This window comes from Myotis myotis, unplaced genomic scaffold, assembly GCF_014108235.1.
Source record: "Myotis myotis isolate mMyoMyo1 unplaced genomic scaffold, mMyoMyo1.p scaffold_m19_p_8, whole genome shotgun sequence".
NCBI classification, from domain to species: Eukaryota; Metazoa; Chordata; class Mammalia; order Chiroptera; family Vespertilionidae; genus Myotis; species Myotis myotis.
Window position 1 is genome coordinate 24,316,695 of NW_023416390.1, and position 288,358 is coordinate 24,605,052.

Consider the following 288,358-nt stretch of genomic DNA (forward strand, 5'->3'; position numbering starts at 1 on the left):
CATGGAATAAAAATGGCCTCTCCACCAATCCTAGGGTCAGCTCATGTCCAACCCTAGAACTTCCTTCTTTCAGGATGAATGACAGTGATTAACCTTTCATCAAGGGCAAAATCACCTCCCATCACAAATGATTTGGCCAAAAGGCTTGGACATGACATTCACAAGAGTTGTGCTCAATCTTAACACCATATGTAGCACAAGAGTTACTTAGTTCAAGTTGCTAAAATCAACACCTTTTTTTTCCCCCAAAGAAAGTATTTCTTTCAAAATGAAATACAAAACATGACAAAATATACATCACTCTAGTCATGGTTTTCTCTCACCGTCATGGTTTGTTACATTCTGATTTACTGTAAAAAAAAATGGGAGGGATCCAAAGACAAATAATAGCCTGACCTTAAAAATATGAAACTTTTACAAACCCATAATTGATAGTCTCAGCTTAAAGAAAACTTTAGCTTCCAATCTACCATGACACAGAGTAATGTTTGTGGCTATTGTTGCTTATAATTAGGATTAGTAAGATACAGTAGTAATTTGTAATATCCAAACAAAGTCAATAGAGATAACATACTAAATTTTAGGTAATAGTTCTCAGGAAAAGGAAAAGCAAAATATGGCTAAGGTTATAAGACATGAAGATAAAGATTACCACTTCTTAACTGTCTATTACTGTGCACCTGGCTATTTATACCAACTATTTACTTTCACACAGTAATCTTAAATGTTAGACATCATTCTTATTTCACATATGAGGAGAGCATACAATTTACCTAAGATGAACCAGTCAACAAATGATGAAATTAGAATTTATATCCCATTTATTTGACACCAAAGTCGATTATCTTCCTTATATCTCTCAACACACTCTTCTGTCTAATACTGAAGATGAGAAAAATGAAGAAGGAAGAAGACAAGAAGTTTTATAATTTTATGATGATTCATGCATTTAGTGTAAGAATATATGCTAAGGATAATGACAAAGTATTTATTATTTCCTTGAATTTCAATGCAGTAAGGACAAATTACAGGAATTTATTCATTTCTTCAAATAATTTAGCCAATATTGCTTGGGCAACTACCATGTGGTAGCCATGGTACTAGACATAAAAGTATAGACAGGAAGAATTTTTTAAAGAAAGTCCTGATTCTAAGATTCTATTGATCTTATGGTCTACTTTGAGGGGAACCAACAAAAACTAATATGGACTCTGCACTGTTAAAAGCACTCTAAGCAAGGTAGGCACAGCATGATGTGAGGAGTCACTGGCTCAGATTAAGAATATGAAGACCTCCATGAAACACTAATTCAGGATCCTGACGGGTGGGTAGGTGTCAACTAGGTAGACCCAGTCTGTAGAAAGAGGAAACAGCATAGGTAAGGGCATTGACACATGAAAAGTTTTGGTGCATTTGGAAAACTAGAAGTATGTCTCTTTGAAACTTGGACAAGTAGACTTTATGGTTTAGTTTCTTCATGTGTGAATGAGAAATAAAAATACTTTTTTTTTGTAGAGGTGAATGGTTTGAGATTGGGTGAATTTATACTTAGCATAGTTCCTGGTCATCAGTAAAGGCTCAATAAGTGTTAGCCATTGTTATCATGGTTAACTTTTCAGGCCATGTTGAATATGCTTTCAGTTAATAGTAACAGAAAATCATCTGGATCAAATATACTTAACAATGAAGGAGACTTTTGGACTTCTGATATGAAAAGTCAGAAGGAAGACAAATTTCAGACAGTTCAATTGGAGGTATGGCAAGCAGAAAAGCAGTAAATTTTTAACAACCTATTCTGTGGGAAGAAGAAGAAGAAGAAGAAGAAGAAGAAGAAGAAGAAGAAGAAGAAGAAGAAGAAGAAGAAGAAGAAGAAGAAGAAGGAGGAGGAGGAGGAGGAGGAGGAGGAGGAGGAGGAGGAGGAGGAGGAGGAGGAGGAGGAGGAGGAGGAGGAGGAGAAGGAGGAGGAGGAAAAAGAAGTGTTTGCACATTACTGTGGTTATAAATACTACCACCATGGCCCTGTTCTAGCTACCACTATGGTATAGTCAACCAACTCACAAGATTCTTGAAATTTTAACAGTCCACTCTCATGAGCTTGTTGGCACAAGCTGCCTCCATTACACCACTGGGTCCTGCTCTGTTTCTTTACCTATGTGTGTCACCTTCATCTTAAGGATGACTTTTCTCATGATCCCAGAATGGCTACCAGAGGAAATGATGCCTTTTGTTCATTTGGAGGTGAGTTAGGGTTCCAGAAAGATTGCTTCCTATTCTATGGAAAAATCTGTCTCAAATTTCTCTCTGATTGGACCTCCTATGAACCAGTCATTATGTGTCAACGGTTTACTCTGGTTCAGACCCATTAGGGTAAGTAACTATAGCTGGGCATGCATCAGTCCTACTCAAATTACATACAGAACCTGGGTCCTCAATTCAAATCTGTTAGATGCTATTAGGAAGAGAACCTAATCTAGCATCATGGTAGATTACATCAGGGACAAGTATATATTATGTTAGCTCAGGTTTTAACTTCAGATGTTTTATAAACAGCCAGAACCTAAGTTTTAAAGAGGCTATTTATGAGGATCTTCTCATTTTCCAAATGATCATTTATTTTGATTCTTAAGTTCCTGGCCATTTTGAGGGGGGGAAAAGATGAACTCAATTAAACCTTAACTGAATGGTAAATGAGGTGGTGATTCTATTATGTCAGTCACTAGATAATGCATAAGCAAAAAGAAACTACCGGGCAATTAGCCCCCTGAGTGATTCTAATATTTCAATAAATCCCAGAAAAAAAAATCTGAGCATTTTAAGAGAATAAACAACTCTATTAATTGTAATGTTCCCTTACCTACACAAAACATTGTTGTGCATGTGTGTTTTCTTGCATTTTTCTATCAAGTATTTCTTGAACTTTTTTGCAGCTTTTCAGCCCCTCACATTTGCCTCTGGCTGATTTTAAATTATGCTAATTGGAAGAGGGAAAAATGCTGGTAATGGAATAAAATGGAATGCTATTTCTTATAGCATCTGGTGCAATCTGAGCCATTTAAAAGTGCATCTTATGGAATAGAGATCTGAATAAGCAATGCCAGTCTGATTACAAACAACATGGGTCTCATTAGAATACGTCAATCTGATTGCTAGGTAGTGATACACTGCAGATTACTAGGCCATAATTGCCTCTAACATATTATGTGTATAATATATAGTTTCTCTGGGTGTATGTTAAAGCTACTTTCTCTCATGGCTATATTTTCCAGCTCTACACAAAGCAATGTCTATGTTCTACTAAGTTGATTTTAACTAGATCCTTAGGTCCTAATTCTAGTTTCTTCTAAGTATTCATCAAGTTTTCTACAGCAGTGATGTAAACAAAGAATTATGTCCAGGGAGATTGTCAGAAACAAGATATGTCAGGGGTCTATTACCCATTCAACTGCAAACAGTTGATGGCTCAAGGCACTTCCTCCAAAAGGAAAGGGTAAAATAACTGAGGCCAAAGCCCACAATATTGCTACAAGTCTTAATTAAGTTGTTGATGGAAGTGTACTCTGCATTTTTTTATTGTCAAAATCCGTTTTGTTCTTTACCATGACTGGAAGAATTCAGACATCTTAGCCCAGGTCATGACTTTGGCTCACATGGTTCAGTTCATGATTTAAACCTTCTATTGGGGCTCTGATATCAGGACTTGATATTCATACTCTCGAGTAGCATAATTTATCCAACCCAATCTCCCCACCTCACATGTTTTATCCCCAACCAGTACTGAAACCACTAGACCACGATGGAGAAAATGCAAATCTCTAAGCAACTGCAAACCTGGAAAATGCAAATCTCCAAGCAGCTGCAAACCTCTAAGTCCTCACTTAACATCATCATTAGGTTCTTGGAAACTGTAACTTTAAGCAAAATGACGTATAACAAAACCAATGTTGCCATAGGCGAATTGATATAAACAAGAGTTAAATTCTACCGCATATTTGTGATCACAAAACATCAGCAAACTTCTAAATAAAGACCCGACACATTTCTAATATTAAACATTGAAATTAATGTGAACTTTACATACATCTAAGAAAGATGAATAAAGACATGTAAGATAAAGACATGTAAGAATTTCCAACCTGCTTATTCCAGTTCAGGGTCTAGGGTGGCCACAGACTGTCCTGGAAACTCAGGGTGCAATGTGAGACCCCGCCCTGGACAGGATACCCTTCTATCGCAGGGCCACTCACACACACCCTCACACTCAGAGACTGGGACAATTTAAACACACAATTCACCTCATGTGTGCATCTTTGAGATGTGGGAGGAAACCGGAGTCCCCAGGTGCCTATACTTGTATATAAGGAGCTCTGGTACTAATAATTAACTAATCAGACACAACCTTATTATGAGGGGTGACCAATAAGATGCAACTCTATTACATAACCTATATACTTATGATTCAAGACAGGGCATTCACACTGGATGGCTATTGTTGTGTTGGCTGTTGTCATTTTTTTAATTTGACAATCTAAGGGGAAAAGAAGCCAGTGCTCTTTTGGGGAGAATGTGCAAACTCCACACAGACAATAGCCCCAGCCTGGATTCAATTTTTTTTCTCATCAACATTATAATGAAGTAACATTGAATGAGGACTTGCTACTCTGCATGGCATATGCCTTAGAATGTAGGTGCATTGTGACTGGGATTCAGGAACTTGAGCTGAAAGTTATGCAATATAGGAGGCATCTGTTTGCCTCTATCTCCTTTAGTTTTCTATTTGAAAATCTAAAGGAATGTCCAAAATGTGTTTCAGAGATTTTTATTCCATGTATGTTTATAGGATTTTATCTTCCAATATATTTGGGAAATGTTAGGTTAAACTAGTGAAATTGTTTTTTTGTTTTGTTCTGTTTGTTTGTTTGTTTTAACAACAGAGCTTCCCAGAACCTTTAATGTACTAATGTGCTGTATTAAAATCCAAAAGTGTGTAGTGGAATGAACCACTGTTTTCCATCTTATGTGACCATAGAACCCTCCTGGCCACAACCTACCATTCACTGAATAATACTCCTTAACATCTTATCAACCTAATGTTGTATCTAAATACTTATCCACTCTATTGGGTTATATTTGGACAGTATCACTTATTCACATAGCCTAACTGGCCCATGTAAACATCTGTGTTTGCAGCTCCAACTTTCCATAGACTTGATTATATTTTGTTCTCAGAAGACCCTGACAAAGTAGGGTCTTGATCCCATTTTAAAGATGAATAAACTGAGTTTCAGGGAGATTAAGCAATTTTCCCATCGACACACGGTAGTAAGTAGCCGATGCAGGGTTCACATGGAAGTCTGTGCACTTTGTTATATCATGTTAAACCTCTACTTCACTTCATTTTACTCTTGTCTTTGGACCCATCTTTTGTTTCTATTTAGTTAATGACTAGCCTCTCTTTGTCACAGGCTGTCATCAAAATGAGGAATGGCATCTGAGAAGTGCTGTCCATGGCTTTTATGCTGAGAACACAAAAATGATAATTAAAGAAAATCACTACTTCTTCGTTCACTCTATATTAGATGGTGGTATCTTAGTAATAATAGATTATACTCTGCTTTTAGGGAAAAGTAGACTTTGGAAATTAATTCTCACAAAGCACAGCGTGTAAGATGAATATTGTACTTAAGTTATAGTTCATTTCTCTAGAGCTTAACAAAAATAATCAACGAGATAAATTGGTCAAAAGTAAGCGACCTAATAATGGAATGGGCAAGTGATGTTTAGAAAACTATGCACTTCTGTATATACCTGCTATCCATGGCATGTAGCATCATCAGCAAACTGGAACAGTGGCCTCAGTACATTGCTCTGCCCACTGCAGTGGGCATCATCCAATTTGTTGATGCCCTGAATAGAGCAACATGCAGAGGAAGGAGGCATTTCTCTTGTTTTCAGCTTCTGTAATGAATGACTCTATATTCATAGCATTTAACAACCTAAAGGTTTGTTTCTAGCTCACGTCACAGCCTGATAAAGGTCCAGAGCATCTTCTGTCATCTTTCCAAGCAGTCCCTCAGAGATCCAAGGTCCTTCCCTCCTGTGAGGCTACCATGTTGAGCAGGTGGCCTCTCAGGCCACCACATAAGGGGGAAAGTGAACGATTGTGTTGAAGGCTTTATAGCAAAGCTTGGAAATGGCTTGAATCTCTACCTCCTTTATCTTACTAGCCAGAAACCTATCACAAGGGCCTAAGGGTTTGAAGGCTGGGGAATATAGTCTTGTGTGAACAGGAAGAACTAAAACTGTTGAACAGCTAGCCTGTCTGTACCATAAATTCAAGGAGGACCATGCACCTAAGGTAGGTCAGGGAAAGGTTTCTGTAGAAGCTGAGTGCCTCCCAAAGCTTTTTCCCTGCCTCACTGCTGAGCTGCAACATCTCATCTTCTCTTGCACTGGGACTGCAAATTATGCCATAGGGGCGTTGGCTTGGTTGGGTCTTAGGTCTTTGGACTTGGACTAAATTACACCACTGGCTTTTTAGGTGTCCAGCTTACAGATCATGATACTTCTCAGCCTATGAAATTGCATGAGCCAATTCCTCATAAACATATTAGATATTATAATATATACATATATATCTCCATACACAGAGAGATATTGATTTATCCTATTGGTTCTATTTCTCTGAAGAATCCTAATATAGTTGACTTTCTATCTTAATAAAAAGTGTGTGGGGGGGAAAGGTCAAACCCAGTTTCTTTCAAATCACAAATATGTTGTAAACTACTTTATATATTAAAATGGTTGATTGTAGAGAAGTGTTTAGGAAATAGCCAGACATATCAAGATTCTTTTCATTTCAGCGCACTGTTGGTAACAATGAACAGCATGGCCCTACTCTCTAAAGCCAGCTGCTCTTAAGGGCTTCAGTTAATAAATTATTATCTCTTGAATCTCATTTTCAATTAACAGGGGCTTAGTCAATTGATAGTTTATTTAATGGGGAGAGCATTCATGAGGAGAACATTCATCCTTAAAACTGTGGCCTTAATATCTTTGTATCACAGACCAGTTTGGAACTTAATGAAATGTATGATTTTCTCCCCATCCAAACACACATACACATATAATCATTCACATTTGCACCGTTTTAGGGACTCTTGGACCCCTTGGAGTTCTAATGTTCCCTCAAGAATTTAAGGATCCAAGGATCCAGAATAAAAGCCTATGGTAAAAATGGGTAGCTGGTCACCTGGATCAACAGCAAAGATGTTTGAGAGGGTGAAGAACTGGGAATATTAGAAAAAACATCTTATACGATCAAGAAGGCTCCTGAGAATAGCTACCATTTGCTGAATTCTGGCTTGATGTTAGACACTGTGCTAATGCTTAAACATACTTAGCCTTTACCGTCATTCTACAAACAAGAAAATGGGCACAGGGAAGTTAAGAAACTTGCCCTAGACTGCATGATCAGAAAGAGGTGGAGCCTGAATTCCAACCAAAGGTCAGTCCTATTACAATGGGACACAGGATCTCACAGAATCTAAGTCAGAGTCGCTAAGGTGTTGTTCTCAAGGGTGAGGACCCTTTAGAAGTCAATGCTGTTGATCCACTCACTATGTTTAATTAGAGTAAAATTTTGTGTTTTAACCAAGTGACAACCAACAACTAATTAATTTAGAACCACCATATCTATTCCAAAAAGTATTGAAGAGACAACTAGATTCCAGGTTTGAATATGGCAACTACTTTATTGTTTTCAAATGCAAACTCTTTGCATTTAGTTTGCTATTTTACAATTTTACAAACTAGGTATAAAAGACCATAAATAAGTGACATAAGTTATGTGTACCTAAGTTTTATGAAGGGAAGAAAATATCTTGACAAATTAAAACAAAATAGAAATTCTATGTCTAACTCAAGAAATTGCTCAAATTTTGGAACATGAACCAAGCAATGTTCAGTTAATTTATTTTTCAGTATGAACTAAATTATAATATGCCTTATACATTCTAATTTTAACCACAGTCCTTGCATATTCCAACATACTTGGAGTGATAAAAAATAATAAATACACTCTTTAGTGTGTATCAATGCTTGATGTTGTTTGGAGAATGTTAAATAAGTGAAAATATTGCTTCTAGAACTTTGCTTTATTGGTCAGAATTTAAGTGTCTTCAGACAAATATTGAGGCTATACGCGTGTATGGATTAATATACATATCCTTCACAGATTGAATACAAGAGCTCTCAAAACACACACACCAACAGTGTAGTGAGCACAGCCTTTCTTTAAAATAACTTTTAAAACACACCAGAACTTTTTATTCATAAAATTGTTAAAAATAATTTGGGGCCAGTGGACACATGGTGAAGCTACTTGATTTGGTGCAGGGGATCAGCTTAATGCTTCCTAATGGTAGATCTGAACTCACTAGGTCAGCACTAACTCATGGGGCTAGACCCAGTCCCTAAAGCTGGCCTCCTGCCCTTACCTCTGGGGAAAGGTGACTTGCTCAGAGATTCAACCTCATTTCTTTATACATATTTTTCAGGCATTAATGCATAGGCACATCCCTTTAAAAATATATTAAGGTCCCCAAAAAGGGGTGAATTAACTTTGTCACTCTGGCATAGTTCTGAGAATACAATGCCATACACCCTGTCAGAATGCAATAAATATTTATTGATGATTTTTTTTTTACTTATTCAACAATATAGGGTTCAGAATCTTTTGTTTCCCATTTTTCCCTGATTTGATGTTATAGCTTATATAAATGGCCACAGTTTCTGCAACCATAGCTTAAAATAAGCAAGGCAGCCACTCAATTATGAAACATGGCAGTATGTTGGCTGGAGTTTGGTATACATATCATATCAAAACAGAATCTTTGCACAGTGGACCTCAGATTCTAGAAGGCTGATGCACTTTTGTGGGCCATAGGAGTTAGCTCTATATTAATAATTGTAGAACTTTCCATGTAATTGGGAACCTGAAATTGCTCGAGGCTATTTAATCCCATCTATGCTAACCTCAAGAGTCACCGGCATACATTTTTCTGTGACATTGGGAGACAAAGTATTAATCCAGGACACATCATCTCAAAGCTGACACACATGTCTACGTTCATCTCCAAAAGTATATGAATTGCATATATTTGTTCGCATTCATCAAGTCCATTTATGCAGGAAAACAAAGGCTACTTGTATTCCATTTGGGATTACCAGACAAATTCCATCCCCTTCTCTCTCTCTCCATCAAGGAACTAGTGATTCAGATGAGTTCAATCAGAATCGTGACTTTGAAGATGGATTGTCACTTGAATGGGTTTATATTTATATTCTAAGATTACTCCACCACTAAGGTGAAAATGCTCTGCCCAAAGCTGTATAATTACTTATTAAGGTTAGTGTGGCAGCTATAAAATACAACATAAATACAGACATTTAACATTTCTGGGTTTCCTTCTAAGGGGATGGGCATGGTCTCCAGATCACTATTTTGTGTGGCTCTTCATCTCAGAACTGGTGGAAAACCAGAACACTTCAGGTGTAGCATTCCACGACATTCACAGGCAGTTCTAAGCATGAGGTTACACACACACACACACACACACACACACACACACACACACAACACACATACATCCACACGCATCCACACACACTCACACCTATGTACACACATCAAAACAGATAGTCAGCTCATATTTAGTCTAGGAAAAAAATATATTTATATCACTGCAATGGCACACCCTGGGTAAAATGTTACTTCAGCAATGCATATCATAGGCAGTTCATGAGAACTGGCTTTGTGTTGTGTGGTGGCACCTGACCTGGTGTCCATAATAAAACCTGTTGCCTTCGGTCACTTGCTGCCACACCAATGCAGCAGTGATGTACAGCAATGAGATATGGAAATAGATATAAATAAAACCACAAGGAGTTTGGGAACAAGGGTTCTGCAGAGCTGGTGCTTTGAGACAGTACATTCCTCAGTGCAACCGGAGAATAGATGCCGAACCTTGAATGTTTGCTGCTTCTTTCACTGGAAAGGGGATTTGAAAGTCATAGATTTATTTATTTCAGGTATTTGGGTGCTGTTTCATCAATGTCTTTGCTCCAGAACTGGCATAGTAGAAGCAGAAGAAACACATTTCTAAGGAACCAAGAAGGGTGTGTTCTGTTTTCTTTGTGGGCTTTGTAATCAACAGGAAGGGCTGTGAGGCCAAGATAGCAGAATCTACTCCCTGTAGAAAAAAGAACAAGACTTTAGAGAAAGTTGTCAGCCAGCCAGTTGTCAACCAATATTGTAAGAAAGAATGTAGGTACGTGGAATTTGGTAAGGCTCAGTAAGTAGTCCAGGAGGGAGATCATAAAATCTTATTTCTTCTGAAAAACATGGCAACTATGACAACCAAAAAATTATGTGCATTTGCAGCTTAATTATAACTACTTAGAGGAAGATACAGTTCTTATTCCTATTATATTGATGAGGACATTAAAGCAAAGAGAGGCTATGCTATCTTCTCATATTTATAAATGCTGAAGTGACAACACTGGGAAGAGAAACCCACACAGTCTATGTCTATAGCAGTGTGTGAACAACCACTCTTTGAAATGACTTGTATGGTTCAGTAGTGTAAGATGACAAGGGCTGTGTTGGTGAGGATGTGAAAGGCAAACTGTAATACTGTAAAAACCTGGATACTAGCATCTAGTCTTTCTAAAGTGGGAAACTGTATGCCTTGGGAACATATGTATTTGGAAACATCCCAATCCATCAGGAGCCAACAATACAATTGAAAAAATGCAAACTCAGAAATTAAAAGTATTGGATGATTTTCTTGAAAAGAAAATGACTTCTAATGAATGAGATTATTTAATTAGTAAAAGATCAATACAATCTGCATGGAATAGACAGAGGGAACCTGGGGCCATGGACACAGTGAGAGGTTTGGTGCAACAATGACAGTGGTCTTGGGGGCTCAAGCTCACCAAGAACTAATCTGCTACAGATGACCCATCAGTCTAGAATTGAACAAAGCTGGCACAATATAATTAAATCACTGGGGCTCCTCATTTGCCAAATAATCAACTCAAACCAAAGGAAGCTATTTCCTTGTCTTGGCAACAACTGACTGTCAAGATTGCTTCTTGGTCTATATCTCCCACCCCAGTGTCCATGCTTGGCAGTTGGCCTCAAATGTAGAGCAAGGATTAAGGCCAAAATTTATCTTTACAGATAAATTTGCTCATTTTATTAAACCATTGATTTATTTGCTTGTATATATATATATATATTGTGTGAAGGAGATAAATAAAATTTAGTTTCTTTGAGGTAGATGACCATTATTTAAACTTGTAGAAAATACTTTAATCTGTTTGGAAAGAGATAAATAAAGTTTTCTTATAAAATAGTATAGAAATTACTTCTTAAGAAATTAAAAACTATAAATGTGGATAAGGGTATAATTACCAAGGTCTTTAAGAAGCCATTTGTCAACATCATTTTTGACAGTTATGAAAATAAAAGAAAGAAAAAGGATCGGATCTGTTTTTCCCACCGTTTCTTCTCTGAAAATCAGTAAGTCTATCAAATGTAGCTTTGCAACCTGAATGTAAAGGGATTTCATTGGGCAGGCATGTATTTATATGAAAGAAAAGGAGAACATGAATATGATCTTAAGACTCTGATGCAGTACAACCAACACCATATGGATATGCAAACATTTTGTAGAGGATATTTTGCTAATAGAAATTCCATTCTTAGGAGAAAGTGTAGTTTCCAAAACACATGTCTCCTTTCAGCTTGCCAATCCCTTCTTCTCAACACCTAGATATAAATATGTATTATATAAATATATTTGTAATATTAAGTGGGCTATTTGGGGACACTGTGTATGTGAAAAGGGTTGGATGTTTGAAGTGAGAAGTGTGGTAATGTGAAGGCTTATGTCTACTTCATGCCAGAAAGAGTGCAGAAAAATAAACCTTCTTTTCTCCTTTGAATTCAGGCAACTCCTTTATCAAGGGGAATTGCTAGAACAGAGACCAGACAAAGCATGTGGTCCATGTGGGATCATCGGTAAAAAATGTGACTTTCATTGTGACTAAATAAACAAAGCATTGTCCTTTGAGTCAATCATGAAGACATCAAAGTGTCATTAGTATCCAGTTCCTTTCATTGCAAAGGAGTCTTATTTGTGCGTTTCACTCTTTCCATTATTAAAAAAAAAAAAAATTCCATCAATTTCTAAAGCTAAATAACACAGGAACAGGAATAATTTAATAGGTCTACCACTTTTTGTATAGATATACATTTACCCCCAAACACTCTAAAACCATATAAAGTGAAGAAGCTTCATCTGCATGGCTTCCTACCACTAAACTTCATTTCACTCCACTCTGATGTGTCACAATAAAACATGTGGATTCGCAGTGAAAGATGGATGAATAACACTTGGTACACTTCTCTTATGTGAAGTTCAGTGTGTCCCATGTAAGAGTACTTTATATACACTTACAATAGCACATGCTAGGAAAGGAGTTATTATTAAAGTGTCATTATCTGTAATTTACAGGTGGAGGAACTGAGTTATAAAGAAACATGGAGTGCATTTCCCAGTGTCAACATCTCAGTTGGCTTTAGAATCCATAGCTGTATGCATGCCAGAGTCTGGCTCCACACCCTGGGAAACAATGCAACCTTTTTATTGTGCTCACATTGCTCTTCCAAAATGTGTAACTGTGTGGAAGTCCTGGCATTAACACTCTTATTGCTACTGGATATGATTTTAGACACTTGGAAAGTCCTCTGTTGGCTTTTCCACTGGCCTGCATTCTAAATCTGTCATGCATCAAAATTAAGATTCAGAAGGCAGCCTTTGAATGAAAGTCTCATACACCTTTCTTTCAATCCCTGCCCAATAATCTCATTTAAAGAGATACCTACTGAGAAAGTAGGTATTCTTTTCTACTAGCATAGAATATATTAGAATTGACATTCTCTCCTTTAAAATATTCTGCTTTGAGTATGTTCAATGTTTAGAAAAATATTTCAGGTCTTAAGTTCTTGAATTTAAGAAAGCAAAACATTTTAACTATTCAATATATGCAAGGCAATGTTCTCTTTCTCTCTCTCTGGCCTATTTTTTTGTTTGTTTGTTTGTTTGTTTGTTTGTTTTGTTACTCCTCACCCAATGATATTTTTCAATTGATTTTTAGGGAGAGTGGGAGAGAGAGGGAAAGACAGAAACATCAATGTGAGAGAAACACATCCATTGGTTGCCTCTTGTAAAAGCCTCAACCAGGGCCCGGGCTGTCAAGAAGGAGCCTGCAACCAAGGTACATGCTCTTGACCAGAATCAAACCTGGGACCCTTTGGTCCACAGGCCGATGCTCTATCCACTTAGCCAAACTGGCCAGGGCAAATATTGTTCTCTTTTTACTTATAAGATAATGCCATAATGCTGTCTTATCTGAATCAGTCTGCGAAGGTCTATCCTATCTAATAAAGATGAATATGCAAATTGACTGTCACTTTGCGACAAAGATGGTGGTTCCCACAGCCAATAAGGAGGGAATATGCAAAATAACGCAACAAAATGGATGCGGCTGGCCCAGAGTGAAGGTGGGAGGTGGCTCCCAGCCCTGGAGCGAAGGCGGGAGGTGGATCTCGGCCCTGGAGCAAAGGTGGGAGGCAGCACCTGGGCCCGGAGCAAAGGTGGGAGGCAGAGCCTGGGCCCGGAGCAAAGGTGGGAGGCGGTGGCCAGAGCGAAGGCCCAGGTCCTGGGTGCCGGAGGGAAACCCGTGCCAGCAGCCAGGAGAAGGAAGGCCTATTCTTGCACGAATCTTTGTGCATCAGGCCTCTAGTATATATATAAAAACCTAAGTGACCGTCCGACCATTCGACCAGTAGCTGTGATATGCAATGACCACCAGGGGGCAGACGCTCTAACCAGTAAAGGAGGGAGCCTGATTCCTCCAGGAATCTGCCATGGGTTAGGTTGCTGCTGGGGCACTGTTGGCCCCGAATCTGCTTCACCCGCACCCCAGACACAGAGATCGGTTTCAGCCCAATCCCCACAGGCCAGGCTAAGGGACCCCACCAGTACATGAATCAGTGCACCAGGCCTCTAGTTGAATATAAAATACTCAACAGCTTTGCTAAAAGAAAAAAATATATAAACTTTTTGAAAACCAAACAAACCCCCATCTGCATTATCTACATTTGTCAACTTTTAACATGAATATCCAGAACTCCCAGACTTTAGCAAAAGTGGTGATGAAATAAAAATTGTTGAAGCAGTTTAAACAAATTTCATATTTTTTTCTGAACAAAAAAGCTTTTACAACTCATGTTGCAAAAGGTTTTGTACTAAACTGTCATGATTTGACAGCATCAAATTTAACATTCTTTGCTCTATAAGAAATAGCTTTCAGGATAAAACTAAGGAGAGGGAAATAGGTTATTAAAATCAGCCAAGCTGTTGTTTAATAGTGATAACAATGGAAGTCAAAAAAGTTAAAATTTGTCTAGTCAAAAAAAAGTTAGGCTGTTGGCTTCTAGGAATGAAGAAAATTATTTATTTTACATGTTTCAAGAAGAAAATTCCAGGATTAAAATAGAAGCATCTTACACATTTTTTATTAGGTAACTTTCTGATAATGAGGAACTCAAGGTGAGTTCCAAGTCTCACCACTGACATCTAGGTACATCCTCCCTTGCTACTCTGTTTGATAAAAGGACTACAAGCAGGACATAAAAATAAGACTAATGGAAAGGATTCTCAACTGAAGCAAACTCTCTAAAGAGTGGGGCATGTGTATGACCCAGCAAGGTTTGAGGTTACTGCCTGGTACCCAGAAGAAGCTCAATAAGTATGTGTGTCATGAAGGGCACCAAATGGCCAGAGGAATCCTGTATAAGAGAAAGCACAGCAGTACAGGTTCATCCTCTTGTACCTGATCAAATATGGCTCTTATTTCACTTCTTCCTGGAAGAACAGAAGGGAAGCCATATTGGTTTTGGTCTTCTCTCCCGCTGTGAAGAGAGGATTGAAATACTGAAAGAACCCCAAACTACCTGACAGACCTGAAAACTTATTTTCTACTCAATGTTTCAAATAAGATCAAGTTTCAAAAAACGATGTTTTCATCAGAGAAGAATTCATTGCTTTTTTTTTCATTTTGTGTTGGCCTTACCTTGGAGATTTGGGTTTGCTTCTTTAAAGAAGGGAAGTGTGAACATTCCCTATTCAAGATTGTCACAGTCCACTATCCGTAAGGTAGTTACGGTAAGTTTGTAGAGTCCCAAAATACGACTCTATGGCACAGCCTCAGGCCCAAAGAAACAGACCTCGTTTGTCCAGTCAGGGATGTAGGGTGTTTGGGGTTTATTATTATTATTATTTTTAAATCCACTTTCTTTTTCTTTCCATCCCCTCATGGCATCACAATCCACCAGGTGGCCTGAGCTTTGAGGAACTACACTGATGAGCCACCCGGTTTTCACCTGTGTTCTTCCCCCTGGCATGAGCCAAGCCTTAATAGCTACAAGTGAGTCTTTCAAAAATGTTCCTGGGCATGGCCTTCATTCCAGTGAAAGGAGGACTGTCATTTATGCCACACACAAAATACTAGTTGTAATTCCAAATGGAGTGAGGATCAGGATGTCTCAAGAAAGCCCAGTGTCCGGCAGCAGGTACAGCATCAAAACTCAGAGGCGGAGTCCTATTTGCACAGGTATGTGTATTTTACAAACTGGCGATGGACCCAGTACTTCTGAGAAACAATTTGTTCCAGGTCGAATTCAAATGACACTGGTCATTTCTGTGAGCCCCATTTTCCAGCATTCTGTACACCAAGCAACACTGCAGATAGGTTTTTCGATTTTGTTTTTGTTTTTTAATTTCAGAGGGCGAAGACGAAGTAAAAAAAGTGCAGTTCTTCAATTAAAGTGCATGGATGAGGTAAACTAATTTCAAGAGTTTTGAGTTTATTCAGTACTGGCTCAGACGGGAACCATCCTGCCGTGTATCTGCTGCATCTGGGTTCGCATCGCCTGGACGCTGCTCAAAATCTTATTCTGGTGGGTGACAGCTGTGATGCCAATTCGTGCCAGGTCGCTATACAGGGGTGGCGGGGGGGTGGGAGGGAGAGAAAACAGAGGGAGAGTAACGTTACGAGGGCTGAGAACCTCTCTTCTGGGCTTCATGCAGACACACATCTGAATCAGCCACAATTCATACAGCACAACAAGGCAGGTGTATTAAGATGTTTAATTAAGCAATTTAATGCAACAATGTAGGTGCTTTATAAAGGCTGTGTAAAATTAGACTCAATCAAAATGAAAGGCATTCCAGTGTTGTGTGTGTGTGTTTTTCAAATGGGCAGGATGATTATGCAGCTCAAAGCAAAAACAGGAAAATACTATTAAATCTAGATTTACCCTTTTGTGTTACATCGCTGAGTACTTACTCCTGGTTCATGTGCACCACAGCCTCTAGTGTGGTATAACCAGCAGCTGTGAAATTATCCTTATACCGGTCCATTTTAATGGCCTGCAGCCAGTCGCCCACCGATACCACGGCGGAGAATTCAGGGGAGCTTGGATCCAACAAGGCAGTGTTGGGTCTGGAAATGGAACAAGAAATTGTAGACAGAGCTATCAGTGAAACAGCAAGACTCAGAAGTCAAATTGCCTGAGACAGACAAGGGGAACTAAAACACCAAGAGTAAACATCGTCAAATGCCACTGTGATTATTTTTGCTCCCAATTTCACAAAGCTTCTAAAAAAAGTATCAATCGCCCGATTTGTTCTTAATTTCATGTCCCACATTTGTTTCATGTGAACCTCTTAGTGCATTAATAATCATAGCAGTTGTTTTGTTTTGTTTTTAACATACTAGCCTGGGGTAAGGATTGGGGGAGTCTTTGTGGCTGAAATTGATTGTCTTTGCAGAAAGAGTCCAGTCCCTGCCAGCACTGAATATTATAGACTTTAGTGCAGCAACTATGGAAACCCTAGCGGAGTATGAGTAAGGAAAACCGAGCTTCAGTCTGCCAGACTTGATGGAAGGAGAAAGCAGCAAGAGTTCAAGTCTAACGTGCTTCGAGCCAGGTTTACAGGCAGTCTCGGTGGATTCGAAAAAAACTTGGGACAGCAGGGAGTTAATCCCCTTTAATCAACCCATGCCTGACCAGCACGCATGCCAAGACTGGAAGGAAGAATGGCCACTTTGATCACTGTTTAGACTGTGGAATGTGCTTCTGTATTCCCTTGCAGGGGCTCCTAAATAATCATTTCCACAAAATCTGAGCACATTTTATTAACTTAGTTATTAGTTTACACATTTCTCAGGCCAGGTGTGTGATATGAGGTCATTGTTAAGAACAGCTATAGTTCAAGGCAGGAATTCTGCCATTCTTCATAGTTTTGATATATAATAAATCACCTATTAATGGAAAGTATTTAGTAACTGACTCGTAGTTATCTTCATCATCAAAATACGCAATAATCACAAGGTAGACCTCCAAAGGGTAGTCTGTACCACCCTTACTATAATTACTTCTATAGTAACACCGCTACTTAAGTTTTATTTTCTTAAAGTTCCCTTTTCTCTACAAATTATGGAATGAATTTCACCTTAACAGTTTGACATGATTTTCATTCTGAGACTATGTTGTTTGAATGTAAGTGTTTAAATCAGAAGTTTATCATCCTGACTGAATTTTCACCCAAAAATATTCTTTTCTTGTAAAAACAAAATTAAGTCAAACTAATGCCTTGATTCATTTTCTATATAGCAGAATTAATCCAATTCCATTCTTTATTTTAATTTTACCAGTTATTTTTATTTGCATTACTTCTTTTTTATGTAAATATTTTAACAAAGACTTGTTTTATCAGTTAGTTCTGAGCCCAGATATTAGCTTGCCTTTGTGACCTATCTTTTGTGTCCATTGTTTCAATTATATCCAATTTTGTAAGTAAAATTCTACATATTTTTATGACAAGAATAATCAAGATTTAATTATTCTCCCAATTTCGAGTCAATAACAAATATTAACACTCAGAATTTTATATATCAGTGTTGAATGTTTATCAATTTAAATATTCATATCAAACAAAGAGCAACAGTTTGCATTTGCTTCTAACTTTATGCCAAGAACATTAATAGGCAACGTGTAAACTCTAGGTGCCTGAGAAGGTCAAAATGACCTTAGGATGAAAATATCCTCACTCCATATCAATACACTCCAACAGATACTCTCAAGTATGTTCTGGAAGTCTTTGTGCTCTCTGTGGAACACCATGACATTTGCCTAATTTTGTGCTCAGTAACATATGTTATACTACACCCCATTATCAGCAAGTGGTGATAAGCATTAAAGCTACTCAAGTACCATCAGTGAAAAAAATTAGCATTGAGAAAAGTATATCCAATAACTCATTTTTTCCTGAACTTTGGCGCTAAGCACACATTATGGAATATCAATAGTTAAATAGTTGACGCTATCAGAAGTTCCAAGCACTGGCTTTAGGACTCTCAGACATAACACATGGGCACTGGAGCTGGAGATGTAAAAGCTGGAGGTTAACGTAGAAATAGGAGAAGCCAGCTACATGGAAACTTGGCTTTAGAGCTGTCTGTTTTTACCCTCTCAGTGAACAGAAGAACAGAAACTAGCCCAGAAATGTTAGATTTGTTTTAGGTCACATAGCTACCAACTGGCAGGAGAAAGATGTGAATTCAGCTGGATGTTTTTGCAGAAGAGCTTGACCACTGAGCTCTTTGTATAGTGGCCAATGCTAAAGGATCTGAAAGCCTAAAAGAGAACAGAAGGTACCACTGCTGTTCGCTCCAAATTTTTTTCATGCATTATAATAATAAGTGTAGTCCTTCTCATCTGCAATATTTAGGCTTAAGGTTTCAGGAGAAAGACTAGAGGAGAACATCATAATGGGGCCAAGAGAGGAAGGGCTTGCATATCGTGGAGAAAATGTCCTCCTGCTTTTAACTTGGGGTCATGATGAAAGAGACACTTTTGAGAAATGCAGACTTGGAAATGAATAGATGCCTCACCGTATGCATGCCTGAGCCACCTGGTCTTATTGTGCCTGTCTCTTAAATCATGTAACTGATAAAGATGGTCTATACTTTTTTCCATGGAGCTGGTAAGCCAGTAAAGCTCAACCCCGTGAAAAAAAGTCCCCATTGAACTACAGAACTTGCAATATCTTTATCTTCTTTCTGGACTGATACACTTAAATTTCCTCTTCCCAATGAAATAACTACCTCTTTTACAGGTGGTGCAATCACTGTAGTTTTTAAAACCCATCTCAAACATTTGTCTGCATGCTTTGTAACTTGATCAGTTTCTATTTTGGTCCTGTTTCCTGCTACTCTTGAAGACTCATAAAAGAAAAACTTTAAGAACTGAAACCTAAGGCATCTCTTGTGACAATTAACACTTTACTTATAAGTCAACTTAAAATTGCAGTGCACAGAGAGCCGTCCTCTAATCCTTACTTTTCACAAACACAATATTCCTTTCCCTTTTCAAAATATGGCATCTAGCAACCTGAATGTCTTCCAAAAGTACATTTCATCCCTCTTTCAAAATGTCCATGTCCAACATCATAAAATAAGCACTTTAGTTATTTTGTTGTTGCTGTGTTGTTGTTTTAAATTTGTTTTTCTAACTATTCCTTGAGGCCTGACAGATATTTGGCTCTTCAAAATGGTAAAGTGAACTACCATAAATACTTCACTAATTGAGGAAGAAACCACCCAAGTTGCAGAGAGCTATGAAGTGACCTCTTATTAAGAGGCAGGAATTAACGTGAGTCACCATTGGCCTGCCATCTCTAATGTTTTCTTTCATACATCACTATTAAGTAAGCATGGCTCACCTGGAGCTCTCGGTTCCCGTCCTCTTCAAGCTGCTGGGGTTGCGGATGAGTTTGTCCAACATGTTGACAATCTGCCCAAATTTAGGCCTGTCACTCCTCTCCTTCTGCCAGCAATCTAACATCAGCTGGTGGAGTGAGATTGGACAGTCCATTGGAGGGGGTAGCCGATAGCCTTCCTCAATGGCTTTAATCACCTATTGAAGAAAACAGGATGATATGTTAAGCTGCCAGGCAAGCTGTTGTTAGCTGTTCACCCTCCTGATGGGCAAGTTCCCTGCACATTAAGCTTCCAGCAAGCTTGAGCATGGGAACATCTCCAGTTCCTTCACAGAAGCCAAGCTAGACCTGCCTATTGCTGGCAACAGGGTAGGCAAGCCTGCTGTTGCTATGAGGTGTTCTCAAATGGCAGGCCAAGCCAACCTGAAGCTCTCAAGTGAAGATGCATCAATGTTCCAGTTATTAGAACCCAATTAGATCAGTAACTGGTGTTGGTCTGACCCTCAGCTATCACAGGGCAATGACTTTCTTCACTCTGTTCCCAAGCATCTGCAAAATACTCTTAGGAAAAAGAGACCCTAACCTTGTTAAAGGCCTCCCATAGGAAGTATTATTAATAGCTCCCTTCAAAATGCAAGTCTCTTTACATCGTTTTAAGCCTGTATCTTCTTGCTCAGACAGCTAATGGGTCAAAATCAGAGACCACCTCCCTGACTCCCAACCCAGAAGACGCTGCCAACCTCTGAAATAGCACACCTCTCGATCTTTCTAGATGCCCAGCCTTTTCTACTTTTGGGAGACCACAATACACCATTATGCCAATTCTGTACCTCTTTCTTCATCTTATTTGGCTATCATTTGACCCTGTTAAAGGAGTAGCATATTTTTTTTAAAGTGACAGCTAAGACATTTTTCATCTTCTTTTAGGCATTTCTATGTTAAAGGGGTCACAGGCACATCTAAGGAAAAAAGTTATAATGTAGATAATAATTGTCTTACTACCCAGAGTGGTCTCGCTGTCTAGTGAGCCATAAATAAATCATTCAACAGTCTTTTTTCTAATTCTAATTTTCCTAATCTGTCTTCACAGGTATTACTTATTTTTCTTATTGACTTTTCTCTAAACCCCCCTTCTTCATGGCGTAAATCCCAGTAATGCAATACAGCATGACTCATGCCAAATTTAAAGAGGGGAATTACTTCATAATTTCTTGGCGACTCATAAACTTTGTTTATGGGTATCCTATGAGATTCTGGAGGTGCTTTTGCCTGTTTGGGGATTTTTTAAAGTTTTATTTGTTTCAAATCAGTCTTTCCACTCCAGCCCCTTTCCCACCAAAGTGATAGTTGCTAAGGAAACGACCAGTGGCTGTAGCCATCTCAATGACCACACTGCATTCACCCTGTGGTGGGTCTATTTGCTGCTGAACAATTAGCCTTCAACACAACATGGTCAGTTCAGTTGGGTACAGTTTCTACATACCAATATGACTTCTTGTCTTTTTAACCAGCACACTGTTTCAGTTTAACAATCATCTGGTGATTTGTCAAGGCCTGTGATCCTCCCCCCCCCCCCCCCCCCCCCCTTTTTTTTTTTTTTTGCCAACATCCTGTTGTATTAGTATGTATTTAGTTCTCCTAAAGTAGACTTCTATATGCTATCTTACTGAACATTATTCTTATTTCCGGTAATCACATTAGGTAATCACATTGATTCCCTCACTTTCTTTTATCTTTCCAGGTGCATGGTGTTGGCTCTAGACTTGAGGAAAATGTTTTATATTGAACTGATGACAATGCAAGCAACATCGGGCTAATGCCGGGGTAACACAATTTCTTATAATCTCTCAGACTGTTTAATACTCCTTCATTAGCTCTCTATCCACTGCCAGCTTGCAAGATGACTTGTGGGTTAGCAAAGCATATTTTCTCAGTTTACTGCTGAATGTTTTGGAGGGCAGAGGATTAAAACCAACAAAAATCTTGATAAGTTTGACATATTTTCAACAGCTACTTTGACTCATTCACCATATGCCAAATTCTACTCAGCAAAGTAATTTTCCAGTTACATTTCCTATTGATTCCTGTTCTACACAGAATCCAACATGAACACAAATACACATGAATGCTAGATCAATGTTATTTGCAGAGAAAAGCAGCTTCAGATGCTTTTTCGGGGATAAAGCCAGACAACTAAAAATTTAAAACAACCAAAATGATTTTAATGTAATATAGAAACTATCAAGACTACAGGTTCTAAAAATACTTAGGCAGGGAAACTAACAACATCTTTAGACAAACTGCTGTTATGAGCATTTGGCCATGACTCTCAATTTAAAAAAGGGGAAAGTTTAAATATAAAATAATTAAATAAGTAAATACACACATCACTTACTCACTTAGGTTGTTTGTCCTTGTCCCTCCAAAAATCTCTAACCCTAAACCAAATGTTGCTACAGGAAAGGTACTTGAAGGTATATGCATAATAGCATAGTCACATCAAACAATAGATTGCACACCCTTCACCTCTACAGCCTTTTCCAGTTTGCAATTATCAGTTATGCTAGCTGCTGTCTTTCCTCCCATCTGCTACCAACCTTCCTTTACAATTTACAGATAATCCAATGTCAACACAACCATTCCTCTTAATCTGGTTAGGGAATTCTTTTTGCCCCACTAGACATGGAGTTCATTAGCTTCTCTATTGCGCTGAACATCCTTTTATTGATAAGGCAACAGCATTCTGCTTCTTAAGTACACCTGGTTCTTCATTGAATTGTCAAGGCTGTGCAAGTCCCTGTGTTTCAGGACATGACAGATGGTCAGGTAACATTCCACCTCAGAGAGAATTTTTTAAAAGATGACTTTTCCTAAAATATACTTTCTATTGATATTGAATACCATGAATCTATAAACACTCTGTGCTAATATTTTACCTCATATATTAAAATAATTTTTAAAGTTCAAAGAGTGTTCATTTTATTGTGATCTGACTTCCAACCCCAGAACTAAAACCTTTTCAGAATTAGCAAATACGTGTTCTAGGAACCCACTGCTGTAGGGTTTTTTCTTTTCTTTTTTTGGCCCTTTCTCACTGGAGATGTTTGTAATTAAATTCTATTACTCTGGAATCTTATTAGTGTCATTATTGAATGCTTTACTGAAATTGCAGGCATTGTGGATACTCCCTTACGAAGTAGTCCAGATGGTACATTTAAAGGGATGTGCATAATTTACAAAGGGTCATTTAGTGAAGCTTTATTTTAGAGTCCTCAAGGGGCAAGCTCTAATTACAACTCTGTCAGCTTTAAAATATTCACTAGTTTTCTCAAAATAAACCTTTCATGTCAATTTGATCACATGTGAAATGTGTGTTTTTCATATATCCTTGCATTTTCTTCAAATTCAAAGTTTAATTTTGTTTCAGTATGAATTTGGAAGTTACCCAAGTTCAAATACTGCTCCATGTCTTTACGACTCTATGCATCTATCTAAATCTATCTATATGATCCATCTCCCAAATGATAACACTTAGGCTATAGTAATTTTGGTCCTTGAAATCTAACACCATAAGGTTTAACTATATTACTAGACACATTTTTATTAAGAACCCTGAGTTTAATGTATCATTTCAAGCTCAACATGCACTCCATCATACACTAATGCGAAACTTCCTGAATCTCAATGCTAAGGCATATATTTCAGAACATAAAGACTCACGTCTTGATTGGACATATCCCAATAGGGTCTCTCTCCATACGACATCACTTCCCACATAACGATTCCGTAGCTCCATACATCACTTGCTGATGTGAATTTACGATAGGCAATTGCTTCTGGCGCAGTCCACCGGATAGGAATCTTGCCACCCTATGAACATTCGAGCCATAAGTTATTCCCAAAGTACTTTACTGATGTGCCATTTGTGATTCTGAATGTCTTTAATGTTTGCCAAGCAGGACAAAAGCATTCCTGAGATAGCTCTCCAAACAATAACAAGAGATTTGTTTATTTTAACTAAAGTCTTCCATGTAGAGACAGTTTTCCTCAGATGTTTTCTTTTGTCACAGGGACGTGAACAAGTAATCAGTTTAATTATTTTTTAAAAGCCTACCTATAAGCTCTGCTCGAGGAGATGTTGTAGAGGAAAAGGAATCTCAGGTTTTAGGAGGTATGTGTTAACTATGGCATAGCAATAGATGTGCAGCTGATATTCCTTTTGACTTCTTGTTAAATTCTGTCACCCAGCAGCACAAAGGCAATATTTAATTTTGCTCCTAAAATCATGAACTAAGAAGTTAAAATGAAAATTTTTATCATTCACATTCTCCTCCTACTCTTACACCGTATGAGAAACATGCCTAACACAGCTAGGAGAGAACACTAAATAGGCTCTTAGAGGAAGCCAAATAATGGCAGATGCTAGAGCCATTATCGACTTTAATAAAGTGAGGGCAGGATTTTGGTTACCATCTAATTAAAAAAGAAAACACCTGCAAAATTGGTAAAGCAATTGACTGTTAAAAATGCTCCCCCCCCCCCCCCCCCCCCCACTGCCCCAAGTGTCTTTTTTAATACAGTTTCATATTTCCTAGCGCTCCATCCGGGGAAATTAATTCAACTTGAATTCATAACCTTAAGCTGTTCAAGAGGCCATCATTTAAAAGTTTGCTTTATTAGGGCTACTATAAACAGGACATATATTGTACTGGCAATTGCACTGATTCACTGTCATTTACTCTGAAAACTTAGTGCATCACATTTAAAAGTGTGACATACGGGACACTTGGGCTGCCTCTGCCTTCCTTAAATAATTTGCTAAGGTTTTATCTATGTAAATGCATCATTCTAGACGGCTCCTCTAATTTCTCTCTCTCTAACTACTGGGACAAAATAAAAGATCCCCAATATTCACAAAGATGCATTATTTCCTAAATGAATGCACTTGGAATTCAAAAGAAGATATATGTAAGAATCAAAACTAGAACCAAAGAAACTGAACAATACAAGAAAAAACAATAACTAACCAGACAACAAACAAAAAAAGGACCAATGGTTAGGATTGCAGATGCAAAATGTAAGCATTAAATGCCTGGTAACTGTCTGCTTCATGTTGATTTTAACAGTGTCAGCCTTAATGGCCAATAACTTTTATGATTCTGTGCTTATTCCATTAGTATCTTATATTCTGATGGCCCAGCTAAGATAGCACAGCCATTAACTGTATACTGATAACTCTTAACTGCCCTCTAATCCTGGCTTATCTACCAGTAGTAAAATGAAGGCCATTAGATACTGGAAAACCCTGCATAGTGTAAATGCTTTATAAATCCTGTATATAAACTCTCAGAGCTGGTAGCCAAACAGCTAGAAACAATGCTCTGTGCTGTTTAAAATAAGGTTATTTTTAATAATAAAAAAGAACCAAATAGAAAACCTAAAAAAAAAAAAAAAAAAAAAAAAAAATGAAGAAAGCAGGAAGGGTGGGAGGGAGGGAGGAAGGGGAAGAAAAATTAAGTGTAAAAAAAAATACAGTAAGTGAAGGGCTACTTTGTGGCTTTGTAAAGTGACTAGGAAACATGCTATAAAACTGGATGCATGGCTCTGAAGAGGCTCTGAAGGATGATGAGCCTATTGTAGTCACAGAGGACTGAAGCATCAAAGCAAGCAGAGTGGAACAGTTTCATCAGAGTGAAAACCCAGAGGTTGCAAATCCTCCTTACCCTTGTGGTATAAGCTGCTTCCGGATCATCCTCCAGTACTCGGGACATGCCAAAATCGGACACTTTGCAGACCAAGTTGCTATTTACCAGAATGTTCCGTGCAGCCAGATCTCGATGCACATAGCTCATATCAGATAAGTACTTCATCCCAGACCCAATGCCACGAAGCATGCCCACCAGCTGAATGACTGTGAATCTGCCGTCATTCTTCTGCATATAAAGGAAGGGGGAACAATCTCATTAGCTTTAGGCCAAACTAATGTTTGCCAAGCATTTCTATTACTTGAACCTTTTCTGATAGCTGTATCCAGGATGCAATCAAATTAAACATTATTTCTGGGCCTTTTTGACCAAAGTCACTAATTCACTAGTAAAGTGAGTATATCCGAGAAGCTGGGTTTGCTTCCTGTGACAGATGGAAATTATCCAACTGTAAGGAATCTAAGACTCAAACAGTACCACAATATAAGAATAAATCAAATACATGGATTTTCTACTAGTCTTTAAAAATCACATCATTCTCTATTTCTCCCCTTCTTCCTTTGCCCCATTAAGAAATGCCACCAAATACAACGGATGCAAGGAGTCTGTAAGAGTTTCCTGAATACCAACATTCTTGGGTTTAATATAAAGCAGTCACATACCCTGAGGAATGCATCCAAAGAGCCATTCTCCATGTACTCTGTTATGATCATCACTGGTTTACCTAGAGTTTTGAGAAAGAAAAACACAAACCCTTGATGAGCACTGCAGTTAATGAGATAAAAATGGGCTGTGCACAATTTTACTGCCAAGACACCTGTCTTGTGTGATCTAATTTAATTAAAACAAGCCAAGCTTATGCCTCAGCTGTGGAAAGCTAGAATGAAATATTCAAAAGACGAGTAGGTTTAAGTTCCATCTGGAAGGTTAACCCTTTGCATGGCTTGTTGACAAGGTCTTTAACTAAAGTGGCCTCTGGTACCCAGGGAGCACATGAATAGATAATTGCTCTCTCAAGCCAAAGGGGAAGAAGATAAATGAGCAGGCCTGTTTAAAGGCGAAAAAAAAAAAAAATCTTTAGGATAATTAATTAATTTTGTCCCCAGAAGAACCACTTGTGTGATACTAAAGGAATCAATGGACAGGGACTTTTTATTTTTTTACTTATTAAAAGAAACCCAAGTTTCAGAAAGCAGAGCTATGTTGATGACTTCATTGCTCAGACACATCTTAAAGATCAAGTATGAATATTAACTTCTTTCTTCTCCTTGCTCAGATTAGGCGTTGTATCCTTTTGTCTCTCTTGCCCTTTCTATAAATAAACTTATTCTATTTGTTTCCTTAAGCCACCAACGTCAGCAACAACAAAATCACAGAAAAAGCTCATTAAATTATTTTATCCTAGACAGCACTCTTAATTCAATACTAGAACATTTTTGGTCTCCACTCCATCCTCTCTCTCTCTCTCTTTTTGGCAAAAAAAACCCAAAATCATGTTAAGGTTTGGGGAAATAGGGAAACACCATTTTTATTTCACTTTAGTTTTCTTTCTGAGAACCTTAGGAAATTAGAACCATTCTTTAGTTTCTTAATCACTGGCAATGGACTCAAGGTCTGAAATTCCTTTTTTCTAAAGGGGATTTGTGGGAGTGGGGAGGGAGGGAGTGCATAAATCCTCAATATTTTACTAAGGGAAGCTTTAGAGGAAAGAGAACATAAAAGATTCCCTGAGAGGAAAATAAAATGTTAGTTTGATAATAAATCAAAAATATTCACACTTTCATTGATGTAATTGTGGACTGTTTGGACTTAGGGAAAATGGGCTGGGATATGTCACTGCTGAAAAGCACCCAAAATTATTCTATACAAATACATTTCCCACCCAGAACCCCTATCAGAGTAGACTGTTCTGGTGAGAGGAAAAGGATACATCTTTGTTTCAGAGGCAACCATTTTGAAGAACAGACATTTTTAATTTCAACGAAGTACAATTTATCAATTTGTGTTTTGATTGCGTTTTTGGTGTCCTGTCTAAGAAGTCTTTCTGAAGCAAACATTTGGATTAGAAACCAATACCCTGGAGATTTTAATTTCAAGTGATGAATGAAAGCTGGCAGAAAAAGCAGGAATCGTGGTGAAGACTGAAGGATGAGTCAAACCACTTCCAGTCTCTCCCCTTGGCTGGAGAAGGTGAGGGTGGTCCTTGTCCACCTCTCCACTCGCCATCAATTTAAACAGGAAGCTCTTAGTTCTTAGCTTCATTTACCCTCTACATCTGTGACCCCAGTCTTCCAGATAGACACAAATGCATCTAAATGAGTTTTAATTAACCTGCCTCAATCAAAAGATACTTTGTCAACTCATGAGAAAGGGTGACCCTCCTGGTGGAGCATTAACACCTACTTCCATTTCACCAGACCCTCTGGAGATGCGGGAGAAGAGAGTGGAGGATCCAAAGACAGGGGGGTAGTGCGGAGAATTAATAGTCTCCTTGTCAATTTAAAAAGTTACTCAAGTAACTGCTGGTAATGAATTCACACTCTTCCAGGCCACCTTTTCACCCTCACACCTCCCTAGTCCGACTGTTGGCACCATCTTCACAATTGTTCTACATTCCTTTTTCTGCTTATTAACAGTATCCATTTGTCAGAATCTTTATGAGCTCTACAAGAGAAATAAAGATGAATATCTGCAGAAGCAAAGGGGCTTATAAAATTGGCCTAGGCTGGGCTCATGGGTGGAAGTGGGTCCTTCTCTGGAACAGAGGGGGATGCGGGTGGCTAGGAGAGAGGTGGGGGGAGGGGACAGCGCCTCTGGTGGAAATTTTAAATCATTTTAATTCAGTGACAACTGCATTATGCAAATGCACCCAGTCGTTTATAACAGTTACAGCTGTAATAGCTGTGGGTTTTAGAGGCACAGTGGGACTTTCACACAAAGATCCCCTGTTTCTTCTCTCTTCTACAGAGGTGCTGTGAAAATCACTGTCTGCCGCAGAAAAACACCCCAAGCTGAACAGAGCCTCCTTTTGAGAAACTGGACCTGCAGAAGTATTTAGACGGAATGTTATCTTTTAATTAAAGTAGTGAAGGACTCTGGACAGCCCCTAAGGCCACAGGCAACAGAAAAATATCCTGTCTGTAAAACTAATCTTAAAAAGCAAATAGAGCTATTCTATGCTAATTATAGCTTTCACCTTAGGTGGAAAAACTGTATATCCTTCTCCCTAAAGATCCTTTTTCTGAAGAATTCTGAATATGGGGAAGATGTACTTCTTAAGACATGATAACACCAGCTAACACTTAGAGTTTGTTGTTTTTTTATGTGCCAAGCATTATGCTAACCACCCTAAATAATACATCCAAAAAAACCTTAAGGCAAGTTCTACGTTATCTCTATTTTACAGATGAGGAAACTGAAATATGAGCAACGAGTCAAGGCCACCTGCTTAGCCAGTGTGTAAATCTTAGGTCGCTGGGCTAAACGTAGGTTTTTGAAGTGTGGTCCCAGGAACCGCATGCACCTTTGGCTTATCTTACAGCTTGAAATTTGAACTCTTGGACCTCACCCCACCTGAGGACAAGGTTCAGGAAACTGATTTGACACGTTTTTCAGGATTCTGATGCATGTTTAAGTGTGGGGACCTCTGAACTAGTGTATACTTTCTCACTTTTTAGTCACTTTTTTTCTCTTCTTAAAGATTTTATGCCCTGTGTCAGACCTCCCCCTTGGCCTCAGGTCTAATGTCCAATGTTTAATATTTAACCAACCCTCCCTCCTTCCCTTCACCTGTTGGAGCAGCCACTTTAGACACGATGTCTGAGGATGCATTTCACAGGCACCTCGAATCAAGTAAGAGGCACCCTGGGCTTGCCGGAGCCATAGTCCCAGACTTACAGGATCCTTGACTTGTAGGAACTGTAGGAGGTACTAAGGCTCCTGGAACAGAGCCACCTTCAGTAATAACCACTTCAGCTGCGTTGTCCATGTGGCATTTTATAAGTTGGTCTTAGCCAGCCTCACCAATGCATTCAGGGTTTGCTTTGTAAAATACATCTGTGGAGCTGTGTTGTGTTTTAACTGAAGCGTGGTTCGCAGGCTCAGGGAATGCTAATGGACTAAAAAAGGAAAGTTCAACCAGGTGTTACTGTAACTGGGTGCTGAACTGCAGCAGCCATAAATCAGGCAGAGCAGACAAGCAAATCCCCCAGCCTAATAAAGATTCCCAAGATCCACTCCCCGCATCTGGAACTGAAGCCTTGAGCACAAGGTGTGGCGAGGTTTTTGTTGTGTTTTATATGAAAAGTACTTAACATTTATTGTGCTTACCATCTGCTTGTGCCTACCTTGTGACAGTCAGTTGGGTCTAGCAAAGATCTGAAAGATGGCAAGGCATACCAAAAATCTGCAATATTAATTTCCCTAAAATCTCACACAAGCTGCCTTGGAAAGAGTGGTATCAGCCTAAACCATAGACCCATTTAGAGCTGACTACAAGATTAATGACTTGTCCTGCACTGATTTCCTCCTATTAGCAATCAGTGGGGCTGCTCCATCTGTCATTTCCCTGGAAAGAAATGTGTGTTTAATTTGCCAGGAACTTCTAACTTGGCTTTGTAAAGGGAGTGACCCGCATACATTTGGTGACGACGCCTTCCATGTGAATTATATTCGGGTGGTCAAACTGTCCCATGATGCTGGCCTCACTCAGGAAGTCTCTCCTCTGTTTGTCTGTATAACCGGCTTTCAGCGTCTTAATGGCCACACAGATCTCTCTCTTGCCAGGCACTTTGAGACGCCCACTGCAGACTTCACCAAATTCACCTTTGGGAGAGAAAAAGAATTGACTGTGGACCAGAAACACATTCAAGATGAAAGAGTAATGGCAAACATTTGTTGAGTGCTTATTACCCGCCAGGCACAGTGTTAGTGTTTTACATAAAGCCAGGAAATGTCATGTTCACAGATATTTACATATAGACATGTACGCACGATACACCCATATGCATTTATATAATCATATATGGATATTTAATACCCACAAAGAAAATAGGTTTATTAGACAGACACTTACCAACTCCTATGACTTTTTCTATCTTAATGCAGGATGCGTCGATTTCTTTGGCAAATTCTCTAACTGCTTGGTTGGGATCCTCATATGTAAAGGGATCCACATAAGTTCTAACACCTAAGGAATAGACACATGATAGAGTGACCAAACACTTCTCAGGAGCCACTAATAAACTTAAGTCTACAAATACTTAGCACAGGGAACGTTTTCTTAGCACGATAAAACAGACTTGGTGTAGACATATGACAAAGTTTAAATTCTTGCTCTGGTTGTCATTAGTGGGTAAACAAAGAATCGTTAACTACTTAAGAGGCCGCAGGTCTCCTGACTTCCTGAAATATCTTCACACTCCAAGGACAAATTTTTTTAAAAAAACAACTCATCCCAGGGAGAAAATGAGAGTTCTATAAGGAAATTTGGAATGTGTTAGCTGAATATTGTTTCGTCATCAGTTGTCCTTATCCTACCCACCATCTCCAGCTATCCTCCTTTAGTGAGATAATAAGAACTTTCTTTTTCAACTGGCCTTGTCTACATGGTGTCACCCTTTTGCCCAATATCTGGACCAACTAAATGTGTGACCAACAATTAACAAAGTAAGATTAAACCTAGGTGAAAATGGACAAGAGGGATAATCTCAGCAAATTGTTTTGAGAATATAGCCTCTCCATTGGATCTCCACTTTTTTTTTCTGTTTTGGGAAAAAGTAAAGACATTGAAGCTTCACCTGGAAGCTTTAGCTAAGGAAATGTAGCCTAACTGTGAATGTTTTGAATACCAGAAAGTGTCATTTAGCCATATCCCACAGCCACTTGCAAAAAAATTTAGAATGTGACCTCTGGAACCACAAGGGGGTTGCACTATAATTCCTGGGAACTTTCTGCAGGCATTCACACCTCTCCTTCCCCTGCCTGAGCTCCTGGGGCTTTGAGGCACTGAGAGGGTGTAAGACAATGAATGTCCTGATCCCTTTGATTTTTTGGGCCTGTCAGTCTTATCCTTATCACAGAAAAATTACATTTTTGTTTTTAAAAATATATACATCGTGCAAATTAAAAAATGTTTAAGAAAACAAGGTAAATAATAAAAAGTTGTCAAGCCCTACATAGCCTTTATGACTTTAGATACTCCACCCAAGAAAATCTTTCTCAAGATTATTCTTCCTACTGCTAGCCTCTCTCTTCCTTTTACCTCCAGGCTCTGTCTAATAGGGGACCTATTAGCCACATGTTGCTATTTAAATGTTAATTAGTTAAAATGCAATAAAATTTACAATTTACTTCCTCCTTCACACTAGGTACTTTTCAAGTATCTAACAGTACATGTGGCTGTTGGCTAACATATTGGCCAGTGCAGATGGAGAGCACTGTGCTATCATCTCAGAGTTTCTAATGAACAGTGTTCCTGAAGGGTTATCAACCTCTGTCCACTTAAGAGTCTTGTCTCTTCCTCAAGTCATTCTAGAGCCAATTCTTTGAATTTATTCATTGATCCCTTTTGGATCAAAAGAACTAAAATTCACTAAAGAAATATTGATGGTCCTGAATTTTACATATTGGGGGGAAGAGGAGGTATAGCAATTACAGCTCAATTCCTTATCCCTTCTTCAAAATTGTTACCTTCAAATGTGAAAAAAAATTTGTTACCTGTTTATTGCCACCCAACTACAAAAATGAGACAGCTAGACCAGTGGTTGGCAAACTGCGGCCCCTTGAGTGAGGCTCTTCCACAAACTACCACATGCGGGCACGCACATACAGTGCGATTGAAACTACGTGGCCACACTCAAGGGGCCAAAGAGCCATATGTGGCTCGCAAGCCGCAGTTTGCCGACCACTGAGCTAGACCAATACCTTTTCAGAGTGGAGGATAAAAGAAGGAAAAAGTGGGGGAGAAAGGCTCTAAAGGAATTTCCCCAACCCCCATCTTTAATCTCACTTTCAAGAATCCCCATTGACCTATTTTAGTTTGATACCCCAAAGTATATTATTCAGATAATCCTATAAAAGAAATATAATATGAACAGCTATGTGAATATTATTCAGATATTTCTAAACTGAAAACAGGAGACATGGTCTAAAACTAAAATTATTTCTAATCCAATGTTTCGTACCTTGATTCAAATGTTTCTCTTCATCTGCCTCTTGCTTGGCTTTACTGTATTTACTCCGTCTATTAAAAAATATTAAAATAGAAAACAAATTTCAAAAGCTGAAAGAACATAAGTTTTTGATACCATAATATGTCAAGCATTTCACAGATGAGAAAACTGAGGTTTATGGGAGTGAAGTAACAAGGTAAATAATCTGTCATCTTGTTAGTGAATCATGGTTTCCAGCACAAGTAGTCAGAGCACAGAGCCTCTGCTCCTAACCACTATATTAAAATGAGGTGATAAAGCAAATATTTTATAAAAAATTACAACTTCAAATCCTCAAAGAAATGTATATTATTGAAGATAGATTATAAATTTATTGGCTAAGTTCCACATATGTATTCTAAGTTAAAATAGTTTCCATAGAAGAATGTTGCATAAATCAAATAACAATAATGTTCAGTATGTGATAGGTAACTCATTATCATATTATATGATATTCTTAAAGCAATAGTCTTGTGGTTATTGGTTTCAGCTGCTGCATACAAAAATCCTCAATTATTAATGGAACTTTCAAGGGTAAATATTTTCTTTGTACTAGATTACATTCCTTAAGAGTTTGTAGAAAATTTGCAAAAGTGAAAATGAGAAGTTTCCATTTGTAGTCTAATTCTCTTTCCAAAAAATGGTGTATGGCCTTGCAGTTGGCATTCACTATTTTTCCAAATACCCTCTAGGAGTGAGATCTGGCTTTGCTATAAAGTTTTGGGAATCAGAAATCTTTATTATATATAAAACTTAAGCCAGTAGTCTTAATACATTATATATGTACTAGAGGCCTGGTGCATGAATTCGTGCACCAGTGGGGTCCCTCGGCCTGGCCTGCAAGTATTGGGCCAAAATTGGCTCTCCAACATCCCCTGGGGATCCAGGATTGCTAGAGGGAGCAGGTCAGGCCGAGGGACCCCACTGGTGCACGATTGGGGCTGAGGAGGAACTGCAGGAGGGCTCCAGGGCGTGTCTAACCCATCTCTCCCAGTCCCAATTGGCCGGACCCCAGCAGCAAGCTAAACCACCAGTTGAAGCATCTCCCCCTTAGTGGTCAGTGCGCGTCATAGTTCATGGTTGAATGGTCGAACAAACAGTCGGATACTTAGCATATTAGGCTTTTATTACATAGGATGTGTGTGCATATATATGTGTATAAATATCACATAAAGAAGTTGAAAAATTAACTCAGTTGCTATTACAGATCTTTAAAGTTTGGAAAGATGAGACCAAATTAATGCATACAATGCGTACATTTATGTTTCTGTCAAAAATGTCAAGTTGACATTGGAGTTTATAATCATTTTGTATTTTCTCAGAGCTTTAAAGAGGAGATCAGTCAAGACTGTTACATATGAGGAAACTGAGGCTCTGAGGTGACAAAGGTTCCCTGCAGGCCAGTGTGGTCCTGTTGGAATCTGGTAACCAATTCCTGACTGTGACCAAATAGAGAGGGCAGACGATCATGTCAAGGGAGAACCTATCAAGCCGGGCGAGGACAGAGGCAGCCCTGTCACGGTCACATGTTCCAGGCCACTCACCCGCATTCCTCTCCTCATTGTCAGCAATGCAGGAGCCAGCTCCACAGTCAGCCCCTCAGAGCCAACAGATGTCCCTCAGTGTGTGTAATTCCCTTGCAAATAATAACACCTTGCACTTTTGCACTGTATTTAACGTTTCAAAGTGCTCTCATTACTCCTCCCCTAACTGTTTGCAAAGCAGGAAGCAGCTTAGTAAACAGAGACCTAGTTACGATAGTTAAGGCAAAGCATGTCTAATTCAGTCCCAAATAACAGTTTGTCTTTTTAGTTTGTAGTTCACTTTTGGAACAGTCTTCACATCTACTATTTAGTTGCATCTTCACCATAACTCTATGAGAGCAATCAGGCAGACACACACACACTCAGTCCCACTGTACAGACAAGGGAATGGGGGCAGCAGGGAAGAGATTCACCCATGACCCTCTCAGCAAGTACTGGAGTGTGTCTGCCCTGATCTGGCTCACACTTCACATACTTCTCATAGTGCAGATGAAGCTATACGATAGCATGAGAGTTAAAGAAAGTAATTTTATATTTTATATCAGTAAATCCACTTAAATTGTATTCCACTCTGCTCTCAAAATCCACTTCTTCATCAAGGAAACCAAGCAAATTTAAGTATGCTGCAACCAAACATTCGTAAGAAAGATATAGTCCCATCCAAACCTCTCCCCACCCTTCCCCTTTTAAAGGAAACAGGAGTGTTAAGTCAGGGACCATGAAAATAACATTTCATGTCAGGGAAAATCCTCCTGGCTTTGTCCCAAGGGAGTGATAGGATCCTGCCAGCTTCAGAGATTGTATCTTATCAGAGCTCCTAAAAGCATTATCTAAAATTACAAGTGTATCTTTTAAACCACTTTAGATCTCCAATACTGATTGGAACATCTCTCCTTTAAAAAGAGGCAGGGGAGGGGAAATGCATACAGCAGGAGAGCTTTGGTACCAACTAAGCTCATAAAAAACGCTGGTATGCACCTATAGAAACAAGGGGCCTCAAGCTGCCCAGGGGTGGGGTTATCTGTTTCATATCTAGCACATTCATTAAATACGTGCAAAGCCGGAGGAAATGCAAAATGGCAGGGATCATTAATTATAAGGCTGACATGTCCATCCTTTCCTTAGACTCCTAAACCTGGAGGGGGAATTAAATTAGAGGCAAAACTTCTTTACTTTGCAGTGTGACTCGGAGGAGAGGACCCTACAAAAGTACAGGGAATGCTGGAAAAGAAACACTGGAATTATTGTTCAAAGGCTAATTGTAGCCTATTAGCTTTTTAATAATACCTTGAAAACTCAAATGCCTCGGTCCTGCTCTACCTTTGTCACCTGATGACCCTTTCTCCTTGTCTCAGGGTAGGACAATGTGGCCTTTATTGTCCCAAGAAAGCAAGCCCACTGAAGCGTTTTATTGGGTCAGCCAGCCTGGAGGAAACCACAGGCTGGCTGACCCAGGATGTGCTAACTCCATACTGATCTCCGAGGCAGATCACCTGAATGGCAGAAGGAAACCTTTGTTGAAGAATTTCTAATTATTAAGATGTGGGCAAGCTGATTTAAAAAGGGCAAGGAGGGGAGTGGTTGCTTAGCAAATGCTCCAGAAGGAAACATGGTAACTTTCAACTGCAGGAGTCACAGAAAAGTGTCCCCTCTGCAGGTGAAACTTTGAAAGCCAAGGAGCTAAGCCCTCCCTCTGTCAAAGGGAGGCACAATAAGAGTATTAACAGACTTTGTTGAGGATCAGCAGGAGCCCCTGTGCTGCCCTCCCAACCAAACAGTGGAGGGGAGAGACCAGGGGCGCAGCTGAAACCCAGCTTTTATTAAAATACTAACTTCCCTGACCAAGTGGATGGATTTGATTGATGTGGTTCACTGTTCCAAAACTAATTAGTAAAAGGTAAGTAATTTATTCAGCTAAATTGCAGATTGAAGAAGATAAGGCAAGGCCATAACTAGCTGGGTCCAGGAGAACCCTTTCTAGCATTCAGTGGCATCACTCATGATGATTCATAGACGCCATCCTACTTTATTCCCTCCCTTAAGTTGTCATTGTTCTTGAACCAAATGATGGCTAAATGTTCTTTGCAAGCAACGTTTTGAAATGGTTGGAATTGAACTGTACGATTGCAGGAAGGTCGTTTGGAGATGTTCCTGCAGTACCATCTGCCCCTGATTGTATGAATTTACATGGCTTCATCAGAGCCAATTTAGGCTACCATTTAAGTGTATTCATTCCTACGTGATCATAATATTCCAATGAGGACACCAGGGAAAGGCAGATACATACTGAATGGTAACTGGTTTAGCACTACTTGAACAGTTGGCTTCAAAGTGGCAAACCTTAACCTTCCTAAGAAGACAAAACCAACTTGCAATGTCTGACTTTATAGTATGCATTATTAGACTTGACATTAATTCACAGATTACAACTATTACCAACATCACTGACAGACTCTTACAATTTTGGTATGATAGAACTGTCGATGTTAGCTTTCGATGTAGGTCAAATTTCCAGTTAAGAAGACATTAAAATAATCTATCTATGCCAGTATTGGAAGTCAGGAGAGATGGATTCCTGTCCGGATCAAGCAACTAACCAACTATGTGACCTTGGTTCAGTTGATTGTTTAACCGCCTCTCTAGTCCTCAAGTTCCTGATATACGAGATGGCAGTGATAGAATTCCTCAGTTTCCTAAACAAGAAACATTGGTGTAACTCCTCCACAAATTTTGTCATAGACACTTCATTTTTTTTCTTAAAGTCAATTCACTTCTTTTTCTTAATTCAGGTAAAAAGAGTACTTTATACCCCTAATATAAATGGAAACCCAGAGTCACTTGCAATCATCAGAAGGTCAGTATCAAAGCAGCTATGCTCGATTATCAGCCAATACTTATTTCTGATCTTAGAAAAGAGTCATCCCGTGTTTTGGTCCTTTCTTAAAAGGGATTTTCATACTCGAACAATAAAGTACTATTTGGGGAAGATACACTAGCCTAAAGCAACCCAAATTAATACTATTTGTGATGCTTCTGGAAGAAACCCAATTAAATCATTAATATAAAGGGGGATGGAGTGTCAGAAAAATTTAACACATTTTATCATTCATCCTAAAGCTTCTGACCTCATCATTGCATTTTATAATGTCACTGTTAATAGTCTTTCCAAAAATCACTTCAAAAAGCAATAAAGTGGTTGCACTGTAGAGTTTACAAATATGTACCTATAGGCAAATGGGCAAATGAGGCTGTCTGCTAAGAGAATGTGCATTTGTGGTTTGCAGTAACATTTCTAGGGATAGCATCTCTTGGGGTATACAAGAACTGCTGCACTTTATAAACAATCCAGTTAGCAAGTACAATTGTCTTCTCCAAAAAGCTGACAGAATCCTTAAAATATCACTGGATTGATGGGGATGATACTAATCAAAGACGCCTATAAAAAAGGTAAGTTAATTTGCTTAACATAATGTGGGCGGTAAAAACATACAGCATATCGTGCTCAACGTACTTTGCATAACATATCATTTTCAATATATAAAGTTTATAAACTTAGTAGCTAGACTGTCACTAAGATCCCTAAATGTTTACACATCCAAGTTAGCCAAAAGAAAAATGTGGATCTTTTCATTAAAAAAATTGAAGCTTACTTTGGCTTGCCTAAAGCTCAGGCTTCTTAGCATAATCCCAATGTGATGAAATAAATGACACAATTACTAGTAAAAAAAAAAAAAAAATCTAGTAAGATACCAGCTGTGAGCCTGAGGCCGTTTCCTCTTGTTAAAGGACAAATTAGCACCAAACAGACTTTCTCTTTGAGGTACTCAGACTTTCTCTCACTCACGCTGTGGGTCCCTGCCCATCTTAAAACCCTCAGATGTCATCAGCAGTGTTGGATTCAGGTGGGGGGGAATCACTCTGTAAGGGGTCTGTCTCTAGCATCCATTCTGCCATCATTATTATGTGGCTCTAAGAAGCCAGAAGCAGCCCCATCACTTTCCAGGGGAGGGAGTCTCATTGTTGCTTTCCTGAACTGCTGGCTGCAGTGTGACGAGATTACTTTGGGGGTACCATTTACCACCTTTCACTTGCACTCTCACTAAAAGCATGGGCCAGACTTTTATCCGCAAGACCTGTCTCCTCTCTTCACCTGTTCTTGTCCCACTTCAACATTTGCCGAGGAACATGACAAAGCACACGCCTGCGTGTGAAGAAGAATCAGCTGAGTGTGCATCCGCCCCAGCAAAGCCTGTCGCTACCTGGCTCCCGGCAGCCTTCCCCATGACAGCTTTATGGCCGACACTAAAGCAGAATCAATAGGAGGGCAAGGGGTTGACATTTCATTTTCTAAAAATGATCCATTGAGGACCAATCACCAAGCAGTGTTTATCAGCCTTGGGAAGTGACATTTTTTTTATTTTATTTTTTTAATGGGGAAGAAGGGCCAGGAATCATCGCTGGGTAACTCGACAGGCTCAATTCTCTAAGGTGGGGACTCATAATTGGAAATCCAATGCATCCTGCTATCAATCCTGCCTTAAATAATAAAGTGATCAATAAAAGCCGAGAGGAAATTAAGTCATCAGGCTTGCGATGCTATTTTCTAGAGCTATGGCTTTTAATAAACTTGTCTTCCTGCATTACATTTCCCTTCCTTTTCATCCAAGCAGAAGAGCATCCAAGAGAAACTTATAATGAGGTGACTTATGACTCTGGTTTGACTGCTATATTCAGGGCAACTTAAATTATTTTTTTAAAAGGTAAATCTCCAAGAAATTTGAACTACAACTAGAAAATGCTTCCAACCAACATCAGAGAGAAGGTGGAGACACAAGAAGAGACCCACTTCCTGGAAACATGAGTTGTCTCAAATGGTTCTGAGAATCACATGGTGCTGGATTTCAACCAAATATTTTTTAGAAGTTAAGGTAATTAATAATGGTTTTCTATTTTTAGACTTTTAAACATCTACATTTTCTGATAACAGAAGTTGTTTATATATACTGTGAAATTTTCAAATGCAGAAATATGTAATAATGAAAGAAATGCTCTATAATTTTTATTCTCCCCCATCTGACCTCTGTTTCCCACTATCAGATGAATATATATTAATGCATACCATTCCCCAAGTGTTTATATGCCTGGCAGGTATATACATACACAAAATCAAATGGCAATGGACAAGAAAGCAGTCCATCTTGACTTACTTCCAAAATCAATGCCAGGGAAGCAAAGCACACTAGAAATTCAAGTTCTGTTCAGGCTAGCTGAAATGTCCGAAGGCCAAGATGTACCGTCACATAGGATGGATCAGACATGTATACATCGATATGTGCATTATAGCAACAAGGATGAGAGTTGTGGTAGATTTAACTTCTTCAGGATGGAACCAGATACTCTGATCAAACTTATCTAGTTTAGACTTTGCACCAACAAAAACTAGCAGGATGACCAATGTAGGTTCTCACACACCATGAGGAGTTGTTCTATACTATGTTAAAGTGATCAAAATTGATCTCTATATAATAGGAATTTTGGAGAGTGATATGAATAAATACATGTGACAACTGGGACCATATCCAGGCAAAGTAAGCTATATGGTCATCACCTTAATTATAATGTATTACCAAAGCGAGGGAAAGGCATGGTCACTTGCCAAGAGGAATATTTGGAAATAGCCAGAGGCATATTTGTGACATCAGTGAGATCACCAACAGGAGAGGCGGAGAGAGATAATGCTGCAGTGGCCTGAGAGCCGGGCATGGCTTCTGGTCCCAGAGAAGCTCTGCCACTAGGCCAGTGTCCTGACTCTGGACAAGTAGTACATCTCTCTGTGTATCATTTTCCTTTTCCCTAACATGAAAGGCTTATGTTTCAGAGGATCATTTTGACATTTTTAGATTGTGCATTTTTTGTGGGTTTGTTTGTTTCCCCCAAAGCCTCACCTTGTGAAACAGTGGATGGTACGGGCATGAGATCAGAGAAGGGGCAGCTTTGCTCACAGGACATAAAGAAGGCCTAGATGTGGGCACAGGCTGAAGAAGAGCAGCTGCCCGCCCCTACCACCTCTTTCCCTCCAGAGGCTCCAGGCAGTGTTAATAAGCAGATGGATGCAACAGCAATAAGAAAAACTGCTTCAAATGCTGCCAAACCATTTTTAATTCTTTCTTTTCTAGATTGTTTTTAAAGTTTCACGTTAGATTGTAAAGTTACAGAGACTAAGTAATTGGCTGTTTTATATTTATTTCCAAGAATAATGCTTTGCCTACAATATACTCAATGGATACTGTCTGGAAATGCTGAGGCACCTACTGTGTGCCATATGATCTACTTTATCTATCAAATGTCTCCATCAATAACTCTTTGAAGCAGATATCATTACCCCTGTTTAATAAAAGGAAAACCAAGACTCAAAGTGGTTAAGTAATTTAGCTGACAAATGGCAGAGCACAAATTTTGGTCCCAAGTTTTATAAGGCTTTCTCTTTTTTGCCTTTGGCAGTAAGTCCAAGCTTAAGAGACATATAAATGTAACACCTTACAGCTTAGAGCATCTAGAAGTCTCCCACCGGCTTGCTTTGCAGCTTGGTTTCCTGGAATTAGTTGGGTCTTTCCAGGCTCTCAACTCTGAGAGCTCCCACCAGGGTACAGTCAGCAGCTCCAGGAGGGGTGTGGGGAGATCAAAGCCAAGAGAATGGGGCTTGAGATGCAAATGTTGTGTTTATAATGCTAATCAAAGCCTCAGCTTTGTGTGGAGGGGACAAAAAGCTCCCTCATAAAAACTGGGAAGGGAGGGTGGTTCAGTGAGTGGCTTAAGTGCTTACCTCCTGCTGATGACAAAAGCTGCGATGAGAATGACCACTAGCACCACACTGCCAGCTACGGAGACCAGAAGGACTGTGGAGTTGGCCCCATCTCCAATGATCCGAGAAGGCACTGGTAAAGACAGTCACACAAGGATCACCTTCGGGAAGGTCCTAAGAGGGAGCACTTCTGACTGGGTCACAAGTTTCAAATGTCTGAAGCCATTTAGAATGCTCACAGCCTCTTTGCCCTTCGTTAAGTATTCATGCAACAGCGTTTTCTAAGGCAGCCTTAATGAGACAAGGGCATTCTTTTCATAATTGCATGAAAAAATTCAACCAGAAGATTCTTATTAAATCCTGTGGTAAACATCACCAGGAAGGTGGGTTGTTTTTTTTTTCCTTCTTCTTTTCCTTTCTTCTCTTACTCCTAACTCTTACATAAAAATCTGATGCACTCCTTAGTGGGAAATTTCAGAAAGGACAAGCAATTTTGAATGTTCCTCTCCCTCCCACACCTCCCAAAACTATCAAAAACCTGCCTATTAGTGTCCAGTTCAAAGGCCACTTCCTCCTTGAAGGCTTCCAGGATAATCCCAAAGGATGTCAAACCCCTACCAATTTAATTCTGGAGTACTTTCTCCTCTGCTTTTGTTTTTGTTCTTTTTTTATTTATTTAATAATTTGTGAATATAATTACTTTCTAGAACTGATGTCAAAAATTCTACTCCACCATCTCCTTACCAACTGGGCTCAATTTTGGTTAGTTAATTATGGATGTGGAGATATCTTATGTAACCTGCTTATTGATGGGTACACCCTCTGTTAATATTTTTTACTTAATCAACCAGTTGGTCCAACTCACAATGTTGAAAGAGCTGATATATTTGTCCAAAAGGGCTTTAATACACACACACATACAAACAAACAAACAAAAATGGTCTGACTTGATTTAAAAAGATTCCTAGAAACAAATAGGAAAGGGAAAAAAATGGCCCTTTTTCCAGTCTTCCCAGGAGGAAAATTTCCTAGCTATGCAACTCTCAATTGGTTCAGTGATCTCATTTCTCATGGTTTATAGAATGCTGAAAACAAACAAAACAGACTTTCTTTTTCAATCACATGAAAAAACAGGTCAAATAATATTATTTTAAAATGCTCTTCTCTAAATAGCATGACATTTTCCAAGTTACAGTCATTGTTCATTGCACAAAACATTTGCCTCACCAAAAATGATGTGCAACACCTTGGATTTTCCTGCAATAGGACTTGCCCTGAATGGTCAAAAGAACTTCAGAACTTCTTACCTGTGTTGGTTGTGACCTCCAGAGGCTCACTGAAATCTCCATAGCCAGCTGCTGTCCTGGCCCGGACATGGAAAACATAGGAAGTCAGAGGATTCAGACCTTTGATATCAGTGTTCCTGGCAGCTGTCCGGACAATGCGATAGCTTCGCTCATTCTGATCCTACATTGTAGAAAGATAAAATAGAGAAAGATGGCAAAAGAAATCCTCCACTTATCTAGGCACAAAATTAAAGGAGCCGTGACAATCTACTCAGAAGCTGAAAGAAAATGGAGTTTGATTAACTCTCTAAACACTACATTTTCTTCAATGTTAAGAGTACTACTGTTATTTCTAGATGTTGAAAGAAATGTAGAGGTGTATGATCATTGTTGACACTGAGCACATTCAGATCTTTACTCATGATCTTTTTTAGAAAAGACAATTAGGTGATGACTGATGGCTTTTCTCACTCCACACACAGCAATTTAACAGAAATAACTGTAAGAAAGTCCCTTGTCTTTTTCTACTTTTCTGTCTAGAAAATGTCAAAAATGTTGCAATCTGGTTTCAATGAAAAAAAACACACAAAAAACCCTTCCCCTTTTTCTGCTTTTAATAAGGAAGCCAATAAATGATTATCTTTAAAAAGAGAAAACAATTGCTCATTTTTCTAGACAACTTTGAATGCAAATAGTTCCCTTCAGAATTCTGTCTTAAAAGGAGAAAAGTTATTTGTAAAAATAAGTCTTTCTATAACTTTAAGAGGCGGAAGAATGTAATTTTTCTTCCCTGGTTTTCTATTAAAAGTCATCAAAAGCCACACCTTGATTCTGAATAGCAGTGATCTACTTAAGCAGATCATCATTTCATCTTTTATGAGTCACTCTCCTGATAGAAGGTTACAGATTAGAAATAGCTGTCTTGAATTCCATTACCAGAAAGAAAACATTATAGCTACATTAGAATGCAATGTATTTTTTCTGTTTTTGAAGATAACAACTTAATACATAAAATTCATAATTGGATTTGATTATGAAGCAAACTGCATTTGGCTTTGAGATTCACTGGTATTTCAGGATTTATAATTGGCCAAAAACCAGATGAAAAAAATAAAAAGAAGGAGAAGAAGAAGGAGGAGGAGGAGGAGGAGAAGGAAGGGAGGGAGGGAGGGAGGGAGGGAGGGAAAGAAAAGAAAAAAAAAGAAAGGGAGGGCAGAAGTTTGCTCATTCAATTAATACCTTCTCATAATACTTGACTTCATACTCTAAGATCACTCCATTGGGCCGATCTGGTTCCAGCCAAGCCAGGGCAACACTGTATCTGGTAACCTCTTTAGCCTGGACCAAAGCAATGGATGATGGTGCTATTGAGAAAAACAAAAAACAATAAAAATAAAAAACAGTTTATTTCAGGGGGAAAAAATTAGTGGTATCAGTCAGTAATTTCATTTTACTTAAGAAAAGTATAAAGGATTGCCTTGTCTTCCTCCCAATCCGCATTTAGCTCTTCCCCTGAACAAAAGTATACCATACACCATTTTAATGGTTCTCTCCAGTATCCTTTTGTGCATGGTTTGTCTTAGAAAAATAATCTCTGAAGTAAAAGCTTGGTAGGTCGACGGGTCTACAACGTCATTTCCACAGCACCTGTAACCATTCTTCTTAAAAGGCTGCAGGTATAGAGAATGCTGTCTACTTCTGATTTTCTGCAAGCCTTTGAAAGCCTTTGGAAATTTTCCCTTTAAGCTCACTGAAACTGCATCTCATCCTACTCAAGTGTCATCTTACTGGTCTTTAATTTTATACCAGCAAAAGGATTTGCAACTCTTCCAAGGGAACTGGAGGGAATGCCACAGACAAATAATTTATGTACCTTCCAATATAAATAAAAGTACTGCTTAATTACAGTGCAAGTTTCCAGTTTGAACACAACCATGCAAATAATGAAGAACACAAATAAAGCAATGATGTTCTCTCTGGACATACATGGCATTCTGCAATGATTTTATGAGAGTTGAAATATTGCTTTTGCCTACTAGTAGCAAACTTTTCCACTGAGAAAGACACAAAAGCAGCCTTCCACTCAGTGTGTTGTCAGGGGTGAGGAGGAGGATACATTTGAGATGTATAAAACCAATCTAATGCTTGCTTCTCCACTGTTGGGCCCCAGCCCCAGCCAGCTGTTGTTGAGCTCCACTGTGACTGACAAGGGTACTAATGTACCATCTCCAGGGAGCAGAGGTAGCGGTCATGAATTCAGCAACCTTACCTAATGAAGCTGGTCTGTAGAACCAGAGATTAGGGGGTCTTCCTAAATTGAATGTATATTCTTTTTTATTCCCAAATAGTGAAAACATCAAAAATGGCCACTGAGGAGCAACACTGTAGTGTTGGGTCTTCTAAATGTTCTTCTCTGAGACACACACACACACACACACACACACACACACACACACACACACCAAACCCTAACTTGAGGAAAAAATAAATTGTCACTGAAAAGGGAACGGGGACTAGCTTCAAACCCACTTGACCATATCTGACAGGCATATTGGTGGCACAGTCCACCAGGGAGCATCTCTCAGAGGTAGGTGGTCATTTGACAGCCCAGTATATTTGTTAAAGGTGGGGTGACAGTCACAAATACACTATGCCTCTTCTCCTCCTCTTCCTGCTCCTCCTCCTCCCCTTCCTTCTCTTCTAGAGCAATTCCAGATTGGATCTCAGGCATAAACACTAGTGAGAGATGCAGTGGATTCACATGTCCTCCATCAAAGGCAAACCCAAGGTTACTCATGCCCAACTGAGCCCAGCAGACATATGGAAGCCACTGAACATCTGAAGAAAATGAAAAATGGAAATGTGCTCATTAGCTGTATTAAAGCTTCCCTTCCCCAACACACACACACACACACACACACACACACACACACACTTTCTCTTTCTTTACTAGTTGACACAGAGCCATTGCCCAGCAAAACCCAAGGAGTGACATCCTTAAATATAGAGTTAGCAGGGAAGCTAAGAAGGCTGCCTGGCTGTGAAAAGCCATTTCACTCCAGGTAATGAATATATTGCCTAACAGAGCACTTTAGCATACACTCCATAAAAAGAGGCTCTTTAATCTCAGATGTTCAGGATTGGGAAATGAAATAGAAAAGCAAGGCCATTAGAAAGAAAGCAGGAGGGAAGAAAATCATGAAGTTTTAAAATGAACTTTCTCTCAGCAATGGTCTGGGTCAAACCCTGATAATCAACGGATTTCTCGGAAAAGAATTGCCTGGCAGCCCTTGGAGTGCACTGATTAACTAAGATGGTTCTCTCTAGCTGGGCTATCACTCAGCTGCTGTATGTGGGAGATGAGTCTGATTTCCATTTCAGAAGTTGGAGCAGGGATGTCTGGTGCCCATTCAAAGGCAATATGAGCTCAACCAAGGCGCTCCACAAACTCCAGGCAGGGAGTTAACAATATGATCGCATTAACTAACAGACTATTTCTAATGCAGCCCTACTTGGAAAATTCATATGCACAGAGTGTATGCACAGTGACTCGCTGTCATACAAATGGATGAAAATGGGGTTAAAGAGGAAAGTAGAATAAATAGCTCTAATTCACACACACACAAAATGATGTCCTGCGGCTGTGAAGTCCAGGTTCTTGGTGAACAGATGTTTTTCAGAAGAGCATTTTTATCAGGCTAGTGACAAAAGCATTCCCTGAGCAGGTCTGACTGAGAAATGTACTTCAAACAAGCCACTGCATTGTAGGATACTATGGCAGCCCCTCTCCCTATGGAAGAGTGCTCCTTACCTTCTCTGATAAGAAGAACACCAGTTTGGCAAAAGCTGGGCCCCACCACACTGCCTCTCTGGACAGAAGAGAAAACGGGGATTGCACCACATTATAAACCACATAAGGGTTCTCCCCTGGCCTTGCCTTCTAAGCTTCCAAGGCAGACTCTAACTCTACATCTGGAAGCCATCACCCTACTGGGTTATGACTGCCTGTGGCTTGCTTCCCTAGTGGAGGCCTTTGGCAATGGCATTTCTCAATGGCATTTCCCTACTCCAGTGGTTGCCAAGAATCAGTTTTCTCATGTCACCCATATAATTAATTGCTGCCACAAACCTCTGTATCTTGTACTATGATTTAAGTAACTTTTCTTAAATTGACACACTATACTACTTTGAAAGGAAATATTTTGAAAGGAAAAATGCCATTACTGTTATCACTTGCAATAATGGCTAGTCACCATAAAAATGAAAATAACATTTCAGTAAAATAATACTATCAACTCAATAATACTATCAACTCTTGCCTCTCCATGCTTTGCCAAAAGAGATAGGCTAGAGAATGAGAGATTTTAAAAGAAACTAACTTTCACACAGGGGAATTCAATATTATGTAAGGTTCCATCTGGGTCTTCCCTAAAACCATCTCGGATGCCATTGATGATATGCTGCCATACTTTGGTAAACTCTGCCAATCCTACTCAATTTAGAAACGTTCTGGATCCTGAGCCCCAGTATGCCAGGGCTCTGCCCTTTGCTAACAGGACTAGAAGAAGAAACAATAGACTGATCAAGTAACAGATTGAACATTTGTCCCAAATATGTGATTCAGTGGGAGCTTTGAAAAATAAATGCCTTAATTCAAGAGAGGGCTTCTAATTCATAGTGGGAATTTTGGTCAACATAGAAGACCAAGCAGAGGAAAGGTCTTGCTTCCCTCTCATTTCTCTGATTTACATTCTGAGACGTTATAGACACATTTATTTTCCCACAGCACCGACTCACTCACTAAGCACATACTGAAGGAGCACCAATGGAACAGGGGCAAAGAAGGGGAAGGGCAAGCAAAGCGGTATCAAATACAATCTTTTTTATCAAATTAAGTACCATCTTATCTTTTAGACTCTTCCTAACTGGAAAACAAACAAACAAACAAACAAACAAACAAACAAACAAAAAACCCCACAGATGTAAAATTTTTTACAATAGCCTCAGAGAGAAGACATTCTTTAATGTCAACTCAGAGGGCCCGTTTTCTAGACCTCAAGAGGAGATAGTTCCTTCAAACCCTCTTTTTATCCAAATTCTCTCATGGTGATGGGGAGAAGAAAGAGGTGAGTGCTTTAGACATGTAATGTACTTGCTTCAGCATCAGAGGAAAAGCCAAGAAGAAGCTGAGGACTGATGTAACTATCCTCACTGAAAGAGAGAGCTGCATCTTAGATTAAAAAGCATTCCTATTTACCCAGACTTCCTTGATAAAATAGATGCTTGCTATTAGGAAACTTTTGTGCTTGTGGACATAAACAGGCATTCTTTAATGGCTATCATTTTGACATAACACATAACAAGAAAAGGTGGTCATGCTTGTTGACAATAGCGTGGCTAAAGAAAGGTAAATGATAAATGTAAAAATCACAAAGACAAGCACTACCGAAGGAGAGCTTTTAAAAAAGCTTTATGATTTCATTCAGTTAAGCTCCTAATTTTCAAGGTTTTGAAGCAGAATTTCCAATGGCCCATAGATGTCTGTACTTGGCTGAATGAAAACAGTGACCGAGACAAGAAACCAGGATAGGGAGAAATGCAGTGTGGCTGGCAGAAAGAAGCATGGAAGGGCTTAGGAAAAGATTGGGGAGTGTGCTCAAGATTGGCAGGGACAAACTGGCAGAAAAGCAAAAAGGAAGGCTGAGCAGAGGTGCACTTCTGCAAACATGATAAGAATTTTCAGGAAATCCCTAGCACCCTGGGGCTGTGAGGGCAGAGCACTCATCTAGGACATAGGAAATGAGCTGCAGATGAAAACATATCTGACCCATATACTTAAAATATTCTTTAGTCACTTGTTTGGAACAAGAGATCAATGTTTAAATGATTTGGGGTAAAATTCCAGGTTTGATAGTTACTAGTTGCGATCTTGGGCAAGTCACCAAATTTCCTTGCCTCGGTTCTTCCATTTATAAAACCCCTTCCCGCCCAGATACAAGCATGCGAGCTGTTCGAATGTACCTTCCATACGGAGAGGGCTTGCCCTTGTTCATCCCTACATTCCTACTAAGATCATGTCTGGCACATAGAAGGTGCTCAATAAATTTGTCAAGTGCATAAAAGTGAACTAAATCTTAAAATCTAAAATACTCTTTGTGGACAGGAAAAAGGTTTTGTAAGTCTAAACTACCAGAAGTAAGTCATCCCTAAAACAACTTTTTATCTGCACCTGTTTCAGATGACCTTTGGTGAATTTGGTTTTGCTATTTAGGTTAACTAAGAGATTGACAATCAGGAGAGAAGTAAATGACAATTCTGATTATAACTGGAGTCTGTTTTCTATGGGACCTGTGATGCTTCTGAACTTTTTTTTGAGCACACAGCCTGTAAAATGTCATTCAAATGTAAGTTTACATTAAAATTCGCTTCACTGCACCTGTTACAGGCAGCATTTTGAGGCACCGCTCTTTTTGGTTGAGTGCGGTGTTGATACCTACTCAATGTGTTTTCTCTGTATCTGGAGGGCACATGCAAATAGTCCTCTTGACTTCCTATCTTGGAAGGTGCAGTGGTGTGGGGATTCCCCCACCCTCAAATCATAATCCTAAATCCAGAAAGAGCCACAAGCATCCTTGTTCGAGAATTCTGTGACACCAAAGCTTCTCCAAAGATGCACTAATGCAGGCTCAGTCAGTCACTGCCAGGAGAAGCCATTGGCTATTACATCCAAAGGACATTATTGTTGAAGTCTCAGGGTAATAGTAAAGAGCCCTCTGCAGTCAGGGGAAAGGGCAGCAAGATTAAGCATGGGAAACAGACTGTCTCCACACACCTATTGGAAACAAGTAAAATGGTAGTAAAATATCATTTTTAAAGATGGAGCAAAACCTAAGAGGGTAAAAGAAACAATTCACGAAAGCTTAGAGGTCAAATGATCTGAGCTTTCTATTAGAAAGCCAAGATAAACTCCCCTTCCCCCAAACTACTCCATATTCAAAATCTGACATATCCCTGAGGAAGAGAGGAGGTTTTCCAAATGGAATCCCCATTTGCCGTGTGCCTGTGGTTCCGTTTGGTTTAAGAGCAGACCACAATGCATCCAGAAGGCACATGTGGGTTTTATCTCTGTGTGTGTTTTCGATAAACAGAAACAGCACAGATTAGGGGCTGGATCATGACTTTCTAACAGTGGTACGTTTCCCAAGGAAGAATTACAGGATATGCTTTGATGTCAAACAGAGGTGGCTCCTTTTCAGAAAATGGTAAATTTAACTTTCTTTGGTTAAAAAGCTCAGCAGTTCTCCTTGCTCCCCACTGGTGTGAATGCTGTAATTTTCTTTTATTTAGTTCCTCAATGACTTGCCATTAAACACCTACAAGTCATTTTACTGCAGCAGTTTGGTCCCTGTGACACCCAAGTGGAATGGAGAAGAGGAAAAGAGATAGGGAGAAAAGAAAGGGAGGACAGATTCACTTCAAACCTCCACTTGTGGGCTATAAAACTATTTTGGGGGGGGTCCAGCATCACAAGCAGTGAATTCACAACAGTTTGGGGCATCTGGGGAGGGGTGAATTAGCTGAAACAGACTGCATTTCACTACTGGCTCAAATTAGGTGGGTGGAGGGAATAAGGAAGGAAGGGAACAGACGTGAAGAAAGGTCTCTGGCCTGTGGGCAAGGGGGGGTGAAAAAGGGCCTTTATAGAAGTCAAGAAACCTAAAGCATGGATGTCAGCAGTACACACTGGCCAAGGTTTGGAGGAAGATGACTTCTTAACCACAGCAGGGTTCCGTCCCCTCCCTGGGACCTGAATTTAAAGAGATGTTTATTGGAGGGGTCTTCCACTGATAAGCCCACAGTTTATAGTTCTCCCTGCTTAATGCAAATAGCATATTTAAATTTAATTACTCGGAGCTTAAGGTGGTTTTTGTTCCCCCTTTCTTTCTCATTTCAACGCCACAGCTCGGATTTGTTCTTTATCAAAGGTTTGTGCATTTTAAAATTCTGTCAAGCATCCAAATTAAATGCTTCAGAGCACTAATGATATCCTTGTGATGAAGGGTTTTGCCGTCACAGAGATGCTAAGAACTCTGGGTGCTAATATTAATTGCTTTCTTCCATATCCCACCAAAGGGAGGGAAGGATTTCTCTGGGCTTTACACTACCTATGGTGCCAAAGAGCAAGGAGTCAATTTTTTTTCACTGCAGTATTTTTGTGGTACTCCACAGTGTACAGAGGGCTTTCCTATACACACAATCTCCTTTGCACTATGCTCAATAGCCCTCTGCTGTTTTTTAGGTAAAAAGCATTAAATGACTCACTCCCATCCACCCCCTTTGTATATGTCACTGATGTTCAGAAATCTCAGCTTTGCACCCACCGTTTCTAACTGATGTACTGTTAATAAACACCTAAGCACATTTTCTCATAGTCAAGAACTGAAACTGGTTTTAAAACCAACCAAGCAATCAACAGCAGGTATAGAAAAGCTTAATTGTTCCAAAATTGATATGGAATTATTTTCCTTCACCAAAAGTCCTAGAACCAAATTCTCAGTTGAAATTTTAGAAGGCTCTGAATTAAATGAAGTTCATGTATATTTCAATACAGAAATATTAAAAAATTAATTAAGCTTATACTAAAGGTGTATGGGTGCTTTTTTCCCCACACAGTGATATCCAAGGCCAATACATACAGTCTATATTAAACAAATACTATAATAAAAGCAGGCCACAGTAACACTTACTGAAGGATACAAGAGACCCATGTTCCCAATGACATTTGGAATCTGATTTTGGAACACTAAGGATGCTTTAATTAAGTGATTCAAGAGTAAGACTACAAATCATTTAAATTACACTCTTACTTTACTTATTTTTCCTGAGAAATGGGTGGCAGTTTTAGATAAATCTTTTATAGAGAAATATTAGCCACATCTATATAATAAAAGCCTAAGTGACCGTTATGGCAGAATGACTGGAACGACCAGTCTCTATGATGCGCATTGACCACCAGAGGGCTGATGCTCAATGCAGGAGCTGCCCCCTGGTGGTCAGTGTGCTCCCACAGAGGGAGCACCGCTCAGCCAGAAGCTGGGTTCACGGCTGGCGAGCACAACTGTCACAATGGGAGCCTCTCCCAACTCTGTGGCAGCAGGCACAGTGGGCCAGGATGAGCGCTAGCGGCATGGTGCCCAGCCCCAATTCAGGCTCCGCCTTGGCCGCCTGCCGCTTGATGCACTGCTACATCCCCCGAAGTGCCCCCGACTGTGAGAGGGCACAGGCTGGGCTGAGGGACCACCCCCCCTCCCATGCACAAATTTCATGCACCAGGCCTCTAGTTTTAAATAATGTTCTTCGTAGCCATTAGGTTAAGTGTTTGCATCAGGAAGTTGAAGGTGTTGGGGCTGGCCTATGTAACTAACTGTCCAAAGATGTGAGTTCCCTTCCCATAAAGACTGTTACCTGGGATGGAGCTCCTCAAGCAAGGACTACATTTCCCAGACCCTTAGCATGCAGGATGGTTTATGTGAATGAGCTCTGGGCCATGGAATTTGGGTTGAAGAGATTAATTTCTTCTAGTCCTGATACATAAACACACAATCTGCCAGCTGCTGCCCAATTCCATCTTGGAAGCCCCTCATTGACCCTCCCCTCAGCATTACTAACTGCATACAAGTTGATCAAGAAATACTTTCCTATTGCATTAACCTCCTAACTGACATTGGGGTTACAACAAGGACCCATTCAAATAAAGTGAAGCCCAGTCAGCAAAAAAGAAGCATGTTCCTATAGTGACATTTTCATATAATAAATAACTGACTAAAATATAGTAGTATTGAGGCCTACATAAGCTTGAGCTTCAGTTTAAAGCTGCCTGAATGGCCTCCAGCTTCCCTCTTAGAAACGCCAGCTCCTGGGCATTCACAGTGAGCATATATCCACACATTTGTGACACACTGGTGAGTGCTGCCCCTGAGGTCAGTCATGCAGGAGCCAACTGGGCAGCTTTGCAGGGACACAATCATAGCCACAGGTCTGCTAACATGAAGGGCTGTAACAGAACCACACAACACTGGGCTGAAACATTGAGCCGAGCTTGTTTTAATGTTAAAGGGGAACAGACTGAGGTTCTCAAAAGGGCTTGGCTGAGTTTTCTTTTCAGAAGAAAGCTCACTTAGTCTTCATTGCACAGTTAACAGCTTACACAGTTGAAAATTTGGGCCATGTGAATCAGAGCTAAACAGAGAAGAATGAGCAAAAAGATGCGGTTGGCTTCCTCTGCAAGGCACTTTCACATCCTTAAAATTATTTAATCCTTGCAACTCTCTGAAGTAGTTATAATTATCATGTTTTATTTCATACCTGGAAATTCACAGAGCACAGAGAAATTAAATAATTTAACCAAAGCTATAGAATTTCAGTTTTAAATTCAAGTCTGCTTGACTCAAAAGCATGTAATCCTCCTTCCATATATCACATGTCTATGATAACACACATACTGAATTAGCACTTACTGAGTAACTATTATGGTAAATACCTTGCATGGATTAGTTTATATAATCCTCACACACACACACACACACAAAAAAAAAAAACACAACAAAAAAACAAACTATGAGGCAGATACTATTATTATTTCCATTTTATAGATTAGGAAAATAAAGTATAGACAGTTTGCATAGTTTGTCCCAAGTTACAGTTTATAAGTGATGAATTTAAAAGTCAGGTCCTAGAGCGCACTTTTCAAGCACTAATCTATAAAAATCCTCTAGTCTCTCCTCTCACTGGTAAGAAGTTAAGACTTGAATGTTAAAGGGCTTGTTCTCCCACAGCATCAACAGCAGCATCAGTAACAGAGCAATCTGAATCTGCAATGTGTTGGGTATCTATGTATATTCTTAGTTGCTGGAAACCTAGAGGTAAATTAGACATGATCACTGATCGCATCAGAACTACCTAAGAGCTAAAAAGGGAATCATCTAAAACTAAAAAAAAAAAAAATCAATTACAAAATAAAATAATAGTATTTGGAGTTAGAGAAGTAGAAAGCAATGAAAAGTAAGCAATGTTATATTCTTTGACCCGAAGTTTGCCTTGCAATAATTTATTGACTGTACACATGAACCCGATTTTTCCTATGTGTATGCATTTCACACTAAAACTATTAAAAACAAATACAAATATTAACTAAGAATACTAAAGGTGAAGTATTCAAGTTATTTTAGAAAGAACACCATAAAGACAAAATCTTTAGTTAACACCATAGGTATAGATCTAAAGATATCATGAATGATCTAAGTTTTTGTAAATTAAGGCTTGGGGGGGTGACTATTTAATCACTATGCTTGATACCGGAGTCATACAGTAACCCTTGCTCTCTGTAGTAAAGAAAATTCCTTACTTAAAGGACTGTTTTACTTTTTAAAATAGCTACTATCTTGAATTAGCATTACTACATGTACAGTCATACCATTACTTGTAGAATTACAAGTGAGTGACAGTCCATCTCAAAACCAAGACCCACGTCCCCCAGAATGAATTGAGAATGACTTAAGAAGCACCTGTGTCTCTGATGCAGTTCAAGTGTGTCTTCTGTTTTGTCTGAGAGCTGCTTGTTTTACTTTCTGTTTGCTTGCTAAGAAATTTGTTGGCAGGTTCTGACAAGGAGAGCCCAGCACTTGCCAACAGAAACATGGCAGGACCCAGTGTGTATTTCCTGTTAAATAAGAATGCCGGTTCCAAGCAAACAGGAAAACAAGTCTTTCCTCTGGAAGGCAATTTATAAGAATTAGCCTGAGAAAGACAAGTGCTTCAAGATAAGAAAGTGGATGGAGCAAAGCCAGCAACAACAGAAAAATGAAATAAACATAGGAAGAGGAATTGTCTCAATACGCCTCCGTATGTTGAAATCTATCTAGTATAGATTCTTAATTGAAATTATTTGGTAGGTGTCTTGGTTAGACAGGATGAAGATGTCTAGGCAAAGTGAGCCCCTCCATGATCAGCAATGCCCTCCAAAATAATCTGGAATAAAGTTGGTGTAAAGGAAATGTTCTCTTTAGCAGAAATATAGCACAGAGAGAGGAAAAGGTTTAGCGGCTGTGAATTAAGGTTTCTGTTCCTCTAGCTGTCGACTCCACCGGAGAGCTTTAGGCATTCCAAATCTGGAAAATAAAAGCTTTGCTGTGGGCTTCAGGTTCTCTTTGTTACTCAGACAGCTGCTAATCGTCCTGCTGCGTGAGGAACCGTGAGACAATGCTGTAACATTTAGCTTTCTGACACCCAAAGTGTCTAGATCAGCCCCCAATTAAAGATGTATTAATCACATACACTAAAAGCCAGGATGATAGATGCACCCAGTAAATCTCTGCTCTTGCCTTTTACTTTCCACACTCAGGTTGCTTCATTTACAGGCAGAAATGCTTAAAAGCCTGCTCCAGAAATGGACCAATAAAAAACCTTGTTCATTACAATTTCCTACCCCTAAAAAGCCTTTCAGAAAGAGGTAAGACATTGATCATGCCACTAAAAGAGCCTGTCTGCTTTAATAAATAGATCCAACGTGGCTGTTGTCATCTTTACTTTTTAACTGTGATAACTAATTCAAGTGTGGTTTTGCCACTTACTACAGGGATGCCCGAATCATTTGTGTAGTTTTATAAAATGCCATTAAATAATCCTAGGAAACTTGAGGGGGCAAAATATTACTAATACTAGTAGACTACCAATAATCTCCTTCAAGTCAAGCAAGTTACCCTCAAATCATGTCCCCAGGTGAGAGTGAATAAATGGTAACTTACTCTGGATTCACAGAACTGGAACAACCAAAGTTCCTTGAATTCCATGCTTTGAAATTCATGTTAATAAAAGAGTCTCAAAGTTAATTTTTCACATTGGTCGCCATTTTACAAGGGCATTGAAAATAGCCTTATTAAATTCTTCATCAAAGAGCATATCACTCATAACTTATTATAGCTATGACCTGGTAATCAACCCCAAAACAAACAAAGAAAAAAATTTAAAAATTAAAGCAGATAGCCTGACTGATTATCGTAGAAGCCCAGAATCCAATTTTCTTTTTCCCTCCTTACATATAGTTTTCATGGAAGGCATCTAATCACTATAACACAAAATGAAAAGAAAAGCCTCAATCTACGATGCTTATGTAACCTCAGAAAAGCAGCATTAGCCATTCTAAGTTATTGAAAATCTTTTGAAATTAGATTTTAATTTTTTTTATTTTATTTATGAGGCTAATGGAACCCATGAGAGACAAGTACAATATTTGCAAGGTGCCAGGTTGGTGCCAGCTCAAGGTGTGAGTTCCTTGGCTTTCCATGGAGTCTGAGTATATCATGAATAACTCCTTCCATCACCGTCACAGTGATGGTCCACCGTCGTTTTCCAAGTTGAAAGACTAGGAAGTCAATTACTGTCACTTATGATGTGAACACCTGTCGACTAAGACCTGGACCAAGACCAAGTCCATTACCATAGCCACTCAATGGCTGCCAGATGGTCGGGCCTTAGACCACTTATGATGGAGTCCAGATTCAAGGAGGTGACCTAAAGACAGAAAGGTCCAGCGTCCCATTAGTCATCTCCTGAGCCATCCAATTTCCCATCACATATACAGTTGGAACAGGATACCTACTTTTCCTAATGGTTGTTTAAAAGAACCACATCAGTGGCTCAAAAAAAGTTGTGGTATACATAAATTGATCATATAAGCTCCTTAACTTGTAAGCATCTTCAACAGCTGTTAACATTTTTATCTCTGAAACTACATTTTAGTAATTCATCTTTGTTTTTTTTCTTATTTCATTTTGAAATGCATAGAGAGAATGGGGGGGGAGGGGATAGAAATAAAAAAATGTCTGACAAAGCATAAAGGGCATAAAATTATAGGCTGCAGATGATCACCCACAGGGTGAGATAGGCAGAGGGAACATTCCAATATAATTTTAGTTGCAAATCTGTGTGTTCTATACAACTCAGGATTTTTCCCAGTTCAAATGTTGTTTGACTTAAAGAACAAAGGCTAAATTCTGACAAGTGATGACAATGGATGTTAAATAGAATGTTGCAAGTGAGAGAGATAAAGAGATAGATAGAGATAGAGAGAGAGAGAGAGAGAGAGAGAGAGAGAGAGAGAGAGAGAGAGAGAGAAGGCCATTGTGGTGAAGCATTAAGACTCTCCATTTTAATCCATTTGGTTTCACTGCATAGAAGTCTGCAAAAGTTCTGAACACAGGGTATCAAAATATTTAGGGGACAATATCCAGGAACCATAGAATGCTGAGAAGCTGGTTTTTAGTACTCTACCTAAGGAAGCCTTCATTTTATTTGAAGCCAATTATTTCCTGTCCAGTTTCTTGCTTGCTATGTAGACAAGCACAAAGAAGTGACTGGTAAGTAGAGAGAAGAGATTCAGAGACCTTTGGGTTAAATTACAACCAGCACATTTTGAAAATGCTTCATATACAAATGGTCACCACATGCTATGCTCTCAAAAATGTGGCCATGAAATGATACTCTTGCGAGCCTCCTATTTGAAACTCTATCTTTTTGGCAATTCTCTTAAAGCTATGACAGAGGTTAGGAGAAGGAGCATAATTTATGAGAAGGGATTTTAAGCTTGGGAATCTGCAACCATAGGATTAATTTTAAAAAAAATTGGGGGTATCAGCCAGATACATGAATTGTATGTGCCAGATAGTTTAAACTCCTACAGGCATTATGAGACCAAGGCTGAAACACCAGAGCTATTAAATTTTAAGATAGTATTAAGGCCAATAGATGTCTCCAACTGGATTTGTGCTTGAGAATTCAAGATGACTTTCATAGTCCTAAAGAATAACAAAGAATGTATTAGGAAAGTGATAACTTTTTAGGACTTGAAAAGAATTTTTTTTTTAAACTAGAAGGTTCACAGCATCTCACTGGGACCTTTCTTTAACACAACTTGTTGAAGTGTGAAATTCAGTATTATTTGCTCCACACAGGAGTCAATCTGTAAGTACTGGAAGGACTTCATTAGAACAACATTTCACTTAGAAATAGCCCCCTAGTATGATCTCCAAGAAGGACATTGGAGCAGGGCTTCAGCACACAATGGGCAGTTTATGGAAGGATTCAGTGTGTGTTCTGAAACAAAAAGAGGTGGGGAGAAGGAGAAAAAGCCACCACCCAAAGAATATGTACAATTAAAGTCATACCCTTGAAGTTAACAATGAGATTTAAAGGTCTTCGCATCTACCATTTTTCCTAAACAATATACTTTTTATTACGTAAAGATTCCTTAACTATATTATCAGCCTCTTAAAGCCACATGTGAATTAGCTGACTACTCAGCATTGGTGTCTATAATAAGGTCTGTGAAAATAATGTGTGTTTATTTTATTTTTTTTCATCACCATTTATCCCCCCTATATCCTATACAACTCCATCCACCCCGACCCCTGCAATCACCACACTGTTTGGGTGTCCATGAATTCTTTCTCTTTTTTATTTCTTTTTTGCTCAATCGCCCCTCACCCTCCACCAGAGTTGTCTGCTCGCTCTCTATCTAACAAGCAAAATAGAAACAGACCCAATGTGTGGTTTTTAAATTCTATGGCCAATGTTCCTGGTTAGAAAAAGATACCCTCACTTTTCACAAGGGAGATATTTGGCTCTATTCGATTCCTTGCTTTCAATGTCAAACAAAGAAACAAGAATCCCAATTACATGCTGTAATCACAATTCTGCTCCTATTTTAAATGGGGAGAAATAAAATGATGTTAGCTCCAAGAATCCCCAAGCCTCCAAAAGCATCCTCCTAGAAGTTTCCTGAAATCACACTCTCCTGTAGGACCAGGACCAGATTCAGGGGAATCCCACACAAGGAGGGGCTCCACCAGCAACTCTCAGGGTTTTCTGCAAATATCAGATTTTAAAAAGTCCCTGATTATCTTAGAGAGTGGAAGGAACACTTAATTAAGCTCTCAGTCTGTTGCATATTCAAAATCAGTGTCTGTTTGTATGTTGCGACCCTGGCTTTGATAAAGGAACGTGGACGAAGCTCTGTGCTCATCTACTTTCACACTTACTATGCTCAAAATAAACACTTATTATGCTAAAAAAAAAAAAAAATAGGGTTGATTCAGGAGGCAGATTTACAGCTTGCAGTATGTTATCTAGACAATACCAACTCTCCAGGGAGTCATTGTGATCTTGCCCCTTTCAGTGTTTGTTCTAATGGATGGACCTTGTCCAAGCTTGTTATGCACAATGAGCCTGTTGGTGGCAGATCCCTAGTTAGCACCCACTGAGAAGCTACAGTGACATATGTAAGTCTTCTCTGTACGCACTAGTCACTGACAAAAGTTTCCTAGATAAGATGTTTTTAATAATCTATCCAAAACCTTTTTGACAGTGAGGACCAGACTGCCTGAGAAATGCACGTCCATAGATGGTCATTTGGAAGACACCAGGCAAAAGGGAGCAGTCCACCCTTCCTCTTCTTCTGTCCCCCTCTCCTTCCAAGAGTGAGAGCAAAATAGAACAAATATTTCAAATCACTGCCACTTCACCCATAAGATAATTTAAATAGATTGTGTTTTAGAACGGAGTCCTTGTGCTTTGTTATAACAACAGCAAAAGATCCTTCAGGAATGCCACAATAAAGTTCATTAGGGCCGACTGACCCGTTTATCAGAATAGAGAAAGAAGGGATTGAATACAAGATATGGTTCTTCAGTGATCGGCAGATATTTTGCTGACTGTCCAGCACTCGGGGCACTGACCTTCATGTGTGGGACCAAATCATTAGTGAGATTTCCCAATGAAAGCCACAGTGTTCACTGGGCATGAGACCACACTGATGTCTGCCATCATCTCTCTTTTTTTCTGTTATTTCAGTTTTGAGACAGCCTATAAAATCTTTTTCATTCTTCTGGCAAAGACAGTAATGAAAAAGGTGTGTGTGTGTGTGTGTGTGTGTGTGTGTGTGTGTGTGTGTGTGTTTTGTGGCAAAAGGTAGATACTGGGGAAAGCCATTTAAAAAGAGATATTTTAAATGCTGATTGATAGAGCTAAACCTTACTTATCTTGACAGATTAAAATGTAAAACCTAAAAAACAAAACCAAAAAAAAAAAAAGAACACACAAGTCTTTACCTAAATACAATACGTGGGATGCTCCCTTATTGGGCAATCCACATGAAAACAGCACATGAATGCTGAAATTCAGAGAAAGCTCTGTATATCAGGATGACATGGACAAGAATCTTAATTAGTTCCTGTAGATTTCAGATCTCTCAATGCAGGATTAGTCCTGCAGCATGGCTCTTGGTTTTCCTGGTGTTTCAAGGAAAAAACTCTTTAAAGACATCAGTAGGGGGTTAATGGATGCTTTGATAAAGTTTCTCTGGATCTTTTTATTGATGCTCCATTGTGAACTGGAGTCCAGAGTCTCCTCTGACTCCTCTGAGGAGACAGTAATTAATTTAGCCAGTTGGAGCGACAGCTAGACAATTCAGAAGCCCATCTAAAATCTTTGCTCGCCCTGCCCTGTTCATTTCTCATCTCAGTTGGGCACTGTTTTTTTCAAATCCCTTGATGGCTTCCCCAGAGGGTGTAAAAGTTGGCAGTAGCATTCGAAGTAACAAGCACAACTCAGAAATAAAACGCAAAACAGAATTAGACTGTCAAGTGTTTAGAGTGAATGCTGCTGAATGAATTTTCCTTCTCACAAATGAACCTGTGTGCATGTTTCTGCAGGAGGGAAGGAGAAGGAGTCAGGAAAAATAGAGTTCTCAGTCCTGGGTGTATAAACACAACTTTCATTTTTCTACAGTGAAATATTCTCATCTTAAAAAGAAATGCAACCCATTTTTTATTCATATGCAATAATTACCACTAGGTTCTATAGACATTTGTCTATGCTGCTCAGTCAACCTTGAAGCTGGATAATTTAGTAGGTTCTTTTGGAAGGCTTTGATTTATTTCTCCTTACCAGGATGTGTAGTACCCACCCTGAATACAAATTCACGAATCCTGGTGCCACACACCAGAAGCCTGTATCATTGTATATGAACAGGTTTACAGTATTCTTACTTATTATCATAATGAATGAGTCTGCATAATAATGAGGGGGTAGTAACAATATTCCATGAACATAAATTGGTTTATGTATAAATTTAGAATCAAGAGACTACTCCCTTTAAAAAATTTAACATGTTTTTAAAATGTACATTTCCTAGGCATGTTGAACAACATGAGGAGCCCTTGCCTGGATCAGAGTTTTCGATGGGAACATCCACAGGCTGGCTTCTCTGAAGCCATTGTGTGTTTATTCAGGCACAGAAAGGACTTTCAAACCAGCTTCTACTTTAGAGACTTGTCCCAACAATGACATACTAACTCCAGTTGGCCCTTGAACAATGTGGGGAAGCTTAGGGGCACTGAGCTCTCCCCTGCAATAAAAAATCCAGTTGTAACTTTTGACTTCCCAAAAGTAACTAAGAGCCTACTATTTATCAGAAGTTTTATTAATAACATAAATAGTCGATTAACATATATTTTGTATGTTATTCGTATTAAATGCTATATTTTTATAATAAGCTAGAAAAAAGAAAATGTTATTAAGAAAATCATAAGAGAAAATATCTTTACAGTATTTATAGAAAAAACAAAAGCCAAAGCCCTCATATAAGTGGACCTATGCGGTTGAAGCCTGTGTTGTTGGAGAATCAGCTGTTCTGAGGATGTGCAAACAACTTTTCAACAAACCTCCTCAAAGCAATTGCTGTATGATTTGTTTGAAAGATTTTAAAATGTCTTTGGAAAGATTTCTGACTTACAGATTTCACTAGTTTCATCATGTGTTTTGCCTTTAAATTTCTTAGAAGTAAGAAAAAAATAACATGATTCACTTGAGATCAAAGGCAAACCAGAAATCATCTTGGTGAGGAGACATGGGAAAGAGCAGCACATATTATTACTTAAAAAGCAAATTGCTGCCAACATGTAGGAACCATACAATAGTGAGTGCTAAGAATGCACGTCTGCAAGAAAATCAGAACTCTGCCTCCTGAGGCGACTCAAGCCAGCTCCACAGTGTGCACTTAACCCAAGTGCCACTGGGAGAAGATGTGCCGAATAAGAAAGCAAAGGCGTATTGAAAACCCAATTATTTTTGTGAAATCTTGTTTATATCTTCAAAGCCTCTAAAGTAGAAGGGGTCTTGCCAAATATCAAAACTGTTTCAACTGTGAGATTAAGCTAAATGTTGGTCTACCATACCCTTTGCTGAACTGGTTCCAACAAACAATACTAACATTTCACCACCTTTTCTTTCTTTTCTTTTTTTATATTTTATTGATTTTTTTATAGAGAGGAAGGGAGAAGGAGAGGGATAGAGAGTTAGAAACATCGATGAGAGAGAAACATCGATCAGCTGCCTCCTGCACACTCCCTACTGGGGATGTGCCCGCAACCAAGGTACATGCCCTTGACCGGAATCGAACCTGGGACCCTTGAGTCCGCAGGCTGACGCTCTATCCACTGAGCCAAACCGGTTAGGGCACCATCTTTTCTTTTAAAAACATTTTTTTATTGATTTTTAGAGAGAAGAAAGGAGTAGAGAAAGAGAGAGAGAGAAAAAAACATTGATGCAAGTGAAAGAACATCGATCAGCTGCCTCTTGCATAACCCCCACCCAGGATAGAGCTTGCAATGCTGGGCATGTGCCCTGATCAGGAATCAAACAGGCAACCTTATGGTGCAGGGAATGACACCCAGCCAACTGAGCCACACCAGCAAGGGCATCACCATCTTTTCAACCTCCTTTCTCACTGTTCCTCTTTCTTGTTTAGTATTCCAAAGCAGGGGTCAGGGATGGTTAATACAGGGTGTGGCAAAAGTAGGTTTATAGTTGTGAGTAGGAAAGAACACAGTGTTTATTCTTGTATTACTAGTTATTGATCATTGTATTATTTTCTGTACAATCAGCTGTAAACCCACTTTAGCTCCACCCTGTCTGTTCCCTGTGAAGGCCACTCACTCTCTTGAAGTCACTCAAGTCTGTGGTTGTCCTGTAAAAGCAGCCTTAGACAACACAAATTAGTGGGCTTTGTTCCAATAAAACTTTATGGATACTGAAATTAGAATTTTACATTATTGCAAAATGTCACAAAATGTTACTCTTCCTTTGATTATTTTCAACATGTTGGAAATAGACAAACCATTCTTAGTGAGTTGCACAACACCAGGTGGAGTATCAAGATTTGGCCTCTGAGTCATAGTTTGCCAACCACACTCTAGGGCACTAACAGAAACTGGAGATTTGTGCCTCAAAAATATCAACAGAGCTCCCCCCCCACCCCCCCGCTTCTTTTTCAAGCTTACAGAAAAGCCTTGGTCCTGGCCACAGCTCATTTGGGTTTAATATCCCATTTCCATTCTCAAGCTCACCAGGACGTCTCTGTTTGTTGTGATCTCAAACCACACTTAAGGCCCACACAGGCACTGCCCCTCAGAACCATTACAGTCTGACTTTGTGCTCCAATGCCTTTCAAATCAGGCCGAACTGGACTTCCTGGCATCTTTCATGTTCCTTTCTAGCCTTAGGCATAATTACGCAATAGTCCCCCCTTACCCAGGGCCACCATGCCTAGAGCATATTACCTAACTGGTTGCTCTAAGATGCTTCCTTTTCTCCCACCATCTCCTTGAAGCTTTCCTGTTACTATCTGGAAGGCAGGTAGCAATTACACCCAGTAAGGATGAGAATTCCCACTGTTCTCCATTATCTCATTCAAATAACATAATAGGTCTAATTAAAAGGTGGCAGAGAAGGAGAGAATGGGAACTTACCAGTTGAGCAATAAAAGACAGTATGCCTCTTGTACTTAGTTATTTTCTTTTCTTTACTCATTATTTTGGTTACATTAAATTTCTCACTCCTCGACAGAGTTCACTGATTGTTATTACTGTAAATAAATGTGTTAACCAACAAACATCTACTATGTGTGGTGCCGGTGTCACCAGGAGGTGTTCTGCCACTTGATCGTTGGTGTGGCGTTTCCTGGTGGTTTTTAAAAATTGTCTTCCTAGAGAACAAGGCCAGTCTAACAAGCAGCACCAGTTCATCCAAGGGCAAAGCAACTGGGATTCTCCACAAGAGGCCCCAAAGGGCCTTCTCTAACTACCTATCCTCTGAGAATAATGTGAGAACATGAGGTCCCCAGCCCAGAGCAATGGGAACAAGCTAAGACAGGTTGACCATAGAACCCTTATAAGGTGGGCACTGCTATGAAGTCACAAGTTCTGTTTTTCAAACATGTCACCAGAGCAGTTTCTAAGTCTTGCCACTACAGAAATTTTGAATAATTATTTACTGTAGAGGCATGTTTAGCAGCATGCCTGGCCTTTACCCACTAGATGCAATAGCACATGCCCTGCTCCCAACTGGGACAACCAGAAATGTCCCCAGACATTGCCCAATGTCTGGAGAGAAGCCTGGAATAGCTATAGTGGGGGTACAACTAGCTTACTGTTTTGCCCTTCGAAGTAAATACTTTGTCTGGCAAGGTGGGGCTTAAAGGGGTGAAAGGAAGGCAGGATTCAGGTGTATTCTGATAATTCTGCTGAAGCATTTTTGGACTTTTCCCCACTCTTGGAATTGCCTTTAGAGCCAGTTTCTGAACATCAGAGAGAAATAAGCCCCCGTTCTTCATGCTCATAGCTCATGTCTATGTCCTTGGAATAACAGAATTTTAGGATTGGAAAAGATCTTAGAGATCAGCTAGATTCAAATAATTATATAATCCATCAACTATCTGAACTCCTGCGAACTCAGAGTTTTCAAGATGTTTGTCACTAGGACACCACAGCTGTGCTGAAGAGAGATTAGCAGATGTATTTCACTGTGAAAAATCTGGAACAGTGTCACATGCAAAATATAACTCAAAAATCACTGCCCTTGAGTACAATTTGGGATTAGTGTAGATTATCAGCCATAGGATTTCCATAAGGATTTAAAATAACACAACCTAGAGAATGGTCCAGCCCCATAGCTGGAAGGCAGGTGAGGGGGTCTAGGGGTGCACAGTAAAACCAGGCTCATTGATATTAAGATCTGCTGGAAGCCATGACAGCATTTTTAGTAAAAATATTCACAGTTCTGTTGTTCGGCCAGGAAAACCTTATTTTATTTATACAGCATTTCTCTCTCCTAGTGACACATGCTGTATTTATTTGCCTGAGATGGTCCACTTAAGTAAAAGTAAACCAAAGGAAAGCCATCTAGAAAACAAATCACCCAGCAGTCTGCTTATCCATTTTTCATAAACATCAGAGTCATCTCCTTCTAAACAAAAGGCAGAGCAGTTGCCAGAGGACAGAAAGTGAAGAAAGGGAAAAAAGAGTTTGCAAGGGGAATCTCACTCTGTCCCTCTTGGTTGTGAATGTCGAAAAGGCATTCTAAGGAGAACGTCCATTACCTTGTTTTTGTACAGGGCAACTTCAGTTGGAGCTCCCACCCACCACCCTCTCCCCACCTCTTCCTCACTGGTCCTGGCATAGAGGTGGGAGTGGGGGTGACTTATCTCATGAAAAGAATTTGGGAGAAAAACTATGTCTTAGCTCCACCCACTCTGCTCTCTCAAACCTGCCTAACTGCACAGAGTGACCCTTTGGGCAAACTTAGGGGTGCAAGCTTTATATGGAAGGGAGCCTACAATTGGCCAGCTGGGCTAGAGTGTCTGGGGGTGACACTGGGTAAGTGTTACTAGAGCTAGCTAGCCCTTTTGACCACAGATATAAAGCTGACATTCTTCCATCAGTTGATCAGCAACAAAGCTGACATTCTGAGTTCCCATTGTCTTGTCTTCTGGGTCAATTGGGTTTGAACTCAGGAGGGGAGGGAAAGGTGTCAATAGCCCCTAAGACAACACAGTAAGATGTAGGTTAGAATGATTTAAATAGCCACGGTGAGAAGACCAGCCCATTCACACCACATTCTACAACTAAAGGATCAAAGCCCAGTTACAGCTACACCTCCTCGTCCAGTCTGCTCTCACAAATGGGGAGAATGCCAAGCAGAATATATGAGTGCCATTAATTATGTAATAATTTAAAAAGAAGGGAGCTCTCCCTGGTTTCAAGTGTCACTGGCTCTGACATTAGCTTGGATGAGTCATTTCACCTTCATGGAGCTGTGCATCTGTGGTCTCAGAGGTGGTGATGATAAAACCAGGAATTCTAGATTTGGTGTTTGTTCTTCAATATGTTACTGATGAGAGAAAGAACCCTGTGAAAACTGAGCAAAAATGAGAGCCATAAAATTTTGTGGCCTCCAGGTTGTAAATGCTAATATTCATTGATTCTGTGTATTCCTCATGGAGTGAGACATCATTGCCCATAAAGGTTCCTTAGGAATTTAATTTAATGAAATAATAGAAACAGTTACAATTAGAATACAATTGTGTATGTGCAAATATGCTTCAGAGAGCTTTGATAGCATTTGTGGCTGCTACATTTACCCAAATTTTGGCCTACATTATTAATTTGCCCTACTATGAAGAAAGGGTTTGTTAATCAAAGATAAACTCCCCCAATGATTTTGAATTAGTGAGCTCCAAATTATGGTAGGATAATGAGGCAGGGCTGTGCACATATACGACGCAGCTAAGCAAAAGCTTTCTGGCTGGCCACATAGGAGGTCTCCTTATTGAAAGATTTATTTTTAATTTTGAACAGCTTCCCAGCATCACCCTTCATGAAAATTAAAATAAGGAGCTGGAATTTTGTCCTATTCAGCAAACCTCCTGCCAGGACTGCTCACCATGGCGGAGAAAACAACCTCACTGTGTCAGAGGAATTCCCTGTCCACCTTTCTCCTAGATCTAAAAGAATTACACCTACATTTTTAGTCCAACTTTGACTGTTCTCTTCCCTCACTGTAAGGGGAGGATCTTTAGCCTGTCTTCTTCCCATTCCTTGCCCCTTCTGGCCTGGCAGGGGTTGACATAATCCTTTGGCTTGAATCCTTAGGTGTACAGAAAGCCATAGACGTCTCCCCACAAAGTCTGTGGGAGCCAAGCCTGTCCTCAGCACATCTCCCAGAGGCTGTTCTCTGCCAAAGAGAATGACTTCACCTGTACACTAAGGCCTCAAAGTCTCCATTCCTAGTTCTAATTCAGTGAAGGACACGAAGCGGTGATGTGTTTTGAGAAAAGCTGGAAAGGTGCTTCAGGCTGAACATAAGGATATCGACTGGCTCACAAATCAGACTCTCCAGGGTGTGCAAAGATCACTCTGCACCTCGTTGGCTCCTTGTAACTCAGACACACCAGTGACACCAATGCATTTCCCAGGATCAGCACGCGGCATTTCCAGGGCATTCTCCCAGAAAGAGCACTAATCAAAGACTGGCCATCACAGAGTGCTTGTGATGCCATCAGAACCTCCTAAATCATTCTAGTCTTTATATAAAAACAAAACCAATGACCACTAATAGCGTTCACAACCTGGAAGTGCAGAAATTAAAGACAAAAGCATCACCAGATGATCAGTTCATATCACATATTTTAAAGACCAGCCGCCTTTGTGTCGCCGAAGCTGCCTTTGGGGAAGATTTGCCTTTCTAGCTCCAGTTCAAAATCTCCCCCAAGTCTTAACTTTTTATTTATTCTAGAGAGTTCAGGGGAAAGTGGAAAAATAATGGCTTTGGATCGGGACACTGGAATACTTCTCACTAGAGATCAATTAGTACAGACATATTTTACCTAACTATTGAGTGCACTTACTGAAACATGCATTTAAGAGAAAAGTGCAGGAAGAGGTGATAGGATTGTGGGCAATTTATAATGCTTTGCCAGCAAAGTTTGTTGTTCTTAAGAGCCTCACTAAAGGATAAACTATAGTTGTGTGTTTTTTTTTTTTCCTGCTCCCTCTAACTCTCCAGAAATAAGTAACAGGGAGCCGGCAATGGAAAACATGTGGCGGGAATCCAGAATGGAAAATTAGCATGAGGATGCGTGGAAACTTCTTCAGGGGAGGAATCGGGATGAGTGGGTCAGGGGCTGGAATTCTAGATTCTACTTTGCATTTTTAAATATCTGATATTTAAGATTTTACAATAGTTCTGCAATGCATGCAGCAGTAACACGGCATGAATAGAAAATATAAATATACTACAGCAAATATAAATGTACCAATACAGATTAGTAAAAATCAATTTTATAATCCTAAATAATCTGTAAATGCTCTAATGTCCAACCATGGACCTTGTGATTAAAATGGCCAGCCCAAATCCCTTAAAAAAGCAGTCTAGCATGGAGTGACCCAGCTCACTAGACTGTTATCTGGTTTCAATCACTGTCTTGGTCTTCATTTAATCTCCTCCTCCTAGTACAGGGTGTGTTATGCAGTTAATGTCCAAACATTTATTTATTGAATGAATAAATGTTCATCTAAGAGTCTTTTGTGTTATAACACAGTTCACAGGTTTATAATTAGGTCCATGTAGTTCTACTTTAATTTTAGAACTTTAATATCATTCATGGATATCAACACAAGCCCCTTCTCTATAATGTGCACATTTAGATCATTTAATAAAGTGGATCCACTTCCTACCTGCTTGGTTGGTTGTCACGGTGACAGACACTGACTGATCCGGACTAGGGTTATACTTGGACACTCCATTCACCGCCCAGATTTCAAATGTGTAATTGGTATGAGCCAGGAGGTCAGTGATGGAGACTTTGGTGGTCTTCAGGCCATTCTGCTGTGGGGTGTAGTGGACCCCACTGCCACAGGGTCGGCACTTGCTAGAATCACCAGCTCCGCATTTCTTGCACACCACATTGTAGGAAATGTCCTGGCGGCCACCCGTGTTCTGAGGAATGCTCCATTCCAAGTTCACTGAAGTCTCATTGACATTTGAAATCAAGTTTAGGGGAGCAGATGGTGGGCCTGGAGAAAGAGAAAAAAACATACCATCACACCAAGAACTGTAAGGATCCTTTTGGAATCTCTCAGTTTCTATTGTTCTCTGCAACTTCAAGAGGTAGATGGGCCCATTTGGCAAATAATGCAAAAAGAAAATCGAGTTAGCAAAAAGATCTTTTAAAATAAAAATAGAATAGAAAACTGTAGGTGTGAGTGTCATTTTCATTTGTGTGCAAACAAATGTGGCAATACCTGCCACTCTGAGATGTAAGGCCACTCTACATCAAATGAGCGCCAAGTCCAGGCTTCCCCTCTGAAGTGGCAGGAAAATATCACAACTTATCCAGTTTCAATCTTATCATCTGAAAAATGGGTATGCAAATGCAATTCTAGTTCCCAGAGCTATTGTGGGACTCTGCTAAATTAAAAGATATATACCACTTCTGAAGATAAATGGTGATTCCTAAGTTGAGTATGTCATCAATATAGAGGAAGATTAAATTGTTTATTGAGTAATTAGTTGGAGCCGGTTTAACCTGGTTGCAAATATGTTGAAGGAAGGTCCTGTTGCTGAAACATCCCAGCTTGAGGCGGATATTGTACAAAGGCACCCAACCACACGTGCAGCACTTGAACTGACCAAGGCTGCCTAGGCTTTGCTTTTATGAAAACATTAGTACCTGTTTACACCAATGGAAAGAAATCCAAAAATGATGTTTGCATTTATGAAAAAAAATGGTAAAAATTGTGTTTTGCATTTGTTTTGCAGCAAGCTGTTATAGAAGCAGCGCGCACCCTGCAAGCCAACCTCCTTTCCCAGGAACTCAGCATTAAAGCATCAAGTTGCCTTAGCTTTGAACTGTGTCTGTCAGCATCTGTGCTTTATCTCAGTTTACTTTGTGCATCCCTTAGCAAGATGTGCCTTAAGGTGGTGGGCCATTTCAGCTTAAGAAAGGTTTCACAGAAACTCTCAACTTTCAGATAGTGGGGTAGGGAGGCGGGGAGAGGGGCCTGTACTCATTCCAATGGACATGCAAGAGTTTCTGAAATATGAATGGTGGTGGTGGAATAGAACAACTGATCCCAACAGATAGTGGTGGTTTAACAACAATCTACACTAATAAAAGAGAAAGATGCAAATTGACCATATTTTGCAATGCCCACCAGCCAATCAGGAGTGAGTATGCAAATTAATCCAACAAAGATGGTGGGTTAATTTGCATACACAGGCACCGCCCCAGCTGCTCAGGGCCTCTGGGCAGCGTGGGAAGGCAGAAAGGAGGCTCTGGCCAGAGCGAAGGTGGTGCCAGCAGCCAGGGGAAGGAAGGCCCATTCTTGAACGAACCTTCGTGCATCAGGCCTCTAGTAATAATAGATAAGACTATAGAACAATGATGACTCTCTTGCTGTAGATTAGTTTTTACAGGCCAAGAAGTTACCACACAAAAGAATTCAAGAAGAAAAATAGGTGTGGGAGACATGAGAGGTAATTTTCCTGACCTCAGCTGGTTCCAAATGTTTAAAAGACATTTCCACACTCTAATCAAAAATATTTATTCAATGTGAGAGTCGGAAAGCCCTCTCTTTTCCTTCTCCTTTCACATTGTGATCCTCTAAGAAAAGAGCCAAAAGTGGGTTTTAATGAAAGTTTGGGATTTCTTGCTCACTGTATCTATTCTACTTCTATTTTATCTGTAATGACTGCTTTGAGGAAAGTTACCTGGAGGCTTGCGTGACGTCAGGCAAGTGTTATCTCATGGACCACAATGGAATGTACTGTTCCACAGTCACCTCCGAGAGAGAGTTGTATGTAATCTACATACAAGGGGTTATATTCAGTACTATTCAGCTAATGGTGATGAAGAGCAAAAGAATTTTGGTGATAATACTGAATAAGGCCAATTTACTCTCCTTTTCTCTTTGTACAGCTTAATTGAAGACTTTACTTTAACAAGGTAAGTGTGTCTTCCCAATGTCTCCTTGAGACTAATTATGATGTCTTCTGTTCCCTTGCCTGATCTGTGAACCTTACAGGGAAAACAATGTTGTAAAATTTGTGTTAAAAGTGAGATTACCCCACAGAAATTTCCAGAAATAAAATACCAGTGTTCCTTTTGTTTACATTTTCATTTGTATTAAGGGTCCTTTGGAAAATAACAAGGTCAAATAAATGGTTTCTGAATAAACGAATAGAGCTCTTTAAAATCACAGACTCCTAGAGCCAGGTAGGATGGTAAAGGTCATTTGGTCAAACAGCTTCATTTTAAAGATGAGGAAATTGAGATCCAGGAAGTGAACCTGATAATATGGAAAGCTTGTGCAATATAATTAGTGGCAGAATCTAAGATCCATAAGTACTAACTCCACTTTGGGGTTATTTCCACTCCACCATATGGCCCCCATTTAAGGTATAAGAACAACAAAATCAGCAGTTTCAACCAAAGTTTGAGATGTAAAGGTAGGAAGAGGGAGTGTGTATCATCAGTCCTGTTCAGGTTCTGTAGAATCTTGCCACCATGGTGAAATCCTTACTAGTTTTCATCTGAAGCTGACCACAGCTTGGCTTATAAAATAGGTCAGTCACTGGTTCTCTTTGTGCTGCAAGGTTCTAGGGTTAAATGAGAGTGACTCTCAAATCCATGCCAAGGTTCCTGGTCCACTTTCACATGGGAAAATGTGACACAATGAATCAAACACTACAGAAGCAAAAAGTCAGTAATTAGTATGTAGGATGGGGCATGGCAGTGTCTAAACAGAGAAGAAATAGAGCAGAAAACTAAATGGTCACAGGCCTTAGAGATATAACACAGCCACGTGGAAAAAAAAATGCTTCAGGATTTCTAATTGGAGGGCTGGCAGGAAAACCAGTAGTAGCCAGCCCAGAACAACCTTCTTCCTTTGGGAAGAAAATTTGCGTAGATGCTCAAGGAAAGAAGGAAAATTAGGCCAATTCAAGTTCAATGTTGTCTCCATGAATGGTCTGGTGAATGGTACTGAGCATGGTTTATGTTTTGCTGCCATATGGAATGATGGTTAGATGAGCATAGTTGCAGCTTAGAAATTAGACTACAACACAGAATTGAGGCAGGGAGAAGGGAATATAGAAATGTCCACCCAATATGATTATAAATTGGCCTGCACAGGAACCAGGAAAGAAAGAATGATCAACCAAAGGACTTGTATGCATGCATATGAGCATAACCAATGGACACAAGACACTGAGGGTATGGGAGGCTAGGGGAGGGTCAAAGGGAGAAAATAAAAGGAGACCTATGTAATACTCTTTTTTAATACTTTAAGCAATAAAACAATTTAAAAAAAGAATGCCTTATAAATTAAAATCATAATGGTGGTTATATTTTTTGTGGGATTGTTTCTTCTTTCTTTCTTCCTTTCTTTCTTTCTTTCTTTCTTTCTTTCTTTCTTTCATTCTTTCTTTCTTTTACCTTTTGCCATTTAAATGATAATAACATATGAAGTGTGTTTCTATTTAAAGGAAGAGTCATCTCTTCTTCAGAAAAGAAAGAATTCTCCTCTCAAGACATAAGAAAAAAGTAGGGATTTTAATATAGTCAAAAGTGAATACTTAGCAGCACCTTAAAACAATCACCTGTAGAGATGGCTAAAACGAAAAAGAAATAGGCCTTCTAAGTTACATGAATTCTCTGAGTAAATACAAATGATCCAGAAAGAAAAAAATCTTAACTTTTAGATTATCTTCCCTTTTGTTCCTGTAAGTATTGTATCTGGATATTTAGGAACAATTATATATCTGAAAGGTAACTGACTTTCTCATCAGAAATATATCCATCCATCGGCAAATAAGTCTCCAATTACAAATACAAGATGTATCACGGACAGGAATAAAGGTGGCATTTGTTTTAATTTTCTAGTCTTTATATTGACATCATGTCCACGGAGCAGACACCAGCATCAGGCAGTTTGTGGGTCATTGTAAATAGTAGGGTTTTATGCTTTCTAAAGCCACCCAGTAGTGGCCTGAATGTAGGGCTAATAGCAATCCGCATATGGTATTGTTCCACAGTTCAGGTCTTTATTTCTATTTCCTATTTTGTTTGGAACATGGTTTGCTAAGGCGACACTTATCACCAGTCTATATGCTCCTCCAGAGATGAACTGATGTCTTCATTTCCTGGTGTCTACCATGATTTGTAGTTCAGAGCAAGCTCAATAAATATTTGATGAGTCGATGAATAAGTGAATGACTGCAGGGAAAACTGACAAAATCCTCAAATGCATCTATGCCTAACTATCTCCAGTGTGTTTTCAAGCTGTGAATTAATATAGCTTTCTCTGAGCTAAAGTAGTATTAGTCGGCTTTTTACATACAGATTCATGAGCATTAAGCCCTGTAAAGGAGTATCTCAATGTAACTAGTTTAATTCAATTTCTTCTTTTCTATAATTTAAAAACACATTGGAAAAAGTAAGGAGGGCTATATATATTATTAGTGGTTACTTCTTTTGAGAGGGATTGTGGGATCACAATATATATTGAGAGTCCAGTATTTGTCTCCTGCTCTAGAAGAAAAAGAAAAAAAATTGATTTATTTTGATAATTCACTGGATAGTTGAAGGAAGGGAAGCTGGGAGAAAGAAAGAAACTAAAGGAAGCTAAGTGGGGATTATGTGAGCACCAGGAGGATGTAAGGGCAAACACTCCATCCTCTCTTGTTTTTAGAACTCCCTAACCAACCACTCAACCAATGTGGCTGGGAATTTAAAATGTGGGCTTTACCCCTGGCCTGCTTGGAGCACCGTCCAACACGCCAAGGTTGTGGGTTTGATCCCCTGTTAGGGCACACACAGGAAACAACCAGTGAATGCATGAATGGGTGGAGGAATAGGTCGGTATTTCTTTCTCCTTCTCTAAAAATCAATAATAAATTTTAAAAAATGCAAAATCCATCAATTAAAGTTGTATTCATTGGGGATTGGTTATTAGGACTTTCCTTTCTCCATCTTGACTTAAGGTCATGCTATAATCAGGCATGAAGTTATGAAAAACTTTCTCTGAAGTCAATTTTAGCATTTTAAGAAGTCAGCTGGCATATTCCTTATTAGCCTTTATAGAGCTACGGTTCTTTTAATTTTATTTTTATCATCAAAACTAAGACATTTTAAAATACAAATCGATCAATAACTGAAGTGGATTTAAGGGAAAACAACTGTCCTTCCTTTCATTTTTTACTTTATTTGTAGAACTTCCTTGGAATTCACATATAAGCTGAAGATTCTCTCCCTGCATCCAGGGATGGGGATAGCATGTTAAACTATTTTAAACTTCTCATGTTTAAAGAGCCCTTCACACTTTAAATATAATTTAGTGGCATAGATAATAGCTGTACTATCAGGACCAAAAGTGAAACGCAATAGCCCTGAACTTGAGAATCCTTTAGAGCAGCGCCCAACAAACTCTCTCTGTAGAGGGCCAGGTGGTCAATATTTCAGGTTTGACGGGCCACATGGCCTCTGTGGCAACTACTCAGCTCGGCCACTGTACTTCAAAAGCAGCCACTGACAATACCTAAACAAACAGCGTGACTGCATTCCAAGAACATTCTATGTGCAAAAATGGTTTAATTTTGCCTGCAGGTCATACTTTGCCTGCGACTCCCCCCGCCCCCCGCCCCCTCGCCCCCAATGCCCCCAGAGAATTTGATGGGAGAAACGCACCCTCTTCCCAAGAAGATGCTCACAGGAATCCATAATTTTGCACCTAATTCTAGGGGCTTCAAGCATACCTGGAACCTATCAGAGGAGCTCAGTGCAAGAACCTCCGATTTAACATTTATATAGTCCAGATAACAACTCTGGCTTCTAAATGCCAAGTTACACCTACTTTCATTGTCTAAGGAAGCAATAAAATATGCAGAATAGTGTGGCCTATTTCTTGAGTTTCTCATTGCTCTGAAAGAAATGGGCCCTGCATTTCTTGCCACTGTGAATAAATTTAATGAACGTCCATTCACTTCGCTGGTGGTGTGAAATGCTTGCTGTATCACACAGTAGGCATTGGTAGAAGGTGCTACAATGGGCAATTATGATTTTCTAGTGGGATGTCAACTTGCATTCAGTTGACAGCAGTTTGACAGTATGAAGTCCAGAAAAAACTATAGCCAAATTACAGCAAAAGCAAACAGCTATCATATATCATGTTACATCATGTCAAATCATACAAGAATTTTGATCTTCCTTAACCTATCATGTGCTCTCCTCTGGGAAAAGCAAGCATTCAGAAATGAATCCCACACTACCTACAGAAAATAAGTGAACGTGACATGTAAGAAGGGCAACATTCCAAGTATAGAAGAAAATTCCAGTAATTCCACAAATCTTAGTTCTTTCCTCCCATGTATTAGACTGAAGTATAATTTTTGAGTAGTTTCTAGAACACATGTGCTGGCTTATAGAGGATTTAAAGGAGCCCCATTTAGGACAACCTAATGTTTACATATCCATAAGAAATCTATATGAGCCTTCAATTCAGAAAGAATCAGCCAACACTGAACCTAAAGTCCTAAGTGCCTCTGATGTGAACTAGGACTTTGGTGTGAACCATTCCATGGAAAGTCTAGGTCAGGACAGCTGCAACCTATGTATTTCACCCCAGGAAATATGGACTTTTTCATTTTTATAGGAGTAACTGGAACTTTAGCAAATGGTAGAAATCTGTATTGATAATTGCATTTAGAAGTAGGTTGGGACAAAGTGACATATAAACCTTAATTCCTATTTCTTATAACAACTGAAATTAAAGTATGAGAAGATTCGAGGACCAAGGGAAGAATAGGTCAACTTTAAAATTCATGTTGTTAGAAAAACTTTAAACATGCAACTCAAGTACTTTAGATTTGGTAGCTCTGCCGGGAATTCTCTGCCCTAGCTCTTTCAATAGCTGCCTCCTTAACCCTCTGGTTTCAACTCAAAACTCACCCTCCTCATTCCTGACTACTCTATGCAAAGTAAAATTCTCTCTTTCATTTGGCCCTACACCATGTCATCTTTTATGTTTTTTCCTTACTGTGAGCATTTTAAATTACCTTGTTCATTATTTATATTCCCATTACAACAGAAGCTCTATGAGAACAGAAAATATTTTCTCGTCTGATTTAGTCCTTCCAAAGATGCCAAACATATAGTAGATGCTCATTAAATATCTGACGAATAAATGAATGAAGGATACTGCACCTCCCTAGCACTTGCATATATCACAAAAGCTGATCAAATAAAAAGGTTTTAAAAAACCAAGTCTGTAACCAAGGCTAGCAGACAGTTGATAGGAAACCAACGTAGCTGGGTTCACATAGAGAGTGGTTTCCAGAGTTATTGGTGACTTTTAATACTTAATTTATTTTTAATCATCACTTTAAAATTCAATGCCTGAGCCATGAAATTAATTCTGGATATGGAAAGAAACATCCCACCCAGAGTATGGGCAGAAACGTAACTCTTATGATCAATTTATTTAAGCCCTACTGTCACCTTACTAAAATGCCAAGGCAACCAAGACACATCTTCATAGGAAGAGGCACCTTGGGTCTCAAGTTCAATTTCATAAAGCTTCATTAATCATCTACAACTTTTGTGCTGTCTATGATACTTCAGTGCCTTAACTGTAAAACCCTCCAACTCTTCATATAAGCCTTTGTTAATCTCTCTCCAGCTGAGTGACAGGTTATAAGGCAGAGTAAATGGGTGTATATGTTTTTTACTGAAATAAAGCCCATGCATTCCCCCCTGACAGTTGTATATGTTGCCCCCACTAATTGCTTTCTCTCAGCACTGCTGCCGTGGGTTAGTTTACATTAAGACTGCTGTTCAGGGACACCTCATCGGAGATATATGAACAGAGCATAACCTTTTATCACAGCAGTTTGTATTTTAACAATGTGCTAAAGCAAAACTGCCTATTATTAAAACACAGAACCATTTGGACCCATCGATCATTGACTGCTGCCATGAAATACTCTTGGCTTCCTAAAGAGGTAACTCCTTGCTGAAAATTTGCCACCATGTATTTTTCTAGTTTATCTATTTTCCCATTCTCCATTGTAGCAACCTTTGTGTCTTTTCTTTTCTAGGTTAATTGGTGAAGTAATTTTGCTTTCATTTTTTTAAGGTGACTAGTTTGTGGCTGAAGTACCCTATAAACTCCCTGTTATCCCAGAGGAATCTACAATATGAAAGATGAAGAAAGTAATATATATTTAAATCATAAATATTTTGATTTAGAATTAACTAGCCTGTGAACTAATTCTGATTTCTTGGGAAGCACTTTGCCATCCTTTATTTTATTTTAGCCCCTAATCAAATCTGACAGAAAAGTATTTACTAGCCATAGCAACTGTAAAATAAGTTAAGCCATTTGCCAAAATTAACAACCAATAGTACAAAGTTATGATCAGAAACCCTGATTCCAGAGCTAAAACAACCACTGTCACAAGGATTTAGACAATGAAAGGAAAAAAAAAATCATAACTATGAATTCTTTGTAGAACAAGCTGGAACGCTCCCAACTTTCTCAATTCACCCCAAGTAATATTTATCTAGCTTCCCTAACTTTGATGCTGGCAACTGCTGCCATTATTTTCTTGATGGCGTTATTGTCTTAGCTGGGTTGTCCTCCTTACCTGGTTCCTAACTTCTACAGAGAAGTGTAACTGGGAATCTATGTTAAAGGTCTTTCCCTGGGTGGATGGTCACAGGAGGATGGGGGGCAATGATATCTATGCAATAGGAGTCTCCCTGTTCAGCTTCTGCTGAGCTGTAAAGAGCATGTGGAACAAGAATCAACTATGAGAGGAAAATCAAAACACTGATAGCAAAGAAGGTAGCTAGCTCTCACCCCAGGGAATCTCAAGAAAATGTATAATTGACCCTGTTTCATAGAAGCCTGCTGTGCACAACTGCTCTATGACTTCTATGAATAGTGTAAAAAATGTTATCCAGAAATGACAGGGCTCAGTGGATAATAAGCCATTCTTAATTATTCATGGTGGTGGGAAAAAAAATGTAAAAACCTGGCTAAGTGGCATTGGCAGATTATTTAAGCCTTTCACTTAGGCATACATTAGTGTTCCTCACACCTATGCACTTTCCAGCTGAATCCACATTGTACTAATAACCCCTATAGCATGAGAAGTAGGTTGGGAGTTAAAGACGACACTACAATACTACTACTGCTTTAAAGCAAATAATTCAATGAGATGATACCTGATCTGTATTAAAGCTTTACAAAATTTTGCAAATAACCAAATGGCAAGTGATCATCAGCCTTGGGTCCATCTAGTTCCTTTCACTTAGCACAGCAAGTGATCTTTTCCTCTCTATTCTAAAATGTCACTGGATAAGAATTGTGTTCTTGGGTTCTCTAGATGTGTTTTCTCATAGTATTCAAAATGCTAAAAGGTAATTCAGCAAGAAGAGGCAAGGGTGTGGCTCACTCACTAGCAGATATCAGACCTTGAACAACTGATGTCTCACTAAAGGAGCAGCCTGGAAATGGAATGGGTCAGCGAAGGCTGCATCCAAATCATCGAAACATCTTTGGTTGCTTTGGTTGGTTTGTAAGGTCCAGGGGACAGGCACTGGCTAACAGGCAGCAGAACCATGTCATGTAATCTAGCAATAGGAGAGCTGATGTCTCAATTTAAGTTTTAGACTCATGACAAATGAAATGCAGTATGAAACTACACTAGTATATTGCAAATTTGATCAACATGAAATAATAAATTCCCTGAAAACCTTAGAGACCATTTTTATAAAAATATGTTCACAACAATGATTGATTACATGGATGATACAACATGGAATGGTTAGAGATCAATCGATAGATCCTCTGAAACACTTTCACTAACAAAACTTTGGGAATCGGCCTATACTCTCACTCTTCTACGAACCAGTCTTTCACTAGATTTAACTGCACTCTCATTAATCAGTTTCCTAGGATGCCCTTCCCCTTCTCGTTATTAGTTACTTGCAGCTTTAAAGCAAAAAAGACATATGTTCTTGAGTAGAAAAAAACAAGGAGTTTACTTGAAACTGAAGATGGCCTTTTATCCTATGGTTTTAAACATCAAAGCACATGCTAGACATCCCTCCCAAAATCCCTCAGCCAGACTGTTAAGCATGGAAATCTTTGGGGTAAAGAATTAAACAGAACATCATACCTTCAAGGGCTTGTTTGAAAATGCTTGTGAGATTTCCAAAATTAAAGCACTTAAAAAAAAGTCTCTCTCTTCTCCTGACCTTGGGAACAAGTAAGGACGATGTTATTTTAATTTGCATTCAAATTTTAACAACACAGTCACAGAACCACTGGGATCCACACTGGGTTTGCACTGAAGATTGCTCATCATTTCATTATGGTTCATTATGTTGATAACTGTCAGAAAGCATTAGAAATGAAGGCTTTGAGTAATAGAACTGAAATGGTAATTTTAAAACAATACACTTTGTGAAGGAAATACATTGGCACACTAAATTCAATTTAAGAAGGCAAATGTAGAGACAAAGTAAGTGATGTTTGCTGTTCAGAGCTAGGCTATTCAATTGCTTGATAACCTAAACCTGCAAAAAGCTTTTTCAAATCAAGATCTTTCGTCATAGATCTTGGTAAATTTACCCTCATTAGCTCTAAGCAACTCCAGTATAAATTGTCCTAAAAGCTGCAATTTTGGAATATTTTAGGCTACGTCTAAGTATCAATCACCCACTCTTTGTTTGTTTGGCACAGCTGACTGAATTATTCAAGGCCGTTTACTTGGAGACAGATTTGTGAAGGCCCTTTAAGTTGGCAATCTAAAATAATAATCTCTTATTTACAGAGTGCTCCCGATCACAGGGCTCAAATAAGTTTCATCAAACAAGTTAAATAAGGAGTACCCAGCAGCACAAGAACAGATTTCCAATTGAAAAATACGCAAAACCACTCTGGTAATGGTGCTCAGAAGTAAAGTTGCCAAAATAACAAATTAGCCATTTCTTTCTAGATACACAAAACCAATTTACTTCTTCTACAAGGCATTTTTCCCAGGTACATTTTAAAACAAGATAAAGGGTTGGAAAGTTACTTTACGTGTAATATTGGTTCAGCCTCCTGGGGGTGGGAGGGGTGGCTGGGGAAGACCTTTCTCACTATAATCACTGAACAAGGGACTAAGTGACAAAGGCACTCAGTCCTCCTGCATAGGCATGCAGCTCCAACACTGGAATCGCCAGACAACATTCCTGATGACAGGGAAAGGAAAAGGGAAGGTGAACGAGATATGAAGGGGAAGCGCTGGTTATCTGCAGAGTTAAAGGACATTAACTTCATGAATTAAAATCCCATTGAAATTTCTTCTAAAAAATGATTTATGAAATCAAAATCCCTTCATCAACTTAAATGACATCCTTGTGTCTATCAAGGTCTCGGTGCCTGCCTTGCTAGCAAATGTCACCAAAAGCGCCATCGCCTTTCTCGACTGGTCCGCATGTCCTGGGTGACCATTCCCATTGACCCTCTCTGGCAGTAACCTAGTGGGGACTCCGGAAGAAAACACAAACAAAAGAAGCTCCACAGTGAGCGCATTGGATTATGCAACTCCAAACCAGATGGATTTTCTTCATGTGGGAGATAAATGAAGTATTCAATTTCCATTAAGGAAGAATGTTCAGAACCCTGGAAATATCTTCAGAGAGTCACCACTGAGTGGAAGAGCAGCCTGAAACTTACAGGCATGGAACAGAGGGTCCCTTGTCTCCTACCATCCATCAGGGAGGATCTAACTCAGCCGTGGGCAAACTACGGCCCGCGGGCCGGATCTGGCCTGTTTGAAATGAATAAAACTATTGAAAAAAAAGACCGTACCCTTTTATGTAATGATGTTTACTTTGAATTTATATTAGTTCACACAAACACTCCATCCATGCTTTTGTTCCGGCCCTCCGGTCCAGTTTAAGAACCCATTGTGGCCCTCGAGTCAAAAAGTTTGCCCATCCCTGAATTCTAACTCTTTGCTAAGGAAAAGTGGTCCACAGACCAGCAGCATCAGCAGCGTCTGGGAACTTGTTAGAAAAGCAGTATGTCAGGCCTGACTTCTGCTGATCACTAGGTGCTTTCCATGCACATGAACATTTAAAAAGTATTGTTCTAACAGGTGCGGATTATCTTCTTGAAAATATTCAGATGATTCCTCCATTGAAACATTGTCTATCTCTCAGGCAGACACCAATGTTAACCTAGCCAGAGGCTCCGTGGAAAATCTCCCCAAAGCTAAAGTTTATTTGCCATTAAATTCTCTCAAGTTCTCTAGCAATGTAAATGGTCTGCAGAACGTCTTAAGCGTTTCCTGCTAAATTAGCCAATGCCGCATGTGTTCACCTGGTCTAGTCGTGCTCCAAGTGAACAAAAACCTGATTTTATGAGCCAGTGGAGCAGAGTCTCTCTGTGGCTGGAAGAATGAGTCTCAATTCGTGTATTTTATTTCTTCATTAGTGTGCCGTCACAGTGAGTGATCAGTAAATGCAGGGCTGCATAAGAATGCGGGGGTTAAAGGCAGCAGAATGAACAAAGAAGGTGCCTGATTGCCATGGCTGTCAGCACCAGGGAATTGGGTTTGTCACCTGGCTTAACCAACTGGTAAGGACTCATTAGAGGCTGGAATCTGTTTGAAAGGATCCCTGATGTTTAGGCTCCTTCCCATCCCCAGATCTTGTCAAGAGAATCTGATAAGGCTGGAAATGGGGGGAGGGGGGAGGGCTTCATCCTGTGGGTTATTTGAACAAGAGGTTCTCTGAGAAATTCCCACTGTCTCCTCTCTATTGAGATGTCTGCTGCAGCACTGACTGTCCCACAGAACTTTCTGAGATGACAGAAATAACTCAGAGAGTGACTCAGGCATGCTGCCCAGTATGGTGGCCACTGGCCACATATGTCTATTGAGCTCTTGAAATGTGGCAAACCTAAATTAGAAATTGAATTTTAAGCTGAATGTGATTAACTCTAAATTTAAATAGCCATATGTAATGCGGGTCTATTGATTAGACAGTGCAGGTCCACTGTTTTCATTAGGAAGAGAATAGATTCTAATTTTGCTGCTTAACTTACTAGTATACCTGTTAGCAACATATGGTTACCTCCCAGGTAATCCCTATCTCAAAGGAGGTCTTATACAGTAAATGTTCATTGAATTTAATTTTTTTTAAAAAAGGACTTAAAAATTCAACTCTATAGAGAAGTGGTTTCAACCTTGTCTGTATAGTACAGTGGTTCTCAACCTTCCTAATGCCACGACCCTTTAATACAGTTCCTCATGTTGTGGTGACCCCCAACCATAAAATTATTTTCGTTGCTATTTCATAACTGTAATTTTGCTACTGTTATGAATCGCAATGTAAATATCTGATATGCAGGATGTATTTTCATTGTTACAAATTGAACATAATTAAAGCATAGTGATTAATCACAAAAACAATATGTAATTATATATGTGTTTTCCGATGGTCTTAGGTGACCCCTGTGAAAGGGTCATTCGACCCCCAAAGGGGTCGCGACCCACAGGTTGGCGACCCACAGGTTGAGAACCGCTGGTATAGTAGAATGATGGCAACAACTTCTAAAAATACTGATGCTGAGTCCTACTCCCAGAAATTCTGGAGTGCAGTGAGGCTGTTGGGTCATTTAACTGTGCAGTCAGTGAGAAAATCATCACAGAGGCATGGACAGGCATTGGCAATCTGCTCTGGAGGAAGTGACCAGCTGCCATAAAAGCGAACCAACATTTGTTAGATCCCTATCAGGTGCCAGACCAGTAGAAATATTTTCTTATTTGATGTTTAAAACCACCCCACAGGTAGATAGTAAGAATCCCATTTTACAGATGCGTAAACTGGGGATTGGAGAGGGTAAATAAATCCACAAGTTGGTGGCGTTAAGATCAGCACTGTGTTTCTTCCTAATGCAATAAGCATTAAGCATTAGAGAGATGCAATAAGCATTAGAATAATCCTGCACGTTTGGGTTAGTGAAGTGTAGGAGTTACAAGAAAATGGATCAGGAGAAATACTGCTGGTATTGAGTGTGGAAAGAGGAAGAGACTCACTATTAAATTAATCACCCAATGGAACATAAGAATATTTAGATTGGAAAAAGAAAAAAAGGCTTGGACTTGAGCATGTCAAATGTATATGGCCATCCAGAGAAAGTACTTAGTCTACGAAAGGAACAGAAAAAGAAGACAACAAGGACATCTTTGCTCATGTACACTTACACCTAAGAATGGCCCTCATGCACTCCTTCCCTGTGGAAGTTACAGCTAGAATTTAGGTAGCTGGCAAGAGGGCCTCCCAGTAAATGGGGGTGATGGAAGTTTTCTGGTTGTCCAGCCCTTCCGCCAGGCTGGGTGGAATCTTGGGCATATTCCTTAACATCTCTGAGCTGGCAGTTACCTCCTCTATGAAATGAAAACAATCCCTATCTTATAATATCAGCCCTGTGATAAGGTTTATTGAAAGTGCCTGCCACATTACCTGGGCATAACTATAAATGGTTGTTGTTGCTATTGCATTGTCTCTGGTTATAAAAGGAACTCATGGGAGTATGGCAGTTTTAGTACAAATTTGGGATGGACCTGAAATTGTTCCCCTACCTTTTAAAGGTGGTACCTGGGCTGGACAATGGCCAAACAGCTGGCCTTACTGTCCCCCCACCCCCCATGAGAAAGTACTTTTATTTGAGTGACGCTGGCTCCAGGCAGCCAAGGTGAAATTTATAGTAGTTAAAAAACAAAATAATTCATAATGGCAGTAAAAGCTAAATTATATGGATTAGCATCATTTTATATATTTTAAATAGTAAGTAAACAACATGAGGGTGTTCAGTAGCAACAGCCATGAGGGAGGTACTATTTACCATCGACTCCATTCCACAGATAAGGAGAGTGAGACTTAAGAGGCTAAACAATCAGTCACTCAGCTACTAAACGGCAGGCTTGGAAACAAAGCCAGCCCCCTAGGTGCGTCCCTCCACACACAGACAGACTCATGCAGTGGAAACACATGGTGGAATACCTGGGCTCACTACTCCCTGTTCTGGTCAAGGTCACAGCCATTGCAGGGCCTGAGAAGCCCATAGTGTACACAGAAGGAAGGCCCACACCTGGGAATACTGTCTCTATAAAAGTGTGAGAAAAGATTTCTCTCCTCCCCAGCATACCAAGGTGCCAATCCCATCCATTCATTAGCCCAGCATTTACTGAGTGCCTAGCCTTAAACAAGCATTTGTTAGGATCCAAGCCTAACTGCTATGAATACAAAACTATGAGGAAAGAAGGACAAAGAGCAATGACAACGCAAGCTATGACATCAGTATCACACAGAACTGAAACCTCTTGTCCGCAGGGGATCCCATGCTACGAGCCCTGCCCTATACCCGCTTCCCTGCCACTGTCAAGCTTCTCCTTGAGTCCTCGGTGAGCCCATAAAGCCATTTATAAATTCCAACCTCAGATCTAATTACACTGTCAGACGACCCCTGAATGCTCAATCTCTGCTCTGCAAAGTCGTCTGCTGGCAGCTGTGCATTTTGAAGGCAACAGAACAGTGAAAAAGATCCTTTCTTTTCATAATCATTTCCCTGCTATGATTAAGAAAAGAGGCCTGCTTGATGTAATTTGCCCCCTGCACAGTTATCCTGGGAGAAGACCTGGCAATGCCCCGCTAGGTGGGAATGAAAGCTGTTGCTATTGTATAAACGAGACACAATCACACAACTTACGGGTACAGGGCATTGAGGCAGCATCACTGTCGGCTCTGAAAAAGCCTCGATCACAGGTGCAGGATATGGCTCCTTCCCAGACAGAGTAGCTGTGGGGTGGGCACTTGGCACAGGTGGCATCCGTGGAGAGGGCTTTGTAATAGCCAATTTTGCAGGCTACAGGAAAGAAGAAAAACAAACCAATATAAACCGCTGCTAATATAGCAAAGCATAGCATCACCTCCTTGATTCCGAAGAAGGGAGACATTTTTGCTCATCACTAGTGATCGCCTGGCTTGAGATGCAGGTAAAGCAACCAAAAACATGCATGGATTACAGTCACTCTTTAGGGGACATTAACATTTCTGGTCAGAGGGCAGAGGAGCCCTATGGAAAAATTTTTCTTAAAACTGGTGGCATCAATAAAATCACAGCTAAAGTTTCCCCAGTGTTTCCTGTGTGCTGGGACCCTGCTTATATGCACAGTGTTTAATCCCCCGGCGCCTCTTTTCCATAGGTACTCTTATTAGCCTTACCTTAGGAATGAAGAATACCAGCTTTGAGCAGTAAATTGCCAGTACCTGACCATGCATCTGGTAAATGTCAGGGGCCAGCTTTGACCCTAAATGTCTTGCCCCCAAAGCCTGCACTCTTTGCCACATGCTATGAAATCTGAGAGCATGGTCTTGAACCAACCAGTTGGAAGTATAGCCAAGTGCCAACAAAAAAAATTGGTTGCTGATTATTTCCTAATTACAGCTACAGAGAGGGCCAAAGGGAAAAGACCAACAAAAACAACAGAGCACAAAAGAAAAGAAGAGTTGTTCAGACGTGAGTCAAAATTTCTGGGGAAAGTTCTAGATACTACCAATAGTAGATTCTGGAATATAATGTGTTTTAAAAAAATTAAGATCAGAAGATAGTTTGTGCTTATTTTCAAATTAATAAAACCCTCCCCAGGTTTTCAACACTCCCCTCCCTTCCTCCACACCCCCCCGCCCCCCTCCACCACCACCAAGGGGCTGATGCAGAGAACATGGGCCATATAGTTCCTTATGCACCTGACACACTTTCCATGACTTCATCTTTACAAACATCATCACACTGACACCGAAGACTGCTTTCACTAATGTGGAAAAACCCACTAATTCTGGGAAACCTCACAATAAAAAATAATTAAGAGAGCCATGCTCCCCTTTTTTCTCCCTATACCCTTCACGATCACCTCCCAAATCTGTCTCAATCTCAAATAAAAATTGACCAACACCATCAGTATTAAACCCACAGTGACAAGGTCATTAAACATAAAGTTATTTCAAAGACCAGAGGGGGAAAAAAGTGACAGTTACCGACAATCTTTCCAGTGTGATCCACTCTCAATTCTTTCCAGTTATCACCTCCTTAAAATGTTTCTATACTATCAAGAATACCAATTGGGAGAAGAACCCATCAGGCAAGTTTCCATCAGCCTGACCCACCAGAAGAGACCAACCATGCCAGCAAGCCAGCAGATTTTATTCAAATGAGGAGAGACAAAGAGGTCCACAAAACTGCTTGATTCTCTGAGCAGCCTCATTCCCTTGTCTCATTACTCATCCATCAAGCATCCGAGTGGCTTCCAGTTGAAGGCTGTTCCTCCCTCTTGCACATCCTGTTGGTATTTCCTTAATCGTGCTCTTGTAATCGCCAAGTGGAAAGGGAGTTTAGCAGAAGCTCCAGAAAGGCACCCAGTTCCTTCGTCGCTATTAACTAAAGTTGTTTATGGAATTTCCTTTAACGAGCCAGAAGTTTATGACGTGTGGCGCACCGACCATAAAAGCGCTCAGAGATCAATCTCTCCCTTATTTGCTTTCATCTCTCACTGGACCGGAGCATCTTAGAAAAACAAGTTGCTCCAGTGACTGAGATTTATGTGTCTCGAGTTTATACAGTCCACATAATTAGATAGGGTTCAACATGCAAGGTGCTTTTGGTCATGCTTATGATGGCCCTAGGGTTTGGATTAAAATCAGAAACTCCAGGTTTGGCAGAAAGAAGCACTGGCTTGTCTGTCCCACATCAAAGACCATGAGTCCCTGAACTCGGGACAAACCCACTGGGTCCTGTCTGTCACTCACTCAGCCACAGCCCGCAAAGGCAACCTGTCCCAGGGTGCGAGGACGGCCAAGAAGGCATGCATTGCTTTTATTATTTCACTTCTGGATGTTGGAGGAAAACTCTCCGTGTTCCTAATCCTTGTGCACCCCCATTTCACCAGGCATCAAAATCTTAAAACTCACAATGGCAGTGAAAGATTGACAATGAAAATTGGCCTGGGGCTGACTCATTGCAATGGGAAAACACGGCTCCTTCAAAAGCTTGTAAGAAAAATAGAGCGGTGGGAAGCATTGCTAATTCTTCAACTTCCATTCCAGTAAGACTACATCCAGTCAAAAAATTAAATCCATAGTTCACAAAAATCATAGTGGAGGATGTCTTTAATTTCTTAACGTTCAAAAATTAGTCCTATGAACATATTAATTCAAGAAAAAACTAGTTTGGATTTTTGTGTATTTTTTCTACATTTCCTTGAAGCTAGTATTAGTGTGCTATCAAGAATATGTACATGTGAATTCAATTGGAGAATATGGTTTTTTACCTATTTGTAAAATTGAAGGCTGCTGTTCTTTAAACACACTAACTATTTTTATTCTCTTTTCCTCTTGCTTTTACAAGCACAAGCTGAAAATACCAAATTGTCATTGTGCTATTCTCAGCAACCCTTGCCACATTCTTTTGTCTTCAACTACATTAAGACCATGTTATTAATATTTCAGGATTCTTAGAAAGGATCTCTGAAAATATAGTAGTAGTTTTTCATGCACACAGCCCTTTTGCTGTGTTCAAAATGACCTACTAAACTGATGGCTCAGTACATTTTTTTATTTTTTTGCCGTGAGTGGTTGGTTCACAGCCCTCCAGCATTTGGTGCACAAATGTGTAAGTACATCCCATATTTATTCACCACTTCTTCGCATCTTAAAAATTTTAGTTCATCTTTCATTGTAAAGAATATCCCAGTGAAAGATGTCTTTGGTACAGCAAGCATTGACACGTGCTATGATTTTCTATCATTCTCTGGTGGGTGAGAACAGTTACACTGCATTTTTGAGTGATAATACCTTGGCAAGCAAGCTTGTAGCAAGCCAAAATGCACACCCAAGAGACAACATCCTTCTGCCCCTTTGCTGGTGAAGGTTCACTAGATGGGTTTCAGTATAATGGATGTTTGTACTTGGCCTTTCAAATATGCCACCGTGCTAAGATGTGTTCACATGTACAAGGCAAACTTTGAAACCATTTCCTTTCGTTTTGCCTTAATTCGTTCTTTCTGCTGACTTTAAATAAAAGAAAAATATCAATGAGGACAAGGAGGAGAAAGAAAAATTATTTTCTCTCATTAGTTCACCCACTACCCTCAGGCAGTTGTGCAATGTGGGGCATAAGTAGGTTTACAGATATGCATATTGGAAACAGTTCATTCTTGTATTTTTATTAATTATTGTATTATTTTCCATATGAGCCACCATAAACCTAATTTTGCCCCACCCTGTATTTTAGGATAGCCTTCTGTAGAAGTTTCTTTGTGGAATACTTAAACATAATTACTTTTGGTTAAAAAAATTAAAAAAATATTCCTAAGTTTATATAGTACCTTCAGGATTTCTTGGTGCATAGATGACTTACTTACATGAGGTGTAAGGCCCAATTTAAGGAACTAGTTAAACTTACTCTTGAAACATATCCTATATAGATATTAGGGTCACCTTTCTCCTTTTGAAAAAAACAAAACAAAAAAAAAAACACCAGAAAGATTGATAGTACCTGATTGTCTTTATAGTCTGTTTTTAGACAAATTTAGTTTGTATTTGAATACTATAGTGAGTTAAATAAAATATGATCTTTTTCATTTTACATTTTTTATTTTATTTTTTTAATATATTTTACTGATTTTTTTACAGAGAGGAAGGGTAAAGGATAGAGAGTTAGAAACATTGATGAGAGAGAACTATCAATCAGCTGCCTCCTGCACAACCCCTACTGGGGATGTGCCCACAACCAAGGTACATGCCCTTGACCGGAATCAAACCTGGGACCCTTCAGTCCACAAGCCGACACTCTATCCACTGAGCCAAACTGGTTAGGGCTCATTTTACATTTTTAATGTGGCTACTAAAACACTTAAAATTATCAGCGTGGGATGCATTATATTTCTTTTGGGCAATGCTGCTCACAGTCCAGACTATTAAGTCTCCTCTGGGCTTGTGTGTGTTTGTGCACACACGGGCACTCAGGCACTCTTGCAAATGCTGGTGCTGACAGTGGTGGGGATGTGTCCCCAGAACTCAAGGACCTTCAAAACTCACCCTGAGTCCACCTCAGAGGCTTAGATTTGCTTCTATTCAAGTACTGCTCTCAGCTCTAGCTAATTTGAAAAGAAAAGGATAGTTTGAGTTAAAATGCTAGCAAATAGGTATTAATGGGTTAAAAATTACATCCCTAGGTAACAAATTTGCATTTTAATATAGATTCTCCAGAAGGTCAAAGCTGAAATTCCAACAGTGGCTCTCCAGGGGAAATTTGAGCCATTCTGGCAAACTTGTCCTCAGGAAACAGTTGTCTCTGGGAGGCCTTTGTTCCTTCCAACCTCCAGTGAACGGACAGGCACTATGGGAGCTCTGCCTTTTGCGTTCTGATATACAGCATTTCAGTATGCTTAGGAATCTATTTTACAAATACCAAAGTCACTTAATGACCACCATTGAATTAGTTCTGATTAATTGTTCATCTGCTAGACTATTTATTTTACAAATGATGTAAGAATAAATGATGAGAAAAGAAGACACTGCCAGAGGGTTCCTGCTTTGAGGTTTTTTTTGTAAAAATGTGCGATACTCAGCCACCTTTGGGGAAGCTGTGAACTTTAACAAACATTCCCCATAGAACAGATGGGAAAACTGAGGCAGAGAGGTTGCAGAGTTGCCCAAGAGAGGGTTGCTTTCCTACTCCAGGCTATGCAGCTTGAACTACTGTGTTTACAGACCTCTTCTCTTGCTTTTGAATCCTACAGGATAAAGATAGACAATTGCTGCAGGGAAATGAGGCTCTGCTTTGGGTCCATCTGATTCTATTCCATTCACAAATAGCAAAACAGGGTCAAACACTGGGAAGAGCACATTGTCCCAGTCATTCACATTCCATAACTAGTTTTATTGATGCCTTGAGAAAAAATAAAAATCGGGTTTTTAAGGGACCTTAAGGATCACCTAATCCAGGGGCCGAAAACATTTCTGTAAAGAGCCAGATAGTAAATAATTTAGGCTTTGCAGTCCAAGAGGAAGATCCAGGATATTAAGAAGGTATTTGCATAACAAGATAAAAGTCTAACAGGGAGAAGGCTGGAGGAGTTTAATGAGGGGGAAAAAGGAAGACCTATGCAATACTTTCAACAATAAAGATTAAAAGAAAGAAGATAAAAGTCTAACATTTACCAAAAAATGTATTGATGAAATTCAAAATATAAAAGTAATTAAGTACAGTTGTTGTTTTTTTATTATTTATATAATACAGACTTACTAATGAAAAGAATGGAATTCCAATTTGGAGAGATAACATTTCACTTAATTGGGGTTGAAAGAAAGTATTTCCTATTATCAAATTGATTACAAATGTCATCTATAAAAAAACACCCTTAGCTCTGAGACCATACAAAAAACAGGTGGCAAGCCTGGGGGCCATACTTGCTGACATTTGATCTAGTCCAACATATTCATTTTCAAGGTAAATGACTTGCCCACCCTTTCCTCTAGAGGATCCAGTTTGGAATCCAAGATTCCTGAATCTCTGTTATCCTACAGTGCTCACCCCCTGGCCCCCCCCCCCCAAGTTTTTAATGACAAAGTTTAATAAAGAGTGCTTTCTTACCATTGCTGCACAAGAGTCAATTTTCCATCAACCATCTCAGTGGAAAACTGATTTGAGTCAGTACTATAAAAAGAAAATCCACCTTTAAGTGGATTTTCTTGATTAAATGATGTAACCTGATTTGGGGGACATTCTAGTCCATTTTGGGAGTAACTTCTCTTAGGTACTTCCAATTTTTGCAATTATACATTATGATTAATTTTAGCATTACATTTTTTTAGATTTTTCCTTTCCTGGGAATCCTGAACTTGGTTTTCATCTATAAAATAAAAGAATGACACTGATTGTTGTTTCTGAGCCACTAAGATTATGGAACTAAAATAGTAGTTGAAATACTTTGCATTTGTGACTTGTGTGAATACATGTTGCCTTAACTTTTGCCAGTGGACGGAGGTTTACTCCCTATCTCAACTCAGAAGTGTTGAAGTACTTTGAAAGGCATAACTGGGCTCTTAGGTCATCCTTGGTGTGGCCTAAGCTCTAGTTTGGGACATCAGTTAATAAAAAAAGAGGCACTGGAGTAAAGATGACCTGGATCCAAATTCAGCCAGGATGTTAAGCTCCTAGTCAGAGTAGCAGGCATTCTCAGGCCTCAGTACACACGAAATGACTTGGATGGGGGCCCAGAAATTGATCTTTTAACAAGTCCTCCAAGGACCATAGACAGGCTAGGTATCAAGTAAAATTTAATTTTAAAAATATGCGAACACATTTTTAGATTAAGTAAATTATTGGGTTGCATTTTCAAGGTTTCTTCTTTCTACCAACAGTTTATGATGCAAATCATCTCCTTGAGCAAGCCACAGTTCGATTCTACTATCCTCTACACTCCATCTCCTCCCACTGTTTCCACTCTTACCTTGGAGCTAGCTTTCACAAAGCCAGGCAGAGGTTAAAAAAAATGACACCTCCAAAAAAATCTATGCCGAAAATTGACTTGCTCTTTCAAGAACTGAATGCAGTATAATCCCATAAATAGGTGGGTAATTCTAAAATGTCAGATGCAGACAGTTTTCACATAAAATGCAGTAAATCCTCCCGAAGCAGTTCACGTAAAGCCTGCTAAATTTAAATTAACTCCATAAAAATTATTGAACACAAACAAAAAGAATGCAACGGAGAAATAACTTATTATTTTCCCTGCTTGCCTTGAAAATAGACAATCTAATTATCAGAGGAGCTATTTCTCTTTGGTGAATCTGGAGAGAGTCAACTTAAACAGTAGAAGTTACAGGATAGACAAAGTTCAATAAAACATGGAAGAGAAGCAAAGTAGGTAGCAGACTCAGCATATTAATAAGGTTTAATTCCACTGTCAGACACTCTGCTTAAAAGCAGTCCTCTTCCCTACAGGCATAAAGGTACCAATGGGAATGAATGTTGCCAGCTCTAATCTTTGTACCTCCAATTTTCGGCTGGTAAGCCTGGGGTTCTTTCTCATGGGGGACTTTTTAAGGCAATTATGCTTCCAAATTTAGATGTAAGTAACCTGACTGATAGGACAAGTGAAGGGCGTCAGTATCTTTGAAAAAGATATAATCCACTCTGACCTAAAGCTCCTACCAGGTTTGACCACAGTGTGGTTAGGAACTTTTATTCAGCTTGATCATTTTTCCTAAAATGGGACAAATATGAATTTGTAATGAATCACAATAGATCATTGCTGGAAATAAATAAGTTATTTCAATTTGATAAAGGTGACAATTTTAAAATAGAAGGCAGCAAAGCAAACTGTAATAACAACATGTGTTCTTAAAAATATGTTGTTTGTTAAATAAAGATTCCTGATTTCTACTCTAATCCTCGTTCTCCCATATAGAACATTGAAAATTTGCTACATAAAAAAAAAAAATTAAATAAATCATGGATTTCAAAGTTGCCTTGGAAAACAATTAATTCAGGGAAATAATCTCATCCTCAGAGCGCTACAAATGTTGTAGGTATTTGTTCCCGTTATCTCATACTAAATATCACATATCAATGATTATGACTTCCTTTGGTAAACTGTGAGTTTAATGAAACACTGGTTTAATTTTTTTCTCAGTTGATCAATCAACTCAGTTGATTATATCTTATTGAAGATATAAATGTGAGTAGGTTGAGTAGAACTTGATTGAATGTCTTACATTAATATTTTTAAGGTTATGACAAAATTTAAGTTTTTCTGCCTTTCGAATATGTTAAAGTTTACATTAGGAAAGGAAATACATGAAGGTAAAAAAAAAAAATCACAAATGACCACAATAAAAAGAAAAAAAATCAAGAAAAATGAATGCTTTTAGATGAATTAAATGCAGAAAGTAGTCATGTTTTAAAAAACACCTAATCACTGCCTTGAATTTAATATAAAATTACTGAAAATATATGGGAATACTTTTGAAAGATTTAAGTGTATGCTGCCCTATAACTATCAATCCTCAACCCTGATAGAATCTCAACCAAAGAGATGACATGAAATCCTCACCATTCACACCAAATGTGATTGCCTCTGACATTTCTGAGAGGGACAGGCTTTTTGATGAGCCATTATTTTCTTCTTCACCCTTTGATACTTGAGATACTGGTTCTTTACACATCTACTGATTGCAAATAACAGGCCAGAGCACTGAACAAAGGAAGCATCTGTTCTGTTTCATTCCTCACACTACCCCATCTGAATTTAACCCTAGAGTCTAGGCAATTAGCATCATCACATAAAAAGTTTGTCCATTAGAAGGCGTATGCATTCATGCATTCATTCACAGCCATTCATATTTTAGCAAACATTTATTAAGCTTTTACAAACTAATAATAATAGTAATAATGATAGTACTTACTGAGCACATACTAAGCCTTGAGAGGCTGGGGCAGTGGTTCTCCACCTTGGCTGCACATTAGAATCACCTGGGAATCTTTTTAAAATCCTGATTCCTGGGCCTCATCCTCGGGAAATTCTGTTTCTTTGTTATGGGGTGGGGCCGCATTATTAACAAAGAAACAGAATTTCCGGAGGATGAGGGCCAGGAATCAGGATTTTAAAAAGATTCCCAGGTGATTCTAATGTGCAGCCAAGGTGAGAACCACTGGGCTGGGGAATGCGAAGCTGTTGCCTTCCAGGAGGGAGCAGACCATTGTTCACTATGACATCTTAAGGAGTTCTCTCTTGCTGACACTTACGGGGATCTATCCTACACACCTAACCCAGTCTGTCTGCTTGTAGAAGGAACTAACTAGCAAACCAGCATCTGACAGAGTAGGTGACCCCTGAGTGGAAAACTCCCAAGGAAAAAGAGGTTAGCCAGGAAGCTAGTTCCACCCAGAAGTTAAAATAACAGTTAGTGATTGCTGACCAGGAGCAAATCACTGTGGTGGCCACTCCAGATACTGACCAAGCTGATGTAGAGAAGGACCCTCTTTTTAGGGAGATCCCAGCTCAATTGGAGGTTTTCTCCTTAACTGTAAGTACACCCTCTACTTCCTCAGTTTCTCTATTAAAAATTAAAGGTTGTAAGAGAGACTGGGAGAGAATGAAATATGTTCTGAAGCTGGGGCCAGACCAAGAGAGACAAGTGTTAAATAATTATTTGATTAACTCCAGCTGCATTGCTAGTCATTGTCATTCCAATGACTTTATAGCCTGAGTTGTCACAAATCATGATTTATGCAGCTGAAGCGACTGCAGTAACAACTGCTCAATGCCCCTCTTCTTTTTTGTTATGTTGATGGGGCCTGAACATCTAAAAAAAAATCTCTACAAGACTGAATTCCCCAACGTTGCAGTTATTATTAGCAGCACATTATGATTCTCTGCTGAGTTTTGTGATCAGGGGTCCCTTCACTGTTTACCTTTTGAATATTATTTATTAAGAATTTTTTGAAATAAATGTTCTGAATACTCATGATTTTAAAAAGTGACTTATCTTAATGGGTGTGATCAGGTTAAACATCTGTTTTTGGAATTTCATATAGTGGCTTCATGACTTTATAGAGCTATCTGCCAGCATTTGATATTATATGTGTTTGACTATCCCAACACTGCTTATGTCTGAGAGAACAAAATAAAAATTCCCAAACAGCTCCCTGAAGAGTCCTAGTCTAGACCGAGTGAAATTTATGGGAAATTTGCACCGCCTGTTTTTGGTGAGGTAGAGGCAATCTGAGAGATCAGAGGAAGAATCAGCAAGACCAAATGCCCGAGATGACATTGAGAACGTCGTTATTATATACACCAGTGCTAGTCACAGCCTACCCTCTCCCACTGACTCAGTTATACTCCGAAAGCTGGGGAGACTGGATAATCTTTTTAATGCATTCTGAACATGTTGATAAATCATTGTCCCAAGAAAGCAGCTTTACTTGCTAGCAGGAACATGCCGTGTGACATGGAATGCTCATGTACACCCACCTTGACAAGATTGGCCGGGCAACTTATCATGGCGTATCTGTGAGCTTTCACCAGGACCACCTGGACACATGGGAAGTGAGGAGAGCTGTGCCTTTATAGATCTGAACTCCACAGCACTGGGACAATTTCCTTGCTTCCATTTGATCTCTTACAAAACACAAAGGGCTAGTATCTAGATCCTCCTTACTGTATGGCAGGTCGGGCTGATTCCTCCCCACCCTCCCTCCTCCTCAGCGGCTCTGGGAGGTTCTCCTGGCGAAAGAGCTTTGGCAGCTTCAGCTTTCTCTGTCATCAGTTTGAATTCATGGGAAAGGGCAAGGTGCCAAAAGTGCTTGCAGGTGAATTCCTTGCCCCTTTCAAGTGCATCTGACTTCACACCAGTGACTTTAAGTGTGTTTATCTTTTGTTGGGAAGGATTATCAGTTAAGTCGGTAAATCTTTTCCAGGTATAAATTATAAATCACAAACAAGGATGCCAGGGGAAATATCAAGTCATAATCTGCTCGTTTGTCTGTATCTCATCCCAGGTATCAAACAAGAGCAATCGTGATGAAAATTGATATTCTTAAAAACAAAAACAAGATGGGGATACTGACATGTTCCCACAGTGTGGGCCACAAAGGAAGAGTGGAATGACTCCCCTTTGTAAAATATGGATGGGATGGCAGTGGGAGCTGACCCATTTAAAGAAAGCAGGAGAACAAACCAGGCTTATTATCAGAAACAAAAATCCCATGAATCACTCACATATCCTAAATTCATCTCAGATGTACAACAATCTTTACTCATCCAAAACAAACTTCTGGACCAACCTTCAAAAATAATCTAAACAGCATGGAAAATAGAAAACTTTTCCTACAATTCCATTTACAAGATGTAGCCCCCTCGGATTTAGGAAAATGGTTTAATCTCTGTGCTAATTACTCTTCCTTTCTGTACATAACAAAGCAGGTGAAAATCATTAAAAAATACTTTCAGCCAGCCATCAAAAGTAGATCATTTCTGTGTCAGGAACGCTGAGACCATGAGAAAACCTGCATTTTATTTATTAGAAGAGGAAACTTTTTTCCCTAGCCCTGAGGCTGGATCATTCTGAAAGAGGTTTGGATTTGAAATAAATAAAAAAGGGGGGGTGGGGTGGGGAGGGAATGAAGTCATAAATACTTCTCCCACGGGGAGAAAACCATTTGGCAGGTGGATGATCATCTCTATGAACAAAATGAAGCATTTTTCCTCAAGGCTATGTCAAGGTTACACTTGGTATGTCAAAACCACAACCATTAATCCATAGCACACATATGTAGGTACAGGAAATGGACCCAGAGTGCGGGCCTTCCCAGGGGCCAGGCTCTATGGGACATGGACTGGATTCCAGGCCCAGCATTTCCCAACTTAAGGCCTCCAAGCCTCAGATTCTTCACAGGACACCAGACCAAATAATTTATAAAATCTCTTTTTAAGTCTCTAAAATTCTAAGCCTCTACTCTTCCCAGGATCTGCAGACTCAATGATTCTGAAATAGCCAAAGGTGTTTTAATAACCACTAACGTCATGTACATTTTGGTTCAAATGATATTCAGCAGATTAGTCCAGAAGTTGTGCCTGCCCTTCCAGGACTTGTGTGGGCTCATTGGGGAACTGGGAATCTAAGCTCAGCCTCTTACCGGCCATGAAACCATGAGCAGGGAATGAGTTATGGGTCTACCTAAAGAATTCCCCCCCAATAAATTCATAACTGTAAACTTTTCATTGAACTTTCTCCTATCTGTCGTAGCAGAGATTTCTGCATGCTCCTATGTTCTTTTTGCCACTTACAAAATCAAAAAAGGGGAACCAAAGAAATGCTTTTTCTCCATGGTGTTCCCTCGTTCCACATGTCTGGTTAAGCACCTACATATGCCTGGCATAGGGAGGGGATGACTGACAAGGTCTCTGCTTTTGAAGAGCACACGCTTTCATGGCAGGGTTATAATTTAACAGGGGAGCAGAACCAGTGATGTAAAAGGGAGTGAGGGTGGGGATGGGAAAGGGTGTAGAGCAAGGTGCTTAAGAAAGGCCTTTCATAGATGACACATGAGTTGGGGCCTGAGCTAAGAAAGGGACAGCACAAATGCTTTTACATAGGAACATCATTTTAAGAAAAAGAGAAAGTGATGAAGGCTCTGGGATGAACATGTATTAGAGGGACAGAAAGGACAGTGCTGTCTCTGGGGAATGTTTGAAGATCAATAGCAAGGCTGAGCTCAAAAGAGCCAGCAGGGTCCACAGTGTACAGCCGTTGGGCAAACTACGGCCCGAGGGCCGGATCTTGTTCCGGCCCTCCGGTCCAGTTTAAGAACCCATTGTGGCCCTCGAGTCAAAAAGTTTGCCCACCCCTGGTGTAGGAGGAAGATGTAGAGTTTAAACTCACTGTGGCAATGGAATTTGCTAGAGCTTTTTCAAAAGGCCATTTTGGCTGCTAGTCCAGCATAATGGTAGGGAGTTCTAATGGAAATAGGGTGACCAGTTAGGTGCTATTGAGAGAGATGGGCCAGATGCTGGTCACCTGGACCATGGGGGAGGCAGTGGAGCCGAGATCAGTGGTTGGATTCCAAGTGAGTGACATAAAGAACTAACTTTGCTTTTTCTCATGGTCATAGATGTCCCTTTAAGTGGACTTAAGATACCAAACAAGTGACATAAGGAGCACATTTTTATTTTCCCCGTAGCTCTGTCCTTCAAAATGAGTCATGTCTAGATCCACCTGAGCAGACCAGGCCAAGAAGTGACCACTGCTGATTACAGGACACCTCCCACCTCTGCTAACACAACAGCATTGCCAGGCTGATGACCGAGCCCTGAGTTCTAACCACTTACAGTGGGCCACACCTAGATAAGAGCAACATAACAGCAGCCACTGACGCAAGGGAGCCAGCCGAGGGGCCGGATTCCTGAGTGTGATTCAAACTGGAACTGAGAGCACAGTGGACAAGAATTTGTCAACAGCAATATAAATAAATGAAGAGTTATTAGGTTTTGAGTTGACATGAGGGAGCTGTTGGTGTGGGCAGTGCTCCGTTGTTATTTGAGTGAGGCCTTTACTTTCCTGTTTCCTCACAGAGCCAACTTGGACCTAATTAGGAGACTGCAGATAGCTAGCTGGTTTCCAGGAACACTGAAAAGTGAGAGTCAATTTTTCTGACCTGGTACCATTCCTGCTCTTTTCTTTTGATTGCCCCTGTGGTCATAGAGCTCAGTCCTTCACCTGCAGTGCAAAATGATCTTCCTTTCCAGCTTGTAAGAAATGCAGAAACGGATCAGACATTAGGAACGATTCTCTCTTACAGACCCTCTTTTTTCCTTCCTTCTACACAGCTGTAATGAACGGTATTTTTAGAGGTTTATTGGCCTTCTTCCCTGTAAAATACATTCCTAGCTCAAGAGCAGCAGCAAAGGTGCCTATTCTGTCTACTATGAAATTTCTAGCACTGAGTACAGTATCTTGTAATGGTAGCCACTCAATACATATTTGTAGAGTAAGTAAATAGATGAATAAATGATGACACAATTAACTTTAACATCTAAACTTTGATGACCATCTCTAGAAGTCAGGACACAGGAGGCAACTGGGACCACCCTTGGCTATGATCCAAGTTTTACAAAGATAATTTCTGGTTCACTTTCTTGTTTCTATGGTTCTTGGCCATTTGGACTTTGATTTCAACCTCAAACAATCTGGAAACATTGCAGACTTTGCTGAAAGTTGCCAGCAGGGAAACAGGGCAATCCTAACACAGGCAGGCAAGTAGGCCTGATGAGAATGCAACACACAAGGGGTAGGAGGAGTGGGGAGACAGAATCTTAATGCTTTTACATTTGAGTACTTGTCACTTAGAAAAGTAGGAAACCAGTGGTTCAGATCACCCAAAAGCAAATATATCCAGAGAGCAGATTAGGTTTGAAAAGCTAAAATATTTAGATGTGAAAAATTTGGGAAGGAAAGTTATCAGTGAAAGTTGGAGGGGGTGGGGCTGGAAGGGAAAGAATAAGTCATATCAAAGGCAGACTTGAGAGCTCAGGCCGATAGGATAAGAGATAAGTCCCTTTCCTAAGTTAGTCACACCCTCCCACACACAATTCTCTTGGCACAGGTTCTTTTACTAACAAAGCAGGCATATGTTTGAAACAAAACATAGTGCAGTGTAATAGCTATGGTGCCTTTAAATGTTGTTTAAAACTTTTTTAAAAAAGCATCAAAGGGGACGAAGTATAACAAAATATGATCCATGGTTTGAGAATAATAGAATCATAAAATTACTAGGGTCCTTATGGCCACAACGGAAACCCAGATTTCCTTATCATACTTGAGATGTGTGTGAACCTTGAGTCACAAACAACAGAGCTGACATTAGTCCCAAGGCACTGTGAGGTAGAAAATAGACGGTGATTCACAGCAAGACTGAGGGAAAGAAGAGGTAGAGAAGAGAAAAGGACACTGACATTGAGAAAATGCATTTCCTTTTCTTCAGCTCTTCAGGCCAACCCAAAAGAACTTATTTCTGCTCCAGCCGTAAAGACATCCCACCGAGGATACTGTGGTCCTGGATGGTACTAATGCTGTTGGAAACTGCTACTCCCATTTAATCCTACCACTAACTATCCCCTAGGAAGGGAGACTTTCAAGGTTTAATGATAAAAGAATATTAAAAGGCCTGTGCATAGAGGTAGAACAACCACATTAACGTTTCAAAGGCTAGGCAAAGCGAACATTCTAAACTCAACAAAAGCAGATCACCTCTGCACTGCCTAGAGTTCCAGCCATGCCCTTTCTAACTCCTGGGATCTTTTTTTCTGCCTCTATAGTTTCTGCTCCCATTCCTTTACTGGCCACTATCTATATTTATGGTTAATTAGTAAATACCCATTTTGTGTCCTAAGGAAAGTAGGATGCTCATGCTGATTGCATTATGCCTGTGTTTAAGATCCTTCAAAGGCCCCCATTGTGTACATCATAAAATTCAAACAGTAACATAGAGAAACTAAAGATCCTCATGTCTAGTCCCACCTTGCCCCTCAAATGTCCTACACTTCAATCAAACCAGATGGGCTACCATTTGTTTTCATTTGGATCATTCACACATTTTCAATCACTTCAGAGTAATAAAATCTTAACCTCTCTTCAAAGCCTAAAATCAGCCACCACCTCTTCTATCAAGCATTACTACACTCGAGAATCAAACTCAAATTACTTTTTGCGCACATAGCACTTCTTCTATCTTTTATGCTTATTTGCACATATATTTATTTTCCAGCAAGCAACTGGTAAACACAGAAGACAAGACTTATGTTACACACACACACACACACACACACTCATTCAGAGCCCATTATCTTATCTTGAATATAATAGATTTCTCTTTAGATAGTAGCAGTTCTAAACTTACTAGTAAAGTGTTTCAAGACTTTTAGTTCCAATTTCTCTCGCCAAGAATCTCATTTTTGAGAGCTCAATTGTAATGTTTCCCCCCTATGCATTGGTGACTCTGAACAAATGAAAGTCAATTGTTCTTGAAACCCAGGTTTCATAATACAATATCACAATATTTTGATAAAACCCCCTTCAATGCTTGCATTTTTAGTATGCATTACTTGGAAAATTATACAATGAAAAATGGCTAATATAATTCAATAACTCGTTAAAGCATATTTGCATTTTATTAACCACTGTAACATTTGCATTTATTTGGAAAATAGAGATTGTAAAGACTGGTTATTCTATACACAGAAAGGTTTGAGCTGGTCTATACACTGCTAATCCAGGGACATCTTGCAAAAATTCCTTCCATATTTTAACCCCTCACATTCTGTGACCTATTATTGTGACTGTGAATGTCAATCAAGTAGCTATTGCTTGACCTAAGTTCAAGCAGCCAACTTCACTTTCAACTTTCCGCTCTATGAGAAAAGGAAGAAAGCTCTACCCAAGACCAAATAAATGGTTCTGATTAGATGTTTCAGGATATAGAAAAAGTAGAATTGAAACTGGACTTAAGGTTTCCAGACCAAATGCCTGAGAGAGTAAAGATACTACAACCAAGATAGGGACTAGCAGTGGTTCTCAACCTTCCTAATGCCATGACCCTTTAATACAGTTCCTCATGTTGTGGTGACCCCCAACCATAAAATTATTTTCGTTGCTACTTCATAACTGTAATTATGCTATTGTTATGAATCATAATGTAAATATCTGATATGCAGGATGTATTTTCATTGTTCGCAACCCACAGGTTGAGAACCGCTGGTAGAGGAAGAAGAGTTGGTTAGGAAAAAAAGTGGTGAGGGCAGTTAGGCAGTCATTGAATCTGAGATAGTTAAGTTGAGATATTTAGGAAGTAATTGGAAATGCAGGTCTGGAGGTCATCATGAGCAGAGACAGAGGTTTGGAAAACATCTGTAAAGGGCACAAGAGTTATAAGAGTAGATGAGCTGCAGATTCAGAAAAAATTCAGCAATCTTGGAAACACCATACTTCAAAGGCAGTTGAAGAAAAAGAAATTAAAAAGGCAGAATAGACAAGAGAACACAGAAGAGGACTAGCATTTGCTGACCACCACCAGGCACTTGGCCAGGTACTTTAAATATGTGATCTCATTTAGCCCTCATCATTTGCTCTTGACCTGAACATTGCCAGTTATGCCCACTACACGGGTGAAGCACATGAGAGTATCAGTGAGCAATGGCACTAATCAAAATCTATATTCATCATGGAAGGACCAGGAAAGTTCATGAAGAAAACCAAGGGAGATCAGAATTTCACATTGTCAAGGAGGCTATCAAGGAGAATGAAACTCAGGCAGACACTTGGATAGTCCATGTCAAAGGCGTTTCCAGCAGTTCAGAACAGTACCAGGGGAGTGAAATAGGTGGAAGTTAAACTGTAGGTTTGGTCCATGAGATGAATCACAATGAGTCAAAAAGTTAGCTAATAATACCTATGCAATAACCAATCTAGAAATGTACAGACAACAGATTGCTGTTACCACAAAATTTATTACAGGGATTTAAACCCACACCCATCCCAGAATATGACAGTAGCAAAGTCTCCCACATTTCATTGACTTGTGTTGTATTTTTATATGGTTTGCCTTTCATGTTCCTAATATCTTAACTCACAAGCCAATACCTCTTGCCATAAATTAAACATAATAAAAAATAAATCTTAATTATTAAAATTTTAACTATCTAACACCACCTACAGGTTGAGAACCCTAGTATCACCAGCAGGCCTCTCACACTTACAGAAACACTGGCTGATAGCTTGGGTAATATGGGCAGCAAGTAGTTATTGGGTAATATGAATAGCAAATAACTATTGGGACTATGTACACTTTTTATTATTTTAGTAGATTCTCACAACAATTCTAAGAAGGACTATTATTAATTGACTTGTTTATTTGATAAATATTTTTGAGTACTTAGTCCTAGTGTCAGTGTTCTAGGTACTAGGGAAAAATCAAAACCCCTAGTTAAATTGGTGGTGGGACAGAGAGAGGGAGTGAAGAGAAACAAAAAACTAAGTATATATAAAATGCCAAGTGGTTAAACATGTTTTGAAGGTGGGGGGAATATATATTTCAGTTGGGAAAACTGAGGCACTGAAGCAATGTCTGACTTGCAGAGAGGGCAAGGGAATGTTTATGAAGTGATGAGCTGAAGGTCAGATGCAGGGAGACTCTGGAGCAGACTTCTGGCCACTCCTGTGTCAAATGCTAGCCCTGCTCCTTAGCACCAATGCTCCACAACAGATAAGTATTAAAGCCATCACATTCAGCCTGAGTGCTCTTTAATGCCAGGCTTCTGAATGAAAGAAACTTGAGAAAGCATAATCACCTCTATGCAATCAATAAGACAAGTGGTAAGTTAAATGTATCTTATTATTCCTCCAATGCTTGCCTATCTTTTCAGGTTTTTTTAGTTAAAGTGAGAGTAAGGATGAGAATGCAGGGCAATGGCTAATCCATGTTACTAGTAAATCTTGGTAGATCTATAAGATGTTATGACCCACCAAGTGAACCTTAGATAGCCAGTCTTACAATAGAAAGAATGTTACCTACAAAGCACAGTTGTCACCCCTAATGAAGCCTGGGCTAAATGAAATGGCAAACTAGAAAAGACAATGAAGCATAGTCCTACAAAGTGACCTTTCAGAATTTCCCAAATGCGTAACCAACTACATAAATATCAAACATATCATAATGGCTTTATTTAAGCTGGGAAAATAAATTATATAAGAAATATGTACTGGGAATTCTTAATATTTTCAACATCTCAAGTGTCAATTCAGATTACTAAACACAACCTGAGTCAGTTGCCACAAAAGTGATCTTAACTAGCACCTAAAACCTAGATTTGATCTGATCACATTTGAATGACTAACATGCTTATATTTAAAGTATGTGTTCCCTAATTCAGAGACATGAAATTAAGTTTTTCAAATAATAATCATATTTTTATAACTGTTTAAGTTCCCAAAAGTGTCCTATCTATTGTCTCAGTTACCTGGAATAAGTACTAGAAAAAAAAAAAAAAAAAAAAGGAGGCACATTTCCTAAGTCTATAAATATGTAGTTATAGCCTTCTGAAAGAGCTTACTGTTTTCAATACTCATACCAAATTACATGCTCATGATAGAAATTTCTATTTCATAAAAGAATGTGGTAAAAATTGATGATGTAAACCAGACCAATCTGTCAAGTAACATGGCATTCACAATGGCCTCAGGGCACAGCAGCTTCCAGTCATCCATCCCTGCAATGTGCACACAGAAAGGACATCCATTATGCTGCGTGCAACTTACCATTTAGATGGATGAAAACTAGCACTAGCCTCAATGTACAATACATATATTAACTTAAAAGGTTAATTCTCTGACTCGTGTTCTGGATACTGGAGCTGTGCAGGAAAACAAGTTATCTTTGCTCTGTAAATTACCTTCCAGTGAAACAAGATAAGGGAGGTGAGAAAGGGATATGTCTTTTATTTAGTTTCATTAGTTCAGACAGTGGGGATGCTCAGGGGCACCTTTCCAGTGTTTCATCAGTGGAGGCAGAGCTTCGCAGTGGTTAGGCACACAACCAGAAGTCAGATACTTCATTGAATGATAGGGCTGCCACTTCAAAGTGAGAAGTGACACTGAACTCTCACTTGTAGCTTCTTCACTGAAATGCGACAACATTATGTGAGGAATAATGAGACAGTGCCACAAGTACTGGGCATAGTACTCAAAATACACTGCTATAGGCTGCCCTGAGATCCTCACCAGGAGACATAAGCATGGAGCCTATCACCTCTATTTAGAAGTGTTTCTTCCTGACAGTCAGATTCCCTGAAAAGACATTGCTAGGAGTAAATAAAGAAGAAAAACCCATTGAGTACTTCTATTATTTTATAACCTAAAGTGTATTTTTTTATTGATTTGTTGGGGTAATTTAAAAAGTTAATTTATTTTCCAGTTATAGATGATATACACTACTATATTAGTTTCAAGTGTACAAAATAGTGATTAGATATTTATATACCTTATTAAGTGATCACCCTGATAAGTCAAGTACCCACCTGACACCATACATAGTCATTACAATACTGGGGGGGGAAGGGCGTCCCTCAGCCAGGCCTATGTCTTCTCACAGTCCAGGACCCCTCAAGGGATATCTGGCTGACGGCTTAGGCCCACTCCCCGTGGAGTGGGCCTAAGCCAGCAGTCAGACATCCCTCTAGCAGTCTGGGATCCCCTCACTCCTTACCACCTTCCTGCCTGCTCACTGTTCCTTACTGCTTGCTGCTCCTTCCTTAGAGCTGCCATGGAGGCAGGAGAGGCTCCCACCACCACCTCTGTGCTTGCCAGCCGTGAGCCTGGCTTCTGGCTGAGCAGCGCTCCCCCTGTGGGAGTGCACTGACCACCAGGGGGCAGCTCCTGCATTGAGCGTCTGCCCCCTGGTAGTCAGTACGCATCATAGTGACCAGTTGTTCTGGTCATTCCACCTTAACAGTTGCTTATGATTTTATTATATAGACTAGAGGCCCAGTGCACGAAGATTCGCACAATAGGCCTTCCTTCCCCTGGCTGCCGGCACTGGTTTTCCTCTGGCACCTGGGACCTAGGCCTTTGGTCCTGCCACAGGCTTGGCTTCTCCTCGAGGCTTGGCTTCTCCGCTCCGGCCACAGCACTGAGGCTTGGCTTCTCTGCTGCAGCCACAGCAAGGCTTGGCTTCTCCACCGCGGCCTCAGCAGCGGGGCTTGGCTTCTCCACTCCGGCTGCAGCGGAGAAGCCAAGCCTCTTCAGTCTTCAGTCCTCTTCAGTCTTTGCTCTGTGCCTGCATATGCAAATTAACCGCCATCTTGGTTGAGTTAATTTGCATACTCATCCTGGTTGGGTGGTGGGCATAGCGGAGTGACACCAATTTGCATGTTTCTCTTTTATTAGTGTAGATTATTGACTGTATTCTCTATGCCAGAGGTCCTCAAACTTTTTAAGCAGGGGGCCAGTTCACTGTCCCTCAGACATTCCACACATGCGCACTACGGGCCCTGGACGAGTCGGCTGCTACGCAGGGCAGGCAGTGGCGGCAAAAACACCTGGCGGGCCGGATAAATGTTTTCGGCGGGCCGCATGTGGCCCGCGGGTCGTAGTTTGAGGACCCCTGCTATGCTGTACTTTACATTCCCATGACTATTTTTATAACTGGCAATTTGTACTTCTTAATCTCTTTCACCTTTTTTCATCCATCTCCTCAACCCTCTCCCATCTGATGATAATCAATTTGTTTTCTGTATCTATGAGTTTGTTTTTGTTTCATTTGTTCATTTATTTTGTTCTTTAGATTCCACATTTAAGTGAAATCATATGGTATTTGCCTTTCTCTGTCTGACTTATTTTACTTGGCATAATGCCTTCTAGATCCATCCACATTGTTGCACCGATTGAGTACTTTTAGTTGCTGTGTCTCCATAGTGCTAGACATAGTATATGATCCTCTTCACAACTCTGAATGACACACTGCTTTTCCCACTTTATTTTTTACATGGCAAATGGTGTTTCAACAAAGCTTCCAACTAGTTAAATGGCCAAAGTGAGAGTCAAGTTGGTGTCTATCACATTCTAAATATAAATACAGCTAATATTTATTGAATGATTATGGCTTTGCTCTTTACACACATAACCTTACTAAATACTTAAAACAAACTTATGAATAAGTTAACACATTATCTCTGTACTAAGCTAAAGAAACTGAGGCAAGTAGAGTTAAACAGTGAGAACACAAGGTTAATATGTTTAAGAGTCAGTATTTAAACCAAGACAGTGTAAGAGAATAAGCTAGAATAATGAGGCAATTGGGTAAATTAAACATCCCCATTTTCTCATGGTTCAGAGGATTCTTAGTAATAAACACATTCTACTCTTTAATGACAAGTGTTTCTGATCAATGAGCATGCCCACCTGCGCACTGGCCCAGTCTCTCCCAGAAAAACTTAAAGAAGAAAGGAACAGAAAAGGAGAAATACAAAACCATAACCCTGGGGAGAGGTGGCTGCAATGAACAGATATAGTCCTCAAAGGAAGCCTTGTATACACCTTCACAATCTCCAGGATAATGTTCAGCCCCACAAGACTGAGGGGTCATAGTCTGACTAGAGACTCCATCCTCATTCCCACTCAGACATTTACAGCCTGGTATGCTGCCCCCCCAACCCCAACAGAAGAGATCCACATGGGTGTGCTCAACCCTCAGGTGTGTTTGGAATGGCAGAACCTGGAAGCCCATGCTTTCTTAGGACCTTCTAATATCCCTCATAAGATTCAACACAGGCCCAAATGGCATGGTTCAGTGGTGAGCATCAACCTATGAACTGGGAGGCCATGGTTTGATTCCCAGTCAGGCCATATTCCTGGGTTGCAGACTCGATTCTTAGTGTGGGGTATGCAGGAGGCAGCCCATCAATGATTCTCTCTCATCATTGATGTTTCTATTTCTCTCTCCCTCTCCCTTCCTCTTTGAAATCAATAAAAATATATTTTAAAAAAGATTCAACACAAAAATATTAATGGCTTATATTTATCCCACAACAGCCTTATGATCATGTTATTATCATTTCATAGAAGAGAAAATTGAAGCACTAAATGATGAAGGAACTTACCCCGTGACATTGCTAAGTAACTAGCGGGCAGGTTGGACTGAGACAATGGGTCTCCAGAGCTCACTGTGCTGCCCTGCAAACCCCTTCTTTTAATGTTCCCCCCAATTCCTGAGGCTCCTGAGCAGAGACAAAGGAATTCTTTCACATATTAAAGGTGTTTATATATCTTTCCCAAGCCCCACCCCGACCCAACTACTCCCTATTTCCCCTCCCCTCCCTTTCCACACACACTACATAAACCTTATCTGTTGTTTAAAACAGAGGTTGGCCTGTCCTGGTCACTCCTGTGTAAATGCAGTGAGATTCCTGATAGGAAGGCCAGTAATCCCTAATAAAAGTCTGATAACAGTCTCTTAGGTGAGAGAGCAAACATATTAGCTTTAGAGGAGAATGTACTCATTGAGTTAAAAATACACAGACAAAAGAAGATAGAAGGACCAGCATAAAATAGCAAATAAAATCATCCTAATTCCAGGCTGGATAACCACCTCAACAGAAAGTACACATTTGCCGTTAGATTTATTAGCAGCAAGGACAACAAAATCAAACAGCCAACTAAACATTTTACCTGCTTACCCACCTACAATGCCCAGTCACCTTTGTTTGCTTTGCCCTTACTCCCTTTGAATCACCAAGGCCCAATCTCAATACTTTTTTCATTATAATAATATTATCTGATTCTTGCCTTGCTTGTTTGCAAATCATTTGCATAAACGGCACTTCATATATGAACTGAGTCATCAATACAACCCATAAAAGTAGTTCTCCCATTTCCCAGATTAGGAAACTGAGCTTCTGGGAGGTGACCCAGCTATCAGGGCAGGAAACTGATCTGATGCCAAAGCCAGTGCTGCTCCCATTCCACTAACTCCTGGCCCTCTGAGGGCCACCTGCACACCTTTCCTTCTTTCTCCTGGCCGCCTGGTTTTGTGTACTGCTGTGCCATCACCAAATCTGCTACATCTAAGAATGTAAAATAGTTTGCAAATGCTCACACAACTAAAGGTATGCTCACTCTTAGCCTCTGTCAGATAGGCCCCTCTGATAAACCAGATAGAGAATCAAATTAGCATTTGCAGGCTCAAATAAATTAAAAGCACAGAGCATTAAAAAAAAATCTATATGAAAAAACAAACACACACACAAAAACCACAAAAAAACAAAGACGAAAAAAAAAAGCCAACCCTCATGAATATACCCAACATAGTAATAGTGGTTCTCTCTGAGCAGTAGGATTATGGGTAATGCGCCTCACAGCGATACTCTATACTTTATAAATGTTTTATAATTACTGTCTATTACACTGTTGGATATAGGGAAAATGATTTTAAAAATGTTAAGTGATCAGCACACTGAAATGTTGAGTCTCTTAAGGAAGAAAGGAAAAGGCAGACATTGGCCATGGGGGGACTTATTTTGCCCAGTCCTGAGGGTGAAGGTGGCCTCACCATCCACAGAGCTAAGGGCAGAAACTGAGTCAATGGCTCCCTCTTTCCACCAGGAGCTGTGACTTCTGGGAAAGAGTCACCCCTCCCTAAGAGCTGCCAACCCTTCTCACATCTAAACACGATGACTTGTACCAACAGAGAATGCCCATCCTCTAAAACAAGCGTTATTTTTTAAAAAATATATATTTTATTGATTTTTTTACAGAGAGGAAGGGAGAAGGATATTAGAAACATCGATGAGAGAGGAACATCGATCAGCTGCCTCCTGCACACCCCCCACCGGGGATGTGCCTGCAACCAAGGTACATGCCCTCGACCAGGATCGAACCCAGGACCCTTGAGTCCGAAAGTCGACGCCCTATCCACTGAGCCAAACAGGTCAAGGCATCTAAAACAAGCTTTAAAGATGGTTTGGATTTGGGTAGAGAGGGAGCTGATTATTCCACAGGCAGAGTTAATTATTTTGACCTAATGCTTTGCCATCCCCCTTGGTGTCAGGTCTCCGACTTAAAATTACCCCATAGGCCATCACACACTGTCTTTAAAAGCAAAATTTGAGATGGCACTGAAGAGTATACCCTAACTTTTCATAACTCCACAGTCATGTCACTAAATGTGACACATGAAAGTCAGGTCATCAGCTGGAAAGGTTCTTAGGTACAATACACGGAGCTTTTAGACCCAAATCAAACAACCTTTTGTTCCTTCGTTGGGCAAACCTACTGGTATATTTTCCTCGGCATGAAGACAGAAGGCTGGAAACAGAAAAGGTGTTTTAACGTGAGTACTGTTTTCACAGGAGGAAATTCGACCTACCACCAAACGACTCATAAAAAGGGAGAAAAACGGATTCAGAAAGTGAAATGATTTCAAGTGTTATGTTAACTGAATATCAAAATAATAAACATCCAAAGCAAACAGGCCCGTAGGAGCAGGCAATAAATCAAAATACGTGTGGGAATCGGACCTCATTAGGTTTGAAAAAAGGAACACTGTTGCACAAACTGGTTATTAGCAGCAGGTTCTCTCTCCCTCCCTCTTTTTATTTTCTTTTTTCCTCTTCAGAAAAAATTGGGACAAAGCCCACATCTTGTAATACGGAAGTTCTTTCCTTATTGTACATGTCTCAGCAAGTCGCCATCAGCTGTTACTCGTTATTAGGGATCTGTGTCAACGTTAAGGCCAGGAGACTGACTCATGCATCAGAACGGGGAAGAGAAAGGCCTGATGATCCCTTTCAACTGCCTTCGCGTTCAGTGTTATGCATTACAGAGGAGACGGCAGTTCACATTCTCTAGCATGAAGCATTTGAGCACAGCTGGAAGCAAATTCTAGGCTGGAACAACACAGCAGCGGGTGGGCTGAACAGAGGGATGGGCGAATACCTGTGCCGAGCATGACACTGGTGCTGGCTCTGCCACATGGCAGAACCCTGCGGGAGGACCAAAGGCAGGGATAAAGGGCCCCTGGACCCCCAGAATTCTTCTCAGGATCAAAGCAACCACCAGCAAACATGGCTAGGCGAGGAATTCTTAAATCTGTGGACTCAGGGCTCCATGAGTAAGACTTGGGAATAGGGATAGGAGGAGCTCTGTTCTCCTGCTTCACTGGGTGGATCCGTAGCCGGGAAGGGAAGATCTGCAGCAGGACATTGCAGTCTGCAGGAAGGCAGTTCTCTTGGTCCAAATCACAGCACCTTCTACACTCAGCCCAGACTCCACTGCCCCCTCATGCTGTGATACAGGTGATTCTGTGAGTACTCTCCCACCCCAACTTCCCTGGAAGTCCTTCAAATACCAGCTATATAAGTGGCTGAAGACAGAATTGACACCTCAGGGGCCTAAGGCTAAACATATCAAGGCTAATTTAGAGTCACATAACCAGCCCCATGCACCCAGAGACATTCAATTTAATAAAAGAATCAGGTGTTAACTGGATATCACATTTTGTAATACATGCAAATATCAAATTATTATGTTGTACATCTAAAACTAATATAATGTATGTCAATGATATCTCAATAAAAATATTATTTTAAAAAATCAGTTAGGGTCCAACTGCCTCAGTTGCTTCTAATATGTTTCAAGAGCACTTAGGAAGCAAAGGCAAGCAAGAATTATTACTAGGAAAGGCCAACAAGGCTTCTAACCGTGACTGGTACTGAAACCACAACATTAGGACAGTGATGTTAAACTTTCTCTCCGAGGTCCCCTTAGAGCATCAAAATCCAGTTAGAAGATGTTTATACTGGGACCTTATTACTCTAGTATAGATGAGTAGATTAACCACTTCAGTGCCTCTGAAATGCAGATCATTTCTTACATTCTTCAAAGCATTAGACCTGTTTCTGCTTGCAAAAATCATGTGTGCTTTCTGAGCTTAAGGAGCTAGAGTGCCTGGGACTCAAAAAGCCTCTTTCAAATAACTTTTGTATTGTATAATTTTAACAAAATTCTTGTCAGTCCTCAGGCAGAAATTTCAGGGTAACCACAAATAGACATAGGAAAACAAAAGATATTCTAATTCAAGACTGAACCATGATAGAAAAGTAAAATATGCAAATCTACTTCCTGTACAGAGAGTCACACTTGCCTTCTAACTCAGGGCTGATTCTGAATGATATCCTTTTTCTTCAATGATGCACGAGAAGAAAAGTAATACCAACTGCCTAACAGTTACATCCATCTATGTGCATATACCTATATTGGTCCAAACCCAAACAGAATCTTGTATTTGTGCAAAGTCCAAGCTGGATTTTTCTCTCTGGGAAGCAGAGTCTTTGCAGACAAATGTTTGCTGAATGAAAGGAGGAATTAATGAGGAGATGCCATGTGCAGAATTTCCCAGGGAAAATGTGTCTGGAACAAGGGCCACCAGCTGCATCATTGATCCTTGTCCTTTATCAAGGGAGTGGCCAGTGCTCTTTCCAGAGGGTCGACTAAGACAAACCAAACACATTAGGGTGTTTGTAAGAGAAATTTCATGCATGGGATCAATTGTCACAGAAATATTTAAATATAGCCTATGAAAAGATGAGAAACACTGATCAGCTGAGATTTAACAGACTTTCTGATTGTTGGCCACTTTAATTTGATAAGTAGGCACATGAATTAACCAAAGTCCTTATCATTTGTTATAAAGGCAGTTTAATAACTTCCAGTTCCTGCTCAAGGAGCTAACATTTCTGAGCCATTTTATGAGCTCCAGGAGAACAGAGTGGAAGGGAAAGCAGTCATACCAAAGTTGCCTAGTACATTTCATGTGAGCCACACATGGCCTTGGCATGGAAACTACGAGAAAGTTACATTTTACATGTGCATGCATTATAATCAACCCACTATGTATGCTATCATGGCAGCTCTACCTCTCTAAACATGTGCTATTTTTTGTTCAAACTATATTACAACAAATCACAAGTCCAGTCTATCTTTTTTTGATTTGGTTTCTCTATTTTTGTCTGCAGCCTTTTGCTAATCCTTGAAAGAGGAAATGGAGTCAGTGGTCATGACCACCTCCTTGCACTTTCCCCATGTGTATCAATAAAGCATACAGAAGTGCTCTTGACTAAGGGGGTTGATGACTTTGAGGGAGAAGGAAAGCTGATGTGTTCAAAGCATAAATTCAAAGGTATGGCCCCCAAAGGAAAAATGACAAAGCCCTACACCCATCTGTGACTCCTAACATCAACACAGCTTCTGAGATAAATATTGTACCACACTGAACAAGTTCCAGTTTATTAAGTTTCAAAAAGTATGTGACAAGGATGGTACCAGCAAGGACTGTGCCTCTTCTGGAGAAATCAGTATGATTTCAGACATTCTGACATTCACTTTTGTGACTACTCTGCCAAAAACGTTTCTGTGAGGGAGTACTGGGGTTGTAAAGACTGGAGAAATAATCTGTCCCCTATGAAAACCAGAATACCTTCTACTACAGGACTATGTCACAGCAACTGCCAACTCTTGGCCAACTAGGGGACATACTGTGAGTGAGCTAGCAGAGCCACACAAGAGGAGTGGGTGCCAAGCCCTGAGTGAGACCCTACCCTGTTCCCACATTTCTACAGCACCATGTGCTTCATACCTAGTAAATAAAATATACATATAAGAAAAACTAGTTAGGGTACGTACTGTTCTCTACTGGTGATTATTTAGACTGCCCAACCTGGATAAGCAGAGAGATTCTATTGCAAATGTCTATCTAACTACTTCTCTTGAAGGATAACAGCATGGATCTTTTTTAAATTTAAATCTTTACAAGGATAACTAAAAGAATGATTTGAGAATGGCCCACAGGGAGAATAAATGGTATCTTGTTTACTAAAGCATGAATGTGTGCAGAAACAGACCACTAACTAATAAACCAATCATTGGTGGTCCAGTTACCCACAAGTGGTTTTGGAAACTACCTCTGCTCTGGTCCCAGCTCTGGTGATGGCCCTGATTCTATTCCCTTTTGTTGGTCTTCTTGGCTAATCCACATCCAGCCTTGCTCTAAGCAAGTTTACTTTTTAACCAAAATGCTACACTAACTCCAGAAAATTCCAACTCTTCATCTGCAAATGCTGCCAGGTCTAACGGTGGCACTTAGGAAGGATCGCCCTTCCCCCCACCCCCACCCCCACCCAAAAAAAAAAAAAAATTCAATGCAGGTGCTTGATAGCTAGAAATGGTCTTCTTCCTTGGTCTGGTTGCAGTGGGTGGGGTTATGTGAATTTCTCTACCCTTTTAGAAGGAAGAGAACCTCTAGGCTGTGATTATTTCTGGAATCCAAAATCAATTTGTGGCTTGTCTAACAATTTCAATAGTTGATAATTTTTTGATTCTTCCTTGTTCTACTAGGTTTGCCACATTTGGTTGATAACTTTATCCTTATAACCAAACTGAACAGCCTTTCACTTCTATGTAGTTGTATTCCAACCACTTCTCTCCCCTATCCCCCAAGAAACAGTTCAGGTAGAAAAGAAACAAATTACTCACACCCCTTAAGTACACAGATCTGCTCTTCACTTAAGTATCTACATGATCTATTTATTTTTTACAGAAAATCAAAGTATTCATAGCATCCAACCAAAAAATGTGATATTGGCTAAATTCTGTATATCTGGATTGACCTCATTGGCCCAGATGGGTGTGGCATTGTGCTCTCTCAGATCCACAGGTCTTTCTTTTTCAACCAGGTTAATTTTTTTTCCCCTTGCAGCTCAAAATTGTATTTAAATAGACACATACTTAAATTCCTTTTTTTCGGAGTTTATTAAATCTTAAATTGAATTTTTTTTAATAAAAGAAAGAAATGAGCAGCACTATTTTCTCCCTTGGATTTTATATTTAGCAAGGGAACCAGCTAATCACTATTAGTTCTGTGTCAACCAGAGTCAGTCTTGCAGCAAGGCAAGTGCACCAGTGGTGTCCAAATGCCATTCTCAGCTTAAATTAACCAGAAGCATCTGTTAAAAATTCAAATCACAAACTCAAAACTCAAAATTTTGGGGACATGACATTAAAAATGTATATTTGCAGCAAGTATCCCAAATGATTCTAACATAGAAAATTCATATTTGGAACCACTGGGGTTATCATCAGAGAGAGAAAAGCCCAGAAAGCAATAATCTTCCACCAACTTATATTATGTCATTCTTACAGAGAGAGAGAGAGAGAGAGAGAGAGAGAGAGAGAGAGAGAACAACCATGTGTTGAACTAAATAAACACCATCATTTATTTGCTATTCTAAATCACCTATCCACAAGGTACTAAAACATCAATCATGTCAAATCAAGGGAACTCTTTTTGTGTTTTGCTCTTCAAGCAATTGATTTGTTATTTTCTTCTTTGTTTAAATAAATAAATCCAATCATCCTTTAAATAGAACAGTCAGGTCAACTTTACTCTGAGGCTTTCCTTATCTTTCTTTCTCCTTCTTGCCTGAAGTGGTAGAACAAACATTTGGGTAAACATTACAAACCATACCATTGCTGTGCTTTAGACTCCACTTCCCACTTTAGCTGGATACCCTTATTCAGTGAACAACCTATACAATAGTACATGGCAGTTTAGTTCCAGAATCTAGGCTCTTACAGGGATAGGTCTACATTCTATTTACCTTTGCATCTCCTATAGTGTCTGAAACCATATAGTACACAGTTTTATTCTGTCCTGGTACTCCATGTGTGATCATAGGAGTGAATAAACAAATGGAAAAAGAAAAATGTCACTATGGTTTTATTGGTAAGCACCCCATTGATTTTTGTAGCACACTCATGGAATATATCATGTATTTTCAGTAAGAAACTAGTATTTGTCACCATCTCTTACAATACTGGATAGGTCATAAATTTTAAGAATGCCATAGAGGCTGATTTTTTTTTGTTGGTTTATTTACTAGATCAGAAAGTGAATTCAACTTTCAGCACTTATTTTATTTGCCAACAGAAACTCATGGGTTTAGTCAAGTGCCAAGAAAAGTAGTTAATCATCGGAATTATGTGGATTCTGGCAAAAATTACTTTCTTTTTAGGGGAAAAAAAAAAAGGAGCACTGAGTCTTTATCTCCCTTTAGCAAAACCAACTGATAATAATAGTAAGAATAAAACTCTATTAATTCATCTAATAGCTCTAGGCTGCTAATCAGTCTAGAAAAGTGACATTACCAAGAATATACTGGTTATCTTTATTGCATGTCATTGATATATAATGCAATTGATTTTCGCGCTTTCAACATTCCAAAATGAAATATAGCTTTTGTCATGTCATTAGATTGGAATTTTTTGACAATACATTTACATGCCAAAAATAACATTACACACAAGAATAATGTCAAAATAAATTACAGGTAGACCTGTATCCCAAGGACATTTTCATTTGTGTTTTAGACTAGAAGACCTATCACCCTACTCAGATGTCTATTTCAGTCCAGTATGTTTCAGGCTCTTATTAATTCAATGAATTACTCATTTTGTGCCAGCTACATGCCCAGCCCTCGGTTTTGCTGAGCAGTAATTATACTTACACAAAAGTCTGCATGAATCTAAAGTATATGACTTTTTTCAAAGAACAATTACAGAGACTTCCATGCAAATGATCCTTGAAAGTGGGCACTTTGATGGCTTTACATGATTACTATAATATAGAAACTTTTGGGAACTGGCTTCTTCAAAATATATAATACCTTATTTTCAAATGTACTTAGTTCTGGGCAATTTTTTATGTTAAGGTGGATTTAATTTTTGTAGGTCAAATAATTAATAGACAAGGTTGTTGATAAATGAAATAAATCATGCCATGAAACATTGTTTTAGTCAAGAATAATGAATAGTAACTTTAGTACCTGCTTTGAAAGCAGCATTAAAATAAGTATTTGGAGCGTTAGTGACATTCAGGGAATAAGCATATGGTAGGTCTCCAGCATTCTTGGATTTAGTTGCCAACCGCTATCTGAAGGCGGTCCTACTTTGCTGCTGCCTGCAGAACCCTCAGAGTCTCTGGGACTGAGACTTACTTAGTTGTTATTGAAATAAATAAAGGAGTGAATGAATAAATGTATGAATGAATGATCACTGCAGTTCACAAATGTGCTCAAAGGCCATGGCATATAGTGATTTATTCCAGTCTCTCTTTCCAAAGAGGGATATTGCTGAAGCTTGTCTTACTAAAGACTCCCTCTAGTTTCTGCTTAAACACTTTCCATGGCATGGGGCATACTGCTTATCTTGGATGGGCTGGCTAACCAGGCATGTGCAAACCTCCCTGACATAGGTAACAGAGGGAGACAGGAAGTAACCCGAATCTGGAGGACTAGAGCTAAAGAGACTGACATAGGGCCAAATCAGGATCCCAAATGTTGTTGGAAACAGTGTCTTGATTTGTGACAACATCATCTTAGGGATTCCAGCTAGAAGGCAGAGAACAGAGCAATGAGGGGGTCCTAAGAAAGTACCAGACTAGAAGTCACTGAGAGGACCCACATTGAAATTCCTGCTCATTCAGAACAAGACTCTGTGGGACTGGGGAAAAGGTGCAGTAGCCTAGGGGAAGAGAAGGGCAAGTTCATTCACAGAAGATGTCAGAGTTACAGCCAAAGGAGGTGGTCCCAGTGGGAACTGGAATGCTGAGCTGGAAAGAGAGACAGTAGTTGTAGTGTCTGGGCCAATAATGTATGTGGGAAGCTGTAACTCCATGGGTATGTAGATACCAATATTCATCCCTAACAAGACAGGAATGCAGTCTACAACAGCAAAGCCAATCCCTACCAGGCAAGAAGCTGATCCTGAGGTTACCAATGAACCATTTCCTTGGTCTGCAGTGGCGGTGGAAAGGAAAAGGCCAGCCCTGGCAGGCAAGGCCAGCCCCTCCAGACAAGGACAGTAGAATCAGTCTGTAGTTAGGCCTGTGGATCAAGAAGCCAGGGAATATGTGCCACGATGTTCCCAAATGTGACCTCAGATTCAATTTGTGTGTGAACATATTTCTTTCTCTGCATTTCCCCAATGGTCTACAATGAACAGAATTAGTTTAAGGAGTAATGTGTTAATTCATTTAATAGGAAAATAATTTTTTAAAGAGTAGGACTTTATTTTCTGTATTGCTAAGAGATGAGTGACAGAAGGCAGAAAGAATATTTTAGGTTCAAGGAAACACATCCATGGTTTTCACTCTCCTTGGAGCTACCCTATTTCCAAATGACAAGGTCTTCCAGATTAGCACCAAGGTGTGCAGGATTCTTTCACTGAGAAAGAGGGAGGCAAAAGAGTAGAGAGAGGTGGAAAAGAAAGGATAATACATTTTACCATATTCTGTCCATGCAACTGGAAAAATAATTTGCAAAATGTTTAATTTGTTTTAAAAAGGGGAAGGTGCAAAAAATTCCCTAATTAGATAATTATTATTCCAAGGTGAATAAGTGGTCCTGGGAGATGAATGCCAGTATCGATGACTGGGTCACAGAAACAATTGGTTAAACAGCAGTCAATGCATTTAACTTGTAAAGAAGAAGTAGCCAACCCTACAGGGATTTAATCTCCTGGTTTGTGTGTGTGTAGGAATTTTAAAGTTCATGCATAGTCCATGAAGTCATTTTCCCTTCCAGTTGGTGAAACCCTACGGCATTCTGTAAAATTGTAAGACAACAGGGTCTAAGCAATTATATAAAGCAATCAGCCTCATCACGCTCACTTTAACAATGTCTTTTTGAAAGTCAGTGTTTCTCTGGGTTTTAAGAGCAATGATGCTCCTTCGATATGGAAAGAAAAACCTTACAGTAAATTTAGAGGAAATAATTTTCATCAAGCAACTGAACCATATAATCCTGTATATTAAAAGCTATTCTTTATATTACAGGGTAGCTGTCCACAGAATTCACAGGCAGCCAAAGAATCCCTGCATTTGTTTTAAGCAAGCATAAAACTTAATTGATTTTTAGAATGAAAATAGAGGTTCTGTTGGCAAAATTCTTATGTTTTCTCACAGGCAAGTGCAAATGAGTAAATCTAGCTCCACTTTGGAGTTCATGTCACTAATGAGCATCTCAAAAAAAAATTACATGTAATGTCACCAGAGGTGAGCTAGTCCTCTTTGTTTCAGGCTTTGGTAAGTATGTATCTCAAAACTGAGTATTAAAGCCTTTAAAATTGTGTATCTTTCAACTCAAAAGTCATTTGAAAATAATGAAGGCTATATTTTAAGATTTTGCTGTGAGAATACTCAGGGCAATATTATTAAAAGCATCAAACTGAAAGCAACCTAAATTTTCAATCACAGAGGGTAGCTGAAAAAATGTGATATATCTAAGCTACAGAAAACTCTGTGCCATTAAAAATAATGTTATGAAGTTATGTTTCTTGATCTGGAAAGAGTTTATGATCATGCTGCATGATCAATACTGTGTGTGTGTGTGTATGTGTACACATCAAAGGAAGCCTGGAAGTACAGAAACCAAATGATAAGCATGGCTCTCATTATGTGGTGACATTATAGATGACTTTGCTTATCTTTTTACTTGCTTACATTACTACATTTTTTTTTTTTTTTTTTACAAACAACATGACTTTCTTGGTGTGTGTTTTCATGAGTGTGTGTGAGTGTTGTTGTTTTTTCATTAGCTAGGTAACTTCATGATTCATAAGTTCCCTTGAACATGGCTTAAAACCATGTTCCCATGCCATGAGTGATTAGTGATAAGAGACATTAAGTAATTTGTACAAGATCCACACTCCTAGAAGGGCCCTAAAGAGCCCAGGGCACCAGGGCCCAAGCTCTAGGCCACCAAGTCACACTGTCTTCTTAAGAAGTCCACACAGGCATACACACTGTAAGACATGAAGACTAAGTTTGATACAAAGGCTAAATCTTAATGACCTGCCACATGGGCACATGACTTGTAAAACAAAGAAATGCATTTTTTATCTTTTGTGATGGAATGAATTGTGCCCTCCTGCAAATTCATATGTTGAAAGCCAAACCCCCCAATGTGACTGTATTTGAAGATTGGGCCTTTAGGGAAGCAATTAAGGTTAAATGAAGTCATAAGGGTGTAGCCCTAATCCTATAGGAGTGGTGCCCTGATAAAAAGAGAAAGAGACACCAGCACCAGTGGTCTCTCCCTCACCACATACATGCACAGAAAAGGCCAGGAGGATACAGTGTGAAAGCGACTACATCCAGGAAAAGAACCTTCACCAAAAACCAACCCAATGGAACCTCAATCTTGGACTCCTGGCTTCCAGAACTGTGAGAAAATACATCTCTGTGGAAGTCACCTAGTCTGTAGTATTCTGTTAGGGCAGCCTGAGCAGACTCAGATATTTCCCAGAGTATCATACTAAAGCCTCTCAGAACTTACTTTTCCACAAAGTCAAATTCAGAACCAAGAAGCAAATAAGAATATGATTATCCTCCTTTCTTAGACCAGTACCCTCAGCCATTCATATATTCTACATTTAGCAACTATAAACTAAAATAATCCTTCATCCTGCCATGCCAAACCAACATCCTTTCAAAATTATCTCATCCTCCAAGAATTCCTTAATCTAAGAATGGATGAACCAAGCCTAAAGCTTAGAAATTTCTCAGACTTTCCCTCTCACACATCCTCTATATGCCATGGGCTACTGTCTCTAGTGGTAGGTTTAATACCGATATGCATTTTTGCCTCCCTATTGACTGAGCACAGTGGATGCTTGCCGGGAGCCGGTCCATCCTTGCTGTTTCAAGGGACCTGGCATATATGGCATAATGTTCTTAATATGTTTGCTCACCTTCTTGGCACTATGTGTTTTAACCAAGGTCACCTCTCCAAGAAAGGTTGTTTCCCCAGGTAGGGATTTTCCCCTGAAGTTAGGGAGGGAATAAAACCCCTTAACTAAGTGCCAGGCGGGTAATTAATCACTTTAACTATGAACAATCATGCTTAAGCTACATAATCTTTACTCCCTGGAATGGAGATAAGAAACGACCTAACCTTTGGAATAGAAATTGATAGGATTGGAATCAACTGGTATAATATAGATGTAACAAGACAACAGGACACAGAACCTAGACACAGAACCTACACAGAACCTAGAGACAGAAGAACTTCGCTGGAGAGAACATGGCAAAAGATCCTGGACAGAAACTGGCCACAGAACCTAGAGACAGAACCTAGCGAGAGAACATGGCTACAGAACCTGGATAGAACATGGCAAGAGAACCTGACTAGAACCTGGTGACTGAACCTGGCTGGAGAACCTGGACAGAACCTGGCTGGAGAACCTAGCGAGGGAACATGGCTACAGAACCTGGCTGGAAAACCTGGAGAACCTAGCAAGAGAACATGGACACAGAACCTGGCTGGAGATCCTAACCAGAACTTCGCTGGAGATCCTGACCAGAACTTGGCTAGAGATCCTGGCTAGGCTGCTAATCAACTGAATGCTGTCTCCGTGTCATTCCTTCTTCGCCGACTCCGTCCACACCTTTGGGGACCCCTGGACCTGCTGGGGTTGGACCCCAGCAGATGCTTAAGAATTATTTACTGCTGAAATCAGCTATTCTTCAATACTGTTTAATTATCTAAAAGTCTTCCTTCATATCTCACCCCCAATGGGACTTTAGCATCTCCCTCCTCCAGGTCCTCATCTAAGCTTATTTTATTTATTACATGTTATAAACATTTTTAGAGGGCTGTTCACTCTCTTAGGTTACAAACTGTAAGTGGAATAGTGCATAGAAAGATATGAAGACCTAGGCTGGGTTGATATCTACAGAAAGAGGCACAGTATATTCAGGAATTTCAAGTCTAAAAGGGGGATAGGGGGAAGGGCTAGAATTTACTGAAGCCCTAAGGATTGCAATCAAGGACCACATTGAGTAGGTTTGAGTACACATACGATTCTCCAAGGCCAACCTCAAAAATATGCAGATGCTACTTTGCCTTGGCATCCACATTTTTTCTGGGCTTCTTTTTCTTTAGCATGAGCAAAAAGGCAAGACTCTAAAATTCCAGATTTAGGCATTAGTCATTATCCATATATGTTATGCTTTATCTATTTGAGCCTCAGCTTCCTCATATGTGAAATGAAAAGCGTGAACTATAAATAAAGAAGTCCTAAGTTCTTTCCAACTCTAAGAAGAGAGACGTCCCCCACTTCGCAAAGCCTCAGTATAAGACCTGTGATTTTGCCTCCGTCAGCAACAGAACCCAAACTAGCACACCCCGCCATCAGACTGAGAAAGGGCAAATAGCCTCCAAGATGTTTCCATTGTTTACAGGACTATAAAGACAAATTTCGTAAGGGAAACTACTGAGCCTGGGCAAACACATTATGTTTCCTACATGCAACATCTGTGTATAGAAAAGTAGTAATTGTCAAGTTAATGTAATGACCTTTAGTAAGTAGGGTTGTGTGGGAGTCAACAGAAAACCTAATGGTTTAGGCTTCTTTTTTAAAACAAAAAAAAGAAGACTATTGCGTTTAATATAATTTAACAATTCAGAACGTAATGTTTTAGGTGCTGAAAAGTGAGCTATTTCCACTGAAGCTACAAGGTAGCAACACAGTGGAGAAAGGGTAGGATGGATGTGTGGGTTCTAAATGAATGAATATATCCCAGCAATTGTAATTGTTTACCCCATGTTTTCCCCCTTTTCTCTTTTTACATAAATGAATTGCCTTCTCAATGATTTCATTGCCATTTTTTCTGCATACATTTGCAACTAAATACTCTAACTGAATCAGCTTGAAAACACGTGCACAACATAATAGATTATTAAAGTTAATGCTTTTTAGATTGATTTTTCTCCTAAACCTCTTTGGATTTATTGCACCACATTATGAAATAAAAGAGTTATCATCTGGGGTTGGGCTGTCCTTCTATTAGGATGCACTGATGGTGTCTTTTGTAAACTTGGGCCTATGCTTATAACCTCCTTCTCTTCTCTGGTACAGAGTCAAAATACAAATAATGTGTTCAGTAATACACTCTAGGGAGATATTTCTTTCCTTCTAACTATTCTTCCCCAAAGAAAGTACAGTATAGAGTTGGTAGATGCTGAGGCTGGAGCCAGTCTATCTGGTTTTAAGCATACTAAATAATTTACATGGCTTTAGGCACCTTACCATGCCTCAACTTTCCCAACTGTAAAATGGGTATAACAGGACCTACCTTATAAGGCTGTTTTAGGACTAAAGAAATTAAAGCCAGGAGCACTTAGTTGATGATTACTACAGATACTTTTATAAAACATTAGTAATTTATTCTAAAAGAATTCCCCATCTCCTTTAACTGGAGCCTTGGGGAACATGAACTAATTTTTGAGATGCTATGGTCTACACTTAGACTTAAAGAAAATAAAAAGTAGAGAGGTTGATAGCTGGGATTGTTTGAAGAGCTTCTACATCTTTTCTATGCTAGAAGATCCTAGACCTAGATTACCTACCTACAGAAAATATAAAATATTTAAAATAGAGTACCAGATACCCATCTTAGAGTTGCAAGTGATCTTACAGTTTGTCTAGACTAGAAGTTTACAGTTGAGATTAGTATCAATTCCTGAGGCATTTGGAAAAAGGAGAGCAGTGTTAGCCTGTCATAAGAGCTGGAGGATGCCACAGGAATTTAGGGCCCCAGGACTAGCCTTGCAATGTGCTTGTCCATTGTGCACAGGACAGACTCATAATATTTGGGAAATATTACCAAAGAAAGAATTGTCCTGCCCAAAATGACAAGGGTGCTCCTTTTGAGATATCTTACTGCAGGGATGCCGTTAGATTCCCCAGGGTTATTAGGCAGGGTGAGCACTGGCCTCAGAGATGTGGAACTCATCATCTCAAAAGGCACCTCATTCCACTCAAGCCTAGTTCAAAATATCGGAGAGTTCTTCCTTATCTTCAGGCAATATCTGCCCTCTGGTCTTTGTTCTGTCCGCTATGGCCCACAGAATAATTTGAAATGAAAATTAAAACTTGCCTATCCTCTAAACCAATAGAAAACATTTACAAATTATTGTGTCAAAGTTGCAGCCCTAAGGAACACCAGATATTTCTACAAACGTGGACCTGTCATTCCATGTTCTCTCTTTCTCAATAAAAAAAAGAGAGAGAGAGAGCAAAGCACTGCAGTTCTGAAGCCTGTATCCACATTCTCTCTGCAGTGGAATGCAGCTTTCCCTGATGGAATCCTATATAATAAAAGGGTAATATGCAAATAGACCCAACGGCAGAACAACCAATCAAAGCGTAATATGCTAATGATATGCTAAGGCTGCTCAATTGCTCTCTATGATGTGCACTGACCACCAGGGGGCAGATGCTCCAAAGGGTAGGTTAGCTTGCTGCTGGGTTCCGGCCAAACGGGACTGAGCAAGATGGGCCAGACATGCCCTGGAGCCCTCCTGCTCCCTCCTCTGCCCAATAGTGTACCAGTGGGGTCTCTCAGCCTGGCCTGCGCCCTCTCACAATCCAGGACCCCTCTGGGGATGTTGGAGAGCCTGTTTCAGCCGGATCCCGCAGGCCACTCCCTTTGGGAGGGCGCCAGATGCAGGGCTCATAGCTGGTGAGCGCTGCTGCGGCAGGGCAGTGTGAGTCTCTCCTGATTGGGACTGATTGGGTGCGAGCCCTGCGGCAGGCACAGTGGGGCTGGGGGATGAGCAGGAGTGTCAGGTAGGAGCTGCAGGCAGCGTTGGACTGGGTTTTGGCCCGATCCCTGCAGGCCACCCGGGGGGGGGGGGGGTAGGGAGGGGGGAGTGGAGAGGGACCTGTGCATGAATTTGTGCACCAGGCCTCTAGTATTAAATATTTTCTCAACTGGATTCTCATTAACAGCCAGGCTAATGCTTTATGGATAGCCCAACCATGCCTATGCATTAACTCCAGGTCTAATGCTCCCATTACATTTAACTTGTATGCTTAAGGTCTACACAGGTAATGAGAAATCTCAATAAAGTAATTATGCATGACAGCAATGTGGCATCTTTCCTTTTTACCCTAAAGTCAGCAGAGGCTGGGAATGGCCCAAATCAAAGTCAAAGCAAATGTCTACTATGCTGGGCTGAAAAGCCATTTGTGTGACTTGGAAAGCAACTGAACAAGGTTACCTTTCTGTGGTTGTTGCATTTTTCACTGAAGTTTAGCAAACATACAGAAAAGCGCCCAAATCAAAAGTGCACAGTCCAGAGCCAGTTTTAATGATGAAATCTTTCAAACTTACAGAGAAAAGTTAGTTGACAGGCACATGAACTTTCTACAATGTTAATTAAAAAGGGAAAACTATCATAATTAAGTTTACAAATTGACATATTAAAACTTGATAAAAATGGGAGTGGAGAGAGAAAGGGATAGACTTAAAAAGAGAATATATAAATTAATATAATTTGGATATTTATAAAAGTTTCATAATAAAAACTATATTTTACTGAGCATCTAATAAGTTCAATTTCTTAATAAAAACTACATTTTACTGAGCACCTAATAAGGTCAATTCCTGGGTGGAACTTACATATATTATCTTATTTAATCCTAACTATACCTATGGAGTAGGTATCATATTACCATGTTACAGAGTAGAAAGCCAAAGTACTAAAGTTAAGTAACTAGCCCAATCACACTGTAAGTGAAAAAACTGAGGTTAAAATTCAGTTCTATTCCAAAGCTCTGGCTCCTAATTATAATTTTCAATTAATAAATGGAACTCAATAATCTGCTTATCAAAACTCACTGCCATCTTATAAGTTCCCCTCTACCCCCACAAATGCAAACAGACTTTATGGTTAATTATCAGAAAAATCTATTAATATATTAAATCACATCATGACAACAAGTCAAAAAGGTCACAAAGTAAAAGAAATACTTGTAGCAGTTTAACAAAATTCAAAATTTGTTCTATCTGAGAAATGTTTAAAACTTGGTAATATCTCATAGCATACTTAAATTATGTCCACTGAAATTGGACATAAAATAAAGGTGCTCACAATCTACATTATTATTTATTGCTAGTCTGAAAATTCTGACAAATGTTATAAGATAAAAATCAGAAATAAGAGGTCTGATTTTTAGAAGGAGAGAAACAATAATTGCTTGCAGTCAAACATATTAGGTCTCTAGAGAATCCTGGAGAATTAACTGAAAACCTATTAGTATTCACAAGGCAGTTCAATAAAGAGATTGGATGCAAGATAAACATACAAAAATCAATAGCTTTCCTGTAGATCAGTGATAACTAGCTAGAAGGTATAATGGAAAATATTGAAAAGCTCACTAGGTTTGTGTTTTTCAATCATTATCTATAGAAGTCAACAATCCACTTTTTGGGAAAGGGTTCTTTTTACTATATTTTTAAAAGTTGCAATAATAGTTGTGATCTTTATAAGGTCAGACATTACTTTTCTTCAATAAATTACTTTATGTTTCTCTAAGAGAAAAAAGAAAAGATCTAATAATGAACTTTCAAAAAGAGTTTCAGTATAATTGCTAAAATCATAGTGCAGAGCTCTGGCTATTATCAAGTACCCATTTAAAAATTATTAAAATAGTTATAGCTACAACATTTTGTGAATGAGAATCCCAGAACCCTCATGAAGGTTAGAATAAATTATGTACTTGGGTTTGTTTTAACTGGGTACAGTCACCATTTTGCTCTGTGGAATATAACTTCCTAAAAGTCAGACCATTTGAGACCCTCAGGTTGTGTTTCAGACCTTTTTTTAAAACATGTTTTTCTTTCATTCATGAACATAATATTCTTTTCTCTATCAACATGAGGTGTTTTCTTTAAAAATCAACACACTTTTATATTGTTTTAATGTAGCCCGTCATTATTGCTAATTTTAGACTCTGGGATACAAAAAACAGAGAAGTAGTTCCTAAAGAAAATGCTATAAATGGAAACCTGAACGTTCAAATATTATTTCCACCTGCCCTTCTTTGCTGATACCTCAGTTAGAGACACAGAGTAATGAAATCTCAATTTTTCCCATTAGTTAATTAGCACCTTCACATCTTAAGTACTGGAAGCATTATACTGTTAATTACCTACAAGTCCTCTCTCAAAAATCAGAGGAGTTGTTTATTTTTTTTCTTATGCCTAGGCTTATATAACACATAAAAAAAAAAAAAAACACCTGTAAAATATTCTCCTCTATGCACAGGCTAAATGTTACAAAATGGAGTGCTCTACCAGCTAAAGGTGAGTTCAGTCAGCTCGTGCCCTAGTATTGATCTCTTATTTCTCCCCACACGTTTCTTCTAATCCTCTCCATAATTACATGAACGGCTTGAGCTTTCTTGAAGCTGTCAATTCCTCTTGCATCCATTTTCAAATGGCCAGCGGAGAAGCTGTCTGGGCACTAGATCAAACTGTCAATGTTCCCCACTTGGCAACTGACAACCCTCTTGAGGTCTCCTGGCACATCTGTCAAGGGCCTCCTAGGGTTCTTCAAAACTCTTCCCCCTTGGAAGAGAGCAAGAAGGGTGGAGGAGCCAGAATGGTATTGATCTGTTCTTTTAACATGGTAATTTGCCTGGGGGCTGCTTCAGTCATTGCCAAGCTGGACACTTGAAAAGGGAACTGTTTTTCAAAGTGGGGAGGTCTTTTTCAAACACTTAAAAACTGAAAACAAATGAATCTAAGCATCAAGTTCACAGCGCAATGTGAACGAGGTTGGCCAAATAGAAATGGGAGAGCTAATATATAGCAAAGTGGCTTAAAATTAATTGATGATAACAAGATGTCTGAGAGTTTGAAATATATTTTAAACTTTTAAAGGCTACATGTGCATCATAACCAATTAGAAAGGAGCCTACCGAGTTACATTAATCTTAGGAGAAAAAAAATTAAGACTGATATAATTAACTAATGTAAAACATTAATAACATTGATATTGATGAATGCTTGGACATCTCCATAAATGATGAAAATGGAAAATAAAATCGATTGCTCGTTTAATTATACCTCTAACTGGCAGCACACCATGAAGGCTAGATGGGGGGGGGGGGGGGGAGGTAACAGCACCATTTTTAAACTATCTTTGTCTACCCTTTTGTTATCAGTTTATTTCACCAATGAAACATACAGTACAGATAAGACTACAAGATATAATTAACTAGATAAAAATTATAAAGTATTACAATCTTAAGTTGGTAAAATTAATTAATCAAAAGCAATGATTTGTTCATAATTTTCAGGCCATGTATTTCTGGGGATAAATTGTTAGTTGTGAATGAAAAAAACCCATAAAAGGGAAGGCAGCACTCATAATGAAGGATCTATGGTGGGAAGCAAGAGCTGGGAAACTTGGCATCTTAAATCAGGGAAGTTCTTAAGGACAAAGGCTCTGGAGAAAAGCATTCCTGTCTGACCTGCGTCTTAACCGATCCTGAAGTTGGCCCATATTTACCTGCCATGGTATTATGGGAGGAAATCAGTATTCTGTTAACCTCTGACCCCTGGGATCTGAAGCAGACAAAGGACCAATCTGGAGCCCTGGGAGAAGACAGCCAAATGTCAAACAGCAGGAAAGCAATTGTTAGCAAAACATTTGGCTTGGGCACAGCCAGCCTCATTGGGGCAAACTGCTATTCACAGAAACAAGCCATGAAGAGAGAACGGCATAAAATATGGACAAAATGGCACCTTTTTTGCCTTGCTTCTAAATTATTAGCTTTATGGGACTTCATGCTGAACAGTATGAAAAAAAAATCCAATTTGCTTTGAAGCGCATTAGTCTGTCTCACATCCTAATTATTGTTTACATTGCCATTTGCCTTCTATTAAGAATTGAATAATTACCCAGCACTTCATAGTTTAAAAATACAAGCAAACAGGATTATCTGGGTAATTAAGAAACTGTACCATAGCTTTGTACTGCTGAGGAAAATATCTGCACACATAGGGGAAATGATAATTATCAATCAACTTACTTCAAATGGTATTTTCAGGATTTTGGGCAATTTGAGATCTGTAACTTATTAAGAAGAGGTTAGTAAGATCACCTTTAAGAAGTGTGGGTCTGTTTAAATCCATCCTCAGAAACAAGAGCCAGATAAGCAGCTGAATTTTCTCATCCACTAATGACACCAGAGAATGTACCAAGTACAGAGCCTTCTGCTGTTCTTTAATCCTAATAATCCATCCCAAATGGACTTTGAACAGCATCATCAAACTTTGTCAGACCATGTGGAGCTAAACAAAAGCTCTTCCACATTTAGATGTTGTCTTTCCTGACCCTGCCTCCACTTAATTACACTCGAAGTCTGGCTATGCCCATTTTCTGCCCTGTGAAATTAGCTTGAACTCAAAACTAATTGAACTTCAAAAACATTTCATGCAAAGTCCTCTTCTTCTAGTTTATAGAATACATATGATCATGGTCTTCTGTTTTCAAGCAGAGAGTGATGTTTCTTGGGTAAGAAATGCAGTGTGCTTGTGTTTCTACTTTAGGGGAATACAGCAAAGGTTAAAGGAAATTTGCAAACACTGGGTAGGAGGGGAAGAAGACAGGAATTCAATCTGAAGTGAATGCACATATGGAATAAGGAACAGAATTATAATAGCATACCTTTTAAAGACATTTGCCTGGGATATAAGTGAAAATATCCCAGATTTCAATGGTGATTCTAGTTATGAAGACTGATGTGTTCATCTATAGATATAGAAACGAATGGGGAAAATACCAATGATGGTTTGTAGATTCTATACTTTCAATATATATTTGTTGAAAGAATGTGTGGGGAAAAAAGGGGGCGCCACATACTAAACCTGACAAGGTAAGAGGTAACCACATAGGTCTGAACATAAAAATTCCTAATTAAAAGCAGGTCATATCGGGTAATTATATCCTAGGCCTATAGCTTTCTTAACAAAGACTAATCTTTAATTTACCTTAAGTGAGCCTGTCTATTGCCTTTTTGTGCATCTAAGATAACATACCTTTGAAATCTCCTTTTTCAGATCCCTCAGGGCACACCCATAGTACCAGAGTACCAGACCACAGAACCCCTCATCGTTATCTTGTTCTGAATATACTATCTCTATATGCTGTAAATGTTGATGATTATCTATCCTGTACCTACCAATGTAAGAAGTATGTTTCTTTATTTTGTCTTTTAATTTAATCCCAGAGATTCCCCCACTTTGCTTTCTCCCACTCCCTTAATCTACCACCAATGAATTTCATGTAACCCTCTTTAGATTGCCTCCTTTGATTCTAATGCATAAAATAAGCGGCAGAACTGCCATTCTCCAGAGCATTTTTCTCATTGTGCTGAGATTTTGCTTCCCAGCAATTGTCATCAATTTGGCTCACATAAACTCATAAAAATTCTCTACAGGTTTGGATGTTTCTTATATCAAGAAATGGACTCAAGCCTGCTAGTAACCTAAAGCCTATTTTTGGAACTTCCTGAGATCTGACAATTCTTTTGCAAAGAATTTGATCTTTTTACTTTACAATGTTTTTTAAGCCCTTTGTTGGGACACTTCTAAAATTCCTAGCATAATCTGAATAGTGTCATCTCCTCCCTCCCACCTCAGAAAGAACAGCAAGATTCCAGCTGAAGCTGTCACTACACAGGCAAGCCAAGGGATTCACCAACTGCTAAGTTTCTTTCCAAAGGTCAAAATGAAATGAGCAGCGGGAGTCTGGTTGTTTTGCATGGGGCAAGGGGCTGGGGAGTGACAACCAGCCACATCAGGGCGGTAGAGGGCGGGTAGGGTTTACACAAAGAGTCCTGTGCAAATAGTCCACTCTCCACCCCAGCCCCCCCAATCTCTGGAAGCATTCAAATCAAAACCGAATTAATTTGCATGGCATCTAAATCATTGGGTTCTGCATAAACAGAAGGAGATTTTGGCTGTCGTTTCCAAAGGAAGCTCTCAGTGCCATTGTGAAAGGGAGAAATGGGTGTGCTGTTTTGCATGAGGGCGAATACAGAATATGCAAATGAGGAATCTGCTGCCTGGAAAAGCAACCCTAAGCAGACAGCTGAGGACCAGCATTCACCCAGAAAATGCTTGGTGTCTCCAAAGAGAGTTGTAAGGGGTACCAACACGCTTGTTCCCAGGAAGCGAAAATAGACCTGAATATTTATAAAATGTCCATTTAGTCATGGGACTATTAATTACCCTCCAGATCATGGGACCCAGTGACCTCACCTGCTCTCCTCCCCAAAACAGCTCTGAGGTACCAGCTGCAAGGGGATATGAGAAAGGTTTTATGCCCTAAGTGAAAAAGATACAGTCTCTCAGGGTCTTGGAGACAGCTGGGGCCTTCTTTAATCATTCCTTCTCACAAGCACAAAAAACTAAAGAGAGAACTGAGCCATGTTATTGGACACAGATAAACAGTTTTTAAAAAACCAAGAGCTATAAATTGCTGTCTAATTTTATAGAAACATCGAAAAGGTTGAATAAATAAAACACCACATTTCTAAGCTACCTAAATCTCTCAGATTTGGAAATAGTTTTCAGAGCTTTCTTATTTCATTTCAATTTTTAATGTGTTTGCAGCAAGACTGTAGCACTTTATTACCTCCCAGAGAAACTAACAGGCTGATGGACCACTGCTGTGGTTCTCAAATTTTTGGATCTTGAAACTGCTTTACACTCTTAAATATATTGAGGAGACCAAAGAGCTTTTGTTTATGTAAGTTAAAGTTATAGATATGTAGCATTGTAAATTGAAATTAAATATATCTGTAAATAATTATTTATTGATTAATATAAAAATACTGGTAATAAACCCATTATATGAGAACACAAATAACATTTTAATGAAAAAAAAAATGATTATATTTCCCAGAACAAAAGAAATTAGTGGCAAGAATGGTATTTTCTTTCTTCCTTTATTTATAAATCTCCTTATTCCCTGGCTTAATCTTAGACAGCTAGATTCTCATATTTGCTTCTGTATTCAATTTGATATCACACATTGGGTAGCCTCTGGAAAACCTGCTCATGAGAGAAGGAAAGGGAAAGGGCAAATAACATTGTATTATTGTTAAAGAAAGTTTTCACCTTGCAAACCCCATGAAAGGGTCTTGGGGAACCCAGCTGGAACACACTTTGAGAACCACTGCACTACTGCAATTACTTGGGGAAGAGAGAATCAATATAGACAAGATTAGCCATTTTATACCATCCCCTACCCTTGCTTATATGTCACTATTGCTCCTCTAAAACACAAAACTCCTCTATTCTGCACCTAAATAAACTGCTTTTCTTGTTGAACAGACACTGATCAAATAGTCCATATTGTCACCACATTTCTATATAACAATAAAATTCACAATAATTATTTCCATGTACTGTGTTTAATGACTCTAGGCACTGGGCTAACCCTTCACTGTATGCATACATGTTTATATGTGTGTGCCATACATAATCACATACTATTACCATCAATTTGCTAACCTGAGATCAGGGGGCTTGTAAGTATCCATGACCATACATCTGGGTAAGTAGCACAACTAGAAACTAAACTCAAGTCTCAAACAGAAAGGCAGGGCCATAGCCATTTGGTACTAAAATAACTAGACGTTCACACATGTGTTGCAGAGATTTCTGAACTTTCATTCAGGCACAGAGAGGATTCATAAACATGATGTAAATACTTAAGACCCAATTGAAGTAGGAATTATAAACAAGGACCTCTTGAATACATTAGTCACATGCAAAGATTCTGATATATCATGTTGACTCCATGAAACATTACTCCACCAAATAAATGTTTAATATGAAACAGGCCACAATTCCTTAGGCATTTATTTATTCATTCACTCAATGAACATTTCATGAGCCCCCAGTATGTTCCATAATAGTCGCTGGTGTTACTTGTCTAGTTATAATTGACTGCACTCCTCCACTTACATTCTCAGGATACAGAAGTTTTACTAAATTCACTTGCCCAAGATAAAGCCAGAAAAATAACAAAGCAAGCTTAATCATTCAACATCTTAACGCAAATATAAAGATATGATTTACAAATTAAAGCGTTTGTTTAAAAATATTACCAGGAAAAACTAAGATAACCTAAATATCTACCAATAAGTGAAAATATAAAGTATGATATTTTCTGATATTATAGGATTCTATGATATTATAGAATTTTAATCATCAATTATGAAGAATGAAGGAAAGTTATATTCTCTAATGTGATAGTCAAGCATCCTAAAATCAAGACAACTAAGAGAATAATTCCACTTGTTATTTTTTTAAATAAATGCATAAAGATATATTTGGGTTACTTGTCAAATTGTGAAAAGTGGTAACTCATAAAAAGTTTGAGTAAGCCCTAGCTGGCTTGGCTCAGTGAATAGAGCGTGGACCTTCAGACCGAAGGGTCCCAGGTTTGATTCCGGTCAAGGGCACATACCTTGGTTGCAGGCTCCTCCCTGGCCCAGGCCATGGTTAGGGTGCATGCAGGAGGCAAAACAATCTATGTGATTCTCTCACATTGATATTTCTCTCTGTCTTTCCTTCTCTTCTACTCTCTCTAAAAAGATCAATGGAAAAAATATCCTCAGGGGAGGATTAACAAAAAAAAGAACTTGAAAAAGTTTGAGTAAGAGTTAAGGATGCAGTTCTTTAGTAATGTTAAATTCATCAATTAAAAACAAAACACACACACCCTTAAGTAGCAAAGTTCAATGATGTGAAAGTCAAACATATCACAACTGCCTGTTTTGCACAGTGGTAGCTGGAAAGCTATTAAATCAGTCTTTTTCCTAAAGCATCAAGTGTTACAAAAAGAATTATGTCTTAATTTGTTTTTTGAAAGGTGCAGGGAAGCTCAGTTAGACTAAAATAAATCATCAAATCCTAAATAGCATAGTAAAAAATCCCTAACTGAGATAATGCCTGTGTGATGCTTTGGTGAACCCAAAATAGAGACCATTGCCTCATTCACACTAAAAAAGAAGCTGGGTCACATGAAGCAGGAGAAATAAAAAAGCACAACAGAAAAAAAAAAAAAAGACAATAATTAAACTCTGTTCTTCTCATATATAAAGAATTGCATCTTTCAATCATCATAGCCACAGCCATGCTTCAAAGCCAGGATAAAGGCAGCCATGCGATTCAAGCAATTGATTCTTAAAGACACGATTCAAAGGTAAAAGAAAATAGTGTCTCTTCTGAATTATATTTTAAATGCTTTCTTTTCAGTACTTCTTTCTCTGAAGATTCTTAGGAAAACAAAGTCATCATGATTTTTTTGTAACCACAGTGCTCTTTTCAGAGGACAAATTTGAAATATTTCTATTTCACAGCCATCAAAGCATTTGTCTTGTTCTTTCTCAAAAGAGCTTTTAACAAGATACCTTTTGCTGATATAAAGGCATCATATATATGTAATGATATATAATATAGATCCTAGAGATATATAACCCCAAACAATTTATGTAAAGGTGTATATTTCAGCAAGGCTTGATTTCTGCCTGGCTGAATTTTGTCACAGTTGTGACCACTTCCTTGCCCTTAAGAGTGACTCTAATAAAGTTTTCTTTTTATTAGTTTCATTTTTCTATATATTCTCTGAAAATATTGCTTATTAATATTTCACAAAGAGTAAATCTGTAACTTTTATTTTTCAGCTTTTCAATTAAGCAAAAAATAAGTTCATAAAGAATCCTTTCCTGTCTGCCTTCTGCTTAATATTTCTGAGGAAAGGAAAACAGCCCTGTGAAACATCTGGCAGATGCCCTCCCCGAGGGGAATGGCTGTGTGTGTTGGGGAGAGGGGGTGCCTGATTTGATTTTATTTCTTTTTCTGACCATGTGAAGTGGATGGGTGACTAGACTTACTCAAATACTTTCTCATCCTCTGCACCCAATCACTAGGCAAGTTCAAACAACTGCACCCTTCTCCTGAAGAGGGCAGATGAGCGACCGACACTCTTTGTTGTCCTGCTGAGACTGAGCCAAATCATTTCAGAAAATGGTATTCAGGAGCACAATGAACTTGCGGCTGCTTCAGAGGGCAAGCCCACCATCACCCTGCCACTGGACACTTTTGAGGCAGCTCTTCACATCTCCATTAGCATGTACCGCTTGGAAGTAAGAACTCTAAGAGGAAGTGTAGTTCTGTCCCCAGTCCCTTGAGGACTCTGGCAGATGACCAGGGTTAGATTGAAACAACAGCACACCCCAGACCCCCACCGGCCTGACCCATTTTCGGTCAGGGATCCTTTGTCAAACATTTAAGATCTTAATCAATCTTCACTCTGACCTCTCAGACCCTGAGGAAGATGGATGAGGAAGTAGGTGACCTTTCACCTGGTCTTCTATTTGTCCTGCCACAGTATACCCATTGGAAAGACAATTGGGGAGGAACCTGCTGCCAGGGTTCTGAAGCCTTGCCAATTCTCCATTATATCCCTTCTTAAGCTCTCTTCACACCTCCTCTTTCTTGTCCCACCCCCTAATCACTTTTCTCTCACTCAAAGGAAAGTTCTCTTTCCTTCAGGGACAAACAAAGACAACAAAACAACAACAACAACAAAAAACCCTGACACTCTTCAAATATCATTTGCAATATGAAGTGTGAAAATGGACATTATTCTTTGTTAGGGCAAGGGCAATGCCTTCTCTCTTTAGCCTTGACTTCCAAGAGTGACTGGGAGATGAATACCCTTTTATTACTTCAGCTCAACACCTTTAAAAGTCGTCAGCTATGACTTGGGAAGAGCAGAAGGATTAAAAAAAAATGCTAGCATTTGCATCAGTTTCATACTTTATGATCTACAAGGTGATTTTTACCAATCTAACAACACCATGTCCTCATGGCAAGTCAGGAAGATGGTATAATTATTATCAACCCATTTTATAGATAAACAAACCATGGCTCAGAGGGCCTAAAAAACATGCTCAAGGTCATATAGCTAAGTGACCAAATTGAGACACATTTCCTTGTCTTGATGTTCCTTCAGCTCCACTTGGATGTTTCTCTGACACCCCAGGAATGATGTCAAGGATGGAGACAACCATTTTTATTACTCCTAAGACTTTTGCAGTCTTTAAAAAGTCTCACTCAAGTTTGGAATTTTAAGAATCCTTTGTCATTCAAGTTTTTCCTTTCTTCCTAAATTCATCAGAGATTCTTACTAGTAGAATCAAAAACAACAAAAAAGCAACAGAGTGCAAGGTTTTGTGCAAAAAAGTATCTTCTTAAAGAGTTAATCACTTTATTTTTTAAAACTTTTTGAAATATACATTTTTATTGGTTTCAGACAGGTAGGGAGAGGGAGAGATAGAAACATCAATGATGAGAAAGAATCATTGATCAGGCGCCTCTTGCATGCCCCCTACTGGGGATCAAACCTGTGCCCTTGACTGGAATAGGAACCTGGAACCCATCAGTCCGCAGGCAGATGTTCTATCCACTGAGCCAAACCAGCTAGGGCGAGTTAGTCACTTTATGCTTAGCAAAGGAAGTACATGAAGAGCAGGTGTGGAAATACCAAAGATTCTCAAAAACGACTCAACCAATCTTCCCATTCCATTAAATATCTGACCCTGTGTTAAGAACAGTTTGCTCAGAAATGAACTAGGCCTAAAACTTGGAGCCCCTCCCCTCCCATGAACTACATGATTAACTAGAGTCCCAAGATTATTTCCATAAAACAAACCACTAACATGTTCAATTGACTTTACATTCATTTCCCCCTCCATCTTTTTCTCTTTTCCTTCTAATTTGGGTTGTAAAACTGTCAAGGAGTTTCACAATGAAGCAACCTATGAATTATTGGACTCTGTGACAATTGAAAATCAATGACATTAATACAGAGAGATTCTAATGCCAGCCATGTGACCATTTGAGCAGGAAATGGAAGACAATATATATTTTAAATATATATAAAAATCTTGACATGTGAAGATGTGCATATTCTGTCTTAGAAAAATAGAAAAGGCAGAATAATTTACTCTAAAATGTGATGTGGTGTCATCACCCAGTTCATTTCACTATTCCTTCTATGATTATTATAATTCACATGCCAATAACAATGCACTCATATACTTTCTAAAATTGATATTAGAATATACTTCACAGTTTCACTTTGGTACAGGTTATCTTATAGTTGCTGAGTCAACAGCAAACAAAATGACAAAAGCTGCCTTTAAATTCCAACTTACAAATTTTCTAGTTTACAAATTTACCTTTTCTCTTTAGGTCAAAAGAAATGGTAGTCAGCCTTTATTCTGTTTTATTTACAATGAAGTTAAAAGACATTCATTGTTAGCTACCCCAAAAAATAACTGCAAGCAAATCAAGAATGACACTTTAGAAATGTATAAACTATGAACCATAACTCTATGACACCAAATTATCAAAACTGTAATTTTTCTAGTTATTATAGTTGATTTCCAGTCCATTGAGTGGATTGCCCCAAACACAGTTAATCCCCGTGTCATTAAGATGGTTGAAATGCCAGACAAATTGTTTGGCAGGCAGTTATTTCAGGCTCTTTAATCACCAAATCAGGTGAACCATGGGCAATCCAGTCTACAGCTCAACAATCACCCCAAGAAAAGATTAATCTGATCTGTTGCCTAGATGGGACCAGGGTTACACTCTTTAGTACTAATCATAATGAGATTGGCAGCAGCAAACTATTGATAACCACTAAAAATAAATACCAAGCAAAAATAAAAACCTTGGATAACTGATCTTTTTAAAGCCTTAAGCTACACATGACATGAGCAATCCATATACAAATGAATTACTCTCATCCCTTACTCAGAAACAAGGCTTTTTTAAAAAAATAAAAATAAAAACTTTAAAAAATCCTCAGTATTCTGACAGAAAAGGGTACATAAGGGAAGAAGGAACTGCATACACTCTATTTTAGGTGAGGAGAAAAAAAACACTTTAGTAATATGCTGCATAGAAATTAACATGATAAAAACATCAAGATTTCTTCAAACACTCAATAACCAAATGGATCACAATTTAATATCGCCTCCGACCACAGATGAAATAAGAAGACTCTTGCTAGTTCCTTATCACCTCCTGGGGGAAAGAAAGGTCTTTCATCAAGACTAATTTCTCTTAGGGACCCTGTCGATGGGTGCTCAGTGGAACAAATGCACTCGAAACACTGTCACTCCAAAAGGCAGGGGACATTCCCCACACAGCTTCAGAGATTTGAAACAACACAATTCATATTTCACATGTAAATTGTTTATGTACATATACACACAACCAGAGATATTTACCATTTTTACCAAGTCTATACTATGGTTTGAACATCTGTCCACCCTCTTTAAAGAAGGATCCATCAATCTCATTTCTTCAGCTTGATCATTTACATTTCCGAGGGCACATCAAGCCTGTTCAGATCTAAGTGCCCGATAGCAAATATGTTTGGCCTTCTGCTGATTATGGCAGCATCATTTACATTGTCAGGATCAGAACCGGCCCAGCCTTGCCACCTGGAGCTACAGCACTTACTCATTAGACCCCTCTGTCCCACCACATCCCACAGGGGCTGCTAATTACTGGCTCTACTCCATTCAGTCGCATCTCTGATTTAATTATGTGCACTGAGCCCTAATGAAAAGTACAATATGGCTCGTCTTACCTTGGCATTCTCCATTCCGCTCTTCATGCCCGGCATTGCAGAGGCAGTTGCCAATGGGTACCAGCCATTCACCATCTGCCCCGCAGTACATTTTTGGCACATCCTTCTCTTCTGAGTTGTTGACACAGGAGCCGCGGACTTCCACCAGAGAAGACGTATCAGCCCCCGTGATGGTGTCTGGAAACTGGGCCAGATTGCGCACGGTGAGCGGACACTTCTTATAGAACACGCGGACGGACACCAGGGCGATGCAGGCGCCCACATCCTGAAAAGCCAGGTAAAAGCCCTTTTTGCTCAGTGGCCCTACATCTCGGACCTCGGTGTTCAGCTTCATGATTCGGTCGCCGATGTCCACTTGGGTGAAGCTCTCATCAGCGGCGATGGTGTCGATCTTGGCAAACTGGCTCTCTCGGATAAAACGCTCCTTGTCGTTGTCCGATTCATAGTAGTACAGGTTAAACGTCTCCTTGCAAGTCCCCATGACGCCTGGAAGACTATTGCAGTCCCTCAAGGTGAACTTGATCTCAATGTACACCCTTTGGGCCCCTTCTCGGGTGATCCAGTCAGTTCGGAGCCAGTTATTCTGGCTGGGTTCCATCACGTTGCACACTTGGTAGGTTCGGATGGGTGTATTTTTTTCATCCATAATACTCACTTCCTCCCACTGCAAAGATCCGAAGAAAACGTATCAATCACAACCTTTCATCACACAAGGATCTGTCAACCCTATTTTACTCTCATACAACTTCAATTATTATTACTTTTTTTCCAAACGACTGAGCACCAGTCCTCACGGATAAAGCCTGTTATGGAGAAGACAAGACAGTATTTTATTGCAGAAGTATTTTTGCTTTTTAAAAATTGTTTCATTCCTTTGCCTTTAATCCACAGGCAATGGTGGATTTATTACTTGGGAGTTCTCAGCAGTTCCTTGTGGTGGTCTAACAACCTCAGTTTCACCTATTACAACAGCTACAATTTCAAGTGGCAACAGTTCAAATTTACTCATAAATGAAAAACTAGTATGTGTATTGTTTCAACAACTGAACAGAGACCTGCAAATTAAGAGCAGGAAGAGGAAAGCTTGCCAAAGGAAGACAATTATCAGTTAATTAGTGGTGCTCCTGTCAGAACTTTGCTCTCTAATACCTAAAAAAATGTCAGTGGCTTTTTTTCCTTTTCTTTTGGCACTGTCACTACTCTTTAAAGGGGGAAAGAAAATCTCGCCATTCTGGTTTTGGTAATCCTAGGAAGACAGAGAGTAAACTTTCTGGTTGGATTTCTCATATATGCTGTCATTTGTAATGGTAGGACACTTCTCAAGAGCATGCATTCAATTAAATGTTTATATTGTTCTCATTTTTAAAACATATGCACATAAGTAAACAAGAACACATACATACTTTGCTTCTAAATACTCTGAGGGTATTGAAAGCAAAATCGTAAGTAGCATTTTTGATTAAAAGCTCAAGAAATTTAAAAAGGACGGTGGAGTTGCAATCTACTTCCTAACAAAGATTCTCATAGTGGGACAGTCTGAATTCACTATGACTAAAGTGGTCATTTCACTCTTGCCTTTAAAAAAATAATCCTAAAAGAAGCAAGATTGTTTGGGGGTCCTACAGAGCTCTTCATTAATATCTGCAGTGATACACTTATGTAGATCTGGTATAAGTCAGCTTAAATATCTAACACATGAATATAATTAAAGGAAAAAAAGAGTTTAAGAAATGTATATTGTATAATAGCTCCACTTAAGCCTCCATCCGAAAATATAAGTACATAGAATCATACTGTATCTTTTAACGGGTTTCCCATCTGTGCATTGAAGAACTGTTAATGGATGGAAATGTTACTATATGAAGGGCCATAATGCATAAAATTCTCTATCCCTTTCATCTACTACCATTATGAAAGTTGGAACTGGGAGGGACAAGTACCCTGTCATGATTAAAATTTCTTTTTACCCATTAATAAACCACCAGTAATTCACGTAAGTGCAAAAATAGATCCCCATCTTCAAAAACAAAACAAAACAAAAAAACCTACTAGGCATGTTTCTCCTCTCCGAACAAAGAAAATATGGCAAAACACATTTATCAATGTAAATGAAAATACATAGGGATAGCTCCACAAAATTTATACAGGATAATTCAGATGCACTGTGAATTCTCCAGCCTGAACTTGATTGTTTAAACACACTGATCAATTCACCAGAACAATGACAAATCTCCCCTTAGTTTTGTATTTTACAATCAATGTCAGCAACTCAATATACTCCTTTAAATGAGCACAGCCAAGAAATTAGGTTTTTGTTCTAATGTTGCCATCAGGAGCCATCATTTTCCATTATTTTCATGTTTAGTTTAGTTGTTCTGATGGAAAAACAGGAGAGTTGTTTCTGACTGTATTGTCAAATAAGTTTTCTTTTTCTTTTTAAAAATAACAGCAACAACAATAAATAAAGGTCATTATTGGACAAAACTGTAATCCAAACTTTCCAGCAAAGATGTCTCAAAATAATCGAAAGACTCAAGTATACCCCGCCCCCCCTCAGCTAAAAAGAACTTTTGAAGCCAATCTATTCCTACTCAGTAGATTTCCAATTCATCCGTTACTCTAAGCCTGATAAATCCTCTTCAAATATAAAATCTAGAGATTAATTACATTTCATAATTTGGTACCTAATATCTCAATGGCTACTACCTGGTATGTATTTTGGAAAGACTATTTTTCTTATGCACAAGTTAAATTTCATTTCTAACCCCTCACAATAATACTTAAATGCTACATACGTAATATTTAAGGAAAGGAAAAAACTATTTCCACTCAGCCCATAAAAGTCTGGGTTTTATACAATAATCAGTATGCATAATATTATTTTTGTAAAAGACTTCAAGACAACCAAGAAAAGTTTTGTGTCTAGAAAAAGTGACCAGGTGCTTTTTCAGCAATTCGGGGGATAGGGGTGGGGTGTGGAGTCTACAGCATATTAAATTGCAGTAAAAGCTTTCCAGAAACTAGATAGACCATAGACTGTACTAAAAAAAAAAAAAAAAAAAAGTGTCACTCCTTGCTTTTAATAGGTCCATGTATATTTAGTGTTAACAAGTTAGATCCAAAGTCATACTTGATGCATTCTCTCTTCAAGCTTTAGAGCAACTAGTAAGAAAAATAAGGCTTATTAAAAATTTTTAATGCAAGTACTGGTACCTTCCATCCTCAATTGAGCATACAGTTCTAATACATTCAACCTACAGAGCAATAGCTCTAGTGTAGCATGGGAAAGTCTTCCTGAATCAGTGACCTTTCCAGGGTATAGGATTAACAAGAGTCTGACTCTCACAAGATAAAGCTGTACCTTTCTTCGCATTCAAAGGATGAGGGCAATTGCCTGCAATCAGCGGTGAATACAGCCTGTCTACACTGCCAGAAGCCTGCCAATCATTCTCTCCCCCTTTAAAAAAATGGTTTTGAGAGCAGACTGGAATTTTTCAGCAGAGACTCAACTAACTACAGTCAAGTTCAGGCAGAAAAAACAGGAAGGCAGGACAATCTCCGTTTCATTTAAATGGATTATGAGAACTACTTTGGAGAAATCCTAAAATTCTCCAGTTTCATGATTGTTTCTTATCTTGTTTTTGAAACCCATCTTCTATAATAGTTTCTATGCATCTTTATTTTCTTTTCATCTTTTATTGCTTATGCAATTGTTGAAGCACCATAGTGGGTGCTGGCATTACAATTTTTGCCTGGTAAAGACTCAATCTTCCTTTCATCTCTATTGTTTTTAATCATTTGACTTAGTCATAGATTATAAAATATGCAAAGGAGGGCTGATATGCTTAATTTTTTAAAAACCTGAGAGTTATGTCAATTTGGCAGAAACCAGAGATACATATTGTACTGATTTTTCCCCCCAAAAAACGAATTCATTTTGACCTGTTATTAAGGGGTAAGGTTGAGGTGAGAGAATGTGTCCATTGACCTACTTCTAGTCTCTTAATCTTCCAATGGAGGCAGTGATGGCAAATTCTAGAAGAAATGAGCAGTGCATTCTCTCTCACGCTTGTAATGCAGCCTCCCCAACACCAAAGATCCAAGACTCCAAATACTTAAACTTTTCACATTTAGCCCCAACAATGCTCAAGCTTTGATGCTTGCTGCATGTACTGTGCAGGGGGCACGAGCTCATAAGGCTTTCAGTGTGCAAGAGGGCAGCAGCTGCTTTAAGGTGGTCCTGACAGCAAGGTAAGGAGCTCCTGCAGCTTAGCTTGTGCACAGAACTGAACCTGTGACTGGGACAAAGAGAAGGGCTTTCTCCCCAGTATCTTTATTTATTCATTTTCCTCACCTGGAAACAGGACAGTTGCTCTAACATGAACCCGGTCAGGACTTCATGGCCATCACAGTGATGTAGGCATCAATTCTAATTAGGTCTCCAGATTGCCTTTTTTGTTGGTATGTTAGTTTTAAATAGGCATCTAAGTTGATGCCTCTACTGATCTCCTAATTTTGAAAACCCTTTCTGCCCTTTTGGTTTCTAGTTCTACCATGACAGACCTATCCAAGGGGAGTATAGGATTTCTGCAACAAAGCGTAATTCACTTCATAGGCCATGGCGGAAATCTGACCCCCTCACCACAATCAACAAGAATCAAGCCATTAGGACTTTCAGAAAGTTGCTAATCACTCCTTTTTTACCCTTCTGAGCAGAGAGCCACTCGGAACTTACCCCTCCTTCCAGAGGGCTTGCTATCCACCCAAGTTCTCCCTGAACGGATCTGGAATCCAATAAGGTAACTACAAAAAGGAAAAGAAAAATAGATTAATTTCCAATTGCAAAAGCCAATACTACAAAAACCATTTGCCTGAGCGTTTCCATATGTGCTGAGGGTGCGCATATCCAACTCTGATCAAACCTAAACTTGGTCTCACTTATGTAAATAATCATTACTCACTTGATCTTCTCCCCTCTTTAAATCTGCAAGTTCTTATTTATTTAACTTGCTGAGCATTTAAAATTCCATCCCAGGACTCAGTTGATTCATTTTCTAAAAAGGATGAATAGAGAATCTCAAGTACAATTCAAAAAATAAATATATCTATGTAGGGCAGTTGCACTCCAGAGCAAAATCTGCATTCATCTCTGTCTGGTGTCTACTGGAGTTATTTGTTTTTACAAGTTTCAGATGACCGCATAACTCATCATCATGGTGACAGAGCCACAAGTGAATTCTATCTGAGAGTGCTCAAAGGGTCAGGAAAAGGCTCTCTCCCCGACCACTTTCCCCCCCTCCATCACCAAATAAATCGGCCTTGGTGGTGGTATCCGCTGCTTTTTTAAATATCAAAGTTTCAAGGGGGGGGAAGGGGGGGAGAGATGGCAGACGCGTAGAATTAGAATGCAAATGAACTGAATGATTCTCTTCCCCAGGTCTTTTAGAGGACACACAGAGACTCCTCCTCCACCCAAGAGGAAATCACTGATTTGAATTTTAGGTATGCAGTAGAGTTAGTGTGCTAGTGTTACACCTAAGCGTGTGCATCGAAGATTAGGAATCGGAGCCCCGCCCAGGCAGGAGCAGGCCTAGGCACCTAGGACATTGAAAAGGACGCAGTCAATTCCTAACCTCTCTCTCCACGTTCTCTTTCCCACCGAGATCCGCAGGCCTGCGGGTCGAAAGGCCCATCTCAAAGGAACCACTGGGTTATTAATTTGATCGGCGAGGCTGGCTCCTCACGCTGGGGGAGGGGTGGGAAGAGGAAGCCTTCCCCTTTGCTCTGGCGCACCCCAACTCTCCATCTCACCCCCAGGCCTCTGTATTCTGACCATGTCCCCTCTCATTTCACCACGAAGTCAAGGAGTTAATATCTGCCTCTTTCTCCTAGTTTCCCCCAAAAGCCTGAATTCCTGGGATCTGTTAATTATTTTAAAGTGTAGAGCCTTCCCTGGGTCTCCCCCGCCCGGAGTTGCGCCCCCACCACCGGCCTCATTCTCTCTTCTGGGTCCCTAGAGAAAAGCCCGCTACATCCATTTGGATTTATGTAAGGTGGATTAGGGACACAAAGGGAACAATAAGACCCAATTTACAAAAAAAGGGAGGGAGTAGAAAGGGAGGGTAAAAGGGAGAAAAGGAAACGTGATGGGAATAAAAAGCAACAAAATGAATTATTTTTTAGGGGGAGGAGGAGTTCGAGAGGGGGGTGACCCCCCCCCCCCTTTCTACATCAGCCTATGGCTCCATCCGCACCTTTTTGTGTCTAGGGCTCCCAAGTTTTGCTCTCAAAAGAAAAAGCAAGAAATGGGTGCAAAGAAATTCCCTGCATCTGGTGCAGTGAGGTCTTAGGGGACGTCCTAAGAAGCGCGCCAAGTAGCCAGCGGGACGCGGGATCCAGCTTCGGAGAAGAGAACTGACCCTGGGGACCAAGGAGCCGCAGGGGCCGAGATGGCACCTGGACCCAGGTCGGAAGGAGGGAGGGTGAGAGAGCGCCCCTATTCTCGCAAGCAGTGTCTGCCGGCAGGTGTGCGAATCTATTCGAGCTTCGTCTGGCGAACTCTGGGTACCGGCTGCCCAGCCAAGGCTAAGTTGGGTTTTGGCTCCCTCCTTCGGAACAGGAAAAATGATAGATTGTACAGGGATGGAGGGACGGATCCGGAGAGATAGACGAATGAAGAGCTGGCTGGCTGGCTGGCTGAATGGATGGATGGAATGGGGGAGGTGAGTGGTAGGGAGGGGTGAAAAAGTAGGCGAGACAGATGCAAGGCTAGATGAACGCAGGCTCGAGTGCAAGCATTCGCCGGAACACACGGGCGCACCATCAGGGCACTCGCGCACAGAAACACAATCCACCTCCACGCGGGCACCCACGCGCCACAAACACGCATTTGCCCTCGCGCGCATGCACACACGCACATGCACACACGCACATACACGCACACACACACGCACACTCAACTCGCTTTTCTCTGAGATCATCAGAAACTACATGATCAACCCCCACCTCCCCGACACAGACACACAATCCTTCCAGCACGTCCGAACAGACGCGCCGAACACCGAGCGCCGAGACGGGTCCAGTCGGTTCCGCACGTTCTCCCCAAACTAACCCAGTGCACAGTTCTGGGGCAAAAAGCAAAAACTCGAGTCCGTTTAACTTGCCGGCGGGTTGCCCAGGTCTGCGGGGTGATCTGAGGAGCGTGGGGCCCTTAGACCTGCGATGGCACCTCGGGGAGCCGGAGCCCAGCGAGAAGAAAGGTGACTGACGCCGGATGCTAGAAATCAGGTCACCGGCAGCCGCGAGCCGCACGTCTCTGCTGCGCAGCGGAGGCTCCGCAGCCCGGTCCCGGGAAGCGCAGGGCTCGGGAAACTTGGCAGAAACCACTGCTCGCACGGCTTCCCTAAGAGCCCGGGAGCACCCAGCTCTCTCCCGGCTCCAGGCTTCCGTTTTCCCGTCGACTGGGGCTGGGTGAGGGAGTGGTGGTAGCGAGGGCTTGGGCCACAGAATTAGTATGTTTAATCCTAGCGTTGGCTCCCGTGTATCCCCTCGGGGCGCTTCGAACTGGCCTCGCGGCGGATGCTGCCAAACTTTGTCCTTTTGCTACAAACTTGGGCAGTCTCGCCGCAAGCACGGGTCACCGCCCGGGTCAGGACACTCGGCCGCCCCGTGCCCCCTCTTGGCGGATCCCCTCTCCCAGGCTCCTTTCTCTCGAGTCTGAGAGCACTGCTCACGCGGGGATCCCCGTCCTCTCCGCCCCCCCCGCCCAACACTCGCCGGCCTCACGCTCCGGAGGAAAAAATCACCCGCGGATCGTCCCCTCTCTGTCCCCGACAGCAGAAAAGCCGCCCCACTCGTACCTTCGTTCGCGGGGTACACCCTGGAACCGGTGACAGCGTTGCAAGTCCCAAAGAGAAACGAAAAGAGGACGAAATAGAAAATCCCAGCCATGGTTCGCCGGTGCCAACGCTGCTCCTACCGCTTCTATCCCAGTGGAATAAATGCTTAAGTTAGGAGTGCAGCAGGCTGAGGACATTGCCAAGGGGGTGGGCCCGGCCCGTGACGCCCACCCGCCAGTCCGGGGCCCGCGGCCAATAGTGGCGTAGACCCGGCGGCCTGGCCCCGCCCCCACGGAGCCGAGCCCGCCTTGAGTTCCCGCCCCTCGGGGCTCCCGGGGCTTGAGGGGGCAAGATTGGCGTGGGTCCCCGCCCCCACCGAGGGAGGCGACGGGGCCCCCAGACCTCACCTCAGGGGTCCAGCCCCTGGGCCGGGGAGGGAGCTTAGAAAGTCTCTGAATTGGTTGGGGGGGAGCCCGAGGAAAGGTTGGCAATTCCCTCTTCCCCCTACGACGGTTTGAGAAGGAGGCAAAGGTCCTTTTATTGAAATAAAATAAGTATGAAGTTGGCCAGCCTCTTTGCTGTTGCTCTTTCCTGAGGGTCGAAGCGTTTTGGTCCGGTGCGCCGGGGCTGGGGCTGCACACGCACTCCTGAGCCCGGCACAGCCTCCCTCTGCTACCCGGCCCTATTTCGTGTCTTTATTGCGCATCTCCGTATGAAATGCTCTTTGGAGGGGATTCTGTGGCATGATTGACCCCATTCCCCAGACCCCCTAGATGCCTGGAGAGCGACCTGATCGGTCCCCGTCGTCTAGTGCAGCGCCGGGGCTCAGTCACTGTCTCCGCTCTGAAGCGGAACGAAATGACTTTCCAGCGACGGAGAAGCCCCCTCGGCCCCATCTCTGCGCTCACGCCTGGGGGCTCACCCGGGTCCTGGCTCCCACCGCGGCAAGGCGCTCCGGGATGGCCCTGCCGGCAGGGAGCCAACTGTGTGTTTCCCGGGGGTTGTCCCTGGAACGGGACCCGGCAAGTCCCAGACGCGGGGAATAGAAGCCAAGGGCTTAGGTGGGAATCTGGTGGCCCACCGCTGACCGGCCTTCGCAAAGGGGAACTCGGAAGCTGCCCGGAGCGGCTGTGCCAACTCTGCGCTCCGCCCGACAGTTCTCCCTGCCCCAGGAGACGCGGTGGGCAGTGGGACCCGCAGAAATCTGCTCATCTGCCCCTGCCGATGTGCCCCGGTGTCTCTGTTGACTCTCCGGGGTCAACAGTGGCCCTGATCGGTCCCCCAAACCCTGGCTGCAGGCGCAGCCACCTGAGCGCCGTCCTGAGATAGCAAAGTAGCCCGGGAATTGGACCCCAACGCGGCTCGGTGCATTTCTCCAGACGTTTGCACGGGTCTCGTTCTCAGATGAGGCATCCCTCCTTCCTTTCTGCCAGGCCGCGCCTCCTCTTGCTCCCTCGGGGATTGGGCCGGGTTTTCCTCCTGAGCCTGGGTCCCAGAGGGAGGGCGACCTCCGGGAGGTGGAAGAGCCTTTCCTGGCAGCGGCTCAGCGTGAACCAACTGCGCCACCTGCCGGCCATCCTCGGGAGTGCGCGGCCCCCGCTGAAGGGCGAGCGGACAAAGACCGCAACGCGCAACCGGCATCCCGCAGAAAGGAGAAAGGAGGTACGTGGGTGCGGTATCTTTTCATCTACCCGCCCATTCTGGCGCACCCGGCCGCCGCTAGGTGTAGTGGCCGGCGGCGGCGGAGAGAACCCGGTAGTCCTGTCCTGTCGCGCTTCTAGCCAACGGGTTACGGAATCGGAAAAACATTTCAAGGAGAAGCTCACAGGCAACATCCCAAGGGTTGCCTGAGTACTTGCTGTCCCCCCAAAGGAATCCTAGATAATAGGGCGGGGGGGGGGGGGTGCGAGTCAGTGCGGAGGAAAGAGCAGATTGCGGCCACGATTTCAGGTCATTGGCCTCCGTAGCACATCGTGTCTCCTCCGTGACTCACTCGTGCAAACTCAGACCCGGGCTAACACGATGGGCAACTTTTACCGGAGCGCGCTCGGCGAGGCGCTGGGCAGGAGCTGCGAGCCCGTGGACAAGAGAGAGGGAGACAGCTTGCGCAGCTCCAGGCATTTTGGCTTCGCAGTACAAGACCTGCTGAAATGTCACAGTCTGAGGATGTGGATCTCAGTGATTGTAGCTGCTGCTTTCACACGAGTAAAAAGGGGGGAAATGCACACGGGGGATATATACGTATGTGCGTATATAAATTATTTAAAGGAAATGCCCGAATTCCTTTAAGGAATGCGTTTCTAGGTTCTTTCATGTGTCCTCCTGGGTTTGGGGAAAGGAGATGAGTATTGGTTTCTGTCATTTGGCACACAGACTCAGAAGGGAAAAGAGCCATCTGAATTCCGTTTAAAACATTTTAAATAGTAGCTGGTTGCCTCTTTGCAAGAATCTGAGTTTTGCATGTATGTGTGGTTGAAATGGAAAATTGACTGCCTGCCTCCTTAAAAACAGTAAAATTTCTAAAACATGTACCATCCACCCTTCCCCCTCCCACCCTCCCCCTCCCCCATACCCCCCATATACACTCTGAATATTAAACAAAGGCTTCCCTTGCCACAGCTGCCTGAAAGCAAGGCTCATTTGCTAGGGCACATTCAGTGACTTCCCCTTTTTTCTTCCCGTATCCCTTTTTAGGCTTTAGAGCAGCCCGATAATCTGGGCAGCCACGAGGCTGGAAATGCTAACTCGGAAAAACTGAACTGCAACTTCCTCTTGAAAGCATTTCTGGGCGAAGATCAGAAATGAGCTGGTGAAAATTCTTCTGTCCATTCTGACTACCTGGGGACAAGTGTTCTAATGGAACACACGGCATTATTCCTAAAAATAGGGTAACAATGAAAATATGATGGTGGCCCTGGTGCACCTCCCACTTTATTGGGAAACTCTCAGGACTTTTCAAACATTTGAGAGCATTTATTACAAATCAATTGTCCAGTGAAGTCATAAGCATGCAACAGAATACCACACTTTCAAACAGTATCTAAATCACCTACTTTTAAGATAAATTAGCTTGACTCTTGAGTAAAAATGTCCTCCTCCCCCAACTGCTGTAAGAATTTGGGATCTTCTTGAGTCCATTAAGAGACATGTCAAAATATATATGCTTATAAGGTTAAGAAACACAGTAAATAATTTTCAAATTTTTCTTTTTGTATAGTACCTATAACAAAGACTTGAGCTGCAAAGTATATTTTAAATGCTAAGTTGAATTAAAGTTGAATTTTAAAGGCATTTCTAAATTCTAAAGACATTTTAAAATAGCACCAAGTCTCCCAGAGTTTTCACCACAAAGTGGAGGGCCACTTTCACCAAAGTAATGAGAAAAGGGCCTTTGACCTGTGAGCAAATAAGCAATGATTAAGAGAATGCATGGAAGAGAGGGTGAGAATGAGATGAACCCACTCTGCCAGAATTTTTAGCTAATTTAGATGGACTTCAGTCTTTTTTCTTTTTTTTAATCAATAAAAAGGAGCCTCCAGTGCCATTGCCAGAATCAGGGTTTTTAAGACAGACATCCCTGGTTTAATTTGTGATAGGTCTTCTACTAGCTGTGTGTCTTTGGGTAAGGTACCTAACCTTTCTGAGATATGGTTTCTTCATCTGTGAACTGTAGTTGTTATGTGATTCTTCTAAAAATGGAATGAATTTTGAAGAGCATTAGAGTATAGCATCTGACATATGGTAGGTAGGTAGTTATTACTATGAAATATTACTCTTAAGCAATATTTCATTAAGAATTATTCAATAGTTAAGAATTTAATATTAATCATTTATATTATCCATTTAGCATTAACATTTTAATATTATTAAACAGGAATTAATTTACTCAGCTTGAATCATCCCTACCACAAGGAAACTAGGCACTGTGATTAACCTTGTGTACTCCATGAGAAGAGAATGCTTTATTTCATCACCTCCTAAAGCAGGGGAGGAAATGAATTATAAATTCTTCCCTTCTTTCATTGTTCATACTCAACTCACATTACTAGATGACCCAACTGGATTCAAACCTAGGGATTTCATCTGTCTCCAAAAATAGTAGTCTCAAAAATAATTAAGTGGAACAAGATGTGAGCAATCAAAATTCCCACAGCCAAGTCTAATATTGGCGGTAATAAGTAACCAAAGCTTTGCCTGATGAAATGCTCACCTTTGTCAGAAACAAACAAACAAACAAACAAAAGAATGCTCCCAACCATAAGACTGTCACCTGACATAGAGCAACCCAGAAGAACATTTGCTGGGCTTCCCAAAGCTCCCAGGGGGGCCTGTTGCAGATCTCATCCTTTAGCGTGAAGGCTTTGATGCGATTTCTTTGCAAAGAAGCAGGGCTCTTGTTAGGCCTTTCCACCTGAATGGGAAAAATGGCCACAGAGCTCAGGTCTTGATGAATCAGAAAGATGAGAGCAAGACATAGGAAGAGTCTTTTGGAGTCACTGAGATGGAAAAGGACAAGAAAGAAAGGTTGGGGGTCTCAAGGGAGCAAGACTTTTTTGAAACGTTGGTACTGTTCCTAAAGTTTAGTTCAGTTCTAACAAACATTTCTCAAGCACCTACTGTGTGCCAAGCCGCACATGTTGAAGATGTCAAAGGTTTCTTCCCACCCTTGACCAGGCATGACACCAACCACAAGGGGATGTGAGAGCTGAGTACAAACCATGAGGAAACTTTCATTCTCCTGGAGACTGGGAGAGGGAGGAAGAGAAAGAGGAAGACACTCAGTTTAGTCCTGCAAAACTCCAGATCCCTAGAATTAAACAGTTTGTAGAGATGATGAAGCTTTCTCAGGGGGAATTCAGAGGAGATCATGTTCATGGTGTTGGCTGCGTTGGGAATGTGAGTGAAATATCAAAACTGCTTTATTTTTTATGCATGAGAGCCATGCCTCCAAAGAAATGTAAAATGCTTTTTACTTGGAAGCCTTCAATACAGCATTCGTTAAGTGGTCTCCACTCATTCTAACTCAAATACCTACATAAACCTTCAAGTTACGGCTATTCAATATCTTAGCCATTAAATACCTTACTACGTAATAGCTATGTTGATTTATGATCATTAAGAGAGCTTTTGAAATTACAGTTGTTTATGATGAAAAAACTAATGATACTATATAGGACTAACATAAACTGGTACAATTTTTAAACCATTTTTAAAAGAAATAATTATTTGGTTAAAGAACCAATTTATGAAAAATACTGTAACAATCTTTTTTTTTTTCTTCTGAAATACAATGTGTAATTGCAATGAAATGCTGTAAGAAAAAAAACCAAAATGACCATGGACATAATTAATGATTTACTACATCATGAGACTTAATTTTGGGAACCTAACTTTTCTTTCCTCTATCATTATAAGCAGACTTACATCCCAAACATTTATTTTGTACTTTTAAAAGATCTCTGAATATTCTAAAGGTGTCTAAAGTGACAGATAATGTATTTTTATGTTAGATACAAACCCTTAAATAGTTGTTTAGATAATGGAACTTTATTAGCATACTATAATGAAAATGGCACTTTTGAAATCATATTTGTGTATTTTTTCTTTAACCTACTCATTCATGCCAATTAGTAAATAGGAAAAGCCTTTTGCCTGCAAAAGATTATGCTTCTTGACCATTTACTTAAAGAACTAAGGAGGAAATTCTGTCAAACCTTTAAGAAACATAGTTTAGGCTTTTTGCTGAAAATTATATTTTACTTGAGAATCACTATAAACTAATGAAATCTTATTAAAATCAATTGAATATAAACAAACTCCTTATGTAAAGAAATACAAAAGTGAGATTCGTAAACATGGTTTGGTTAGAACTGGCATTATTTGGGGACTTTCTGGACATATGATGTTTAAACAAAATGAACAATTCATATAAAATGAATGCTAACTCAAGAGTTGTTGCAAATACATTCATCGTACAACTTTAAAATGTACTCTGTTATCAGCCCTCTTTTACTTAGTTATATGTGGGATCACTTTTTCTTAGACCTTGACTATCTCTGAACAAATAAACTGGCTTCAATTCAGGCAAACAATAAGTTATTTGAAGTAGGAAGGTAAAAAGAAATTCAGTTAGTAACGGATCATTTGACTCAAGCTGACATTTAAAGTATATCAATTCAATTATTTGTTTTTCTTCTCATTCAATTCTATGTGTACATACACACCCCTGGTTTTCTTTTTGCTGGACAATGAGAGGAGTTTTAAAATAGGCATTAAAACATGAAGAGTGGTATTCCCATGAGATTTATTATTTAAATTTGTGACTGTGTATGAAAGTTGCCTTCTAGTAAGGCCACCCTTAATCATCTCCATCTGAATTAGACACTGTGTTTTCCCAGTTTAGGATAAATAATTTTTCTACAGTGAACATTTACATAAAATACTAGAGGCCCAATGCACAAAATTTGTGCAAGGGGCTCAGTCCCCACCGCCACAGTGGCTATCTCTGCCTCAGCCTCCCTCAGCCACAGCTTCGTCCGGAAGGGCATCCAGTCTAATTAGCATATTATGCTTTTATTATTATAGATAATATTCTAGGTAAGATTTATTTCCTGAGATTTGATACTTCACGTTAGTTTCAGGATTAACATATGGCATAATATAGGTCATCGCTTTTAAGTATCTCTCACCATTATTTCCTGCAGCTCTGAATTAAAACAAATTTGAACCCAAACCTGCACAGGTGATAATGAGAGGGATTCCAACACACGTGAGCTTTAAGAGTGAGGTCCCGCCCTAGCTGGTTTGGCTCAGTGGATAGAGCATGGGCCTGCAGATGGAATGGTCCTGGGTTTGTTTGATTCTAGTCAAGGGCATATGCCCAGGTTGCTGGCTTGTTCCCCAGTAGGGGGCGTCTAAGAAGCAGCCAATCAATGATTCTCTCTCATCATTGATATTTCTACTCTCTCTCCCTCTCCCTCCCTTTCTGAATTCAATAAAAAATATACATATATAAAAGAGTGGTCCCATCGCTGCATCTCCAACCTGCTTATTTACATTACATGAGACACCTATTAGAGGTAATTGAACATCAGCAGGACGTTAATCAAGTCTGTCCCATTAAATGGCCAGCTTACTGCAGCTCAGTCAAGCCGGGCTCCACTTCCTCTGTGTGTCTCATTATGTTCTCTCCTGAAACTTTTATAGTTTTCAGTCAGATTGTTATCATTTAAGATGCTTTGATGAATGTCTAGTTGTGCCCATAGTGCTTAGCAGGCCACCCTTGTCAAGTGACTCCAAGAATTACATTTGCAATGCAGAAATCACTGCAAAGGTTGAACTGCCAAGGTGATGAGGAAATTTCAGGACGCTCTGTGTCTTTCCACGGATAGCTTTCTTGAGCAATCCACTTCTTGCACCACTTGACAATGTGTATTTATGTGTTCTAGATATCCATCTATTTATAAACTTGAATCCTTGTTTTAAAAACCTGACTTTGATTAAAAATAAGATTAGCCGGCTTTAAAGCTCCTAAAGCCATCTAAGTCTGGAAAGGTCTGTGATTTAGAACCTTCCCCTGGCTGTGTTCTGATTTAATCTGCTCAGCTCTCTTTTTCCTCCATGTCCACCTACACACAGCTGTCCATCTCCCCGCAACCTTTTTGCTGTCAGTCAAGTGACAGCCTTGGATGGAAGCTTTGTATACCGAGGCCTCCTGAGGCCCAGCACTACATTTAGCTGGAAAGAGTTTGCGGGGGAAGCGTGGGGGCATAACCAATTCTCCCAAAGCTGGGGGTGGGAGACCAGTGGTGGGAGGGTTTTAGTCCACAGCCCTTCAAAAACTGCTCTCTCAAACACACGGGGAAAATGCAAACACTTCTACCAAACCCCTGGCATCTGTAGCCCAGCACCAATGCACTGTGAAATAACCTGGGGGTCGGGGGCGGGCAAGCATTCCAAGACTTGTTGATGAGAAGAAAAAGTTCCCTTGTTGAAATTTATCAGGAGGTTGGCACCCAAGAATAGTTCTGGTTCCTCTCCTAATGTGAGTGGTCCGATGTGTCTAGCTTCCCCTTTCTTGGATTGAGTGGTTCTTAGCTGACCTGTAAGTACTAACATCTCTTCCTAAAATGACTCTGGGGAGTATTCTTCTAGCTAATTGGAGAGTAGTAGCTGGAGGCATCTTTTGCTTATGACTTTGTACAGATTGCATCCTGTATGATTTAATGTCAATATTGGAAGAGGTTGGCATCCTATAATATGAAGCCACACTATTAAGACAATTCTATTTGTACAGTAGGTTACTTTCCTGAAAAGTCAGATAGGTCATTAGCACAAATTAAAATGTTGAAGTTTGTATTAAAATGTGGGCTTTATTTTAATCACTTTGTTTTTATTTGGGGCCACCTGCATTCCGAGCCTCTTAAATTTGACATATTTCTGATCAGCTGAAGTTGCAGGATCTTTAAACAAAATGTTCCAAGCTTATGCCTAAGTCACTAGCAGCCCTGAGATTCTCTAAAAATAAACAGACTAATGTTTACCTTGTTACAAGAAATGAAATATATTTGCTTCCATTTCAGTTAAGATATGTGTCATTTAAAATATTGAATGCATTGTAACATAGTCATGTATTATACTTTCTCTTTGTGTTAACTATACTCATATTTTACTTGTATTTGGTTTCTATTTTTAATTTTGTTGCATTGGAGATAAGAATATATAAAGAAAAAGTAATACATAAATTTGAATATTATAGTACAAAAAATGATATAAATTTGAATATTAGTTCATCCTATATCCGTGGTCTGTTTTGCTGTCTGTCTGGGAGGATGGTCATGTGTAACAATTGGGTTTCTCCTCTATCAGCCAAAAGGCAAGCAGCAGTTATTCAGGGGCAAGGGTGTAACCAATAAACCAGAGTAAATAACTTTATAGCCCTGGAGTTTATTTGGGATGTCACCACAGATGCTTGGAAAATCCATGGGGAATGCTCCACAAATGTTTGATTCACCAATGCCTTAAGATTCACCAATGCCTTGGTAAACGTAATAATTACCAAGAACATAATTTCGTGATTCTATTTTTTTCTGACCACAGTTAATCTTCAAAAGCAGTGCTTCTTCTGCTACTGAGTGTAAGAAAGTGAATAAGTCTAAATGTAAATAATTCTTGGAAATTATACACACACAGATGCACACACACCCATCTGAAGAGTCTCGGCGATAGTAAAGCCTTTAGCTTTTAAAATTAAAGCTATATTATTGAATAGTCTCTGTTTACACAGATTCCACTTAAAAGATATAGTTCTGTAGTTTGTTCTGATAAAACACAGATGCATTATTTAACTCGAATATCACTTAGAGTTCAACTTTTTTGACAGTTGATTAATTTTCAAAATCATAAAATTGGTAAGAACCAATGAAGCAGTATTTGGAATTAATATTTTAAAATTCTGGAAACCTCCCATAAGTTACACTTGGTTGTGGATAGAAATAGGCTTTTAGTAAATTGATTTTTTAGTAAGATAATGCCAAGAATAATATTAATCTTTAGAATTCAATTTGGGTTGGTTTGGGGTATTTCAATAAAAAGTGTACCCGGAGATTATCTGTACAAATATCACACACACATATGCACATACGTAGGTGCAAACTCACATAAATCCAGAAATACTCTTGGTAAGCCACTGGGATGTTATCACGAAAGAATATGACTTGGAGTAATGCACTCCTACCTTCTAACTCAGAATAAAAGCTTATATAAAAGCTAACTTCTATGGGTTAAAGGGGAAGAATAGTTGATTGTTAAAGAAAAATGAACTTAAAATTTGGCATCTGCATAAAATTGCCTCTTTAACCCTCAAAATAAGTTATTGATTTCCGCTTTTAACTTCATAATATTGAATTTATTCTTAATTCTTTCTTTACCATAGAAATACATTTTTCCATTTATGTTCAGTGTACTTTCTTTGGGAAATAATAACCATAAAAATGAATTTCAGTAGGTAGTTACACTGCGTGTGAAGGGGTGTTTTCCTGTCTATGTAGTCCAAATAATTTAGGTTGTAATTAATCTATGAAGTAAAATTGAGTTAACTGATGGTGAAAAATTTCCCCAAACTGTGAAAGGTTTACTTCTTTTCTATGACCACATAGCCTTTGCCTTGACTTTTCTTATGCGGCCCATCCATTATAGCCATTTGTGGAATAAATGCAGATTTTCACACAATTACTTGCTTGATGCCAAACCAAAATGAATGGCCTTGTGTTGTACCATATTGGACAAATGTGACCACTCTGTAAACAGAATATCTAATTACGTTCCCCATTGTCTCTGCAGTAGATTTTGATTTCAGTAGCTTGTATCCCAAAGCCACCAACATTTGCTCTTCTTTTAGCTGATTATTTGAGTGATCTCAACAAAGGAGGAATAAAACCCAAAATAAACACATAGCTTAGCTAATTTTCAGCAAGTCTGCTTAAAACTTAGATGGTTTAGAAGATTCAAATTGGTGATTTAAATAAGATTTAGAGAAACTAATGTTTTTAAATTTTTATCCTGGTCTCACATTTTTCAGGAATCAAGAATAATTTAGAATGGACTGATCTTTCAAAAATATGGTCAGAATTAAGCATTATATAAAAACCTATTTCCTCATGGACATGGCATAGTAACCCAGTTACAGATTTAACATTGGAGATTTTGACCATTTGGACATGACCTCCACCACCCATGACATGTAATTTATAACTTTATTGAGACCCAAATTCAAGTTTCAGTTTATGGCCAAAGCAAGAAAGAGTGTCATTTAGTTAAAGGACCCTAACTGTCTATGCAGTATTTAACCTCATGTCAGCCCTCATGGTGTCTGCTCTTCATCTCACAGAGTAATTATCTTTATGCCTCGCTTTCTTTGTCTGTAAAATGGGCTACGAATAGTACCTACCTTAGGATTGTCATAGGAATTAACTGAGTTACTTCACTACCTACATAAACAGAGTGCCTGACACAAAAAATCATTGTTTGCTATTAATATTATTGTTCCTTAATTTGGTGTTCAATGGTGAAGCACTAGGTAATTGCCAGAAAATTGCCTTTTTATAAATTGGACCCTACATTTATATTTAAAATTAGAGGCCTGGGGCATGAAATGTGTGCACTGGGGGTTGGGGGCGGGGGGCGTTCATCAGCCTGGCCTGTGCCCTCTTGCAGTCTGGGAGCCCTCGGGGATGTGGGCCTAAGCCAGCGGTCAGACATCCTTGCTGCTGCCCTGGAGATAGGAGAGGCTCCCGCCACCGCCACTGCACTTGCCAGCCTTGAGCCCGCTTCTGGCTGAGCAGCACTCCCACTGTGGGAGCACACTGACCACCAGGGAGCATCTTCTTTGTTGAGCATCTGCCCCCTGGTGGTCAGTGCGAGTCATAGCGACCGGTCATTCTGCCATTTGGTCTATTTGCATATTAGCCTTTTATTATATAGGACTAGAGGCCCGGTGCATAAAAATTTGTGCACTCCGGGGGGAGGGGGGGTCCCTCAGCCCGGCCTGTGCCCTCTCACAGTCTGGGACCCCTCGGGAGATAATGAGCTGCTGGCTTAGGCCTGCTCCTGGGTGGCAGAGGGCAGGCCCAGCCCCTAGGTGCAGCCCCTGGTCGGGCTCAGAGCAGGGCTGATTGGGGAGTTGGGGCGCCGTCCCCTGTCATGCACAGAGCAGGGCGGATTGGTAGGTTGCGATGCCACCCCTAGTCACGCTCAGGGTAGGGCCGATTGGGGGTTTGGGGCACCGCCCCCTGTCACACTCAAGGCAGGGTCGATGGGGAGGTTGCGGTGCCACCCCCTGTCACACACAGAGCAGGGCCAATCAGGGGGTTGGGGCACTGCCCCCTGTCACTCACAGAGCAGGGCCAATCAGGGGGTTGGGGCACTGCCCCCTGTCACGCACAGAGCAGGGCCCATCAGGGGGTTGGGGGGCTCCCCCCATCACTCACAGAGTAGGGCCGATAGGGGATTGGGGCACCCACCCCCCGTCACACTCAAGGCAGGGTTGATGGGGAGGTTGCGGCGCCACCCGCTGTCACGCACAGAGCAGGGCTGATCAGGGGGTTGGGGAGCTCCCCCCTGTCACTCACAGAGTAGGGCCGATAGGGGAGTTGGGGCACTGCCCCCTGTCACAGACAGAGCAGGGCGGATCAGGGGGTTGGGGCGCCGCACCCTGTCACACTCAGGGCAGGGCCGATGGGAAGGTTATGGCTCTACCCCGTCACACACAGAGCAGGGTTGGGGTGCCGCACCCTGTCACACACAGAGCAGGGCCGATCAGGGGATTTGGGTGCTGCCCCCTGTCACACTGATCCTGGTGCTGGGAGGCATATTACCCTTTTACTATATAGGATAGAGGCCTGGTGCACGGGTGGGGGCTGGCTGGTTTGCCCTGAAGGGTGTCTTGGATCAGGGTGAGGGTCCCCACTGGGGTGCCTGGACAGCCTCGGTGAGGGGATGATGGCTGTTTGCAGCTGGTCACACACCCTTCAGGGTGGGGGTCCCCACTGGGGTGCCTGGCAAGTCTGGGTGAGGGGCTGAGGGCTGTTTTCAGGCTGGCGGGTGACTGAAGCTCCCAACCACTTTTTTTTTTCTTTTTTTTTATTCTGGGCCAGCTTTAGCTCTGAGGCTCGGCTCCAGCTATGAGACCTCTGCTGCTGAAAGCAGGTTTCTGGCCTTTGTTTACCTTCTATATTTGAAACAATGTTGCAGTCTGGCTGGCTGAAGCCTGGCTGACTAAAGCAGGTTTCTGGGGGTTTGTTTAGCTTCTATATTTGTTACAATGTTTCTTAGAGAGCAGCTGAGAGGCGGGCAAGGCATGCAGGGAACCTGGCTTCCTCTGTCACTGAAGCAAGCAAGCCTCCCTGTTTGCGTCAGCTGCCTGGCTGCCGGCCGCCATCTTGGTTGGCAGTTAATTTGCATATCTCAGTGATTAGCCAATGGGAAGGGTAGCGGCTGTACGGCTAATTACCATGTTTCTCTTTTATTAGATAGGATAATTATCTGAACAATGTTTTCAAAGAGCTTCACAAGTATTTTTCTGCCAAAGTTTACTGTTTCCATTTGTCCTTAGTCTAAACTTCAGAAGTAGACTCACTGTTATTCCACAGTAGGGAACTGCCTTCTTCCCATGTACCATAGCTTGCAGAGACTATTCTGTTTTATACTTCAATATTTTATATGTTTGGCTTATTCTGTTGTGGAATATGTGTGCATGCTTGTGTGGTTTTTTGTTTGGCTACCACAAAGTGTGAGCTGTAACTTCTTTCCTATTTCTAAAATTTCCTATTCCTGGTGTCAGTCAAAATACAGATGTTAGTTTTTCCCAAACATGGAGTACAAAATCTTAATCAATGGAATGGGGGTTCTGTTCATAAAATAACAAATCAGAGGATGGAAATTCAATAATTTAGCTCAGGCACTACAAAAATGTGTTAAACAATGAAAGAAATGTCATATTAGCAAGGTTTTGGATTCTGTATTGTTTGATGTTGGAGGAATAATCACAATTCTTTACTCCTCAATTTCAAATTAAGATTATCTAGAATCTAGATTCTAGATTCTAGATGGTTCCTTTCAATAGAATACAATACTAGTTTTAGCAATTGCCACACTTTTTTTTTCCTTTGGGGAAGAATAAAGCTTCATAGTCAATCACTTCAAAGTAATTCTCTACTATTCATAAACAAAGCAAACTTCGAATGGGTCAATTGCAACATATTTTTGTATGTAAATACTCGAGTTCTATAAAAATTCTGCAAAAATAATAGCTAAAACTTATTTTCCAATTTGTATTTAAAAGCTCTGTTTTTCAAAATCACGTTAGCAATTCAAACCTATTAAAGTAATATTTAAATGCTCTGTATATTTAACTTTTCTTATCATGTTAACCTTTGTCTTGTTTACGAATGTGAGCTTATGAATTTATAACTCTTGCAGTTAGAAGGTCTTCATAAATAAAACAACCCACTTAGATCTGCATGTTTCAAATCACAAGTCAACAAGCAACCAACAGATGGATGCATTTTAATTAGCTAATCTATTGCTATTTTTTGGTTAGAAAATTTTTGTGCTGGTTGTAACAAAATCTTTCACTGAGTGCAAAAATAAGGACTCTATGAGAGCTACAGGTTTCCTAAAAGACATATATTTTAATAGTCTGATAACCTATTCAGATTTTGTATGGTGATAAATTAAACTAAATTATTGGTGAAAAAACAAACCAAGCAAAATAATTTGAAGTTATTGTAAACCTTGAGATGTGATTAAAGTTATGATTGGTATCTACTTGCATTTATGTTTACTGATTTTAACTGAGTTAAGCAAGCCAGCATGATCCAATTCAATTCTAGGCTGTTTTTGCAATATTGTACAGAAAGAACCTACAATATTATGCTTCAATTTTTAATTTGCATTATTCTAACAAATAACTTTGAAAAAAAGCTGCTCTTTGTTTTGGAAAAAAATGCTGCAAAAATGAGAAGGTAATATTGATCAAAAGAAGCCAGATGCAGAAGTGTAAAAGGTTTTTCAGAGATTATATTGGGTGGTAACAATTTTAAATGACTGTCTTTTCTAAAAAGAAAAAAAAACAGTCTATCAGATTATCTCTTCATAGGCACAGAGCAAAGGGAATGGAGAAATAAAGTAATTATTTTCGTAATTCAGGCACTTAAACTGTCTTTTGGAATATACAAATGATTGATATGATAATTTTGACAGAATTAGACAAATTACTCTTTCACAGTTTGCCTTCTCATTACATGAGTAGATACAACCTGGGTGGATGTAACATTTATAAATGCAGAACACTAAACTCATAGCTTATAGTACTTTTCAAGATTCATTCAATTCTATATAATCACTTACCTTTTGGCAACATGATAGTAACAACTTATCATCTTTTTCTTCAAAAGCACCAGCTTAGAATTTTTCCTCTGGGACCCTACAGCATTGCTATACAAAAGATTTCAATGGATGACACTACACCATTTTAACCACACAAATATTGCCAGTCACTCTGGCATATGTATATGAAGTACAGGTAACAATGAAAACATTGAGCTTGGAATTCAAGGAATAATGAGCTTAACTATATTTTAGTACTTCATTTAATAAAATGTGTTAATGGAAAGATATTATATGCTCTGCTGAAGCTACCAAAAGAAAAAGATCAGTCCCGAATTGCAAATTAATGAATTGTCTCCATTGAAAATCTGATGACAGTTTGTATACATTTTTTATTTTAAATGACTACATCTTTGCATTTTTATAAGTTGGAAACAGTATAGAAGGGAAAGACAAGTATTCAAAGCCTTTCAATGATCTATTATTAAACTCAGGAAAAGAAATCAAGAGAGCCTACTGGGATCTTATTGTTTTGATTTAAATAATGTATATAAAGCTGGGTGTACCTTTTGCTTTTGGAAAATGAATAAGAAGCATCTTTGTTGATGACACGTTAATATTAACAGTAAAAGAAAGGAGGCAGATGACCTGTTTAAGTTAATCTTCCTTCTTTTTCACTAAGATAAAGAGATAGGCTTTCAAACTGGGACAGGAAGGAAAAATGATTGAAAATTTCAGCAATCAAAAATCAGTCCCTGTGTTGGATGCCAGGCTGCAGTGGTAACCAAGGCAGATACAGTTTTCTCAGGATGGGGGGAAAGAAATAGAATAATAGAGAGCAATTGTAAAGAACTATAACTCTCTAGGTACAATTTAACTCCTTCCTAGGAAAATAAAATAACTTACTCCTATAATTATGGAATCATAGCTGATAATCTTTAAGATACCCTGAGAATGAATGGGGTATGGTAAAACTGGCAAGCAACAAACAGCAGCCTGTTATTTGAAAAGCAAAAGGTTCGACTACAAATATCATAAATCAGTAAGATGAATAAGGATCTCTAGCAAAATATCCTAACAGATTGTTAGAGAGACAGCTTAGAAACACATAGGGAAGGAAGAGGGAATTCCTAGGCCTTCGAATTGTGTCACTTAATTTAAGTCATACCGCAGTGCCTAAAACATTTCTGGCACACAACAAATAGTTGCCAAATGTTCCTTTTTCTGGTGGAATAGTTAGCTCAGGTAACACTATAGTGTATCTTGATTTTAGAAAAACAGTTGACAGAGTCTTTCATATCATAATGGAGAAGATGGCTCTGTCTAGTTCCACACATTTATCAGTGAGTACGATGACATTAAAAAATCAATAGTTTTATTTTTTATGTCATCTGAGACTAGCTAATTTGCTGAGCAAGAATCAGACTTCAAATGTTCTTGGTACACTGGACCAATAGAATAAAGCACCAAAGTGCAACTTTACTGAGAGAACTATTGTCTTGGGTGTCAATGTAAAGAAAATCAATTATATACATCTGAACTCAAGAAGCTATGAGTTTGTACCAGTTTATATAAAAAAGATCTGCTAGGTTTAATGGATGCAAACCTTCACATGTGTCACCAGAGGGATGGAGATGGGGACCAAACAAATGCTGTCTTGGGCTGAATAAACCAAACCCCAGCATCCAGAGAAGAGAGAGACTAGTCCTGTCTTCTACTTAGTGGGCACATCTGGAATTGGATGTTCTTTCCTGGATTCCACATTTGTACAGGGACAGTGACAAATGACAAAAATCCAGACGGGGGAGGCCACATGGCCTCGGGGCCGTGACTCAGGAGAAATTGTTGAGGGCAGTGGGTAATGTTTAACAAAGAGAAGCTTAGTGTAGCCGACTATGACAGCTGTCTTCAAGTAAATGCAGGCTTCTCATGTCGAAAAGGAGCACCCAATTCTATTCTGTCCCAAAGGCAGAACTGAGACCAGTGGGAAGTCTTTAGGCGGATGCAGATTTCTTGTCAACTAAGGAAAAACTTTCTTATGGTTTGAATTTTCCTCTGTTTGCTGTTCTGTAAAGCAATGGCCCCAGGGAAAGATTCAAGCAGAACCCAGTTAAGCATCCATAGTGATGCTTTAAGAGGAAATTTCTGTGTTGATGGGAAAATTGAATTGCTTAACCCCTAAGAGTGTATATGAAATGATGGTGAAAACAAGCAAATAGCAGGCAATCCAGAAAGCATTAGGTGTGGAGGTTCTGCAGAGAATGGCGGCTACTGTAAATCCTCTGAGGATTAGGACGGCAGTACTGATTAGAGAGGAGATCTGGAAGAAAACTGCATCGTCTAGGACAATGCTGCCTGTAAAAATACAATATACAACATATATCTCAACCACATATTTAATTTTAAATGTTTTCGTAGTCATTAAGAAAGCTAGGCAAAATCAATGTCAATAATATATTTTACTTAACCCCACATATCTGAAATGTTACCATTTCAACATCTACTCAAAATTAAGTATATTATTGAGATAATTTACACTTGTTTCCATACTAAGTCTTTGAAGACCATTGTATATATTATTATTACACCTACAACACATTCCAGCTAATCCCATTTCAAAGGTTCAGTAGCCCTGTGCGACAAATAGTTACTGCATTGGACAGCACAGACTAGAAGCTAAAGTCCCCAGCATGGCTAGTTAAAATAAAAGGAGTTATTAGTAAAGCAGGCAGAACCATACAGGTTACCAAGAAATTCTAGAGACTAGAGCCAAAATAAAGAGGGTAAATCTGCGGAATGTTTTCACTCTGGCAGTCAGAAGAGTGATAGGAGCCAGGGATACAGGTGGAGTTTGACCACACAGCCCAGAATCCATTTGAGGCTGAACTGCACCTGCCCCACTCCTGGTTGCTCTGGCAACCAGGCTCCCTCCCCCCCATGCTAATGACATTTTAATGAGAACATCCACATGCAAATGAATTAAGCAGTAATTACAGGCAGATCCTCACTTGTCTACCAGCTCCACTTAAGGGGGTGGTGGTTGAGGGAGGACTTAGGGAGAGTTGATACTGCACAGAACAGATCACGAAAGGACTGGATGTGAGTTATGAAGTAAAATGGTTATCCGGTGCCTGTACACGAGGCAATAAGTCATGTAGTTACATATCTTTGTTGTCCCATCTGTTCGACTTTCCCTGCTTTCACCATCACTCAAGGGGAGAGAGACAACCCAGGGGAAAGAGGGCAAAGAACAAGGAGACACAACAACTCTGCAAAGAAGGAGCAGGTTTAGGGAGAAATGCCAAGACCTTCCCCCAATAATTTAAAAATAAATAACTTATGAATTGCTCCACCTCCCAAACCACCCATGGGATCTGAAGTGTAAAACATTGAAACTCTGGGGAAAGATGAAAAGAAGGAACAAAAAAGCCTGTCCTTTATTCTTGGGTCTAGTTTGCTCTTAATTGCTTTTTATGGTTTTCCCAAGTAGACCAGAGCCACATATTAATTAATAGTGAAGAAGTTGAATACTGAACTTCAGAAACTTGGTAACCCTGGCAAAGAGGGGAACTTTGCTGATTTGGGAATAGTGAGTATACTGTACTGCATTTTTGCATCTTGTAGGAATTTTTAGGTTTCTAGAATCTTGTAGGGCATCTCAATATAAATATTAAAAAAATCTGGTTGTTGATATTTTCAGAAAATACTCAGCAACTGATTAGCAATTAGTTCATTGGAGAGTGCATCACTTTGGCTACCACACCGATAGGTGCTGTAACACTATTAACACTATTCATCAGTAATGGCCTTCAAATGAGAACTTATAAAAGAAGTAATATAGCATTCTTCTCTTTTCTTTTGGAACAACAGTGAATATTATAGTGCTTACCACATGTCAGGGTCTATCCTAAGTTATCCAGTAGCCTTAAAAAGAAACAATTATTGTTAGTTCATTTTACAGTTGAGGAAATAAAGTGATTTGCCTCAGCTAGTAAGTGGCAGACAGATGAACTGATTTCAATTAGCTTGGCTAAACAGTCCTCTGATGAATTACAAGATGCCTAGGATAACATCTTCAAAAAGATAAAATAATTTCTGTTAGTTGTTAACTGATCAATTATTTTGCTATCTAATAGAGCTACTTATATAGGGGAATTATCTAACTGGTTATTACATTCAGAACAAATAATTAGAATAATGAGTAGGCTAGTTTGGCTGGAATGGAAGATTCATAAAGGGCATCAGAGGAAGGTGTTGGTAAAGGCCAAACTCTCAAGGAATCCTAAAATAAGGAGGCTCCAGAAAGTGTCACTGAATATTTTTGATGTGAGGAAAAGAGTATTTGAGAAATTTTAATTTAGCAGTAGCATACAAGGATAGGAGGGCAAAAAGACTGGAGCTACTAAGACCAGTGCAACCATAATTGTTTACCAAGTGCACACATGCAATGAGTTGACAGTAGGAATGAAGAAAATAACCAATGAAATTTCCAAGGGGGAGGGAAACAAGTGAAACTGTGGGCATGAATGGAGTAGAAAACATGAGGAAACAGAAAAAAAGGATAAAATCCTAAATCTAGAACTTTTGGCCAAAAAGACTAAGTGACAGAAATGGGGAAATTTCAGTGGCAATTGGGTTAGGCCTGGGTTTAAGCCTGGATACCACTCATATTTTGGGCCAGGTCATTCTTTGTTGTGGGGGCTGTCCTGTGCATGGCAGGATATTCCCCATCCCCTGGCCTCTACCTGCTAGACACCAGCAGCACTCATCCCCAGTGAGACAATGTCTCCAGACACCGCTAAATATACACAGGAGGTGGGGCAGAGTCCAGCAGCAAAATCCCTTTCCACTGAAGATCGCTTGCTTCAGGAAACAGACTGTGAGTTCAGTAGACTTTGAGGGAGTAGCGGGCCAATCAGGTGAGTGTACCCAGGAGACCGGGGAAGTGCAGAATTGAAATTCCAGAGAAGATGGGAACTCAAAATGAGTATTTTATATTACCTTGTAAAGAAGCAGTAGGGGGTGGGGGCAGTAGGGTTAGGGAATAAGAGCTCTGAAATAAGCAAAATTGGGAAGAAAAAAAAGCACTTCAGTGAAGTAAAGACAGCATCCTGAGATGAGAAGGAAGCCAGGTTGGGTAAAGTGATCATCCCAAAGGAAGGGCTACAGGAGGAGAAAGTTTGTTATCCTACCAGTGAAAGAAACCACTGGTAGGATAACAAGTGGATCTCAGTGATTTTAGAAATAAAACTACATTAAAGTCCGTGTGTGTGTGTGTGTGTGTGTGTGTGTGTGTGTGTGTGTGTGTAGGGGGTTGATGGTGGTGATGATATAGTAATTAGATTTCACAAAGTTAAGGAGCGAGTTGATAATGAAGAGATGGTAGCAATGATTCTGGATGATTCTTTGCAAAACTTTGGCACTGACAACTACAGGAGAACTAGGGCACCTTAGAAAGTGGCAAGGTCAGTGAAAGAATGTTATTATTTATTTATTTTTAAAATACATTTTTATGTATTTCAGAGAGGCAGAGAGAGAGAGATAGAAACATCAATGATGAGAAAGAATCATTGATTGGCTGCCTCCTGCATGCCCCCTACTGAGAATCAAGCCTGCAACCTGGGCATGTACCCAGTCTGGGAATGGAACCATGACCTCCTGATTCATAGGTCAATGCTCAACCACTGAGCCATACTGGGTGGGTGAGAATGTTCCTTTTTAGAAATGAGATAACAGGGAAAGTTTTTAGGCAGACAGGAACCATGGGGAGGCCATGGTACCAGAAAAGGATCAAGGACCCTAATTTGATCCTTCAAACAAGAAGGCACGACTTTCTGGGATGAACATCACTCTGTAGACAACTCTCCTTAGAAATTCCCAAGAGCAAGATACAGACCAGAAGACAAAGATGCAAATGTACATCTTGGTGCCATTAGAAAATAAACCAAAAATCTTTGTAAGGGAAGGGGGGATTTTACTATATGCCTTTCCTACTTTTTGATGTTTGACTCTTGTAAATATGTATTAATTGTTGCAAAAAAATTTGAACAATTCTGTTTAAAGAAAGGTAAGATATAGAAAATGAAATATAATGCTTTGCTTGTCTTTTCTCAAAGAGAGAATTTTAGCATGCATTGTGCACAATTTTTAAAACACCTTACTCATGGGTGTAGGACTGTATAAAATTTATCTTCTGCCAATTGTCTGAGTCAGTTGTTTGGATGTTGAAGTCAGACAACCATGGTAAAGTGCAGCTAAAGGGGGCTATTTTAGACAATTGGTAAAAGCAAACAAATAAAAAACACTAGATTTTTAAGTTTTCAAAATCATTCAATTTTTGTTTGTCCAAAGTATGATCTCAAGTCCCCAGAGGAAAGATTTCCAACCACTAAAATATCTCATTATGGAATTTACTTTCTGTTTTCATCAGCATTTCCATCTGTCTGTGCATTTAGTTCTAACTAGAATTAGAGGTGCTTGTTACATACCACAATTTCAGATTGTTTTTAATTGATTTTGTCATTCTAGAATTACACACATTCACTGAAACATGTAAAATAGTGTACATTCTGTTCTCTGTGATCATGAAAATCTCTCCATTCATCATTGTAGTTGCTCACCATCAAGAAATCTAATGTAACCATAAATAATGCATCCTTTGTAGCAAACATAAACATTACATAAAATTCAGGAAGTCTAACTATTGAATACAACATGTTGAACTTGGTTTCATTTAATTGATTTTTATGGGCCTTTATTTCTTGAGGTTTAGAATAATACCTTGAGGATTTCAGAAATTTTAATCATAGAGCTTTATTATGTATTATCTGTAACCTTCTTTCATACTCCCTTTTCAGTTGCTTGATGGAAAAGTACTTATTGAAAATGATTTACTGAAAGAGATTATTTGTGGGATGCATACTAAAATACTCTGTGTAAAGCACTTAATTTGAATGAAATATTTTATATTACAACTGACATTATAAGATTATAATTATACACATGCAAAACCTTCTTGGTGTTCTTCTTTTATCTGTTTCCAAAAGAACACGTGTTCCACATATATTCAAATATTCACACATATTTTTTGAGTGTCAGGAACTATGTGAAATGCTAGAAATGCTATAGGGACCAAAGTATTAAAGTCCCTGTCCTCCTAGAAGTAAATTCCTAGTGGGACAATAAAGCAAATGATCAAGTCACATATTGTAATAAATGATGAAGGTCACCTCACCTGGAAGTGGAGCAACATTGCTGCAGAGGAGCAAGATGTCAGAGAAAGCCACTCAGATGAGGTGACACATGCAGGCATGGACTAGGTTCTATTTGTGCCCTTAGTGTTATACATGGAGTCTATAAATTACATTTTCATATATAGCTTTATGTTAAGTTAAAGTAAACCTTACTTATCAAAGTTAGTATATCAGTCTTCAAATGCCTGACCTTAAAGGAACAGATACTTAAATTAACTGATTCATTTATTTTAGTACTAGAGGCATGGTGCACGAATTTGTGCATGGGTGGGGTCCAGCTGGTCTGCCCCCATCAGGGCTGATCAGGCTCAGCTGGCTGGGGGGCGGGGCTGATTGGGGACAGGGCCAGCTGGAGGGAAGAGCTGCGGACATTCATGCACTGGGGAGGCAGAGGGGTCCCTTAGCCAAGTGTGCACCCTTTTGCAGTCCAGAAGCCCTTGGGGGATGTCTGACTGACCTTAGGCCCGCTCCCCAGGAGGAGCGGGCCTAAGCCAGCAATTGGACACCCTTAGTGCTACCATGAAGGTGGGAGAGGCTGAAGCCACTGCTGCTGCACTTGCCAGCCATCAGTCTGGCTTCTGGCTGAGTGGTGCTCCCCTGTGGGAGCACACTGACCACCTGGAGGCATCTTCTGCATTGAGCATCTGCCCCCTGGTGGTCAGCATGCATCATAGTGACAGTCGTTTAGCCAATCGGTCTATTTGCATATTACCTTTTTATTATATAGGATAATCTCTCGTTTGCATTTAATCTGTGTATTGAAATTATAGTTCATTCTAGTGAGAAACAGAAAACATTATTTATGGCAAATTTAGGTTGAAAAATTTCTTATTGTCATATTTTTTTGTTTGATTTGGAGTTTAAGAACTAGGTTAAGAGCTAGATATCTTTACTGTGTCTTCAATAACATTATTTTTTTCTCATTCATTACTAATAATCATGTGCTTAATTTTGTTTTGTTACCTCTCCCAACACAGATTTTGTTCCACAATTTGTAAGTTGAAACTAAATGTGTATTTCCCATCAAACAGAATAAGTACTTGTCTTTTCCAGTAGGCCACCTGTACCATGTGTGTACATGTGTAAATGTGAAATAGTTTTATTTCATCAATACTCAAAATAGAAATTGTTCCAGGGTAAATGCATTATTAAAATTGTACCAATTTTTGGAACTCAAACAAAAAATATATTGAGAAATGGATACAATAACTTGACCAAAATATAAATTAACTCTTTGTGTGTGTGGTTAAGATTCACAAAATGCCAGAAGAAGCAAGGATAATGAATGTCTAAGAAGAGCCATTAATATACAAAGGATATTGGAATAGAGATGAAAACAGTACATGAGGCCTAGATTAAATGGAATTTCCTACATAAATGTGAAGTGCCAGCTTCAGGATCCAGTTGGTGTTTTTGTAGAGTTGTTTCAAAACACCACAACTAATTCAGTTAGCCAGAGTCCCAGTTATTTGATGCTCAAACAGGTTATTGCTCTAAAGTGTGTCATTTTTTGTAGTTTTTTATGGATTATTATGAATTAGTAACAAACACACATAGATGTACTTGCAAGTAGGCTGTTTACACGCTGCTCTAAACAAGCCTGGAACATGAAGTGTTGGCACAATTATTCTTAGGATATTAATCTTGAAAATAATCCTGAACAAGCATAGGAATTTCAGGCTACTGATATCCTCAATTCAAGTGATGAAATTTAACTGCTTAGCTTTATATTTCTATGGTCCACATCAGTAGTTTCTAACCCTGGCTTTTCCACTCTGTATGTTGTCTTCACTTTTCTTATAGAATCTTTAGAAATTTCCAAGGCAAAAACCTTTAAAAACCAACTGCTTAGTCATCAAGCAGCTGGTATGTGTTTAATATTGAAGTAGGCCCCGTGAGGACCACAGGGGCACCCGTGCCTATGGCCCCTGCACTGGAGAGCTTGTAATTTCATTGGGAAGATGAGATAAAAACAAATATAGAAATTAAAGCAAGAGAATACAAATTTAATTATACTCATTCTAATGTTAAGTGTGTGTCTCTCTGTGTGTGTCTCCATGCCATGTGGCACTTTGAAATTAAACGATCAGCACTTGGATAAAAGTGGCAGGCTGCTCTCACGCAGTGCTATGAAAACATAGCTTATATATTTTACTTGCTCATCTTAACCCAATCTGAATTTTAAATTTTGAGATAATTACTTAAATCTCAGACCTGTAAAAAAAAAAAAAATTAAAGAAGGGAGTGGGTGTCTCTATCTGATTTCTGTGTCTCGAAGCAGCTGTCCCCATGAGAGCTCCCTAGAGGCCATGTGTCCTCGCCCAGCCCACATTGTTCCGACCTGCTTGGAACAGTGTGGTGGTGCTAACCGAATTTATGAGGTCCAGTAACATCTGGTGGCATTGGCATCCTTGCTCAGCGCTGACTGTCACTCCCTGTCACGGGATGAATGTGCCCCGAGTGCCTGTTGCGGTGTGTGATAATAAAGCCTGCATTAGCGAGTGTTGGGGTGGGGGTGGGCAGAGGCATTCATGGGCCTCTCCATGCGCTGCAGCAAGTGGGCAACAAAGGGGAGGTGGCAGGATGCACAAAAGTGCTGATGCCAGAAGGCCTGACACGCTGCAGGCGGTATGTGACATCTCGTGGCTTTTGGCTGTTGTTGGGTGTGATGTATGTCACAGTCATGATGGATGACTTTCAGATCTTTCCCATTATATCATATCTGTAAGAAATTCCCTTTTCCTCAAATGCCTTTTTGTTCCTCCACCCCTGAGCTGCAGATGGCACCTACCCACGCATCCCATTGTGTGAATCCTACGGAGAACCTCACCATTCTTCTAGGGATCCTGCTCATGGTTGAGTTGCCAGCATTCAATTAAGACTTGAGGTTATGGCTTTGGGCAATTTAACCTCTTTTTTACACAGAGTAATGGTAGTGTGTGGCCATTTAGGAATTTCCAGGGATTCCACTGATGTATTTCATTAAAATCTGAAAAGATAAAATGAGCAGATAAAATAAAGGCAATTGTTTTTTAACCCACTTTAAAACTAACTTACTCTTTAGAAAGAAAAAAAAGTCTCTTTATTTCGAAGCCATTTGTATACATACATGAATTCCTAAAAAATGTGAGCTCTCTCAATTGCAAAATTCAGCTTAACAATATTCATGTTAACTGAAAAAGTTAAACATACATGAGTTGGTGGCACACCTAAGAAATTTCTCTCTCTTTAGCTCAATGACATAAATTTTGCATGTCCGATTTATTCAGCAATTATTTTTCCCTTAGGAAAAGCTGCAATGATGAGTAATATGGAAGGAACCCTTTCCTGTTCTTTTCTTAGTATTGCTTCATACATTATATAAAAGAGAATATATAAGTAATTATAGGCCAATAAGTCAGTGAGTCGGTACAGGCATTTCTACTAAATTATAGAAAAAAGTCAAAACATCAACATATCCTTCATGATATGTGTGTCGTGTGAGTGGGTTAAACCATTCAAGTGGAATACTCCAAACTTGTGTTTACATATTTGTGGATTAAAGTGACTTAGGTATAGAGAGAAAAGCCATAGAGATCCTTGGAAATCTCGGATTTATTTTAGTTGATCAGTCTCAGACTCCAGTTGTAGGTAAGTGGGGCTTAGACGGGAGGATCAAGGTGCATACCTGGATGGCTATCAGTGGAACCTTAGAATTCCCAGGAAGGGCTCCTTGTGTGCACAGATACAGAATTAAATGACTCTGGAAAAAGTCACTATCAAAAGGAGCACTCAATTAAAAGGGGAGATAAGAAAGTAATCAAAATAAGGGAGTTAGTGAAAAAGAGACAGGAATTTGGTCAAATGCCTGAGTGAAAGAAGGAAAGGAGCTACAGATAGAATATATACATGTGGGCCCATTGACAGAGAAGGCCACTCACTGGTTTTTGAAGGTTGACCGCATGAAATGATAATTCTTATCTACACTGAGTATGACAAGTAAAAATAATAATCTCTAACATTTATTAAGAGTTAACTATGTGTCAGACACTTTTCTAAGTACTCTGTAAGGATCAAACAACCTTTTGGTTTTGGTCAAGCTATTAATAACAATACAGTGTGTTTTGTGGTTCCCCATTTATGTGCATTCTAAGGCATTGTTTCCCAAACTAACAAATCATAGGACTCCCTGAGTGCTATTTAAAAATACAGGCTTCTAGAACCCTCCCACAGAGGCCTTACTTGGGCTAAGAGCCTTTTCTTTTCATAAGTAATCCAGATAATTCTTATGCTCAGGACATTTGAGGAAACACTGACTGTAGGGGAAAAAAGTTTCATTATTTTTTAAGATAATACTTCCACATTCAGAAGTCAGCTTAGCAAAACTTTACTTATCTATTAGGCAGTTAATTTTAAGTAATACATATCTTTGAATGACTGTATGAAAACCTTGGATTATAGAAACCTTGGATTATTACTAAAGAAATGTAGCCAGAAGTTCAATAGTAGCTTGACAATGCATAAGAGGAATTTTCAAGTAAAAGTCTTGCCTGGTCTGTTTTCATTAGGATTCTTAGAAATAAATGACTTGTAACGAGTGCATTGCATGTTACTATATGATCTCATGACTTACTGCCTAGTGGATCCTGTCACAGTGCGTGGATCAAGGCTGGTTTCTGAGACCACAATGGTGCCGAGTGCATGTCTTACACTGAGCTAGGTAACAGCTAAAATGGGCTATAGTATTGGAATCCAATGACACATTATACTGTATAGGCAAGCTCAGTCTTCTTTCCTATTAACCCCACAACATCCAGAATACTGACTAGAACTAGCACGACTCTATGAGTCAAAGAGACTAGAACTGAGGATATCCTTTTTAAAAAAATTCTTACCATAGAAATTCTCTTATTTAAAAATGTATGTGAGTTTTCTGAGAAAGTCACCAGAAGTCTACCTTTGTGTTTCCGGAGAAAATGGGGTACATAGGTGGCTGGAAACCACTTATTTTTTGTAAAGGCTGTGATTTGTGAAAACCAGTGAACTTCCAAGGTAAAACTGTTATCTGTAGTATGCCTGGCTTTCAAGAAATCTCCACTCAAAGACAAATGTAGGAGCGCATTCTGCACAGTTGCCAAGCCATTTCTGGGCATCAGACCTCTAATCATAGGAGGGAGGCAAAAACTAAACAACAGCATGGAGTATTGCTTCGTCCCAACAAAAGGCTTGGGCTTAAGCTCAGTCACTAATTTATGAATCCAAAAATCAAGAGGAATATTATAAAACTTTACACTTTTAATACACGAATTTGAGGCACCATAGCATCATGGTTGTGAGTGAATTATGAATATGTGATTGTTACCTAAGAAAGACTGTGATTTGATTATCCTTAAAGAAAATATCAACTTTCTCTCTTGGTAAAATGCTCCTTGAATTCAGAGGATAATGGAGGGAAAAATGAAGGGATCATCTAATGCAGGATCTCTCAGCCTCAGTACTTTGGCATTTTGGGTGGAATAACCCTTTCTTGTCCTATCCATTGCAGGATGTTGAGCAGACCCCTGGCCTCTACCTACTAGATGCCAGTAACACTCCTCACTGAGCTGTGACAACCAAAAAGGTCTCCCAATATCGCTGACTGTCCCCTGGCAGGGAGGAAGGATTCCTTCTCTTTGACACTCACATTACCAGTGTGTCATTCGGGGAAATGCTATCCCATTCTACCAGACCATTTTACTTGCTTGTCAAGAAAATGGTCTCAAAGGTGTTGATGATTGGTGGCGGTACAACACTGTTCTTTTTGGTGATGGGACAGTTCATTGCTTTTCTTATCGTGAATTTCTAAAGTCCCTGAAAATGGAGTCAATAGAAGCCTCTATGGCAATTTGGCCATAGCAATGTTGACATGCGTAGATGTATCAGGGAAAAGAGCATTTCCCTTAAAAACTGCAGATGCCGCAGGAAGAGGACTCCTCTCCTCAGTAATCCACTCTTATTTCTTTCAGAAATAGTTTGGAACTATCTGCTACTGGGAGATGACTACCCTTCTCTGGACAAGTTTTTGCTGCTGCTGCTGCTATTGTTTTTTTGTTTCATCACTCTTCGGGCCAAGGAGACATGTTCCAGTTTCTCTATCATAATGTCTTGTTTCTCCTCCCACATTCAGCCTTTTACATATCCCACCAATGTGGGACTTCTTGGATTCCACATTATGATGAAATTGTTGTGGTGCTTGACTGGTACTTTGTTTCAGACAGATGAAGCCTGCATTTTGCTTTCAGGTGAAGTGAATCCAGGAAATTAGCTTGTTGAACATGTAATAAGCCTTTGGCCAGAATAAAAGCCAGATATCACTGCGGGATCTAGAATACTATGAAAATTACTTACCATAATATCACTACAATGTAAAAATGGTTTCAAAATTAATTCAGAGACTTCGGGGACATTTTCCCCATAGAAATAGATTGCCCAAATTAGAATTATTTTCTAAAGTATTTGCAATTATTACATCAATATTGTAAGGATAAACATGTATGCATATGTAAATGCACAGATTTAAGGCATTGGAAACTGCCTTGTTTCCTACATGTTTTTTTGCTTCCAAGAATCAAGTTTAGAAAATTTGCACTCAGGGCTAACATATCTGATCAAACTTGACCTTGGATCATAAATTTGTTTTCCCCCTAGAAGGCTAAATAGAATCATGGATTATTAATCTGAGATTTCTCCTCTTTCCCCAGGTTTAAGCTTCATTTCTGAAAACCATCTGCTCTCAAGTGTTTTTGTTCTCACTGTTTCATGCCCACTGGCCCTCTCCCTCTCCCCCCACACCCTGAGTGGTAGAAAAGAGTTAGGTTCATTGACTTGAGTGAGATGAAAGTTCTATAAGGTCAGAGACAGACATTTTAAAAAGACTGAATTACTTAAAATTAAGTGCATGCAGTAACACACTCTAAAAGGGCAGTGTTTAAGAACCTCAAGAACTTTTTTTCCCTAAGAAATTAGCAATTGTTATTTAGTGTAGAGCACTACTTAATATTCACTTCAATCAATGTCCCATCTCTAATGATTGCTTCTCTGAGTGGCATCCACCCAGGGCTCCAGTGATAAATATTTAATAAAAGGAACTCCTCCTACCTTTTTTTTTCTTTTTCTCTTATGCATTAAATTAATTACTTCATTTTAACAAGCCAAGCTGCTCTCTCAAATGCTACTACCTCAATATTTCACACTCTTGAAAACTCTCTCTATACTAGGCTGATTTACAGTGAAACATTTTTAAAGATTAAAGTTTTGGGGGAGGATTTTGGCAGAAAAACGACATAAAAGATGCCTAGCCCAGAAAACGGAAGGGTTCTGACATGCTTTGCTCCTTCAGTCTCGGTGAACATCGCCCCATATTTCATTATTTCAATGGAACGGCATAGAAATTTTGCTTACTGCAAAGGGGAAAATAAAGACATTTTATTTGCTTTGTGGAGGGTTTCATTTCCTAAAGACTTGCCCCCCCCCCCCCTTTCTTCTGTTTCTTTTTTTGGTGGAAATGCCTGTGTGCTGAAGACATTCTGTTCTGGTGAGCTCTGCACTTCTTATTCATAGCAATTACACTCACATCTTTGATCTTGGCTGAAATCTCTTGTGCATATTTTGTTCTATTTATGTCTTTGATCTGGATTCTTGTGATTGTTTTTGAGGTTGTGTTTTTACTCAAAAGACATTCAGCCTACAATATTTAAGAAGGAGATAGAAGTGAAATGTAGTTTATCCATATAACATTGTCTTTTTAGGCATATGGGTAAATCAGACTGTCTCAGTACCTCTCAGCTCCTTCTTCCAATATCCTGATAATTTGTGCTTTTCAGCTGTCATAACAGTGGAAAGCTCAACAATCAAATGGATTGCATCATGCTCGATCAAATTCAGCTCAACAGTATTGCAATCTTGTTATTCCATTTGTCATAAGAGGAATCAAATTGGTCTTCCAATGATATGGACAGTGACATAGCTAGAGAACAGTGAGGGAGTTAATTTATAGAGCTCCTGCTTATGGATGGCTTAAGGAGTCTTATTTATTTGTTGTCATCATTATCACTTTATTTAATATAAATTTATTTTCTTATTTATGTAACATATCACTTATACTCCGCTTTCAAGAATTCACCCGGGTAACTTAAAGGTGATATGTATTACTAAGGGGAGATTAGATAATAAGATAACAGCTAGTAGTCACTCTAGTGATGGCAAAGTGCTATGAATAAGGGGGCCGCACAGGACCTGGGAATGTACACGACAAAAATTGGTCACCATGGCAACATTTGAGCAGTGGGAGGCAGGCACTGAACTGAGCAATACAGAACTGCAGTGGCCTGATTGAAAAGAACTGCCTATAATTTAGTTTGACTGACTTGTTATGTAATATGTTTTCTGTACTATGCAAATGACTATGGAAATGTGAGACTCCAAAACAGTCTATAAATTCAGATTGAAAAAAATATACCTTATTTATTTTGGGGTGGTGGTGGGGGGTAAAGATTAGGCATTCCAATTTGTAGTGATCCAGAGAGTTCTTTATTCCTAATGATCTTAGACATTGAGCACTATCACAGGTATTTCTCTATAAAGCCAGGTCTACAATAAGATTTCCATGTTTTAGAAGCCTATTTATGCAAACACTAAATATCCTTTCATAAAAGCAAGTAAAACTAGAATTAAAAGGCATAGAAAGGAGGCACACATATTATAAACTGCTAAACTGAACAGCTCCATGGTGAGCTTCCTCAGAGGAAATATAATTCAATAACATTTTTAATTTATCTCTAGCAAGATGTTTACTGCTTGAACTATACGGATAATTGTCTTTGCTTCCCTTTTCCATCAGTTTGTCTGGCATAGAGTCACAGAAACATAAGGGACCACTAACAACTATGCAGGGGTGGGCAAAAGTAGGTTTACAGGTGTGAGTATGCAAAAGAGTTTATTCTCACATTATTATTTATTAATTATTGTATTATTTTCCATGTGAACAACTGTAAATCTACTTTTGCCCAAACCTGTATGATTTGGTAATCAGAGGCTAAATGCCTTTTTTCATTTTTATATTTGCATAATAGGCAAGGAAACCCCTAAGAACTCATAACATGTGTGTCGATAAGGACACCCAGAATATAGCCCATTCACAGTTTTTTAAGAGCAATAACATCTTAGTCAATAATTTTTCTAAGCATAAAGTCTCTTCCTAAGATTCAGTAATATTGAGTATACAAGTACTTTTTTAAAAAAAAAATCATGTAAAACAGAATTAAGAAGAATTGTATAGCTTAAGGCAATATCCCCGTAAGCTGTGCATGTGATAATAATAATAAAAAATTATTAGTCAATATAGAAATAATTAGACCTTAACTTTAATGAGCATTATGTATATTCCAGGTATTCTGTTGCCCCATTTAATACTCCCCAAATCTCTCAAGGTAGAAACAAACACTCTCACATTTTACAGATAGAGGCTTAGAAGTTCCACAGATAACAAACTGTCCTGATTAGAAGGACCTGGCTCCAAAACCTAGTTGTCTAGGCATGGCTTCTTTCTGCCATGTGTGACTTTTTTTTTCTCAGGTGACTTATTAATAAGACCTTTGTTTTCTATTCTTATGACTAATAGTTTCCTCTGCCCAGATCATCTCTTATCAATCAGTTACAGCTCTTCCTTGTCGAGTCTCAATTTCCAGTCGTGCACGTAGACACTGAAAACAGCTTCTTTCCTTTGTAACCTAACACTCATGAGATTGCCTCTTATAAATATTATAATGGTAAAGTTTTTTTTCCCTTATGATAATGTATCACGGCCTTTCCTTCTGTTTTATTTGGCTAAAATAGATTAGGAAGAAAAATCTGTCTCTGTTTAAGTCTTGAATGTCTTCATTCAAGTAGTGTTTGCGTGCTGATATCATGAGGGGATCAGGAAGCAAGAGAGAAGAACTGGCCAAGATTTACTAGAATCACCCAGATTCTAGCTTCATGGTCAAACTTCCCTCACTAGGATGGAGGCTAGGATATATATACTTTTAATTTGGTGCCTGTTTTACCTATCAAAATCCTCTATTATAATGGAATAAAGGGAGAGATAATATTGCTGATAGAGTGCAGTCTTTGTCATTATTAGAATTGCCATAGCTTTAACTCTTGAAATTAGATATTAGAAAGATTTCTCAAATAGGTACCTACAGTGTTTTCTTTCAGAGTATAAGACTGAGATTTGAAAAGTAGTTGATACTCCTCCTAGATATCAGTCCCCAACAGGAATAGCATTTCAAAAGTTTCTCCCCGAGAGGTTAACAGCTTGAATAAAAAATTCACATGGAAACAATATTAGACATATTTGATTGCCAATTAGGGTCGTAATATTTATAAACCAGTTATAATGTTTTGTGGTATTAAATTAGATATCTGGAGCCATCTAATACCACAAATTAGATGGCTTAAGCCACAAAAAATTATTTTCTCACAATTGTGGAGGCTTGAAGTCTGAGATCAAAATGCCAATAGAACTGCTTTTTCTGAGGCCTCTCTACTTGGTTCATAGATGACCATCTTCTCCCTGTGTCTTCCCAGGGTCTTTTCTTCTGTGTCTGTGTTCTAATCTCTTCTTCTTATAAAGATAACAGTCACATGGAATTAAGGCACACTTTAGTAACCCCATTTTAACTTTATTGCCTTTCAAAGACCTTATCTGTAAATACAGTCACATTCTGAGGTACTTTGGGTTAGGATTAAAAAAAAAATGAATTGGGAAAGGGACACAATTCATCTTATAACCAGTGTGGAGGGCAGATTATTTGACTGTGGTGATGTAAGTATCTATAAAAATGAACCTTATCCAAAAAAAGCAAGTTTTGTGAGAAATTTCAGGCTAGTGGTTTTCAACAGGGTTATTTATTTTTGATGACTTCTAAAGTTTCCACAGCTTGACATCAGCAAGATGGCTGAATAGACATCCTTTGCTCATACCCCCTCTCCCCAAAAAGAAGTTGTAATCTCTCTATGGACAAAAGTGACCTTGTGGGAGTTGGGAGATCCAGGTAGGAGACTGTCTATGAAACTTAGTACAGTCCAAGAAGAAGGAGTGCTGTTTCAAAAAGTCAGGTTCACACCCAGGTAGCTTATGTATTGATTGAGGCCCCAGCTATAGACCTGGAAACACTCCACACCCATGAGGACTTGGCTACAACTCCATTTAGCTTTGGTTCTGTCACCAACACCATACACCACAGGACCTGGGAACATTCTCATCCACCCAGGCATCAGGAGAGAGGTCGGCAGACCTTGGCTCTGGCTGTGGACCCTGAAGTGCCTCATGAACTGGTTCCAGCCCCTTTCACCATGGTCTGAGAATCCCGAGAGAACACCATGGGTGAGAGAGCACGTGTGGAAGTCTAGGAGTCCATCCGCAAAGTTTTATTGCAGAAAAAAATGACATTGGATGCATAAGAGAGGATGAGAGGAACAATTTTGACTTTACCTACCTCACCCTTCTCAATGCAGCACAGCTCAGTTCCAAGAGAGCCTTGCCTGGCCTGTGATTTCTCCTGTGGGGGAAAGTAGGACTGTGTGAATGAATACCTGCTTTCCTCAGCTTTGCAGAACACTGCCAAAGAGGCCCATTTCTCTCTTGTCACTTTCAGAGTACTGAAGTATGGGCTGCACAACTTGTGGAGGTAGGTCAAGCGATTGTCAGAATAGCAGCTAGGTCTTGAAATGGAACATATCACCTGGCCGGTGTGGTTCAGTGGTTGAATGTCACCTATTTACCAGAAGGTCGGGATTCAATTCCTGATCAGGACACATGCCTAGGTTGCAGGCTTGATCTCCAGTGTGGGGCATGCAGGAGGCAGCCTATCAATGATTCTCTCTCATCAATGATATTTCTATCTCTCTCCCTTTCCCTTCCTCTCTCTGAAATCAATAAAAACATATTTAAAAAAAAATGAAACCTATTAAGTGGACATAGATACTACTATTTGCTGTTAAGTTGTGATTTATTTTTATTTCTATTTATATTGTTTTACACCCAAATCTAATGAATTTAAGCAAAATTTTAAAAGGTTAAAACCTTTTACATTTTTTTTTTCACATTTCAGTCTTCTGTGGACATTTAGGATGGATACAGACAGTGTTAAAGCTTTTAATTATCCACTTGCTTTACTCTGAAGGATATAAAATTCATAGTTTCTTGTGTCATTTTTATGCTACAGCAGTTATGTCACCACTAGTTTTCCATTGCAAATGTAATAAAAAAAGTGAAAATTAATTTTCTATCGTTTGAATCAAAGTGTCCCAATGCCTCGATATGGTGCTAAAGTAAAACTGTAAAGTTAATGGGATATTATAATCTGCAAGATGCTCTTTTGTTGAAGAAAGAAAATTGGCTCATTCTCCATGGTTTGAAAGGTTTATAGCAACAGCACTACCTAATCAGCAATTAACAGTGAAAACGCCAGATAGAAATGCATTGGTCCCATCCTCTTTTACCCAGAGAATAGAAATTCCTATCAAAATACTGTAAGGTTCTTTCTGTTTAATTTTGAATACTTCAGTAAACAAACTCCCCTTTTTCTAAATCTTGCATTGGAAACAAAATGAGCAGCATTAAAAAAGAGCAACAGTTATTGTTTGCCTGCATGGAAGTGATTAAAATCTTGACAGTATACCAGCATCCCTGAGCTTTGCGACAGCTGCCTTGCAATTGAGCACAGCCTAGGACCAGGGCGGGATTTATTGGTAGACTGCTCTGCTGGGCCACAGACTCGGCCTCCGTTTCACATGAGCATCTGTTGCTGTGTTTTGAAGCTTTATTCCACAAACTTCAACGAAGGCAAAGGCTCCAGACCATATACATTTGCTCCTTAGTTTTCCAGGACCAAGACCATAGCCTTTGTTTCTGGAAATTGATGCTGCATTTTGCCCCTGTTTTATTAACATCACAAGCATTTTCACTTCTTGTGCAAGCTACATTTAAGAAATAGAAATTACATTGAGTTCGGGTTTTTTTGTTTGCTCTCTCTCTCTCTCTCTCTCTCTCTCTCTCTCTCTCTCTCTCTCTCTCTCTTGGCAAGAGAGAGAATGAATGCTTCTGTCGAGCCTTGCCAAGTAGAATTTGCTGCATCTTTTAGGCATTTTCAGTCCGTCCCAGTTTGTGGAGACAGTCCTAATCACATGTCATCTCTTGATGACAACAGCTTCAAATGTAGCTGAACCAACACTACAGAGATATCCATTTAAAAAGAGCAGCATGTAAAATCCGGATTTGAAATTCAATAAGGAACTCAGAGAAAAGTCTAGCTTTCAGGCCATCTCCTCACTAAATGAATAGGGAAATGATTACATTCCCCCGCGGCCCCCCAAAAATTTAGAAGCAACCAAAGGAAACCTTGCTCACTAATGTCTGAAAATAGCCCCGTCTGGAAAGGTATGCTTTTAGACTAAGAAAGCAGAAAAAACTAATTAGACAAGAAGCAACCATGAACAAACATGTTAGCAGAATCAATAACTGGAACTGATCAGCTATTTCTTTAATTGTGCCAGCTGGGCATCTGTGATGTGCTTAGCAGAGCATAATTATATTTCCATCCCAGAGCAAAGATGCTTTCTTTTCTTTTCTTTTCTTTTCTTTTCTTTTCTTTTCTTTTCTTTTCTTTTCTTTTTTTTCTTCCTTTTACATAAGTAGCTGGGCATATGCCATTTAATAATAATCAAAATATTTTTTAAAAATTAGTGGAAAATGAGACACCTCGTGTGAGATGATATTTTTATGAACAATTAGAAGGAGGCCAAGTAAGTATGCCAATTGTGCTAGTAAGAATGTGAGCTACTCAGGAAATGTAACTAATTTCTTAATTTAAAGTCCATTATGTGCTCTGTGTACAAAGCTGTATTATAAAAAGTGAGAAAAATTTGCTTTGCTATTTTAGCGCGAGTTTCATAATTGGTTCTCATTTGTAGCCCTATGATTGACTCGAGCCCTAAGCAACGTGCCTACTGCAACTTGAGGGACTGTGCAATACAGTTGTCTGGTACCATTAGGAGGAATTAAGATAGACTACGAGTTGTGTAAGTAAAAGGAATAGAGAGGAGAAAGGTTTCACTAGTTAATTTAAAGAAAAAAAAATCCTGGCCCAATTGATTTGTACGCCTTCCCCCCCTCCCCCCAGTGACAGCAAAACAAAGGTTTGTAAGCATGTAACAGACCAGAAAGACCAGTGTTTAAAAGTCCACATTTAGCTGTGTGTAGCCAAAGAAAGCTTATCGTTTCTGACATGTTGCTGTGGGAAACTGGCCTCTTTAGGGCAGTTGTCACCTGGAAAAGTGACATGTTAAAGGAAATGTGTTTATAGGGAACAAAGGCCAAACCAGAAAAATACTGGAATATTCTGATGAAAGTAAGGATTTTCGGATGCATATTCACAACGTACTTATGATGTCTTTTTCTAGAAGGAAAATGTTGACTCAACTTGTTTTGAAAAGAATGAAATAACCCATAATAATAAATGCTTTGACATGTTTGCTCCCAGATGTAGAAAACTTATTAGTAAATACAGTACTAGTAAATAAGTTAATAAATCTATATATATATAAAAGCTAAAGCAACCAGTGGACCAGTCAACCATTCCACCAGTCACTATGATGTGCACTGACCGCTGGGGGCAGACGCTCAATGCAGGAGCTGCTCTCTGGTGGTCAGTATGCTGTGGGAGCACCGCTCAGCTGACCGACAGGTGCCAGAGGTCTGGCTCATGGCTGGCAAGTGCAGCTGTGGCTGCTTGAGCCTCTCCCATGGACATTCCCCTTGCGTGCCCCTCCCCCATCCAGACCAGGGCCAGGATCAGCCTGGCATCGGTGTTGGGACTGACTGGGCGCAAGCCTGCAGAGGCTTCTCAGTCATGGGCATGCTGGTATTGCCCTAGGATGGGCACATGGAGACCATAGCAAAGCAGCAGTGAGCCTACCAGGGGGGGTGGCAGCAGGGCAGGGATGAGTGGGAGCAGCACCCGCCCAGTAGGGCTTGGGCTCCTCCCCGGCCACCTGCCACTATATGCACAACTACATCCCTCGGGGGGATGTTGGATGCTGGTGTTAGCCTGATCCCCACAGGGCATGCTGAGGGACCCCACCGGTGCACAAATTTGTGTACCAGGCCTCTAGTATATACTAAATCATCAAGTGACAAAGGATGCTAAGTCCATATTTTTTTTTTTTTGTTTCATTGGTACACATAAAATTAGAAGGGATTGTTTTCCTCAGCAGGAATAATTCACGATAGCTGGGAAGACTATAGCTATATTGAAATTGTTAATACCTAGATTCTACTGGCCCTGGAGAAATGGTCCTTGTTTCTTCCATGAAGCTTTGGAAGAAGAATCCCTGCACCATCTTCCTTCATTACCAACAATTTGGCTCAACTCCATTGAATTTGGTGCAGTTTAGTTCAACCCTCCAAATCTTTATTGTGAATCTACTATGCACCAGCAATATAGACCATCAGGCTTGGTCTCAGCTCTACTCCTGCCATATCTTACCTTCCTGCTTTTCATCAGTCTTCCTGAAGTGTTTGGAGCAGAAGAAATCATTAACTTATGGAGCCATCTTGAATAGAGTACCCTTAGATTACTATTAATTTTTTTCAGAATTTACTCCCAATGAAATAGAGCATGAATTCATCTCTGTGCTAGAAAAAAAAAAACACACACACACAAAAACCCAAACATCTAATTTGAGTAGAAATGAAGTAAATGCCTAAGTGATAATCTAAGTTGAATTCTAACAAAATTCAACAAGTTCTGTTCTTGGCATCTTTGCATATGAAAGTATGCATTGAAAATAGACGGTGCATAATCATGAAGCCATCAGAAATGGAGTGTCAGCCCACTCCCAGCTTTTGCCTGAACCCTGTCAAACCAACAACACAGAAAACTAGTAGTTGCCCCTGTCCTGTAGCAATGGTTTTCAGATGGCATTCTGAAAGGGCCACAGAGGCCAATTTGAGGAGTTCAGTCTCTTTGCTTTATATTTTGGATTTCATGTAACATTTCATTTTAGAGAAAGTTCCATTGCTATAAGTGTGTTTGAAAATTCATGGTCTATGATTGAATCAATCTATAAATTGCTAGCTATAATAGAACCAAAATTATATCCTGATATTATACCCTGAGACTGATATTATTTCAAGATTATATCCTGAGATTCTCTAAGATTATATTCTGAGACCTGCACAATTCTCAAAGTCATACTTGCAAATAACTTCACAATTAGTGCTCTTAGTTTTCTCATTTTCAAAGTGGTCATAACAGTTATATCACAGTAATTATGGGAGTGAGATGAAATCATATGTTGAAAAATGAGACTGCAAAGCTCATTGAGAGGAATGGTGGCTGATGAGCAAGTCTCTCTCTATCTAAGTGCCTTTCTCTTACACACTAGCCTTGTAATACAAACAATTCTAGTTCATGCTGAGGAGGAAAAAAGGTTATTATAAATTGTGAAATTTGTTTTATCAATAGGTAATCAGAACTTCAAATGTCCACTTAAAATGGCAAGAGCCCTTGAAATTGGAAGTTCCAAAGCCATCAGAACACCTTGGCCTAAGATTTCCTTACCTTTCTAGGAGATGTTTATAATACCTTAGCAGCAAATTGACACAGGTAAAACATCTGAAAAGAACACCTCCATTTTTTAGTAAATAAAATACCCACAGAGTCCAAGTAACTCTAAGAATAATAAGGGTCAACATAGAAGTCAGTGGATAGGTACTTTTTGAGCACAGTGGTGGGTTTGTGTCTTCCCAAAGAAATTTAGAGAGTAATATGTACACCATACATCTGAAAAGTTACAAGACAAGAATCCTCAGTGGCAATCTGGAGGAACAGCTAAATGCTATAGGATTTCTGTGGGAGGAAAGTCCATAAAGTGGTTCAGGGTGAGCCAAGGATGCTTCATATAAAGCTGAAGACTTAAGTATTACCCTTTGGTGGTGAGAGATGTGGATGGAGATGGCACAAAAGCAGTATGCCAAATGGTTAGTGGATTGGGCTATAAATTCAGGCATCCTGAGTATAAATCCTGATCCTAACTTTTTCTATTTCCACTAGAGGCCCAGTGCATGAAATTCATGCATGGGTGTGCGTGTCTGTGTGTATGAGTATGTGTCCCTCAGCCAAGCCTGCACCTTCTCCAATCTGGGACCCCATTAATGGGCAGTTGGACATCCCTCTCACAATCCAGGACTGCTGGCTCCCAAACGCTCACCTACCTGCCTGCTTGATTGCCCCTAACTGCTTCTGCCTACCAGCCTGATCACCTCCTAACCACTCCCCTGCCAGCCTGATCCATGCCTAACTGCTCCCCTGTAGGCCTGATTGCCCCCAACTGCCCTCCCCTGCAGGCCTGATTGCCCCCAACAGCCCTCCCCTGCAGGCCTGATCCCCCCAACTGCCCTCCCTTACAGGCCTGATCGCCCACAACTGCCCTCCTCTGCAGGCCATCTTGTGGTGGCCATCTTTGACCACATGGGAGTGGCCATCTTGTGTGTTGACTGATGGTCAATTTGCATACTGGTCTTGATTAATTAGCATATCAGGGCTAATTAGCATATCCCTCTCTTATTATTGTGTTGGAGTGATGGTCAATTTGCATATTGGTCATGACTAGCATATCTGGTTGCAACTAATTAGCATATCTGACCACGACTATTTAGCATATCTGGGCTAATTAGCATGTCCCTCTCTTATTATATAGGATTAAGTAAGTTAGGCAAGTTACTTAATCTTTCTGTGTCTCTGTTTTCTCACCTGTAAAGTGGATTTTAAGAATAGTGCCTGCCTTAATAGGGCTGTTGTGAAAATTAAATATTTTAATTTTTAATGGGCCCAGAACAATGCCTGGCATCTGAATATTGTGCCAGTGTTTATTAAAATAAATAAGGACTTGACCCAAGTGAGCCCACTTTTTCAGACTACTATCCAAAGTACTCAGTGATGGAAAAGGGGAGCTTTTCTGAGTCTAAAAACAGATGGGCTTGATTTCTTCTCCTGCTAAGATTGTTGAACTATTTCTAGACACATATGAAAACAGTGAACTAGATAACAGTCTTGAAACTCATGTTGCTTGCTCAGTGGTTTGTTCAAGTTAAACTCATGGAGATGGAACAGAAAGCAAATTTAGACTAAATGCAGTATTCTTTAAAGTCTTTCTATGAGTCGGGCCCTATGTGGAGTGAACTAAGCACACTGGTCTTTGATAATAATTGCTTCTTCTGGTGAGATGAATTAGTTCCTCCAGACTCCCAGGGTGTTGCTGAATATGTTACCTTTTCCAATTAGGAGCTCTAAAAGAAGCTGTATTTTTTGGAGTCTATGATTTAAAATGCTCTGCTCCCTTGTACCAAATGTAATTTGGCATAAGTAGAATTAAACTAGCTACCTTGTCTGCCTAAGTTGTTATCACCCAAGTGCTGATTTAAAATAGCACCTAAAGAGAAAAAGAATGTAAATGTCATGTATGTGTGCATGCCGAGGCTCAGAGGCAAGGAAAATTAAAGCCATGTCATTGTCAGCTGAGACAACAAAGCTCTTGGAAGGGTTTCTTTCTAGCACCAAACTGCAGTCCGTTCAAACAGAGAAAATTAAATTAGACTGCTTAGAAATTAAACCTCTCCCTCTAGCGAGATCACGCTACCCTACAGGAAGTACTGCTCTCCGACAATAAGGTGACATGACGTTAGATCTGCCACAGGATTTATAAAGCCATTCACAAAGGTCATCCTCTTCTCTCTCCCTGGCTCCTACCTCACTCAGAGAGAACAAATGGGCACCAGCAGGTTGTTTGGAGTCCGGGTGGGTGCAGACCTATCTGAGTATCAGATGTTTGGCATGTTCATTCTTTTGCAGTGGGTTTACAAGTTTGGTCTCACGAGAGGTCACATTCATGGTGCATCACAGGAGCGCTGCCCAAAGATTCCCAAGCTCCAAAATGCCTCCCCCACTCTTCTTCTGTCTGGTCCATTCTTGTGGGAGTTGTTCCTGTGAGTTAGGTTAGGGAAGGGGTCAGCACATTTTTCCTGTAAAGGGCCAGGTAATAAATATTTCTGTTCTGAGAGCCTCATGGACCCTCTTCCAACTATTCAACTCTGTGGTTGTAGCATGTCATGGACAATGTGTCAATGAATGACTATGGCTGTGTCCCAGTAAAACTTTATACACAAAAAGAAGCAGCTGGCTAGATTTGGCCATGCTTGTAGGCAGAAAACAAAAAAGATTACTTATACTAAGAAAAAAGTCAGAGAAATATCCAAATTTCTCTTTTGTAAACCCTGAAACTGAAAAGACAGTGGAACAATTGGCACATACTTCTAAATCCCAAAATTTCTATAACCAGTGAAGATATCCTTCACCTATGGGGGAAAGGAGAACACTTTCAGATAGGTAGAACTTCACAAAGTGTATCATCAAAGAACTCTCATTGAAGACTTGAGCAATTACTTCAGCCCAATGAAATTTAAATCAAGAAGGAGGGAGATAAAATAAGAAACAATAAGGAATGATTAGTAAATGTAGAGTAAAATTTAAGTAAATAATGATAATATATTCTATGTATTAAAAATTAGCTTTTGTAAAAAAATAGACACACTTTAAGAAAAAACTTAATACACTGGATTAAAAGGGACTATAATTAAAAGAGTTTGATATTGGCAGATGGTTAGCAAAATATATCATTGAAATCTAGTTATCACTAGATATCACTAAAAATCTAAAGTACAGAAATAAAGGCAATTTTATGTGGAGATATAAATGATAAAGATAGTACTACAGGCCAAGGGGGAAATGGTGGATTATTCAATATAGCATTGGAACAACTGGCTAGCTATCTAAGAGAAACGAATGAAGGACTTCTATCTCATATTATATACAAAAATAGCTTGCATGAAGATTGAATAGCCATGTAAATTGAAAATATCAGGAAAGTGTAAGCAAGTATTTGTCAAACTTTGAGGTAGAGGAGGCCCTCCTAAGCAAGACAAAAAATACAGTATTTTTCATTAAAAGATGAACAGGTTTGTACCTATTAAAATGTAAAGGTTATGTGTAAACTGAATAGATAAAGCATAGAGTGAGAAAAAATATTCAGAAGAGTACCCAAGGTGACCTCAGACTACAACAAAAAATATTAGAAAACAAACAAACATTTTAATAGGTCCTGACAGGTCTGCCTGTGATTATAGCATCATTTAATCCCTACATATAACTTGAACTCTGATTCAGGAAATAAACTGAACACATAAACAAAAGATGTAATAACAAACAATAACACATACTACAAATGTAAATGTTCCTTTTTTCCTCAACTGAATGTAAACAGCGTTCATATAGTGTCTTACAGAATCTATGAAAGAAACTAAGCTCATAGAACTGGATATATCAAGCCAATTCCCACCCCCCACACTGTATCATCCATAAATGAAGGATATAGAAAAGGAAAACAAAACAAACAAACAAAAAACACGATAAAAGTTGTGATATAACAAATGAGATTAAAAAGTAAAGAGCAATAAAAATGAAGAGAAAACAACAAAACAGGTAGGTAGAAAATAAGGGTGAGAGAAATGGATGCTTTATTTTTGTTTCATTTAAATGAATGGGTTTATTTAAAAAATAGACAATACATAATGAGTTATTAAATTAGTATGAAGAGACCAAAATTTCCTATATAAAAACAAAAATTTCAGATTGGTTTAAGATGCACACCTGAAATAAAGCGATTTACAAAATAAAATATTGGGCAAAGACATGTTAGGATAGAAAGAAACCAAAAGAAATTTGTCTGCAAAGATTTTCTTTTATCATTAAAAATATCTATAGATCCAAATTGCAAGCAACCAGATGTCCAGCTATAAGGGACGGGCTAATTAATTTCTGGTACATTCCTATGGTGGAATCCTAAAAGTTAGTGTTGAAGATTCAGTGTTAACTTGATGAAGTGGATTACAAAGCAATGTTATGCTGCCATCAATATGAGTGAGATTTTTAAAGTCCATATCCTCCTTAGATCTTGTACTTCAGGGAAAGGTGGCCTCAATTGGCTCTCTGCTTCACAAGTTTCCTGGGAGGAGTGAAACCAGTCACATGACTCTCTCCACAGCCCATTGATAGCCTCTGTACAAGAGAAGGCTGAGTATGAAAAAGAAAATGGCAGCCTTAGGTTGGCTTGAAATGAATTATCTCCAAGGTGACGTAGAAGTGTTCCCTATGGAGGGTGGAAAACAAACCCAATCAAATCTCTCTTTTGGGAAGTAAAAATGCTAAAAAGCATTTGATGAGCGAGGATGAGATGTACAAAGACAAAGTAGTGGCCAAATCCTTGTCTTGAAAGCACTTAATCTGGAATGGCTACACTGCTGATGAAACAGCTTCCCTGGTTACTCCATGTCCCTATGTACCCCTGAAACAAATCCTCATTATTGACAGTATTCTGTGAATTTTTTTCTTTGAGAATTTATACAGCTAGATATTCATGTATGCACAATATAATCCCATTGTTTATATCAGAAATATATGGAAGACTATGCAATAACATATTGCATGACTAACTCTGAGTACTGGAATTAATCATCATTTTTATTTTCTTCTTGTTACATAGCCATATTGTCTAAATTTTCTACTAAGATTATGAACTGTTTATGCAGTAGAAAAACAATAAAAAGTACTTCAAAATTTAATTTAATTTAAAGGCAAATTAATTTTAAAAATGAACAAACATGCTTTCTAAGCAATTTGATAATATGCATACATAAACTTTAAAATTGTTCATATTTTTTGACCCAGTCATTCTACTTCCGAGAATCTACCCTAAGAAAATTAGCTTTGATATAGAAAAAGCATTATGTACAAAGTTGTATATCAAAGCATTATTTATAATAGTTTAGAATTGGAAGTACCCTAAATATTCACTAAGCAAATTTTGGAAATGGAATTTAATGGAATATTATGGAATAAAAGATTATACCAAGAGCTTATAATAACAGGGAAAAATGATTATGAAGGAGTGAAAAATCACAACTAGGGGTAAGTACTATTTTAATAATGAAAAATTAGATAAACAACATATTTTAAAAATCAAAACACAAGAAAGTAGAATAATCATCAAAGCTTTCTTTCCCCCTTGATGAAATTTAACTATATCTGCTGTCCTCCCCAGTGGTGAGATCAGAGCTACTCAATAACCAGCCATTCAAGTGTCTGTGCAGACTTCTGACCAACTGCCAACCCCTGCAATGCCCAGTTCAGCCACACTTTTGGCTGATAAACACTAGATGTCCCATGTTTTTTTGGGAATGGGAACGTGAAAATGATGGGCAGAAAGAAAATAAAACTTCCTTGTGACAGAAAGCAACTGGCATCCATTAGTATCAACCAAGGGTGAAAACAGGATCTACCAAGCCAAAGCTTTGACACATCTCCTGGGCTCTGAGTCTGCCCCAGTACACCATCTTCCCCAATGACCAACACTGCCACCCAAAGAGGAGGTTTGGCCCATATGGAATAAAGAAAGTGTAGCAGCTTGTTCAACAGGTCTTCCTTGTGACTTGCTGCCCAATATCTTTGGCCTTCTGTGTCCAGTTCAGTTTATAAATATTTATTAAGCAATGGTTCATTTATTCAGTGACTTATTCAGCTATATTTGAGAGCTATGTGTGCTGGGCTGATTGTTCTTGTTCTCAATATGATGGGAAATCAGACTTAAAATCTTATACAGTATTTGAATACTGTTGGGATATTTGATAATTTTAAGAAATTCATTAATTTTTAGAATTACGAGAGTGTAAAAATATTTTGTGGATTTTTTCTTAATTAAGAAAGAGATACAGATTAAGGTACTTAAGGAAGTAGGGCAACATAAAAGATATAAAATCCATGTGTTGTTCATTATATAATATACTAGAGGCCTGTTGCATGAAGAGATTTGTGCAATAGGTCTTCCCTTCCCTTGGCTGCTGGCACCAGTTTTCCTCCCGCACTCAGGACCCAGGCCTTTGCTCGATCCCAGGGCCATGTGGCCTCGCTGCTCCGCCGATCCCGGGGCCATGTGGCCTCACTGCTCCGGCCCCGGGCCCTCAGACTTCACTCCACCGCTTGGAACCTAGTATGCAAATTAACTGCCATCTTTGTTGGCAGTTAATTTGCATATTGTGCTGATTAGCCAATGGAAAGCATAGTGAAGGTACAGTCAATTACCATCTTTGTCTCTTATTAGGTAAGATAGTAAGAAGGAAATGTGGTTCATTATATTCTCTACTTTAATAAGGTGTGAAAATTTCCATAATAAGATGTGTATGTTTTTTATGGACACAAAACTAGATGCCATTAAACAAAAATAATTGCCCAGGAACATAAAACATTATGAATTTAGGTCAGTGTTTTGAAGCAAAGGAACACTGAACTAGGAAAATTAATAGCAGATAATTTGACCTAGATTGAGGCATCAAGGAAACTTGAAATAGTAGTCCCTAGAGTCTAGGGCAGGGGTGGGCAAACTTTTTGACTCGAGGGCCACAATGGGTTCTTAAACTGGACTGGAGGGCCGGAACAAAAGCATGGATGGAGTGTTTGTGTGAACTAATATAAATTCAAAGTAAACATCATTACATAAAAGGGTACGGTCTTTTTTTTTTTTAGTTTTATTCATTTCAAACGGGCCGGATCCGGCCTGCAGGCTATAGTTTGCCCACGGCTGGTCTAGGGCCTAGACTGACATGAGAAGGGGCAGGGACTGTTAATTTGGTGAAATAATAGAGGGGGTAAAACATTCTAAGCAGTGAGACCTGCCTGTGTCCAGACTGTTAGGTGGGGGACTGCAAGAAATATTCTAGAACTGAAAGTTGGCTGCAATCTGAGCAATGACTCAAGTTTAATGAGATTAGCTGTAGAGGTCAGCCAGGGTCAAGCCATGCAGGGGAGTTTACATTGGATGTGAGTTCTTATCCTGAGAACAGTAAGAAGCCATTCAAGTTAGGGGCTAAAACTCTATTTACATTTTATAAAAGATGATCAAGACTGCAATGAACAGAACAAATGAGGGTAGTGGGCTGAGGGGGTGTGGACATAGGAAGGCCTGGTGAGAAGCTGCTGTAATAATGCAGGTAAGAGATGACAGCTTTGTGGTCTGAGTGGAGATTAGGGAGATAGGTGGCATTGAAAGATGCTTAGGGGATAATGGTCCCATGATTTAGCAATGGATTAGATATGGAGGACTAGAGAGAGGGGAAGTTTCGAGGATGACTGTTCTAGCCCCTTCATGTTACAAAGATGAGTAACAAAAGAATACATCTTAAGAGAGTTTAGAGTCAAGGGGTGGGGGGAGATAAGCAGTTTTGAACTAAGTGCTGAAATAGAAGTAAGCCCAGAGCTCCCATGGGATCACAGAGGATATTAGTAAACTTAACATCAGTCTGGGAGGCAGGAAATGCTTCCCAGGAAGTTCACAGCTAAGCCAAATCTAAAATATATGAATGAAAATTGGTAGGGAAAAGAAGGCAAAAATGGTGTTCCAGTTAAATGATGTTCCAACTAAGGCAGGAGTACAAGTGAAGGAGTGGGTGGTATATCATCCCTGGTAATTTTAAGAAATTTAGACACACCTCGGATTACTGACTCCATCCCTCTGTATTATGATTTTGAGCAAGCTACTTAATTTCTCTGAGATTCAGTTTCCATGCCTGTAAAATCTAGGTAAAAATACCCTTTCATGGGGTTATTATAAGGGTTCAAGCAAATACTGTCTAAAGTACCCAGCACAAGGTATGATACAAAGAAAGTACTCAAGGTTATCAGATCTGTTACTATAGTAATGATGACACTGGGGACATTGATGATGTCAGCTTATTCTTAACAACTGGAAGATATAATGAAAGAGTTATAACACAGATTGAAAGTAATGAATGGGAGAGAGAGATTTTAAAAAAGAAATATTTTTTCTTAACATCAAATATCAATTTTATTCCATCTAGTAAAAAATAAGGCTAAAACTGATGTCTGCTTCTAACTCCTCTAAGAGATACTAACTTAAGCAAACAAAATCATCAATATTCTCTTTCATAAATCTAGTATTAATTAGAAATCCTAAGTCTTACTCATATTTTCTAAGTTAATTATGAATCAGTTATAATCAATGATGTGATAGGGAAAACAGTATAAAGAAAACAAATGGGCCTAGGGGGAGAAGGCTTTAAACAGGGCTGTGAGAAATGGAAACCACTAGAGTCGTTTTTCTCTGTCCATTTTAGTGAGAGCATTTCAAGAAGATGTTTGTTCCCAAGGCTGATCATTATGGAAGAGTGATAATATGAAAAAACTCTTCTCTCAGGCCTAGAGCATCTAATGAAAATGTACAGCCTTCTGTTCTCAGTGCAGCAAGGACGTCAACAGGCACATCCTGGCAAGGGATGGTGCTTTGCCGTCCTCCATATCTGTTCAATCTGAAACACATCACCTCTGCCGCAATCTACCAATAAGAGTTGCACTCTGCGTGTTAGCAAACCCGGTTCAGTCTTTAGTCATAAACCTTCATTTTCGAAGTGGCTCATGTCATAGCAGTGATGGCTGGATGATCACTTCAAATGTGTCTTTAAGCCCCCTGCTTCCAAATCATTTAGGGACATTTCCTGAAAACAAGAGCATGTCACTGCATTTCCGTCCAGACACCACCTATCCTGAAAGCGACTGTCCACTGAGAAGAAATCCCCACCCTCCAGAGTGAAATAGCAAAGGACATTCCTAATGAAACAAACTCATGGGTCTCAATGAAGATCAAACATGGCCTATTTGGGAAACTTAGGTGACCATAAATGGCCCTTATTTTCCCTAACTGGATTCTGAACCCAGTAAGAAGTTCATACATGCCATGGGTGTGGAGAAAAAAAACGGATTCCCTAATAATGAACCACCAAATTAGACACACCTGCACAGGTTCAGGCAGGGCAAAGTGGGAAAAGGGCAGGTCTTTGCATTCCAGGTCCTCAGCTAGGTCTCACCAATACGAGGAATCACCCCCTCTTTTTTGTCAAGGAGCAGAGCGAGTCCTTGAGGAGTAAGGGACACCCTTGTCCCTCTACTAGCCAATGCCAGGGTTTCTCTGTCAGCGCTATTGACAATTTGGACCATATATTTCTTTGTTGTGGGGCTGTGCTACACAGTGTAGGATACAGACTAGACACCAATAGCCGCCAGCCACCCCCCCTCCCCCCGCCCCGCTATGCTGTGACAACTAAAAACATCTCCAGATATTGTCAAATGTCTTCTTGCAGGGAGGGGGGTGGCCTAATTGCCCTCTGTTGGGAACCGCTGGCCTTGAATCCAGTTTTATTTTCTATAAGTGGATTCATTCTGACCACTTCTACTGAGTACTTACTATATGCTTAGCTGAGAGGAAAAGACAAAGATGATCTAGTTCTGGCCTTAATAAGCTTATGTCTAGTGGACTCACAGAGATGTGTCTAAGGAGATATTGGCAGTGCTCATGAATATCTAGTCATTCCCCAGCAATGGCCTTGGTGAATCAGGAAAAACTCCGCTTGACCACGTGCAGGTCCAGACATTTCTGTGCAGATCCTTTGATTTCTGTTTCAGAATGACCGCTGTATCTGGGCTTGACATTCAGAATGTATGGTTGCAGCCCGTGAAATTTGCTTTCTCTCTGAGTAATGGGGCTTTTCCACTCTGCCTCTCCATGGCACTGTGAGACCAAAGCCATTTCTATCGTGACAAATATTAAACCCCAAATAGCTTAATCTTGACATAAGACAGAATCTCTAGGGGAAAATGAAGAGTTTAAACAAAAATAACTGACTAATATCTTCATCTCAGTACTTCTGGATTTTATATATCAAATATATTGAACTGTTCACTGATCTGACGGTTCTACTTAGGATATCATGTCATCATTTTTAAGCAAGTAACTTTCCATTTTCACTTTCTAAATTTCATGGCAAATGGTGATGATCTAACCATAAAGACCTCACAGGGAAACTTTTTCTATGGTACCTTTTCCGCAAGGTGTCAGACATCTGGGGACCAAGGAATAGGGACATTTAGGCCTAATGTTTTTAAAAAATTATATTAGAAAAATAAGAAGGAAAATGTGATTTTATAATAATAGCTCTCACATTTTCTAGGGCACAGGCCATTTTCATGAATGATTCCCTTCAAGCCTTCCTGCTTTCTAATACATAGAAGCATCAACAGGAAAAATGGGAATTTGGCTCTTATTTTTAGCCGATTTGGCTCAGTAGATAGAGCGTCCGCCCTCAGACTGAAGGGTCCTGGGTTCAATTCCAGTCAAGGGCACGTACCTTGGTTGCATGTTCCCCGGCCTTGGTTGAGGTGCATGCAGGAGGCAACCAAATGATGTGTCTCTCTCACATCGATGTTTCTGTCTCTCCCTCTCCCTTCCACTCTCTCCAAAAAAATAAATAAATAAATAAATAATAATCAATGGAAAAATATCCTCTGGTGAGGATTAACAACAACAAAAAATAGGATGCTGATTTCAGGAGTGAGAAGGATAAAAAGCTCAAAAGGATTTAGGATACCTGAGTTCTAAACCCAGATCTGTTTCTGTCTTTGAGATGATGCTTTAAGTAATTTCTCCATTATAGAATGAAGGCTTCTCTCTAAGCTGAGATTCTTTTTAAAATAAAGGTTTGGAGTAAGGTAAACTCTAATTTCTTTTGAAGCTCTGATATTCTGTGACTCTAAGGAGATAATATTTTAAAATATCATTACCACTACTGAATAACTTTATTCATTCAATGACAACTATTGATGGTCTACACTGCACTGTGCACTAGGGCAGTGGTCGGCAAACTGTGGCTTGCAAGCCACATGCAGCTCTCTGGCCCCTTAAGTGTGGCCACGAAGTTTCAATCGCATTGTACGTACGCACCCGCACGTGGTATTTTGTGGAAGAGCCACACTCAAGGGGCTGCAGTTTGCCAACCACTGCACTAGGGAATTGCTAATTTAGGCAAGAAAATAAGTATAGATACTTTTTTATGTCAAATATTAAGGCTTAAAAAGACCACTTTGAAGAACCTCATTGTTGTGTCTGCATTACTTTTTTAATAATCTCCATATTTAAAGGAAAGTTTAGGAATTGATCCATAACGCTTAGGCATCTTGAAATACGAAAAGATCTCTTCCACTCTTTAGAGCAGAGACACTAGAATGAAGTAGAATAAATCCTGGTAAGGCAAAGGGATGGAGCAGGGTAGGGTCAAGCTTATACCAACCTGAAATACCCCAGGTCTCACTCTACTATTTTCACCTCCCTCCCCCAACACTCATTACATTTATTCTGTGTGTCTAGGAAACAATGAAAATCTCCCCACCAAAAATCTACACACATATATACATGTGCAACATACATGTACAGATGGGCCTGAGCTCCTCCAAGTGGCAAGCTAAATCCATGAGAGAGAGAGAGAGAAAAAAACATTAGAGAGGGGGCATCTGATATAAGGTAAACACTTGAACTTTTAAACTCTAAGAACCTTGATAGACAAAGAAAGTATGATGCACATACTTGGGAAAAAAATAGTAAAAATTATTCCCAGTCAATTGTAGTGAATACTTCTTGGGGACCTTGGTTGATCTATTGGCTGATTAGACAATCCTGAAACTTAAAATGTTATTCAGTATTGAGTATAACATTTTCAAGTAATAACTGAAGCTGATAGTTCCTGTTTAGAAAGGAGATTGGTGGCTGAGATTGGAGAAAATAATTAACATTATATTTTCACTCATAATATAAACTAATATCCTATGAATGTTGAGATCCTTGAACATACACCTAAGTGGTATTTATTATTGTTCTTTTTCATGCCCAGGAAATAGTAGTACTAAGTGTGGATGCTTCTTTCTGGTGGAATGAACAGTGCAAGATGAGCAAAAGAGGGTCTGGGGCTCTCCTATAGAGGTCTAAGAAGAAACTCCTAGAGATATCAAAATACAGGATTAACCCATTTACTTTACAATAAAGAGTGGGCATAATTTAGTTTTTGAGTTTTTGCTTAATTTGAAACCTCAATTTTATTTTTAATTCCCATCAGTTTCTCCTATAATTATAACCTGCTAAAATTCCAAACAGAAAAACAGAAGATTGTAAGCTCTTTTAAATTTTGTTGGTAGTAGAGCTGTTATTCAGGCAGTATGAATTCCACCCAGAGGGAGAAAAGCGAGGCGAGGAATCGGAGGAGACATGGTGGGAATGTCATTGGGATACCCGCCCCCCTCCCTCTCCCCCGCCCAGACCAGAGTGGCATTCCGGAGACACACTTGCTACTGCTCCTCCATCCTATGCATAGGTGATCCTACACACAGTTTTAGAATTATTTGCAACGCAGGCAGCCCTGAGCACTTGGTTGTCCTGGGCCCTGGAAATGAAACCTATTTCTCATGTTTGGGTAGGATTTGTGGGATAAATGACAAGAAATTATTGACAATTGAATCAAATATATTTCTGAATACTCACTAAACGGGTGGCCTAAAAGGCCTGATCTGAAAAATGCCTTAAACATACATTTTACAAATGAAGAAGCTACGTTTCAGAGAGCTGTTCCTTAACAAACACCAATATGATTGATGACAATCATAAATAGTATGTTTCAATGGCATCACCATGTACCCCATCCAACCCATCAATCAGAGGCATGCATCTGCATTTTAAAATATGTGTATAATTGCTTATTATTCAGGCCTATTGTTGAGAAAAACACTCTTGTTCCCATATATTGTGAGTAATTGAGTCTCTACTATATATTGTTCAGTGATTTGCATGATCTGGACTGGACTCTGAGGTCCTAACAGGACATTTCTCTTTTCCCATTACTGGCTATTCACAGCATCCAAAGACAAGACAAGACAGAGGCCCCAACTGTGATGCCCTGGATCACTGCCAGGCCCCGGGCATTGAAGTCACGCTTTCTACAATTCGCTTTGGCTAAGTTAGGCTCACACTAAAATGGGTACCAGGATCCCAAAGCAATTGCCTTGTAGGATACTTAAATGAAGGCAAGTGAACACAAGGTGGACAAGGGAAAGCTTTCAAGAACTTTGAAATTGAATTTGGAGTCATTAATACAGCAGGGAAGTGATAGCACTGAATGTCTCAAGGTCACTTGCAACAGAGAAGGGGCTTTATTTCAAAGAAATTGCCCTGTCTGCCAAGATAAAAAGGAGACATATACAGACCAAAGAAGAGAACAGCGGCTACAGAGCACTACCAAGGGAGAGGCTGCAAAACAAATCATCAGTGGGCAAGGGGATGAGGAATGCCACACATTTCTCCCTTCACTGGGCCAGAAACGCTCACCCCTCTAACTCACGGAATGAAAAGTAGGCTGGCGCCAAAGGGCCGTTTAGGCCAGTAGGGCCATTTGCAAGAATGGGAAAAGCTGGAGGATGATATTTTCTCCTCTGTGCCAAATCAATGGCTGTGCTACACACGCTGCAGCTGGATCATAAAAGCTGAAGCATGTTTGGAGCCATTTTGGACCCCACAGTCAGAGGGTACCCCAGGACCCCCATTTCCTACTACCTGTGGATCAGATATCCAGCAATTTCAGGAGACAAAATAGACTGAAATCTCCCTGATTCTGGAAGTGAAATGGAGATTTAACAAAGCCAAGATTTTCTTCTATTCTGTCTTCTATAAATTGTATAGTTTTAGGTTTCACTTTAATCCCATGATCGTTTTGAGTTAATAGTTTTATATAGTATAAGATGGGGATCAAGGTTTGAATTTGCATAGGGATAAACAATTTGTCTAGTACCATTTTCTGAAAAAAACTATTGTTTCATCACTAATGTACCTTTTCAACTTTGAAAAAAATCAGTCAACCCATGTAAGCATGTGTTTCTTTTTGGACTCTATTTCATTCCACTCTCCTCTGCCATTGTCACACTGACTTGATTACTGTTCCTTTGCAGTAATCTTGAAATAAAGTAGTGTGAGTCCTCCAACTTTGTTTTTTTACAAAATTGTCCTGGCTATTTTAGTTCCTTTGCCTTGTCATATACATTTCAGAATCAGTTTGTCAATTTCCACAGGATTTTTTAATCGGAATTATATTACATTTATATAGTTATACTATTGTGATTATTTTAAGATAAATTACTTCATGAATATATATACTGATACTTCTAGGTGAAATTCAAGACTATAGGTTGTTTTTTTCTTTACCCCCTTGCCTGTTACATATGTGCTTCCTTTCTTTTTAAAAAAATATGTTTTATTGATTTTTAGAGAGAGAGGAAAAAAGAGGATAGAGAGATAGAAACATCTATGAGAGAGGAATATCATTAATTGTTTGCTTCCTGCACACTTCCTACTGGGGATCGAGCCTGCAACCCAGGCATGTGCCCTGACTGGGAATTGAACCAGCAACCTCTTACTTCCTGGGTAGACACTCAACTTCTGAGCCACGCTAGCCAGACAATATGTGCCTCCGTTCTTCCATTCCAAAAGTCCTGGTTCTCTAGGACACTGAAAATCATAGAATTAAAATATTCCATATAACTCATAACTTATTCCTTTTATACACTAAATAATAGAATAATACTCATATTATCTAAATAATATTCACACTATCACCACCAATATAATCACTGGTAACAAATAGTTTTTGCTTCTTTCTTTGTTCTCCATCTTAATAACTGTAATATAGCTACATTTTCTGAACATATAGTCATACCATAATATACAATATCCTCTGATTAAGATTTTTTTCCTGAAAGGTACACTTTAAATCCATTTATATAACTTAGTTAGACACTACCTTCTTCAAAAATGACTTTAAGCTGTTTAGAAAGAAGAGAAGTCAGCTGAGAAAAGAAAGGAAGATACAGTATGCTAACCATAGTTTAAATGTATTATGATGAAGCACAATATTTGCCTGTATGTAGCTTAACTGCCAGACTGGAGGTAGAACTGAGACAGGTTACATAAATTGGTGTTACATATTTTTCAGATTCTGTTTTGTTTTCCCCTCAAACCTAAATGCCAAAAACATTTTTTTTATGTTGCATTAATAGGAGACAACATTTGAGACGTATAATAACATCCTCAATCAGTTTCTAAGAAATGCAGAAATGACATTCACATGGAAAAAAGTTCAAAACGTGATATTGAAGTGCAAATCACTAATACTGCTTCATGACCTTGCTTTATGAAATATCATCTCATTTGCTTGACAGAGATGGCTTGCCCATTTTCAGCTAACTAAATTCTCATTACCACTTGAGAGCAGGTGGGTTCTTTCAGAAAATCTTAGACGTGTACAGACTGAATGGTTCCCTATTTGTATGCCAACTACCTTATTAAACTCTTGTTGCCCCTTATTTTATCTTCGTTCTGTGAGCACGCTCTGACCTCTTAATTCCTTGAGGACTACAATTGACCAGAAACACTCCTGACTGTACAGGGAGTATCATGGGAACTCTTGATAGGTCTTCGGTCAATCACTTAAGAAACCCCATTTCATTTAAGTCATTCCTGGAAATTTTTGTATTATATAATCATGTGGTGCACCTTTTGCTTCCCTCTCAAGATGTAAGGACATACAGGTTAATATGAAAGAAGCACACACAGTTGTGATATGTACATAGGTTAGTCGTAACACCATTAATACTGAATCTTCATGCTCTTTGCTTATGATACTTAAGTCATACATTATTTACATTCATCAATTTGTATAATTTTATATGATTTGTAATAAAAGGTCCTCATTAGAAAAAATATTACCAATAGGAAGTAAGGATTTCACTTGAAAAGCATGGAAAATACATTCTCTTAGTAAAACAAGACAGGCTGGTGATTGGACAGCCTTGGGGCCAGAGACATGGGCTCGACCCTTAGGTCAATAACATACAAGTTATATAATATTGGATGAGTCATATTTTTAGGCCTTGATTTATCCAGTTTTCAAATAGGTATAATAGTAATAATTACTTCATGAGATTGTAGCCATGACCAAATGACATAATATATAAATAAGTTCTTGGTAATGCTAGAGTATTCTGTATACAGTGTGTGGCTATTTATAAAACTCTAGGTAGCTCTGTTTGCCCCCAAATTCCTCTTTAGACTATTTTGCTCTTCATGTTGCCATATGTCTCCCCCAAAGCTATAATCTGTCATTAGGAGTTGTCATTCCTCCCACCTGGTGAGAATGACTGGCTTGTGTATGACCCCTCTAAACCCTCCGGGGAGGAGGACTCAGAGAACTGTGTGAACAGTGAGTGAGTGACATTGGCTCCATAGTCAGCATATCATGTCCCTCATCCCAGGCCACAACAGCTTCCAACTAAGAACCTCAAGCCAACTATTCCTTTCATCTTCAGGACAAGATGATGGCTGCTTTGAGATTACAAGTGCTACTTTTATGGCTGAGAGCAGAAATGACCATACACACTAATGTATTTCATCAGCTTTTGAAAGAGATCCTTCTGTCCACACCTCCCCCTGCCCCCACACACATACACCCACTAGTTATGTACCAAAACATGCCATTAAAGAATAAGTTTTTCTTTTGCTGACAAACAAAATCAGATGCTAATCAATAGGAATTCAGTTGGCAGAGATGTCTTGCTCATCAGTGAAATTACATCTGGATCTTGTTGGCTTGATGGCAGGAAACCCTTTAATGGGAAACTAAAATGGAAAAGAATATGTCCTCTGTCACTTATCATAAGAAAATGTAAACAACCACAACACTCAATCAAGCAAGCGAAGCAACCAGAAAAAACCTCAGTTGTTAGACTATTGCAAACCAATTGTATCACTCTGGTTTCCCCTTCCACTAAAATATGAGCAAATAAGATACAATTATTAGATTTGCTTATTTGAAATGTAAATTCTTGTTCTATGTGATTACTTAAAAAACAATTGGGGCTCAAACAAGCCTGTCCTATTTTTGTGTGTGACCACCTTGATAAACGTGTGTCAATCAGAAGTGACCTTTTCAGTCATATTCAATGAGGTCACTGTAGCTATTGTTTACCCTTTAAAAGAAACACACAAAACATTAGCATTTCCTAACAATAAGTCTCCCCAGGTGGTCTTACTTAGGTAACACTCTTTCATCCATCAATGAAGACCCATCAGCCAAGCTGTAGATTTAAGTTGGGCTTGACACTTGTTATTTACCAAGCTCTTATTACATGAAAGGAAAGTTGCTTACCCTCTCTCCTCCCTACCAAATGTTGTGAAGACAATAGCATGTGAAAATATACATATGCACAGTATTTCACTTAGGGTGGCCATTGACCAGAATTGTAGCTGTCAAAAATATTTCTCACCTCACTTTAAAGCGTGTTTTGATTCCTTTGGATATATATCCAGAGTGGAATTTCTGGGTTATTATTAATTTCTTTTTAAAATGTTTATTTATTGTTTTAGAGAGGGAGGAAGGAGGTGAGAAAAAGAGAAAGAGGGAGAAAACCATTGATTTGTATTGTTTCAATTATTTATATAGTCATTGGCTGGTTCTTTTTTTTTTAATATATTTTTATTGATTTCAGAGGGAAGGAAGAGGGAGAGAGATATAGAAACATCAATGATGAGAGAGAATCATTAATTGGCTGCCTACTGGATGCCCGCACACTGGGGATCGAGCCCGCAACCCGGGCATGTGCCCTTGACCGGAATCGAACCTGGGACCCTTCAGTCCGCAGGCTGACGCTCTATCCACCAAGCCAAACTGGCTAGGGCTTGGCTGATTCTTATATGTAGCCTGACTGGGGATAGAACCCATAACCTTGGCATATTGGCCACACACTCTAACCAACTGAATTATTAGGCCAGGGCTCATTTTTTTAAATAATTTTTTTTATTGATTTCAGAGAGAGAGGAAGAGAGAGGGTTAGAGATATGGGAACATCAATGAAGAGAAACATAGATTGGCTGCCTTTTACTGGAAAAGCTGGCCTGTGCCCTGACCAGGAATCAAACCAGTGACCTCCTTGGTTCATGGATCGATGCTCAATCACTGTGCCACACTGGTTGGGCTGGGCTCATTTTTAAAAAATTTATTTTATTGTTGAGAGTAATACAGATGTCCTCCACTTCTTCCCCTTCCCGCCCCCCTCCACTTTCCTCCCTCCAGCCCAGGCCTTCACCTGTTTTATTGTCTGTGTCCATGGGCTATGTATATATGCTTATGACTTCTTTGGTTAATCTCTTCTGCCCTCCTTCCCGCCTTCCCTCTGAGATCTGTGAGTCTGTTTCTTGCTTCCATGTCTGTGCTCCTATCTTGTACGTCAATTTATTTTGCTCCTTAGATTTCGCATATAAGTGAGATCATGTGATATTTGTCTTTCTCTGACTGGCTTATTTCACTTAGCATAACATTCTCCAGGTCCATCCATGCTGTCTCAAAGGGTAAGAGATCTTTCTTTTTTTATAGCTGCATAGCATTCTATTGTGTAAATTTACCACAGCTTTTTTTTTTTTATTCACTTATCTACTGATAGGGCACTTTTAATCCACTTATCTACTGATGGGATCTTAGCTATTATAAATAATGCTGCTATAAACGTAGATAACACTGTATTGTATAATTGAAATTAGCTAAATATAAAAAGAAGGTAAACCTGTGAGGTGATGTATGTGTTAATTCAGTCAATGCAGTGAATCCTTTCACAATGTGTATGCATATCAAATCATCACATTGTATACTTTAAATATATCTTTTACAATTTTGTTTGTCAATTATACCTCAATAAAGCTGAAAAAAGAGTGTTTTGAAATGGTCAAATGGTTAAACTAGAATGTTGAGTGCCCTGGGTTTCTTGTTTCTTTTTTACTTCTTTCTTTCCTTCCTTTCCTTTCTCTTCTTTCTTTCCTTCTTTCCCTTTCTCTCTATCTATTTAACTATAGGGTCTTCAAATACCTTCATGTATAGCAATTTACCTTATCTTTATAGGAATTTTAAGTAATAGGTATCACTAGAATGATATTGGAGTATTGCAAATAAGTTTACTGACATTTCAAGGTCAACCAACTGATAGTTGATACGTCTGAGATTCAAACTTAGGTTTCCTTACACCTGATGCAGCCCCTCCCCCCATATCTCTAATCACTGATTTACTATTTAATTGAGGTGTAAGTTTGTTGGTCAACAGAAGTGTTATGGATGCATTCAATAGAACCAATTTTAAGTATGAAAGTCCAAGCAAGCACAAAAGCATACTGAAAACAGTTTCAAAATTCTGGGAGAACTACTAAAAATATCAACAAGAATAAGCATTTTCTAGCTTAATCCTTTACATAAATAGACACTGCTGCTGACAGTGTTGCTTCCAGAGCTGGACTTCCCACTGTCAGCAAGATGCATGCTGAGATATTTACAGTGATAGTGTTTTACATCACACCCGCAACATCCTCCCTGGCTTTCTCAGCATTCTCTGAGCAGGGGGGATAAAAGACTGGTATCATGTAGCAATGACCTCAAAAGCCCCAGGCTGGGCACTGTCGATATTCAATATGACATGTTCTTCTGCTTCCAGTTCTTTGAATTCCTGACAACCACATGAATTGTCATGCACTTGCTGGTGTAATTTGGCCTCAATGGCAAGCCGTCTACCTAATTTATTATAGACAAAAATGGAGGACTAACATTAAAACTGAGTTTCCAAATTGCCCTCACCCTGCACACTCAGTGTTGATTATCTATTTGCCTAGAATAAAACAGAAAGACCATCACTAGGGTTCACTAGAATGTCCTAGTAATTTAGATTCTTTTCAATGCCACCAAGTTGTGGGGGTTGGGGGTGGAGATACCAATACTTTCAAGAACCTGAACTTCAAGCATATTAAAACCATTTCTTACAGAGAGAAATAGTGGGGAAAGAAAAGCAAAAGAGACCCCCATAATGGGCAGAGATGATTGGTTTAGCACAAGGTAAGAAAAAGGAAACAAAATAGCCCTACAGAGTCTCACATTTCTTGAGTCCATTTTCCATTCTTCTTCTCTGCCATGCACTGCTACAGTTTAGTTTCTCTGCATAAACTCTCACCTGTTCAGTCTTCTTAGCAAGGACTGTACTGAAATTCACCTTTAATGGTGAGCTTGCCAGGAGCCAAAGTCTACTTTTAAGATCTCTTGACTGATGCTGAAACAAATTTCTCCTTGTGCTGTTCATTGAATACAGCCTCCACTCTCCAAATCTTGCGCTTCCTTCTGTGCATCTAATGCCTTGACTCTATGCTTCTTTGATAACACTCCTTTTTTGGGGTATGCTTTACAAGGAGTTGTTTACATATCTGTCTGCCCCCTGTTCCATAATATCCCTGAGACAGGGACATATGTCTTTTTATTTATTTTTAAAAATTGATCATTATTATTGAAAGTATTACAGATGTCCCCTTTTTGTTCCCATTGACACCTTCCACTTTGCCTTCACCACACTCTTGTCTGTGTCCATGAGCTATGCATATACTAGTATGCATGGAAGTTCCCCAGTTAGTCTCTCCCCATCCACCCACCCACCTTCCCTCTGAGATTCACCAATCTGTTCCATGCTCCTATGTCTCTGGATCTATTTTGTTCATCAGTTTATTTTGTTCATTAGATCCCACATGTGAGTGAGATCATATGATACTTATCTTTCTCTGACTGGCTTATATCACCTCTCCAGGTCCCTCCATGCTGTTTCAATGGGTAAGAGTTCCTTCTTTTTTTACAGCATCATATTATTCCATGATGGGACTATATCTTTTTAGAAAATTGCATTCAATATATTAGGACAATGATGTGGACATATATATCCCTAAAATCTCTAACAGTGGTTCTTAATAGGATGATTCTGTCCTCTGCCCTGGGAATAAGAAGCAGGGTGAGGGCCATCTGGCCACATCTGGAAAGATTTTTGGTTGTCACATCTTTGAGGAATGATGCTATTAACATCTAGTGTGTAGAGACCAGGGATACTGCTAACTGTCCTACAATGCCCAGGAAAGCCACCACAAGAAAGTATCCAACGAAAAATATCAGTAGTTCTGAGGCTGAAAAACCTTGCTAACAAAACAAGCAACCATCCCCAAATCAATTGGTATAGGCTGTTTTTCTTGGTAGACCTGACCAACATGTCTACCAGGAGTAGCATCTTCATCTAACCAATAATGTTTCCAAAATATAATGTCTTCTTTCACCAGAATTAACACACTTAATTCTTTAAAACCCTTTGTGAAACTTAAGTGAATTTTATTATTCCCATTTAAAGGAAGTTGAGACTGAGAAGAGTTAAACGACCTGTAAAAGTTTCATACCTTTGAAGGTGGCAGCAGAACTTGAATCTGTGACTTCTGGCTCCATAGTTAAAAAAAAAAAGGTAAAGACAAGGAGGTATAAAAATTCAGGTCATGTTGGGAGATCAGCCAGTATAATAAAGTGCTGATATATTCTAATGTGCAATAAGATGAAATTAACCCTTAAGGTACATAAGCTAAATTAGTTTGGGGTCAGACGGTGGATGCCTTTTTAGACAATTTGAACTTAATGTAGAAGTAGAGGGCTGGGGTGGACAGCAGAGTAGCTGGTTAGACATTTTCTTTATAAGGACCAGTCTGGCAGTAGATGGGCAGCTTGGAGAAGAAAAGACCAATTATCCAGGCCACACTTCTAACCACAGAAAGAGGAAGACATCAAATTTTAAAAGTTGCTAGAATCTGCCATACTCCACTCCAGGTAATGTCAAAGTATTTGGAAGGTTAAATAACTACCCTATATATTTTGTGTCTGTGCTACAACACATTTTATTAAAGCCACAACTCTGTAGACTTTACCTTTACGACCAATAACGTAGACATATATAAACTAAAGGCATACTAATTCTTGATACAAGATAAATAAACAATTAAGTTATTTCCAGAATTTGAAGGCAACATATCAAGACTTTTTTCCACTTAAACTACTTGAGCCTTTCTTAACAAAGTGACTCACCTCTGTCTTTTAGGGTATGAGGATTTAGAAAACATATTAAGATGAAGGATATGGGAGCAGTTCCTTCTCAATAAGTCTGAGCCTGATTTTGAGTTTTGAGATGAAAAATATTCTAAGCAGCTAGAATTTCAGGGAGTGTATACATAATCTCAAAAGAATAAAATACAAGCACAGCCCAGAAGCCTCCCACCAGTTACACCTGCAAAGCGTATTCTTCTGTGAATGCATTTCTTCTTAACCTCCTATAGATGAGACAGAAGCCGGGGTCACCTGTGATCTATTTCTTATGTAACTAGTGGTGGCAGCTTGTTTTGCATTTTTTTTCTGCCTTCTTTTTAAACATCAGACTAATCCATCATGAACAGGGATTGCTTTCATTGTATAGGCCTTTGAATTTCAGAATGTCTAATTTGTTTATTTACATGAAAAAGAGTCTCCAAAAGAAAACAGAAAAGCTAAGAAAGGGTTGAACTTCTCATTTACAACCAAATATTCATTTTTTCCTCTGGGATCACTCTTTTGAGGGCTGTCAAGGCACAAGTATTCTGTAAAAGCCTCATTAGAGAGGGAATCTCTATAGAAGAAGCCAGAAGACTTATCTGTAGTTACAGCTACTCTGACCTCCAACTCTTTAGCCATTTTCATGGACCAGCATATTTAGTGACTTTATGAGGATTTTTTTTCTCGAACCTTTTAATAGTTGAGTGTCTACCCCATGCATCACTACTCTGTTTTAGTGGTTCATAGGAAAGAAATGGAAACAATCTTAAACAAAAGAGATGATAGTCATTTATGAGTATGTTTCTGTCTTTTGAGTTACAGAAGATCTCAACTCTCTTATACATGTCCTTCAATGTTGGCCTGGAGGGGAGAAAATTTTTCTAGGCAACACATGCTTTTGCAGATATGCTAGAAGTATGTTCCAGAACACTGGTCAACCATATTCCTGTCCATGAGTTCTCTTCTCCAGGAAAGCATTCTTTCTCCTCCAATAGAAAGCCCTCTATCATGCTATGCCTGGCACACTGAAGAGAATCAATTAAATTAGTCCAAATTATGTATATGTGGATTATTTATCAAGTATTAAGAATTTACTGAGCTCTTATTAAGTGCCCTTTCCTGTGAAAGTTATATGGAAGCATAATATGCATTTATACTGTCATTGAGCAGTTTAGCATGTGGTTGAATGGCAATGCTAATCTACTCAAAGCAACTGCAGAGATATAAACAATAGTGTCTGATCAAGAGAGAAGAATCATTTGGCATGGACTTTAAATGTGCTCTTAGAATTCAGAGAAGGAGATAAATGAAAGTTGGCATACTCAAATAATACTTTCTTGAGGAGCCAACACTTGAATTGGATTTTAAGTCTTAACATTTGAATATATCACAATGGTGAGATGGGATTTCAAATCCAGAGAGCAACTTAAATAAATAAAAAGTTGGCATGATACAGTAGGATTAGAGGATAGGAAAGTAGCAGTATATTAAAGAGGTCTTTCTGACAAAACCTAGGTCTTATGTGTAGAAAATGTTAAAAAACAGAATTTAGCTGAGTAAAATTTAAAAAAGCTAATTGATGTTATTAAATAATTTATGAATTGGGCAGCATCCCATCTAGCAAATAGAAAGGAGCTCCAGGGGGCTTCATAAAGGAAAACATTTTTAAAGGCAGAGAAGGAGCTGGACAAACAAGGATGTCATAAACAAACAAACAAGAAAAGAATTATTTCAGGCAAGGGACAATAGAGTCCATTAGGAAGATTCCCTCAGTGATACTGACCAGAATATTCCAGACTGACCCGTTAGGATTACATTTCTGGGGAAAGTCAAAATTGCAACTAGGTCAGGTATTAAATTTTGGTTCAGTGTCATAGGCTTAGCCAGTGTCCATTTGGGGCCTGTTGCTTGCTTTTAATAGAGAATAAAAAATAACATTGAAGAGGATAGGGGGAAGAGACGGAAAGACCTTGAAAACTGAACAGAAGAATGTATACTTGATGTTACATGCAACAGAGTCATTGTAGAGTTGTTGGGAAGGAGACCCATAGTAAAAGCAGCATTGATGCCCTAACTGGTTTGGCTCAGTGGATAGAGCATCAGCCTGCAGACTGAAGGGTCCCAGGTTTGATTCTGGTCAAGGGCATGTACCTTGGTTGCGGGCACATACCCAGTAGGGAGTGTGCAGGAGGCAGCTGATCGATGTTTCTCTTTCATCGATGTTTCTCTCTATCCCTCTCCCTTCTTCTTTGTAAAAAAATCAATAAAATATATTTTTTTAAAAAAGCAGCATTGATATGAAACATGAGTGAGCCTGGCTTAGGTTGGGGGACAAGTTAAAAAAATGTAGGTATGCAGCAATGAGGACTTGTGCTCAAATTTACTTAAGAGAAAAGAGGAAGGCAGAGACAAACCTGAAAGAATTAGGGAAGGCCTGGTGACAAATGGAGGGTTAAAAGAAGGGGGCCATTGAAGGGGATTCCAAGACTAGAAGTGGGAAGGAAATCTTCCACAGATTTAGAAAGGAGCTCCTGTCTATTTTCTCAAGAGAAGAGATTCTCTTCCCTCAAGAGAATCTGGAATGGAAAACAAAACCAAACCTAAATATTATTCTCCCAAAGCTGATGGAAGACTCAATAGCATTTCTGAAAAATAAGTCCTTTCAAACATGAAATTTTCTTGATTTGATGGAGTTCTTGATTAAGTCTACCTTTTACTAGTATACTATTACAGCAATGTCAGAGTATATATTTTCTGAGAAACAAAATCAATAGAGATGAAAAACATAGCCCTTCATCCTCATTGTTTTGTGTTCTTACAACGCAGGCTCTTAACTGCATAGGGAACCCAAACTTCTTTCTTGGTCTATCTGTATATATAAAAAGCTAGCAGCCAGAATGCTGTAACAACCAGAACAACTGGTTGCTATGACTCCCACTGCAGCCAGCAAACTGGCCAGATCAGGGGGTGGGGCTGGCCAACCAACCTCCTGCAGCCCTTCCCCCTGGTCAGCCCCACCCCCAATTGGCCCCCACCACCCCAATCAGCCTGCAGGCCCTCCCCCTGGCTGGCCCCACCCTTGATTGCCTCCCCCACTCCAATAGGGAGCGGTTCCGGCTGGCCAACCTCCTGCAGCCCCTTCTCCCAGGTGGCCCCACCCCTGATGAGCCTCCACCACCCCATCAGCCCACGGCCCCTTCCCCCAGCCAGCTCCACCCCTGATCAGCCTCCCCACCCCATTTGGGGGTTGGGCCAACTGGCCCACAAACTACAGCCCCTCCCCATGGCCATCTCCACCCCCAATCGGTCTCCCCACCCCAAATGGGGGCAGGGCCCACTGGCCAATCACCCTTGGCCCCTCCCCCCAGACAGCTGGGCCCTGATCCACTCCAATTGGGGCTGGGCTGCGGACCCCACCCATGCACAAATTCGTGCACTGGGCCTCTAGTATTGATATATTCTTCATCTACCTTTTACATTTTTATAATTCCTAATCACTAATACAAAATCCAAAAGTATACAGATAATCTAACAGACTTCCACTTCCTTTTCAATTACCACTCTCAGCTCTCCATTTTCCTACTAAGAACTCTCTCCCTCTACTCTCAACCCCACCAGGACAATCTAGCTAACTAGAAAGTGAGTTAACATACAATCAGAGTCTTGCTGTGCTTTTTCTCAGTTCTTTTCACTCTATGCCAAGGAAACCATCTATCTAAAGGAATAAGAATAAAATACTTGGAACCCATGTTACTCTAACCTCTATTGCAATATAAGGCAGTGGAAAATAACTTAGGGAATAAATATAGCTTTATACATGTAACAGGTCTTATTTAAATAGTTATATGTTTCTACTAAATGCTTATTTTTAATGTTATGCTAAAATTGTATGTCTATCACACTGTTCAAATAATTTCATTTTAATCACAGGGCTTTTTAAAGGAATACCTGACTGCAATGAATTCTCATTTATGGGCTTTCAAATCAAGTTAGTGATGTTTTAATAGGAAAAGAAGATGAGCAGAAGCAAATAGTGTAGAGAACAAGTTTGGTGTAGAGACTGATCCAAGAGAAGCTAAAATATGTAGGATAATTATGATTTACATTTATCATGCTCCCACCAACATCTTTTGCTTTAGCAATTTTCTCTTTTCCCATTTACTTCAAGAGAACACTGTCCTTCAATGTGTGGAAAATCCAGTGGATGCCGTAGCTGAGCTTCTTTCCTATGAAAGTATCAGTATCTCTTTGCTCAAATCAACCTCATTTTCAACTGCTGAATGCCAAGGTGTAAGCTATAACGGAGTTCAGAATATGGTCTCTGGCCAGTTGGGAAGACCACCAAGGTCTGAATTCTGTATTTACCATTTACCAGGTTTGTGACCGTAGGAAAAATTACTTAATATTATGAACCTTGATTTTTCTGTATTGCAATAGTATTAACTAATTGGTTCTTGTGAGTATGAAATAAGAATTATATAAAGGGATTAGCAAGCACCAAATAAATATTTAGCACTGAATAAAATGTTATTATTTACCATTGTGTCCTATGATGCCTCTATGAGCCAGAGGGACATTTTTATAATGATGAAGTGAAAATATATTAAGCTTGTTCTCTATAAAAGAGAATTTATTTTCTTTTCCAATAAAGCTTCTCTTTTCACTGCTCTTATGTTGACTAATAACAATAATATCAATCTCCCATTGATTTCAGTTTGGGAACTATTGGTCTTTTTATTGTTTTGTGCATGTGTTTTTCTGTCCCTTAATACCCACCTATTTCCTTAAACCCAGTTAATCAATTCTCCATAACCGCCAGTTTTACCTTTAAAACAATAGTTTTCCAACTTTTTGTGGTTTATAGACTCTTCTGAGAATTTGTTAAACCATGATTCTTCCCCATAGAATAATTCACTCAATTGTATACGATTTTATAAAACATAATTTTATATATATATATATATATATATATATATATATTTGATTTTTTACAGAGAGGAAGGGAGAGGGATAGAGAGTTAGAAACATCAGTGAGAGAGAAACATCAATCAGCTGCCTCCTGCACACTCCCTACTGGGGATGTGCCTGCAACCAAGGCACATGCCCTTGGCCAGAATCGAACCTGGGACCCTTGAGTCCCCAGGCTGACGCTCAATCCAAGGAGCCAAACTGGTTAGGGCAAGACATCATTTTTTATTTTATTTTTATTTTTAATTTTTTTAGATAGGCCATTTTAGAAATAAACAGACCCCACAGATCCCACCATATAGGTACCCTGTAGGTGCCTAGGGACTCAAGGTTTAGAACCCCTAAACTATTTTTTTCAATCTACATGATTCTTTTCATTTCACGGACCTCCACTCTAGTTTCAACTCTCATTGTCTCTTGACTAAATCCAACTTGGTCTCCAATTCCAATACATCCTTTCTCTTTCCTAAATTTCATGCTACTCCCAGAATATTTTTTCTCTAAAATAACATTTTCTTACTCAAATTCTCTCAAAATTTTTATTTTATTCTTGATACACAGTGGCCCACAAACTTTCTCATGCATGATGAACTAGAAAGATTCTGAATATAGACCAGAGGTGGGTTCATGAGATTTTTATATTTTTTAAAAGTTTCCTACATGATTTGAACACTTTGAGACCACACTTTGAGAAAGACTAATCTCATATGGACTCTCACGACTAAGTTCCTCACTGATCGTTTTGTTTAAACTAGACTTTGTAATTCCACAAATACTGTGTCCAGAATTCTTCCTTTGCTTTTTTAAAATTTTCCCTTTAATCTCAGAAATGCTCTTTACTTTCACAACTTTGTTGAAAACTACTTTCTTTTCTATTGTTCAGTACAATTACTACCTCATCAATGGATTCTTCCTTCACCAGTTTCCCTAAGAAGGATGTATTAACATGCTGCTCCAATGCACTGCCATTGGAACACAAGGTAGACTTTCCCCTGAATTACTGTTTATTGTGTCCATGTCTCTTACCTTTACTAAATTATACAGTTCTTTTTTTTTTTTTAATTGCTTAAAGTATTACAAAGGGTATTACATATGTGTCCATTTTATCCCCCCGCCCTAGACAGTCCCCTAGCCTCCCCTATCCCCCCATGTCTTATGTCCACTGGTTATGCTTCTATGCATGCATACAAGTCCTTTAGTTGATCTCTTACCCCCCTACCTCCTGCCCCGCAACCCTCCCCGGCCTTCCTGCTGCAGTTTGACAATCTGTTTGAGGCAGCTCTGCCTCTGTATCTATTATTGTTCAAAAGTTTATAATGGTCTCTATTATCCATGAATGAGTGAGATCATGTGGTATTTTTCCTTCATTGACTGGCTTATTTCACTTAGCATAATGCTCTCCAGTTCCATCCATGACGTTGCAAATGGTAAGAGTTCCTTCCTTTTTAGAGCAGCATAGTATTCCATCGTGTAGATGTACCACAGTTTTCTAATCCATTCATCTACTGATGGGCACTTAGGCTGTTTCCAGATCTTAGCTATGGTGAATTGTGCTGCTATGAACATAGGGGTGCATATATCCTTTCTGATTGGTGTTTCTGGTTTCTTGGGATATATTCCTAGAAGTGGGATCACAGGGTCAAATGGGAGTTCCATTTTCAGTTTTTTAAGGAAACTCCATACTGTCTTCCATAGTGGCTGCACCAGTCTGCATTCCCACCAGCAGTGCACAAGTGTTCCTTTTTCTCCACATCCTCTCCAGCACTTGTCGTTTGTTGATTTGTTGATGATAGCCAGTCTGACAGGTGTGAGATGGTACCTCATTGTTGTTTTGATTTGCATCTCTCGGATGATTAGTGACTTTGAGCATGTTTTCATATGTCTCTTGGCTTTCTGAATGTCCTCTTTTGAAAGGTGTCTATTTAGGTCCTTTGCCCATTTTTTGATTGGATTGTTTATCTTCCTTTTGTTAAGTTGTATGAGTTGCCTATAAATTTTGGAGATTAGGCCCTTATCGGATATGACATTGGCAAATATGTTTTCCCACACAGTGGGTTTTCTCGTTGTTTTGTTGATGGTTTCTTTTGCTGTGCAGAAGCTTTTTATTTTGATGTAGTCCCATTTGTTCATTTTCTCTTTAGTTTCAAGTGCCCTAGGAGCTGTAAATTATACAGTTCTTGAGGCAGACCTGATCCTACTCCTTATACCATCACAGTGCCCAACACAGAGCCATACATGTTATAGATATTCTTAAATGTTTGTGGATTGATAAAATTTGCTGTTTTTCATATATGTACCACATTTCTTGAAATAATTGATCTGTGTCCTCAGAGAAGCAGACCTCACAGTTGTGGTCCAGAGGATCTTCACCTGTAACAGCGAAGTGATGTATTATTATGCTGGAGCTGGCTTGTCCTGGCTCGGAAGAACCACTGTGTGCATTTTCTCCAGCTCAGAGTACTGTGAGGTCTTTTGGCTAAGCCTAAAATCTGTCATGGTGATAATATTTACACCACAGGAGTCAGAAAATGCTATAAATCAGGTTTTTGTTTTTGTCTCTTTTTGAGAAAGATTTACTAGTACACCACTGCCAGAGACCAAAAGCATCATGGAATTCCTATATGGCTTCACAGAATCAAATCTAATAGGAAAAACTTATCTAGCAATCACAAAAGCCACCATTTGTAAGTAAAAGAGCTACATATAGACCAAATCCCTGGATATTTTACTGTCCAGAATGGCATGGAACAGAATATATCAAGGCACCAAGATCTAGAATTTTCCTGGATCTTCCATGTAGGAACTATGAGACATTAGGCAAATTAAATCTTTTCCAGGACTTAGTGTCATCACCTATGTAGTAGAAAAATCAATGCTGTCTCCTACCTATCTCAAGAGCCACATTGAAGAAAACACAAGACATGTATTCAGAAGCATGTTTTAAAATTATAAAATGCTATCAAAATATGTTATTTTTACCTTTGAGTTCCCTGATTCAGTTTTACAAGGGAGACTCCAGCCAATAAGAGAGTAACAGTTCTTAATTTACCTTTACTAATTAATTTAAATTCATGGAGTCAGTGCATGTTTTAAATGCTACCTGTTTCCTACCTGTTACAATATCAACCAGGTTATGGATGTTACCTCTGCTGCCAGAGATTGTCCCTTTCTTTGCATAGAGTTCTCCCAGTTTTCAGACAGTAGACCCTAGAACAACCTGACCTTTATCACAAACTTTAATGAAATACAGACATTCTTTGTAACTGCTATCCCTACTCACCATAATACAAAAATGAATGGATTGATTAGTGATTGACTTCAAAGTGAGTAATTGAGGTTTAATGGTTTTATAAAAGGGATTGAAATCAAGGCAATAAATTAAAAGCAAAATAAAAGAGTAAACAAGAAAGGATGTTTTACAGCATGGTTCCATTACAGTCTATGCTAACCAGATTAAAAAGTAATTGCCATGTCAAGAAAAATTATTGTGGCCTCTGTGCAAAATGAAAGAGCAATGAGCTCTCTGTGTGCAGGGTGCAAAAAAGACAGAAAGGAAAGGAAAGGAGTGCAGGGAGTAGGAGAGGGCAGACTACTGTCTCCTGGTGGGCATTATGCTTTCCAATATCTGAGATCTCTTCATAGAAATAGACATTATTATCAACACATGCTAATGAGATTCCCTATTTCAACTGAACTCTTTAATGTCTTCTATTATCTTTGTAAAACATATCAGAGTATATTTAAGACTATGTGGGTTACCCATTTTAAATGTTCCTAAATCAATGACATTGAAATGACAGAATATTCTCAATAATTTAGGGGGCTTTTTGAGTAGACTTTCTTTAAAAAAAATAATAAAGAAGGCAATATATAATCTAAAATAAGAGGTATTTGTGATTGGAGAATCAAAAGCCGCCATAAAATAGGGATATTCTGTGAGTAAATTGGATGTAGCTATCGTCTCTATGAGCCTTAATGATACATCATGTGGCACTTAAGGAATTGAAGGCACAGAAACACAGCTCATTATCTCTGAGAATTCATAGATGGCTGGTGAGAAGCATAAAGAGTGGTAAAGAGCAGATGTAGTAGCAATTTTTAAAAATAACTGTCCCTAGAAATTCCACAACCTGAGAACCCACTCTAACAAAGAACTGAAAAAAATGCAAACATCAATATTCAAGGCAGAGCATCTGTTGATTCATCTGATAAGAAAAGCCATTGTGTCAAAGTATATATAGGGATTGTACTGAGTGCAACGTCTATGGCAGAAAAGAAAAATTGACCAGACTTTTCTTTTAGACACATCTATACATAACTAGGGTTTTCCAAGTTAGGCTAAGAACACATGCATTGGATTCCTGGGAGAGAGTCAAGACAGTCAAACAAAGAATCTATTATGAGATAACTAGAGGCCTGGTGCATGAAATTTGTGCATGGGGGGCTGGGGCATCCCTCAGCCCAGCCTGTGCCCTCTTGCAGTCCGAGACCCCTCAGGGGATGTTCACCTACCGGCTTAGGCCCGCTACCCACAGGGATCATGCCTAAGTCAGCAGTCGGACATCCCTCTCACAGTCTGAGATCCCTTGCTTCTTACCGCTCACCTGCTCACTGCTCCTTAATGCTCTGCTCACTGCTCCTTGACCTGCTGCGGAGGTGGGAGAGGCTCCCACCATTGCCACTGCACTTGCCAGCTATGAGCTTGGCTCTGGCTGAGCACCGCTCCACCTGTGGGAGCACTCTGACCACCAGGAGTAGCTCTTATGTTGAGCGTCTGCCCCCTGGTGGTCAGTGCACATCATAGCGACTGGCTGTTCTTGTCATTCTGCTCTAATGGTCACTTAGGCTTTTATTATATAGACTAGAGGCTGGTACATGAAAATTCATGCACTGGAGGTGGGGTTCCTCAGCCCGGCCTGCCCCCTCTCATAGTTTGGGAGCCCTCAGGGGCAGGAGGTGATCCGGTGATCAGGGGAAGGCAATGCCCCATCACATCTCTGCTGCTGCCACTGCTGGCAGCACAAGCCTTGGCCGGCCCTGGTTACCTGAGCCTCGGGCGGCCCTGGGTGGCTGGGCAGCCGCCATCTGAGGCTTGCCTGCACCTCAGGCCGGCCCTGGGCAGCTAGGGGGCTGAGGAGACTGGGGGACTCTGGAGACAGGCACACAGAGCCTGCTGCCCTGGCGGGGCTGAGGGGACTGGGCACACCATCTTGTGGCTCTGGGTGCCACCATCTTTGAGGGCATGGCAGCCAATTAGCATATTCCATCCTTATTGGCTGTGGGCACTGCCATCTTTGTTGAGGGTGGGGCAATCAATTAACACATTCCCTTCTTATTGGCTGTGGGTGCCACCATATTTGAGGGTGGGACAGTCAATTAGCACATTCCCTCTTTATTAGATAGGATAATATTTTTCAGGTATGCTGTGATTAACCTTTTAGTAGCTGGAGAATCTTGACCACTAATAAACTCTTATGTATCAGATAAAAAATGGTCATAATAGTATAAAAAGAAGAGATCTGTTTTTAATTTCACCACTTACTGCATGAGGACTAACCTTGGCCTTTATTGTGTATTTACTTTAAGAATCTGTAATTCTGGTTAGACTGAGGTCAAGAAAATACATAGGAAGATGTCCAGATAATTCCACAAATTAATCACTCTTTTACAGATTAGTCTCTCAATACTATTTACTTTTACTATCCCTTTTACAACTCCTTCTTTGATAAGATCTAAGATGGAGAGGACACGTTGATTAAACTTAAAAGATCAATTGTTACTCTAAGGCATATGATAGGGATTGAGAAAAAAAGTGCTTCTCCTTTTTTCTAGTTTCCTTATTTAAAAAGTTAAATATAATTTCTTCTCTTCAGGTTGTGCTTTAAAAAGCCCAGGGCCACACAAAAAAAGTGGTACAGTACAAATTTATATAATAACTTGGAATTTTATGTTAAGTTGAAGAACTGTTTATCTTCATTTCCATAATGCTCTTGTTTTTAGTTTGAGTTATTTTAAGCAAATTTTCTCAGGCAAGTTAGCCAAGCTTTTTAGAGCTATTATAGGATTTAAAAAAATATATAGTTGTCTTAATTTTGTAATATTGCAAAACAAAACATTGATTAGAAAAAGACCAGTGATTTAATTCAAAAGAATGGTATATGACCAGGCAGGAAAAAAAACCACACACACCCACAAATGTTCCTTAGACTCACTATGAGGTACCCAAGTTCATTAAAGGTAAGATAAAAACAACATAAAAATAAATTGGAGAGAATATTTTCCCCCACACATCACAATGATAAAAATCCCAAAGTTTCTGAGTACACTTAATTGAAAAGTTGTGGGGAAAGAGAATCAGAGATATTTGGCAATATCTAGAAAAAGTAGAAAGGGACTCAGCCTTGCAGAGTTTATATTATAGATATACTTATGCATGAGTAATATATATTTTCAACGTAATTCATTGCATCATGGTTGTAAAAGCTAAAGACCTGAAACAATATTTAGGTCCTCCAAGAGAGTACTGATAAATTATGGTATATTCATATAATGGAATATTATGTAGTGGTGAAAAAGAGTGAAAAGAGGTAAAGAATGAACTCAATCTCCAAAATAGATTGATAAGAGCAAAATAAGCAATGTGAAGAATAGTTTGCATAGTAAGATATATTTTATGTGTAAATGAGCAGAAATAAAGCTATATGTTCATTATAGTGAAACTATATGAAACTCAGAAAGAATAGAAAAACATTAATAGCAGTAATTCCTTGGAAGGCAAAAGAAGCAAGATAAAGAATCATGCTTGAGCCTTCTAGGAAGTATATTTTAAATGATAGCCAAAATCATTTTGCTATTTTTCTATGATAATTGGAAGGCAGAAACTTTTTGAAGTCTTGGGTGAATATTAACTTCTTAATTCTGAAGCTTTCGGGATTTGGTGTTCTGCTAAATTCAAGCTTAGAATATTTATTTGTTTCTAACTGTATTTAATTTGATTCATTCATTGCAGGTCTTAATATCCTAAATTCCAGCTCTTTATTAGTCTTTCATGAAGTCCACTGATTGTTCTTTATGGACCAACACATAAATATGTAGGGCAGACATGTGCCTTCTTTATCTGCAGATGTGTTCAGGAAACCATATTGAATCTCTAGCTTTGCAAGTGTACAAGTGTCTGCATGGGGCTGGAGCTTTCTCTTGAGTCACATATGCATTAAGTGTCTTCTGTGTCCTACGCATATCCTTACATCACAAAGTAATCATCTTTTCAACTTCTGATGAATGTTTATCTTTCATATGATGCTCACTTTTCAGTTTAAACCAGTTCCTGCAGTATATTTTCTTGTAGCACCAAAAACTTCCCTTTTTAATGCTTGCACTTCCAAAGTTATTTCTGTGATTATTTGTTTATTGCTAATCTCTGGCCCCCAAATGTAAATCCCAAGATGGCAGAGAATGTCTCTATTTTGATCTTACTGTAACCTCGAAGCTAACACAATGTAGGTCAATCAATATGTGTTGAGTTAGTGAAATACTGTTCTAAATACACTCACATTTTTTTTCTAAATAAGTATTATTTTTATCATTAGTACATAACAATACATTGAGTGAAGTCAGCAAAATGCTGTGTGGGCTTGCATTTACTTAGCATTGACACTCATTAGTTTTTTGCCCTTAGACAATTTATTCTGCTCTCCCAATCCTGTTGTTTTACCTATAAAATAGGAAAAAAATAACAGGAAATGTCTTCTACCCTATAGGGCTATTTTAAGGATTGAATAAAATCAGGAACACAGAAGACTTAGCACAAGGTCTGGCCCAGGACAAGAATCCAGTAATGGCCGGTTATTGTTATTATCATTGCTTCTGAGTTGTAGTTTAGCAGTTAGCTATGCTCACTTACTAGCTAAATGTGTTGCTCCCAAGCATCATCATTAAATTCATGAGATTCAAATTTATTATACAGAAAACTGACAAATTCTTTGGGCCTCTAAACCCTCTCCCTAATGATCAAAACTAAGAATATTAATTTGGTACATAAAAAGAGTTGACTGTAACTCATTTAGCTTTTCAGGGTTATCTAGCACTTGATTGGTGATTATATCTTAAGATATGTGATTCCAAATGAATGTTTTGAATATCTGGAGTGAGAATTTTATGTGTGTGGGGGGGAGGTCATTCCTCCATAATGGATCAATTCCATGCATTTCTTTTATTAAAATTTAAGTATAGCATTTCAGAAATAAATATGCAGTAGAATTCGCCATTAAATAAAATGGACTGTTACTTTACTACTACTATTTGCATTGACTCTTTCCAAGAAATGATAAAAACTATGTCCATAAAAGAGATGAAACTCAATCTTATATTTTTGTGAGTCTATGAATTTTCCTTTGTGCACATTCTTGCTCATAAAGCAAGACCTAACCTCAGTGGCTAATGTATTAAGAGCAGGTTTAAAGTGCTAATTAAAATCAAATACTAGATTTGGACCACTTAATTCCAGCTCACCACTCACTGCTTTTTAGGTGCGTGGCCTTGAACAAGGTTTTTCAGCCTCTCTGTGCCTCACTTTCTTTATCTTCAATGTGAAGATAATAGGAAGTTCATTGGATTTTTGAGGAAATGATGCCAAGCACTTAGAAGACGGATATAGAGATGCTAAGTGCAGGCTCTTATTATTTCAGGTGAGAAAAGTATGATTCTCCTTTGTCTTTCTGTAGAACTTATAGTGACTCCAGATGTACACATCCAGGAATTGCAATCAAGACCTGAACACTTAATTTTTCAACTCCAAGGCCCACATTTAGTGAATTTTCTATCAATTGTTCCTTAATCTAAAGCATGCATTATAAATGTAGGGTGATATTGCCCTTATAGGGGCAAACAGTCTTTGGAGGGAACCAAAAACTTGTAGCTATTACAATGGTAGATTGAAACGTCATTGTATATTTACAAATATATACAGTATATCTGAGGCATCAAAATTTTGTGGATGGCAAAGATTAGGAAAAAATGTCTGAAAAGGCATGTGAAACCCATATTTATTTGGCCAACACGAATTGCTGAGGTCCCTTGCTTAAGTACTTACTCTACTGAGCACCTCTCCACTCAAGGGTATTTGGGTTATAGTATTTGTACAGTGTGAAATGGGGTGTTAGGTAGTTTATATACTATTACCTCACTTAATTAATTTAGATAGAGTGATACTAAAAGAGATACCCATTTTTCTAGGTACCTAGCTTTTTAGTCAGTGCAAGCTTCCGGGTATTGGGATATATGCATACCTATGATAGCATCAACACAAATAAGAAAATAGATATATCCATCACCTCCAAAGATTTCCTGCATCCTTTTGCTTAATGTGTGTGTGCATGTGTGTGCAGTAAGAACACTTATTATAAGAGCAACCCTCCTAAAAAATTTTTAAATGCACAATACTGTGTTGTTAACTATAGGCTCTATGTTGGAGCGATCTCTAGAATTTATTTATCTTGTATAACTAACTTTATAACATTGAGCAACTCCCACTTTTCCCTCCTCCCATCCCCTAGCAACCATCATTATATTCTCCGTGTCTACGAGTTTGACTATTTTAGATACTCATATAAGTGGAATCATATTTGTGTTTTCTTTAAAATTGCCTTTCTTTATTTCTCCTGGTTTCTTTTCATTTCTTAGCTTCTTATATTCTGATATCATTACAGAGCCTAGCTTGGGGCTGAATCTCTCAGTTGTAGGCACTTACACCCATTTAATTAATTGGCCCGGTGAGTGCTACTTAAAAAACAGGATGGCTCTCACTTTCCTATTAGATAACTGCACAGTGCCACAATGACATTGGAGTTCATCATTCCCAAGGCTATATGTTAAGGGGTGGGAACTCACAATAAATGATGATCTATACATATAGAACTCACTTATCTTTTATATCACTTGAAAACACAAAGAAGTGCAAAAAAAAGTCATTGAACATTTGTTGTTGCTATTCGCTGACTTGTTGGTTAGTTCCTCCCATAAAGGAACCATTTATGATGGTGATCCCAGGAAACCATGGGAGTTTTATGCCAGAGGGAGCCTCATAAGCCTCTCATACTTAAATTTAGCATTACTAAAGATCATATTAACAACAGCAAATCTTGGCTCCCGTGACTTTGTGGCATCTCCATAAAAAAGAGTGTAAAAGATCTTTTCAGAATCCAAGTAAAAACCTGATCAGAGATCATTAAAGGCAAATTCCACCACCACCACTTTTTTTATTGTCTTAAGCTCTTTTCTTGGCATGTTAATCATTAACTAAATGAATGCATTCCAAATATCAGATAATTGTATTCACACCAAAGAGTCCATTCTTACATAAAACTTAAATGGAAGTCATCTTATGTTTAATGGAAACAGACGTGCATTTAAAATAAGAAGTGGTGAGAGCAGAAAACCTATAAAAACAGACTTTATTTTTATAGGAAGTAGAAGCAGCGGAAAGTCATTTTTTTTAAAAGGAATTACCTAATTGATGTGATTCTAGGTGATTTTATTCATTTCTTTACACTTAACTAAATTGTTTAATTTTTCTCCAATAAATATTTTATTTTCACAATAAGAAAAATATGTCTAAGAATGGACAAATCATAAGTTTACTTAATGAACGTGGAGTTGAAGCAATGGGATTTATTGTATGAGTCAGATTTCTGTTCTCATCTGTTTGGGAGGAAGTATAACAAAAACATCCCTCAAATACTCAGAAACTGGTCAGCTATGGACGCTTTCTGAGCCTCAGTTTCCTAGTGAGTAAAATGGGGGAAACAAGAGTACCAAGCTGATAAGGCTGTGAGAATTGAATGATAATCTGTGAAAAGCACTTGGCACAAGACCTGGCATATAGTGAACATTCACAATAAGACTAAGCTAAAACTTGTTTATTTTTCCTGCTTAAGTTTGGAAAACTATCTTAAGGGGACATTTACAGATAGCTAATCTCATCACAACATTTTTGGGGATACAAAATCCTTTACTTACAGTTGTATAGACCTGATATACAAGTAAACACACACATATAGAAAAAGACAGCACACACTTTTGTGTAAAAGTTCAGTGATTTCATGTAGCAAATGTAAGTCTGAAAGGGGGCAGTTGTGGGATTCAATATGAGAGGCTCACCAACAAACACTGAGGGAATTGGTTGGTCAAAAATGTATAAATGGCAGATGCCTGTGCCTTGAGTTGGGGCCTCAGGTCACCGCAGGTCATCAGGGCAGACAATGAGGAAGAAGGTGAATGTGAAACAGAAGAGAGTGGAGACAACCTGGCACCCACATCTTAGCCCCAGTGATGTGAATGACTACAGAAGACCCTTGAAACCTTCACGGAGGAGCTGCACACAAATCTGGTCCAGGCTTTAAGAACTGCAGGGAGGTAGAGCAGCTGTGGGCACAGATACCTGCTTCTGTGAATAAGGCAGATCAACAACATGCCACAATATGCAAAGGCTTTAACCACACTTGACACCTTCCATTGATTTTCAGAGAGTTAAGGTCTGCTGCTTCCCGTCCACCTTCCCAATCTTATGTGCACGTCTCTTTTGGCTTGCTTTTACTCAGAATCACACTAGAAATGGGGTTCTTCGATACATGGTTCAGTTTAGTTAAGCTGGCAGTGTACAAAACCTCCCCAGATGGCCTTCTATTTAGATTCAGGTCCTTTGTAAGTACAATGCTCATTTTCATCCAAGCTCAGCTGATTTCTGAAACCATTGGTTCGGAATTTAATTGGCAAGATAAAAAGAATTCACTGCGTTTCTTCTTTGCAGGGTAATAACTTCAGACTCTTTGAAATCTGTATTAAAGGTATCACATCTTTCTGAAATCAGAGAGAAGTTCGGTAGAGTTCTGCTCATTTCACCACATCAGTGGTTCTCAGACAGAATCACCTTGAGGTGACTGATGGACCCACAACAGAGTTTCTAACCTATAGGTCTGAAGTGTGGACTAAGTATATTCGTATTTCTAGCAAGTTCCACTGCTCTTCATGATAGTTAAGAGCCATCTCAAAATCACCTGAGGAACTTTCTAAAATTTAGATAATCATATCCACTCTACATCATTGACTCAATATCTTGGTTTGGGATGGAGGACTGGTATTTTCTTTTTAAAAAATGTTATAAATCCTCCAGGTCCATTGAAATGAGCCAGTCAGGGAAAGACAAGTATCACATGATCTCACTCATATGTGGAATCTAATGAAGAAAACTTATCAGAGACATAGAAGTATGGAACAGACTGACAAATCTCAGAGGGAAGGCAGGGGTAGATGGGTGGGAAGAGATCAACCAAAGGACTTGTATGCATATATGCACAACCCATGGACACAGACAACAGTGTGGTGAAGGCCTAGGGTGGGAGCAGGCTAGAAGGGATCAGTGGTGAAAAAAAGGAGACATATCTAATACTTTCAACAATAAAGATTACAAAGTGTTATAAATGATTGTGATATGCACGTCTATTTAAAAACGACAGTGTTGGAATTTTTACACAGCTTGTTTCCAGCATGTTAATAACTGTTCTCAGGAAGAAAGGAGGCTTCAGTGATATGTTGTGATACTCAGAATTTAATAATGTTGAGCTGGTTACTAGGCAGGATAAATCTATAGTTGATACTTAAATAGCAGTCGCTGGTGCCAGGCATTTTGAATGATGAATTAACCAGAACAGTAACCCTATAAAGAAGGTACTTGTATTTTTATTCCCATTTTTCAGATGAAGAAACTGAGGTATGGAAAGGTTAATAATATGTCTCAGGACATACCAAGTTAGTAAACAGAAAAGCCAGGATAGAACCCAGGCACTTGGGCTCCAGAATCTGGACTTTTAACACCATGCTATATAACCTGCCCTGGGACCTCCATGAGTAACATGCAGTCTTTCCCAACTTGTTTGACTATGAAGAATTTCCCTCAACCCCTTTTTGTTCTAGAGAAGGTTTCAGAACCAGTGTTCCTGGAACGCATCCTGAGAAACACGGCTTTACAAAACTCTAAAATCTATTTTGCATTAAACCTGGTTATGTAAGCATTGGCCATTCAGGCAAAAACAGGTCAATCCTGTATAAAACATTTTTAACTAATAATTGGACCCTGGTGGGGAACCATTAGCTTATATTCTAAGTTGTTCAAGAACATTACTCCATGTAAATCATGGTTGTGTTTGCTACAAGAACATGTTTGGTGTTTGTGTGTTTGTTTGTTTTACATCTCACAGGATCCTGGTTGTGCGATTCCAGGCTTGATCCCAGGAATAAATGTAGCTTTTCAAACCTGAGCAACTGACTTGTTTTCATCTCAGAGACACTATAACTCATATAACTGATTGTCTTTTGCTCCTGGATTTTGATATTGGAAAATAGGGCTCTACTCTTATAGGCACATATAAGCATTAATTATTAGTAATAATTAATACTAAAAATAGAACCTCTTAAATCTGAAACCAAAATTTTCTAGTAAATTATCATGATGACTAAGAAGGGAGTGAAAATAGGAGAGAGGTTGATAGAAATTATATTTCAAAAAGCAAAATTAAAATCATTTAAAAAGTTGATTTTCTTTACTGTTTAACATACATAGGAACTATGCATTAACTTATGAAACAAAAACCATATGTTTATTTATTTGGCATTTTTTCTGATAAAATTATATGTAGCTTAGTAAGACATCTTTCACATTTGACTTCCATAGTAAGATATAGAAGGTCATTACTGCAGAAATATTCAAGAGCTTCATCAATTTTCCCAAGGGCTTTTCTTAATCCTTTGATATTCAAATATTTCGCCTTTGAAGCCTACAATAGCGGCGTCTTCCTCATCCATTTTCCCTTATTTAGTTGTTAACTAATGTAACTGTGCCCTATCCTCATTTGCCACTGACATGTGATTCAAACAGTAATCCAATCTGATTTTCGCCTACTACATGCAGCCCTGCATATTTTTCAAAATTTACAAGTTCACTATACAATGAACTATGTTTGCATTATACAATGGCAACAATCAGGGAGAGATTGATAGAAGACTCAACTGGTGAAGACAGATGCTAGGGTTAAGCAGGGAGACTATGTTTAGAGTGGACACTAATTAGTGAATATCTTCATGACTTTGCTTTCCTTATTCAAGCCTTGTAACCTTTGGGGCCCCAGGAATAAATTCAGATCATACCAACCCCCTCTTTGTAAAATTTCATAGTATGCATGTTTATACATTGACTTCATCCATGTTTTTAGTTATGACCCAGCTCTTGTATTTCTTCTATCTTTCTCAAGTGATTACAATTTATGTCACTTTGCTCTATTTTTTGCATCTTTGTAATCAAAAGCATAGCACTTTTGGAAGGGATGAAAGTGGAATAACTAAGTAAATATAACACATTTGATAGTCTCTTCCTTCCCACAGTGTCTGAGGGTTTTGACTGACACTCTTCACATTGCACCACCTTTGAACCATGACATATTGATTGGACACCATTCAAGTTTTATATTTCTAGTTAAACCTTGTGACACATGGTTCAAGAGCCCATCTGAACTTTCATCCACTGCTTCTGTTTTCCAAATATTTACATGGATCTTTACATTATTTAAATTCAAGATAGGTCCAGCTGCCAGCAATTGGGACATCCATATCTAAAGGAAAGGAAGTATAAAATGACTCACTCTGCCTCTTTGTCCAAAAGGCAAGTGAGGAACGTTTTAACAAGTATATGTAATCCTCACAGCTAATTATGATTTTTCTCATTGCAATTTTAATTATTTTTTTTTAAAATCCACACTTTCTTTCATCCCTCATGGCAGTTTCATTGTCATTAAAAATGCTGCTCTATTGTGTACATCCTCTATTCATATTCATGAGGTCAGGACCATTCAACCACAGTAATTGAATGGTCTGATTGGCTGAATGTCCCACAGTGGTTTAGAGTGATACTGATTAACAAAAGGCACCAAAGTCTCCGAGATGATAGGAAGTATAATTATGTAGGACCCTAAACAGGGCCTCTAATCATCTAACAATGCCCACTGGATTGGTATAATATTATCTATCATCTATCAAGCCACTATGATTACGTGATATTTAATTTTTCTTTTTTATGGGGATTATTCCCTATAAAAATGTATCATAACTCCAACTCAACACAATTTATTTATGGGTTTTCTTTAAAAACAAAAGCTTTTTATTTATTATGGAAGTCAGATATCAGACTATCTAAAATGACCATCACCAAAACTGGTAAGATTTTTTCAGGAACATCTGTTATATAATGATAGTGTTGATTTGGATATAGATTGTTTTACTGGTGGCTGGGTAAAAAGTAGAACTGTGTGTGTGTGTGTGTGTGCACGTGTGTGTGTGCATGTGCGCATGCACGCACTTGTTTCTCGTGGTTTCTTTCTTTGAGCTCCAAGGAGATTCCTTCCACTTCTTCCAGTACTCTGGGGCCATGTAGCTCCAGCATAGCATTTAATCTCTCTGTATTTCTGATACTTTATCCATTAAACTGTAAAGGTTGGGGGAAATGGTTCAGAAGTTGTCTTTCAGTCTTAGAATTCTGTGATTTTATGTAAATGAGTATCTATTCTACTTCATGAATTGGATTTTTGCCAGAATTCTATAGCCTGCATGATAACTTATACAATGATATTCAAAGTGTGTCTGTGGACTGTAGAAGGGACATAAAACCACTTCCAGAAATGTCAGAAGAACTCATTAGAATTTCAGTTATTTATATTTGTTTCATATATTTCAATATTTATAAATTTAATATTTATTTTTAAAGTTACCTTTATATTTTTCTATTATATATTTATATTTTCTATTATTATGAGCACTTAATATGTACCAGGCACTATTCTAAGTGTTTCAAATATGTTATTATTATTATTTAATCCTTAAAGCAACTCTATGAGGTAGATGTTCTTACCATACTGACAAGAAAGTTGAGCACAGAAGTTATGAAAACTGCAAGAGATCATACAAAGTTGGAAATACCTGCAAGGTATCAATGAAGGCAAGAGTTTAACCACTTTAATCACTCATTATGCAATATTAGTACAGTTATAGAATCCAAAAGATGCAAACAAATAAATTCTTATAATAAAGATGTGTGGCAGACAGACTCTAAAATGACTCTACCTACTCTCCATGATCCCTGGTTCCTGATGTTCTTAGGTTAGTGTCATCCTTTCTCCTTGAGTGTGGGCAGGACCTATGTCTTGGTTTTCATAAATATGGCAAACATGACGGGTTGTCACTCCCATGATCCTACTTGTTAACAGATGTGCTGTAATGGATTTTCCCTTTGACAGCTCTGAAGAAGCAAGCTGCCATGTTCTGAGCTGCCTATTGAGAGGGCCACATGGCAGGGAACTGTGGGTAGCCTCTAGGAGCTGAGGGTGACCACCACCTAATAGCCAACAAAAAACTGAAGTTCTCTTTCCTACAACCACAAGGAACTGAATCTGCCAGCAAATTCACATGAGTAAGTGGATTCTTCCCACATAAGCTTGAGTCCATACTCCAGTAGACACTTTATTGCTGTCTTGCCTAGAACCCAGCTAAGCTGAGCGTTTTACCACTAGCAAATATCAAAAATATGGAAAAATTGGTGCCTTATAGACCACATTCTTTCTTCAAAAAAAAAAGGTAAAAATAGCCAAAACCGGTTTGGCTCAGTGGATAGAGCGTCGGCCTGCAGACTGAAAGGTCCCAGGTTCGATTCCGGTCAAGGGCATGTACCTGGGTTGCGGGCACATCCCCAGTGGGGGATGTGCAGGAGGCGGCTGATCGATGTTTCTCTCTCATCGATGTTTCTGACTCTCTATTTCTCTCCCTTCCTCTCTGTAAAAAATCAATAAAATATATTAAAAAAAAATTTTTTAAAAAAAAGGTAAAAATAAAAGAGAGAATACCAAAATCTCTTAAATAGAAATTAACTAGATTAAAAAAAAAAAAGAGGTGCACCCTAGTCGGTTTGGCTCTGTGGATAGACCATCAGCCTGTAGACTGAAGGGTCCTGGGTTTAATCCAGTCAAGGGTACATGCCCAGGTTGTGGGCTTGATCCCCAGTGGGGGATGTGCAGGAGGCAGCCAATTGGTGATTCTCTCTCATCACTGATGCTTCTATCTCTCTTCATCTCCCTTCCTCTCTGAAATATAAATATTGTTTTTTTAAGAGATAGGATATGGGTAGACATCAAGGAGACACTATGCTAAGCCTAGAGAAGAGCTTTAGGTGATCTTTAAAATTGGGAGGGGGGCTTTGTATACTTGAGTGAAAGGAGAACAGTGTGGCTGGAATTCACTAGTGGAGGAAGAGAGGCAGAGGACATGTAGCTGAAAAGATAATTAAAGTCAGACCAAGCAAATGTGTGTATGGATCATATTTTTCTATGGACCAATATTTTGGTTTTGATCTTAAACAAATAGAAAGGCACTGAAAGATTTAAGCAAAATAGTGGACATGATTAGGTTTGCATGAGGAAAACTTGCATGTACCTCCTGCTTAGGGACTGGATGGAATCAAATGAGTCAGAGATCAGGTAGGAAGCAAAGTTGTAGTTCAGGGAAGAGATAGAGCTTTGGGCCAGGACAGGAGCAGGAGGAATGATGGAAATGAAAAAGAATCAACTAATGTGAGAGATATTTAGAAGATATTTAAAGAAATCAGTGATGCCTTTACTGGTGGTTGGAGGTCGAAGAGATGAGACTAATTTGCTGAAATAAATAGGTGATAGTATCAGTAGGAAGAGAGCTAGGTGTTGTGTTCCACAAACAAGTTGTATTCTTTCTTGTCTCTGGGACTTTTGTTTTGAATCCTGAACTTCTTACTTTAATTTTAAGTACACCACACAACCTGCAAGACCCATAAGATGTCTGATTTTTTCCATTTATGGTAATTTATGTTCATATAGCACTATATCCCCTATACAATTTCAGTTAATTATTGCAGAAGTCAAGATCTACTAGTGGGACAGGATACTCAACAATGTGAACCCAGGAAATGGAGTTTTGATTCACCTTAAGCACTCAGAAATATACCAGATATCCCAGGGCATTTTTTTTTTCAGTTACTTGAGTCTAGCAAAAGACACACATATACCCTTAAAAGGGCTAAGACACTATAAAACCCCTGTTAAAATGTCAAATAACTTCCCAAGTGGTAGGAAATTGAAAGCTTCAATTGAAAGCTGCCCTATCACCTGCTCCATGCAGTAGCCATCTGTGCATACTCAATTCATTTGTTTACCCATATTAAAGGAGCTTGCATTCTTTTTGTGTTTTGTTGATATTTTAGGCTTCAGCTGGTGTTTTAAAAAAAAAAGAGCTGAGGGATTTATTTATGTGCAATCAAAACCGTATCTTAAAACCATTGAGGTCTCTATTTATCTAACTGATTAGTGCCTTTTCTTTCTCCTTCCATATTTATTCAGTTTGATAGTCTATCATTTTTTTTTGTTTATTATACCTACCTCTATGTTGCTGTCTTTTTATGATAACAGGAGTGATTCATTAATCAGATAATATCACTTGCAAGCTCAAATCTCTTCCAGTGGGTTCCCATCATATTTAGTTTAATAATAATGGGACCCTGGCTTGTATGGCTCAGTTGGTTGGAGTGTCATCCCGTGCACTGAAGGGTCACAGGTTTGATTCCTGGTCAGGGCACATATCTGGGTTGTGTGTATGGGAGGCAACTGATTCATGTTTCTCACATTGATGTTTTTCTCTCTTCCTCTCCTTTTCCCTCTCTCTCTCAAATCAATAAATGCATGTCCTCAGGTAAGGATTAAACAATTAATAATAATAATAATATTAATAATAATGGACTATGAGACCATACAGGATCTGACCACTAACTACCTCATCACACTCACTTTTCTTTCTCTTCTTAACTTGTACTCTAGCCACATTGCCTACATACACAGAACACAACAAGTATATAGACACTTCAGGGTCTTTGCAATTTCTGTCCCCTTTACTTGGACTTGTCCTCCAGATATTGATATTCTTACTCTTTATAGTAAACATCACCACTGTTCACTAATCTCTGGTTCTCTTTTACTTCTGGGTACACAGAGGCTTACTCTGATCATAGGCCAATGGCATGTGAACAGAAGGGGACATGTCACTTGTAGTGGAGGGTTTAGTGGAATTTAGTTGTACTGCTTGACTCTCCAGCCCTCTGCTCTCTTATCAGGATCAGGAAGGCCACATGTTCCAAATGGCACTGCTCCAAGGTGGTGGACCGCCCCCCACCCCCACCTCTCATTGGCTGGCAGAGCCTTCACCAACCCAAGTTGGACATCGATGTGGGTGAGAAACAAACTGTTGGTTACTCCAGCAAAACCAGGACACTCCTGACTGGATACATCCTGTTTAAGTCTTTGCTCAAATGTCACCACATCAAAGAGGTCTTCTCTCACCACCTTATCTCTGCTCCTCTCCGTGTCTTAACTTGGCTTTATTTTTCTTTACCAGATCTATTTTCTTCAATATAATAGAAGCTTAACTTGGCTTTATTTTTCTTTACCTGATCTATTTTCTTCAATATAATAAGGCCTTTTATTTGTTCACTTATATACTAATTAACATCAAGAATGGTTCCTGGGATAGAGTAAATTATTAATAGGTAATTGTTAGATAAATAAATATTCACTGAAAAAAACTAAAATGCTATAGATGCATATAATTTAGGAAGCAGTCTCATGCAATTACTTCTCCCAGAAGTAATTACTATTATCTACAATTTTTTCTCAATGTTTTATTTATATAGTGACTTGTGGGTAAATAATTGCATATTTTGCTTTTTTTTTTAACTAAAATGGACTATATTCTTCTAAATGAATTAGTCTATAACTTGTTTTCCATGTAACAATTACTCATGAATTGTTTCCTTGTTAATTAAAGTTTTTAAGTCTTTTTAACTACTCAGTATAGTCACCTTCTTAATAATAATGAGTTTCCCAAACTTTTTGAAACCTATCATTCATTCATTTTAACTAATGCATGCTGCCTGCCTGTTTGGCATTCCAGTGTCTGTAGATTTGTCAGTAAGCAAGAAGGCAAGGTTTCTACACTCAAGAAGTTTACACTAAAGGTGTAAGAGACAGATAACAAACACAAATAAACCAAAATATGTCAGATCATGATAAGTACAGTGAAGAAAATAAAAATAAACATGGTAATGGTATAGAGGGACACTGGGGACAGAGTTGGTCACAGCAGATTTCTTCTGAAGGGATATTTTAGCTCAACCCAAAGGTGAACAGGGACTAGATCTACATGTATTCGGGGGACAACAGTTCCAAGCAGAAGGTACTTATGAGCAAGCTGCCATGTTTGAGGAACAGAAAGGCTAGTGCAGCTGAAGTGTGGTTGGAGAGAAGGAGCATAATAGAAAATGAAGTTAACAAAGAAGGCTCTGATAATGTGGAATACGTAGTTGGTATTCAAAAATATAACTGATTCTTTGTTAACAATGATAAATACAATTTCAAAGGCAAAATTCTATCTATGCAGAATGAAAAAAAAGTTCCATTTCAGTCTCTACTTATAGCATTCCATAAGATCTATTGAATCTAAAGGCGGAGCAAAACTTTAGAATGTTTCAGCTCTTTTATAAGGCACCGTTAGGATGGCCATAAAATGGTTAGCCCTTAAAAATGCCTTCTACAGCTCGGCAGAACGTCTAAGATAACTTTAAATGCTAATGAAATGTTTTATACGTTTTTAAAGCTGTTAGGAGTTTAAGGAACTGCTTAAATACCATCTCATAAAAAAATATAACTTAAGATTAATTTACATAGAGAAAATATGTCACAGAAGACCTGGTATATGAATTCAATTCAATTATTATTTTCTTCTGAGAAGAAAACAGAATAGATTCTGTACTGGCCTCAAGTAGGTTCTTGGGAAGATCTATTCCTTTCTAAATGAAAATGTATCAGTGGGAATAAAACCCTTTATAGCCTGTAATTCAGAGGTGAACTTTTATGAAACCCTTTGGCACTGTGAATATATGTCCAATGGAATCGCATCATTGAAAGATCCAGGCTATGTTGTTCCCATGACCCATTACAATAAACTTGGCAGCAGTAGAAACCATTTTTCTTGACACATCCTTCCATTCAACTTTAGACAGGTAAGAAGAACATACTGTTCTTAAAGGCAGCTTTGTTGTTGTTGTTGTTGCTTTTCTAATTATTTCTAACGTGCTTTTTTATTCCCTGGGGATGACACCGTTCTGAAGTGACATTAAAGGAACAGCCAGGGGATAAGTTACAGAGGGTGAACCCAGGACATTAAAGGAGAGGAGCAGCTCGGGACAGGGACAACACTTACCTTAAATATATAAAGACCCTTCATTTCTCTGTGAAGGTTAATGTGGACTTTCCTTGCTTAATGAACTTCCTTTAGTACACTTTCCATCTTTACACTGGGAGGCGAACAGGAGTTAAATCAGAACAGCATGACAAGTCTTTTTGTCAATGCTGGAAAAGCAAATTGCTCCTTTCAATTACACAATTCCTTTCCCGCTGGGCCAATACACACAATCAACTTAAAACTTACAGGAGACATAAATGTCATTCCTCCCTCCCCAGAGGGTATTCTGGCCAAGAACCCCGATTTCCCTTTGGGTTTGGTTTGGTATTGCTGCCATGACTGAAGTAATGAAGGCAACATTCATTGACGGTAATAATTGCCAGCCAGCATAGGCTGTGACGTTAAAACCAAGCAAAAGCCTTTTCAATCATAGCCCATGCATTTCAATCCAAGCCCTGGTTGTAGAACACCGGAGAACAAGGTGTAAATCAGTTTAAGAACATAGTTCTGCATTCAAGGCATTGTGGTTTACGGCTCCCAAATGACCTCCATCTGTCTTCCTTAGCTGTGGAGGTGTATAATCGAACTAAAGAGAGTCCTGAGTAATGAGGAGGAGAGTGGCAGCTCCATTGCTGTGGCTTAATAACGTAACTGCTGCATGCGTTTTTATCCCTTAAAATGTAACAAAATAGTCTAGTAGTCCCAATTCTTCAGGGTGACACTTGCTGAGAGTCTATATTTTAAAGTATAAAGAGGTTTTTATAAGAAAAAAAAAAGCAAACTATAAATCTCAAAGCCATTCTCTGCTGGATCAGAAACTAATATGAATGCATGCGCTAACCTGTATTTCCTTTTGTAGGGAAATAGTTTGTAAGCCTATATTTTTCTTATGCAACAAGCTGCTGCTATTTTAGTCTCGGAAGGGACTAGGGAACGATAGCATTCTTACATTACTGCTGGGAGCTATAGCCAGAGGACTCATGTTATTTCAAGTTTTCTTTTCTTTTCTTTTACTTGGTTTGATCAGTGAAACCCAGGAAATGTTACTTTTAGAGAACTTTTTTCAAAGGAGCAGTTCACTTGCAAATGAGTGTTGTTTTTCCTTTTGAGGATATACAGTTTACAGGCATTTATCAGGCATCAACCATGTGCAAATTGCTCTATGAGGATGTTGGCAGAGCATAAAAACTGAACAAAAACATAACTACCTCCTCATGGAATTATCTTGAAGGATAGTATTGGCTGAATATTAAGAATGAGCTTATTAACACAGTCATTTAGTATGAGTAATTAGGACTACATGAATGGTTTCAGGAGCCTGAATTCTCTCTTTCCCAACAACTACACCCCAAAAAATAAAAACAAATAACCTGCTTGCTGACTGTGCCTAAAATTCCATGATTGAAATTCAATCCTGTTGCACAAGATATCCCTGGCTATAATGCAAATCTCTCTAAAAGGAAGAAATTATTAAATAATAGTAATAAAAACAACTAACATTGATAGTTTACAGGATTCAGGAGAGTTCTAAGTGCTTTATATTATTTATCTTGTTTAGTTTTCAAAACAACCTATTAATTGTTCCCATTTTACAAAGGCAAAACTGGAAGTAAGGACAAAGTGAATTTGCTCCAAGTTGTAGTTAATGTAAGGTCAAGATTGTCTGACGTCAGAGCCCTTAGTCTTTACCACTCTGTTAGTCTGAAGAAGTAGATCAAGTCCATTAGTGGAAAGAGTGAAGGAGAATTGGGAGGGCTGGAAGAGACAAACTTTGCACTATGCAAAGCCTCCCTTCAGAGCTCACAACTGAGCCTGAGACCAACAGTGGGGGTAGTCTGTTGTTGCAGACCATGATGTCACCAAGTTCATTGGTTTTCTCTCCTTAAAACCAATGCACATCACACATGCCATTAGTGTGTCGCAAACAGGTGTCAAGGTCAAAATTATTTTTATAATAATATATGGTATTTGCCATTTTTCACTGTTTTGACATTTGCAATAATGGCACAAAAGCAAGTGGTGGGTTAAATGGCTGGCAACTGAACATGAATTAAGGAAATGGCACCAAACATTGAATTCTTCTCTGACACACATTTTCATTAAAAAATATTTCCGTTTCACTTAGGAATGACCTTGATAAAGCAATAAGCATTATTAAATTTATAAAATATTGACACTAAATACATGTGATTTTTAAATATTCTTTGTAATAAAATAGGGCAAAGCACTTCTGCTGAATACCAAAGTACGATTGTTGCCTCAAGAAAAAAAATCCTCATGCAGTTATTTAAGTTACAAGTAAAACTGGCCACAATTTTCATGGAATATTATTTTTTACTTGGAAGAATGATTGACAGATACATTATCTAAAATAAGGCCACCTGTCCAAGGAAAAACTGACAAGATTTGATGCAAATGATAAAACTGCGTATTTCAAGAGAATATTAAAATGTTGGAAAACCTGTATTGGCCATTGTGAGCTTTTCGGCTTCCTGAAACTTGAAGACATTCTGATGAGCTCAGTAGTGGCATTAACAAATGTGACTTTTTACTAGCGTATAATAAAACATGCCAATGATGAGAAGATCCACATAACTCAGTGAACCAATTTTTCTGGGTGATCAATGTATGATGTTACACGAATGATGTTAGAGAATCATAAATGTTAGCACAGTATGAAAAGTTCTTTGATGTGATATCAGATTCCACATTGCAACAAACCTTTAAGAAATGGTCATATTTTGGGTTTGACTAATATGTTAGAAAAAGAAATCCACATATATCTGATAAAACTATTAAAATGCTCTTCCCTTTTCCAACTAAATTTCATCATGAGGCTAAATTTTCCTCATAGTTCAATAAAAACAACCTATTATAGCATATCATACAAGCAGATAGGATAATCTAGCTATCATCTATTAAGCCAGACATTTAAGAGTTTTTTTAAGATTGTTGACACTATTATAGCTGTCCCTCACCCCCACTTTGGCCACCTGTACCCTGCCCCTACCACCCCTCCTCTGGACTTCACCACTCTGTTGTCTGGACCATGTATATATGTTCTTTGGCTACTCTCTTCACCTTCTTTTATCCAGGCCTCCCCACACTCCCCACACCCTTCCTGTCTGACCTCTGTCAGTCTGTTCCCTGGATCCATACATCTGGTTCAATGTAGAACAATTCTGTTTTTCTGTTTGGAGTAAAATTAGAGTTATAGATTTTATATTTTTTCTTATATTAACATGCAATGGGTTTATTATTATTATATTTAAATGGATTAATAAAGAAATATGTTAACTTCTTATTTTTATTTCAAACACAGTAAATATTAATAGGTGTAATGTATATAACAGTTATTTAAAGTCTTTAATATATTTTGAAGAGTGTAAAGGGTCTGGAGACCAAAAAGTTTGAGAACCACTGGAGTGTTCTTTTGAATGAATTTGGCTTCTGATAATAGAAATTCTAGCTGACAGTGGCTTAGTGGGTATAATATACTATTCTCTGTGAAGAGTTTTAGCCAACTCTCAGAGGAAATAGTCTTGTATACGGTCTCCTCACTTCTGATATCAATTACAAGTTTGAGGGGTTCCCAAAACAACCCTGAGTTTTATTTATTTTTATTTTTTAAAATATATTTTTATTGATTTCAGAAAAGAAGGGAAAGAAAGAGAAAGATAGAAACATCAGTGATGAGAGAGAATCATTGATTGGCTGCCTCCTGCATGCCTCCCACTGGGGATTTAGCCTGCAACCCTGGCATGTACCCTTGACTGGAATCAAACCTGGGACCCTTCAGTCTGCAGGCCAATGGTCTCTCCAATGAGCCAAACCAGTGAGGGCAACCCTTAGTTTTAATAATTCATTGGAAAAACTCACAGACCTTGCTGAAAGCTGCTACACTTGGTTTATTTCAGGAAAAGAATACAGATTCAAGTCAGCCAAGGGCAGAGGATAGAGGGAGCCCAGATGTGGAGCTTCCAGGCATCCCCTCCCCATGGAGTGTTTTTATTGGGCTCTAATCACATTCTGCCTGCATGGTTGGGCTGTGGTCTCCAATCCTTTCTGGGCTGTAGTCTCCAATCCTTTCTGGACTGTGGTCTCCAATCCTTTCTGGGCTGTAGTCTCCAATCCTTTCTGGCTGTAGTCTCCAATCCTTTCTGGACTGTGGTCTCCAATCCTTTCTGGACTGTGGTCTCCAGTCCTTTCTGGGCTGTGGTCTCCAATCCTTTCTGGGCTGTAGTCTCCAATCCTTTCTGGGCTGTTGTCTCTAGTCCTTTCTGGGCTGTAGTCTCCAATCCTTTCTGGGCTGTAGTCTCTAGTCCTTTCAGAGGCCAGGTTGATCCATTTAGTCTCCAGTCCACCCAGAGGCAGAACTGACACTAACACTGCCATCAAAAGCCCCCAGGCAAACAAAGACACTTTTATCAGGCATGATGTTCCAAGGACTGAGAAATCACTGCCTAGTAGTCAAGGCCAAAGGCTAGGCTGCTCTGTGGGTAAGATTAACTTTTCAATATACATTCTCTTAATAAACACACTTGTAGGTTATAGCAGGGCTGGTTCAAGATGTCAGTGATATTTTCAATGAGGCCATATTCATTGTGTAGACTCTTTCTCATTCTTGCCATCTGGGTGCTAAATGGCAGCCCAAACTCATGGATTCTATCCTCGTACAGCATTTAAAGAGAAGAAGCAAGATGTGTAGGAAGAAACAGAGATAGGGGGAGAGGAAAAACATTCCCAGAAGCCTCCCAACAATGGCCAGAATGATGTCACTCCAACTTCAGAATGTGGCTGAAAAAATGAAATAAACTTCTGGTGCTTCTAATGCTGTTTCTCAGGAAGGTTATGATTGGCCTAGTATAATCATGATTCATCTCCCAGGCTGAACTCAAGGCACTCAGTGAAATCAGTAGTTCAAAGAGGGGATGAGAATGAGTGTTGAAAGAAGAGCACTTCTCATATGTTAATGTGCACACAAACCTTTGTTAAAATTCAGATTATAACTCAATAGCTTTGGACGGGGCCTGAACTTCCACATGTTTTCAAAGCTCCCATGTGATTCTGACAGGTGTCTGTGGATTAAAATTTGAGTAGCAGGAAGTCAGGAAACAGTGTTTGCTACAGTGAGACAGAGGATTTATATCTCCCATATGAATAAATTTGTTCCCTGTTCAAATAATGGATTAAGGGATACCATAATTATGTGATAGATTTTCAGATCAGATAATAATAATTGTTGTAGGTAGAATTTATTGAAAAGTTATTATGTTCCAGGACTTTACACTGTTTCATTTAATCTTCATAACAACTTCATAAAGTAGGTATTCTTTTCATCCCTATTGTACATACGAGAAAACAAAACCTGGAAAAGCTGAAGCAAATAGTACTTGGTCAATAGTTCTTGGTGGCAAAGCTTGAAATCAAGTCTTTTGATCTCTAGAGACTAAACTAAAAATCACTAGAATATTGTCAATTTCTCTCATCACATCGATTTTTAAAAATGAACTTATTTTAGATTTCAGTTAGTAGCAAAACAGATATTACATGGCAGTTTGTGCCTGATCCCTATACCGTTCCCATATTCTCCTCATGCAAACAATTTATCAGTCTAATTCCCACTATTACACACAATAGGATTCTAGTGGATTATATTTTGTTTGAAATAAGACATTTCTTCTCTAAATCAAGTGTCCTGTTAATTTAACTTATTGTTAAACCTTTCCATTATGTTTCTGATCCTGGCAAAAAATATTATTTCTTTAAGGAAATTGTGTCTGAGGATACTGAACAAAAATAAATGCATGAGGAATGAGCTTTGGGATTTTTAGTGGATTCGTTTTCATTTCTCTTATTTATTTATGCATTCAACAAATATACATTGAACAGTTCCTATGTGCCAAACATTCAAGATGTAGATGATATGGATACAGTATTAAAAGTAGGTTTTTAAAAATAAGGGGATAAAATAATATTTTTAAATATATATTTTTATTGATTTCAGAGAGGAAGGGAGGGGGAGAGAGAGATAGAAACATCAATGATGAGAGCCATTGCTATGGATTGGCTACCTCCTGCATGCCCCCCACCCACTCACTGGGGATGGGGCTTGTAACCTGGGCATGTGCCCTGACCAGGAATCAAACCATGACCTCCTGGTTCATAGGCCAATGCTCAACCTCTGCGCCATAATGTTCAGGCTAAAAATAATATTTTGTTGAAAAGAAACTGCCACTGTTCTAGGAATGGTTCCCCAGTCATTTAACCACACAACCCTTGTGTAACCTTCAACCACGTAATAACCTATGTATCTACATCAACTATACTTGAACAATCTCTTCCCACATCTCTACAACACTAGGCAAAATGGACAACAAAGGAGAAGAACCAACCTATCTCAAGAATGCATCTATGCCTGCAGCTGTTTATTACAGCACTAGTGACCCAGTGCATGAAATTCATGCACATTAAAAGAGAATTAATTAGAGGAAATATTTTAATATTGCTATTTGCCCTTTCTCTATAATAGAAGTGTCAGAGATGAAAGAAAATTAGTATAATGTATATGAAAATCTTCCTCTTGTCAGAGTCTGGTGCATGCCACGGGAACCAGAGTCAAGTCCCCGTCCACCCACATGCGCCTCGAAATCATGTGAGACTCAGACCTGGCCAGTACCACCCCCATTGGGCTAGATCCAGACCCGGTTGGCCCCACCTCTGTAAAGCCCTGCCGGGTGGGGGGCACATCCTCAGGTCACCTGGCCTGGCACCAGGGTGGGGGGTGTGGCCTGAGTCCCCTGTCAAGCTCTGCCAGGAGGGGAACGCAACTTCAGGTCTCCCAGCCTGGGCAAGGTGTGCGGTCTGAGGTCCCCCAGCTTGGGCCAGAGCAGGGGGAACACCTTGAGGTCCCTGTCAAGCCCCACCAGACAGGGGGGTGTGGCCTCAGTTCCCCCAGCGCGGGACAGGGCGGGGGCTGCACCTTGAGGTCCCCCATCAAGCCCTGCATGGCAGGGGGTGTGGCCTCAAGTCCCCTGGCCTGGTGCCGGGGCAGGGGGCGTGGCCTCAGATCCTCCGGCTTGGTGCTGGGGTGGGGGGTGCGGCCTGAGGTCCCCCGTCAAGCTCTGCCAGGTGAGGATTGCGGCCTGAGGTCCCCTATCAAGCCCTGCCGGAGGGTGGGGCATGCCCTGAGGTCCCCTGTCAAGCTCCATCAGGCAGAGGGTATAGCCTCAGGTCCCCTGCCCCAGCCCAGTGCCACACAGCCTCAGGTCCCTGCTGATTGCTCGTTAAGGCTCATTATGGGAACTCAGCCTCCCCTGTGGGTGCAGCCATCTTGACAGTTATGGCATGATGGTCAATTTGCATATTCCCTCTTTATTAGATAAGATTCTTTTCTAAGAGCAAGATATGTCAGAAATGACTAATAGCTTATAAATCTAACAGTAGAGAAATACTCAAGTAAATTATGGTGCATCGCCTTGATCAACTTATATACCGTAAATCAATCACAAATAATAACTATAACTTCTTACAACATTATGAAAAATATTTAGGATATCACGCAAATATGGCAAGTAGTTAAGAAGTATTAATATTAGGTGGTAAACAGTATATTATTTTCTATACTGCTAAATGTTTAATGTAGTTCAGAATAAAAAAGGGAAAATAATAGCTAATGAACTGAAAGTCAGATGCAGTTTTTTAAAGCTCTATCATCCTAGAGAATTCATCCTACAATTTCCATTCCCACTGTGACTGTCTTAATTCAGGCCTTCTATTTCTTGCCTAGATTACTGTAGCAGTACCTTTATTCATACATATGTTCAACAATTGGTTAAACCCTGGAGATATAAAAATGAAAGACTTAAACCTGCCCCAAATTGCTTAGTCTAGGTTCTTCTAGACATTGCTTCTTAATTAAGTCTCCCGGCTTCTGGCCTTTACACTGCTTCTAAGAGAGATCTTTCTAAATTATTACTTTGATCATGTTTAAAATCTTTCAGAGGTTAACTGTTGCCTTTGGGTAAAGTCTCAAGTCCTCAGTATAATATACAGCACCCTTTTTATATGACTCCTATTTGTTTTTCTATTATATCTATTGCCACTGTTCTCCATCCCAACCTAAGTCCCACATCTGCTAAACCTCAGGCCAATCAGTGAGTGGACACTGTCATCTTCTCACTTTTGCCTGTGCTGCTTATTTCCACCCAGAGTAGGCTTTCCAGCCCTTACTCACCTGGTCAACTACAGCTCAAGCTGAGTCTTACTGGAAGCCTCCCTCCTTCCTAGAATGGGTCAGGTGCCTCTCCATGCCGGTATTCTTGTCATTAGTAAACCAATGCTTAGCAATGTCATAGTGCTTATTTCTTTATACAGCATTTGCCTCCTATTCAGTGATCATCTTTGGGAAAGAGACAGCATCATTCATTTCAGACTGGTGACTATACACAAGGATTTTAGAGTCAAAGAGCTTAGGTTTATATTCCAAATAAACCATTTGATTATTTAAAAAAATAATTGAGTTACTATGTGTGGTTAAGAAGATAATATAGCCCGGCTAGCATGGCTCAGTGGTTGAGTGTAGACCTATGAACCAGGAAGTCACAGTTCGATTCCTGATCAGGGCACATGCCCGGGTTGTGGGCTCGATCCCCAGTAGGGGACATGCAGGAGGCAGCCGACCAATGATTATCTCTCATCATTGATGCTTCTATCTCTCTCTCCATCTCCCTTCCTCTCTGAAATCAATAAAACATTTTTAAAAAGATAATATAGCTATAGAAGTTTCCACATGGTGATCACTAAATACATCTGAGCTATTATTGTTTCCATCATTTTTAATCTCTTTATCCCCATTGTTTCTGCCAAGAGGTCAATGAACAACTGATGCATAAAAACATGAATGAAATAGATAGTAGCATCCTAATTTAGGCCTGATTGGTCTTGATATGGACTGTTCAGCTGACACCTTTGTGCTTTAAAAAACACCTGGAATGGGCATCCCAGAGAGAAGGAGCAACTGAACAGGCAAAGGCCATAAGAGGAAAAAGACTGGATGATCAAGGGAAATGGAAACTGGATGGAGATTTACAAGTTGGGGCAGGAAGGGGGAAAAAGAGGATAATTGGAAGTGAAATTAGACTCTTGAAAGTTGCTAATGATAGTGTTGCCATTTCCTATAATATGCAGTAGAAATCTGTGGGGCTATCTGTGTAACACTGCCCCCAACCCCTTGCTCTTTACAGGAAATGTCTTTCTCTATTCCTGACAAAGTTGAGTGGTTTGAGGTGGGTTCCTGACCCAAGCTGGGTCAATGCTCCCAAAGCTGTAGCATGTAAAACCCATGACTATGTGGATCACTGTATTCATAATGTGTGGAGAAGTATAAGGGTACCATTTGGGGAGGAAAGAGCGGAGAATAAAGTGATCACGATGTTCAGGAAATTGTTTCTCACAGTTGTTGAGGCTCAGATGTTTCCGTGCACTCACTTCTATGGGTAATCTATGAAGTGAGTAACACAGTATCCTTTCATTCACCTCTTTTTGCTTATACTAGTTTAATTTACAGTTCTATCACACTCGAAAGAGTCCTAACTAAACTTTATCTACTTGGCTCCATTTACTACTGTAAGATTCTATGCACTTTTTGTTTTACTCATCTAAACTACTCAATGTACCCTAAAAAACTGTTTATGCATTTCCACATGCCTTTTCCTTCTTCTAAGCTGCTCTTTTATTGCAAAATTATTTTTCTTTCTACCAAAACCCTTTTATTTCTCAAGCCTCCAGTTAAATACCATCTACTTAACAAACCCTTCCCTGCTTCACCCACCCAGTCACACATCTCCAGCATATCCTTGTTATGCCATGTATTTCTTTATTGCTATTTTTACTCAGCCCTATACTATGGTTATTTTACCACCGGACTCTCTCAGTAGATATTATTTCCCTTGGAAAAGACCAACATCTCTGATGTTTAAGTTTTAGTACCTCAGTCACAGCACTTAGTTGGGCTCAATGAAGATGTTGGAATGAGTGATTCAGGTGAGGTGCTTTAAAAGTTTGTGATTAGTGTCTCTCTAAAGCTGCAGGGTGAATATCTTCCTTCTTGAGATATTTGTTCTTATAATTGACAATGTTTACATGCTTGGTATTAATGTCCTATATTTTTTCTGATTTGCCTTCACTTTTAACCTGCATTGATCGAAATTTCTTCATTATAAAAATATTTCAGTGCAGGAGGCAGCTGATTGATGTTTCTCTCTCATCGATGTTTCTAACTCTCTATCCCTCTCCCTTCCTCTCTGTAAAAAAATCAATAAAATATATAAAAAAATATTTCATCTCAGAGCCAGATGCTCCATTTACTAAAATAACACTTCATTTGGATAATGTGATGCCCCCCCCACACATCTTTGTTTCTCTTGTTATTACCAGACCTACCATTTATATTATTCAAAGTGTTTCTGTTTAAAATATATATATGTATATATATATATATATATATATATATATATATATATATATATACATATATATATATAATAAACTCGTAATATGCTAATTAGACCAGATGTCCTTCCAGACAAAGCTGGGGCTGTGAGGGAAGCCTGGGTTCCGGGTGCCAGAGGAAAGCCGGTGCCAACATTTGGGGGAAGGAAGGCCTACTCTTGCATGAATTTCATGCATCAGACCTCTAATATATATATATATATATATATATATATATATATATATATATATATATACTGATCATGAATCTTCATAACTAAATTTAGTCCCTAAAGCAAAGTCTTAAGTACCTGAGGTAAAATAAGTACCATAGGCAAATTTGACGACATAAAAAGTTAAATTTAAATATTAAAAAGCCCCATCTTATATAATAAGAGGCAAATATGAAAATAGGCCAAATGGCAGAAAAGCCGAACAACCAGTCACTATGACATGTGCTGACCACCAGGGGGCACACGGAACATGACAGGCGTCATTGGCAGAACGTGGAACATGGTGGGCATCGGCCACTGCTGATGGTGGAGCAGATAAGTGGGGGCGCCAGACCAAGGCAGGGCACCAGTTGCTGTCATTGGGGTGAGCCTCTGGTGGTTACTGAAAATTCTTTGCTTCCCTGCACCACAGTCCCGCCTGGTGCTTGCACCTGCTGCCGGCATTGGTTGCTGGCCCCCATCACCCCTGAGGGCTTCTCCACCACCACCACCCCCCCACGCCTCACCCCCGCTCCTGAGGGGCGATCGGGGCCAGCAGCCGCCTCTCACACCCACTGCCGGTGATGGCCCCTCTTGCGCCTGCAGCCATTGATGGCCCGCTTGCACCCGCAGCTGGCTCCCAGCGCCAGTTCCAATGGCTTGGCACCGTCAGCAGGTGTGAGTGGTGGCTGCCAGCCCGGATCATTCCTCAGGGCTTCTCCACCTCCCCCTGCTCCTGAGGGGCTATTGGAACATCAGTCACCACTCGCACCCACTAACAGCGCCTACCCCGCTCACATCCACTGCTGGCACTGGCCCCAATCAGTCCCCGCTATCAGTAGGTGTGAGCAGGGCGACACCCCGCCATCAGCAGGTGTGAGCAGGGTGACACCGTCAACATGTGGGGACCAGCAGGAGCGGGGCTGCTGGCAGACGGGACCAGGTGGAGGGGGAGCATGGCAGGGGCGCAGAGGATGGGCTGAGACCTGCCCCTGCCCCTGTGCCCACCACAGCCTCCCAGCCCACAATTCATTTCAAGGTGCACAAATTCATGTGCTGGGCCCCTTGTTAGTTAATAAATAAGGGAAATTTGAAATTTGTGTATGGTATCATATATATATATATATATATATATATATATATATATATATATATATTACTACTGCATTAATATTTTTAAAAGACTAAGTAAATAAGAAAAAGATAAAATCTTAGATAGAAAAGCAAACAACACAAATAAACATTTTACAAAAATAAAAATGCAAATTATCAACAAACCTTTGGGAAAAAAATCTTCAATTCATTAAAAATAGAGGTATGTCGATGAAATATTTTATGATAAGTATAAAAGATAATAATATATTATATTACCATAAATTAGAAAATAATAATATTAAATAAGGAAAGAATACACAATTTTACACATAGGGGGATAGTTACAACTTTTCTGGAGGTTAATTGAGCACAAAAGCCTTAAAAGTGTACATGCTTTACACTTTTGATGTTGAAATTTTACTTCTATGGATTAATGCTTAAAAAAATAGTTGAACAAGTATACAACAATGCAGTGGGTTGTGGGGTGTGTTTTTTTTTCAGTGTTGTTGTTTTTTTATGGCAGAAAATTAGAAACAGTCTAAACAACCAACCATAAGAAAAAGATAAAGATTAGAGATATTATTTAGCACATCTGTATAATAGAATACTGGTCAACCACTTTAAAAAGTGCTAAGAAGAATATTTATCAACATGAAAATATATTGGAGATGGGAAATTGTTTAGTAAAAAAGAAGCTATGAAATGTAGAATTGGGAAAAAACAACAACCATGCATAGATAGACTGATGTTCAGAACTTGGCCAATGGTTTTTCTCAGGGTGGTGAGATAATGGGTGAGTAGAGGTTAAAACAAAATATTTGTCTTTTAGTGTTTTCCAAATTTTCTGCATTAAGCATTAATCCAGAAAATTAAGAACACCTCTGTGACCTGCCTTAAATCCTCTTTTATTCAAACTACTGGCGTGGCGTCAGCTGCCTGCAGGTGGAACCCTACCATGCCTTGCTCTTCTCTGAGAGCAGAGAATATAGAACCTTACCACTCCAAGAGGGAACCCTTAACCAGTGGGGGTGGAGCCATTAGATAAATCCTCTAACCTCTCTCCCACAGGTGCACAAATGCCAACAGGAATTTTTAGGGCCCCTCAGCAAGTCCAAGTAACTGACCACTGCTGTCCACATTGGTGACCTGATCATGGTCGCGCTTGGACATCAGCACAAGAATCAACTTTGGCATCGGCCTTTTCTCCTGTTTCACTCTCCCCAGTCCCTCTCTCCTTCTTCCAAATAAAGTTTCTGCATGTTAATAAACTCGTCTCAGTTTCAGACTTTGCCTTTGTGGGCACCCAAGCTAAGACATGCATATATTAATTTCATCACAGTAAAATTCAATAATACTAAAACCATTTGATACAATTGTCATACAAATAAAATTAAAGCCTCAAAGCTCTAAAGCACATAGATAACAATGACACCGGCATCAGAGGTTTTTTTAAGTGGGAATTTTTTTTGTCGTGGAGACTTTTGAAGCCACAGAAAAACTTACACAACATTTTGCTCCTGACCTAGTTTCAAACTATTCCTTAGATTATGTAGAAACCAGGTCTGCACTGCTTCTTGAAATGGTGTGGAGATTGGTGAGCACATGAGACCTCTTCTCACCTCACAGAGGAGCCACTGCCTGTAGCCTTAGTCTCCAGATGTCCACCCACTGAATAGCTTGTAGGTCCTGGAGTGCTAATAAAGACACAGCTCACACAGGCACTGGATGGAACAACACTACTCACAGAGCGAAAGCACAGAGCAAGATTGGCATCCCCAAGACCAGCAGATCTCACCTCACAGCCAGTGCAGGGAGATGTTCCGCATACACCCCTCTTGTGCTACAGGCACAGGGCCTCATTCTCGCCACACGGAGAATAGATATGAATGGGGTCAGCCAACTGCCATATGACACACACACTTAAGCAGAACAAAGAAATGCATACCCAGCCCAGTACACACAAAAATATTCCCAAACAAAGGCATATGCTCAGCACAGGCCGTGGGGCTCTTTATCTCCATAATGAAATGTTCTGGGCATATTTGAATGCAACCCTGCAGGGGCTGGAAAGACTGCATGCATGTGACTGCCCTTCCCAAAAAGGATTCTGTGGTTTAAACCATGACATGAATAGGACGCAATCCCACAGCAGCCATGAAATAAAACTGGCCTTTGGGCTTTATATTCTGTCTAGGTGAACCTTTTTGTATAGGTCAGTGGAGTTATTTTTTCACGAGAGCACTACTTTATGGGATTAGAAAGTTCTATTCTTTTTCTAATGACCTCCTCCTTTCTGGCAAACCTTGATAACCTAATTCAGTAGTGCACAAAAGAGGCACAGGATTTACCATTAAAATTGATTAATGGCAGTCATTTCCCACGTCCTAGGGAAAATTAAATTTATAGATACCATCTTTTCCATTTTAAATATTTCTGCGACAAGTTTGGCCTGAACCTCTGGCACCTGGTATCATCAGTACCTACTAGAATACAGTATCTGTGGTATCTGATTTAATGCAACCAGATATTTATATTATAATATATACTGATTACCTTTTGATGTTCTTCAAAAATGTCATTTCTTTGTGTGGCTATGCCACCTGAAATTGTTTGAAACACTGTCCTCCTAGAGCATATTTGAGCTGTTGTTCATTCTATTTAGCTTCCTAAATATCTGTGTGAGTATTTTGCCCCAGTACTAATGGGAATAAAAATGGTGGGCTAGAATCTGGCCAAGATTTATCTTCAAGCCTTCTGACATAGAAACATCAATGATGGGAGAGAATCACTGATTGGCTATGTCCTGCATGCCTCACACTGGGAATTGAGCCTGCAACCAGGTTGTGTGCACTGACCAGGAATCGAACCTCCTGGTTCATAGGTCGATGCTCAACTACTGAGCCACCGCAGCCAGGCAAGCCTTCTGACTTTGAATCCTATTGTGTTTCCTCTTGTTTCCTCTAGCATAGCGGTTCTCAACCCGTGGGTTGCGACCCCTTTGGGGGTCGAATGACCCTTTCACAGGGGTCACCTAAGACCATCAGAAAACACATATATAATTATATATTGTTTTGTGATGAATCACTATGCTTTAATTATGTTCAATTTGTAACAATGAAAATACATCCTGCATATCAGATATTTACATTATGATTCATAACAGTAGCAAAATTACAGTTATGAAGTAGCAACGAAAATAATTTTATGGTTGGGGGTCACCACAACATGAGGAACTGTATTAAAGGGTCGCGGCATCAGGAAGGTTGAGAACCACTGCTCGAGCAGGCGCTCTAGAGAAAGATCTAGAGAGGAGCTGGCATTCTTGGGATGCAGCCCCACCATCTTCAAGTCAACCCTCTGAGCCTAGTCGTGATGGCCTCATTCATAACCAGGTAATTATTAAAAGTGATGATATCACGATACAGTGCAAATTGAAGGGTAAATTCTGCAGCAAAAACTTACTTCAAGAGATGAACTGATGCATTTGGGTGAGAAGCTGTCTGTCTTAAGAAGCTTGAGGTTATGCAGGAATGATACATTACAGAACTCGAGAAATCTCGAGGCAGGAATTGTCCAACTGAATGAGCTATGTGGAATAGGTATTCTTCAAGAGAGCAAACCAACCAGTGGTGTATCTAAGGGATTATGAAAACAAGTAAGGGGGCAAGTGGACTCTTATTCATAAATACTGCAAGCGCTTCAGTGATTTGTGCTCTGGAAGCATACTGCACACTTTTCATTACAGCCAGAGCCCTTTCTTCAAGTCAAATTCCAGAGGAAGATCCAGCCAGAGCCATTCTTTCTGAATTGAGAGTGTGGAAAACTGAAGCCCCTGTGATGGTTAATTTTATGTGTCAACTTGACCCATAGAGTGCTCAGAGATTTGGTTAAACATTATTTCTGGATGTGTCTGTAGAGCCGTTTCTATATGAGAGTAACATTTGAATCGGTAGACTGAATAAAGCAAATTGTTCTCCCAGATGTGGGTGGGCCTTTTCTAATCCATTGAAGGCCAGAACAGAACAAAAAGTGGAGTAGAGGAGTCTCTTTGTGTCAGCCTGTCTTCAAACCCTAAAGACAAGCTGTCTTTTCCTGCCTTCAGTCCCAGATGCACATTAAAACTTGGACACTCGGCTCTGTTGACTTTCAGCTCTTCAAACTCAGGCTGAAACGATATCATTGGCCTTCCTGAGTCTCCAGCTTGCTGACTACAGATCTTTGGGCTTCTCAGCCCCCATAACCATGTGAGCTAATTCCTTACAATAAATCATTATCATATTTGCTCTATTTTTTTCTGGAGAACTCAGACCAATACATCCCCTTAATCTCCCTCCCAATTTCCTCCCCATTTATCCTCTCCAGGAGCTAGTATGAGTGCATTTAGGCAGATTTCTGGATAGAAAATCTAGCCCAAAATGTGATAAATTCCTAGAATATATACCAGTCCTTCATGTCAGAGCAACCTCTGGCATGAGGATTACACTAGGATTTACTGATCTTGGCTCATATATCTTCCTGGATTGTCTTTGACCACATGTCAACCCTGGAGATTATTTACATCCCAAGAGTTTAGACTAATCCCCAGTTTTCTTCCTTTCATTGCCACACTGCTTATTCACCTGTCAGATGGCAACTATATTTCTTTTAGCTCCAAGGAGTCTACTTGCTTTGAACCTCCTGTGTAGATTATAGGGTCTGAGAATCTTAATTTCTGGGAATTCCACAGACTCCTTTTAACCATTGGTGAAATCTAACCACAGCTTTTCAATATAGTCTGTCTTTTATGTTTCTTTAAATCTGAACTATCACTAAGTAGACATAAAGAGAGAGAAGATGAGTCCACAGCACAATTTCCCCAGTGTCAGTCTCCAAGGATAAACTCAGATTGTCCCTATAAAGTTCAGAACCCAGAGGTGTAGAGGAATAATTTCCTACTTTTATGGGTAATATTAGTGATTGGGAAGGGAGGGTTGGACTCTGTTGTCAAACCAGAACCCTGGGCATCAATCTGACTCCTCCCTACCTCTTGTACCCTGCATGTAAGCCATCACAAGGTGCTGCCAGCTCCACCTCCTAAATATCTCTCCAATTCCCCTACTTTTATCTGTTTCCATTGTCACTGCAGGGAAGTCACACCTCACTTAGGGATTAGGTTCTAAACAGTTGAGGCTAATGTAAGTCATGCAGAGTTATGGTTACCCTTGAGAATTTCTCAGGAAGGTGCCTCAGAGGAGACAGACATACTGCTTCTTAGCAAATCCAAGACTGAGTTTTCTCTCTAGTGTTGGAGCAGATTTCTGTTTCTTCAGTTGAGCACTAAGAGAAGACATTGATTTATATTTAGGGGCCATATCGGGTGTAAATATATACACGTATGAAGGCTAGAATAACATTTAGCATGTTGAGATGCCTGATTTGGGGCTTTCTCTGGGACACACACTCCTTTTATGGATGGTGGAGTGGAATGGCTAGCATTACTTAAAGTGCTCTTTCTCTATGTCTTTTTCTTTCTCCATTAACTCCTCTCACTTTGTCACTTAGAACACATAATTGAATTCCAATAAACATAACAAAACTCCTCTGTGTTTAGTTTAGGGTACCAACATCTTTTGTCTGAATTATAATGACAGTCTTCTAACTAGACTCTCATCCTCCAATATTATTCTTCTCTACTCCACTCACTACCTTCCTGAGGAATTCTGCTACATTGTAGTAGAATGGTAGCTCAAAAGCACAGATTTGATCATGACTCACCCTTATTTCCCTGTATAAAATTTGCCAACTGAACTGGTTGCACTCTCTAAAATGGCAATACTTTCCCTTGCCTTTGGGCCTTTGCACATGCCCTCTGTTTCCACCTTTGCCTGGCTAACTTATCTTTGTTCTTAATATAGCAACTTAGACATCATCTCCTCTGGGATTTTCCTTGTATATCTATAGCACTACCACTTCCCTGCTGGCTAAGCCTTTACATTTTTAAACCACAGTTAGCAGTTCAAGGTTCCTAGTTAAAGCAATTATCCCAATTAAAGCAATTACTTTACATTTTCAACACTTTAAGGAAAGTGAGAGACTTAGAAGCAATTTTGTTACATGAGACCATGCTGTTAATATATTTTCCTATAATATCAGCTAATTTACAGGTCAACAATAACAGTAATTATTATTATTGCAACATCAATAAGAGCAAATATTGATGTTTATTATATATATGCCAGGCATTCTTATAAGCTTCTTATACTTACATATAATAAATATATTCATATATATTTTTTTGAATATGCACAGAATTGCTATTGCATTCTCATATAACAAACGGAGAAACCTGGGTCGCAGTGAGACAAGTTAATCTGCTTTGCAAAGACAGAGAAACATGCATTCTGCAATTCAGTAAATCCAACACAGCCAGTCTTTCTTCTAGTGTTGGAACAAACTGGAGAAAACAGGATCCAAGCCTAAAAAGTCTGTTTTAAGAACTTTCTAACTCATGTGCTTGCACTCAGCTCCTCTCACTTGGTTGGACTAACTTCTGGTACAGACTTCAGTTTGCCATTCTTTCCAGCTGACAGTTACCCACTCCATTTGCTAGCTGCTCAATGGAAATTCATGCTGCCTTGAACAGAAAAATATTTTTTAAAGCCTTACCCTTGAAAGACATTAAACAAGCATGAATCAATTGCTCCATATGCCCATCCCTATCATTACTGTTTACCATAACCAGGGACCTTTTACTACAACAGTCTCTCTTTAAAAAAAATTTTTGTTGAATTCCACCTACAAACCATGCTAAACATTACCCTGGTCTCCCCTGATTCAGGCATTATACTATTTGTATTCATTAAGAGAGAAAAAGGTTTGTTTTTTCCATATTTATCACCAGTTTGACTTTCATAGCTGAGGCTTACTCTGCTATCAGCAAAATTCCTGGTCTCCTTTGGAAGTTTTCAAAGAGAAAATCCAAAAACACAAATGAATTCTGGCAGCCAGAAGTCCTTAATTTAGTGTGCAGGTTCCAGTGAGATGAGAGGAGCTGTATTTTAGGATAAAACAATTAGATAACCCTGAATTAAAACTATGGTGCACTCATCACATTCTTTTCGTGGATTCATGTGCAATGTAAATGTAGTTGACATGATTCAATTAAATATTAAACTCCTGATGGCCAAAGCTAATCAAATAATAAAATATAATATGCCAGTCATATTTACAAAAGTTGTGCAGAGCCATTGACCCTGAAAAGGACATCTTACCTCTAATTGTGCATTATGGGCAATATGGCCCCTGCGAATCATAAAGAATAATCATTAAAATGCGAAAATAAGATTATGAGTTCAACAAAAGGTAGGGGCTCTTTATTCTGTTTTATGAGTAAAGACAAGGAACATAAATGGGGACAAACTATAGCATCATTTTCTGGTCTGCTGTGTGGCTCCAACTTTTGGACCCTTACTTATGACCAAATATCTATAATTCTTTGCACATCTGAACAATCTCATTAAGGAGAAAGGTGTCATACATTCCTCTCTGGATTTTTCTGTTGAAGTAAGTAGAAGGCTTTAGCTTAAGAAGAATATGATATGCATATCCATAATCTCTTCAATTTCACGCCCCTGCAAACTGCTCACATTGGTTGGAAACCACCAGTGTCAGCCAAAGTTTGAAATGTGCCTCCCAGGTGCAATGACACATGCTGCTATGTAGAAGCATGTCTTATAGGCCATTTCTCTCCAGCACTCTGCCACAAACATGCCTCAAGGAAAAGAGAAATCTGGCAGCAAACAGTCACCTTCTGGATTCTGCCTAATGCTTTCCTGGGTTTGCATACAAAGACTTTATAGCTTTTCTCAGAAGTGTGGTCTGCCTTTGGCTTATACTTCTTCATTGGAGGAAACTTTCTTTGGTTCCCTTGCATTCTTCCTATGATCTTAGATTCAAAAAGAATAAAGTTCTAAAATTTGGAACAATAAATCCTTCCCATCTTTCAGATTTGGCTGAAATCTCACCTCTCTATCCCCTTAGCTCCTGACTATTATAAACTCCCATTGACCTGCTGTTGTTTGTACTCTGTTAGATCCTAATTCATTTTTCATGTGTTTGTATCTTATCTTTTCAACTAGACCATAAGCTCCTTGAAGGCAAAGACTGTCTTCTACAGTTAGGCATCCCCACAGTCTCTAAACTCAGCACCTTATACATCATAGGCACCTGGTTTTTACCTTTAATGCTTAACTCATCAGGAAGAGTCCCTGTCTGACAATACGTATAAGTTCCAAATTAGAGAGCCACGATGCCTTAGATTAGTGCACACTTGAATGTGCACATAGCTCACCTGGGGAAGTTGTTAAAATGTGGCTCTGGCACAGCTGACATGGCTCAGTTGGTTGAGTGTTGTCCCATGCACCAGGTCACAGTAGATTCCTGGTCGGGGCACATGCCTGGGTTATGGGCTTGCTCCCCAGTAGGAGGTGTGCAAAGGCAGCCAATGGATGTTTCTCACTCATCAATATTTCTATCTCCCTCTCCCTCTCCCTTCCTCTCTCTGAAATCAATGAAAACAAATTTTTTAAATGTGGCTTCTGATTCCTAGGACTGTGCATTTATAACTACCAGGGACTCTGGGACTCTGCATTTATAACTACCAGGAAATGCTAATGCCATCAGTTTGGAGATCTCACTGTGAGGAGCAAGATCTTAGACATGAAGAAAACTAGACATGAATAAGTCATTGGGGAATTATTTCTTAGCTTTTGCTGCTTTTGCTGAGGCAGATGTAGATCATATTTCTGGTTAATTTGATTCTATCCAGGTTAGAGACGTTCAGAAATGTTCAATAACCAATTAACAGTCGTCTAGACCATAATAATAGCTAGTGTGGCAGGGTAATTACTGAGGTACTGATTTGCATTTATTCCCCTTTATTTCTCATTCATTTGTTCTGAGCAGGTAGTCGAGCTCATTCAAATTCTTTGTTTCAGAGATGCAAGGGCTGCTAAAGACAGGTGGGGTTTTTTGTTTGTTTTGTTTTGTTTTTCTGTCTCTTTTGAAATCTGAGTGATTGAAGAGATCATAGTAGGCATTCTTTGGGAGAGAAGAGGAAAAAAGGAAATGGGGAAACTTGTCCCCAAGCCTGGGAAGGAGAGGGAGATTTGTGTATTTAATTAATTTAAGAGCTACTTGGAAGTGTGCAGAACACCTGCAAGGAGCAATGGGCAGGCTGGGTGCCCGGCGCTGGGCTCCCACGCTGTCATGTGCCTATGCTGTGGGTGGCATAGAAGCCACAGATTTCCGGGAATATTTGGACCCCAGTAATGGGCATCTTAATAGCAGCCTGGGTGGACTGATGGTTGGAAGGGTCTCCAATGCTTTGTCACTATATAACTTCTCACACCCCCTACCATCACACAAATGCACCAAATTCATTAATCAATTAAAAATGTAAAAGAGAGACCTAACTGGTTTGGCTCAGTGGATAGAGCATCAGCCTGTGGTCTGAAAGGTCACAGGTTTGATTCCAGTCAAGATCATGTACCTTGGTTGCCGGCACATCCCCAGTAGGAGGTGTGCAGGAGGCAAATGATCGATGTTTCTCTCTCATTGATGTTTCTAACTCTCTATCCCTCTCCCTTCCTGTCTGTAAAAAAATCAATAAAATATATTTTTTAAAAATGTAAAAGAGAAAAAAGAGAAGAGGAATCACAATAGTGATTTGCAATAAATTTTTTTTCAACCTAACAGATGGAGTTTGGAACTGGGTTTAATTTTACTTTAAAGAAATAAATCAAGGAGCTAGTTCTCGCTTAACCACATGTGTGAAGGTTCAAACTTGATGAAACATCTAGTAAGTGATAATTTAAAAGTGAAATTAAACCATGTCACCCCCTCACACACATACCTGCCCCAGCTCTCTACCCACCTATGGCTTCCTATCCCATTTAGAATAAAATCCAAATTCCTTTCCAATTACTTTCCATAAACTGAACACTCTACAGTACATTATCACTGTCCAGGATGGTAGCCACTGGACACATGTGGCTACTGGGCACTTAAAATGTGAATTGAGATATGCTGTAAAAAGAAAATGCCTGCCAGGTTTCAAAGATTTAATACAAGAAAAAAAAAGAAAGAAAGAAATATGTACATGTCTGGTTAATATCATTATAGTGATTATGTGTTGAAATGATATGTTGGGCTAATTTCACATTTCTTTTTTCTTTTAAAAAATGTAGCTGCGAGACATTACAAATATAGCTCACATTTTACTTCTGTTGGACCACACTCTTCCCAAGGAACTTCCCTCACAAGACCTCACTTCCCTGCTCTCCCTCCACAAAGAGTCTGGCCACAAAGGCCTGGTGCCTGCATCGTTGGCTCTGTCCAGAAGCTGTCCCCCTCTACCCTCATACTGCTTGGCTTTCTCTTTCAATTTCATTCGGCTCAGACTGCTGAAATGTCAGTTCTTCAGGGAGGCATTTCCTTACTACCCTATCTATGCCACTTCATCCTTCTCTGTGCCCTCTAACCTGCTTTGCTTTTTTTACATGGCATCAGTTGACTCGTTTGTCCATTGCCTGTCTCTCCCCACTGGGATGTGAGTCCCTCCTCTGTTTCCTTCACTGACACAGCCCCAGGTGTGATAAATAAATATTTACCATATTTATTTATCATATAAATATTTATGATAAATATTTATTGAATGATTGAATAAGCAGTTACTTGAAGTGAGCACTTGCTATAGACTAGTGATTTTGCAGAAAGCATTGCATACTGTTTTTGTATTTGTCACAGTATGGGTATAAGTAAATACTATTATAATCCTAATTTTACACAGGATAAAAATCAAGTCTTAAAAGAGTTCATTTTAAAAGCTTAGTGTGTTCCCAGTTTACATATACTTGTTTACTTAATCCAAAGAGGTGGGTACCATTTTGTCTATTTTTACAGGAAAGGAAACTGAGGCACAGGAGTTGTAGTAACTTGCCTAAGGCCTTGCAGTAAGCCAGTGGCAGGAAATAGAGCCAGGAGTGTCTTGTCAGCAGACCTGGACTTTGGGAATAAAGTGTTAATTTTTCTTCCTGTTGTCACTCTTTCCTCTTTAAACACCTACTGATGAATGATGAAAATTCTAGGAATTAACACACTTCAATCCATTATTGTCTTTTTAAAAACTTTTGAATGTGCTCCATATTGTCTAAAAGGATCAAGTCCTTTTAAGTTCATCCTTTCAATGTCCTTTAATGTTATTCCCCATTAGGGCTAACTTGTTTGTCAAGCCTGATCTCCCATCACCACCACATCTGACCTTTTTCTGCAATCTGGATGCTTTACTCACTGCAAGAAAAACATCATTTGTATGTTCCCACCTTCGCACTATTACTCTTGACATCCACTTCTTGCTGTACGTTTTACATTCTTTAACACACGTTAACTCATATCAAACTCATCTGTAAAGCTTTCTCAGAGCATTTCAGTCTGAAATGTTATCATTTCTATAAGCACCTATACCAGTGGTCGGCAAACTGCGGCTCGCAAGCCACATGCAGCTCTTTGGCCCCTTGAGTGTGGCCATGAGGTTTTAATCGCACTGTACGTGCACGCCCGCACCTGGTATTTTGTGGAAGAGCCACACTCAGGGGGCCGCAGTTTGCCGACCACTGACCTATACCAAGCAGAGTTTGTGTAATTCACTCATGAAATATCTCCTTAGATTCAACTGAGATTTCTTGCACTGGTGGTAATTCCTGTTCCATTGCCAAGTATCTCTCCTGGAGCCACACACCAAATAAGGGTTCCAATAAACATAATTTGGGGATTACCTGTATTAATAGATAGACCCCAATATCAGAAGAATTTCAGAATCAAAGACCATATCTAAATTTAAGAAATTGGCATATTTTTATCTCACATGTACTTTTATTTTGTTGGTAATTTATTCATGAAATGTTCCCCTTCTCCCCCTACTACTTTCTGTAACAAGATTGGAATTCCAGCAATCCTATTAAAGACTTGCTTTTCTTCTCTATTCTAACAGAACTGAAAATAATTGGTGGATTTCCTATAGAATATTCTTCCTTTTGCCCTACTACCCTTTATACAAATGAAACGGTTGACAGTTCAATCTTACAAATTTGTTTACTTAAAGAAACTGAAGAGAATTTACAAATAAACCTGTTCAATGGCCTTTTTTTGTTTCACAGAAGAAAAAAAGTAGAGCTCAGACTAGATACAAAGCCAATGACAAAATCCAGAATTTGAATTCAGATTTTCTGACTCCCAGAGCATATCAGATGCTACCTTACCAAGTTTCATCTGGAGGGAAAAAAATAGTGCTCAACTAGCTGACATTTGATGGAGCATCTAAATTTGGCATATCCTATTTAATAAAAGACCAGTGACCATAATGGCATAACAACCAGAACGACCAATCAACCAGTCACTATGAGGTGCATTGACCACCTCTCGGTTCCTCCCCCCATCCCGCAGGCTCCAATCGCTGGAAGGCCAATGGGGAACCATGGGGGAACAGGGGTGGCAGTGGGGCAGGACTGGGGACTGGCAAGCAGGCAGAAGGCAGACTTCTTGGTCCCTCCCCTTGGCCTGCAGGCTCCCATTGCTGGATGGCTAATGGGGAACCACAGGGAACCAGGGTGAGCAGTGGCAAGGTGGGACTGGGGACTGGCTAGCAGGTGGAAGATGGCCCTGATCGCAGGCTAGGCCTAGGGACCCTACCCACGCATGATTTCATGTGATGGGCCTCTAATATATATATGCATATATATATTCAGTTTGGACATTGGATTGAAACTCAGCAGCCTTAGTCTTTTGCAGTCATTTTGAAGTTTATAGTTATGATAAATTTCCACATATATTATCTAATGTGATGCTCACATAACATTGGGATGTTGGGGTCAGCAACTCTAAAGGCAGAAGTGAGGTGGAAGAATGTGGATGCATCAGACATGGGAGTCTAGGCATTCCCTGTCCTGACAAATGTATCTCTTTGTGAACCCTTGAAAAACAAACACATCAGGTGCCTATTTTGTGGGGGCACATGGTACTACCCTCCAGGGTTTAAGATAAAATAGACATGCCATGTGACAGGTTATGCTTATGAAATGTTAGATCATGGTTCTGAAGCTCAGCAGAAGTGAGAGCAAAGAGCTGGGTCTCGCTGTCAGCTTCTGCACAGAGGGGAGATTTGAGCATTACCATGGAGCACAGCAGGGTTTCCATAATAGTGATGCCCAAGTCAAACATGCATATTCATTTTTTAATATAAAATCTACATAGAGCATCCTATATTCTTTGCCCCATTTAATCCCTTTCAGATCCTGACCCTTTAAGTAAACAGTTCTCTTGGGGTTCAGAGAGCCAATGTAATCTCTGAGTATTACCCATTTTAGAGAAAATTCATTTGAATGCTGGCTCCCTCTATTAAGGTGAAAATCAAATTCTCAAGAAGTAGGGCACAGGCTGGGGAAGGAAAAGGGACTGACATTGCTCAGTGTGGCCCGGAGTCCCTTGGCTCAACTTTGTCACTCTAATGAGGCAACCACCTTCTACAGGCAGTAGTTTTAATCAATGGAATGCAGCTTAATTGTGCTAATTTCATATTAAACTGGTGTTAGGTTACCAAAGTGCTGACTCAACTATCAGAAATGGGTTTCCTCATCTTTTATCAGCATGATTTTTTTTATCATTGGATTGAAATGCTAGAATAAGACGACACTTTGCGAAGATGTCAATTCTATAAGTTGAGGTGTTGAAAAAGACTTTCAAAAAGTTTATTGCAGAATAAGTATCTATATATATAAAAGGCAAAGATGCTAAGTGCCTGACCATCCGACTGGTCACTATGATGCATAGTGACCACCAGGGGGCAGATGCTCAATGCAGGAGCTGCCATGATGCACACTGGCCATTTTCAGAGAAACAGCACCGCAGACCTGACGCCCACAAAGCAACACTCGGTTTCCCCTAAGTGAGGCACAGGCCCCACCACCATCCCAGAGCGATAGCCCACCAAATGGCAGCCAACACTGCCGAGACCCCATGGCGCAAAATGTGTCCCACAGCCCAGTGGGCACCAGGTAATGACATCACGTAGCAACACCTGGCTTCCTCTCCCTAGTGCAGTGATGGCGAACCTGACACACGTGTCAGAGGTGACACGCGAACTCATTTTTTTGGTTGATTTTTCTTTGTTAAATGGCAATTAAATATATAAAATAAATATCAAAAATATGTCTTTGTTTTACTGTGGTTGCAAATATCAAAAAATTTCTATATGTGACACAGCACCAGAGTTAAGTTAGGGTTTTTCAAAATGCTGACATGCCGAGCTCAAAAGGTTCGCCATCACTGCCCTAGTGACTAGCCCCCTTGGACTTTCTTCAGCCCAGGAACATGACTTGCTTTATAGCCAGATGCAAACATTTTATACTTTAACCAGATATTTGTGAAGCATTTTCCTGTGCCTCATCTCATTTAATCCTCACAGAAATCCTGGAGTAGGTAGATAGGAGACTCAGTGGAATCCTATTTTCTTTTCATTAGCCAGAAAAAGAAGATTTAGAAAGTTTAGAAACTTGACCCAACTGAAAAGAAGAAATGATGGGCCTTGAAAATAACTTCAGGCTTTCTCACTGTGGAAAATATAATCAAACACTGATGCAGTTAAACATTTTGCCCTTTGTTCTCCCTGCATGATCTACAATAATGATCTGCTTTGTGTTGATATTTACTGCTGTGTTGCTGGCAATTACCTGAAAGATAAGTTGTGGAGCTTCACTAGGCTGGAAAAAGGTTAGCTAAATCAGAAAGCAAGTCTAATTAAGCAAATTTATTCTATACATATATAAAAGGCTAAGTTGACTCATGCATGCACAATACATATAGAGCTCTCACTGGCGCCAATCACACTGTGTGTTTCCACCTGTCATTGTCGATCAAGAATTTGGTTGACACTTCTATTATAGAGAAAGGGCGAATAGTGATATTAAAATATTTCTTCTAATTAATTTCCTTTCAATGTGCACAAATTCGTGCACTGGGCAACTAGTCCTTTATAAAACTGGAGGAGTTTTATAGTAGTCTGAAATTGTTACATCCCACTTCTCACATTGATTCAAATGCTAGTTACAGATTTTAAAATTTCACAGCAGCAACAAGCATTAAAGGAAATAAGCATCAAACCCTTATTATTGTATTTTAATATTCCACATGGAACCACCAAATAAAAATTCAATAATATATTTGACCTTTATTCTTCAATTTGACCCACAGGATCTATGTACTCTCCTCCCCAGAAGTGGCTGCTTCTGTTGACATAGATATTAAATGGCTAGCATTAGGACTGGTTTCTATGGTTGCAGAATAAAAGATAGATTTTCTATTATATTTTCTAAGCAAGTGAAACAGCCAAACCTGTTGGAGAAAGTCCAAATGTTGAATCCAAATAATAGAGTCAGGAATTAAGATGGGTTGAGGAACAGAACCAAAAAGCTGGACCTGAATGAATATTGGATTAAAATGAGAATAGATCAGATGTATGGTGTGCAGGTGGCCTAAGCTGGCTTGTATGTCCTGGAGCAGAACAGTCAGCACAGGATCCAGCATGAAGAATAAGCTCAGGTAATTGCATTGGTGATGGTTGCCTTAGCCAGACTCAGAAGTGTTGCCTTGGATGGCAAATAAGCACTTCTCTGTAGATTGATCCTTGAGAAATTGCCATGAAAAAGTCGGTTCTTGGTCATAGGAGGGATGAGTGAGATAACAGATAAGTGAGTGAGATTCCATCACCCACTGAAAATAGGTAACAATGGCTAATTTGTGGATTAAGAAGGGCACTCTTACTACACTCTCACTATGGCATGGTTTCATTTTCAGCTCAGACCCACTACACAGGTGCAGCAGATTCAAACGTGGAGGCCCATCTTGTTCAGAGAAACACCCACAATCTGGCCAACCTTCAGTTATTTTATGGCAAGATTTACGGACCAGTTAGTGGTATTTTCAACCCTAAATTAAGAATTTGGTTCTGATGGAAACTTTAAAAATCACACTACTCAGGGATGCATATATTCTTTCAAATTATTATTACAATAGGCAAGATATGGAGGCAACCCAAGTGTCCATCAATAGACAACTGGATAAAAAAGTTGTGATATACATACACACACACACACACACACACACAATGGAATATTACTTGGTCATAAAAGAAGAATAAAATCTTACCATTTGTGATAGCATGTATGGGCCTAAGCAAATAAGAGAAAGATAAATGCCCTATGATTTCACTTTTCCTTGGAATCTAAAGAACACAATAAATGAACAAATGAAATGGAAACAAATTCATAGATACAGAGAAAAGACTGATGGTTGCCAGAGGGGAGGGAAATTGGGAGACTGGGTAAAATAGTTGAAAGGACTCAGATGTACAAATTGATAGCTACAAAATAGTCACGGGGTTGTAAAATACAACATAGGTAATAAAGTCAATAATATTGTAATATCTATGTATAGTGCCAGGTGGGAACTTGAAATGTGTGTGTGTGTGGTGGGGGGGAGTCACTTTGAAAGTATATAATTGTCTAACCACAAATACTGTATACCTCATACTAATACAAAATAATATTGAATATAAACTATAATTGAAAAATAAAATTTAAAAAATCATACTACTTAGTACACAGGATCAGTGATTTACTAAATAGAATACCAGGGCTTTGCAACAGTTCATGAAGCTTCCCAAGAGCCTTGCTAATTACACCGGAGCAATGAGGCTGCCTGTCCTTTCTTACAAGTGTGATGTTGAGACTGTAATACAAGAACATTAAAACCCCAGTATAAAGTTCCCCCATTCCTCTGCCTGCCTTTGAATCTCTGACAAAACACAAGTTATGGTAGCTGATTCCTTTGTCATAGTAAGTTCTAAGTAAATAGCCTTTGCTTGTTCTCATTTGGATGGTCTTTATTTATTCACACACACTTTTCAAACCACAGTGCCAGAGTGTAATCATCAAGGGATTAGCTGAACCACTATCACCCCAATATCTAAAACAGTGTCTGTTTCATACAGAATGAATGAATGAATGAATGAATGAATGAATGAATGAATGAAAACTGACAAAGCAAGGGCTTTTCTTGTAAGAAGAGGTCATTTAGGTAAGAGAGTCTCAGTATGAGACTCTTCATGAGTTGATTATGCAATCTAGCTCCGGTCACTAAGTTCTGGGAGCAATGGTATGGAAAATGGGTATTATTTAGAGGTACTTAGTGGTTACATGGATTAACTCATTGCCATTACTCTGCCCCGTGCTCAACTTGGAAATGAGGACACATTGCTTTCTGGCTGTTGAATTTTAAGATCAACACATAACAGATCATATCACAGATATGCAAATTAAGAAGTTTAAAAAGGAGACTACAGAAAAATAAAAACACAAATTACAAATTGTGTAAATTTCTCTCAAGGAAAAGGTGCAGATTACTATGACAGCACAATAAAGGACTAAATTTAGATTAATGTCAGGGAAATTGCCTAACAAAATGACTTTAAAGCTGGAACCAAGAGAAGTAACTATAATCTGATTGAAAATATTAACATATCTAACAAATGAGGATGGGTGTGCTCAGCCATGGAAGTAAAGAAAAGAAGAGCAACAGAGAGAGATGTTGCAGTGTCCAGACTTCGGGTGTCAGCAAAGCTATCACCAGCATGGCTGGTGGATGCAAATTTCCCCTGGCAAGATTCTCATTATCATGAATAGCCAGCTCCCTTATCCTCTTCTATTAAACTTTAGCCTCCACCATTAAACTTTCAATTCATCGCCATTCTATTCTGAATCCATGCCACATTTTCTATTATAATTTGGATTCCCATGTGGGCCTGCATGGAGAAAGTACACATTGATCGTGTGAATGATGAGTGGTTTCTGATTTCTAATGGTGGTGTCTCTTGGCTAACTAATAAAGTAACTTCTGACTATAATTTGACTTTACATTAATATGACAATGGGGAGAGTGAGGCAAATATATATTTTGTTTCCTGTGCCTTTAAGTGTGTCACTGCAGATTAATAAATAAATTGGTGTTCTGGTTTCTGCCAGATACTCTGGAGCATTTAGGTTAGCTTCATTCAAACAGCATCTTGGGACTTCATTCTCATGAGATCCCTGCAGCCTCTTAGCAGTCAAGAAGTGTTTAAGGCAGGAGGATAGATCGTGGGACACAATGATCTCTTGAGAAGTCTTATCACTCATCAGGTGATGGCTACAATTTCCACCTTTCTCTCCAGCACATACTACCTTGATTACCAGTAAAACAATGGGAGTGAAAACCACATTATATCTGTTTCAATAGTTATTTAGTTGACATTGCAGATGCTTAAGCAGAAATTATATAACCACTTATCACCTATCAAGATGCTTTCCAGACTATTAGATGATGTATGACCTAACGTCACTCCAGCCTCTGAATGAATGAATGAATGGTTGAATTAATGAATAATGATGTACTTGGACTCAGGATTATTCCTTCCTGCTGATGATTGAGACAAACTAGGTGCTGACTTTTTCATTCATAAGGATGAATTCTTCATATAACTGAACATTCAGCCAGGACAAGTTTCCTCATAGTCTCTCAGAATATTCAGATACATCAAGATCCTATCAGGGAATAAAGCTTGGACCCGAACTAGCTTGCACACTACACAGGGATAAGGCTAAATAGAGAAGGTGAATACCTAAGCCTGGGAGGGAATAATACTATTTACAGAGGAAGAGGCAAGGCTAGATAACAGAGACAAAGGAAATAAGACATTGAGAGGTTGGCTGAAGGCACATATAAGTGGTAAGAACAGAAAATTGCTCAATGGTCAGAGTTTAGTGTCTGCTAAAGGATCAAGAGTTGAGATGAGAAACCCCAGTTTCTTGTTGGAATGTTGGCATGGTGGATGATTCATGTGGCAGATGGTACAGACCGCTGAATTTCACTTTCTTAGAGTAAAATTCCTAGGGCTTGGCTGAGTTATACCACCTCCTTCCCTGATTCAGTAAGTGGTAGCTTTTATTACTGAAAGTGCTCTGTCTTATAATATGTAAGTGGTAAAACAGTAGACCTAATGCAAATAGATGGGTATAATTAATCTCATATGGCACATGAAGAGGAAAGAGATGCCAACACAAATCACCACCTCCTGGGGCCTTGATGTTTTGCTGCCCTTGGAATCAGTGACACAGATTTTGTTATAGGTGAAACTGCAAGATAATGAGATCCTTCTGGTGGATTTGGTAACTAAGTTCTCTTGGAAGAGGTCCATTCAGACCACATGACACTGAATTCCACATGCTAAGTGGTCATCTGTGACTATGGTGTATTTTAATGGTGTTCATCAATTTTAAAAAAATCCATTTAAGTGGGTAAATGTATGACTATAACATTTGACTCAATTTCTTTTTCCAGTATATGCCCAAACTTGACATATTAAAACTTTAAAAAACACTGGTAATCTTCCAATTTTTAGAGTCAAAGTTTATGTAGTTGAGATAAGTAATTGACTACAGGTTAATGCTGAAGTTATTTAGGTTGTAGTAATAATCATAATCATAATAATAATTTACATATTTGGAATGCTTACAATGTGGCAGGTGGCTTTCTAAATGCTCCAGGTGCATTATCGTTAATTCATTCTTACAAAAACATCAAGTAGGTACTTCTTTTTCATATTAAGATAAAAAACTAAGCTCTCTCCAGTTTGGTTCAGTGGATAGAGCATTTCTAATGCAGAGTAAATTTTGATTTCAGTTAAGGGCATGTACCTCACTTACATGCTTAATCCCCCACCCAAATTGGGGTGCATGTGGGAGGCAACCAGTCAATGTGTCTCTCACATCGATGTTTCTCTCTCTCTGCCTCTCCCCCTCCTTCCACTGATTCTAAAAATCAATAGAAAAATATCCTTGGATGAAGATTAATAGGAAAAAAATATAAGAAACTAAATCTTCACTCTTCTAAGGATGTACAATGATTGAGTGTTGGAATTGGAATTTGATTCTAAGCCTATGAGACTCTAGCGCCCCATTCTTACTGCTACTCAATATTGCTCCTTTTTTCTTAATAACAAAACTAAAACAAATATCTCAAAACTGATTTGTTAGCTTTAGGTCCCATTACCGAGAAAAGGAAACAGAACAATTTACAATCTTCTAGGTTTAATGAACAGCTATTTCTTAAACATCTAGAAAGTTTTCGGCAAAGGTAAAAAGCATAAGAGATGATCTCTGATCTCTGCCGTGAGAAGGTAATAATCTCGGAAGAAAAAAAAGTACCCACATAAAATAATAACTAACAGGAAAAAAAAATGAAGAGAATTAATGGGGAAAATAAAAGTATAGGTACACATTCCAAATCCCAATCCCTGAGATGATGGGATTGTAGGTGGATGAAGTGACCCTAGATGAGACTTGATCTCAGTCTGGGGAAAAGATGGCATCTCCATTATACCCTCTTTGTCTTAATAGAGATGCACTCTAGATTTGCATATACAAATGAATCACATATTTTAAAAATGTGAAATAAACATATAAACCTAAAAGGACAATACAAAACATAGATGTCTGTCTTGATGAATAAACTGAACATGATATAAAGAAATCACACATAACTAGTTCCCAGAATCTCCTCATGTGTTCTTCCCAATCTGAAACCCAATAAAGCTCTTTTGATAAACTTTTTATATGAAAAAAAACTACTAATAAAGGCCCCAAAATTATATTCCTGGCAGTTTAGTATTGTTCTGAATTAGAATTGGCTTCAGGCAGAAACAAAACAAAATTTGAATTTGTCTTAGAAAAACAGAAAGCCTTGCCAATAATCAAGCTAGTCTCCACTTAACTAACCCTGCATGTACCTCCCAATGAATAACTGATCAACAAGGAGTTCTTAAGTAACTTTCCAGATGTCGCTGATTGAAACATCCCTCAGCTACCATGACAAATAGGGCAGAATGAAGTGAATGGTAGGCATGTAACACAAAGGTAGCCAAGCCCATCTTGGCAGGACCCTCCCATTCAGCAGTAGACCCCTGAGGCTGAATAATCCTAATGAACACAACTGAACAAAAGTTAAGCCCACTCCTGCTTGAGGCAACTCTAATCCTCCCCCAGCTGGGGCTCATTAGGTTTAAGGACTGGAACAGTCATATTTTCTGAAACACATAGTAACAAGAAAAGCCTAATTAGAGAGCAAAGGGTAGAAGTTTAGCAGCTCTAATAAATATGATGTGCCGAATGCATTATCTATTTGGCAGAAAACAAATTATGGAGTAATCTGCAGTATTCAGACAGTCTAATTTATGGCAGGTCTTTTAAGGAAATGCTTTAACCCAGCATTTCAAGAGTATAAAGCACATCTTAACAAGTATAAGCATGATTTTCTGGAATGTAAGAGACCTTTAAAAAATGGGAATTTTCTGGAATATATTGAGACCAATTAAATGTGTCTTAAAGATTAATTGTCCACAAATACTATTCTAGCAACTTGATATTACCAAATGATGGGGAAAATATCTCTTCATATTTTTTTCTGAAGTAAACAGAAAACTGTTCATTGGACAATTGTTTTATGGGACGCTTTTGATCCTTGATCACTGCTGCTTAAAAGCCTTCAGTTGTCTCCTGTTGTGCTCAGAAACCCAGAATCCAGCCCTCGCATTCCATACCTGCCTCAACTCCCAGCTACTAATTAGGCTTCAGCCAGAGTGACTTAACTTTGTAATGCTCTGCCAGGCTACTACTGGTCTTGGGATCTTAGTATTGGCTCCTTGCTTCTGCCTGAAATGTTCTCCCGCAAATCTTGTGTGACTGGTTTCTTATGGTTCAGTTCCCGTGTCTCTTCTGCAGAGATGTCTTCTCTAACTACTCTCTATTCAAGGTTGTCCAGATTCTCTTATACCTTCATCTGATTTCCTTCACAGCACTTATCAACTACCTGAAATTAGCTCCGCTGATTACTTATTCCCTGTCTCTCTTATTAAAGTGTAATTCAATTGAGCAGTGATTTGTCTTGCTCTTTTCATCTTTGATCTCCACTGCCAAGAACAGGGCCTGGATGATAGGTGCCCACCATCATATATAATAAAGAGGTAATATGCAAATTAACCTTCATGGCCTCACAAGATGGCCACCTACAACCAGGTCAGCAGGGGCGGTTAGTAAGGGACGACCAAACAACTGAACAGCAGGCTGAGTGGGGTGACCAGGCCGGTGGGAGGGTTAGTGAGGGACGACCAAATGACTGAACAGAAGACTTCGTGGGGCAAAAAGGCCAGCGGGGGGGGGGGGCAGTTGGGGGCAACCAGGCCAACAGGGGATGCAGTTAGGGGTGACCAGGCCGGCAGGGAGGGGGCAGTTGAGGGCGACCTGGCCAGCAGGGGGGGCAGTTAGGGGTGATCAGGCCAGCAGGAGGCAGGCAGCTAGGGCAACCAGGAAGGCAGGCAGGTGAGTGATTAGGAGCCAGATTGTGAGAGGGATGTCTGACTTCCAATTTAGGCCTGATCCCTAAACCAGCAGTCGGACATCCCCCAAGGGGTCCCAGATTGGAGAGGGTGCAGGCTGGGCTGAGGGGAACCCTCTGTGCACAAATTTTGTGCACCGGGCCTCTAGTATTAATAAATTTAAATAAGCTAATAAATAAATGGAGAGAAACAGGTAAGTTTCAGTTCCAGAACTATGAAACACAATTCAATGTCACAAGGTATATTTTAGAAATGAAATATTCTTAATTTACATAGAAAGTCATACTGCAAGCAACATCATCGTTGTTTGTATCATTGTAACAACTTCCCTATGATTGCAAAATGGACTGCAAGTTCATACTGTCTTTCTCTAGCCAGTGGGAACATTAAGGTTCAAATTGGCCTCTGTATTTGTTCAAGCCAGGACACATTCAAAGTAAAACCAAAGTTAGAATTCAATGATTTCTAAAACTCTGAATTTATCTCAACCCTGGATTGGTCTTACCACAATTTTTTTTCTGACTGAAAATACACAAAATAGATACTAAATGAAGAAACATTCACACAATATCACAGTGACTCTGTAATAAGAATAATTTGTAAATTTTATCTGAATTATTAGTTTTTTAAAGTACTTGTTTTTATTTTCTTAAAATCAAAGTGAGCATTCCCTTACCATCTATTACAATATATGCAAATAAAAATTGAATCTCATTTCAACATTTTTTCTACTTACATTATCAAAATGACTTTCAATGATTGAAGGATAATCAATTGTCCAGATTAAAGTATAATTACTGTGCAGTTGGCTATTTACATGATTGCTATAAATTGAGACATTACACTAATAGTGTGCTTGATATGCAAACCACATTTGTCAAGTGTCTAAATATAATATTTTTCATCATTATATTATGCCATCTTAGTGATCTCAGGGAGAGCCAAATGATGAGCTACTTCTCAAATAACTAAAACCAACTCCAGGGGCTTATTCTAAATGTTACCATGTTGGTGTCTTGTTTTGTTTTTTAAGCAGACCTCCCACAATATTTCAATCACAGAGGTGACCGGTGTCCAGCATTCTACCAATAGCTACAGGAAGGCTCTGGAGTATTTATCCCTCATTGTCTGTACATTGCCAAACAGACCAAAATAAGAGTTGGCATTTTTATTGCTTTCACAAGAGTTAATGAAAATCATTACTTGTTTAAAGAGTTTTATCCCTTTCGAAATCCAATAATCCATATCCAATTTATTTTGTAAGTCTTTCCCCTTTGCCTCCTCAATTGGACCTGATACTGGATAATGTTACTATGGATACACCTACGTGCTTCTAGTTATAGTCAAGGTCCATATCTCATCCTGCCTTGAGGGGAACATGTTTCTGCAGAAGGTTTAGCTTTTGCTCATTTTAGCACAACTCCTGGTTGGAGGTCATAACTACCTGCAATTGATTTGACCATTTTAATTCTGTGAAGCCTCTAACAAGTTAGCATGACCAGTTAGCAATGGAACAATTTGTTATCTTATTAATAGTAATGATTTAAACACTTAAATCAATTAAGTGCATGGGGATGTAGCTGATGGCTTGTCTACCTTAGTGATTCTTGGACTCCATCATATATTTCCTTAATTAAACAATATATCACATACTCTGGATTTCATGATGACAGTCTTATTTAAAAAAATGATTGTAAACAACATAGAAAAAATAATTTTCACAATTAAGGAAAAGTATTGTTAACATTTAGGTGTATATCTATGAATCTAAACAATTATATATGGTTTTACACAATGAGGTTACATTATACATAATTAACTTGTACAGCTTTATTGTCAGTGCATGCATGACATTCTCATATGTGTAGACTGTAAATTGTTTAAGCCTCCTTTTTTGGGAGGGGTGGGGGGACATTTAGGTTGTTTCCATACTTTCTGTTGTTTGTATTTTGCTTTCATAAGCAATGCTGCAAGAAACTGAGACCTAAAGACCCAGCAAATTGGGTGTTTGCATTTGAAAATAAAATGTCCCAGTGCCCTGCTGGTGCTTGAAAATGAAATGTCCCAATGCCATGAGGGAAATCAACCCCTCAGTCTAATGAAGCCAGTTTTTCCACAGATTGTGCTGGCCAGGCCTCATGCTTTGTCTGCTGGAATTGACCCTGCCTCTACATGCAGACTTTTTTTCTCTTTTAAAAAAAAAATTTTCATTGATCTGAGAGGGGGGGGAGGTGGCGAAAGAGGAGGAGAGAGAGAAACATCGATTGGTTGCTTCCTATACATACCCGGACCAGGTATATGCCCTGACCAGGAATCGAATCGGCTACTTTTCAGTGCATGGAATGACACTCAACCAAGCAAGCCTCACTGGTCAGGGCTTGCTTTTAACCTATCATATCATAAATTTGGGCAAGGTATATGGAACTTTGTGGCCTCACCTTTAGAAACCCAAATACCCAATCCTTTCCTGATAGGGTTGGATATTGGAAAACATTTTCTGTGTAACCCCCAATTCTAAAGGACTTATAGGGTGGGAACTCTGCCAAAGCTTAAGGACTTATTTCCACATTTGGTCTTTTCAGCCTTGATTTTTAAAAATGTGGTCATTGAAATACTCATTCTCTATCTCTTTTCTACTTTCCCATGACACATATTATATAATTATTATACCTCCAAACCTGTGGGGTACTCACTCTTCAGTAAATCAATATTAATAGTAAGTGTAATTGTATAAATAAAACTTTTTCTGTTATCTTCTACATTATGGGGTACCAAATGTCCCAAGATTCTAAAGAAAGGCTCTAAACACCTATCTGTGAGATTTGCTAAATTAGCAAATAAATAAATAAATAAATAAATAAATAAATAAATAAATAAGATAAAACACACACAAGCACACACGCACACACACACACACACACACACAAACACCTTAATTTGGGTGCTCATGTAACTTATCCCAATGAGAACAATTTTGAGAGTGAAAGGGGGACACTATTAATAATTACACTGGTCACATGCTGTAAACCAGAATACATAGCCACTTTACCCTTAAGCCAACATTCACCTCTAGCTAAAATGAGAGACAAGGAGAGGAGTGCTGTTAGCCTCCTCAAGGGAAATTAGGGGCAATCCAATAATAATCAGAACATTTATTTTTCTTGTCACCTGGTGACTGCTGAGAGAAAGGAACTCTCTGGCTATAGGTGAATAGGTGACCCTTTAAAAGGTATGTCTTTGTCCTACCCTTCCTCAGAACTGGTGAATGTGACCTTATTTGGAAAAAAAGGATATTTAAGGGTGTAACTCAGGTTCTTGAGATGAGATCATCCTAGATTACCAAGATAGGTCCTACACCCAAGGACAAGTGTCCTTATACATGATAGAGAGGAAAAGATACTAACTGAGGAGAACTCCATATGAAGATGGAGGAAAATATGGGAGTTATGTAGCCTTAAATCAGTGAATGCCTGGAGCTACCAGAAGCTGAAAGAGAAAAGACTCCTAGAGTCTTTGGAGGGAACATGGTGCTGCTGACACTTGATTTTAATATTCTGTCTCTAGAGCTGTAAGAAAATAAGTGTCTGTTGTTTAAGACATAAAGGTTGTGGAAATTTGTTGCAAAAGCTTTAGAAAACCCACCCCAAAATGGAAAACAGAGAATTCTTGGGAGATTATTGTTCCTTGAAATTTGGGGTTACAGAGCATGGTCCCTGCTCCTTATAATGCCAAGGTGAAGGTTAAGTCTGCAGTCAGAGCCAGCTGCACTTTCAGAGGGCAGGGCAAGGATGCATGTGTTCTTTGGACTAAATGAACACTTCTGAAGAAACCAGGTTAGACTTGTACCTAAAGAACTGCTCCCCAAAATACTACTTTCAGCAATAAAGGAAAACCAGGCATGTACTGCTAGGGCCAGAGCTGAGGAAATGTTTTAGTTATCTACTGTTGTGTAACTAATTATCCCCAAACTTAGCAGCACAAAACAGCCAATATTTCATATCTCACAATTTCTAAGGGTCTTGAATCTGAGAGCAGCTTGGCTGGGGGTTCTGGCTCAGGGTTTCTTATGAGGTTGCATTCAAGCTGTCAACTGGGGCTACAGTCATCCAACCTCACTCACATGGCTGTTAGAAGGCAGCTTCAGTTGCTTCTTTATAGGTTTTGGGTTTTTTTGTGTGTTTTTTTGTTTTGTTTTGTTTTGTTTTGTTTTTGTTTTTGTTTTTGTTTTACATGGCAGCTGACTTTTCTTGGAGCAAGTAATGATAGTAAGGGAGAGATCAAGATGGAAGCCTTATAACCTAATCTCAGAAATGATATGTAATCATTTTTCTTCCATTCAATTCCAACCCTGGTACAATGTAGGAGGAGATTATACGAGGGAGAACACCAGGAGGTGGGGATCAGAGGGGCAGATATAGGAGGCCAGTTGGAGAGTGTTCCATAGTCAGTCACTAAGAGAGAATTACAGGTAGCACCTGCCAAGTGAAAGTGCTTTCTCCTCTTTCTATATCTTCTTGTCTTGTCCCATAGGGAGTTAGGAGGAATAGAGGCAGTTGGAGAAAAGATAGAACAAAGAAACGAACAAAGATTGATAAATGCCCTTTGCTTCATTGCTGGTCAGCAAAAACACAGAGGGGTGGGATAGTAGAAAAGTAGAACTTTGGAGTTTGATGAAAAAAATTAAAGTTTTTATTTTGTTTACTTTTTTTCCTCTTTTTTTTTATTAAGGTTTTACATATGTGTCTTTATCCCACCATAATCCCCCCCCCCAGACCATCCCAACTTTATTATGCAAAAGTAGAGAGAAAGGTATAATGCAACCAGTTTCAGCAATTGTCAGCATTTAGCTTTCCTTCTCTTATTCATGAACCTGTTCTGTTTCCCTTGCCATTTTCATCTTTTCTCATTCCCTACAATCTCTTAACTTTTTCTAATAACGTAGGCTAGAGCCCTTCCTCTCTTCTGAACTTCTGGTAGGTTTCTGTAGAGACTGGAGCCCAAGCCCTAGGATCTCATGAAGAGGTGTATGCTGTTTTTTGGAGGGTGTCATTTAATGTCATTATTGACTGTTCAGGCTCTAAGAAGGGACATGGAAGAGGGGAAAGAAAGGGCCAGACCAGAAGATGGACATGAAGAGGCAGAAGCAGCCTCTCTGGAATAAAAAGGGAAGGCTATGGGCAACTCATGCTGAGGGCAGTTCAATGCACAAAGCTGCTTAAGGCCTAGGAGAGATTTCATAGTCAAGATGACATGAGAGATCAAAATAGTCTGTACAGTGAAAAGAATCAAGAGGTAAAAGTCAAGAGTGGGTGTTCATCCCAGATCTACTCCTAATTTGCAATGTGACCTAGGTCAAATCATCTGTATGGTCTCCAGGGCCTTCCTTTGCAAAAATCAGCAGGAGAAATTGACAAGTTAATTACAAAGTTCATCTAGAACAGTGTCTTTCAATTTTTTAAATTATCAATGTTATTATATTAATATTATTACCATCCTGAGGAGACTTTTAAATTTCTAATTGCATCCCCCATGAAATATTAACACAGATGGAGAACATATTTGCTTAAGTACTATATGCTTATCTATTGACATTTATACATTAAAAAGTAAGATATTTTTACTCCTCAAGAGCAAGTTTTCTTGGGGGTGATACTCCCATCAAGAAGGCATAATCTAGAATTTAAAAGGTAGAAAATACTGTGAAAAAATACATGACAAACATGAAAAACTATGAAAGACCACCCTTCCAACCTAACATCAAAGCACACTAAAAATTACATTAACTAAAAGAGTGTGTTGTATAGCAATAGACAATGGAGAACAGCATCTTGAAATAAACTCACATATCTATGGAATATTTAGGAATTTATTATGATCTCTTTGGCATTTCAAAATTAATATTTGAAGTCTATTTTGCTGGAGATGAGTATTGCTACTCCAGCTTTTTTTCTTTTCCAGTTGCATGGAAAATTTTTTCCCATGTCTTCACTCTCAGTTAATATTTAACAAAGGAGGCAAGAGCATACAATGGAGTCAAGACAGCCTCTTCAATAAATAGTGTTGGGAAAATTGGAGAGATATGTGCAAAAAAAAATGAAACTAGACCACCAACTTACACTATACACAAAGATAAATTCAAAATGGATAAAAGACTTAAATCTAAGTTGTGAAACCATAAAAATCCTAGAGGAAACCATAAGCAGCAAAATATCAAACACATCTTGTAGCAATATGTTTACGGATACATCTCCTTGGGCAAAGGAAACTAAGAAGATAATAAACAAATGGGCTACATAAAAAGCTTCTGCACAGCAAAAGAAACGATCAACTAAATGAAAAGGGAGCCCACTGTATAGAACATATTTGCCAATGATACATCTGATAAAGGGTTAATATCCAAAATATACAAGGAACTCATACAACTTAACAAAAGGAAGACAAACCATCTACACTAATAAAAGAGAAACATGGTAATTGGCGTACGACCGCTACCCTTTTCATTAGCTAATCAGCGAGATATGCAAATTAACTGTCAGCCAAGATGGCCGTGGGCAGCCAGGCAGCTTGAAACTAACATGAGGCTTGCTTGCCTCAGTGATGGAGGAAATGCGGCTGCAGGCCTCTGAGCCTGCAGTTTCAAACATTGTAACAAATACCACGGGGCTTCAGCCAGCAGATTCACAACATTGTATGCAAAGGCCAGAAACCTACTTTCAGGAGCGACGGCCTAAGAGCTGGAGCCAAGCCAAGCTAAAGCTGGCCCAGAATAAAAAAAAAAAAAAAGGAAAAAAGGAGGGGTTGGGAGTTCAGTCACCCCCAGCCTGAAAACAGCCCTCAGCCCCTCACCCAGACTGGCCACGCACTCCAGTGGGGACCCCCACCCTGAAGGGTGTATGACCAGCTGCAAACAGCCATCATCCCCTCACCCAGGCTGGCCAGGCACCCCAGTGGGGACCCCCACCCTGATCCGGGACACCCTTCAGGGAAAATCAGCCAGCCCCACCCATGCACCAGGCCTCTACCCTATATAGTAAAAGGGTAATATGCCTCCCAGTACCGGGATCAGCGGAGCCGAGAGGCCTCCTGGCACCGGGATCAGCATGACAGGGGGCAGCGCCCAAACCCCCTGATCGGCCCTGCTCTGTGTGTGACAGGGTGCGGCACCCCAACCCCCCCCCCCGCCCCCGGGCCCTGCTCTGTGTATGATGGGGTAGAGCCATAACCTCCCCATCAGCCCTGCTCTGTGTGTGACAGGGGACGGTGCCCCAATTCCCCTAACGGACCTACTCTGTGAGTGACAGGGGGGAGCTCTTCAACCCCCTGATGGGCCCTGCTCTGTGCATGACAGGGTACGGAGCCCCAACCCCACTGATTGGCCCTGCTCTGTGCGTGACAGGGGGTCACGCCGCAACCTCCCCATCGACCCTGCCTTGAGTGTGACAAGGGGTGGTGCCCAAACCCCCCAATCGGCCCTGCTCTGAGCCCGACCAGGGGCTGCACCTAGGGATTGGGCCTGCCCTCTGCCACCCGGGAGCAGGCCTAAGCCAGCAGGTTGTTATCTCCTGAGGGGTCCCAGACTGCTAGAGGGCACAGGCCGGGCTGAGGGACCCCCCCTTCCCCCCGAGTGCACAAATATTTGTGCACCGGGCCTCTAGTCCAATTAAATAATGGGCAAAGGACCTAAATAGACACTTCTCCAAAGTGAACATACACATGGCCAAAAGACATATGAAAAAATGCTCAAAGTCACTCATCATCAGAGAAATGCAAATTAAAATGGCAAAGAGGTATCACCTCACACCTGTCAGAATGGTTACTAACATCAATGAATCAACAAATGACAAGTGCTGGTGAGGATGTGGAGAAAAGGAAACCCTAGTACACTGCTGGTGGCAATGCCGACTCCTGCAGCCATTATAGAAAACAGTATGGAGTTTCCTCAAAAAATTAAATATGGAACTGCCATTTGACCCAGTGATCCCACTTCTAGAGATATATCCTAAGAAACCTGGAACACCAATCAGAAAGAATGTATGCACCCTATGTTCACAGCAGCACAATTTACAATAGCTAACGTCTGGAAATAGCCCAAGTACCATCAGTAGATGAGCGGGTAAAAGAACTGTGGTACATTTATACCATGGAATACTATACAGCAATTAAAAGAAGAATCTCTTACCCTTTGAGACAGCATGGAGGGACCTGGAGCGTATCATGCTAAGTGAAATAAGTCAGTCAGAGAAAGACAAATATCACGTGAGTCTCACTCATATGTGGAATCTAAGTAACAAAATAAATTGATGAACAGAGTGGATCCAGAGACATGGAAGCATGGAACACAGTGTGGAATCTCAGAGGGAAGGCTGAAGAGAGTGGGTGGGAGGTAATCAACCAAGGATCTTCTATGCATATATGCATAACCCATGGACACAGACAATGGGGTGGTGAGGCCCTGGGACAGGGGGTGGGGGCTGCTGGAGAGAGGGTAAATGGGGGGAAAATGGGATATATGTAATACTTTCAACAATAAAGAATTATTAAAAAACAAATTAACAAATAAAAGCAAAAATAAACAAGTGGGACTACATCAGACAAAAGAACTTCTGCACAGCCAAGCAAACCATAAAAAAAAAAAGTGAAAAGCCATTTACGGAATGGGAGAAAATATTGGCAAATCACATATCTGATAAGGGATAGTATACAAAAAAATGCATACCACTCAAAAGCAAAAAATCCCCAAACAATTTGATTTTAAAATGGGCATAGGATCTGAATAAATATTTTTTTCCAAAGAAGACATACAGATGGCCAATAGGCACATAAAAAGATACTCAACATTATTAATTATGAGGGAAAGGCAAATCAAACTCACAATGAGGTATCACCTCACACCTGTCATCAAGTGTTGGTGAGGATGTGAAGAAAAGGGAATCCTTCTGCACTCTTGGTGGGAATGTAAATTGGTGCAAACCCTATGGGGAAAAAAATGGTTATTCCTCAAAAAATTAAAAACAGGTAGTGACCTTAGGGGTCCCATATCTGTCTCTTGTTTCAACAGTGTTTGGACTGAACAGACCCGGAGACATCCCTTCTTCCAGCCTCCGGCCTTATCCAGTCACTACCTTCAGAACCACCTCTGAGACCAGCCAACACACAAAGGTTTTTTTCTACCTTAACTCCTTACTGCCAAACAACCATTAGCTCCCAAATTTGTCAGAATTTTCCACTGAGGTGGCTGCCATAAACCTGCATTTCCAGGCCTCCCACACCTACCTCTCTCTGGGCTTCTATTTCCACTGAGGATATGGCTCTCGAGGGCGTGGGCCACTTCTTCCTGGAGTTGGCAGAGAAGCACCAGGGCTGCGAATGTCTCTTTAAAGATGCAAAACCAGCGTGGTGGCCGCATTCTCTTCCAGGACGTGCTGAAGCCTTCCCAAGGTGAGTGGGCAAAACTTAGGATGCCATGGAAGCCACCCTGGCCTTGGAGAGGAACCTGAACCAGGCCCGTTTGGAGCTGCAGGCCCTAGGTTCTACCCACACAGACCCTCAGCTCCATGACTTCATGGAGAACCACTTCCGGGTGAGGAGGTGAAACTCATCAAGAAGATGGGTGACACCTGACCCATGTCTGCAGGCAGCCAGCCCCTGGGCTGGGCTGCGCTGGGCTGCGCTGGGCTGGGCAAGTATCTCTTTGAAAGGCTCACCCCCAAGCACGAGTAGGAGCCTTTGGAGCCCAGAGGCCTTTGAGGGGCCCCTCTGCATTCCCCTGGTGTCTGGCTTTTACCTGAGTCTCTCCCTGAAACTACTAGCCATTCTTTTAACCACCTGAAACCCTCTCCCATGCATTGGACCAAATGAAACAATAAAGCTTTTTTGCAGAAAAAAAAGACTGTGAAACTATTAAGAAAGTGATGTTCCATTTTAACTGTTAAATGAAAGAAGCAAGTCATACAGCAACATGTACAATACAATCCCATTTATATAAAATACATTTTTTTATTTTTATTTTTTAATCTTTAATTTCTTTATTTAAAAGACATTTTTTAGGAACTAGGTTTCTACATACTTTCCTATCTCTATGTCTGTCCATCTATCTATCTAGTGAAGCATATTGTGTCATGAACCTGCTCTGTGACCTCAGGCAGATTGCTTAGCCTCTCTGTGCCTCAGGCCCTCCCCTCAACCCCACAAGGAGGATAATAATGGTAAATGCCTTACAGGATTTTGTGCCGATTGTATGAGTTGATCTAGGTAGTGGTCTAGAATTATATCTGGAATTTGTTAAGTGCTACTAGTATAAATTTTATTATTATTATCTCTTTATATTTAATAAATAGGAAAATGTCTGGAAAGATATTTACCAAACTGTTTGTGGCAATTATCTCAGGGTTAAAGAGGGTGATTGGGTAGAGGACTAAAGTTTCAATTTCATTTTTTACGCCTACCCCCCAAAAATCCATTTAGAATTGGTAGAATATTTATGCAGAAAACATGTTCATGTGATGCTTGTATAATTCTAAAACAAAAATAAAATGTTAGCTATAAAAGATAACCACATTTTCTTTCAATGAAAATCTTCTTATGAATCCTCCAACTCTTACTGGGCTTTTGTTTTGCCTCATATCATCCACTTTCTAATACCAACCCTTGTTCGTGTTCCTATGCCATGAGTTATATTTTTTTATGTGAAAGTTTGTCTCCCACATAAACTTTCAGATGCGTAGTTGCCTCCATCATCTTGCACCTCTGTTTTGTAACCCCACCATAATGAATGCACTGTGGCAAGTGTGGGCAATGTCTAGGTTAACTTATCAGCCACCTCTTAAGTCCAGAGAGTCAGAAGAGACCAACTCTTTCACACTTAGTTTAGGCATTCAGTCCTCAGGCTTCCTTGACCATACTTGCCCCTTGAGTCACCAACAGACTCCCCATCACAAACAATCTAGCTGCTGGGTCTCATACCAGCAGCAAAAGTTAACAGTTAAAATCTAGAAAATTGCTGTATGCTCTAATTTAGTTGTTATCAACCTTTTTGCTCTTCAGCCCTCTTTACAGTCTTCCTTGAGGACACCAAAGGCAATATTAAAAGTGAAAGGTAAGAAAATGTCAAAATAGTTATTAATTTATTTAAAAGTAATGACTCAGATAAAAATTATTATACACATGTTAACATATATCTTACATAAATATATGCATTTTCCAAAACAAAAACATTTACATTTCTGTAAATTTCTTTAATGTCTTTCTTAGGAGGAGACATCTGGATTCTCCCATCTTCCTCTGCATTTAATCTGTTGAGATATCACACCTCTTGAAAACTCTACTGTACATGCATGAAAGACTAACATAGAAAAGGCATATAACATCTTACTATTGTTACAAAAATAAAAGTATTTCTTTATATTATTAGGGAAAGAGTGATCTTACAGAATTCCTGGCAAAATCTCAGGAACCCGTGGAGTCCCCAGACAGTACTTTGAAAAGATCCCATTTTGGGAACAGCTGTTCTAATTGAATTCTCAAAAAGAAGGTGTAAGGTGAACAATTTTACTATTCTGCTTTCACAGATGTGGAAATTCATGCCTACAGTGGTCAGGGAAGTTGCCTCAAGTTATTACAGTTCATAAGTGGAAGAGTCAGGATTTGAGCTCAAATCCAACCCAATACTATGTTGTATTGCCTTTACACTCTAGCCCAGGGGTGGGCAAACTTTTTGACTCGAGGGCCACAATGGGTTCTTAAACTGGACCGGAGGGCCGGAACAAAAGCATGGATGGATGGAGTGTTTGTGTGAACTAATATAAATTCAAAGTAAATATCATTACATAAAAGGGTACGGTCTTTTTTTTTTTTAGTTTTATTCATTTCAAACGGGCCGTAGTTTGCCCACGGCTGCTCTAGCCTGTACTTCCCTCCAGATCTTGTTAGCCTGACCACATAGAGGTCGCTGATTGCCCTTGTCTATCTCACCTGATTAACTATTTATTATCTATCTACCTACCCACCTACCTACAATAGAGTGACCACTTATAATTCATTTTGTATCTCTCTTAATGACAGTGTCTGGTAATGTACTTCGAATAAACAAATGAATAAAAACATAGGCATTTTTTACATTAATTCAAGTAACATTTAGACTAAAAAATAACTTTCAATGGTTACTCCAATACCTACTATGGCCCTAACTATGTGAAACATGATTTCTCATCTTTAAGCTCAAAATGGATGTACCTAGCCTTTGCAATCGATTCTAGAGTGAGTGACATTGGAGATGTAGTCAGAGAAAGTACAGATTTGAGGCTGTTTCAGTACTGTCTGTGATTTAGAAGTACACCACTGTATTTGAAAGTCCACCTTTTTAGCAAAGCATCATTTGCCTCTTCAGTATTAAGTCCACGTAAGATGGCTCTATATTATTCATTGTCATATGCTTGGAAGGTCTGTTCCCAACCTTTCAATTCAAGCACATAAATATCCATAGGTCCTTAGTGTATTCAACTGTGAACATCAATTATTTAATAGACCTGGAACATGAGTAGTAGGAAAGAAAACCCTTGAGCTCATATATCTGAAAATATTTCATTATGGTCAACCTCATTCAAATGCTAACCTTAAGAAACAAACACTTGGTTTTTAACTTTACCATGAGTTGACTATTGAAAGTGATACTTTGCAGTGTTTTGAATTGTGATGTTCTGATGTGACCCACAGCGGGGAAACATGGGGTGTTTCAAGCTGGAGTTTTAATCAGGAGAACCACAGTATAGCCAGGCCATTGCTTTACTCTAATGTTCTGAAAAAGAACACGTGAGTGTGTAAAACACAAAGACAGGATACGGAGGAAAAAGTGGAACATTTCTGTGCTTACTTTAAATGAAGTAAACTTACTAATTCACTTTTCCAGGTTATTCTCAAAGAGTGTCCTGATTTCTCTCCATTCTTTTCCTCACTGCCAGTATCCTAAGTCATTTTATTTTTCTCATGTAGATTTTTGACCTTGAGTCAGTGGGAGTTTTGCTGCTCTTCAACTTGTCTTTTGGACAAGGCAGGAGCAAAATGGACCATGGTCCAAGGTGAATAAACCTTGGGTAGAAAAAGTGAATCAGTCAACCTCAGAAGAGTTTATATGTACCAAAGTTGCCATACCTTACTCATTATAACCCTTCCAACCCATGCATTCTTACAGGATCTCAGAACAGAATAGAAGCCATTAAGGCAAATGCTTCTTACCTGGCTGGTGTTGCTCAATGGTTGAGCTTGACCTAGGAACCAGGAGGTCACCATTCGATTCCCGTTCAGGACATATACTGGGTTGTGTGCTCAATCCTTGGGGCGGTCAGGGGTGCAGGAGGCAGCCAACTAATGATTCTCTCTCATTATTGATGTTTCTCTCTCTCCCCCTTTCCCTTCTTCTCAGAAATCAATAAAAAATATATTTTTTAAAAAAGAAAAGGAACTGCCTCTCCCTTTCCTGGAGAAAATGCCTGTCTTGTCACAGCACATTGCCTTCATGGAGCCTAAAGCCAGATGACTCAGTTCCATTTACATCACCTTTATCACCTCCTGTTCTGCAAATTATAAAAGGATGGCCATAGTTCATTAAGGGTGAGCAGAAAAACCCTCTAAATGCCATTCATAAAAAAGATGGAGAGGAGCCTAATGCAAGAGTGTGAAGAACTAAAACATGTTATTTGAAAGAAAAAGCCGGAAAAAGCATCATTTGTTGAGGATGTACTATTAAATGCTAAAAATTAATCAGAAAAATAGGTAAATGATTTGTAACTATTCTATGATGGTAACTCACTCAAATTTAAATAATTGAAGGAGAGTTGAAAATAAGTGGATATTTTTCAAGGAAATATTCATATCACAGAAATGTAAATTATTTATATTAGTAGTTTTACCTTATTGCAGGGTGGCAGACACAGTAATATCTTTGAGAACAGTTTTGCTCTGAGCAATGTGTTTTGGAATGAAGATTGTATTTGGTGAATAATGTGACCTTTAATACACTATTATCTGCCTCATTGAAGTTCAATTAAATATTTCCAACTAAAATACCAATTCTGGGAAAAATTACCATATTCATTATGAAACCTTCTCACTTTCTAATTTCAGTTGTCTGGAAAGGTCTGAGCATACTGTGTTTCTAGTGTGGCCCAGGGTTTTGAGCCATTCAATCTACTCCCTATGGCGAGCGAGATTTCAGTTGGCTGCTCATGGCCTTCTGCTTGAGCTGTATACCCAGACACAATCCACACACACATCTCAGCCTGACTTTGTGTTAGTTTCAGGTGTACTGTACAGTGGCTAGACAATTATATGCTTTACAAAGTGATCCCCTGGTATTTTCAGTACCCACCCAGAATAGTACATCTTTATTACAATACTAGAGGCCCGGTGCATGAAATTCACCCACCGGGGGAAGGGGGTCGTCCCTCAGCCAGGCCTGCCCCTTCTCACAATCCGGAAGCCCTCAGGGGATGTCCTACTGACAGCTTAGGCCCACTCCCCGCAGTCTGGCCTCCCTCTGCTGGAGGCGACCAGCTGATCAGGGCAAGGCACCAGCCCCATCACCTCCTCCCTGCTGCTGCCTCTGGCCTCCCTCTGCAGGAGGCGACCCAGTGATCAGGGGAAGGTGAGCCTCGGCCTTCGCAGCCACTGCAGCTTCCCTGAACCTTGCCCGGCCCTCATTGCCTGAGCCCCAGGCCGGCCATAGGCAAGTGGCAGCTGCCATCGCTTCCCCAATACTGCAAGTCCCCACCCCATCCTCAATGCTGCAAGTCCCCGCCTACCCGCGCCTGTTGCACACGCAGCCTGCTGATCAGTCATTACATGACGGCATCCTGACCAATTTGCATATTACTCTATTATTAGTATCTACACTAATAAAAGAGAAACATGGTAATTGGCGTATGACCACTACCCTTTTCATTGGCTAATCAGTGAGATATGCAAATTAACTGTCAGCCAAGATGGCGGCCGGCAGCCAGGGAGCTTGAAACTAACATGAGGCTTGCTTGCCTCAGTGACAGAGGATCCTTGGAGGAAACCAACGTTCCCTGCCTGCGGCTGCAGGCCTCTGAGCGGGCAGTTTAAGAAACATTGTAACAAATACTACCGGACTTCAGCCAGCAGATTCTCAACATTGTAAGCAAAGGCCAGAAACCTACTTTCAGGAGCGACGGCCTAAGAGCTGGAGCCAAGCCTCAAGCTAAAGCTGGCCCAGAATAAAAAAAAAAAAAAAAAAAAAAAAAGGAAAAAAGGAGCATTTGGGAGCTTCAGTCACCCCCAGCCTGAAAACAGCCATCATCCCCTCACCCAGGCTGGCCAGGCACCCCAGTAGAGACCCCCACCCTGATCCAGGACACCCTTCAGGGCAAACCAGCCGGCCCCACCCATGCACCAGGCCTCTACCCTATATAGTAAAAGGGTAATATGCCTCCCAGCACCGGGATCAGCAGAGCCGAGAGGCCTGCCGGCACCGGGATCAGCATGACAGGGGGCAGCGCCCAAACCCCCTGATCGGCCCTGCTCTGTGTGTGACAGGGTGCAGCACCCCAACCCCCCCCCCCCCCCCAGGCCCTGCTCTGTGTGTGACAAGGTAGAGCCATAACCTCCCCATCGGCCCTGCCCTGAGTGTGAGAGTGGCGGCGCCCCAACCCCCTGATGGGCCCTGCTCTGTGCGTGACAGGCGGCAGTGCCCCAACCCCCAGATTGGCCCTGCTCTGTGCGTGACAGGGGGTCATGCCGCAACCTCCCCATCGACCCTGCCTTGAGTGTGACAAGGGGTGGTGCCCAAACCCCCCAATCGGCCCTGCTCTGAGCCCGACCAGGGGCTGCACCTAGGGATTGGGCCTGCCCTCTGCCACCCGGGAGCAGGCCTAAGCCAGCAGGTCGTTATCTCCCGAGGGGTCCCAGACTGCTAGAGGGCACAGGCCGGGCTGAGGGACCCCCCCTTCCCCCCGAGTGCACAAATTTTTGTGCACCGGGCCTCTAGTAGATTAATAATTATATTCCCTATGCTGTACTCTACCTCACTCTTCTATTTTGAACCTTACCCCTCACATTAGACTGAAGGTTTATCACTGCTGTCCCTACCATGACCTTGTGGCTGTGTTGCTTCAGTGAGAAAATCAAGATGCTTAAGTATAAGCAACAGTAATGACTCTGGCTGATTTCAGTAGAAAAAACAAACCATATTAAAGGTCAATAGACTAGCTCACAGAATTTCTGGGAAGTCTGAAGACTTTGAAATTATGCAATGAAGGCTAATATTTAAAAAGCATGGTGCAAAACTAGTCTGGTGACATTGAATATGCTGCTCCCATTTGGTGGTGGGTGTCACTGCCTGTACCAGCAACATTGCTGGTACTGGGCACAGGAGGCTTCTCTTAGAGGTCTTTGTGATTGAGCCACGGCATAACCTCCATCACAGCCACCAAAGCTATTCAGGAAGCATCAGGGTGGCTGGGCACAGAGGCTTCTGCATAACTTTGACCCTTAATTTCTGAATGTCTCCGAGGCCAACATGGCTGCTCCCTCACTAAGTGCCCAACCTATCAATAGAAGCCAGTGCTCAGTCCCAGAATGTCACCATTCCTTAAGAGGGACAGTTAGACAAGACTAAGGTACAAAGAGTTAAACTAGTTTCTGGTCTATTATTCTCCCCAGTTTTTCTTTTCTCTCAATTTCTCTTTTCCTTTATTCTATTCCCTCCCTTTACTATAACAATTAATCACTTCTGCTGGTAAGTGATGCAGCAGGCTTCAGCACCCATAACTTAATCAAGACAGCAAACCAGCCAGTCCTTTCATTAGGATTTCATTTCAAGAGATATTCTCAGCATTATACAGCTCTTCTGCTGAAGCAACACTAATGAATTATAGTGTCGAACTCTTGTTTCTTCTTGGCAAAGCTTGAGTTTGAAGGTGATAAACCTCTATATTTTATTCCTCTAATCCCCATGGTGACAGCAAAACCTTGGAAGTGCTGGTTAAGAGAGATTTATGCATTTCCTGAATGAATGTATCAGTGTTCCAGAATGACAGTTTTCTCTAGAGAATTTTAAAGTATCAACATGCAGTTCATATATACATGCAATGGATGAAACAAGGAAACAGAGAGGCAATGGCAGGGAAGAAGTGGATACTTCTAAATGAACTGTATTAGTCAGGACTTTTTAATTGCAAGTGACAGAAACCCAACTCAAAACAAGTTAAGCAAAAACTGGAGTTTATTGATTTACATAAGGAAAGAGCAGGGGTGAAGAGGGACTCAAATGGTATTACTAGGTTGTCCTCTATCTCAGGACTTTCTTTGCTGCTCACTATTGCTTGCCTCAGGCCCTCATAATGGGTACTGGCTATGTGTTACGTATATCCTGGGGGAGGCATGGCTACAGGCAGCCTTAGGTTTACATCATCTCCTCTTAGCAACCCCAGAAAATAAAAAGAGAAACTTAATTTTCCCAGCATTTGTCTAGAAAATCTTTGGGGAAGGACTGATTGGCTTAGCCTAGGTCATATGTTCATCCTGGGCTTATCATTATGGTCCAGGGAAAAAGGTCATTTTGATTGGGCAAACCTGGGTCATGTTCTTATATCCGTGATCAAGAAGTGAGGTAGTGCCCTAATCGGTTTGGCTCAGTGGATAGAGCGTTGGCCTGCGGACTCAAGGGTCCCAGGTTCGATTCCAGTCAAGGGCATGTACCTTGGTTGCCGGCATATCTCCAGTAGGGAGTGTGCAGGAGGCAGCTGATCGATGTTTCTCTCTCATCGATGTTTCTAACTCTCTATCCCTCATCCTTCCCCTCTGTAAAAAATCAATAACATATATTTAATAAAAACAAGAAGTGAGGTAGTGTAATTGGAAGCCTCACTAAAACTACTTAAAGGAGGGAGAGAGTGGTTGTTTAAAAGAAAGAGGATGCAGTTCCAGAAGATAGGGAGTAAGAGACACTGACTCAATGAAAAACAAGATGTCTGCTCAGGGCTGTGCTGGTAAAAATTTAATCTCCATTCTCCTCTCCCCCCACCCACACACAACATTCCTGACTTGTATGTAGCATTTGCTATTTCTGTAGAGTGAATACCATTACCATGGCCAATATCAAGTTACCCATTTGACATCACTGAATATTGAGTTGGAAAGATAAGCACAGTAGCATCTCACTTTATACGTGTTTAAAAAAAAAAAAAAAAAAAAAGCTATACAGATACAAAACAAGTAAATGACCTCAAGGGCATAGATCCTAATAAAATGCAGTAAATTAATTAGCGGTCATGAATTGAATATTTACTACCTTGTTTTTTGGATTTTGTTTATTTGTTTGTTTGTTTGTTTTTTATTGCTTAAAGTATTACAAAGGGTATTACATATGTGTCCATTTTTCCCCCCCGCCCTGTTTTTTGGATTTTTTAATTTCTAATCTGTATGCCTTCTTATTTTATTTTATTTTATTTTATTTATCTTATTGTTTAAAGTATTATAAATAGTAGTTCATATGTCTCCTTCATTTCCCCATTGACCTTCCTCACCCGCACATACCGTCACCCCCCGCCCCCCCGCTCCGTCCCCAGTGTTTTGCGTCCATTGGTTATGCTTATATGCATGCATACAAGTCCTTCGGTTGATCACTTGCCTCCCTGCCCCAACCCTCCCCAGCCTTCACACTGTAGTTCAACAGTCTGTTCAATGCTTCTTTGCTTCTGTATCTATTTTTGTTCATTTGTTTATAATGTTCTTTATATTCTACAAATGAGTGAGATCATGTGGTATTTTTCTTTCACTGACTGGCTTATTTCACTTAGCATAATGCTCTCCAGTTCCATCCAAGCTGTTGCAAATGGTAAGAATTCCTTCTTTTTTTTTTTTTTTACAGCAGCATAGTATTCCATTGTGTAGATGGACCACAGTTTTCTAATCCACTCATCTGCTGATGGGCATTTAGGCTGTTTCCAAATCTTAGCTATTGTAAATTGCACTGCTATGAACATAGGGGTGCATATATCCTTTATTTTTAATACAATTGCTAAATTGCAAATTTATCTATAACTTCATCTGTAATAATCGCTGAGCTCAACAACTGGCTTACATACTTCCTGAAAATTTTACAAGTGGCCATACCAGCTGGCTCCAGCGCACTACACAAAGATTAAAACAAAACTAGTCCAAGTATGATATAAAATTAATCAAAATGGTCACACACACAACGAGGCAGCCACAATGGGAGGAAGGAATTGGCACCTCTTTTCTAAGTGAGTTCAGGTAGCTGCAGTCTCAGGGTGCATGGTGGCTCCTGGTTCCTGCCCTGTGCCCACCTGGAAGGTCTGGATCTGCAACCTCATCTCTGCCCACTTTTGGCTCCACAGGACTGGGAGTGAAGATAGATATCAGAGTTATGCTGTGAGGGAGGAGAGCACCTGGATACAGATAAAATTTTCTTCTACTTCCTTCCCTTCATCAAATCACAACCAGTCTCCTATTTACTCAGTTGCATGGCTTATTATATTTAATTTTAGTTAATATACATAAAAGGTACTCCACAACAGATAACCCTAAAGTTCACTCTTTCCTTCCATCCTCCTTTCTTCCCTTTCTTCCTTTTTTCCTTCCTTCCCCTTTTCCCTCCCTACTATGTGTCTAGAACTCTATCAGGGACAGATTGTAGTGTATAAATATAAAATACCACCCTCACAGACCCAATGAACATATATACATATATTTCTCATACAATACATTTGAAAATGGTGCTATTATTAACAATATTATGTGTCCTATAATTGTCACCATCTGTAGGATACGTATTTCTTATCGCACAGATGGCTTATCTCAAATTAAACATAAATTTCATCTGAAGCAAGAAAAGCCAGTTTCTTATTTTGGGTGGTATGGCCTGATTTTTAAAATCCCACCCTCAGAAATTATTGCACATTGGGAAAGACATCTGGTCACTTACCTGGTAAATATAGGACTCCCCACAAAGTCCACCCTGACGCATGACCACATATGCCAGATTTGCCAAAATAGGTCCTATCAAGCCACAGACAGCTGCTGAGCTGCTCAAATCCTCCTACTTCCTTTATGTTCTAAGTTCCCCAATGTCTTCCTATTTATACAAAGTCACTTTCTTCTCTGGACTCAAAGCAGCCCAAGTCTATGCTTGCTTACTTCATTTATTTATAGGTAAGCATAGAGATTTTTTTTTTTGCTTCTTTTACATGCTATTCTCAAATGCTTTTCCAACTTCAAGTCTATTTCAATTCCTATGATCATTTTCTTGCCATCCGTTTGCCATTCCTGAGTTCTGAAAAGACCAATGGCCGATGGAGGAGCAGTGGATTTCCACTTCTGGCTTAAGCACTTGAGCCCAACATTCACCAATAAACACTTTAGCTCCAAAGAAAATTTATCAAAGACAAGCTTTGATTTTCAGGATGTGTTTTGTTCTAAGAATCTAAAGGTAAAACAAAGAAATAGTAAAGCCATCTCAAAAATATTTTTTCCCCAAGAGGACCATTTCTAGACCTATTATAGGTCTATAAATTTGTTACCTCAAGAACTAATCAAGAATTCCCCTCTTTTACAGGGTAATCAGTAAAAAATGCCTAAACTTCTCAAGATCTAGGTGGCAAATTCTAAATGCTCCCATGTCTCCACTAATGAAAGAGGTTTGGGCTCAGGCCACTGTTCCAGGGCAAAAGTCATACTTTTATAAGCGATACTACTTTTATTTTTGTACATGTTTTTATTTTTATGCTCCTCTTTACAAACATTTAGAAATAGAGGGGAACAAGTTTGGGTAAAACTAAAAGGCATATTTGTTATCAAGGAATAATGGCTATCAAACTGAACCTCCAAGGCCCATCACACAATCAATGTATCTCTACTTTATCTTCCTTTCATATTTTCAGTTTATAGAAGCTATAAATATATTGGTGCAGGAAATTTACTGGAGTATAATGACCAGCTGCCATTTCTGACCAGAAGCTGAACTGTGCAACCTCATCCCTTCCCCACTGTCATCAACTCAGATAATGTCTCAAGCCTCGGTTATTAGTCCCCAAATGACATTTAATTATAGTTCTAATTGGAAGTCTTATGCTATTCTTCTAAATTGAGGTATGCTCAGTCAAGTTTTTGCAAAATGATTCAAAATCCATTCAGCAGTTAAAGAATGCCGTAACCATGTTTTTGGTGTTTTTATCTCTGTGGTTAATAGAAGTTGCTCATGCTTCTTTTTCCTAAACCTTGTCCTACAAAATTAGGAAATAACTGAACTAGTTTCTTCACTACAGAACCCAAACTGTATCAGGAAAATATCATCTGCTGAAGGATATTTTCTACAGAGGGGTCAAGTGTACACCCAGCATATGCATAACAACATGTTTGTTGTGAATTCTGTTTTTGATTCTAACAAGGAGCAAGAGTGAAGAGTCTGACATATGCCTATGTAGCATGTCACAAGAATTGTTGGATATTATGTATTTACTATTGCTCATCATATTATAGTTTTGTTTTTTATTTTCTCATTAAATTTTTAAATAA

The 288,358-nt window shown here is 39.5% G+C and overlaps 1 protein-coding gene across 12 annotated transcripts; it reads right to left on the minus strand.

Moving 5' to 3' along the window:
• Positions 1 to 7,724: 7,724 nt before the first annotated feature.
• EPHA4 (EPH receptor A4) lies at positions 7,725 to 145,197 on the minus strand. Of its 12 annotated transcripts, none has more exons than XR_004969295.1 (18): positions 145,040 to 145,191; positions 141,916 to 141,983; positions 137,181 to 137,844; positions 84,188 to 84,343; positions 68,093 to 68,431; positions 43,707 to 43,831; positions 42,489 to 42,648; positions 41,203 to 41,314; positions 32,809 to 32,867; positions 30,699 to 30,812; positions 30,263 to 30,448; positions 26,287 to 26,348; positions 25,643 to 25,852; positions 23,640 to 23,789; positions 19,923 to 20,116; positions 16,483 to 16,638; positions 15,208 to 16,130; positions 7,725 to 10,250 (listed from the first exon to the last, which is right to left on the minus strand). XR_004969295.1 is itself a non-coding variant. In XM_036319310.1 (17 exons), exons 1-17 carry the CDS (start codon positions 145,128 to 145,130, stop codon positions 10,244 to 10,246), a joined length of 2,853 nt encoding a protein of 950 aa, XP_036175203.1. In that variant the 5' UTR covers positions 145,131 to 145,191; the 3' UTR covers positions 7,725 to 10,243. The 12 variants fall into 12 exon arrangements, 4 of the variants coding, with proteins under 4 accessions (XP_036175203.1, XP_036175204.1, XP_036175205.1 ...); XR_004969296.1 differs by having other exon boundaries at positions 14,968 to 16,130; positions 145,040 to 145,130; XR_004969297.1 differs by having other exon boundaries at positions 16,454 to 16,638; positions 145,040 to 145,130.
• Positions 145,198 to 288,358: the final 143,161 nt, after the last annotated feature.

Coding starts and splice junctions, on each gene's coding strand:
- EPHA4 (XM_036319310.1), bottom strand. CDS start 145,130: ATGGCTGGGATTTTCTATTTCGTCCTCTTTTCGTTTCTCTTTGGGACT. Junction 42,649..43,706: donor AAGTCAAGTATTATGAGAAG/GTATTAATTGAA, acceptor TCTACAATGTAG/GATCAGAATGAGCGAAGCTA. Junction 32,868..41,202: donor GCTTTTGTCATCAGCAGGAG/GTAAGCACTTAA, acceptor ATTTTTTAATAG/ACGGAGTAAATACAGTAAAG.